The sequence below is a fragment of the Pezoporus wallicus genome, unplaced genomic scaffold, assembly GCF_028554395.1.
Source record: "Pezoporus wallicus isolate ANWC-B61680 ecotype Strahan unplaced genomic scaffold, APGP_CSIRO_Pwel_v1 contig_7237, whole genome shotgun sequence".
In the NCBI taxonomy this organism is placed as follows: Eukaryota; Metazoa; Chordata; class Aves; order Psittaciformes; family Psittacidae; genus Pezoporus; species Pezoporus wallicus.
This window is the reverse complement of record NW_026635802.1, coordinates 200,392-487,689: the sequence shown is the minus strand read 5'-3', so window position 1 is coordinate 487,689 and position 287,298 is coordinate 200,392. Positions and strand designations below refer to the sequence as shown.

The following is a 287,298-nucleotide window of genomic DNA, read 5'->3' as shown; positions in this document are numbered from 1 at the left end:
TATTCCCCAGTACAGAAGGATAAGAAATCAAGGTATCAGCATGGCCATGGATCTTGGACAAAAATTACACTCTGCAGCTAGCAAGGCTGGATGCCCATAGATCATATCCTAGCTTGGATGAGTGCACCCTATCCTTTAGTTTCCCCTCTTCTCAGTTCCCAAGTCCTACTTTTGAGTAGCCATGCAGTCACCGCAGAGCAACTCTGCTTTGATTTGCAGTTCCTTTCAGAGAACACAGCCTAGCAAAGCATGAAGATAACTATAAACGTCTCTGTTCAAACGTCAGAGGCAGAGTAATACAGACATTCCACTGAAAACTGAATTCAAAGTTCTTTGAAACACACAGACAAAACTCTTAGATTTGGACTTAAAGATAAAAACATTTATATGCAATTAATTGGGGGGAGGGGGAAGAGCTAAATGACAGCTTGAACTTTTTTACCTCTTACGTTATTCAGAACAGGGAACCTGATTTTGGCATGGTAGCCAAAGGACTAAGTTTGACAATACTTCTTGATTGTGCCCTCCAACTTAGAGTGAGTTGTAGGAAATAAAAATCACCCTGAATATTGAAAACCTGGAGAGCAGACCTCCACATCACTGTATGTTACGGCATGTGCCACAATCAGGAAATTAATCCCAAAGGGATTCTGGTTTTCAGCTTTTTCTTTGAATTTAGAGTTTATGTCAAATTACGGTGCCAGAACTGTAGCCTTTCGTAAGATCTCCCTTTATAATCAATCCCTGGAAACAGATGAAGGAAGAACAGGACTAACTCAAGACTAATTTCTAGGAGACAGCTCTGTTTATCTTTTCACACCGATAGAGAAAAGACAGACATTGCATAGCCTCTAGATGATAAGCACTCTCTATCACTGAAAGATATACTAATATACCTAATATAAGAAGCACCAGACAGAACTGAAGGCAGGTTATAAATTGCAACTTAAGTTTTCTGTCATCAAACACTACCACAGATTTATTTCACAGTTCTGAGCACAGATTCCAAACCAGTGAAATAAGAGTATGCAAAACAGACATTTTAAAGATGTGTTTTGTTGGTCATTTGTTAGAGTTTTTTAAAAGAGGAAACAATAGAATCACAGAATGGTTTGGGTTAGAAGGGACCTTAAAGATCATCTATTTCCAAGCCCCCAGGGACACCTGCCACTACACCAGGTTGCTCAAAGCCCCATCCAATCTGGCCTTGAACACTGCCAAAGGACAGGGCAGCCACAGCTTCCCTAGGCAGCCTGTGCCAGGGCCTCATCATCCTACAGTGGAGAACTTCTTCCCAATATGTAACCGAAACCTCCCCTCTGTCAATTTAAAGCCATTACCTCTTGTCCTGTCCCTACCTGCCCTTGTCAAAAGTCCCTCTCCAGCTTTCTTGTTGGCCCCTTTAGGCACTGGAAGCTGCTCTATGGTCTCACCAGAGCCTTCTCCAAGCTGAATAAGCTCAGGTCTCTCAGCTGTCTCCACTGTTTCGAGATCTTACAACCTACAGGCTTTTGCAATAGCAAGTAAAGGTGAACGGATCTACACCAAACTTATCTCTGGAAGACCTCTCAGCATTATATAGCCAATGATTCACTTTATAAGGTTTTCAAGCAGAGCTCAGCTAGATACTAGCTTTTACTTCACACAATATTGTTTTAAGAGGCTAATAAAAAACATGCCTTCAAACAACAGCAATAACTAGGTATCATAATTTCAGAAAGCCATCTGCAATTATAGCTTACCTCAGAATTCTGTACAGGTTCTTTCACTCGGGGAGACTGAAAAACAGAGAAAAAACTATCATTGCCTAGATAAAAGTGAAACTTATTGATTAGAAGGCCTTGTCAGAACCATACTGAACATATGGAATCTACACAATTGCTTTCAAGTTACACATATGTATTAAGATGAATAATGAAAGGGACACCACAATTTGTTGGCAACCTAATCATATCACGCCACCCCGAAACAGCCATGTTTCAAAAGCTGCAGTTGATGTTTACGCAGTGGCATACAATATCCTAAGCTGCTACCGCTGTTCACTGTAGCAAAATCCAGTACTTTTGAAGATCACTCGGATTGGATCAAATTACTTGTGCACCAAGATGGCAAAAATCATTTTAAGCTACCCAAGTCTTTCAGAAAAAGACAGATCACACAAATCTGCCTTGCAGAACTCTGCTGGGAAACAAATTCGCTTTGTATACTTAGGAAACTAGTTTGCAAACCTACTTATTTAAACCATACAAAACCTGAGGATAGGGAAATCAACCTTACTTGTGCTGCTGTATAGAAAGAATGCTCTCGCCTGCCCTTCTTGCCCTTGGGCTCTGCATTATGCCATGCACTCCGTGAGAAAAAGCAGTGAAACAAAGAGATCAGTGGACTGGAGAGGAAAGTGCAGCCAAAGCAATGTGAACAACCTTTGCTTATCAGTAAAACAAAGATAACATGCATTAGCTATTCCCCATGAGCAGAAGGAATTACCAAGTACTCCTGCAATTAAGAGAGCCTGCAGCTTTGAGTTCTAACTAGTCCTATTACCATGTGGAGATAGGTGGGATGACTTGGTCCATGCTGGGATTAATAAAACAGATGTTCCTTCTCCACATAATGGTCTAAAAAACAGGTTCAGATTAGGACAGTACAAGTTTGACAGAAGAATGTAAATCTCATGCCACTCTTCTGAGCCAGTTTATGCAGTAACCAATGTCACAACCATAACAAATACAGACCTGAGCAACTTGTAACGTGTCATAGAATAGCAGGTTGGAAAGGACCTCAAGGATCATCTGGTCCAACCAATCATATGACCCAGAGGCTTCTCATGAGAGAAAAAGCATCTTGTTCTCAGAACTGCAAGTTGCAAAAAGCCCGCTGGACATGAGAAGGAACAGTTCATTCATGATGACTATGTGCAAGCAGTGTCAGGAAAAAAGTGAGGCAGCTGGAAAGATAAAGCCTGAAATCCATCTAAATATGCTGAGCCTTCACTTGACAGTTACCAGGCAAGGTGAAAAACATGGCATTGCTCCCAGAGATAAACAGCCATGATCCACATCTGCAGTGCTGTTCTTTCCGGCACAAAGCTCATATCCAAGAGTACCCTCTTAGAAACACCCTCAAGGAGTAACTCAAAAGGAGCTTGTCTGAAAGATCGCAGTGTGCTAGACACTGTACAGACAAGAACAGAAACACTGGCCCTGCCTCACAGCTAACAACTAACCCAGATAAACGGCAAACAGAAGTAAACTAAGGGAAAGCATGGACAGAAAGGAACCAGGATAAACATTAGAAGATGTTTACCTAATTAAGGGGTGTGCCAAAAAAACATTAATTCTAATTTATTTTTGCTTGGGCAACCAGAGATGATGTAACCAGTGAAATGTGACCACACAGCATCCACTACACAGATTTACTCAGTAATGAAAGGCAAATGACTTAGGGGATGACACAGCACAATTGGTTTAATTTGAATTCAAGGTTTTAAATGCAGAGAGGAAAGAAGTTCACCAAGTCTTTATGTCCAAAAGGTAACAGTGAGCCAGCAAGTCACCATATGGTATGAGCTGAATAGATATTTCTGGCTCTGTTTATAATAAACGTTTCTCTGCTTTCAGCTGCATCCCAGTAAGACTTGTAAGATACACTTTTGTACATATCATAGAAAAAAATTGGTGAATTTAAAAGTGAAGACAAGCAAAAAATACAAATGCTTTTTGTTTATGTACATGTTTTTATGCAGGTTAATTATTAACTATTTTAGCAAATTAAGTCAATCTGCAAAGTGTGATTTTACTTTAAGGCTGACAGCAATAAAACACAGATACAGATAGAATCACAGAATGGTTTGGGTTTGAAATGACCTTTAAAGATCATCTACTCCAGCCCACTGCAATGGGCAGGAGTAGAAGGTGACACCTAGTTAATGTAAATTATTCTATTCTACAACTGAGGGATTACAGACAGGTGGAATTTATGCCCTGTGTTGGAAATATAGCCAGAAACCACAGGATAAACACCAGTCCTCAATACACCATCATATTTGTGGCAAATGCTGGCAGTTTTTTTACAAGTCTTATGATCACTTGAAAAAAGGATCAAATGCATGAGGTGTACAGGCATTCCTGTCCTTTCACATTCAGGTATAAGAAAATTACTCAAAAGCTGTGGGAAAGACACCCATGGCAGGATTCAAGTACCCAGGCAGACATGTAGTGAGGTCTAAGATGCCATAGTGCCCTTCCTAACCTTCAGAAAGATGCAGGTCTCCCAAAGTTCTGTTATATCTATGTCAGGTGCCTCCAAAAGGGCAATATACTACTACATTTTACGTAACTGAATTGAGACCTACTGCTCCAACACCCGTCTTAAAGGTTCCTTGAACAGCAGACCTAGAAGTAAAAGCTAAATTAGACAAGTATGCCCAAATTAGAGCAATCAGAACAGACGGCAGTACAAGGAAATATGCCAAAGCTTCAAGAAAAACAAATGGCTTGAAAAGGAGCCTGTAAACATGCGTGTCAATCTGCTTTTTAATGCATAAGAGGAATGAAACAAGTACTGTTCAAAACACAGTAAACAGTGTTAAGTCATAGTACTCCGAGCTTAGAGACAAGATAGAACAAATTCTAAGTAATCTCTGAAATAGTTAGGGTCTTTCACAATATTGCCGCCTAATCTGATCATATTTTAACCTACTAAAGGAATTTTGAAGATTTCAGTTCATAAAGCATCAAGAATTTCAGTAGCCACCTTGTGCCAAGATATCTTTCTTGACCACATAATATGAAGCTGGATATAGTAAGCCTTTCAAAAAGTCACAATAGGTGTTGCAGCAAAATATGGAATTACTCTATCAATAGTAGCCTTTTATAATCCAAACATTTCAAATGATGCTAAATAGATGCAAAAATCCTGCATTTAATATTTAAAGGTCTATACAGAACACCAGTAGAAGGCAGATGTATGAAAGAGAAATGAGAAAAGTTACAAGCTTTAAAGGGATAAATTCTCCAAACCAATACTGCCTTTCTTTCCCCTTTCCTGAAACTCCTTCACTGCCTAATTCAATTACAGAACGATTTAAAGGCCCAATCCACTTCAAGCTACCTGCTGTAGTGAAAAGAGAACATGCAAAATCAAGACTGCTGACAACTAGGGGAAGACTATCTGGAAACTTACTAGATTCTTTTTGTTGATCATTATGCATTACTTCTCTGTTTCTGCGGGTTAATCTGGGTTTGGGAGATTTTGTGTATGCGTTGGGAGAGGTGGTACTTTTTACAGGATTTTCAAGTGCTAGACCGATCACTCCTTATGACTTTAGGGATGCCATAACATTTTCTATCGGGACTAATCGATTTCACTGTAACTGAAGGGACAGAACCAGGCCCTGTGTATTTCGGATATCAGCCATAAGCACAGGCCCTATTGATTTCAGCTCCATCCTGGAGAGGGCAGTAGGACAAAAGCTCTCCTGACACTTCCAGAAGAAAGCGTTTCAAAGAGTCAGCAGCCTTAAAAACAAAGGGAATATCCTAGTTCAAGTGAATGATTATGCTGAGCTGACAGCAGACTGTCTGAATTCATGTTCCCAATTATACTCAACATCCCTGAATGAGACCAGCTGTGCCCCAGAATGATGACAGGAGAGAGATCAATACAAGTTTTTTCTTTAGCCTTCAGTCTGTTTTCTTTCATTTGATTACATACTCAAAGAGAGGGATCATAACTTATTGTGTATTATACTTAAGGCCACATGCTTCCCAGAAAAGTTAAAACAGTGAAGCTACTGGAGTTTGAGGACCCACCCTGAGCTGTGAAATTGCTGCTCTGCCTTCCTCACTTTCTTCATCTAGTTCATCATCACTCCATTCCCAGCCACCATCTTCAGTCTTATGAAGACGTCCACTGGAACCTGGGACTCTCCGGACCTGCTCAGCACAAAGACGGAGAGCTGATATGTCAAGCAGACAGTTTCTACAGTTAATTTTTTTTTTAGGAAACATAGCACAAAAGGGTTCTGTTTATGTACATAAACATAGCATCTCAAGGTTTCATCACCTGCCAGGGTGCTTGAGTGTTTTATTGAAATGTCTAGGTCTCTATAAAGAAAATGCCCTACTACAGTAATTACCATTAAAAATGTGAACACAAGCATAAAACACTAGTAGAACTAAAGCAAAACCCGAGGAGGTTTTCAGTACCTTTTTGGATCTTTCAGTGATTGTTGGTGCTCTTTGCAACATCTTCTCTTGTAAAAATTCTTTATTCTGCAAAACAAAAAATACCAAAAGCTTGTATTGATAAAAACACCCTTTGATTCCTTCAACATCTCTGACAAAGAAACTGTTATTTCCTGCAGAAAGTGTTTTACATGTCTCATCCCCATTCGCCCGAAGAAGTTAAACATCTCCTTCCTTTGGACAACAGTGTATGATGTCTCATCCCAAATACCTTTTCAGTTAGAGGTGGCCCTTTCCCTATGCAAAGTAACACAGAATTAACAATCTAGATATATACTATTCTGTCTGATTTACTGGGGTATGTATTTATTATATTGCAGCATCTGATACCCTGGTAAGAGGTTTGGCATTCTTCCATTTGCAGATACTACTCCACCTAGATCCAGTGTCTTTGCTTTATCTTATCCCTAAATTTATGCCAGTCTGACTTTCAAAGGCAAACCTCAGATGTCAGGCAGACCAGGATGCAGGAAGCCTCTATGCTGGAATAACAAGACTGAGGAATTGGGGCAGCAGGATTTAAAGTGGCTGAAAAAATGTACAGCACATATGAAGTTTAGGGGGAAAGTAAACGCAATGATCTCAACAGACCAAATATTAAGAAACTGCTGTGATGTTTTACTGTATTAAATTTCCTCTTCAGCAAGCTACTCCAGACTGGTTAATGTGGGCTCCTGAGCATATAGTTTTCCAACTGCTTGACTGCTGAGCCAAACTGGCTACAGGGGAAACAAGCCAGGCAAGCACTCTGGCATCAGCACTGGATTTGGCTGGGTATTTCACTTCTTCACATGAGTGCAGTTGGATAGCCCTGCAGTCTCTGCCCGTGAGGTTCTCCCAGAACCTCTCCATGATGGTTTGTTGAAGGCAGGATGGAGAGTTACAAGATACACACTGTCACTTACTGAGAAGTAGCTCTCAGCATTATCAAAACATATTGCCACATAACATAGACTGCACTTAAATATATGATTCAATATAGACAGAGAAGTTGGACTCTTCTGTCCTCACGTTACAGCTGTCAGCTTGGCAGTGACTGATGTATGAATATAATTTAACACTGAGTGTTAACTGGCATGTGTTTTCACTTCAAGTGCTGGTTTAAGTATTGCCTCATTTACAATAATGTTAATTTTCTATCACCACATATGCTAATATGCTACTCTGCAGCAGCTTAATGAAAGCATGAAGGAAGTTTTACATATAGTGAAGTGTAACATGAACCAGAATTCACATAAGCAATTGGAGAAAGGTCAGCAATGTGTAAGCCATCATATCACTTTGGACACCAAGCATGTGTCCAGTATACAGATGGAGACTATTCAGTTGCCTAAAATCCCATCACAAACAATGAAAACCTAGTGAGTACTGAAAAGAGCCCAGACATCAATTAAACTTGCCCTAGAGCAAGCAACCTCTTACATTTCATAAACTGGATCACTCTCTAGGCTTCCTTGGTTGTACTTGTTATATTCCTGTCAACTTTAGCAGGATATCTGTATGAGTACCTAGATGTGGCCACTTCCATTTAAGCATCTTAATCTGGGAGCTAAAACCTACTTTGATTAATTGGTAATACTGCTGTGCTATCTCAGGTATCAGATTTTTTTTTGGCAGCTCAATCTGCATTCTGCTATAAAACCCATGTATTTTGATCACAAACATGCCACAGAAAAAAATAAGCAAACAGCAAACATTTCCTCATTCCCATGGAAGTACAAATTGGCCCTTGTACTATTTCTGTCTCCCTCAATTAGACCTTGCATGCTACATATGCACTAATCTCCAGGGAGTAATTCCATGGATGCTCACTGACAGTTCAAGGCTAAAAATGGGAGTTTCCTGCTATTTTGTATCACAGGAGCTTCACTTTCCATAAGGCAACAGAGGGTGAAGTTTTACATACCCTCTGCGCAGTGGGCCTTATTCACTGCTTTGCATACCGACTGATTACAGAGTTTACTAAAATATAAGTTACATTTACTGCCACAGAGACCTTTATGGTTGGAGAGGCAGCCAGAATGGCACCATTAAAAGAGAAGAAAAAACCCCAAAAGCCACTGAAAGACATAAATGTTTGAGAATTTCTAGATAATTTCTCTTAATAGCAGCATACACAAGGAGGTACAGAAGAGGGGTTTCATTCTGTTCTTCACAATGAACCATTCAGTACACTCAGCTATGCTGGCCTTAAGTGAAACTGCCCACGCTCATGCCAATAAAGCTGTCACCATACCTATCATACTTCTGAAAAGTCCTCTCCACAGCCTCTGCACAGATCAATTTAGGAAGTGTTTTCTTACCTTTGCTTTCGTGAAAAATTTGTGTCTTAAGAGTTCTGCTGCTGTCGGTCTGTCAATAAAAACAGATGCAGAAAAGACAATTATAAATGCTCCCTTTCAACACAATGGTCTTCCAGGTTGCTGCAGCTTGTTGTAACATGGCATCTTGTAACAGCGTCAGCTTCTCCTGCAAAATTGCCCTAAAAATCAGTCAGTTTATTCCAAATAAATTTTACACCAGCAGTCTTAAATACTCACTGCATATTCTGTTCAAAAACAGTAAATAACTCCTGGGCAGGGGGGAGAAGTTGCTCCCATTTTGATGCTGAACTTGAGTCTCTTAGAGCCAGTTTGATAGGTTCACAGAAACAACTTGTTCAAAATTGAAGTGAAGGATCACCACCTACAGCAGGAGGGCAGCAGTACTCACCATGTACCAGTTATTTCAGAGATACTTGATTACCTGTGTAATTAGTTCTCTCAAACACAGGCAGGACAATCAACTTTTGCCTAATAGAACAGGAACAACTATTTCCTCCTTTAAGGTAGATTTCAGGGCTAATCCCTCAGTCAGTTTAGACTTTAGATGGAGCTTTCTAAAGACACAGACCTACATGAGAAAGTACCAGGTTACAGCATTTCCCACACTGCGAACTGCGCTTAAACAGTAACAGAGTTTAATTAGTGACTTGCAAAGGCCATTTGTTATATGGTTTATTTTGCCTCTGACTAACAAAAATCATCCACTTTAAAGCAAGGGGGCCTCAAAAAGAATTAAAAACTGCACTAAATTCTCCTCTTTGAGAACCCATACAATATGCAGATTTGATTCTGCTCTTTATGGGCCAACCTGCTCCCACAGTCAGGATGATGACAGTAGCTGTTAGTGGGGCTTGAGAAGGGAGGTATGCCATGCTGCAAACTGATTATGGTTAATTCCGATCAGCATATATTCTAATCTGCATGGATAGGATATGCTTTAGAAAGGAGAGAAAAAAAATCGGGGGGGGGGGACCCTGCATTTATAAAGCACTCCACTGATTCATTAAACATTTCAAGTGTAAAGCTTGTTAAAAGACAGATTCCATCTCACGATGTGTGAGAAGCCTTTGTTGCTGAATCTTTCATAAGAGGGAACTGAAAAATGTCTTTATTATTATTTTACAAAGGGACTTTTTTCCTTTCCAGAATTAGTTTGTTTACGGGGGGGGGACAAACAAAAAAAAAAAAAAAGAAAACCAAGAGATATAAAAAGTGATCTGTGGGAATGACTGTTTCTTTACCTTTGCATTTTAATTCATATGTTTTAAATGCAGGGTGAACACTTTTAAACAGCTTAACAGGCTGGCAAACACTATGACTGTCCTCCACAGAAACAGCTCTGAGCTATCCTATGTGACAGGCTGTGGGCTTTAAACAGTGCTGTAGACAGCAGACCGATGTGCAGCTTTGAACAAGGCCATAACATCATGATACAACGCTATCCTGTGGTAGTATTTCTAACATCACGAAGTAGCCAAACTACTGTTATGTGGAAGACCAAAAGTGTGATCGGGTCACTTAAGCAACCTGTATTAATGAAAACATGTTGGTAATATTTGCCAGTGTTTTTCCTGATTTCCACCCCCAAACCAAGTATTACTTACAATTAAGCAAGTCAAAACTACACTGAAAGCTTTCTTTTCACTGACAAATTTTAAAAAGCTTGTTTCTGAAGCTTCACAAATAAAACATACTGCCCAATGGGTAGAACACAGAGCAGTTTTGACTAGGAACAACACATGAAGTACAGTTACCCGTTGGAGGCAGCAAGGGGGAAAAATGGCACTACACACACAGTGGACTGGGATGCACTCTCATTAACCCAAATGGAAGACGTGGACCCGGGACGGGCATGATGCCAGACATTTATCCATAAAAGTAAGGACAGCCAAGAGAATTTGCAGCCACACAGCAAGATTGCTGTGTTCATTGCTACTGAAAGGCTAGAGAGGCAGAGAGAGTACTGGCATAAAAAAATAAGGAATATAATGAGTTTTGTGGGTTTGTTTTGGATGTTTTGGAGTGGCTTTAATTTATTTTGGTGTTACCTTTTCCTTACCTTTTTTCAGGGTCTTTTTGTAGGCACGATGAAATCATCTTCCTAAATGATTTCCCATACTTCTTCAGCATCTCCTTATCTTGCACACCAGTTTCCAAGGATGGAGGATCATTCTGTAGTGTCAGCATCAAAACCTGAAAGAATTATGTCTATTGGCAATGAGATTTTTCTTGGCAGTCATGAGAAACAAATTTGGGGAACACTATATGGTAGACAAGCATTTCTGTCAAGCATGTGAGTTGACAAGCACTTTTTCATTACAATGGCTCTCAAGGGCAGCCTGAGCTCAAAGTGAAGCCTCTTACAACTTAGACTGTGTCTTGCATTCATTAGATAGTAAAAACTCACCTACGCTTTCCTCAAGGCAATTACAGGGTCTCTCCCCTCCCCTTCCCACATTCACTAGCTTTGTAGAAATCGTTGTTTTCAAAACCTTTACACCTCTGCAAATTCCAACTGTCAGCTGAGAGGTTCAAGACTCGTACAACAGGATCTAGAGAGAGTTACCTCCACCCCCGCCCCTTTGGAAGCTTGGCTAATTTATACTCAACAATTTATGCTATTGTTTTCCATCACATCACCTCACCCACAGTGTAATCTGCAAGCCAAACACAAGGCTGGGATGTGCTTTCAGAACTGCTTCGTGTGATTAAAGAGTAAGCATAGCAAAACTCCTACCAGCTTTCTTTACTTGAGATAAGCACTTCTGCAAGGGATTTGATTCAAAGGCTCTCTTTAGATCTCCCTGCAGGTATTTCTTAGCTAGAAGGCAAATTAATGAAAAAGCAGAAGTGCAACATAAAAAAAACATGAGGGTTCACTTCCATGTACCAATGCAACATCAGGTGAAGGCATTTCTCACACAAGCACCCATCAAGCCAAACTGATTATTTCCTTCAAATCACTCACATATTCTGAAGGAAAGGAAGAAAATTACTCATTTACATTTTCACTTGTCACCTACATACAGATGAATATCTATTTTTAGAAAAGGAAGCAGCACACAGCACATTTAAATAGCTTTCAACAGCTACACTGCTTAGGGCAGTAAGAGCCCATCAATCTAGCTGAAATTATACAGTCTGTGACAGAATTCCCTGCTTTCCCCCCTCCCCTATACCCCCGCCTTGGAGGGTCACTTAATGCACAGGTCATTTTGCTGCATAATAAAATTAGTCTGCAGTGAAATACAATTACATTCAATAAATAAAACACAGAAGTCCTCTTGCAGGCTGTATGACTGGAACCCTTAGCTAACAGAGCTGGAGAGTCATAATTCTAGCTACTATATGACAACACACAATACTAAATAGGCAATCTTTGTATTTAGAGCTACAACCCATGCATTCAAAACACAATAAACAGAAGTAGAGCTTGCAGAAGCCACTGCAAAAGGCTAACAATAATCACAGCACAGAAGGATGTATCAATGCAAACAGCAACAGCTAAATTGGCAACACATTTCCATGAACTCCTCACCACTACACCACAATCACTGATGTTACAAACTTCAATGGCATTTCTAAACCACTCAGCTACTCAATAGTCCCTGCAGAGAGATGACATAAATCTTAAAATTACTTGTGTTCTACAAGAGTTAAGCCAGTGAAAAACCCTAGCATTTAAAGCAATATATGGATATGCATGTTCTAATGAGTTAGAAGCTCCTGGATTCCCAAATGCTACTGTAATTACAGGGTGGGAGGGGATGCAGCCAGGTCCTAGTAAGGTAACACCCAACTTGCATAGCACCCCCGCAGTCAAAAGACTCGGAAAAGGAAAGCTTGCCCCATGATATACCTAAAGTTGAAGGACTTAGCACTCATAGGCCTCATATCCCAGGTAACTAGTCTAACCATAAGTGATGAGGTTACTGCATGGGCTCTCCACCCCTCCTGATTTGATCCTCCACCTCAAGTTCAATAAAATGTTAATGTTGCCAATACCACACCATTTCATACTGGTGTGGTACTTTCCACTGGTTCAGTGACTGACAGGACTGTGTTGGCATTAAACGAATGACATCCTTTTGGATAACTGGTGACAAGACTTCTGAGAGATACCAGGAAATATAATCAGTGCAGGAGACTGAATAGTTCACCATACCAGTGTCACTGGATGCCAGATAACATGCTCTGAATCATTATTTATAGTCCTAAAAACATCTGCTACCTTCAGAGGCTCCAGGATTAAAACACACCTCCAGAATGGTGTCCCTGGCAAGACTCGGGATCTAAACAAGAATTCTGTAGTTTCAGACAATGCTGATTAAGTGACATATTTTTAAAAGGTGACTTCAGATAAATCCAAGAACATCGTGACCCACAAGTGCAAGTTAAGAGGACAAACCCTTCAACAGAGCATGCTAGTCAGATTCTTGGAAACACCCACAGAACACACTGATCCTTTATCTTGCACAGTTATCTGGAGACCTGCTCACCTTCATCGGTGGATATTTATGGTAAGGAGCTGCCCCTGTAGCCAGTTCAATAGCAGTGATCCCAAAGCTCCAGATGTCTGCCTTGAAATCGTATCCTCTGACCTGAAAAATATTAGAGGATGTTAGCACGTGTCTCTCTTGCTATCCTACACTATAATCCCTTTCCTTAGCATATTACACATCCTTCCACGCTTTCCTTCCTTTCCAGGAAAGGAAGTACTAGTATTAAAGAGATGTAAAGAATGTTTTCTCTCTCCACTCCCCCCAGCTCCTTATACCTTAAAGGAGGTGGTTTAGAAGTCATAGTTTGATAAAAATTATGGTTATAGACTGTACAACCATAACTGCTTTGCCATAAACCTCTCCATGTGTAGAACACAAAGGGACACTGGTTTAACCCAGGCTCTGACTTCCACACAAAGGACAGAGAGAGTCATTAAACAGCATAATGAAACTCCCACGGTTAACAGATGGACTGTTATCCCCTTGGGACATACGCCTCACTACACTTTTAGTCAACCGCTTAATCAATCTGACTGCAAACATGCTCAATCCCGAAACTTCAGTACACACCAGCTCAGTAAAAAGCCCCTTATTCCTGTCCATGGACTAATATTTCCCTCCACTAATTAAGAGTAGCTTCTGCACTTGACATTAAACACAGACTTGTTCAGGAAAATTTATAGTGTTTACTTCCCCTCATGCACAGGAAAAAATATTTCATATGCCAAAGCGGTTACTTCCTCATTACCATTAGGTAATATTTTGGCACTTGCTTTGTCCACTGCAGGGGAGAGACATTATGTACTAACTTCAAGAGCAGCTACAAAAATCAAAGCGTTTTGGCTGCTTATAATGGTTTGTATTTCTTCTCACTAGACTATGGAAAAATATTGAATCAGAGCAAAGCTAATAGGGATATTGTGTTCAGCTAACCTAACAAGCCTTAGAAAAATGCTCATTGTGAGGAAGCCAAAAACATTCCCGAAACTACCTTTAAGATGATCTTGAATTTTGGCAAACAAACAAAAACCCCTCTTGCACTATTTTTCATATAACACTATACTTGAACTGAAATTCATTATAGCAATGGGAGTTTATATCCTGTATCATTTTCATGAGCCTTAAAAGTCTAAAAAGTTTCCTGAAGTCAGTTTATGGATGCCATGATTTATGGATGCCATGTCATGAGACTTGGTTAACTAAACAATATAGTATAGTAAAATAGTACAGTTTAAAGGAACACAGTGCAGGAAGAAATATGCTGTAAGGGTGGGGTTTTTCCCTACCCTCACACTATTTTTTATGTTTTGAAAATAACTTTGGGATATTTCTTAGCTTTATCTCTCAGTATTGCAGCTCATCTATATGCACTTCCAACTCCCCATTCCCTATCAGGATTTTAAGTGTTTGATGGGGGGGGAGTTATTATACCACATAATCCTGTTTGCAAATGAAAACTATGAAGTTCAAAGCTGTCTACAGCAGTTCTCATTGACATCTATCCAATTCATATTGGTCACCACCAGGCAGTTAGTTGTTATCAACATTTCTTTTTCTCATCAACTTTTTTTGCCATAGATCTGCCAAGTGAATGTACACTAAAAGACTATCATGTATTGAGATAGTAAGGGAACTTAATGATGCTGAAGTAAACCAGATGGAATTGGGTCAATAGTATCTACATATTGAAGGCTAACCTACAGCAAACCCCTTTGTCCTTTATCCCGGGTTGGATATAGTGGTTCAGAGTGACACCTACTGGAAAACAGCAAGATTATATAAACGGACAGTGAAGGATTTCACATCAGCATCCAAAAATACCACCTTACCACCTTAATACTTGCAGCAAGTTAGATCTGTATGGCCTGCATAGTAGTACTGGACTCCCTAGAAAACCCACCTCCTTTGGAAATATGCCTGCTGCACCAAGAACCCCCACTTTGTCACTGAAACTTTTATCTCCCCTCTTTAGCACCCTCCTTAAGAACTTTTTTCCCCTGTTGTCCTGAACATTGCAGCCACCCTAACTTTAATGAGCCTGGAGAAACACAGTTAGGTTCTGGCCAGTCTGCTGTGCCCTCTGCACCAGGAAAAGACACAAAGGACAGATTAGCAAGGGACAACCACGATCTGATTTTAGGTACCCTGAGTACTATATTTTCATTTATTATTAAATCAACATAAATCCAGAAGAATATGACAGCAAAGCATTTCAGAAGCAAGTTTGCAAAGACAGCTCTTGACCTGGGGAGCATGTCTTGTACTCTACAATGTTAGACCTGTACTCCGAGGAGGTTGCAGGAGGGCTACACTGCACCAACCCCTCAATGCCACCATGGGGAGCTACTCAAGACACCAAATACTGAGAATGCCTTTCATCAACAGTATATTTAAGCTACCCCAAAATTATCTCAATCCCTCCAGAAGTTTTGGATATAGGGAAAATGTACTAGAGTCCAACCACTGTTTTAGCTGTATTTCATTTTAGATATATATGTATAGGAGGGGTCTTATCCAAGTTACTTCTAAGTTTCAAAATATTTTGTTGTGAACAGCAGGGAGAGAAGCAATAAGGCAGGTTTGACTTAATAGAAATGTGTTCCCCAAGTGCTTTTGTAAGGAATCAGAGTGAACAAAAAGAGCCAAAAACTAGCCAAAAGAGCAGAGGAGGAAGGGGAAAAGCATCCCTCAGCATCTACGGTATGGATATTCAGAAGCCAAGAGAAACTAAAAACCTGAATAAATTAAGTGTATGTTATTTTACAGTAATAACTCCCCACTGACATGCTGCAATTGGCAACCCAAATTCTAAAATGCAGAAGAGCACATTACCAAGCTGTATACATGCAGATTTACCACATGTGAAACTATTTATATTTTACTTCACATTTATGGAGAGGGAGAGGCACATTAGTCTTCTTTATGCAACAGCAGAGTTGCCTCAATCTCACCTTAGGTAGGAGCCAGAAGAGAAGCAACAGGGTAAAAGACTACTGAATGCTTCCTATTTCTGGCTGCCATAGGCAAATCAAAAATCCTGTGGTTTTAAGAAAGTCTTACAGAATGCCAAATAACCATTTTAGTTTTAAGTAAATATGGCTATCGCTGACAACAGGGAATTCCAGGATCAGGTAAGAGGATACTAGGAAAAACAATTCACCTGTTCCATAACTTCTGGTGCCATCCAGCAAGGTGTGCCCACAAAAGTTTTCCTGACTTTATTCCTGGTAATGTCACCACCAGTGGCCAGAAACGCGCTAACGCCGAAGTCTGAAAAGAAAACAACAGACTTTATTAGGAACACATCCCAAGCAAATTGAAGAGTTATCCCCTCTTTCCCTTCATGTTCCCAGCTACCTATTAAGTACTAGACCATACAGTTATGCATGAGGAGCTTCCTAATAAACAAAGAATGATCAAGAGTGCTGATATATGAACACCCTGTAGTCCCCCATTTAATTACTGGGGACAGCAGAGCTCTTAGTGTTGAATGACAGAGAGGAAAATTCCACTTTCCATTACAGCCCACTGGTCGCATTAGAGTGCGCCCGCACTCCCCCAGCAGATCTGCTAACTGTACAAGCCTGCCTCTGACAGCCAGTGCTTTATTCACATTTGTATAAATACAGAACAGGTAATAACTGAACTTCAAATTAGCATCCTATTAAGAAATCACAGAATCCTAAAACGGATTGGGTTGGAACAGACCTTGCAGATTCCAACCAACTGCCATAGGCAGGGACACCTTCCACTAGAGCAGGTTGCTCCAAGGCCCATCCAACCTGGCCTTGAACACTGCCAGGGATGGGGCAGCCACAGCTTCTCTGGGCAACGTGTACCAGGGCCTCACCACCCTCACAGGGAAGAATCCCTTCCTAGTATCAAACATTAATCTCCCCTCTGTCAGTTTAAAGCCATTCCCCTCCCATGTCTTGTACATGCCCTTATAAAAAGTCCCTCTCCTCCTCATTGCAGCAATGAAATCTGGTACATAAAAAGTTACTAGACTTTACAACATTAACTGTCCTAACTGCATCTTGCAGACTGCAACCCCTTATTCTGAATACTTTATCAAGAGAATATGCTTCATTTGGTGATCTTCAATTGCTGAAATGCTCAGTACTTTACTAGAAACTTGGACTGGCTCCCAGTGATACAGCAGCTACTGAACCAAGCAGCACATGCCACTAACCAGCCTTACCGTCCTCGGGGAAGCCTTGAAGACAGGTATTCATACCCTGTACAATGTTACCCCACATGAAGCATCTTTCACAAGCTGAAGGACGCCCCACACACTCCCTGATAATTCTATCAAATTAAATAATCATTCTTTTACATGAAAACTATGCTTTCAAAGATGACACTGATGTTTCATATAATTAAGAATGTTATGGATAACAGTATCTGTGAATAGCAGCAGTAGTGTGCAGTTATAGCAATGGCATACAGTATGTCTGTTCAGAGACAGTATTACAGAATATTTGGCAACCAAGTCATTCAAGAGAGGATGACAGATCTGCCTTAGAGAAAAAGGAATAAATAAATCAGGTGAAAAGGAAACTGTAAACACAGTATTTCTTCCCAATTTTCTCCAAACTACACTGCTTGTGCATTGCCCACTTACAGACCTGTAATAAGTCGTTCTCCATAACTCAGTTTTATTCACATACACACACTCTTTTTTAAACACAGTACAAGCAAAGCCCTGAATGCCATTTTTGAGACTGATGACAGGCTTGGAGGGTAAGTCTCTGAAATTCAAGGGCTATATTACACAAAAATAAAACACCTGACTGCAACAGTTTGGAATTCTTGTTTGAAAATTTTTAAAACTCAGCTGGAATTAGTTAACTGCAAATGCAAAAGTCTTACTCCAAAAAGCCAAAGAATTACTCCATAGCTTAAGGATGTTATCCTAACTGTGGAATCAGCTGCAAAGTTGGCTGGGGCTTTGAACAACCTGGTCTAGTGGAAGGTGTCCCTGCCTGTGGCAGGAAGCCTGGAACTAGATTATCTGTAAGGTCCCCTTTCAATCCAAACTATTCTATGATCCCTCTTTACAATTTACAAGCAATGGCATCCACGTGAGGACACTCCAAGCTCTCCTCTGCATCATGGCAGCAGTTCAAGACAGTTCTCACAGTCTTCCAATATTTGAGAAACTCCACTGAAATTATCGCTTAGAAGAAGATGCTGAAAGCTTCCAGCTCACTTAGCTTAGAGGCTTGCAAGGACAGGAATTTTAGTGCTCACTAACATACCAGACATGGATAACTTAAAGTTGACATTAAAGAAAGCTGCACAGAAATCACTGGGCTAAATCAAGCACTAGCAAATGTTTATCAGTAGGATTCAGCTTCTTCCAGATGTGCTCTCCTGTTCTCTTCTGTGTTCCTGGAGGCAGCTTGTCTTCCTGCTAACCTTGACATTTTAGCACATTTAGATGGATCACTATCCCCATCAGCATTGCAACTGTATTCTTGTGGAAACCCACATTTTGCAACAGTGAGTTTGCTTTCCAAGAGATCTTCCAAGTGCATATCCACCATCCTTGCTTCTCCCAGAAAACTGAATGAGCTTCCTAAAAAGTTCACAGTAAATTTACTTGCATCTTACTAGTTATTAGAGGAAATCTCACAAGATCTATTGTTCTGAACACAAGAGCAATTAGAAGTTCTTTTATAAAAGACAATACTAATAGAAACTTGTCCAAATGCCATCATTATTGTGATGTGCTGTATTTGAACTTGTGTATATTATCTTACCTCAAGTTTCCATGCAGTCATTTTGAGGGTAAAGAAAACACTATTCAAAGCAAAAGCATTCCAGCAGTAAAAACACAAGTCCGTTACATGGAACGCAGATCATTCACCACATTTCACATCAAATGTGGGTTTATAATTCCAGTTGGAAATTGTGCCCCTAACAACTGCCATCTGAGGTCAGCAGAAAGCTTAAATAGAATTATCTTTTATTCTTTTACATGGTTGATTTCTTCAATGTTTTCCCCAATTTCCCTCATTTCCAGTGGCCTAAAACAGGCAAAACCAGCCTGCAACACTCTGCTGTGAGGAATGAGTGAAACTATCCTCTCAAATGTCATCTTACTAACTTTATCCAAGTCACAGCTATTAAGAAAAGCATATGCCTGCTCTCAAGAAATATCTGTAAAGCAGTAAAGTAAAATCCAAACCACAAGTTATGGTTCAACTGTTACTGCTGAGCAGTTTGTAAGATCTGCATCTCATTCTCTCTGCCACTGTTAACTACCATCAAAAAGGATAGAACAGAACTAAGTTACTGAGAATGAATTTAACTCTAGAAAATGGCAAAAGTAATGAAATTCAAGAGGTCAGATAGCTCAGAAGTGTTTACATTTCTACTCTTCTTAGACAGTTTGTACCTTATATTGGCTCACTACAGCGATAACTGGAAAGGACTGTATCACCAGAAACGGAGAGGATTTGGAAATGATTGGACCTGGCTTGCAATACCAGAAACCACCACTGCTGGGAATCCAACAACTGCCAGACACTTCAAACCTCAAAAATTATAGATCTCCAGCAGTCTGCTTGCAAATAAGTCTCCAGGATGTCTGGATGAAAGGATCATTTCTTTTATCACTTTCTGAAGAAATGTAGAGAAGATTCATCTACTGGACTTGTTTCAGTGATATCTACCAAAGACTTCTTTAAAATATATATATTTCTCCAGACTCTCGCATCACATTGCGACCCAGAATGGAAATGACAGTTCTGCTGATGCAGGCTTTGCAGAAAATATGTCCAATTTTCAGCAGAAAGATCATGTGTTGCAAACCACATATCCTACCACTCTACAGAGGCAATGAAGTTGGAGGCTGAGAAAGCATGGTATTAGGCAACAATTCTTGCTACTGAAGTATCTAAGCCGTCAAAACTTGAAAACTGTTCTGGCCACTCAGGAGATGCAAAAGCTGAAAAGAAAATCTCTTATTCTGCATTACAGAAATAAAGAGCCAGTCTAAACTTGCCAGTGTAAGAATGCTGTGGCAGGACCACATCACTACAGGCACCATTGCTGCGTTCCTCAGGAAGATACATTACTATGGTGCCATATGATAGATTGTTTTATCCAGATCTAGAAGTCAGCCCTTAAAAAACACTCCTCCTTGGCCATCTTGTATAACATTACCATAGCCCTAAAAAGCCTAAGTACCTGTTACAAGGTAGGCACAAGGGAAGAAGAATGTGCACTAACTAGAAGCCAGGACCAAAGACTGCTGACATCAGAAAGGATGCTACAGAATTTGGTGGGTTTGGATGAGACCCTAAAGCAGTTCCCAACTTCAATGGGGGCAGAACTTCAAAGTGGTTCAATCTTGACTTTAAAACACTTGGAGTTGATTTTGAACTTGGGAAGCCAAGACACTATTCCCCCTCAAACAAAAATAAATCTATTTCAGAAGACAGCACTAAGTGTAATTTTCACTGGTCACCTTCCTTCTTGTTCAGTTGTTCAACATCAGAAAATATCTGCAGTTGTACTTAGGGTTTTTCTGCAAACCTTAGAGCTTTTAGAGCACTGAAGATGAACAAACCCTGACAGGAAGAACGTGGTGGCAGCAATAAATAGTAATTTTGTGCTGAGAAGGCAGCAGGTGGTAAGACACCAGAGAAAAGGAAGATTAGTGAAGAACAAGTATCAGAAACCTCTTCCATTTTAAAGACTACAGTGGTACTGGATCTATAAATACGTATTTGCTCTCCTAAATTCTCATTTGGAAAGGTAGATCTCTACAGTCATATGCATTTCTCACCAATTCACATGCAGAATGGCAGCTTTATTGCAACTTTAGCCTTTCTGCAATAATGTCAATGCACATAAAGAATGCAGGAAATCCCTTTGGTGAGTAAACACAATGATTACATCTGAAACTGAGCCCAACAGCATGTTAATAAAAATACACTAGTACAGCACAAAGTAACTTGAGGATGACAAAGCCCAGGCTGGGTGAAGCCACCTTCCTTGGAGAAGTTCGCAAGTGATTTCAAGCAAATAGTGCAACATCTCTTCGGAAAATGGAGATGTTACAAGTGGCACAAAGAATAAGTTACTTCACATCACACTGCTGCAAAGGAGACACCAAAACTTTCTACAACCACAAAGGAAAAACAGTTTTGCCCCTTTTTCTAAAGAGAGAAGCAGCTTAGATGTGTTCATGACACTGGCTGTTCAAGTCAGCTCTGCAAACAGTTCTCCCTTCCCCAAGTTACATTTGTGCCTTGCCCCTTGTTAAAGCAATTTAATCTCCCAAATTTAGTGTTTCCTGAGGAAAACTGGGGGAATGACACTGCCACATCATAGCTCGATGTTTATGTGGCACACTATTTTAGTACAAGGAATTAAGAGCAGTCAGGAACACAGCGAACCAGTGACAAGCTGGCATGGATTTGTGGAAAGTTACACAAATTCAGTTACACAAGTTTTGCCTGGCCTTAACTATCCCCATTTTATAAATAGATAAAGTGAGAGGGGTTAGGCAATTTGCCCAGTATCAATTAGCAAGTCCTGAGTGACTTTGTCAAATCTCAATCTACTTCAACTGCTTGGCAGCACAGCTTGCCCAGGACATGGCAGGCACACTGAGCACCTCAGAGTACATGTTCATCATCCTGACCGGTTTAAAACCTGAAGGTACCATGCTATTGTCCCTACAACAGCAAAATTCCTCACATGGAGGGACATGCACCTTTCAGCCTTCAGTAGGCACTTGTGCTTCTTCAGGTTCAATCACAAAGAGGTGGGTGACAGCATTAATCTCAGTGGAAAAAACAGGGAAAATAAACAAAACACATTTCGTTTGTCTCATTAGGATGCTAATGAGCACGGTGTTTATCAAGCCATTCCTGTGCACCCTGATAGAGTTTCACCCCCAACCTCTCCCACCTCTTCCCAGTCTGTCAAGACTCACTTCATTTCACAGTATTTTATATGGCCAGCGCAGTTAAATAAACTGAATAATAATAAACCTCACTTACTGTAAGACATCTAGTTTATGCAGCAACATTGGTGCTGATGCAGTTTATGTTGACAAAGAGTGCTTTTACCTGTGCAGCTTTTAGACTCCAGGGAGCTTATAAATGCCAGGGCAAAGAGGTCTTATGCTCTCATTAAAAAAAAAAAAACACAAAACAACCAAACCAAAATAAAATAATAAAACAGTAATTGTCACGGAAAGGCTGGAACACAAAAGAACACTGCCATCTCAATTTACATTATAACCACCGTCAGCAGGCCCAGAACAATGGTATCTGGGAAAGAGCCCTGCTCTCTCCAAAAGATAGATTAATTCAATGTGCAGGAAAAGACTTCAAGCTGAGAAAGCGATACTCTCTGAATTGTAACAGGCTCCAAGAACTTGATGCCAAGCCACAGGCTCAATCCAGTGCCCTTGGGGGGGGGGGGGGGGGGTAAGAAAAAAAAAGTCAAGCCAGAAGCAAATAGCCCTGAGTTTAGGTCTTGCTGGTCAGCTGGATCTGCTAAAAGCAATTTTATGCCTTGGTTCAATGGATGCACATTTTGAAAGCAAAAGGAGCTACATAGTTAAAAACAGACAGACTCATGAGTAAAAATACCAAGTCTTAAGACTTCAGGAGGAGTTTAAAGCTAGGCTTTGTGTAGGCCATTAGAGGAATTTTTAGAATTCCTACTTCTAGCAAATGTCTCCAAGCTCACAGATTTCTCCTCCATTGCTTCACCTGCATCCACCTCTGCTAACAGTGCTCCCACAGCAGCTTTGACATTGGACACACAGCAACCAACTCAGAGTTAACAAACAACCTGAGAAACTTCAGACACACCTTCATCAAGTTGCTTTTTCTGTTCAGCCTTACCTTAACTGCACAGCCCAAATTAACAAAAGAGGCTTTAGTTTTCTTTGGTTAGAACAGTATAATCCTGCAGCAAAATTACTGCCATGAATTCTACACACAAAGTTTCCCATATACTTAAAATCACTGACACATCATAGATTTACAGAATAGTTTGGGTTGGAAGGGAGCTTCAAAGCTCATCTAGTCCACCCCCCCCTGCAATGACCAGGGACATCTCCAACTACATCCAGAACCAGAACCACATCCAGCCTGGCCTTGAATCTCTCCAGGGATGGGGCATCCACCACCTCTCTGGGCAACCTGTGCAGTTAACACCCTCACTGTAAAGAATTTCTTCCTCACATTCAGCCTGAATCTCCCCTCTTTTAGCTTAAAACCATCACCCCTCACCCTATCACAACAGGCCCTGCTAAAAAGTTTCTCTCCATCATTCTATAAGCCCCTTTTAAGAACTGAAAGGGTACTGTGGAGGTACAGGTACAGGCCAGCAGTGGGGTTTCCTCCAACACAGGTTTGAGTATTTTTATCTAAATCTTTAAAGAAGCTTTGAAGGTTTTCTTCTCCTTCAAAGGTCTTTCAGTTTGAGATTTACATTCCTTACATTTACATTTCTTCTGAGACAAGAAACATTGTGCCCAGCAATGTTCCACATAGGAACACAAGGTTGCAAAGGCCAAACACTGAGTAAGACCTTCCTAACAACTGTTCACAAGCAGTTTTTGATAGAGGGATGGCAAAAGGGAAAGGAGTCATTATAAAAGCATTGAAGTCATTCTTTCCTGCTACATTACCTGCATATTTATAAGTACACTAAACCACCTATTCCAAAGGAGGTAGCCTCATCCACTCTAAACCTTGGGCTTTATTACACAACTGGTCAATCTTTTTTTCTCCTCGTGGTGCAACTTTTCAACTGAACTTAAACACAATTGTTCCATGGGAATACAGTAATGTCAACCAGCTGATAACTGAAGCACTCAACAATCAACAGAATTATTCATAATATGCATTAATGTTATTGTCAAAGGCAAGTGCTTTGATCTCACAGAAACAAAAAACTTGCTTTACTAGGACTGGCTTGCTTGCAGCGTTTTTTTCTTCTCAAAAAATTCACAGGAAATTTTGCTATCCTAGGTCAGGAAAAAAGGAAGCTTAAGTGTCAGAAATTCCCACAGAAACAAAACCTCATGTTATGACCAGGTCAGGTTCTTCTCTAGTATTCAGTCATCCATTTATTTTTGTTTCTTCCAAGTCATCAGCTGCCTTCACAGAAATGAAAGTGCTTCCTGCCACTGTGGTGAGCTTGCTGACCTTGGTTGAGTTGAGCTGCTCTGCTGCGTCTCATGGACAGTTACAGTGTTAGGCCTTCTGCATGGGCAAAGAAAGTATTTGTACAGAAGAGGGAACTCTGCACATCTCACGATGTTGCTTTTGCAGGATATATGTAGAGATGATTTCATTATTTAAACATTGCATATATAAACCACTACCAGGCAGTTCAGTCCAGGGGAACACATACAAATCCCAGACAACATAAATCCTCTCAAATTTGTACAAGTAGTTTTAAGGTTGACTTGTCTTATCAACCAAGAATTATTCACCAGAAATACATGAACAGGTACCTATTATCAGTGAGCCTTAATAAAAAAAAAAAGCAAAGCCCTGGCACCCTTGTGGAACAGGAACACAGGCAGCTTTCTGCTAGGCTGACATGGAGTACAGTGCATTGCTCTAATGCAACAGCTATTTGCAGCCTCTCCCAGCACATCAGCTAAACCTCCGTACAATTACAAATCCAAACTGTAACTTAGCCCCATTTTGTGGGGGAAAAAAAAAAGTAGGATTTCACTGTATAAAGTTTGCTCCTTGGAGCATTTTTGAAGCCACTCCCTACCTTTCATCAGCTGCAGGATGAATTATTTATACCTCATCAGAAATGTAACAGTAGGCATTAAGAGAGCTGGGAGACTTAGAAGGGAAAAAAAAGCAATTTTGGGTTTTAAACAGAAATCCTGTATTTTAGGTGTTATGTCCTGTAAAAAAGCTTACTGCCTTCTGCAGAGGGAGAAAAGCTACCTATAAAGAACTGTGCACTGCAATGTGTTCTGCCTCCTGGTAGAAAATCTACACCTTTGATTCCAAGATACAAACCCAGGCATAGACACACCAAAGGAGTCTGTACCTCACAGCACTACACAGTGCAACATGCACTTCAGCCAGACAGTACAGTCACTGCCACACACCTGCAAAGCCTGGTCCACCAGCCTGACCCAATGCTGTGCCTCCACTTGCAGGACAGGGCACTAAAAGAGACCATATCACAAAGATATGTGTCTCTTTCCACTTATATATGAGACTGAAAAAGTTAAACAAGTACAAGGATGTTTGCCAAGGTGGGAAGACCAGATGTGAGCTCTGCCCTCCAGCCATAGTGGCACAAGGACTGGAAAGGCACCACAAGGTTCATGGGAAGAGCACAGTCCTGAGGCAAAGGACAGCTGGAGAGGAAGGATGCTCAGGGTACAGAAACAGCATATTGGGGGTAAGCCATGCAGGTGCTAAATGTACTGTCCAAAAATGCTGTCTTTCTATTAAGAAAGCCAATCATAATAATACTAATAATTTATGAATTCTGTGAACAAGAGTGAAGTCTGTAGGAACACATGAAATAAAAGATTAGAAGGGTAGTACTGGGAAAAAAAAAAAAACAAAAAACACAAACACAACACCCTTTTCCACAGACATGTAATCCATTCACACCAAGGATGGTTTCCAGCATACCTCCGCTGACGCAGCTTATGACAGCAGTGACTTACAACAGACATCTCCAGGCACAACTGTATCAGCTAAAGCAGCTAAAGCAACTGTCTTTTAAGTATCTTCCCTACCCTGTTCCTCAATTTGCACAACTGTTTTCCCCAGACCTTCAGTTCACCCCAGTTTGGGCTGGGTTAGTACAGATAATTAAACATATACTGCATCACTCGCTTCAACTGCAGCAGACCAGAAAGCATTCACATGAGCAGTTTGAACAGCAGATCTTTCATTAAGGCAAAGTTGCAAGTGACTTTTATACCATAAGACATACCAATTTTCTTCTGATTAATCTATCCACTGCTTAGCACAGTGCATTTGAAAACCATGTTAGAAATCAATGATAAATCAGTCCAATTCCTGCAGTCCACTTCCCAGCCTATGAACTTGCCATTTTAAAAATCCGACTAGCTTACGCCAAAAAATTTATCTAATCTATTGATTCTGAGGACTTAACAGTCAAAGGATTTATTCATGCTGATTATCATTATTCCAAAGAACAGTGTTTTAAGATAAGAAAATATAATAAACTCTGTGCTGTTTTTTGATTGGTTGGTTTGTGGTTTATCACTGGGGGTTTTTGGTGTTGTCAGTTTTGTGTCTAAGAACCATGAAGCTTACTGAAGCTAACATTTTTACGTAGATTTCTTCTTGATTATTAAACCATCTCTTTGGACGCACATTTATGCCTAAAATTCATCCAAAGCTACCAGGAAAGTTACCTGCAATTTGCACTGAGCCATCTTCTCCAAGAAGAATGTTTCCTGCTTTCACATCCCTGCAGAAAGATAAAGCAACAATAAGTGGAAGTTATTAAATCTTTCCTTCAACAAACAAAAATACTGTAAAAGGTTATTATTTCTTTGTTTCTTGTATTAGCACCTCCTGCTTCCAAGCATGAAGAAACAGCAGGGACTTCATACCAATAAAACTTCAGTAGACACTAAGTGGCATTTGAATGATTTACAGCTAGTGACATTTTAAGTAGCATGCATAGGAAAAATAAATTTAAAGAAACTTGTCAGAATGTACACTCAAAAAAACCCAAGGAAAAGTGGTTTGCCCTGGTTCTTAAGTTAGCTAATAACATGAAAACAGAACCTAGTATTGGTCTGATACACACAATTCTATGATTCTACCCTTTTAGGGGGCAGATTTCAGGAGACGGTAAATTGATCTAACCTCACTACCTTTGAACTCATCCTATCCTTCTCCAAGTTTTGTTGCTCTCCAGCCCTGGAGGAGTTCACACACTTCCTCAAGAAATCACTTTAGCTCAATACACTGGTGGGAAAAAAAAAAGAAAAAACAACCAAAAACATTGGTTGTTCCTGGCTTAATGAACTGAACCACACTACCAAGGGTCAAGCAAGCAGAGCTGGTACAACAGAGATGAGAATGGGAAAGTGGGGCCACCCCTGCGAAGTCTGAACTTTAGCGAAAAGGTCTCCTTTATTTTTTTATTTTGACCAAAGACAACGAACACACATGAACATTCAGCAAATGCTATGAATGTTATTGTATTACCCTCTTTCTACCCCCCAAAAAAACTGTGGCTTGTTAGGTTAACAGTGGCACTTCTCCATCCTCGAGGGGAACATTACTTTCACTCCAAATACTCTCTGAAGTTTTACAGCTTATTTTCATAGGCTGCTTCCCCCAGCAAAGCCAAGAGAAATAACTTTATAGCCGACACCCACATTCATCAAAAAGGCTGCTAAGATCACGCTGGCTAGGAAACCGTGCAGGGCCACAGCAGATGTAGGAGGCATCTTGAGAAAGGCTGCAAGCAAAGCAGCTGTCTGGGGCACAGATGCCTGTGCCTAGATAGCAATTCACAACACACCTCACCTTAATGGCAACCACCTGCATGGAAGAGGGGGAGGAACCAAATCAAGCAGATTCTCCCTCCACTGCCTTTGGCAGATATTCCAAATCCTTTCACACAAAGTCAAAAAAAGCTGTTTTTAGTTTCCTCCCTTGTGCATCATGAGAACAGAACTGGCATCGTGGCCTGGCCAAAGAGCCCCAGTCAGGCCCTGGAAATCTTCCTGGCTTTGCTGCTCTGAAGAAGAGCCTGGGCCACTGCCAGTTCCAGGCCAGGATAATTTTAAACATATCCCCTCCAGCATTAGCATTTGCTAGATTCTTCCCAACACCCAGTGTTGGACACTGGCATGGCAAGGCTTTCTCCAGCATACAACAGAACAAAAAGTGAACAAAGACTGTAAGACAGTCCCACTAACGATCAGTTTAACAGCAAACTACAGCTCACAGCAGCCTGCAGACTTCAAACAAGTGACCATCTTGGTGCCTAATCCCTATCTGAAGCACAACTTTCAGAGTACAGGAAAATATTACTTTGCTTTAATGATCAAGAACACTTAGATCTATACAGAAACACTGAAGCATAAAGATTCTATATGGAAGCATAGGATAGCCTTGAGAAGCTGACTAAATAGCAGAATGGGATTCAGAGCAGTAAGAAAGAAGCTGACAGTGCTGCAGCAGTAAGACAAACTTAAAACAATTGCTGCCAGTCTTTTCCAATCCTGCTCATTCTACATAGACTCATACATGTGTTTAGAAGTGAGTGAGCTTTCCCTCTGAGCAGCATTATTTTTTCTTCCTGCAATTAACAACTGCAGTCCCTGAAGAGGAAAGCATCAGCACTGCAGCGGATGGCAATTCTTAAGTAAATGGAAGGACCTGAAGGGGATTCTATACAGCATTTAAGCATGTAGCTACACTACTCCCCTCCATTAGCATCCACTGGCCAAATGCAGCATGATTGAAGATGTAGAGAGTTAAACACCATTAGAAATACAAACCTGACAAACCCCTGCACTCTCACAAAGCATTCATGGTCCCTAGCAGTAAGGAAATGGGAAAGCTTCCTACCAGTATTTTTAGGCAGAAGATGCCTTTGGGATTCAGCCCCATGGGCACTGTGTTCTCAGGGCTTCATGTGCTTAAGCCTGCTGCTGCTTAGGTAAGGAGCTGGCTCACATGGTGTGAAATGTGCTTGGCACAGACGCAGCTACCTCCAGGAATCCCCCCTGACATCAGTACTACTTCAGAGGGAACAGAGGGTGGTCAGGAAACTCCCCAATCCTCCTGGAAATCTTTATCCAGACAGTCAGTCCTCCTGTGACAGCCAGGACACACCAGGCCCTTTCAAAGCTGCCTGCCAATTCCAGATTACAGGAAAGGAATAGCATGCACCAAGGTTATTGTTCGTCTTACTGAAGATGGATGCAAGTAGCAGTAATTTCCTCTTCCATCTGTACCTTAAGGAGCCCAGGATGCTGGAGTGTTTCCCCATTAAGCTGGGCCACGCAGTATTGCACACAGCCTTTCCAAACTCCCTCTGCCATCACGACAGTGTGTGCAGCTCACCAACCCCTCCCCACAAAGCAAACCACATTCAGCAATGAAGGAAGTGCCAGAACTTAGCAGAACTAAGGATAAGGTCTCAACCACCCTGTGCTTAAGGGTCCACAAAAACTCGGGCAGGTTTCACTTAAGTAGAAAAAGAAAGCCAAAAAAGCAGCACACATTCAGTACCACCATCCTACCACAACAGAGCAAGCTGTGCCAGCTTGGAGCTCAAGAAGTAGTGAAACAAGCACTCAGATTGAATCCCACAGGAAGAAAGAGCCAAAGGACTCCAGGCCCTTAACCTCCTTTAATGCAGAGCCTTTTCTTTTTAACTTCAGCTTGGATTAATTAAAATTTACATATATTCACATTGGAAACAAAAGTCAGTAAATATAGTGCTTCAAGCTGGTTCAAAAAATTAAAACAAGTTGTTGCTGCAATAAGAAATTCGGGAGGCCAACACCACCCACTGCCAAATATCAAAGTCAAGTTACAGAATTAAAACACCACTTCATGTGGCATTTCCTCCTGGTGACCAACTCTCAGTAAAGGCCATTACTCACCCCAGTGTGGTATACTCCATGCCAGAGCAGCAAAAATGACAGGCAGCAAACTGCTTGGGTACACTGACTCTGTTCTGGAGTCACTACTACAGAGGCAACTTCCAGCTTTCCCATTCCTCCTCCCAGTGTATTCGCATTGGGTCACTCACTGCAATAACACCAGGCAAATATCAAGCAGCAGTAACACTGGGTGAACACAGATTTGTTAGAATGGTTTGGAGGGGACCTTAAAGCTCACCTAGTTGCAAACAGCCTGCCACAAGCAGGGACACTTTTCCACTAGACCAGGTGTTCAAAGCCCCATCCAACCTAGCCTTGAACACAGATCCCCTTCTTTAGCACATACTGGTGTCATCAGCAGTAACTTCAAACTAGATCCTCCTTTAAAATCATCTTTCAGATTAATTAATTGCATTTAAAACAATGATTTGGGGGGAGCAAGGAATGGTGCTTTCCTGTTTATTCACATCAGGAGATGCTTATAAACTCACAAGCTGAATGACGAGTAATTTGTTACTCCAGGATACAGGTATTGCCAAGTATAACAATTTGAAGGTACTTCCTATTAATGTGGTAATGGTCATATCCTGAGCTGATACACTCTGAATACATGGTGTGCCTCTGGCATAATTACTATACTGGAAACAGGAAGCAGCTTTAGGCTGTAACATAAACAGTAATTATATCACATTTTAAATGAAGTTACAGAAACCTGGAATAAACTTTTTCTTGCCAGTAGCTTAACAAATGCCATTGTAGTTCCAGATATTCTCACTCCATAGCTGTCATCGTCCTCTATTCTAAAGGCTCCAAGAGCTCTTCTGCAAAATAACAATTACGTTTTTATTTACCTCGTACTTCATAACCAGAGTAGAAGAGAGGAATTTGGACTCGCTCCAGTGCAAAGCTGGATTCTCCACATCAGCCTTGAGAGGTTTCACAGAGGGCAGAAACCCCTCTTCACCTGCATTCCAAACTGGTTTAGCTTCCCAGTGTGACTAAATGCTAACCTACTAGTTACATCACGTTAATGCCTCCAGGTCAGGGCTGGGCCATAGGCATTAGATGATATATAACCAAAACTGACCCCTGATCCAACAAATTGCAACCAAGCATCCAGCTACAGGAGATCTGGGAGCACAGGAAGTCAAGGATATGACGCTCCCCAGTTCGGAGTGCAGCATTCCCACCTCCCCCAGTTATTTTCTCGGTAGAGTGGGAACTACAGGAACTGGAATCTAGTGGCTTGTTCCCCCTATACAAAGCTTACACAAGCCCTTCAGAATCCTGCTAAATTATCAGATCCGCCCTCACGCATAGCCCTCAATCCTTGGCACTGCTATATAGTGACTGTCATTGCACTACAGGGAAGAGCAAAACTTGCTGATCCATAATGGAGAGCAGTACTATCAATAGCCAACTGCAATTCTGCAATCCTGGCATACACCACGAAGCTTATTACAGACTTAAAAGAACTGATGTTTGCAAGAAAAGCAATGAAGCATGTTAAGTTATTGCTTAAGTAAACCTCTTAATATCGTTTGGAAATCAAAAAGGATTCACTTTGCTTGTGTTCAAAAGCCATTGGGAATAATAGCTAGGACAATTTAAGGCCACTATAACCACAATCTGAGCAAACAATGGCATCCCAGGATTTGTGTAACCTAGCAGTGAAAGGGAAATCTGAGATAAGCCTTGTTTATTATGCTTTTGCTTCCAAACTGCTCTTATGCGCCTTTAGGATGTGATGCTGGCTGCCAGCACAGCCATGAGTCATCTGCCCATTAGATGCAATTTACATCAAGTGCAACAATAAATTTTCATGGACTGAACTCCATAGTGCATAATTTGGCAGGAAGAAGGAATGATTGGTCCTTCCAAGTTTCATTTAAAAACAGAGAAGGTGTAAGATACAAGAATTACTGTTTTATGCTAGTGGTAATGAATAACTCAAAATATTTATACTGAATGCAACCAATTACTGGAGTTGAGATTGTTCTGAGTAATTTGCAAAATACTTCCAGAACAGTATCTCTACACTCAGTTAAATATCAAGCAATTTGTGACATTATACACCAAATGTGCACTATTCTCTCTCTACTACCAAATGTTACTCTCCTTTCAATGGCATGTTGTTACCTACGTCACCTCTTCCCTCTCCCTTCTAAGTCAAGTTATAAAAAACTGGCTATACCATGAGCTTACTATTTGAGACAGAGTGGCAAAGCAGAAACAAGGTTTGGAGCGTGCAAGCAGAGTATTTTTATGTCCTCAAATTCAGCACACAACATAAGAGAAGCCATTCAGGACAACTGTATTAGAAGTGCTGCATTATTATGCTCCCTGTTCCTACTCAGAAAAGGTATGTGCACCAATGTTTTATGCCAGAGGGTTGAGCCTTAAGTCCCAAATTCTTGGGTGAGATGCAATTGCTGTCTGTTACAGTGCTGTATTTAAAAGCCAGAGCTGGGAACATCTCCCAAAGCTTGAAGGTCTTCCAACAGCAAAGAGCTGGCAAAGCCATTTCCACACTTCTCTCTCCAGCCTCCCTGCTGAGGCAGGCATACACAGGAAAAAAAGAGGGCCAAGTCCACAGCTTGCTTCATCCTTGCTCATCCACAGCCATCTCAGCAGGCCCTTGTGGCCACTGGCAGCCAGGACCAACAGCAACAGCCAGGGTGCTATAAATTACAGCTGGGGACCAGCCCAGTGACATGCTTTATTGCTCAGGATCAGGGAAGCACAGTGACTGCTGCTACCTTCTCTGAGCTGCTCTGCTGGCTGCTGGGCCATGGTGAAAACTCAGTGCAAGAGCTAAATGCCAGCAGTGCAAGGCAACTCATGACTTACTCAGTCTCATAAACAGCAAAGGCATTTTTAAAGCCCCAACCTTATGAGTGCTAGATAGGTAGGTAGCCTAGGGCTTTTTAACAGTCATTTTAATGCCTGGAGAAAGTTAGATGAGCAATCCAGTGTTATTAGGAATTTTAAAAAGTTCCTTTTGGTTCTTCTAAGCAGCATAAAGCAGGGCTTTGAAAGGCTGAAGGACTGCCAGACTGTGGCTTTGCAGAGGGATAAATAGACTAAGCCTAATGGAAATGACTGTCAACTTCCACCAAGACAAGCTATACGAGTATATTGAGTACTTGTTTTCCCCATGCCCTACCCTTAACATTCAGGCAGATTACACTCAGCACAGTGAAGAGAGCTCTTAGGACAGATAACCACATCCAGTCTCCTGTCATAAGCAAACAGAAACATCAGGAAGGGCTCATGAGAAATTAATCTCCCACTGTACTTTATTTTACCTAAATATAAACCATCTTTAAGAGGACCCTCAATGCACTTACTAGGTACAGTTCCTCCTGATTGTATGCTGTTTCTCCAATGCTGCATAAGCAGACTGCTTTTTTAAGTAGAGGGTTTGAGGTCCAGGAAACTATGCCTCGAATTTGTTTCAGTTTAGGTTAAGTCACTCTGTCAGCTCAGACAAGGGACAGCTCACCAAACCAAGCTGCAGAACATCCTCCTGAAATTCAGCCTGTCACCTTAGTTACCCGAGTAGTTCCAGGGGCTAATAAGATGCTGAGGCAGTAAGAGTTGCAGACCTTGGGCTAACTCTGTGTGAGTCTCTGACAAAAAGCGATACAGCAAGCACTGTGTCACATCACTTACTGGATTTCTGTCTGTCACACAGTCACTTATCGCAGCGCCTGCAACTTTCCTTTATCTCAGCAAATTATGTCCAGCTTATGCTTTTTGCTCCTGTGCCAACTTTGCCTCTGATGGTTTTGCACTCATTAATTCCTTCTCTTCCCACATGTTTACAAGCCTAGCGATGGTTAAAAGGAAGTGTGGTTCAATGACAGATCCTGTCTGCTGTGGACTTTACCTCCCATTCACCACCATGCCGCCAGCCCAGCATCAGTGCTCAACTAACCTCAACTGCACATGAGCATAGGGAAAGTTGCTCCAGCTAAAAACAAAACCTTAAAAAACTGGCTTCAGACAGATCAGCTCCTTCAGACAGATAATAAAATGCTACAAACACTAGCTCTGTCTCCCAACATGGAGACAACCTAATCATACCAATGCTCATAGCCCTACTTCTTCCTACAAAAGTTGTTGCTTCACATATTCACCCCAATGCACATCACTGCTATAATACCAGGTTACAGCAAGGAGGGTTTGCCAAGAAGCTCTGGCTTCTCACAAGCTTCAGCCCTTCAGCACTCAATGCAAGAGAATCTACATGTCTAACCCCATACACCACTTGCTTTAAAGTTTCTCCTGTTCAATCAGAACTTCAATTTTTTCTTGTCTCCTCCACAAGGAAAGGACCCTGCCCAGCAGGCTTTAAAATCAAGCTTTTGTATCATTGTACAGCCACTAAAAATGTACCACAATGTCTTCCACAAATTCATCTATCCAGCCCTTCCATTTCCGGAGCCTACTTCCTAAGAACTGCAGTGGGGACAAGGCACAAAGCTTCTTTAACAGCTGCTGCATAAAAAGCAACATGCACAGCAAGCTGTGGAGTCAAAAGGTCTGCCTCCTACCCCCAGAGGCCCAGATATTTTTGGGAGGCCCTGCCTTAGTCATTGGTAACAGAGAGAAACAGTCAAGTTATAATGTGGCCTTATTTCAATGTTTCATGTCAAGTTATTTAACATGCAAGGAGGTGGGCATGCTTCATGTGGCAACACCAGTAATGCATGCCACCATGCTGTGTTATCTCCTGCATGCTAAACCACATTCCTAGGACATGCAGAAATAGGAATTTTCCCAGAACTACTACATGCACATCTGCCCAGTTTGAGTACAAGATGGACCAGGTGGCAGAAGAAACAGGAAAGCCAGGGATTCATACATCTCCATGCCTTGCCTGTGACATGATGGATAGATAAAAAGTTGATTCCAATAAACACACAATCAACTTGGATCAAACAAGGCCCAAAAATTTTTATACAGGGCAACTGAAAAGGTCTAAATTTCCAAAAGGGAGTAAGCACCACTGTTCTGGAGAACTGGTATGTGTATCTATACACACAAAAAGTCCAAGGCATTGCCTTATGCAGCCAAAACCTGTCCCTATCTACGAAGCCACACACAGCTCTTGCCCAGCAATGTTTGCAGCATGACACAGAAGGAGAAATTCAAGACAACCAGAACCTTGAGACTTGAATCTTGAGAAAACCAGTCTCTTGAGCCTTGCCAGGTCATCTTCCTTCTCCAAAATCTAAGAAATGACCGTTTTAAGCATGGCCAGCATATGAAGAGGAAAGACCACCTTATTTCATTCAGCTATTCTTATAAAATGGAGAAAGTGGTTATAAAATCAGGTATTTGTGCTATGGAAACAGCACTGTCGGTACTCCTAGTCTAACTTGGTGGCGCTTTCCAGGCTGCCATGAAATGATAGATTTCTCTGTGGCATTTCCCTATCTGTTGTCTTGAATGCATGCAAGTTTTGCCTCACTTTCATTTTTGAAAGTATTAAGTTTTGCTTTTTAATGTTCAAATTTTATAAGAACTCTGCAAGACAGGACATTTAATTTAGAAAACAAGCAAAAAGTAAATTCCTGATGCAGCCTTGCAACATTTTCAAGTGTGTTTAATACATTACCACACAAACTTAGCAAGTGACCTTTTTTCATGCTTTAGGGTAAGACAAATAAAAAGACTGCAGTGGTCTGAATAAGTGCTTAAGACATCTCCACACATGCAGCTTTTAGGATCTATGAAGGCCAGAAGAGTCTGCAACAGGGAATGAAATTCAAAGCCATCTTTTTGAAGTTAGTAATTCACTTGATGCATCACAGCAGGAAGGATGAACACCAACTACTGGTGGAGAGATGCTACAAAGAGAGAAAAACCTAAAAACTCACCTCCCTTTTAATGCAGTGCATAATACTTGAACCACAAAGCTGGTTTTCTCTTTGACTAATTCAAAGTTACTTTGAGAAAATGCAGACAACTAGTGACAAAAGTTGAGACAGCACCTGGATCTGAGGAGAATGACATGGGGACAGACACTGTCAGGCCCACAGCATCCATGTGCTTTCTTCAGCAGTGATATTTACCATCAGTTCTAGCTGCCAGGTTTCTGGGCTTCAGAGAAGAGACTGTCTTTAGCCACTTCAAGGAAAAGTATCTCCACAGGAGCTATTGTTTCTGGCTTTCTGCAGATCTGGGATTTACATCTGGTTCACATTTTCTATCGGCAACCACAAGGAAACTTGGCTTTTTTTAAACAATGAATTTCTGGATGATGCAGCAGAAGCAGCCACCAGGAGAACATATTGGTTCACTAAAGCAGCACAATACACCCAGGTCCAACTACTGTGGATGGAGAGTGGAGATTCAGTGGTTCTTGGGCCCTTGATACTGCGCAGCAAGGTGCTTATTTGTGGGAATAAATCACCCAGTACAATGCAGGGCAGCATCTTTTCTTCCTTCCCACGGAGACACCCAATAGTAACATTTCTATTGTTGTGGCTACTGTACTGTTTCCAAATCAAAGCTTTAAAATTTATATTAATAACTACCTCAAAAGGTTCCTTCTGCCCATCCTGTACTATAAGGGAGACCAAAGTACACTTCTCTGAATATAAAATTCTGCTTTCCACAGCTGAGCAACAGTTAGTTTTCAAATTACTAGTGTCCTTTACTGAGCTAAAAATCAAACTGGCAATTAGAGGTGAAAGGCTCCACCAGCCCATAATCCATTCCTCAATCCTCCTCTGCCAGACTTAAGTTCCAAAGCGTACTCCCCAAAACAAGATTATAGCACTGTGGAGAGGAGGGCTGTGAAGTTCTCCTACAGTATTGCTACAGAAACAAAATCCTACAGTTTTTCAGACATCAAACTGATCAGAGGCACACTGGAATCAAGTTTAACTGCAATACCTGCCAGCACAGCTATCAATGCATTACTCAGCTACATGAAAATTAAGCTTGAATCCTGCAGGACAGCTGAGTTCTGCCAAAATACATCCATTAGCCCCTTCATCTTAAATCTGAAACTTGCTACTGGAGGAGGGCTCCTACAAAACCCCACAAGCAAGCCTTGGCGATGTGGATGTGCTCACATACATCTTTTTTTTCAGAAGTTACTTTCTCCTAATGTAGGTAGAAGAGGCATGCAATTAAACTTTGATCCTATGCCAAAATCATCCTAAGATCCAAAAAAATAAGCTAATATATTTGGCATAAAACCACAGCAAGAATATTGTTTCCAGGGTCTCTCCAAAGCAACATTCAAACAGCTGCCATGTCACCCTACTCCCCCTCATGCAGAAAACTGATTTTGAAAAGACACCAAAAAAAAAAAACAACCCAAAACATTCTGTACGGGAGCACAAACTGATCTAACTCAGCATATTAAATGTGTTGTTGCACCTCTCACCCCCTTAGAAGGAGAGCAGCAAATAAATTAATAGCTGGATCACTGGCATGTTAATATTTCAAGACATGCAACTCTAAACCAATTCTCTAAGCTTTATTTGTTTTCACAAAAAAACATGCAAGTATCACATTTATTGTGCTGCAATAGGAGAATCTGATTATATTTGAACAGTGTATCATTTCACCTGGGCTAACTAAAATATTCAGTTACACAACAGCTAATCATGAACAGAAGATAAGCCCAGAGATAAAAATAGGCAGAAAGACAGAGAGACCTTGTAACAGTTAATCAGCATGATTCACTTGTCAGACTGCCATAAGGAGCAGCACCTGAGAGCCTTGAACTTCCGTCCAACAAGTCTTTTTAAGCAATAAAACCTCTTGGGTTGGCTTAGCTTTAGTCTTATTTCCAAGTCATTTATCAAACTCCTGCTAATCCCCAAATACACAGAGGAATCAGGAGTCTAAATGGGGAAAAGGTGCAACACACACCCTGTGTGTCACCCAGACAAGATTAGCCCAGGAGTAACCCCTCACAGCATGTCAGTCTTGCTCGACATCCATTTAAAAGTGTGTACGAGCAGATTCCTGCAAGACAGTTCATCCGAAGGTTTCCGAGCCTGGCCCTCAGTCCTCAGCACACTGGCTGGCACCCAGGTACTCAACTCACTTACCATCAGCCGGATCACTGGGATTTCAGATTGTCACTGGGATCACTGTGTTACACAGAAACCCACAACAGGGACAGTGGCAGATGGCACAGGAGAGGCGGTCATGGACAGGCACACGGCACTGAAGGCAAAGAGCTGCCAACTCAAAGCTACATGAGACAGCAATGACTTTGAAGGGAGATGGGGATCATTTGTAATTGTTACCTTGGTATAGAGTGTTTCATGAAAATAAAAATGATCCTGCCCTCCTTTGTCTTTTCTGTAAGGTCTCAGGCACTGTTCCCAACAGCCTTTGCAGGATGAAAGCAAAAAAAAAAAAAAAAAAAAAAAAAATCGCTTTGGACAATGTGAGAGACTCAACCATTTGCTGCTGAATAAGAGCATCTATTCAAGTCTCAGTCTCACTCTGGCTGTTAATTAGAAAGAAAACAGAAAAAAACATAATTTAAGCCTTTACTAGATATTTGGCTTTCTATTCTGCTCTACAGAATACTGGCAAACTACTCTCCTTTCCAAAGTATGGATTTATGCTTCCATATGAAGCCAGCTCCCCAAATCTTAATTGGAAGTGGCATTAAGTTCAAGGCAGGCTTATGGAGAGTAAGATCCAGCAGCAGCAGAATTTCATTAAGCCAGTTTTCTACATGTTAACTTAATTTACCCATTTAAAATTATGCATAATTCAAAAGCATCAAGCAGCAACACTGTCAGACATTTGTCCTCTGATCTTACTGGTGATTTACACCAGTTAGAAGCTGCCCCCACTTCAGGTTAACAGCACCCACAAAGTTAAACTGGGGTCCAGATATTCATCTTTTGGGCTTTGCCACCAGCCTGGTTGTCTAACTTCACGTGTGCTAATTACATTCAGTCACTCATACTGCGTGTTTAACTCTATGTAGTCATTTTCTCCTAACTGTAATACAAACTAGGGATATTCAGTGTAAACAAGTGAACTCTTTGCTCTGCTGGATCATTGCTTGTTGTTCCACGTCTAACCAAAGTCCTTCAATTTTGACCCTTCACAGCTGACCTTGCTCTGGCCTGAAGCTCACCCCAACCCCAGCTGCCCCACATCACAGGCATTATATTTAGCTTTTAAGGCCATCACCTGATGTGATTTCTTTTTGAGCCAGATACTTTAAGATGACACAGAGGACCAAAGTTTAGTTATTTCCTCTTGGAGCATCTCTGGCACAACTGCAAGATTTCCACCTGCCTTTTCCATCACGCATGAAGAGTATTATGAACCCTAGCATTAAGCAAAATGGGAAAACCATACAGATCTTCCTATGTATGAAGAAAGGTCCCATCTGCACTACAACTTTAAACTGCTGTGTTTTTCTCAGCAGTGTACACACATCTGGGTAAATGCAAGACAGCACTATTAACTCTATTAAGGAAACAAGTTTCATCCCTCAAAGGCTTACATGTTGCCTGCTTTCTGACAGCAGTTAAAAACTCTTCCTTTGCATTACACACAGGAAACTACACAACTTTCCTTCTGTATCATGACTATTACCACTTCTCCAAATTTCCCGGACCACTATGCCCCAACATGATGAGGAAATCCAAACGCTTTTTTCTGATAAAACACAATTGTCAAAGCACCCCAAAATACAAGGATGGAACACATACAAAATAGCTGACACATAACTACAACCATAAGCTGCAGCAATGACACAGCTTCGATTTCTCCACTTTAGTTCCCTAAATATGGGCAAAATGCTTCAATGTGCAGGACAAGAACGGTCACAGCAGGTTTGGTTCAGCCTGCTTCAGACTGATTCAGTATGAATCACAGTTTCTTCAGACCAAGCGGTTTGAACTTGTGAAAATCAGATTTTTGCTGAGTGCCATGTAAAAACAAAAAATAAAACTCACGAAAGCCCACACATGAATATATCCTCTAGAATCTTTACTAGTTTTGCTGCCTCCTTACAGCAAGTCAGTGAAGAATCTACTCTCTCAATACATAAATCATTATATGACATCTTCAGAAAAACTGAGATTTAACAGGTTTCTGCTGCTTTAAAATACATATTTTGATTTTGCTAGACCAGAAAATTATTTGCTTGGCTGATTCAGTTCAACTGCAAGTCACAGATGAACATGATTTTACCAAGTAGTTACGGCAAGGATGAAAAATTGCCATATACTCAGCAAGTAAGTTGGTCTATTACTTTAAATTCTCAGAGCTGCCTGAAGCCTTATCTCTAAAAACCAAAGTCAAGCAACCAGCTATGAAATCTAAACTGTTTTCAATGAAGACAACTGTTCCTGTTAAACCAGAATTTTAAGGGAGACTGGAAACCTAAATTTGAGACTTCAGGGAAAGAATTTTCAATAGAATTGTTTCTAACCATTTCCTTTTTTTAACCCCAAACAATCCACAAAAGCCAGTCAGTTTGACTAAAAATATGAAATAAATACTTATTGCATTTTAAAATTAAAATAACATTTCGGCAAGAAAAGTCACCTCTCCTAGTGCAGCTATCATAAGAGAACAGAAACATACTCCAACAGCAGCAATGCTTATAATGGCATTGTACCAGAAGACAGCCAAGCTCACAAAATTCCCAGGAAAGAAAAGGCCGTTGTTCCCAGCAGCAGGCTGTGGCTGGGATGATGTATATTACCCACAAGTGGTATATTCTATTTTCAGCACATACTTAGGATTGCAAGTTTCATTCTTTTTAACAGCAGAAAACACTGACTTAGTATCCTGTTTTCCTGAGCTACACCACACCTTGACAGCAGGGGAGAGGAAAACATGGCTTAAAAAAAATATCTCCCAAACAGCACCACAGAAACCCAAACATTTCAGTGATCCATCAAATCACAGGCAATTAGTTAAATGGGTTTTGCCTACAAAAGAAGTTTTTTCCACTAATTCTGTTTCCTTTTTTTTAAATGAAATTACCCAAATTTAAATTTCATGATGCTGACCTTGCAGCTGGCCTTGAAATAAAGAAAATAAAGAACAGGGCTTGAAGGGCTCTGTATTAAATTGCTCAACTCTTCTTATACAGAGCTCTTGCCAATTTGCAGCTCTGCAAGAAACAAAACCAGCTGAAGTTATCCAGCTCCAACAACCACACTTTGCAGCGGAATGCTGACATTTGGAAAGAGCTTCTTTAGATCAGATCAATACCTGAAAGTTTGGGTAAACTTGGCCTAGCCATAGTATATCCTAAAGCAGAAGCAACTATATAGACATGTGAACTCTGAGTTTTGATTAAGCTCCCCACCTTTAGTTTCCTCATTCCATGTCCTCACAGTTGGTTATGGGATGAGACTGCATGCGCTCAACTACTAAGTGACACACATTTTCAGACAAATATGAATTAAAAAAAAAAAAAGAAAAATACCTGTGGATTTGTCCATTTTTATGCAGGTAGTCCAGCCCCTCCAGGACCTCCTTAAGGATTGTGGCTATACAGGGTTCATCCAGGACACCAGTCTTGTGTTCTCCTTTGGCCACAATGTGCTTTATAATATCCAAAACAGAGCCTAAAAGATAGGGGGAGGAAAAAAAAAAAGTTAAATACCTTAAACTAGATGAACAGATACACAGTTTTAAGTGTACATTATAATCACTTTATATACAAGTCAAATTCACTTGGAGGGGACACAATGATGGTTAGGATTAGGTCAGTAGCTGCAGGAAAGCAGAGGCAACAACACATGCTTCATACTTGCAGGGTTGCAGATCCTCAAGGTCAGCTGAAAAAAATCCCTGTGATAACAAGTAACTGAAGTTACTTCCACAAACCAAAATGTAAACTGTACATACACAGGACTCCTGGAAGGTTTTTTGAGTAGATCCCAATGCTATGGCTGTTTTAGTACTGAGTACTGGAGAAGCAGGAGGGGAAAAATGGAAAAAGCAGGGGGCTGCCAGGACTCAAAAGCTAAGGCAACAAGCTTGATAAAATTAGACTCTTTTTCAGCTCTTAAACTGTATGCAGAGAAATACCAGGAAAAATATGCTAAGGGACGACACCACCCTAAAAGAAGAAAGTGGAAATAATTAAATAGAGAACAAATGAGGCTGAATTTCAACAATAAATCACTTTTTCACTGAGTACAAGACTGGAATAGCTTAGATCCTTCCCTACAAACATCATGCTTAGTCTCTCTCCCAACCATGGTGTGAATTACACCATCTTGCATGACAAACCATGCTCTGTACAACAAGCCACCTCTCTGAATTGCACCCAGGAATAAATGGAATCAATGACTAGTAACATGCCTCTTGTGTAAGGTCCTGTTTTCATGATATATTGGGTACTGTATTCTTTGCATTTGCATCTGGGTTTAAGACAGTCTTCCCAGAACTGTAATTTTATTGCTCCAGTACAGGATGCCTAAGCCTGTTTTCCAGGCCTGTGCTGTTCACCCCTTTCTAACTTGGGTTTCTATGGTTTATAATGACTGGATAGTCAGCCAATTTTCACAGCTATGGGCACAAAGCAAGGCCAGTGGTACTGGGATAGTCTTAAACAATGAGAAAAGCAGGCACAAATTCCAGCTTTGTCTTTGATCAGTAGGCTTAGAGAAAAAGAACTGCACTGAGAACAGTACTAACTCAGCTAGTTTAAGAAAGCTGAGTTAAAAATTTTAGAAAGGTTTAGCAAAGTCATTCTTCCAAATTTGCAATTGAGAAAAAGCCAAATTTTTTTATGTCTCTGAAGACAGTAAAAGCTGAGAAACTTACTCCCGTGAATTTGATCAATGGGAAAATTACAAGTTCCACCTCATAAAGTCTTGAAACAAGCAGAAAAAAATTATAATGAAGGATTTGGGGTTTGAAGCTTTTGTTGGTTTTGGTTTGTTGAGTTTGGTTTTTTTGTTGCCCCTTTTCATCCATCAGGCTGAGGTAAGCAAAAATCCTGCCCCTTTATTAGCTGTCATATTTGAATTTCTAGGCCAAAGCAATAGTGCAGATAGGTTTTCACTTCACAAAGCATTCTCCTTTTGGATTCTCACATGAAAGCAAAAAGGTGGCAAGGTTTGAATACAAACACCATGTGGCAAAGCTTGTTTTGCACTATTCAAAACCCAAAGGAAACAATTACATGGGTGCACGGCTCTCTTAATCTGTGGGGAACTGTATGCACTGAGTTCACCTAACAGCTTGCTGCAATCAGGAGAGCCACTCTGCAGAGCCACACACTTTGCATATTCTTTGGCCCACTGGAACCAGTGCTCACACTGTACACCCACTAAATCCACCAAAAAATAAACTGAGAGGAAGATAAGAAATTCAAGATGTGTTTGGTTGGTAGTGACCATAACCTGTGAGCAGATGAGTTTCAGATACAATGAAGAAGAAAAAGGAGGATAAAGAGGAGAGAGAATACATTTGTGAATGGGGGAGGAAACCCCTTTTGTCAGCACACCAAGCAATTAGAACAGCTCCCTGGCAGCTCTGGATGGCACCTCCAGCTTCCTCTTTCCAAAAAGCCGTTTCTCAATTCAAAGTATTTGCAAAAGACACAATCTTCACACAGCAGGCACTAACAAAATAGAAAAAAAAAAAACAGAAAAAAAAAAAGAAATTAAGTTGCCTACCATCTCATCAACATTTTATGCAAGAATACTTTGCAGTGCTCAGCCTTCCTTTACCCTGTCTGAGCACAGAAGCACTAATCTTTAGTGAGTTTTCATATGGGTCTTCATTAATTCAAAGGTTTCACCTAACTGTAACTCAGGTTGTTTTGACATACATTGGACTTCCTGCATGGCAACGAGATTAGCTGTACCAAAGGAAATTGTAAAACCCCAGATGGCAGAGTATGCTCCCCTTCACTGAAATCTCACCTTTAGGCTCCTGAAAAAAAGGATCCTCTGTTGTGTGACATGATGGCTCACCTGGGATTCAACCTGTTACATATTCATATTTTTAAAGTACGTGCTTACAAGCCTCAATGCTTCTTATTTTGGACAAGAATTTTTGTGACACCTAAGAAAAATCACCAAAAAACTCTCAACTTTGACTGTTCAGGTTTTTCCTCTCAAATGTGCCTTTATCTGGAAAACAAACTGCCACTTGTTTTGTAAGTCCAGTGAAAATATGTGGTTCTTCACGTACGTTTTGTCCTCCTTCCACCCACAACTTTGTTAGCAGACTTTGTTCACAAACATTTCTCTTCTCCTGCAAAGGGCTTAGGGAACATGAGGAGGCAGATCACATGGTACTCAAATTTGGTAAAAAAAATACTACGTTTAGCTAAGTTTGAGGTTGTATTTAACTCAGAAAAGGGGGTGAGGGTTAGAAAGACAAGAAGCCATCCTCTGTTGTGAAAGGCCTGATTCACACCCATGTTATATCTGCTCCCAGTCCAGCCTGCCACTTCTTGAGCATGCTTTTTTAAAAAACACTTTCACACTGAGATGTTTGAAGAAGGGGAGGGATTTGCCAGTCTTCTACAGAAAGGAGAACAGCAAAAAGCCTATCAGCAGAATGCTTAGTTCAGGAAACAGCAGAAAAGCAACCCAAGAGCCACCTTCCTGTCAAAGAAGGTGTTATTTGGGTCATCCCCATCACCACTTCGTTAGCACTAGGAGGGGAAAGTTTTGCTATTGGCACCACAACATCATTAAGCAGTGAATTTTCCACCCCACAGAGCAGAAAATTTGGGAGTTAGTACTGACTCAATCGCAACTTCGTAAAGCATAAGACAATGGAATACAAAGAAGGCCGCCAACCTGCATTCCTATGCACTGCTTTGTACCACAAGGGGTCAAGGGGTAATGACTTGAAACTGTAAAGAAGGTAGATTTATATTAGATGTTAGGAAGAAATTCTTTCCTGTAAGGGCAGTGAGACACTGGCACAGGTTGCCCAGAGAAGCTGTGGCTGCCCCATCCCTGGCAGTGATCAAGGCCAGGTGGGAATGGGCTTGGAACAACCTGTTCTAGTGGCATGGGGCTAGAACCAGGTGATCTTTAAGGTCCCTTCCAACCTAAACCATTCTGTGATTCTATTATTTTACTATTTGAAATCTTCTGGGATTCTGGCTCAGGAAGCCTGACATGGAGCAACTGAGAACCCAGATCCCCAAACAGAAACCCATAGCTAAACACAAAGTTACTTTGAAAGCAGAAATCATGGGAATTTTGCTATTGAGGACAGTGCTTTCTGCTAGAAGACAAGAGACTGGATTTCAGCATCATCCTAATAAATTCGATGCAATGCTGTCTGCAGGGGTTTGAGTTAAGCACGTAACACACATACTAAGGTAAGACCTCCACTGTCTTAGGAGGCAGACAAATTTTGTCACTTCCACCAACTGTGTTACGCATGAATAGTTCCATAGATCAGAGCCCAATCCTTAGCTTAACGGGGAAAACAACTGGTTTTTAAGGGGGAAAACAACAGCAATATATTAACTGCTAGAAATTAACTGGAAACTAATTCAACTGAGCTGGAACCAAGATCCAATCTACACAAGAGCACATGCTTTACAAATTGATCATACTGTTTCAAAAACCAACATGATTCCAGATACTGCCAGTTTCTGAGCCAGCTTCCAAACTAGTTTAAAAATAACTGGGGAAACAAGAGTACATCTGAACAGAGCTGGATCTCTGCTTAAATGTAGTTTTGGTATGGATTTGTGCTCCATGTGCAAACTTCAGTCGCACTGGGTAAGACAGACTTCTCCCATTATCTAATGGCCAGAAGACAAGGTTAACGCTGGAAATAAGGCACCCAAGCACATATTAGAGAACAATTACAATTTTTTTCAAGAGAAAAAAATACACTGCAATGCCATTTTAAATACACTATAATGTCATTTTATAAATAATAAATTATTTATAAAAAACTAAATATTTATTTCTGATTCCTCCTTAGAATAAAACTTCTATTTTAGATAACCCTGTGAAGTACTCTGGTGTCGATGAGGAATGGGTTAGAGACCAGTTGAGCAATCTGGACATCCATAAATCCATGGGTCCAGATGGGATGCACCCGCGAGTCCTGAGGGAACTGGCGGAAGGTCATTGCTAGACCACTCTCCATCATCTTTACCAAGTCTTGGGAAACGGGAGAGGTGCCTGAGGACTGGAGGAAAGCAGATGTCACTCCAGTCTTCAAAAAGGGCAAGAAGGAGGACCCGGGTAACTATAGACCGGTCAGCCTCACCTCCATCCCTGGGAAAGTGACGGAACACCTTATCCTTGGTGCCATCTTAAGGCATATCAAGGATAAGAGGGTTATGAGGGGCAGTCAACATGGCTTCACCAAGGGGAAATCATGTTTGACCAATCTCTTAGCCTTTTATGAGGAAATAACACGGTGGATGGATGATGGCAGAGCGGTGGATGTGGTCTACCTTGACTTCAGAAAAACATTTGACACAGTCTCCCACAGCATCCTCACGGCTAAATTGAGGAAGTGTGGACTGGATGATCAGGTAGTGAGGTGGACTGTGAACTGGCTGAAGGAGAGAAGCCAGAGAGTTGTAGTCTATGGGTCAGAGTCTAGTTGGAGGCCTGTAACTAGTGGAGTGCCTCAAGAGTCAGTACTGGGACCGGTATTATTTAATATATTCATCAGTGATTTAGATGAGGGAATTGAGTGTACTATCAGCAAGTTTGCTGATGACACTAAGCTGGGAGGAGTGGCTGACACGCCAGAAGGCTGTGCTGCCATCCAGCGAGACCTGGACAGGCTGGAGAGTTGGGCAGGGAATAACTTGATGAAATATAATAAGGGAGAGTGTAGAGTCCTGCATCTGGGCAGGAACAACCCCAGGTTCCAGTATAGGTCAGGGAACAACCTGTTAGAGAGCAGTGTAGGGGAGAGGGACCTGGGGGTCCTAGTGGACAACAAGATGACCATGAGCCAACACTGTGGCCCTTGTGGCCAAGAAGGCCAATGGCATCCTGGGGTGTATTAGAAGGGAGGTGGTTAGTAGGTCGAGAGAGGTCCTCCTTCCCCTCTACTCTGCCCTGGTGAGACCCCATCTGGAATATTGTGTCCAGTTCTGGGCCCCTCAGTTCAAGAAGGACAGGGAGCTGCTGGAGAGAGTCCAGCGCAGGGCAACGAAGATGATTAAAGGAGTGGAGCATCTCACTTATGAGGAAAGACTGAGGGAGCTGGGTCTCTGTGGTTTGGAGAAGAGGAGACTGAGGGGTGACCTTATTAGTGTATATAAACATATAAAGGGGGAGTGTCACGAGGATAGAGCCAGGCTCTACTCAGTGGCAAACAATGATAGGACAAGGGGTAATGGGTACAAACTGGAACACAAGAGGTTCCACTTAAACTTGAGAAGAAACTTCTTCTCAGTGAGGGTGACAGAGCACTGGAACAGACTGCCCAGGGAGGCTGTGGAGTCTCCTCTGGAGACATTCAAAACCCGCCTGGACACATTCCTGTGTAACCTTATCTAGGTGTTCCTGCTCCGGCAGGGGGACTGAACTAGACGATCTTTTGAGGTCCCTTCCAATCTCTACCATTCTGTGATATTATACATGGCACCAGGTTTGATTACAACAGTTCTCTCCTGATTTTTCTCATAAGAAACACACAAGTAGAAGCTACAGATTCATGGAACAGGAGGATTAGCCTGAAGTGAGAGAAAAAAAAATAAGTTTGGCTGAGGCTGACTGAAAAGCTCTCCCAAGCCCAAAAGGGGAAGCATATCAGGAAAAGACAAAACAAGACAGAGAGAAGAGCCAGAACTGGAGCTTAAATGTAAATATAAATAATGCTGTCATTAGTAAGGATGTTTAAAGAAGTCTGGTGATGAGCAACTGCTCACAAAGCCAAACAGAAGACAAAGGAAAGGAGAGGACATTTAGAGATTGATGTGGAAAAAATGCAGCTATAAACAAACTCCTGCCCATCAAACATACACTGTGCAGCACACCAACAGGAAGCCTGCAAGATACTGTGCAATCTGATAGATTATTTAGCATTATTTATCATTCAGCATTAAAGTGCCCCAGTATATTCTGACACCAGTTGCAAACCGCACTATATCTGCTAGGTAAAGCACAATCTCCCAGTGCTAATTGCACAGCAACTGAAAGTTGAGTGCTTTTTCTGCTTAAACTCCCAGACTTCCTAGTCTGCTCTGAGAACTGCTAAAGCAACAGCTCCTAATGGTAGCGGAAGTCACCAGGAACTAGCTGTACATAAACTGACCCTCACCTGATAAAACCCAACCTATAGCTGCTGCAGGACAAAAAGGCAGTGAAAAACTTTTTCTGGAGTCCATATTGTTCATGCCAGTTCTACAGCAGACAAACTAATGTTTGTCCAGATGCATAAGCAAAACAGACATCCCACTGCTCCCTGCACTGCCCCCCAGGAGCAAAGAACAGGAAGTTCAGTTCGCCTTCCCCATTTCGTCATGGCTAGAGAATATCCAATTAAGCCTGACTTGATCTACAGAAGCCAGCTCCTTCCAAAAACCAAGTGGTAGACTTGGCAGACTCTGGGGCAATGGTTGGATTTGATGATCTTAAAGGTCTTTTCCAACCCAGTTGATTCTATGATTTCCCCCTACATCAGCAGTGTCTGAGCAATGAAGACAAAGGAAACCCACAAGCAGACCAATATCCTGAATTTGTAAGAGAGGGATATTCAGTTTTTGTATACTGCCATCAGGCAGACCATTCGCAATGGTCTGTTCTGAAACCTAGTAAATGCAGTCCTGTCTTGCATGTCATACATGTACCCAGTAAAACTGTCCAACACTCCGTACCATGTACTACTATGGCATTTTCTTCCACAGCAAAATGAGAGTAAAGAGTTCCATGGTTCACCACCTCCCTGCTGCACCAAAGGATCTGCTTATGAAGCCGCACTGTAAATGAGATCACTGCAGTAACTGGTAATACAGTTTTCCAGGCAGGGTGGAGACTGAGAAGCCAGGAACTTCTTAAACCTGCTTTGCTGCTGAAGAAAACTTCTGTGTAATCGCACCCTTGGGGCAAGAAGTCCTAATTGTTCCACTGATTCACTTTCAACAGCAAGCCATCACAAACATCAACACTTTCTGTTCGAAATCCGAAGCAATTCTTTGACCTCACCTACATTAGCAGGCACATGTAATGGCATTTAGAAAACCCACTTCTGATGCTCCTCCTCAGGAGAGGAAGGAAGTATTCAGACAGCCACCAGTGACACTGCTCAATGCTTCAGGGCAAGGGGCTGCAGAGAAGACTGCGAAAACCTGAGCAGAAAAGAAAGCTTGTTTAGACAAGATTACAGATAAATGCCAGCTCATGTTCCCTATTAGTGGGTGAACAATCCAACACTTGGTGAATTCTGCTTCACAATGATAGGAAGAGCGGACATCGAAGGATCCCAGGAGATGACAGTCTTGTTCAGAATGTGTGGGTAAAGCTATTCCCAAATCTTCGTTAGCCTTCCTCATAGGAGAAGGAAAACTCCTATTTTCACACCCGGGCTGATGAAGCTTGTCTAGCCTTGTATGGTCTTCCATCAAAGAGGACACTCTTACAACACCTACGACCTGTGGACTTTGCTGTCACCATCCTAGCTAGCTAGGCCGTGGCAGTTAAAGGTTTAAAGGGTGGGGCCAGTTCTGCGCAAGCTGCCCCTCACCTAAAAAATCCACTGTGCAGGCTGGAAGGGCTTACTCTCACTTGTCTGTATGGACAGGTGAGGGTCGAAATGGCAGGTGACAAGGTGCATGGGAAGCTGCAGATTCAACCTTGCATGAGGGCGGACCAGCGCATGGGTAGCTCAAGATCGCTCAGGAGATGACAGTCCTGGTCAGACACTTCCTGATTGCCTAAGCACCCTTTTTTCCAACCAGATTTGCATATCCCACATGCCCTTGGTCATCGTGCTTGTAAGTAAGCGTGGTTAAAGCCCTTCCCAAATCTTTGCTCGCGAAGCCAAGCCATCACAGACAAATGCAGGAGTACTGCAGGTGGAATTTCACACGACCCCAGAAGCAAACGAAATGTACAGCAGGGCTAGTTGCTGTGGGAACCACATCTTGCGTGTTATCCTATAACCTAAGTGAAAGGACAAAGATACAGGCCAAGTTATACATCAAGACAACTCCTTTAAATTTGTCTGGCAAGTAGAATAAGAAAATTTAATACTCTAACTTCATTTGAACAAAAAAAAAAAAAGAGGCAGGTAACATTACCTGCATTGATTTGTCATTTAGAGGCCTGGCATAAGTAGCCTGGAAAACGGTGCTGGGGATCACTACACCATTTTGTGAGAACCAAGATCTGCCCCAAATCTGATGGACACTGATGCTTGACACACTGCATGAGAACCGGGAGTTGACAGGATTCACTGCTGCTTCTTTTAAGACATCTCAGAAGCCAGCGGTTTCAGTGAGACTGACTGTCATCAGAGCCAAGAACTGAATCTGCATCTTGTCAGCCTCTGACAACCAGAGGAAGAAAATGTGAAAGAAGGAACAGCTGCTTGGATTTGGTACTTCTGGGGCTGAAGAACACAGATACAGCAAAAGAGTACTGAAGTAAAGGAAAGAACAAGTTATACAAAACAAAGGAAATGACGTTTAAGTAGATTGCTGGGGTTTATAGTTCTTAAGTTTCTTCTTTACCCTGGTTAAACCACTTTAGGACAGAGGGAGACTTGAGGAGGCTTCCACTTCTTGCCTCCTTCCCTCCAGAGCACTTGCATGGACGGACAAGAAGATTAGGGCAGGAAGCAAGTTAATACAATAAAGAGGGCAAAACAGCCTACTGCAATTGAGGCTGAGACATTTATAGGAGAAAATCTGAAGGTAAACTACTTTTTTCATGCTTTTCCTATTATAGCTAGGAGTGGCAACGTATCAACACACTCTGCATTCTACCATCATGTACAGTCCGTAACATCTGCTTCTGACTTACTCCATCCTTAATTGTTTGAAAATGTGCCTCTACAAATAAAATTTTATAACCGTTCCAGATGGACTCAAAATAGCATAGCTCTCTTCTAACAAAATATTCAACATGAACATAAGGATTCCTAGGAACCTGTGGCTTTGGCTTTGCTCATAACTCACTGCTGGAATTGGGCATGGGGAGATGAGAGATTAACAAGGCAGAAGTAGAAAAAGATGCCCTATCTCCCTGGTGAAAGCATACAACTTGCCATGCCTCCCCTTTGGTCTGGCTTGCTCAACTGCTGGCAAAAGCACTTCAGCAGATAATAAAGATCAAGGCTGAAGGAAAAGTGAATAGATAATCTTAGAAACTTTTGGGAAATTAAAACATTTAAATATTTCAATGCAGCAATGTCCTTTGCAGATTTAATTAGAAGCCTTCAAGAAGGCAGAAGACTGGAGAGCCCTATCTGGAAATATTTCAATATTTAAAGGATCTTCACAGTTTAAAAATATTTTGGAGGTCTCATCTGCTGTAGGTTAAGACAGTAAGAATTGTTTTGGCATATAGCAAGCCACCATGGACAGCTGTTTCATATAAGCAACCATTCTGCAGAGATAGCGACAGCCTTGGGTCACCTGTGAAATAAGAGCTCTTACTAAAATCTGCAGGAATTTAGAGAAGCAAACAGGTCAAAATCAGAAAAAGCACAAGAACAGGACAGCTGCTCTTCTTCCTACTAAAAAGCTAGTTAGGAGATAGAGTTAGACAGCAGGACTGGGCTTCAGATGACTTTAAAAAGGCATGAGTAAAATTAATTACAGGGGAATGCCAACAAGGCAAAGAGCAGGTCAGCAGCTGTCTAGAAATAGCCATTGGAGTTTAATTTAGAGCAACACTGGACCAAAAAGGCTGGGACACTAAGCTGACATGGCTAAGCTTAGATCCCTACAAACAGTGTTGTCACTGGAGGAAAGTGTCTGAAATTTCTACTTAAGGGAAGAGGAACAGCAGATACTTCACAAACCTTACTCAGGCACACATCACCAGATCTGAAAGAGGGTGTCAGAGTAACTGGATGCACCAGCACCCTTGTCACTACCAGCTGGGTATCATCACAGCCACATTTCTGCCATCAGCAACAGCTATGTTCTGCATCTGCTTCAGTATCAAATCTGCCAGTTCAAACTTTCAGTAGTAACTTCAACCAGCCTGTTTGACTGGGCTCTGATGCACATCATCAGTTTTACATGTTGCTCCCCACCAGCTCACCAGCCCCTTACCTCCTTGCTGCTGATGACTTTCAAAGATGGAAAATGGTATCTTCCACCAGTAATACTTGCAAAGCAGAGACAAATAGTTCCATTCCAGTAGCAATGCCAGTCAGGCAATTAAGCTACCTTTGAGTACACCAGCTACCTACTCAAAGGAGCAAGGCACTGTTACAAGACAATAACGCTTCATAGATTTAGAGTATTTTCCCCTAGAGACATTTCTAATATACTTGCATATATGACTAGATTAAGATTTCAACAGAATGACTGCAACCAGAAAATAAATTCTATTTACTACAACAACAAAAAAAAAAAAAAAAAAAAGGCTTGCATTACAGACTGCTCTGTCTTGCAGACTGTTTATCTAAGTAATAAGATCAGTGTAAGAAGGCTGAAATTAAAACTAGTTTCAGCCTGAAAACACATGCCAGCTTACACTGACACTGATGGAAGAAAATCAAGAGGATTCTGAACTTCTACCCAGAAGAAAGTCTTAAGTACAAAAGCCACAGTCAAGATACAGGATGCCAAAACATTTCATATGTGCTTACTGGGATGTACAAATCTCAGCCCATGCTCTCTGAATAGTTAGATAGAATGAAAGAGTTCAGTGCACCCTGAGTATTATTTCCCCCCTTCCTTTCTGGTTTATAAAAAAAAGCTCAAAGGTTTTTCCTCTTGAGAAACTCAGGTCATTATTTTTCCCACTGGATGACAGATCACCACAAAACTAGCCACTTTATTACTGATAAGAAGTAAGCTGAAAGGAATGAGAGGCAGTTTTTGAAGTGTCTCATTACATAAATCACTCAGCCTAAAAACAACTGGAAATAGTAAAAGTGAATGAAAAAGCTTTTCTGTCAGAAAATTCCAACACACAAGTTTCTCCTCCATTCTGAACACTGTCCTGTAGAATTTGCTTGAGAGCTAAAACGAGACTTCTGAAGTACTGCCATGAAAAAAGTGTAACATGAAAACAGCTGGAAAATACCTCAAGGTACCCTCCTGCATTAAGAGTAGCAACAGATCCTTCTCAAAGGTTTTCTGCCAGTTTAAGCAATTTCCCAAGCCCCCGATTGATTCAAGTGAGAAAATAATGGTTCATGGAAATGTTAGAGGAGGACTCATGACACTGCTACTAGTCTTTTATTGTATGACCCTGGTCTTCAACATATGCAATACAGTAAGAAGCTGTGAGCTTTCACAGCTTTACTCAAAGTGCCACATTTAATGCCAGAGCTACACAAGGGTCAGTTATCAGTCAATATAACAAGGAAGCACATTTAAAGTATTACATGACACACAGGTCATCGTTCACATTACCAAGAGGCTGATTCTGAAGCAATGGTTATTTTTCTAGAGATTTTCCAGTGTGGCCTTTACAGAAACAACATTTGGAGGTTCAAGGCTGAGGCTAATCCTGACTTGGTTCTGACAGAACCCTGCTGTGAAAATGCTAGTGAAGACAGCTGCACATTTTCTTCAAAGAGGTTGTAAACTCTCTTGAAAAAGGCCAAGAATATTGCTGCAGCCTCTCCTGCACCCCTGAAATGCCATTTCCTCCTACTCTGAAAACCTTCCCACAGATACACTTTTTATACACACAGCTAAACTACTTACACTAAACTGGCAGGGGATTCTTTTCTACACACAAACAGCCATCATATCTTTAATGACCTGTTATGTATCCTTCCCAGAAAAGAGAGGGTATTACTTAATGACACACGAGCTCATGAGACATTAAAGCCCTTTAAGATAGACTTAAGTTGGCATGAAATTTGATTGCCCTCAAGAGAACTGCTAAAATTCTCTAAAGATGATCTTCAAAGACACACGTTTTATGGTCATTGTTGAGCTCTTGTGGAAAAAGCCAACAGGTTTAGCCAGATTTTTTCCACATCATCTTCTGGCATTTCACAGTCCCTTCAGTAATAAGCCAAGAACAGAGAAGCCAAGAAGTCTTTTTTTGAAAAGCAAGAAAACAGGGTTTTTCTTTTCAGCTTTCAATTCCTTTTCGCTAGGGTGCCAGGAAAATCAAGTCTTCCTAAAGACAGGCCTAAGGTCTAGCAACAATCCTCTGTGTCATCACCCAGAACTTGATTTCATTTCTTGTATTGACTAACTTAAACAGAGATCCTGGAAAATATTAGGACATCAAATAAAGCATTACTGACAAGAAGTTTTCAAACTCTCTTCCTCAAACAAAAAAAGGCTGTTTCTCTAGTGTCTTGGAGAATAAATCCAGAAAGGGGAATTTTCCCTGGCTCTGTGTTAACTAGGCAGTCTTTTGAAATTACCCCAAGTATTTCCAGTTATTTTGTCAACTAGAACAAGCAGGCAATGTAATCCCAGCTCTGAGGACTGATACTATACAAACCAAGCTACACCCAACAATGATGTTCTGCTTCCTTTTTAAGGCCATACACTGATACTACAGGAACAACTCTGCTCAAAATAGAGGTGATTTAAAGTTCCTCACAAGGCCAGCCACCACATAAATGAGTTAACATCAATGGAATGGCTGGTTACCAACAAGCCATCAGCACCATGGAGGCCTCTAAACTGCAAATGAGAAAAAGGTCAAGGAACCAGCCTTGCAAGAGGAGTTGCAATTCTCATAGGAAAGCAAGCAGAAACTGTTGGGCTCGCTGAGGTCAGCTGCACACTTCTCCAACTCAAAAGCTTGTCCTACACTTACAGGGCAAGATGAAGAAACTCTGTGGCAGTTTGGAACATGGTTTAGTGGTGAGCTTGCCAGTGCCAGGTTCAAAGCTGGACTTCATGATTTTAAAGGCCTCTTCCAACATAAATTACTATGATTCTGTGAAATGTCTTAATTCAAAGAGGAAGCTTAGGAGGCAAACAAGGGAAAGCATGTTACAGGAAGACAGCTTTTTACGTTGCCTTTTAGGGTAAAGAAATTAGACCACTCACCTCCACTAAGTAACTTCATCACCAGCCAAAGCTCATCTTTCACCACGAACGATGTGTAGTAAGATACGATGTTGGGGTGATGGCACTGACTCATGGCTTGAATTTCTTTCTGCAGAGAAAAATAAATCATTATCAGTTGTACCCTGTGATTATTCTTCTTAGGGCATAGAAGTTATCCTCCTCAAGACACAATGCTCAAAGAGGGTGCAAAGAAAAAGGGTACCCAGAAGATAAACACAGTAAATCCAGAAATACTCTTTAACACTCAGCCTGCATCATACTACGGCCCTAAGGTATTTTAGGGTGCTCTTCCTGACTGTTTAGAAGAAAGAAAAAGTTGGCCAAAAATCCCTTGGCAAGGGCAACATAATGGTCAGAACTAGAACACCTGCATACAGCTACAGCAGAGTACCCCCCAAAATTCATAGAGTTTGCTACCCAGGAAGTTCATGCTGACTCCTCCTTTCAGTGAGGCATGACACAACAGATGCTTAATCTGTTGAAGACTATCATTTGGATGAGAAAGGGAAATATTTGCCTCTGGGGAAAAAAAAAGGCCTCTTATTCCTAATGTTTCTTCCCAGCAGGAAAGCAGATGGCTGAGCTCAATCAGGTTGAAGGCACAAAGGACAGCTGTATCTTTTGTCATACTGGAAGAAGAGGAAATCAGTTTGAGATTAGAAAGTCATTAGCCACTATAAATTGAGTACAAAAGGAAATATGCTCAGATATTAAATTGTCTGAGTTTTGACCGTGTTTATTTTTCAATATGGTTATGCATTAAGGGTTGAGGTTTTCCAGGTTATGGGGGAACAACATTACAGACAATACCCATTTTTCATTATGCAAGCACAGATCACCAGTTTAGACTGAAAGCCTAGTGTTTTCTTGACTGTCCATAGAAAAAAGCCACCCATTACACCAAGCTTGGCTCCCTGCACTACACCCAGCTGGGCCTTTGTGCTTCAGCCAAGCTGGTAGCTCCAGCCAAGCCCCCAGCCTGTCAAGTTGTACCTTCCAGCATCACCCACACTAGACACTCATTCCCCGATATCCTAAACTTTTACTCTCAACTAAGACATTCCTGCACTGAATGCATGGATACCACTTACTTTACAAAGGTTTAAATCAATCTCACTGTCAGCTCCCTGCCCATGAGACAGACACAGCCAAGCACCATAACCTCAAACACACAGAGGAGGGGAACAAGACCCCTTCACACCCTGATCCATTCCTCCCTCTGAGCACAAGATCTCCCTAGCACCAAAGTACAGGAGAAAGCTCTGAGAAGGATTCCCCCATGTCTAGGACACCCCAAATTCTTCTGCTCATGTACAAAGCTCTGTGCCTGAATACAGGGTAAAGGCACATTGCTTCCCCCTTGGCAAGAGTTTGGCTGGCAATCACAGCTAAAAAGAAACATGCTAATGTTGATTTATCCACTTTAATACTGCTTTTCAGGGAGTAGGTGCATTTGAGGAATCAAATGCAATTAGTTCCTCTTTCTGCTTCCCCACAGAGGCACCAGCTTTCCAGGAAACTCCAATAAGAAGATTAAAGAAGAATCCTTCAAAACAGGAAAGGATATTTGAAGAGCAGGGAGCAGGCTATTCATCTTCATGTAGCATACTTGTTCGCTAAAAACCACTCTCTGAAAATAAATACAGCCTGAAACAATATCCTCTGCTTACTCTGACAACTCCAGCTTCCTTGCAAACACTCACTTGCATCAAGCTATTTTTCAAAAAGGAAATCAATCAGCACCTTTTGAGTCTCTTAATGTCTTCTAGTCAGATCCTTCACAACACAGAAGTTAAACCCCTGACAAAACTGGCAACAAATGTGTTCTTTTTACTTCCCTGCTTCGTATTTCTACCAGAGAATGGATGGAAACTGAGGCCCAGAAAACACAGGTCAGACTCAGTGACCGGTTTGTGCCCTGTTACATTCCTTGCACAAAACCCAGTTGGTTGGGAAGTTCTGGGCTGCTATGTAGAAACACAAGGGTAACACCTTTGATTTTCAAACAACCTTCCCAAATCTCATCAAGCTAAGAGTTCTGAATTCATTTACATACCCTAGTATCATCTACAGGCTAAGAAAGTTGGGCTTGTTCAGCCTGGACAAGCTCCTTAGGACAGCTTCCAGTACCTAAAGAAGCTGACAAGAAAGCTGGAGAGGGGCTTCTGCCAAAAGTACATAGGGAAAGGACAAGGGGGAAAGGGTTTAAACTGACAGAGGGTGGATTTAAATTAGATGTAAGGAAAAAGTTCTTTCTTGTGAGGGTGGTAAGGCCACGGCACAGGTTGTCCAGAAGTTGTGGCTGCCCCACCCCTGGCAGTGTTCAAAGCCGGGTTGGATGGGGCTTGGAACAACCTGGTCTAGTGGAAGGTGCCCCTGCCTTGTGGCAAGGAGTTAGGATTGAATGATCTTTAATGTCCCTTCCAACCCAAACCATTCTGTGATTCTGTGATTTTATGCGTCTGTGATTCTTACGATTCTGTGATTTTGGTCTTGCTCAGAGCATTGTCTGAGGCCCTAGTTAAGGGATCCACAAACATGACAATCTCAGTCCCAGACCCTGAAGTCAGCATTCAGCCTGAGGTTTTTAATTTAAACATTATTCCCTCTACTCCCCTTTTTAAACATGCAAGCAAATCCAGGTCCTTAATTTCTCTCTCTGGTCATTAGACACATACACAAGTAGAGCACAGGTGGAAAGCAGCAAGCAGGACACTGACTGGTTAACTGTCCCATTGGCCAGACTTGCCATAAAGCCACCACTGTCATAAATGATCTAGAGAAGCTGTTTTCGTATTTTCTTACCTAAACCACTCAAAATATTTTGAACCAGATCCCTGGGAGATTAAGAGAGTAGCACAAAAACCATAAACAAACACTGCATATTTTATATATATTAGCATACCCCACTGGAATTCTGGAAACAGTAAGACAAAGTCTGGACCAAGTTTACTTAAGAACCTAGACCCAAATCACATCTTTGCCATTGGAGCAGCACTGAACTACAACATTTTGCTGGCATTCCGTGATGCTTAGTTACTATTATTTTCCAAGAGCTTCCTCTCTTGCTCATTACCTCAGGCTGCTCACCAGGCTGGGAAGTACAGTTTATAAAGGGGAAAAAAAAAAAAAGTTAAAATCTGTCATATGCTTTGGTGCACAAAGAGAGAATAAATAATCACAAACCTGATGTATGCAATTAAACATCTCTGTCAGCTAGTGGATGTGTAACATGGGCAGATTAAACACTTTCTCACAGTGCAGCACAGCTCTGAATAATTAACTGCATCACAGCCCATGATTTCCAGTGGTTTTACATAAGTATCAATAAGAAAGAGCAGCAGTCAGACTTTCCCTCTCGCCCGCAGACCCCCACAGCATTTTCAGTAGCATTCTAGGCTAATCTCATACTGGCTGCAGCAAAGCTTCATTCCTCTTCACCCCCACAGAGGGTACCAACATCCTGAAGGCTCAATGCATACAACTGATTTTAAGTGATCATGGCAAATCACAGTGGGCTTTGCGGTTAAAACACTTCCTTGTGTAGTTGAAACTGAGCCAATTCTGTTGTATGTACAACAGCCTGTGCTACAGCAGTAAAAACACAGTGCTGAAGAGCTGTAGTTAAAACAGGAATACAAGTAAAGGATCACCAGGGAGCTCTTCTCAAAAGCATACTTACAGAGGGAACAAGAGGGATAAAATGCAGCAACAGCCCTTCTGTGTAGTAAGTGCAGCTTTAATACTATTTCAAAAGTTTTTCAGAGTTCGCTGCTCTTCAAACACAACCAAGTTATAGCAGGCAGATTTCCTCCCCCTACCTCCTCCCTAACAGGACTACAAATTACACAAAGAAGAAATTACTGAGTTACAACTGTGCTCCCCTGATTTTCACTAGTATCAAAACTACATTGGAAGACTCCCAGTAAACATCACAGAGATTCCAACACCTCTGTAATAGCATCAGTGCTAAACATCAGAATTTATTTGGGCTGCTATATACAAGTCCTCAGCTGGAAATGTTGCTGTATTCCCACTCTGCCAACTGTATTGGATCACTTGATACAGACCTCTCAGCCCACCTGCAGATCCAGGGGACAGCTCTTCTATCCACTGCTTACACACCAACATCCCTCACACTAAATAGCTTCAGTGATGAGACATAGCCTTACGCCCAATTTCCCCTTTTCAAGACCCATAAATTACACTGCCTTCTGCTCAGCTCTAGAGAAATGAATTACCAATAAAAGCATGTTTAGACACAGGCAGTGTTTTGGAGATGGTTACATGCTCACCCTGGGCTAGATATTAAAAATATCTGCACCGTCAAATACCAAAAGCAAATAGACTGAGATTAGCTATAAAGGCCTCCATGTCTTCTATTAAGGCTTCTGACAAATGTTTTCAGTACTTCTGTCAGCAATAAAAGAAGCATTTCAAGACTTGCAAAACACTAATAAAGCTGCTGTGAAGTATAATTCAGAATTCTAAGAAACCTATTAGTCTCCAGTAAGTCAGACATACTCCTGGGGACCTGCTATTTCAGAAGTGGGTTTATTTGCCCACTGACACACAACTGAAGTTTGAGTTAAGAGGAGCAGAGATACAAAGCAGGCAGGGCTGTGTTTAACCTACTAGCTGAACCTTCCTGGTATTTTCAGCTCCTATCATCACCTTCTATTCCTCGTGTTTATCTGCCCTTGAGGCATGCTTCAAAGATGCAAAATCATGCTTTAGTTTCACTTCCTACACATTGATACAAACTCAAGAAATACAATACAGCAGTAGTATGCTTTTATGTGGCTACCTGCAATTTCAGAGGACTCCAGGAAGCTGTCAACCTGGCTGCCCTATTTGAAGGCAATCATTACCTTAAGAGATTTGGGGAAGAGAAGCATACCAGGGATGAAATCAAACAGGTCAGATGTGATCTCCCCCTTGAATACACCAATGCTTCAACTATGGATAGCAAAGAACTTATCTCTCAGCTGAAATCTCAAGGTATAAGGCATTAAAGCTCCTCCTCACCATTTTAAAGCAGGATTTAGAGCTCTGTTCCCACAGGCAGCTGTAACGTTCAAATTTTGCTTCAAGTGAAATTCTAATGGTTTAGTTAAAAGATAGTAAAATTGAGAATATGAATTCATTCTCCTTTTCAAACATCAGCATAAAACCCCTAAGTTCTTGTAACACAATCAACTTGATAGACATTTTTTTAATGAGATGGGGAAAGAGCACAAAGCTCAAAATCAGAGATGCTGATCCCATGTCCACCTCTGGATTACCCAGTTCAACTGCTTCCTTAAGATGTTGCTACAGGACGTAGACTGGCACAATTAAAGAGGTGTTAAGATGAGCCCGCCCAGAGCAACAGTGGAAAAGAAACAGTTCTGAAAGGTATAAAAAGTCTTCATTCATAAATTACTTTTAAGTGATGGAAACAAATCACTCCCCACAGCAAGGGATTCAGCAGTTGCCCATTTCAGTGGCTATTTTCTTCAGCATCATTCAGCTGTCCTTCCCTCTTTAAGGTCTGCAGTATTACTGACAAAGCACTGAAGGGAGCAGATGTTTTAAACTGTTTTGGTGCGGCAACTTATAAGCACCCATTTATTGGTTTCAGCCACAAAGTGAATGGGCAAGCAACTGACTTCTGACAGATACAAGCAACACCAGCTTAACTAACACGTTACTGACCCTCATAGTTGTTCAGATCAATACAGTGTTTAAAGCTCAACAATGCATTTATGATTAGTCCATGCAGTCAATTGTCCCTAAAGTTATTCACATGCACCACCTCATGCTCATCCAGTCAAAGTGAAAGAAGATATTCTGCATTCTGGATTTCACCTGCCATTAATCCTGATGTTCATACTGAATTTTACCAAACAAACAAAAAAATACTTCAACCCACACAGTAATTAAGATTTCTATTGTTGATGCTTTGAGAAACACCGCAACCAAGCTGTATTCATCTTTGGTTTAAGTTTCCTGTAAAGCTGCAATCCCATCATGCAAGAAACACGTAACAGCGCATCAAATATCCACACTGAAGCCACATATTATACATGATACTCTCTGGCACTGACACTTAGGAACTTTTTCTCCTGGAGCAAGTGTAAAGGTCCTCAGGCCTGGAAACGGAATTAAAATGGCAATTCCTGTAAGATGACAGGCATGGATGAAACATCTGTACTACTTCCACAGCAGTCTGCTGCTTTATTCCCAACAACCTTATAGTCTAGTTAATCCACTTGTAGGAACTGCTCTGTCAGATCAAAGCCAGCTCAATATCCTGTCCAAGTCTTCAAAAGAAGGTGTAAAACCCTATAACAAGCAGTTACACAATTATCTGCCTAGAGGGAAGACTTCTGACTAAGCCTGGGCAGTTAACAGTTGGCTTATGCTTTAAACCATGGGAGTTCATAATCCTTTTTCTAAATCCTATCTAATTTAACCTTCTCAACCATAGGTTGATTTATTTAATCTCACGCAATGTTTGATTTCTGTATTATTGCAGCAAGCTCCCCCAGGTTAATTCTGTGAATTTCAAAAGGGCGTTTCTTTTTACTGAAGTTAAACTTGTTCCCTTGGCTTTCTTAACTACCCTCTGACTACAGCCATGGAAAAGTAAACTTCACTCCTCTTGTGCGTAGACCTGTCAGGCTAGTCCTATCAGTCTCTGGACTAGGAAGAGTTTGGAGTCTTTGTGTGAGCAGAAACACCACATCTCACATGATCTTTCCTGCACCTGTCTTCTGTTGAGTCACCCTAGGAACTGAAGAGGCAGCAGTCCCCCCCAGCTGGGAAAGACCAATGTGAATACCCAATAGCTTATGTTTCTCTCTGCCCATTCAACATTCCCACTAACTGCTAAGCTGACAATCCACATCATCTGCTACTCAAAGCAGGGAGGAAAAAATCCATCTGGATGAAAGAAAGCTATCTCAGCTTTAATTGCATGAAAACGAAGCAGAGTTTTTTGGACAGAGGGGAGATATACAGCCTTTTAGATCAATAGTTCTTCAAAGCAAGAAAGCACTTACACAAGTAAAAAGCTTGAGGCAGATATTGCACCACTATATTTCAAAGATCAGCAACAGCAGCAATACAACCAGCATCAAACCAAGGAAAGGAGATGCAAGAGCAAAACACAGCAGTGAAGTGTCCAGCTGTGACATAACACCACACGAGCAGACTGTTTTCAAACACACATCAAATGCTGCCTAAGCTAATTAACAACTGTGGGTTGCAAAACAAGAAGTGGAACTTCAATAAGAAATCAGAAAGTCCAAGATCAATTGTAGACAACACTGTACTTGACCAACTCTCCTTACGCTCCACTGCCAGTGACACCAGTGAGCAAGAACTGTTACAAGCTATGTAGTACGTCCCTTCCAGCTGAACCCCACCTGCAGTCTAGAAAAGATCCAGAAGCACTCACAAGCGGACAGGGAAAAAGACTGAAATCAAGCACTGAAATAAACTCCTGACTAGCATCACCTAATTCAGTACCTGAGCTACAAAGAGCCACATGTCTGTACTGTGCTTCTCCTACCTCTACATTCTTTACAGCAATTCTCTACTTCTGAAGAGCTAAACAGCCTTAATTTGTTCATGATACAACAAAATTGCTATAACAGCAATAAATTAATCCACTGCATTAAGCCAGAATGTCACACAGTGTTCGCAAACTGTGAAGGTTATCCCTGACCACTCACATGGCTCAAGTGTATGTTGAGATAAAAGGATGAAGATCAATACCTTTAGCAAGCCAAGTCATACCACTTATCACCTTCAGCATAGCATCTCCATGAGCTGGGAGGTGGGCCCACATTCCCTGGCATCTGGGCACCTGCTGCTACAGAAGCTTGAAGCTCAAAGCTACTCATCTATTTAGCCAGTCATAGACACTGTGCATTTCCTAACCCCACTACAAACTAACCTTCCTCCTCTTCTTCATCTCAAGAAATAAAAACACCAGCCACTGAGTAGCACAGATACTGAAGGAGTTGCAGAAACAAGTCATTCTTATCAATGGCAGAACTGTTTGTTGCTCTCCCTTTACCTTCTGCCAGGGAACATGACACTGGTTTACCCTCTTTGCTAAGCAGATTCTGGGAATAAAAAAAAAAAAAAAACTCGCACCAATAAAGAAGTCTATGGATCTGAAACACTATAAGGAAAAAAAAAAAAAAAACACACAAGAATTCAGGCATAGTTTTCCTTTTTTTAATCACACTGCCTGAGGACTGGGCAGAGCTGTAACATAAGAGCACTGTCCTGACCCTAGGCATTACATCAAAGTTTACCATAAGCTGACTGTTGTGCTCAGACACCTTCAGCACAACAGAAGGCTAATGGATTTAATAGAAGCCCAGGTTCGTGTTTAAGTGCGCTGAGGAAGGAAATAGGAAGGAGAAGACATAACCTCAGTATGAGTTCATACCCCAGTATGAACTAATCATAGCTCTCTTTGCACTTACTTCTTAAAACCACTGTAATCTGCAAGGATTTACATTTACAGTTCTTGGAAGAAAAAAATCCTCCTCAAAACCAAGTATTTAAACTGATCAGGGAAGCTGCCACAAAGAGAGACTATGAGAGTGAAAAGCTTGAGAATATTTACTTTGGGGAAGAAGAAATACAGAGATAAAAAGCAGGGAAGGTAAGCACACAGAGCAGGGAAATGGGTTCTCACACTGGGAAAGGACAGACAATACACTGACAAATTCAGAACAAACCCAGGGAAAACACTTCTTCACACGACATGTCCACCTTGGCAACTACTGCCCCAAGAAGCTGCTACAGCTCAGAACCATTCTTCCCCCTCCACCTCTCAATGATTTTAAGTTCAGGAGTATCCATAGTTGCATACAGAAGCCTACAGAAGGAGCCACAGTAAATCTGGTCTCAAAATTGGAAGCTTAGGAGAACTGACAACAGCTATTTGTTGCAGACCTACCCATAACAAGAAACATCATTGTGAGGAACAGGTCAGCCAGAGATTTAAAATACGCAATTAGAAGTACTTATCTAAAATTACATGCCAAGTCTCCACAGCATCTCTTTCTGAACCTAACCCTTTTAGCTGGAATTGGCAATTACTCAAAGACTAACAATCTCAATTACTACATTATAAAAATAGAGCTTGGAATACAACTGAGGCAGAGTAGTATGGACAAGCCACATAAAAGACTTGAAAAGAGCACCAAGGGTTGGTATCAGGACAAAAAGACCAACTGTGAAAAGAGAAGAGATCTCAAACTCCTACACTAGCATGAGCTATAAGAGGATTTGAATGAAGATTATCTTAAGAGTCCTACATGCAGCCCTTCACAGGCACACTAAAACGTAATAGCTTGGATGGAGCCTTTCCTCTTTACACGAGGAGATTTACAGATACCTATAATTGTAAAAACAGCATTAGTCACTAAATGGAAACTGTAACCATGGTTCAAGTGACTTACTAAAGATCATACAAGTGTAGAGCTAGCCAGGACTCCTGACTTCTACCTCTGTTCTACTTTCTAATTGCAATCACCAAACCAAGCACCTGAGGTAATGCTACAGAATCTGTCAAGATGCAAGTAGAAAGACGAACAGGTAGGATTAAAAAAAAAAAAAACAAACAAACAAACCTAGGGAGTTGCTTTAAAAGGAAAGGTGGTACAAAGCCTCACTTCCTCACCTGTCCTCAACCCCGGCCTGCCAGTATCTACTATGGAAAGTTTAACCCAAGAGGGCTTTCTCATCCTCAGTGGAGACATCTCAATGCCAGAAATTGTTTTCCATTATGAAAATTTTGATAAGGCCGACAGCAGAAGAAATTTATACAGCTACAGCTCCAAAGGACTCTACCTACTGTCCAGAACTCAGAATTAGTTCTGAGTTCCATATGGCAGCCTGCAATATGTCAGTGATCCTTTAGCTGACATCAGTACCAGAAAGAGATTAGGAAAAACAGCTAACACATTTAGGTTTTCTTGTTACAGGTAAAGAGGGGAAAAAAACATGAAGAACTGCAGAAAATGAGAACAAAGCAACATGATTCCCTTAAATTTTAAAGGTCCTAGAATCTTACAGCTCTGGATCCCCCTCAAACTGCAGGGCTCTTGTGGGTAACAGCTGAGCTTCACACTTACACATTAGCTCTGTATAATCCCTTTGTTTTGAACAAAGGACTTAGCTCTAAATAGTCTCAAGTTCTCCAGGAGTAGATCTTAGTAACATTTTAAGTATGTCCACAATCAGACAACTGAACTGTCTCTACTGAAATCAGCCAAGTCCCCTCACTCTTCACACCATCACATGAAAGGTTGTTTAGAGCATTTAGCAAACACGGATTATGCTAACCAAAATACGACTCCCCAGATAATTTCAATTGCATACCAGGAGTTCATCCATGCTCGTCTGACACTTCTCAAGATTGATCCGTTTAATTGCCACCTTCTCCTTCTTTGGAACGCAGAAGGCTGCCTGCACCACTGCAGTTGCTCCACTCCCTGTGGGTGAAAAAGAGAGTTAGGAACATCTTAGGGGACTTCAGCAGAAGGGAAGGTAGATCAGACACCAAAATTAAAAACGCCAGTCAGTAAAGACAGGAGAGACAAACGAAAACCCAATGAAGGCAACACAACACTCCCTGCTCCAGGTCTGTGCAACTTGGAGGGTCAGCTCAGCTGCAACATTGAAGTGCTGGGCTAAGCAAAAGGGAACAAGTGGATCTCTGTGATCCCTTGGTGGGATCATTATAGCTCTGCAGGTAAAAAAACAACCCTCCAGACTCCAGCTTACTTATAACAGAGGAGTGATTCTTCTTGTGCTCTTTTAAAAGAAAGGCCATCAAGGTCACACAGACTTTTAACCTGATGCGTTCACCCAAAGCACTGAAACAAGCCCCAGTCTCTGCTACCAACACTAATGAGATTTTTCAGATGTTTCTATGTCCTAATTGCTGTTCTACTCTCTCCTCATTTCATGCAAAGACACGAGGTAGAGTCGATTCAAGCCTGTTCAGCTCCAGTTCTCACATAGGAGGCACACCTCCTCAGTGTCTGGGTTGAAAACCACAGCCAGAGAATGTTTAAATTCCAATAAGGAAAAAAATACTGTATTTGAATATACAGTTGTTCAAACTGCTCAGAGATAAGAACTATGTATTTAAAATTGCTTGTCAATATCGCATCCTTTGATATTAAAAGGAATTTGCAACAGTGAGACTTAAATTCCAGTTATGTCAAGCCTGTGTTTGCTGGCCTTCATGAACAGTTGCAACATACACCTCATCAACAGGACACCTTGGTGCTTTACTTTCCCCCATCACTTGGTTCTCTGCATTTACACACTTTACTAGAAGGGAATAAATTCAAATTAATTAAAAAAAAAAAAGGTTAGAATAGGTAGAAAATAGCTCAAGTGCTGCCTATTGCCAATACTTTAAAATAATACCATTAAAAATAAATTCACAGGTATTTTGCTCATTATATGAGGCATAACTCCTGAGCCCATTTGGGCCGATGAGGCAGACAAGAACAGCTATTCCGCATTTTGGAGTAACTCGCCTATTTTACCAGAATCTCCTATTCTTAACACTGTAACAGCTACTTACAGATTTCTGCAATACCGGTCAGGCACATTTTTGCAAACTCTTTTTTTTTCCTAGTAGAAAAAGGTTTAGACAACTGAGGACAAAAAGCTTTCAATCTCATCTTCAAACAAAGGCTACTGAAGGTCCCTACAACCATTAATAGTCTTCTAGCAGCAAGTTGCACCAAGCCATGGTCAAACTCAAAGGGCTAGGTGAGGGAAAGAGCTTGAAATCCAGCCCTGAAACATAAAGGAAAAACCCTGCCAAAGTTACACTAAAATTAATTACACAGCCCTGAACTGTGGGGGTTTTGCTCCTCTAATCTTCAAGCAGTACCTGCAACAGTGAAACGACAGGAGTCTCATTTCACTTTATACAGCACTGCAAGTGCACCTTGGGCAATAGCATCAGCTTGACAGTTCATTCCCTGCACTTAAAGAATTTACATTTTGAAGGCAGCAATGTGCAGGACATTCGTGTGGTCCCTTTCGCAAGGCTGCTGAAGCTGTACTATTTCATGAAGCAAATGGGTTTTTAAGAAGTTCAAGACTGAGGCCATTTATTCAGACACTACTCACAGTGCAGAGCAAAACAAAGCTACCAGGAGGAATTTAGGTGGAAAAAAGTGATAGCTATGGGGGCAAGAATATTTACAAGGGACTTTGAAAACCAAGTCTGAGTGTCATAAGCAGGGTCTTGAGCACAGGGTGGAGACAATGGAAGCATTAGGCAGACATTCAGAAAACACTCGAAAAAGCAAGGGGAGGAGGTTTGACAGCTGAGTTTGACTAGTCTGCCAGGAGCAGGGCTGAAATACCCAGCACTAACCATGGTACAAACATCCCAAAAGCAAAACTTCACATACACTCCCTGTGGTTGCTTTGCCCTGCAGGTAGTAGGTGCAGGACTCAACACGAAAGCAGCAGCCCTAGCACAGATATTCCCACACAGTGGGAATGCTGTGCAGCACTGACCTGTTCCTCCCTGCTCAGTACCTACCTGCTCCTTTGGGAGAGAGAAGGAGTGAAAATATACAAAGTGACTCAAAATAAAGAGGGCAGAGCATACAGGAGCAGTGACAAAAGGCAGGAGAAGCAAGTTTGCATTTTCTAGCACTAGGTTTTTGGAAGTCAGAACAAAGAAAACCAAAACACTTGTGCCTGTATCATTGCTTTGGAAATACATTAGATTCCAGAAGAAACGTTGCTGCTGACACATTCAAAGCACTCGTATTACAATTTCTTTCTTTGGATGTCTTTGTGCATAGTAATAGACAGAGGCTGAAAACACAAGCCAGATGTGGTAAGAACATGCGACTATGCACCCCAGAGAACTGTCATGTCACATAGCCCTTTTCAACTCTTCACTTATTTTTACAATGCATATTTTCATCTCTAAAGCTACTTGCATGGCTCTTATCCACATAAGAGCCTCTGTACTCAAAGACTCTTCCTGGATCTCTCAGACACTCAGTATACACCTCCTTCGCCCCACATGACGTATCAGGATTTGTCCCAGTTAAACCCAGCTGCATAAGCATGGCTGGCAGAGATGCTTCTTACAATGCAGACATGATACCACTGTTGTAGATCGTAAGATGACAGTGAAGTCCAGGGTTTTTACAGAAGTGACTACACAAAGAATGGCTTTGTGCTTTAGTTTAGGGTTGGTTTTTTTTTTAAAGGTGTTACTACAAGAAACAATAGATACAAACTAATTAAAAGCAGGACCATGCATGCTACAGCTCCTTCTTACTCCTCAAGCCCACCTGATCAATGTTGACTAGGACTTCAGGGCAAAAACTGCTCTTCACTAAGTGTTTGGACAATGCCCCAGCCTACAGGGACCTGATGTGTTATTAGTGTATGGCATTATTTGAACAGCAATGAAATCCCAAACTAGATCCTTCTGGGTACATAGCACAGAACCATCTGAACTCCAGACTCCTCCCATTTAATTCCCTGCTGCTCCTACTTTTCTGGCAGCTCTCTTCAGTTCGATTACCACCTGCTCTCCCCACTCCCCCCTCTCCCACTAATTCGTCATTTCTTTCAGCTCCTCTGTAGCACTAATTATAGAGAAACAATGAAATCTCAAAAGCATATCAAGCAAGGATTAAGCCAAGCTGCAGCACGATGTGCCACAAGCAAGCTGCTCTTTGGTAGCAGCAGCAGCGTGCCATGCTTCTGGGACCAAACAAAGGCAGGTTTCCATGCTTCTTTGAAGAGCACAGGAAACATAGCAACATGGCCACTTGAGGCTTTGCAGCCTACAATCTGTTTATGAAATTCCAGGGTGGCAAGAGAAGAAAGAGAAGCTGCATCAAGGATGCTGACCACATTGGCAAGTGAAAGCAAGCACAGATAGAGATGATGACACCAACAGGGAGTAGAAAATGCCTGTCAAGCAAGATTTTTAAAGTTTAAGAGCAGGTAACAAACATATGGGGAAAGACAGAATGGTATGGGTTGGAAAGGGCCTTAAAAAGCATCTAGTTTCAAACCCCCTGCTATGGACACCTTTCCCTTAAGACCACGTTGCTCAAAGCCCTGTCCAACCTGGCCTTGAACACTGCCAGTGATGGGGCAGCCACAGCTAAGGGAAGGGGAAAGATTTCCCTGCCTTATATAAGCTGCCTTTAATTAGAAAAAACAGCAGAAGGGATTTTTGTTCACAACTTACACAAACCAGCCCTCCCAGCAGATGCAGATCTGCTGCAATCAGAGCCAGCCTCAGTCCCATGTGCTGCTCAGCTGCAGCAATATGGGCAGCACTGAGTTAACATTCCTGTGCTCAGTCCATGCTTGCTCCCCACCTCAAGACGCTCCGATCAAGGTCAGTGCTGCAGCTCTTTGCCTTCCCCAAGATCAGCTTTCGGAGAAAATTCACTCCCTGGTTAATCTTTTCCAGCATAACAGCTTAGCAAAACAAAGAAAAGTGGGCATGGCCAGATGCTTGCTGCTTTATTCCTGAAAAGCAGGACATCATTTTATTGAGGGATGGGGGACGGGGGGTGGGGAGGAGGGAAGAGACCCCAGGTGGGTATTAGGATCTGTTTAACACCCCCTGCTTTCACCTCTGTAGGCTCTCAGATACAGTTCCAACCCTTCAGATAGCAGCTGCAAAATTCCTGCATAAGAGGGTCACGACCTACTTTAGGAAACACTGCCTAAGGAGGAAAACATAACCTTTCTAACCCTGCCTTCTTTCATGTTGCTATGATTAAATGGTTCTTTCTGAAATAAAAGCAACCTCAAAAGGGATGAAAACAACCCAAACAAAAAACTCCCCAAGCACTCAGTTACTGAAACCTCATTTTCCAGGTTCTCTCCCCTGGATCTGTGCTGGACCTTCAGCATCCAAAGCTCCATCCTGAACTTCTTGAGAAGCTGAGACAAACTCCCCACAGACATCCACTGCCAGCCTTCAAGGGAAGCTGGACGCCATCTCTTCTGCAGTCGCTGTCATATAACTTACACAAAGCTTGCTTTTTGGGTTTTGGGGGTGTTTGTTGGGAGGCTGTTTGTTTTGGGGATCTGGTGTTTTTTTTTTCGAGAAGCAAACCCTCCGTTATCTATGTTAAAAGTTAATAGAAACCAGTAATTTCAAAGCTATTTGGAGGAGTGGAAAGACAGGGGACTGACCTGAGGACACAGCATGTTCATATACACTCTGGCTCCAAAGGTAGCTGAATCTTTGCTGCCACATAAGGACACTGCAGCACTCGCAGTAACACTGGGATGAATTGCACTGATGCCCCCTCCCAGGCAAATGCAATGAAGCCAGAGATCCTCCTGGCAGAGATATCTGCTTCAGCAACGGGAAGAGTTATGCCAAATGGTCACAAGACAAACATCAAATTCTGGCTCTAGAACAGTATCCCAACCAACTGCAATGGCAAACCAGCTGCATAGAAAGAGTGCTCACAGAACAGTCCTCCCTGATCTTTAAATCCATTCCACTACTGGAACCGAGTTTCAGGTACCCTGGGAGATGTGAAAATTTACCTTTAAAGGTAAGTCAGTTGCTCACAAAGCTGTGACAACCACCGGGGACATCTTCCATACCAGTCCTAGACCATCAGTGCATCAGTGTGGTATTAAATTCCCTCTGTAGAGAAAATATAATCTTCCAGGGTCAAATTAATGTTACAAGCAATTTTGGTTGGAAGAAACCCTGAAGGCCTTTAGCCCACTCCGCTGCTGAAAGATAGATCCCCAGTTAGATCAGGTTCTTCAGCATCAAATTCAGTCTAATTTTGAATATCTTTAACAATACATATTTCTACAACCTTTTTGGCTATTCCTGTGTTTGACCACCCATATGGTAAAAGGTTTTTTTCACCTCACCATCTAATCAGATTTCCCAACACTACTCACAACTGTGGCCTTTCACTGTGCATCTCTAGAGTCCAGCTTCATCTCTTCTATAAATTCACACCAGATCATCGAGACAGCAACAATATCCCCCCCTCAGCTCGCTCTTCAAGGGCTGAAGAAACCCAGCTCTCCCAGTCTAGCCCTGTAAGTCACATTCCCAAGTCTTCTCCAGCATGAGACCATGCTCAGCTAAACACCCCTGCACAACTCTGCCCTCTGCTTTCACCATTCCCCAGCACACACACAAGCCCTCTATTTTTAAATGAGATCTGGAATCTATCTGCCACTATCTGGAGTGCGGAGCCAGAAAGCTGCTCGTGACGCAGGCTCTGTTTATAATTGTGCCCCCGGGTTTTCCTCTTATGAACAATGCACACAAAACACTTCCCTGCAAGGCTGCTCTGCACCAAGCAATGGTTTTCAGGTTCCAGGTATCCAGTTTCAGGTACAAAAAGATTAAAATTCAGAACCATGTTCCGTGGGCTCTGGCATGACATATCAAAGGGTTTCGTTTACACCCTGTTAGTTACACCAGCCACCCTGGTTAGTTAAACCACCCTGCTGCGATTAGCTGCAGAAGCATCAAGAATTAGACAGTCTGCTTCGTTCCAGATCTTTTCATAGGATTACACATCTATAATAACAATGAATAGAAGGTCCAGCCGTGGAATCACATGCACACACACACTAAGGTCTCTTAGTCAAGTATGTGACATTAATGGTCCTCGCTCCAGATCACAGAGACAGAACACCCAAAGCCCAGGAAACCTTTAATGCTTTGTAACACAGACTCAGTATTTACGCCTGACACTGGAGGCACAGGGACAGCAACCTCTAACCATGGGTGCTTCAGCTCTTTGACAGCCTCATGCCAAGTTGCTGTGGGAGCCCTGCTCTATGGTTACTTGTTCCAAGGACAATACAGTAATAAAACAAGAAGCTACAAGACTGGGAATAGAATTTCTTAAGTGTTGCTACAGAACACAGTGCAGATACAGATCTAATTAAATCAGAAATTAAATTCCAGATTGCAAACTCAGACTGATCTGGCATTATTTGGTCTATTTGCTATGAAAGCAAAGTTTTGCCCCTATTTTCTCCACCTTGCTTGAGGTTTATGGTGAGAAAAGAGTCCTTTTGCAAAGAGTAAGCCTCCTCTAAAAGCAAGCTAGCAAAAAGCCTCTCTTTAATTCATAGTCAGTTCAGTACAGGGTAGAAATACTTCTTTCCCCAAGTAGGACTTAGTAAGAAGAGTCCACTGGATGTCAAAAGTCTTCCTGGCACAAGCCCTACGATTCAGGAAGAGTGAAATAATGCAATGTTAATGGTCCTTGAATAAAATACGGTCACAGTTCTTCAAGCAATCTCCCCACTATGTGTCAAATTCCTACTACAAAATGGAAGCTGCAATCCACATTCACAGTTACAGACAGCATCAATAAACTCAAAGGGAATTTGTAATGGGACTCAGATGTATTCTTACTACTGCGACAGGACAAAAAAAGTCTGACAGTAAGGAGAAAGCTTTCACAGGAAAGTGTCATCTACTCAGCCCAGTACCACAGGAAGAGTGTTGCAAACTTTAATGATGCAAGAATTGAAGTTATGCCCCTGAATCAGCATGAGGATCACTTAGGTGCTTCTAGCACTGCTCAGAGCGAACCCAAGCAACAAGCCAACTCTTAAGCACTGCTGTTAGAAACACTGCAAGCAACAGCAAATAGGGGGAACTCAGCCAGTTTTGTTCTGTCTCTGGTGGGAAAACCTGGGGGAAACTAAAGCAGCAGCAGAGCAACACAAGGCCAAGACAACAAAAGAGCTACAAAATGACAAGAGCAAATCGCACTCCCCTCCCACACTGATACAGGGAGTGCAGATACACACCTACCCCCAGAAGTTCCCAGAGCTGCACCAACGCAGCCACATTCACTCCCAGACACCTTCCTACCACTCATTCCTGATAAAGATTTACTATGAATAGTATTTCCTGTAGTGAGAAGAACCAGGGCTTTATGTTTATTACTCCACAAGCTGAAGGATGACACAAGCACAGTGCAAGATGGCAATACCCTATTTAAAACCCTGGCAGAGACAGTAAGAGGCCAGGTTTAACCTGACGCACCCTCTCTCGAGTCATGAAGTATCTGATCTATAGTGAAAGTGGAAAAATATTGAGTAGAGAAGAGGGAAAGAAATACTTGCTAATATAGCACAGGGAAGAAATAAATCATCTATTATAACAAAGAAGCCTAAGCAAAGCCAAAAACCAAAAGCAGATTTGACTGAACAGTCGTGAGGAAGCCAATTTTAAAGCCTATGGGGAGGGGTTAGAGGAAAACAAACCATTCCCACCCACTGCATATCACAGCATAAGTACACACTATACATGAGGACACCACACTATGTGTGTTTAGCAGTCCTACAGGCAGGCATAATAGCTAAACTCCACATTTACATGAGTAGCCATTCTCGTATTTCTGAGAAAACAAGGCTTTAACAGGAATAGCTCAACCCCATTTTAAAGAAATTATACTAAAACTTGGCATTTCCATGCGGTCAATGTCAAAATGTCCCCCGACCCTTCAACATGGCATAAATCACATCACATCACTAAAGTTAGCAGCATATTCATTCCTCTTTCAGGCTCACCTTGAGCACAGCCAAGTGCTGCAAACATTAAGCTGGGTTCAAGCCAAAGGTGACTGCAAGTACATTAAGACATGGAGCATGTGCTGGACAACACATTGAGAAAAGGTAATAATTGGGAGGTAGTATGTCCAGGCACAGAATTAAGAATTCAGTGCAAATAACTTCTATTTCACACCAGCATGTCTGATGACTACAGTCTAGACCTTCTAATGAAAGAGTTGGAAGAACACAAAAAGCACAGTTATTACTTGTGAAATTCTGCCTGTTTCATTTAAATTGCAGGTGTATCTCTTTGTAATGACCTCTATCATTTATTTCAGTACAGCCAGAGCCTGAGCAGTTTACAATGCTGTGCAAGTTAAGTCCATTTATTTCAAACAGTACTCTCACACAACAGATTTTAATGTTGCTAAGACTCAATTACATTTCTTCCCCAAAGCCTGAGAATCTTTGCTCAGTCATTTCATGTCAGTACCTGCAGTGTCCCACAGACAACTAATATTCCAGCATTAATCCAGCATATTCAAAGAATTTCAGAAAATAAGCAGCACATTTCTGAAACTCAGCTATCCAATTAGAAATACAGCCAAACTATTTGAGCTGCACGCAAACTTGCTGACAGTGAATTATTTACCATCTTGATGAGAGCTCTCCCTGTTGAAAATGCCACCGAAAGCCATGCATTGTGTTCGGAGCTCAGAGGTTCCTGCCCATGTAAGACAATGTCCTGCACAGTGCTGCCATGACTTGTTTAAATGTATTTCCCCTACAGTGGTCCAGCAACACAGAAACACTTGACGCTGAAGGCTTAACTGCCCATGTAGTTCAGTTGTCAGTATCCAGTTCGCTTATAGGAAGTCCAATACTTTCAGATGCATCAGAACTGACATGCAGTAGCTTCTGCAGGGTACATCTCTCCATGGCCCCATGAAACTCACCATCATAAATAAATTATGCTCTGTAGAGAGATCTACAGCTACCGTAAGCTGCACAACTCAATGCCAAGGTTACTGCAGAAAGGAAGGGAAGTCTTATGGAAATTTTCACTCCACCCCACACCGCATTGTTCTCTCAAAACCCTTTATCTATCTTTTAGGCTCTGAACACAGGAAAACATCATCTGTTTTCCCACCTTCGGCAAGCATTCAGGTTGGGAATCATTACAGGCTAAGCATAGAAGTGACACTTTTGGAGACAAAATGGTCGTCCTGTCAATATAAGGACTGGAACAGAGAGTGAGGAATAGGACTGGCCATGCAAAGGCTGTCAGTAAGATCTGACAAAATTATCAACAGGTCACTGTGCCATTTGATTTCACCAATGAGCTGCTTCACCTGAAGTCACCAGTTTACGGTCTACGCCACAGAGCTGAGCTTTCAGCTGCCTCCCTACTGCTAAGTGGTGCTAAATACAGCCAAGAGCTACAGCCACTGGACTCTACACTAGAACAAGAGATGCAAGGGGAAAAAATAAATGCAAGTGAAAGCCACTGGCCACAGATGGCAGGAGCAGAGAGAAAGATTAACAGGGACTAGCATCAGCCTATCTGATATCCTCCTCAACCTTTCCACTGCAAACACCAAAGCATAGAAGAGATGGTGCTACTGTTAACTGTATGTCTGACCTCTTACAACCCCTAGAATAGAATCATAGAATAGAATCATAGAATCAGTACCCCAAATTAGCTCAAACTAGCACACATGCCCATCATGCCTTTAAACAAGTATGATTTAACACGAAGCCCACCTCAATAAAAGGATAGAAACACTACTTGCACACTGGTGGTCTACAGGAAAGAGACCAGAACCTCACCAGAAAATACAAACACCCTCTGGTTGCCCAAGGGCCTCAGGTGATTTGGGGAACACCTCTGAAACCATCTTCCCCACAGCACTAACTACACTACACTCCAAAGGGCCAGTTACACACGTCCTGTGTGACCCACCACATTTACTTAAGATGCTATTAGCATGCCTAAATTAGATTTTCAGTTTGAAACCAATTACAATTTATTTGATTTCATGCCAACATCTGTGGCTAATTTAAAGGGCACTGCAGCTATGCAGTGTTAATGCTACATGATGGAAAGCAGGCTCAAACATCTCATTTCCTAACACAGTAATATCACTGGAGAAGGTTTATCCTTCCCTTTTAATCACTGTCAGTTGCCTTTATGGTATATACAGCAATGTAAGCATCATGATAGCTGTCATCAGATATTACCAGGGCTCAAAATGCAGCCCCAGTACAGCAGTCGAGCCAGCACTCTCCTTTTACCTCCCAACCTTTATCTCTGAACTCTGTCTCAAATATAATTGTCAACTGTAGAGGATATTTTATTTGGCCAGGATTCAACTAAACAGAACAATCTGTCTGCATACAGTGCAGATGTTTGATAGTACAGTGGCTATTTTAGGTAAATAAGCTTTTAAGTACCTGTTATGTCCTCTCTTGAAGGCTATTATCCTTTCTTTTCAGAGAATAGCTTGATCTAATAAGTCTTTTCTGTGTCTGCTGATGTGTTCAGCACACAGGATCAGCCTACTGGTTAAAAATTTCATTTTTTCAATCATGAGTAGTAAGAACCATCCCGAGCCTTAGGATCTGGACAAATAACTGTGCTTAGGCTGCTAGCTCACCAGCCTCTCAGCTGTTCAAATACAGATTTGCATCAGCAAGTTGTTCAACAGGAAGAGAGTTCATGCTCAGGATGCTTTTTCCAGTGAAGTACAGTTTGCTGGAAGCCAATACCAAGGTATTTCTTAGCTGTTAATAGCAAGTTATTTAATAGACAGCACTTGGCATCTTCAGTGACCATTTTTGCTTTAGTGAAGGGCCGGAAGTTACAGCCTCAGCTTTCAGTGTGCTTGGTGCACTACCTCACAAGGTCAGAGACAGAAAGAGGTTCACAAAGAACTGGCACAAGGGGTAAAATTCTTACAGGTGAGGACATACCATGTCATGCTTCCAAAGGACTCAGTTTTCACTGGCAGATCTTAAGGAATCATAAATCAAAGATGCTTGTAGTCAACACATTTAAGGTTTAAAGACAGCATAAATTTCAAGCTGCAGCTCTCCCAAGCCTTCACTTAAAGTGTCTCCTTGCAGATACCACCTGAATGTAAAGCAGGCAGTGTAAGGAAAACACCTACAGAACTATAGAGACATGCTATAAAAGAGAAGGCATTGTCACTTCCCACTGTCATAGGAAATCCATTAAGCAGCTGTTTCATACAGCGATGACAGGGTCACATGGAGCTTTGAGTGTTTAATAGAACGTGTGCCTGTAATTCCCCCATGCGTCATTTCAAACACAAGCATTCATTAATTTGGTATAGGGATTATACAATTTGGCATCGGCTATAGCACGGAACTGGACTCCACATCCCTGGGAGTCTTTTCTAGCTCTGCCTCTCAGCAAAATAAGTGAGAGTAGTTTGTTCTGAAAACTGACACAATGAAATCCACCCCAGCAATTTTGCAGGAAAGGTTTTTACCCAATGACAAGAAGCACAGTCTTTAATTTATGAGTTTTTAAGCCATCAAGATAACCTAATATTGTGTTGCCTGCCTGAAGTAGGAGATAGCCCCAAATGCCTGACTGCTGTTTCAGCTGCCCCCCCCTTACCTCAACAGGTATCAGCACTGAACCCAGACAGCTAATTTCCTTAAGAAAAATATTCTCTTAAGCGCTCTCATCCCACAACCATAAACTTGTGCTCTCACTTTCCAAATGCCATCATTTTCCACTACTCTCTGCATTGTATTCAAAGCTTCCTTTTCAGAATAGCTGGAACAAGCCCTGGAACCTAAGAAAAGAGACTTGCAATCCACTAAAGACAAAAAAATGAGCAAAAGCCTAACTTAGACCAAATCGAAAATGAAAATGCACAACTTGTCCAACAGTAACTACTGTTAAACTAACGTTTAGGAAAACTTCAGTTTTATAAAACATACAAGATCTAACAATCTCAGGCACCAACCACAAGCATGTCAATGCAATTCCATGTTCATAACTAGTTTTGCAGAACTTTCTCCTACTTCCAGCACCCTCCCCTCTAACAAACTGCAAAACTTATCCATTAACTCTGCTCTAAGAATAAAGGAAACTCAAATCCTTCCACACAATAAGTGAGCAGGGGGTACCACAGGCCAAGCCATGTGCTCAGTCAAATGTCACCAGAAGTGAGGCAGGGTACTCAAGATCAAAATTTCACTCTGCAGTTTTAACTTAATCAACAATTCTGTGGACGGATGAAAAGGAAACATCATCCTCCCACATGGCTTTATTATTAACAAGGTGCCAGCAGTAAAAAAGAGTAAAGTTTATGCTTATATTACCATTCATGACTATAAAGCAGTGACATTTTAGCAAAACCCAAAGAGAATTCACTTCAGTAAGAGACAATCACTGAAGTATTTCAACTCGCACTATTCTTTAACAGCTGCTCATACCTCTTCTCTCCAGGAAGAATTTACATAGGCTCATTTCCTGCCTGAAGGAAATACCCATTTGGGAGAATGCTATAAAGTCACTTTAGCATGAAACAGTGAAATGAAACAAAACAAGAAATTTTTCTCTCTCCCACCCCCAACTCAGTAGTTCTCAAAACGGATGGAGCAGAAAATTGAAATTTGGCAAGAAATTAAAACCTCATTCAGAAGAGCTCTTCTGTACTCCCTCAAAAAATGCATTTTAATTTGACTGAGTTAGAAGAGTTTGCAAGTGTTGTTTCAGAAGCATGCAGTATGAGCTGTATAAAACTTTAAGGGGTGAGAGGTGGAAGAAAGATTTAGCCAATTTGGTGAGAAAGCGAATCAGTGCTCTGAGTTTACTCTGTACTTCATTCATGGATGGGATTCATGAAGCTTTTAAGACTTGAAGACAACTGTCCCCTGCAGCGTGCAGAACCAAAGAGATGCAAGAAATCCTTGCACAATGTGTTAGGCTAGTTTTGTGGAAGTTGATACAAAACCAAATGGTTTTTTTTTTCCCCAGAGTGAAATTTCTTTAATTGCAACAAAATCTGTGTTAAGCAAAAAATCTGTGTGCAGTAATGCACAAGAAAACAGCAATCTTTAAGAACCTTGGGGAGTGGTGAAAGAAGGGACTCGGGAAAAGATAAAAGTTGGTGTATGTTGCAGTTATTGAGTAGGGGTGAAAGGAAACACTGGATTTTTCCTTTTTGCACTCAGATCACTGTAAAATCCTACCTGCTTGTATTACGTGGCAGGACCACATAATCTGGTTAAATACAAGGAACACATGGGTTCTGATGATTAACTTGAGAACCCCAAACATGAGCAGTGTTTTGAGGCAAACTTCACACTCAAGCAACTTAACGAATCAAGCTTAATCCCATACCAAGGTCAGTCTCTTTGTATTAGTACACAAGAGCAACATGAGAAACACTGAGGCAGCATCACACCCTAGTGAGGTACCTGTATCTCTGCTGTCAATTAGCTGTACTGCCACCATTCGTTACAGTGACCTTGTCTTATTCAAGTCAGGCAAGTTTAATTTTCTTAGTACAGCTCCCTACATTATCATATGCATCATTTTGCGCATCAGAGGTACCCCATCTCCTCTCATACACCCATGAGCAATGACCTTCTGGTCAAGAGCCTGGACTGCCTGTCAGCCAGAGACTTAACCCTGCTGCAGACTTTCCTGCACAGCTGCCAGAAAAACAGACAGAGCTTCATGGGTTTTTAGAAATATCAAGGCTGAACTCCCTTAGGTGAAGTCACAGGAAACTGCATCAACTTTGAGAGCCAAGTTCTTCGTATCTGCATCTCAGTTGTTTGACTCTAAAGGGGGTACAGGGTAATAGGCTAAACTCATCTGGAAAGTCCCAGGATCCTGAGATTTCAAAGATTTTGCAATGCCAAATTTCTCTGCTCCAACAGCTATTCTTCTACACCCACAAAGCTCTCAAGTCTGTCTCTCCGTATTAAGAAAGTTTATTAACACCAAATTTACAAGCGTTCCATTAGCATGTCCACAGCTAAATTTACTGCCACAGAGATTAATAACTGATATAATGCATTTTAAGGGAAACCTTCCAAGAAAATTTAACCAAAATGCAGATTTTCATCATTTACTAACACAATTAGCAAAAGGACTCTGTTATTGCCCATCATTTTAAATAGCTCCAACTTTCATTAAAAGATTACATCTCTAGACACTGACTTGGTGGGCAAGCTGCTAACACTTAGAAATAAAGCAGATGCTGCCAAGTTTAAATAGACAAATGTTCTGGGGAAGTTGATTCTCTCCAAGACTTTTTCAGCTGCAGAAGGAAGAAGCCTCCCAGGCATGCATTTGTCAGTCAGCATATACACCCCTCAGGTGTGCTCAGGAGCACAGCCCATTCACATTTCCCAGCACCAGCCAAGATATTTGCATTAAATTTAAACTATTTAAATAGTATTCTTGAGAAATTAATATGTTAAACCTTAATCAGTCCAGGAACCTAGAAGTACTGGAAGCAACTGCCACAGGAAATTGTGAACTACTTCTACATGAAACTCCCTGTGTAGTTTTTTTTCTTACTACCCCCAAATAGCCAAAAGCAGCAGGAACTGTCTCTGCCCCCCCTCAAATGAGCTGCAAGGCAGCCACACCACTTGACTAACAACGATGTATTCTTCCCAGCCAGCCTCTTTCACCACTGCTTGCCTTTATACGTCCTCAGTTTGCTTCCTTGTGCATTTTATCCTCCTTCCTATCAAAGAGCAAACAACAGAACACTAAACAAAGACACACGCACAGCTAAACACCTTTTGCTGAAGACCGACTCTAATTTAGTCCTGTTCTAGTAGGGCGATAGTATCAAAGGTCTTAAAGAAAGGAGATGTGCCAGGTATTCAAAGGAAGGGGAGACTGGATGCAGGAGTAACCTGGCTATTCAGTCTCACTCAGGAATACACAAGAAGATATATTAGTCTGCATCCAACCAGCTGAGAACCTGTGGTACTAAGAATCAACCACAAGTGCCCAAGCAGACCAAAGTACTACGAATGACCTCTAGCATTTTTTTTTTTTTACATAGATCTACCTTTGCCCAAAGTTGATTTTATACAAGCTTTAACATAATGCAAAACAACAAAAAAGGCTTTTCTACTAACTTTAAGTGGAAGAAGTTTACAAATGAGTACACAAAGCAGATCTTCCAATGAACTAACAAGCCTGAATACTGGGAATATAGTGTAGGCATTAAATTTGTTTAGCTAGGCTAGGGAGGAGGAGTGGGAATCCGCGATGAAATGCTAAAACAAAACATATGGCACCAAGACTGAAGTCTAAACACTCCATTTAGTCCTCCGGCAGTTACATACAGTGTAATATTTTTCCTGAATGGGTTTTAAATAGTTAGGCATATGAAACTGGCTGCAGCTAGCAGATAAGACTCACAGGTACCAGTCAACACCACACTACAAAAAAAAAAAAAACTCAAAAGTTGCCACAGAACTTCCATGCTTCCCATTCCAGTTTTCATATCCAAAGACTCTGATCATACTTGGTGAGTACTTAGAGGCTTCTCTATTTCAATGGCAGTGCTTTTTCAGAACAGAAGATAGCTACACCAGCACAAGACGAGCAAATAAATTTGGGGAAGCAGAGATCTTAAGCTTAAGAAGTTCCTCTATACCTGCAAAAGATAATTTTCTCCCGCACAGGCATACATATGTACAGCTTTCAATGAACATGTTAGAAATCTAAATATTCAACTCCAAAAGATCCATGCATTTGAAAGCAAAGCCCAACTCAAAAGCTACATGAACCACAGCCATTAAAAACCCTAATCATTCAGGAAACGGTGACTTCAATTTTCAATTTAAGCTTGATTTCTGAGGGGATAAGAAACTCCCACCACATCTGCTCGTGCAGCCTGTGCTGTCCTCATCGCTACAAAGGAATCTGTCAGGGGAAGAAGGGCCCAGGATCAGAGCAAGGGAGCACTCCCACCACTAATTTATCTTCTGTTTCTGGCACAGACTGCTCACAGCAGAGAGGATGCTCCTAAATCAAACAGCCACAGCCAGAACTGCTCTCATCTTTCCAAAAAAGTAGCAAAATGAGAATGACCCAGTTCCAACCAACTTCACTACTGCTACCAGCATTTCCAACAGGAATTGCTGGATCCAAGGGAACCTGCGTGTGCAAGGAGCTGATCAGCACAAGCAGCATGAGGCAGAATCCTTTTTCTCAGGCTTCAAAAAGGAGACTGCAGCGATTTATATGCAATCCACGCTTGGAAGACCACCTTCCCAACCACCAGCACAGACTACATTTTTCTTTTTCCATGAAAATTTACATGTCTCAGAGGCAGTATTCACCTGCAAAGACTATCACTACTCTAGAGGCACATTTCATAGAAATGCTTTAGAAATTGCTTCTTTGACTCCACCTCCATTTTATCTTTTTTGACATGAAAGTCAGGTTCTGATCCTGAGCAAGGCTCCTTGATTCAGTGTACTAGAAGTTATTTAAGCCTGAGGAGGCTACTCAACCATTACTAACACTAATCAAGCATAATCACAGGCATTAATCTATACCTTTATAGTTGCCTGAGTCATTCCCAGTGCTGAGTAATCCTTTAGCCAGAATGAAGAGGGCAGTTTTACAGAAGTTCTCTTCACAGGTAAAAAACTTGCTCTTTTGGCTCCTGCACTAAAATGGTATGGAGCCATACACATCAAATAAGAGCCACATATGGCTATTTTCAGACAAAACCAGTACAAATTAAGGAATTAAACTACACATGGCTTTCTTTTATCCTGATGTGGAAAAAATAGCTGAGCTAGTAACCTACTAAATGGTGGACTCTAACTTTATAGAGCAACATTTCTCATCAGGGAACACGTTAAATCTTTTGAAAGCACCAGTGCAAGATTCACCTCTTTCCACACCAGGACGTCTCTTTGTTCCCTGCTGAAAGACTTTTACAGCTCCACAGAAGAGAGCTCAAGAGAAAAAAAAAAAAACAACACATCAACCCTTGAGGCTTACAGGAGACATGAAGCAGGAGGCAAGGCAGTCCAGCTCAGTTAACACAGCGACACTGCGTCCCACAAATCATATACATGCTAGGAAGGTTGCGTCACATCTCCATCCAGGACACTGGCAGACACACCAATGTTTGAAATGAGTAAGGGGGAGGGGGGAAGGGAAAGTTAAAAAGAGAAACCATATGTTTGCAATACACACATTTCAGTGTACACTCCATTACACACCAGAATGCCAACACAATCCTTCAGCAAGCAGGCAACACCAGAAACTCAGTTTACAGAGGGACAGGGGAAAAGACATGGAAGAAATTAAATACTTCTCTCTTGATTTCTCCTAAAGTTCTGTCGGTTAACATGAGAAGACAGAACATCGCTGCTCCTCCTAATACTTTGAGGCTGCAGGATATGCGTCCCCAGCAGCAAGTTCTCCTAAGTGCAGAAGTGCATTTATATTCCCTTTTGTTCGCATCCCACCCTGCTCCCCAGCTACAAAGAGGCAGACTGTCCACTTGCTCCAGCTCAAATCCTTGCTTTGTGCTACCAGAACATCCATTTGCAGGCTCCCAAAAAGCATCTTTTACACACACAGCCCAGGTCCCTTTCCCAGAAAAAAATGGGTGGCAGGTTCACCCCCTTTCTCCCAGCAGGTTTATCTCCTGCTCCTCAAAGAGCTTGAACATCATCCTCACCAGGGTTCATTTTCCAAAGGAGGTTTAAAGGGTTTATCTGCAAGATTAAGTCTTACGGGGAGTTTGTCTGCTTCCTAAAGCACTGCTGTTCCCACTGAGCAAAGGGAGAGGACAAAGCCTGATCCTACAGGGATCTCCAGAAGGATTTCCCCCCCTCCACAGCTTTAGTTCCTTCCTACTTTTAAACAATGCCAAGAATCTAATCTCTTGAAACAGTATTCTCACAAACTCTCCCACCCTCCTTAACAGAGAACAAGCCTCCCCATGAGGCAGAAATGGAAGGCCTGGGCATGATAGCACTATGTCATTTATAAACTGCAAATAAAAGCACTCCACAGAGACTACTCTAAAAATTAACCTCCTTCCTTCAGGAGCCTTTGGCCAGGAGCCTGCCCTGCCACCTCCTACTTTATTTCATGCCTGCGGAGGGCAGAGCAAGACAGGAGGCACTGACCTTAAGAGTCACTTGTGGCACCACCTCAGATGTGTCACACACTCGCCCTAGAGCAATATATCCCTCAAATACACACCCCGGCAAAATGGTTGACAGAGCCAATAAATCAGTACAGCGGGAGGCCTTTGGTAACTGTGCAGTTTGAAGTCAAGAGAGAGTGAGGAAGGGGTAAAAAAAATCATTAAATGGAGAGAGCAAGGGCTGGGGCTTCAAGCTGCAAGGACAATGAATGAAAATGCCCAGCAGCAGCAAAAACCCAGGATAAAAGGCTTGTTCAGCAGGACTACAAAACCCCGAAGCCCCCTGCACAGACCAAAGCAATGCTGGGTCCCAAAACTGTTAATAGAGAGGTGGTTACCCTCCCAAAACGAGTGCGGGTGCCTCAGAAGGAGAGCACCCCTGTAAGCTGCGGAGTGTGCTACTGCATACCAGGGTAACAGGCAGACAGAAGAGCCCCAACAGCGTGGACGAACCCTTTCCCGCTCACCCCGGCGTGACGATATACGCACCCCCATAAAGGAGCGGGGAGCAGAGGCTTGAGGTGATCCCCTGTCTGAGGGGTCCACCCCAAGCTTCTGCTACGGATGGGGCAGAGCCATGCCCCGCTCTGTGGGTCCCGCACACTCGTGGGGGGTTGCAGCCCCCAACACACGCACAGGGTGGCTGCAGAAATGGAGCCCCAGGCCCGTACCCAACCCGTGTCGTGCGTGTGCGTCCCCAAACACGCACACTCCAATGCAGGGCGACCGGGACCCACAGACTGCCCCCTCGGAGTGGGGACAGACCCCACACTACATATCGCCGTCGCAAATAAGGGGAGACGGGAGAGACCCCTCCTCAGTGAAGGGTCTCCCAGAACCTCACACCCCACAGCGGGGCGCAGACCCCCCCTCACACCCTCCACATACACACATCGCCGGGGAAGGGAGACACGGACACACACAGCCCCATTCCTTGACGGGGCTGTGTGACAGGATCCCCTCTCAGCTGAGGGGGGTCAGACCCACACACACACTTCCCTCAGCGGAGAGATCCCCCCAGCCCCACACACCCCTCACCCCCTCCACCGTGCGCACAGACGCCGTGTGACGGCCGAGCGTCCCCGTCCCGCCCTGCCGCCGCTCACCGATGACCTCCTGCAGCTCGTAGTCATCCTTGTTGATGGACCAGGGCAGCGCGCTGGGGTCCTCGGCCATGGCCGCGCCGCGCCCGCCGCCAGCCCGCCCTCCGCGTCGCGAGGAGGAGCGCCGCGCAGGAGCGAGGAAGCGGAGAGGCGCTGCGCTACCCCGCGCCGCCCGACACCCAGCCGAGCCCCCGCCAGCAGCGACTCCCGCAGCCCCGCCGCCTCCGCCGCCTGCCGCTACCGCCGGCCAAACTTTGCCTGCTCCCTCCACCTGCCCATGCCCAGAGCGACCTGACGTCACCCGCGCACGCCGGCGACACCACCGAGCGCACGCCCCGCCCGCCACAGCGGGGCTCCGCCCGGCGCCATCTTGAGCGTGGCGCCCCTCCGCCGCCGCCACACCGCGCTACCCACGGCTTGCTCGGCTGCCGCCACCGGCCTCCGGAGATGGACCGGTACGGCGGGCTGCTGAAAGCGGGCGGCGGGGCGGGGAAAGTCATTAAGGGCAAGAAAGGGAAGGGCGGGGATGCCACACACAAGATGGCGGCTTCACACATCTTCCGCTCCCTCAGGCAAGAGGCGGGAGGGGCTGCCGGTTTAAGACCCACTCCGGGTTATGATTGGCTGCCAACGGCCGAATCTGTAGCTCCCATTGGCGGAGAGGCTGTCAGTCGCAGCTTGTCCTTCTCAGGGTCCCTGCGCCTGCGGGGCCTCCGGTCGGGGCTGTGGCGGGAAGCGGTGGTCAAGGATGGGGCGGGCCGTGAGGGGAAACCAGAGCAGGGAGGGTGGCAGGTGGTCCCGGGCGCAGCCCTCCAGCAGCCCTTCTCCCAGACGTGGTGACAGCAGCCCTGTGGTGTCTCGCTGGTGTGCTGGACACATTATAACCCACCGTGAAGAAGGGTGGAAAGCGATGGTGTGCCCTTCCCCGGCTTTGGTCCAGGAGGGACGTTTTAATCCTAAGGCAGAGAGCCAAGCCACCGTCTTGCATTTGTTTCACCACCAGTCCAGCCCTGCAGTGAGCAGGTGTGGAGCCTGGCCCAGGCTCTTGGAGCATCTACATTCCATGTTTAAAAATAGGTCCCAGGGTTACGACGGGTATGGAAGGATCAAGAGGTCTAGCTTCCTCCTTGCCCCCTCTGAAGATAAGCAGTTCTCTGTTTTCCCAGCTGCTGGATGCTTCTGCTTGCTCCACACTGCAATTTCAACATGCATGGATATTTCCAACACCCTTATCCTACAATTCTTGACCCACAAGTCTGTAGCTGGAGCTTTGTTGATCTGAATGCATTCAGAAGTACAACTGGTGGACGGTGGAAAAAAAAAAATCACGTTAAAAGAGTGAGGAATATGAGGCTATCTGGTACCACGAAACACAAAGCAGATGTCTATATATTTAGGTTTACAGTGTTTGCAGTTTGGGGATCTGGTTTGGTGGTTTTTTCTCCCGATGTAAAATAGTGCATCTCTCACTCTCACCAGTCTCAATAGTAACCATCAGGAGAACTGACTGAGAACGTCTGTATCAGCTTTCATTCTTCTTTGCCAGTCACTGTTCTTGTAGCTTGATGTCAGGCACTACTATGAGTCAAAGAACGTCAGTTATACATATTTTTAGCTTATTAGGACAAATTCCTGAGATGCCTCTGATGAACCAGGCTTTGTGGAGGGCCATCATACCCTGCCAAATGCATGGTCTGACTCCACTATTTGCACTTGTGCTACCTAATGCAGGACACGAAGTCCTTCCTTTTTTTGTCCTACAGGAGCAAGAAGCCCACAGCCCCATCCCACTTGCTGCTGTGCAGGCACTCAACAACGGCGGTCTCTGTCATAGGAGAGCTTCCAACTGAAAAGCTGTTTGTTTTTCCTACTTCTCTGTGTTTAACATTCCTCTGCTGAGCAATTTTTAATATTTGCTAAATATGCCTTAATTACTGCTCGGAACTGTCTCTGTGATCTTTTAACCATGTTATAAAAGGAGTTTATATAGCAATTAAAAACAGGTTTTAGCCCAGAGCATGCACTCGGGTAGCCAGTGTTGTATTTCTGATAGCTAACAGCATGTTAAAATGGATCTGAGCCAGGCGTCAACAACAAAAAGAGACTTGTATATGCTGAATTTTACCACAGTGGTTTTTAAGTCAGAACCATATTTTGAATTCCCTTCTTTTGAGCCAAAAATCCTCCCCCTGAAGGCTATGATAAAACTCTATTGATTCAGATCAATGGGGCAGGATTAGGTTCACAGTAAGCCTTGTTCTTTAAGAATTAGCGCAGACTTTGATCAAAATTGAAATTTAAAATTTTCACTGACAAGACCACCAGTAGCCACATAAGCATGCACAGATGAAGGTTGTATTCCACTTTTCCAGCTCTGCAATGAAAAATGCATGTCCATGTTTCAAACCACAATGTCTTGTTCACATAGAATCCTCATCACACAAATTTTGTACTATTTTGTAAATGAACTCAACATTTTGGGTCCCTCAGAAGTCGGGCATTGCTGTTGCATTCATCCATTCAGGGGTTGTTTTGCCCTGAGTCCAATGAGGGGATCAAAAATCAGAGCTATCTTCAACTAAGGTCTTAATCCTTTGCCCAATTCAGATCTCCGAGCATCACCTTCTCGTTTCATCGCTACTATTCTGCTCATCCTGCTTTTCCTGATTTCCTTTCTCAGTTTCAATGAAATTTATTGGCACTATCCAGCACTTTTTCTTTTCTTCCCTATCCATGTAATATTTGCTATCATAAACCTGATGTTTAATGCATAGATTGGTGATTCTAATATTCATCACACAGATGTTACTACCTTTAGTACCTGTAAAGGATACTTGATGGTTGATTTGCCTTATCGTCATCGCAAGTATAAACATAAACTAACTTAATTTACACTTGGGTTGTGGAAACTTGTCTAAACTCCAGTTTGCATGTCGAGGCACTGCAGATTTCACCTGTCTATTCATGTAGACTCTCAGGTGTATGATTTTCTTCTTGTTACAGCTAAAGCTGCTCTTTTAGCACAGCCATGCAGAGGCATTGCTGTCACAGTTCAGGAGTGTTTGGGGTCACAGCATTTGTTGCTGCATTCCTAGTTAAAGGCTTTTTAAAGCATCATAAACCACTGTTTGTAAGTGCCTGTGCATTAGCTACCACAGTTCTTGCAGACAATAGCAGTTAGTGTGCTTATTGAACTGCTTGGTACGGGCATGGTTTGCTAAAGAGAGGGGCAGGCCAACAATTCCTGGCTTATTGCATCCAGCGTAGGGCAAGCACGCGTCGGCAAGCAGAATGCCTGACCTTGTTTCACTTCATAATTTGACCACTGTTCTTTCTTCATGGCAACACTTTCAGGTTTATTGAAGGGACCTTGCTCCATCAAACAGCGTCTGATTAGTTAAAGTACAAGGCAGTTTCCTCTCCAGCCAGCAAAGGCAGGCCCGGCACTTTATCTTTGGGGATTTCTCCTGGCAGCTTTGCTTTGGGGTTTGAGAAATAACGCAGGGAGCATGCAGTGGAGGGGAGCAGTGACATAAAACCCTCTGACTGGAGCAAGTTTTTAATAACAGTTGTTTTCAAAACACAAGGCAAATGCTGGTCTAAACCGGCAGGTTTTCCTAAATGATCCTGTGTGCTACCATGGATCTCTACCCAGTCATTGAGTGCTGGTGTGCTAAAGTCATTTTAAATTCACCTTTGAGGTCACTTTGAAGTCAAGTAGCTGAAGGCCTGGTTATAACAGGTGGATTCTGGTTCTCACAGTATGTTTACAGAAACCAGCTTTTGCTCTGCAAGCACACTTATTATCTCATCACCACTGCCTCAACAGAAACTCGGCACTCTTCTCCTACTTCCTCCACTGAAAATGTCCCCCAGATTTTAAGCTCCACGAAGCAAGCAAAGAGTTTATGACCAAGCCAAAGGTTTTTTTCAATTATTCTTCCCTTCTATGTTTATGATTTTTTAGTATACAAATTGAAAGCCAGTTAACCCTCTCTGTAACAAATTACAGCTTTGCTGCCTCCTTCCAATCCATCTAATACAAAATTAATGCTAGGTTTAAGAAGTAGTTATAGCAAGATCTTGATGACCGCACACCTGAGCCACGGTTTAATAATCAGCTATTGCCGTGCTCTGGTTTACAATAATGCTTTCTTCATACTGCTTTGTCTCTACAGAAGCTAATGAAAGACACTTCTGTGCCCACACCTCTTTTCACTCTGGGAATGTCACAGCTTCTAAGGACAGAAAGGTTTTCCCACTGGCCTCTTCTGTATGGGGTAAATCTCCATCATAAAACATTTTCTAAGCATTTGAGCAGAATGGGGAGGGTGTGTGTGTGTGAGAATGTGTTCCAGAGCTTTTTCCTTCATTGCTGAAAGTGTGAAATAAGCCTGGTGCAAGCATCCAGACCCTGCAGACATGCTGGTACACCTGGCCTGAGTCCTCTTTTGCAGTTGATGAAGGGTGACCAAGGCCTGTTCTATTACGTAAAACTTTGTGTGTGTATTTAAGACCATTTCAGACAGTTCATTATTCAACAAAACTTACAGAAAAATATGCAGCCTGGACATAACTCTTGACAGAAATCAGTTTAGCAATGCCAGAGAAGATCCTCTCCTTGGCACTTGCGGTTGCAGTAGAGAAGTCCCAAGTATCTCTGGGTACTTCAGCCTCCTCCTGAGGGCTGGTGATGGTAGGACTGAATGCAGAGGGCAGCTTTTGGAGAAGAGACTGCTACTCTCAGGTGATACACCATAGATACTCAGTCTGCTGGGAGTGCTTGGACCAAATTTACAGTTGGCAAACTTCGAAGAAATAAAATAAAACATCTTTTGTGACATTACAATGAAGAAAGATTAATTCTTTTAAAAGGCAGTAAGAAGAGAAACCCAAGGAACAGAAACATAGGAAACATAGGATCGAATAAGATTTCATTCACTTCTTGCCATCTGGGAATAAGATTTGTGAGGGAACATTGTTCTTATCCTCGTAAACTTCTCAAACTAAGTTAAGGCCAGTCAAGATTGTGGTGCATATTAGCAGATTCTAATGACATGAGTTTACAATAATAGTCTAATAGTTCAGTGTAACAGTGACTCACAACTTATTACTTTAGTGATAGGAATGCAGAAATCTCATTTGAAAAAAAAAATCTATTTGGATAGTTCACATCCTTTCCTCCCTGCTCATGAATTCCTCTGTCATTGACTGCTGGCTGCTAAAAATAGGATCCTTTCTGTGTATCTCAAGTAAAGGAAAACCTAGAATCAGAGAGACAGTAGGAGGGCACCAGGTTTCTTACATACAGAGCCTTCAAGACATATTTGTAATGAACGCCCTCTGAGAGTGCAGGAATGTTTTTATAAGATGAGAACAATACCAGTGTAAGAAGGTATTTTGCAAGGAAGAAGGAGAAGAGTTAATGAATCACACCAGCTCCCAGCTTTGGTGTTTTGCACCATGGGGATGGAAGGATTCCTTTTTTTATGAGATGCAGGACCAAGCTCCAGTTTTGTCTTGGGCAAGCTGTTCCACTTCAGCAGCAGGAGAGGAGGCTTCAGGGAACAGCCCAGGAGTGGCCCCGTGGGCTGATAAGGAGCCACAGGAGGAGACTCTCTAGGAGTCACTTGAAGTTGTACAAATCTCTTAAGTACAGCAGCAGGAAGGAGGAACTAGAAAGACACAAGTAAAGTATCTGCAAATTAAATGGATTACCACCACCACCCCTTCGAAAAAGAAACAAACCCGCATGTCATCTCAGAAACAAACCGCTGAAGTGTGAAACCGTGCGGCAGGAAAAGCTGTCACAGAGAATCAGAAATGGATTTAATAGAGAAAAATTGACTACAGCATAATTTGTGCAGATTGCTAGCTGAGAGACCCACAGCTCTTAAAGGCTTAGCTATGGGCACCATCTGCAAAAAGGTGTGGAAAGCAAAATTTCATCGTTGGCAAGTCTACGTGTACTGAATGCTTTCTCTTCAATACTGGACAATTAAAATCAATGACAGGATGCTAGGTAACGAAAGAAAATCAAGACTGATCAATATGCATGACTTGGAGCTGAAGAAAAACCCGTCTGCTGAGAGCAACATGCTGATGAGGCGAGATTTCCAAGAACACAGATAGAAAATCTTAAGAGCTTCCATTCGTGATGCTCGATAAAACAATGCAGCTTGGCAGATGCTAGACTGCAGTGCTAGGAGAGGTGCAGTCACCAAGGATGCTAAAGAATAACTGTTAGGAAAAAACAGGGAATATTCATTTCTAGACTAAATTGCTTTAGAGACAAAAATGTGATGCTTCTCTTCTTTGCTTTTCTTTCTACAGATCTCAAAAGCCCTTTACTGATACTGAAAAATAGTCTTTTGCATACCCATGTGAGGTTTTAGAGATGCTGAAACACTGACATTTTAAGGCCAATGTCCATTTTAGTCCTCAGCTCAAAGCACTTTAAATCTCATTTCCATGTATATTTCAGCTGGGGGTGTCTGCCAGAAATCGAACACCAAATTTTCCATGATTCAGTAGTTTTAAACCTGTCAACCAGATTTCTGAATGCTTTTGAAAATGTTGCTGTAAAGCATGGGGACTGCCATGGCTCTGGCCTGACAGGGAATGGCACACAACCTGCAGGTTTGTTCACCCGGTTTTCCCCTCCTGAATGGTGTTTTTTGTTTTGGAGGCAACAGATCATAAACTGGCACCCAAGCACCTTAGGACTTGCAGCTCTTCCACTGAGTTCTGCTGACACAAACAGAAGGCTGAAGATTAGAGCCAGAAAAATGCTGCAGAAACTTTGTGAAAGTTCACTTCATTGTCACCCCCACATTTGCCTGACCATATTTCCTCTGATTCCATCCTGTTCCTAACTTTAGCATCCTAAACAGTGGCCTCATGACTTTGATTTCATTCAGAAAGCAAAGATTCATAGCATTGAGCCTACACATTCTCACCAGGCTTAGCACAAGGGTTTTTCTCCTCCTCACCTCCTGCCAATGCAGACCATATTCATTCCCTCCTTCCAGTCCAGCCCCACCAAAACCCCAACCTAAGCAAGACTAAGAACTGGGGAAAAGTGGAATCAAAGCCCCTCTGCTGGCTGCAGGCCAGGAGGAACCCCAGGGGCAGCTGATGCAACATTCTCCAGCTGAGAGAGGAGAAATCATGTCTGGTGGGCATAGGCAGCCCCAGCCTCTGCCACTGCAGGAGCAGCTTCATCAGTAGAAACAGGAGGAGGGAAAAGCACGTCACTAAGCCAGGCTCTGCTATGGGAACACAAAATGCATTGTTTCTAAATCAGACTTTGTAACAGCTTAAGACTCAAATACACCTTCAGTTAATTAAACCTTTGCAGAGCAGCACAGCTCCAGTTGATACAACAATATTAATTCTCCTGAGTGCAAATTTTGCTACAAAATAAACAAGCCTTCTGGGTTGTGCTTGATTGTGGTTCATCATGACGTTGGGTTGGGTTAAAACACTAGTGGAGATCAGCTGAACCAGAAATGGGTTTAACATAGCACCTGGGGAAAATTACCTTTAGTGAAGTATTTGTATACAGCACATGTCAGGTTGTGTAGTAAAACCCCAGCAGGTCTGACAGGGGTGCTTTTCAAGAAGCTCCATTAGCATGCTTTCCAGTAATGTGAACCTTCTATTTGATGTTTACATTTACTGCTGCCTTAAAATATATTTCCAGGATGCTCACACAACATTTTCCCAGCCATTTTTTATGTATAATTAGATTTTCTTCCATATGCTATTTTTCTTCCTGTAAACGTGCCCTCTGGACCATGCAGGGTGTCAGTCATGATAAAGCAACTCATGTTGGCATGAAGGAAAACAGAATTTGATCTGTCAAGGGGCAATGCTTCATCTCACAGTCTCCATCTCTGAAGCTGAGAATGTTCTGCAGCAGTTACTGAATTTCACCAGGTAAACACTGTCCTCCAAATAGAGGAAATGGCGCTGATGTTCTGCATCAAAGTGAAATAGAGGACTGGGAATATTTCTTTGGCACAAGAGGAACAACAGCTAGAAAAGACCTGCCACAGCTGGACCCCCTGACGTTGCCTGACTCTCACACTCAAATATAGGTGGAAACCATTAACTGCTCAAACACATGCAGACAGGTGGGTAGCACAAAGTGAGACTCTCCTGGCAGGCTGCTCTGCCAGCAATTTCTATCTGGAGTAATATAGTCAGGGATGGTTTCTATATCACTTTCCATATGTTCACTCATAAAAGCCATAGCAAAGACATTCTTCGTATGCTTGGAATATTGTCCAGCAAGCGGTACAGCGACAGCCCTTCCTGTTGTGACGTACAGCTTGTCCTTGACCTCCAGAAATTCCTTCCAACCAACACTTCCGTGATTGGGGATCCTTCATCTTTTCCTGGGGCAGGGCCTTGGCCTGGCAGCTGCTGGGTTTCGAGTTATTTCCCTGGCTTGGCCTGACTCTGAGCCAAAGGAAATAAAGCTGGCAAAATCCTCCTGATCACTGCACTGCAATGTATCCCCTGCTGGGGCCTCCAGAAAGACTGTGGAGCAGGAGCCAACTGCCTGGCATCCCTGCTTCCTGGGGGCCAACAGCAGAGGCCCCAGCTTATCCCCTCCAGCCTGCTGGGCACCAGGGCTGAAGTGAGTCCAGGACAGCAACGGACGCAGCCCACAGAGCCAAAAACAAGCACTGCAGAGGAACCACACTTGTCTGAAGAACAATACCTTGATCATTTTCCTCCTGGTGTGACACAGCTCTGCCTCTCCCAGGCACCACCAAAAGCCTCCTCTGAGGAAGCTGTTTAGGCAAAACATGAAAAACAACCCCTCAACCTAGCCCATGTCATTTCTCACTGACACTTAATTTTGACACCTAGTATCTCTTCTCCGATGCCCGTGAAGGAGATTCAGCCTGCTGGGTTTTAATTCTCGATTTATTTTAAAAGTTCTCACAAGTAGCAAATTTTTGGGGTTTTGAGGAGAAAAAACACAGAAGGGTTGACTATTTGCAGAATGGCTACACAACACATAGGCTTCTCCACAGATTCGATCAGGTTAGAAGTAATAAAAATATATATGTATATATATATAAAAATATATGATTTGGTACTAAGATTCAACTAGGACAATTTCAGTGAGGGAAGGAAACAAAATGGGACAAAAAAAAAAAAAAAGCAACATCACAATTTTATAAGTTCCTTTCTTAAAGGTGTTCAAATTTTTGACCTTCCACTGAGCGTGAAAGAGGGGAGGAAAATCCCAACTGCTACTGAAACATGTTTATAGTAACTAGACTTTATACTGTTCACAGATGTCACCCTCCACTGTGACCAGACAGGTATCAGAATGTCAGAAGCACACAATCTGGTTTTTACATAGAAGAGGATACATATTTAAGGCACATATTTTACATTTATGGGCTGTTACCTCACTTTTTATTACCCCAAGTAATTATTTTAGCCTCCAGGACAAGCCTGCAGTAAAGCAACAGCCTGACAGCAACAACATTCACCCAGCATCGCGTCAGGCAGACCAGGGGACCAGGACAGGGAGAGCCCACCCAAGCACTGACATCTTTCACCATTAACTGGAATATTGCATCTACCTATTGGAAGCCAGAAGATTTAGGAATTCAGCTCTGGTTTCTGCTTTCCTGATCAGAAGCAGCCATTCCCCCATCCAATGATCACCACATCATCGATCACAAACATGATTATTTTTGCTGCTGTTACTTTTTTCCTCATTCCCAACATCCCAAATCCCAAACCACCCATCAGGGACTCACTACACGAGATTCAATCTGTCAAAACTCACGCTAGTTTTGATACGGCCTCCTTAGAAAAGAGTGAAGAGAGAAAAAAACACTTCTCTTTGTCAGCGGGCAGGACCCTCGCAGGGTGTCAGCACGGGCCATTACCTCCCTCTAGCGTCTGCAGCGCAGCCTCCTGAGCCTCTGCTCCCCGCGAACTAGTTACCAGAGTCCTTTCAGTTCTCAGAACAAGAGGAATCTGGTTTGGTCCTGCGAGTAATGACCCATAATTAATGTTTACAGACACTCCAGAGTATGAGAATTCACTGAGCCCCAGGAGCGTGCCTGAGGATCAAGCAGCCTCCAGAAGAAACTCTTCTGCAATTAACTTTTACCGATTATGCAGACCCCCCGAGGCAAGCAGCTGTCTCCACTACTGCAGGATGCCTGAGGGCAATAGGACATGAAGCCCAACTATTCAGAAACCCCCTCATCAGCTTAACGTTTCTCCTGCCATGCCCACAGACTGCTCACTCGTTCTAGCAAAACATAAAGGTACAAATATCACCTTGGCACAATGGCAGCAGTTTATGTTTGCAGGAGGGTTTGAATAACTCCCAGCTCATGAGCCTGTCCATAAACGAGCCCTGACACTAACGTGATGTGTGTGAACAAGCTCCATCCACCGTGTTCAGGTCAATGGCTGGCTGCTTTCAGGACTTTACACCACCACCGTTCATCAACAAGGTGGGTGAGGGAGAGGCAGGAGCACACGTTTCAGTCTGTACCTCAGCTATGGTAATGCTGTACAACAAATCCTTTTAAAAAAACCCAACAAAATCACATCCAGATGCAACCTTAAAAATTTAAACTAGTAAAACATTAAACTGTAAAATCAACATGAGTCAGTAGCTGAAAGTAACGAGTGAAGGGCCAGAGTTCAAGCAACTGCAGATACATAAGCAAGGTGCCTTTCTTCCCAATTTATAAAGTAAATATTTGCTGTAAATCTGTTTAATACACCGAGGGGTTGCTTTAAAATGCTACTTTGGGCAGAACTCTTGCCCCAGAGCCCTGTGCACAGAGAACTGATGAGATCCACTGGTCGCTCTGAAGGATCCAAGTCTAACAAGCAGAACAAGATCAATGCTGCTCTAAGCCTTAGCCACAGAAACACTGTAATTATTGTGGTGGTTCATTTAAATATGCTCTTTCCTATCAAGGTAATACTAGCCTTTATATTTTAAGCAGCCTAATTAATAATTTAATACACTCTTTATTCAATATTTATCCCTATGCCTTTGAGGCACCCCAACAGCTGATGTGTTTTGGAACGCTCTTAAAGGTGAAGCATTCAAGATCTGGATCCACAAAGATGCATAGCCCCGTTCCTGCACCAACAGCAGCCTGCACTTTGTGCAGTAAGGACTTTCACAGAAAATAATATGTTTTATGAATTTCTACTAAAGGAAGGCTCTGTTGTAAACATTTTGTAACATCTGGGAATGTAAAATATTGGTATGAGGTCACTTAATCAAAACGTGACCTGAGCAGAAGACAGGCACAACCAAGGTCATACAACAGTGTATCCTTCTTGCTTTCAACAACTAGAGTAAACTTGAGGGACTGCCTCAGAAAATACTAGTGACAAGGGATTTACCCTGTAAAGGAATACAAGACAGGAATACTGTGATATAACTTGAGGAGAAAAACCTCCACAGAAAATACACCAAGCTCAGTAATTCTGCATTAGTTATAATTACATAGATAATTGCTCTAATTTTGCAGATATTGCTAAGCATAATGGGAGAACCATTCATTTCTTTAACAATTAAAATACACTTCTGCTTTTGTCCAAACAAGGACTGAAGAAGACTGACTACCCTCAGAACCAGTGTGGGCTAAAGACTGCCCAGCAGCAGGGCAGGCTGGGCCTCCCTGCTGAAACCAGCCATTCTCATGGCACCAGCCATTCACAGAGCAGGAAAGTAAGTCTGAAACCTCAGTTCCTGCAGATCACCAGGCAGCCATGGGACTTCACTGGATTTAAAACCTTAAACATTACTATAGCCATTAAACAGCCTTTAAAATAATAAGAAATACTTGTTTAAGAAAGCTTGCTGTTTGAAACTGAGGGCTTATTAAATGCTTATAATAGAGCCTTCTTGTATTAGACAGTATTTAAACATCTATTTTCTGTATTTTCAGTGAAAGTGCTTCCTACACAAAATGCTGGATACTCACTGACTTGAGCAGGAACAGCCACAGAGTTGCTTTATTTCCCCTTCCAAGTTATGAAGAAGTACAAGAGAAGATTCTTTGCTCCCAGTCGCAGGCTCCAAACACTGACTGGAAGGATCCAGGCTCTGAAGTGGTTCAAGATCCTATGTGAAACGACACCACAGTCCAAAGGTGCAGCCAGGACAGAGTGCAGAAGAACATCTCGCTCTTGTGACTTTGCATCACGGCAGCATGAGGGATTTTGCCAGTCTTGTCCAGAACCACTTTTTGGTGCAAGGATTGGTGTAGTCACAAACGGTAATGAACCGTAAGATGCTTGGGAACTCGTTCTTCATGGTTTTGCACTTGACTGGAATCAGCCGTTTGAGACGAGCACCTGAAAGACAGATCACACAGGCAGAGGATCACACAGAACAACAGGCAGGTCCTGGATGCATTTTCTCCCCAGCACAGCACACATGTCACAGGATCCACGCTTGCTCCCAACTGTGTCATCTCATTACACTGCAGCTAGCTCTCACTTCGAGAGCAAGTATCTGAATCCCAAGCGCCCTGCTAAGAGCATTTCACTCAACTACAAGCCTCATCCATAACATGTAGGGCAACTTGCAGTGATCCCAAATGGGTGAGATAACGGCCCAATGCCCTGCAGATACAAAACAACAAAGCACAGCTTCTTGTGGAACACAAACAGGTATATACAATCCTGTCTACTTCCAGGTATGCATAATGAGAAAATTCAGGAGACTAAGCTGCTTCTGTAAGGTCAGCTTTGCTGGGTTATCTCCATTTCTTTTTCTTCCTACCCTGATTTACTTAGATAGGCTGCAGATGTGTTCCAACAGGGGGCTGCAAGGAATCACCCTGCAAACATGAACTTTCTTTGAGGCTTGCACAAGATGAAAGAAATCTCCTCTGATTCACAAGCAGCTCTTCTAAAGAGGAACTCTCCCTCTATTCTCCATGGGGATGCCTGGCACCAGCTATCCTGTGCTGCCCAGCACATGTGCTGATGCTGAGACCTGGATGAGGCAAATAACTAAGATTTTGTAACTGCAGTAGAGGCTTAAGTAATCCAAGCTTGCAGAACCTGCCACCAAACCCTTCTGTGTATTAGTTACCCCGTGCAAGTGACTGTAATTTCTGTAAACCTGTACTCGCATGTTTTTACTGGTAGAGCTGAGGTCATTACATACAATGGACATTTCCCGTTGCTCTAATGAAAGGTATGATGCCAACAAAAAAATGGTGAGGAACTAAAAGAACTTTGCTACAAATCATTATGACTGGGGGCTGATGCAACATGTTAGGGGTGGTCAGTAGATTAACGGCCATCGTACGAAATTACTGTATCAGGAAGATGGAGCTAATTCTGAGGTCTGCCACTGGCTTACAGTTAAACTTCTGGATGTCAGGTACCTCATCTAGAGAAGAGACTTTACATAGACACTTCTGCAGATACTACATATCCTCCATGGTATCAGGTTGTGCTGCACTTACTCCCCAGCAACATGCACAAGTGTAGAATATCTGGTGCTTAGAAAAGAGCAATCTGAACAGACTTGACAGAAGTAAATCGATGGCTTTTCAATTCAGAACAATGCATGCAACAGATACTGCCACTCCAAGTTGAACATTCATCCCATATTTTGTTTACCTATCCACAATACTCACAGATCTCTGAAAAAAGCTGCATGTTCATTACCTGCTACCGTATTCCCAGCATTTACTCACACCCTGAATTGATTAGAATACTCCTTTCTTTTGTAGCTTATTTCCCATATGGGTCTTGAAGCACTTCAGAGAGACTGCAGCTACAGCATCTCTGAAGTAAGCAGTGTTAGTCAACTTAAGCTGGAGCACTGAATCTCAGACAGCTAAGCTGCTCACTCACCATCACATAGAAGGTCAAGAGCAGGACAAGGAACCAAGTTCAGGTCCCCGCCTGCACAACAACATTAGAAAGCCGCCATTCATTTTAATGGCTGCTTCTAATCTGCTTGCTGAGTGAAGGGCATTACAGCCAGAGCAAGCCCTGAGCCTGGGTGGATTTCCACACATGTGAAAGGTATCATACAATCACAGAATAGTTTGGGTTGGAAGGGACCTTAAAGATCATCCAGTTCCAACCCCCTGCCACAAGCAGGGACACCTTCCACTAGACCAGGTTGCTCCAAGGCCCATCCAACCTGGCAATGAACACTGCCAGGGATGGGGCAGCCACAGCTTCTCTGGGCAAGGTGTACCAGGGCCTCACCACCCTCACAGGGAAGAGCTTCTTCCTAATATCTCATCTAAATCTCCCCTCTGTCAGTTTAAAGCCATTTGCCCTTGTTCTATTCCTACATGCCTTTGTCAAAAGTCCCTCTCAGATGTAGGTAGGTCAGTGGTGGGAACCCAGGTCTGAGACTGAGTTACCAGTTCTGTAACTATCAGTTATTTGTTTTCTCCTTTTCACCCATATTTATCTCAGTTGTTTAAACACATGTGAGACTACCCCTCATTCTGCATTTGTGCAGTCCCCAATACCACACTGCCCATCGACCTCAGCTGGAGCTTTGAGTGTTACTATAATGAAAATTGTAACGCTGATACACAACTTTAAAAGGGATTTTTGTGAGATCTTACCTGGGGAAAGGCTAAGAGCAAATTTGGTCTGAAAATCACATTCATCGCTTTCCAGGTAATCATCTGAAATGACAACCACCATCCTCCGGCACCTGCAATAAGCAGTTAGGGGAGAAAAAAACAGAATGTCAACAGGGATGCTTCCCCTTTTCACTGGTAGAAGTGTGTGCTCCTCTGAATTGGAAAAATGAAACCGCCGTGTTCCAGCAGGAATGAACTAGAGAGCAAGGACTGCTGGCTATGTTACACAAAAACCTGATTGCAGATACATGCTCATACACCAAAACATGAAGAAATAGCAAAGTCCAGATTGTCCGTGCAACCTTTATTTGATCCTCTGTTTAGGTATTACACACAAAGCCATCTTAACTCTACCCGCTTTCATGCTGCCTTTACTGACTGAGCCTGACAGGGCATTTTTAATATTAGAATGAACCGGACAAAGCTGTATTGTACTCACACAACAGTGAATTCACCTGGGTTCATAAATTGGAGCTTTATTCTCCAATTTGTTGCTTACATTCCTTTGAGGTGCCTAATTGTAAATTACATATTAGGCTCTTTATGGAAGGCTATGCTGTACCACAGCCAGGAGAACAAGGCCTCACAAGGGTGTCTGTTAATGCCAAGCTGTATCCCTCTGAAAGGCTGATGTTTAAAATCCAAACACCTGCCTCAGGATTTGTCACTCCCTGCCTAGGGAGTTGCTTTTCTGTCCCGCAGCTCCCACCACACCTGAGTCCTACACAGGTCTAAAGGATCCTGAAGTGCCAGAGCCAACACCAGTGCTGTCCCTGCAACATCCACACTGTGAGAAGGAACTCAGCCTGGAGCTATATTCATTTCCAGATCAACTTCAAGGATGCGACTGCAGGATGTTCCAGCCAAAAAGGGATTAAACCTAAGCAGCATCACTGTCGTGGCACCTCCCTTGTGAACACAATGAAGCAACATGTTTGGGAATGCTCGAGTCTTCCTGCTTGAGCCAAGAGCATAAAACAAACCCCATAAAGACATCCTTGTGGATTTTTACTGCTTCACTGGCGCCACACTGCAGACATCATGGTGAAATGAACGTCATGTTCCGTTACACTCAGCTATCCCAAGCAGCCATGGTTCACTTACCTCCTTTCTATAAGTTCTCCACTGATGGACCACACACACGTTCCTGGCAAGACATCCCGATCAAACACACAGAGCTTCAGTTTGAACTCCGTTTGTTCCAGCTCCCTGATCATCTCCTGGACAAACTGAAGGTCCTTCTGACAGTAGCAGATGAAGGCATCAAACATCTCTGTTCTGTTCCCTGAAACCATTAAAAATCTAGCTGTCATCTACTATAAATGAAGTTAACTCCTGTAGTGAATTCCCACGAGCTCTCACAGACTCAGAATCAGGAGCTGTGACAGACAAGCTCTGTGCAACCTTACAAAGGGAATCTAATGTTTTACCAAACCAGGCTCCTGTCTGCAATGAAGCTGGCCAGAGGTAACACATGTCTGTGCCTTGACCGCTTTGATTTACAGTCCAGGCTGTTCACACAACCCCGTATCTGCTGGCAGTGGCTGGGGAAGGGTTGCTGAGATGCAAACATGCAAAATCTGCAGAGGCAACAACATCCAGCCACAGGGAGCTGAAGGGAGACAAGAGTCTGGGAAGAGCTGGAGGGAGCAGAGTAACATAGAAGATGCAACTTGGAGTCCCAGAGCTCTGGGATTTTCCTGGGGGTGTACATATCTAAAACATCCTTATGGCTCTGGGCCCTAGCTCTTTAGTTCAGGTCACAGAGAGTCCAGCTCCCCAACCAAAACCTTCCTGCAAGGCCCTTGAGCAATGGCCTGACATATGCTGTCTACTGAGCTATGAGGTAGGCCTTGATATTTGGAACCTGAAGTTTTTATGGCTGTCAAACTCGGGTACCTGAAGTTATACCCTAAGTAAAAGGCCCTGTTTTACAAAGATGTTAATAGCTGACAGCTCCTGTTTATGTAGCAGTTACCCAAATATTAAAGTACTGTATATTAAGAGCAATATTTTTCACAGTTAAGCACCTTAATACTCCTGGATAGCTTCTCATTGTGTCATTTTCTTTCTGTATCAATGTCACTACCTATATTTTCAAGTTTTCATGCCAGTTAAAGCCTACGACAGTGAAAAAATAGGTCAAGCTCTAAAGGCTGCTGTGAAAAGTACCAACCCAGCAGGCAGAGCCAGCCCAAGAAGCAACCAGTCAAGCAGAAGGGCAACTGTCTGCCAGGTCAATCAAACTGAGGGTACTGCTTTAGGGGCATAGGATTAACTTGGCGGTCACATGAGGCAAAACTGCCATGTACAAGCATTAGCACATTGGTCTGTGGACATCAGGGGATGGTTAATGTTGTCCCAATGTACAAATCATAGAATCATAGAATGGTTTGGGTTGGAAGTGACCTCAAAGCTCATCGAGTTCCAACCCCCTGCCATAAGCAGGGACACCTTCCACTAGACCAGGTTGCTCCAAGCCCTGTTCAACCTGGCCTTGAACACTGCCGGGGATGGGGCAGCCACAGCTTCTCTGGGCAACCTGTGCCGGTGCCTCACCACCTGCATAGTGAAGAATTTTTTCCTAGTATCTAATCTGAATCTACCCTCGTCAGCTTAGTCATTCCTCCCTTGTCCTGTTCCTATAAGCCTTGTAAAAAGTCTTTGTGAAAGGTGGCCACTGAAAGTCAGACTAGCCAGGGGAGCAGTGAAGAGGAGAGCTGACACATCTCCATTCACCTCGGCTGCTGCTCCATCACAGAGCTTTACAGGCTGTGCACTTCCTCAGCCAGCAGCTGCGCACACAGCCTGGCACGCAGCTGCACAGGCAGAGCCACACACAGGGCCCAGCAAACACACATTAATTACAGAGAACTTTGTTTCCTGCTTCCCACCCAGCCTGCTTCAAACTCTGATCCCTTTATATCTGTGGTGGTTACATCTGCTGAAGACAGGGCAGCGTAGCCAAGGCAATCAGCTCTAACATCCTTCCCCCTTGACTCCAACCCACCAGGCTTTCAGCAGCTGCTGCTCTGTGGCAGGCTGTGCTTAAGGGACAAGTTTCTGGGAAGTCTCCTCCCATGCACATGCAGTGGGCTCTGTGCCAGCCTTCTTCTGGGTATGGTGTTCCCCAGGGTTGCTTTTCCTCTCCGCCCTTGGTGACAGGAAAAATGATGACTACCAGCTAAAGCAATCCAGGTTATGAAGAGTCGCGGGGAGTAATTAATGCAAACAGGTTTTCTGCATTTCTCACAGGGGCCTGCTGCAGGTGATGACAATTCCAGCATGAGGCACCATGCCGCAGTGTAATCATGGGTGCTTACCATAGGGATCATCCCTGGTGGTGATGCCCATCAGCTCTGATGTCCTTGGCACACTGCTGTCTACTGCTGGCACTTGAAGCGGCTGGTCAGCCTCCTCCTGCTTCTTCTGTAAGTACTTCCTACAGTCCTCCTCTGCAAAAGCACACAACCAATGCAAGACACTGCTGTGATGGTGGTTTTACACTGCTGGAGTTCTTTAAAATGGGAATAGCTATTTCAGGGATCAGGGATATTAGAGGGAAACACCCTGCCTGGGTTTTTTGGTACCTAGAATTTCTCTCACCCCTTTTTGAACCTGTTGATGCTGCCTCCACCACCTCCTCTAGCAATTAATTCCTGAAGCTCACCCTTGCTATTTACAGAAGTACTTTCTCTTATTCATTTTAAACAAATCTCCTCCTATATCCTTAATTCTAGTATATTCCAGCACACTTGTAAAAGCATGCATCATGTACAAAACAGGTCTCAACTCTACTGTCGTACTCGTGACCCAGCTCAACATGATCAGGAAGTGCACGCTTCCAGCCCAGAAACCAACCATATCCTGGGCTGCATCACCAACAGTGTGGCCAGCAGGTCAGGGGAGAGGATCCTGCCCCCTCTGCTCTGCTCTGGTGAGAACCCCACCTGCAGTCCTGTGTCCAGCTCTGGGGCCCACAACACAGAAGAATGTGGAGCTGTTGGAGTGAGTCCAGAGGAGGCCACAAAGATGATCAGAGGGATGGAGCACCTCTGCTATGGAGACAGGCTGAGAGAGCTGGGCTTGTTCAGCCTGGAGGTACTGGGAGGATGCTCTCACGGGAGACCTTAGAGCATCCTCCTACTGCCTAAAGGGGCTGATAGGAAATTGGTAAGGGACTTTTGGCAAGGGCAGGTAGAGAAAGGACAAGGGCGAATGGCTTTAAACTGAAACACATGAGACATTAGCAAGAAGCTCTTCCCTGTGAGGGTGCTGAGGCCCTGGCACAGGTTGCCCAGAGAAGCTGTGGCTGCCCCATCCCTGGCAGTGTTCAAGGCCAGACTAGACGTGGCTTTGAGCAACCTGGTCTAGTGGCAGGTGTCCCTGCCCATGATCTTTGAGGTCCCTTCCAGCCCAAACCGTTCTGTGACTCTATGACTGTTATGCATTTTGGAGTATTTAATTGGGGGTTGGGGATTCTCAATTAGAAGTCTTCATATTATCTGTTACTAAACAATAGACACATACTGGCTGATTCATACCACTGGCCTTTGTCAGCCAGAACTGCAGCTGACGACCATGAGTACATACACTCACCACACACATGAGGACATGTAAAATTCTAGGGAGGCCTTAAACAGGCTTTACGTTGTGGAGCCACCACTGGAGATCCTCTGTCTCAGGCAGTGAGTGTGTGCCCCCACTCTGAGATAACTGAAAGGCAAGCAGGCCTGTCATGTTTGCAACTTCCCAAACAGGACAGTGATGGACACAGATCTATTATAAACAGGTCATGTTTTAAAATTGATTATAAATCTAAACGTTAAGTCTTCAGAGAAGTGACAAGAAACCCTGCAGCCTCTGCAATATGCAGCCACAGAAGAACTTGAAAGTAAAAGGAGATTTGAAACCTGGAATTAACAAAATGAAACTCTCTAGAGCTTTCTCCTTTATGTACGATTAAACAAAACCCCAACAAGTATCAATCAGAAAAGCACTGATCACTCAGAGGGTCAGACTGGCACACCTCTGAGATCACCAGTACAACAGCAGCTGCAGAGTAAAGGATCTTCTGGAAGGGCAGGATGCAGGCAGGAACCAAGTAAGCACTGCTGTAGCACAGTCCTCACTGGTACTGAGCAGGCCTGATAGAAGTCCAGCTTCTGAAGCCTGTCTTCTGCTTCTGTCACATAGTTTTGCATCTTGTAACTGGATCATCTCCTCTAATAAGGTGTCAGATCTGATCGAGGCTTTTCCTGAGGCTGAGGCATTCCCAGTGCCTGTTTCTTCTCCCTTCCTCCCCAGTCCTGCAGAAAAGAAGAACCAGCCACATTCTTCAACAGCCAGAAGGTTCAGATTTCAGATCTTGCCTCACTACGGGTCCCACCTCTCTGCCTGTTGCCCTGAGGTGTGCATGTTTCATATCAGATAAGTCAGTGTCTTTAAAATTATGATTTAAGCCACTTTGAATTGGCCAGCGGGTTCAGAAGTTCCACATGAAGGACTCGCATGCAAGCTCCACCTTAAACATGCCTTGTTTCCCAGGTAGTCATGGTCACAATCCAAAATATTGCTGAATAGGCAAGAATAGACAATTATTTAAAGGCATACTAATACTACTGCTCAGTACAGAGACGTTCATTTTAAGTGTGTTTGCTCCATGTCTTCTCTTCTTGCTTCTCCCAGTCGCAGAACTGGCACCAATACTTCTGTGACCTGTGTTTTAATAAACTGGAGACCAGAAACCCATCAGCACACCACTCATGGCTGACACACATTCTCTTTAACCCAAGTGTTCTGATAGCATTGTGCTGTAATCTCAAACCAGAATCATACAGCAGTTTCAGCTGGAAGGGACCTTAAAGCTCATCTATCCCAACCCCCTGTCATGGGCAGGGACACCTTCCACTAGACCAGGTTGCTGAAAGCCCCATCCAACCTGGCTTTGAACACTGCCAGGGATGGGGCAGCCACAGCTTCTCTGGGCAACCTGTGCCAGGGCCTCATCACCCTTACAGAGAAGAACTTCTTCCTAATGTCTAATCTAAATCTTCCCTCTGTCAGTTTAAAAAACATTCCCCCTTGTCCTATCCCTGCATTTCCTTGTAAAAAGTCTCTCTCCAGATTTCTCATAGGCCCCCTTTAGGCACTGAAGCTGCTCTATGGTCTCAACAGAGCCTTCTCCCAGGTTGAACAGCTCTAGCTCCCTCAGCCTGTATCAGGGCTGTATAACCCCTCTTATCCCTACAATAAAACTGCAAGCTCGGCAAAGCTCTCAAAACAAACCACTGAGGCTTGTGGTTTTATTACAAGTGCAAACCAGGGGCCCTATTGCACTGAAACTGCCAAAATGTGCAGTGAACCTAAAGGGATGAATGACATTCACTAATTTGGCATTAGCCCCCAGCTGGGAACAGTGCCCAGCTGTACAGGTAAGTGAGAGCCAACAGGGGTTAGAGATGACTTTGCAGGCCCAGAAAGGCTTTATCCATAAAAGGATGCAAACCAACACAACAAAGTAGCAAGAAACTCATCCAACCTAAGATGTCCCATGTCACCCAGCATCTAACACAGTGCAGGCTTTACATTCCTCTAACAACCAAGCAAAAGTCTGAGGTATTGGACAGAAAGAATAAAAGCATGAAACCTAAAGTGCAAAATGATCGGAGAGAACAGACCCACTAACTGTCAAGCAGGGAAGTAGCACTTCTATAATGGGCCAGGAAGAAACAAACATCACTAAGTTTCAGCAGGAAGAAGAGCATAAACCTACTGAAGCAGAGAGCTTCACATCCCTAAAATGATTATACAATGAAATAAATGCTGAGAGAGATCACAGTCCTGCAAGTGTCTGTACTCCAGACAGTGCACCAGGGGAGTTCCTTAACACAGCCCCAGTGCGCAGAGCTGCCAAACGTGGAACTATCAAGGCCACAGGAGACACTGATTTTTAGCATCCCAAGCAGAGTCAGGATGGAGCATGCAATGACAGGCCGAAACCACAAACCAAACACACCCTTTGGAGCCACAGAGTACCAAGGAGTTGTGTTTAACAGGGATGCTGTGTCCCCAAGGAGCTCAGTTCATCTGACTGCACAAGGGCATGAGGTGTCATTCCAGAGACATCAGAGCATGTGGGATATCCACTGTAGGCAGCAGGTACAACATTGGCCCTACGAACGACCTGTGTCCGGCAGTCATCCTGACACCTCTCAATTGACTCAAGAAGCCTTCATGCCCCAGATCTGCTCCTCCTACGATGAAAGCACAGACCACAGAAACTCGATGCTGGTGTTTTCTGAGCTGAATCACACTGAGGAGTCCTAACAGCGCTCAGAGAGGTGCCCTTGGCAGCTGTGCATGAAAGTGTGCAACTGTCTTTTCCTCTTATGAGCATAAATATCTCTACTTTCTGCAAGAGCTGGGAGCTCCAGCAACAGGTCACAGGCCCCATCTGCAGTCCTCAGCCAAAAATACTAACAGAAGAATGGCCATGGCTGGGTGAGGCTGGGGGGTCCACCTACCCCAGCGTCCAGTCTCCAGCAGTAACCAAAACTAGATGCCATGGGGAGAATGTAAGGATAAAATAAGCATACACTGCTTATTTTCCTAAAATTATCCTCTTTTAGGCATAATCTACATCTATTTTTATAATCTACCTATCGGACCATTTGTAGATGAGGAATTTCCTGAGTCTGGAGCACTGTTTTTGTGTTGAATCGCCCTCAGTGGGTCTTTTTTCCACGAATTTATCAGTCTCCTCTTATCAGCATGACCTCCCACCAGGCCAAACTTGTGACTTCCCTGAAGCTCAGGTTCCTACCCCTCACTCTAATGCTGTCTGTTCAGGCTCTGAAAACACCATCCACCACATTATGAACCTCTGATGAGAGGATCATGAAGCACACTGATTTGGTTCTGTCTTTCCAAAAACTGAGTCTCCAGCATATGGTCCTTAGTAGGGAGAACAGCAGGAATACAGGGAACTCCTCCATTGCTTTGGGTCAGGCTCTCTACAGTGATGAGTTTCTACGTTTTCACTTATCTCCGTGAGTAACAGGAAATGAAAGTTATTATTTCTTCATTGCTAGCCCAGGAAGCTGAATTATACAACAGAGGCCCGCAATAGAGTCTCCTGCTTTGGAAATCCTTTGGCAATGAAATTCCCCTCTGATGACAGCCGACTTCCCTCTGAATTTCCGTGATCATGCGGAATACAAAGAGTCTATACAGAACAGGTTATCACAACAGCAGTAGGACCTTCACACTGCTTACTGACCTATCATTTTTTCAGTTTTTGAGGAACTCTTTTTTTCTTTCCTTTATCCAGTTAATTATTTTTCCTTCCATTACCCAGTTCCACACATTCCTCACCTCTCCCTCTATCTTCCTATCACACTGGACCCGCACATGGCAATTCTCACACTGTGCAGTGTCAGTGCAAGATGCCTCCTGGCTGACCTGGCCCAAAGCATCCTTTGACACACAGAACTTTATTATTGAAGGTTTAGTATAATACAGGGCTCCAGATTACTTTGCAGGGCTTATGGCTAGTGGAAATAGAGCACACTTCTCCCTTCTCTCCTGGAAGCTGCGCAGGGTTCTGATGGAAACACCGAGGAGGTAACTCCGCGGCCTGGTAAAGGGCTTTTCTGCTTGAGCAGGGTAGTTCTTCACATCCCCTCCCCGGACAGAGCAGCAAAGCCCGAAGCAAGCAGCATCCGCTCCCTCCCGGCACCGAGATCAACTGGGCCCTGCTGTGGTAGAGGGTGCCGAGAACCTCACCCAAGAGAGCCCTAAGCCCCAACCCACATCAGCCCCACAGAGGAGGCGGCAGGCTCGGCGCGGCTCCCGCTCCAGCGCGGCCCGCGGACACCCCATCCCCGTTCCCGCCGCCCCGAGGGAAGAGGAAGGAAGGGGAGATGCCGCCTTGCCTCACCCACGCTGCCGGACAGGTCGAGGAGGACGTCGTCGCGGCCGAGGTGGCGCAGGAGGTCGAGGAGACGGCCGACGGTGGCGCCGCCGGGGCATCGGCACTGCCAGTCCTCCAGCAGCGCGGCGGTGGGGTCGGGCTGCGCCTCCAGACACCGGATCTCCAGGTACTCGCAGCCCAGCGCCTCCGCCAGCGTCGTCCAGTCGGCGGCCGCCGCCGCCCGCGGGTTGAGGTACAGGCTGAGGCGGCGCCGCAGGCTGTAGTTGAGCGCCACCATGGGCATGGCGTGGAGGTCTGGCGGCGACGCGTCGGGGCCGGGGCCGGGGCCGGGGCCGGGGCCGGGGCCGGGGCCGGGGCCGGAGTCGGGGCACACCGGCGCCGTGGCCATGGCCGCACGGCTCTCGCAACTTCCCCCGCCCGGCTCCGCGGCCCTTTCGCTTCCCGCCTCGCCCCGCCTCCCGCCGGGCTCCGCCCGCCCTACCCGCCGCTTCGGCTCGCTCCTTCCTTAACGGAGACGTGGGGCAGCCCGGGGGGTGGTGGGGGAGAAGAGGCCCTTCTGCGCCGCGGGGAAGAGTGAGGTCCCTAAGGCTGTTTTCGTCCATTCCCATACAGGCCAGACATGACGGGGCTTTGAGCAACCTGGTCTAGCGGAAGGTGTCCGTGCCCGTGGTTCATGGGTTGGAACTGGACGAGCTTTAAGGTCTCTTCCAACCCAAACCATTCTGTGATTCCTTGATGAAAATGGACAGGGAACCATTTTAAACTGATTTGGATGCTGAGTACAAAACACGTTTCTCAGCTATGAGCTGAACAGTTTCAAGCTTCCAGGCTGGTACCAAAAGCAACCTGATGCTGCAAGGACTCCAGAGCAATTTTCAAGAGGAACTTACTGTTTCTCCAAAGTACTGTAGGAGACACAGTAGGAGAATGTCCTCTGAAGTCCCACTCTGTCTATGGATCTCTGTGGAAATGAGGAAGACAAAATATTCCAGTAGCAAAACTTTTAATCTCATGATTGGTAGTTTTTAAGCTTTAGACCATGAAAAATCAGCGTAAGAAAGTTCACTAGAAAGAGTTCTGACTGAACACCTGCCACATAAACTATCATCTGCTTCAGTTTGTAAAGGGAAGTGGAAATTTAGCTGTAACAGCCGTAAGCACCAGTGGCAAGAGGCCCTGGAAAAGCAGCCACACTTCCTCCAAATAGAAAAGCCACACAATTTTGTTAATTAGTATCAATTAGAGAGTCCCTTTCAACCAATGGACTTCACAAAGGTGAGAGGAACACACTGCCCATGGCAGTCACAGCCTCAGCACTGAAGGGCAGCCACTCCTGGGGAGCAATGGGTGAACTGCCCAGGAGCTCACAGCCTCAGTACCACAGCGAAAACACAAGATCTGATCACCACAGCCAATGCTAATACCCAGCCTCCACACATCCACATCCAGCTCATGTCCCTGGGAACAATGAACAGGCACATCCCGATGTACTCTGCTGCGGCCAGACTTGTGTCATTGTCTTGGATCAAGATTAACCGCTCCCCTGGCATCTTCAGCAGTGAACGCTCCCCCCAAGCACTTTCCCAGCAGGCTTGTGGATGGGCAGCCTTCATCATGCATCTTTCTTGCGAGAAAAGTAAAAATCTATCCCTCTGACCTTGTGCTGCACTGGTGAGTGTGCAGGTCCTCTCCTGCCCCTGGGGTGGGGACTTCTTCCCTGCAGCAGATTGAAGATGAACAGTGAGATATTTACCCATGCTGCAGAGCGAGTCTGATCACAAAGCAGCCCTGACATGCAGGAAAATGTAGCAGTGGCATTTCTACTCTCAAGTTCACTAAGAAGGTGGGGAGGCCTGGCAGCTCTAGGCTTGGACTGGGGAAACTAGGGCTTGTGGTAAGGTATGAGCTTGTATTTTCAAAGGTATTTTGATATTCCATTTGGGGGGTGAGGAGTCGTCTTCTCCAGGCCTCAGTGACACTGGGCCGACAGTCCCCCCCAGTCATATGTTAATTCCATAAGCACAGTGTGGCAGCACAGGCCCACAGAGCCCAAAGTGAGCTGGAACATTGATCAGAACAGAACTCCCGCCTGGCGGAGGACCTTTTTGGGTTCAGGTTTTATCACTGCCTCAAAGCAGTGTCTCATGAAGGGGCTCCTTCACAAAATCCTTTCTCTGATCTCAGATGCACTTTTAAACAGAAGGGTGATAATCCAGGCCCCTCAACAACATGGCTAAAAGTGGAAGGCTTTGCTTCCACAAAACTTTCCAGTTATGGCAAAGAAATGTGGCCTGAGAACTTGGTACTGCACCTTAGGATTAAAACCTGAAACAGAGACATCCTTCATTCTTCATTGAACATAGTATGATGACTAAATCTGAGTCTTCACAAAGTATCCTTACTGGGGAGGAGGCAGGGAGGATGCATGGGGGAAGACAAAATTATGAGAGCCCCTTGACATACACAACCATTGGTGACATCTATTTCCTTCTTCCCCTCCAGCTCCACCACCACTGACCCCACCAGACTGACAGAGCACTTTCCTTCCATACCCATCTTCTCCAAGAACAGCAACCCAGGCAGCAGATACAAGTCCTGACATACTGCAGGATCCACATCTTAATCTTTCCCCATTCTAAAGGCGAGGTACACCCAAAAAGCAAAGTGCAAGAGCCAGTCCCCATATCTTACTGACTTCAGTTTGGATGCTCTCAAGCATGGTAGGAAGTTGGTTGGTTTTACTTTGACCTCAAGAACAGAGTAAAAGCTGAACATTAGCCTCTGCAATCTTCTGTCTGTCTGCATCAGGGGGTGGTTAGGCCAGTGAAGGCCTTCAGAGATGCCCCATTCCTCCCTGCTTGCCATTGGGAAGGTCCAGAGGGCACGGAAGGATGCTGTGAAGGACATGCTCTCTATGGCTAAGGCCTGCTGACTACAGAGCTGATGGGATAAAGAAGCAGCTAAAATTTACATCATTCACCGGTAGGTATGTCTGCGCTATGTATGTCCATGAAGAAAAACCTGACTAAGGAAAGCTACTTAGAAAATAATAAACAAAACAGGCATGGTTCATGCTTCAGCCTCAAAACCAACCAACCTGGCACAGTATACGTCCATATGATGGAGGGTGGACTGTATTTTGTGACAGTCCTAAGCATGTGGTATGCTCAAATTATGCTTGGATAAAGTTCTGGAAGGTGCTTGTTGGCCCTGGCAAAAATAGTGCTGGGGAGCACATTAACTGTAACTGTCTGGAGTACAGGGGATTCGTACTTGGGCTTGTGCCTCAGCCATGTTTAGTTTGGTAGGACAGACATTGCTAAATAGTCCCTGTGCAAAGCTGGACCTCCCTGTGCTGTGAAGTAATGTGACTTTGCATTAAAGTAATTGTACCTCAGAAAGAAGAGCCAAATTTGCAGACACTCACTCCTACAGGCACAGAGCAGGTGCCTGAAGCCCTCTCACCCCATCCCAACCTTCCCATTACTCACGGGCCTCTGGCTGATGTGTCGGCTCCACTCTGCGGCTGTCACAATTGGCTGTGGATATGTCTCACCTAGAGTTACTCCCGCCTGGGAGAGAGCAGCACTGCTCAGTGCCCAAGGGGTGTGGATATCTGCTCCCTTTATGCCCTGTAGTTCTGGGACCCACAGCCGGACATAATCCCCCTGAAAACAGAACCAATGGGACAGTATTCATTCAGTAACAATCCGTAAGTGCTTCCCAGCAAGGGTCCTTCTTAATATCAAAGAAAAGTCTGATTTCCAGGTGAAGAAGCTGGTGTACTACCACATCAGCTACCTCGATCAAGCCTTAGCCCCTCCTGCTAAACTCTCCACCCAAAATTAGTGCCTCAGCACAGAGACCTGGATGCTGGAGCTCTTCTCATGGATGTAGGCAGAGGAGGGAAATGGGTGCTCTTTGGATACAGTTCACCTGCCCTATTTAAGACACAGTGATATGAAGTGACTTCCTAGAAGTCCTTTTTTTTTTTCCAGCGACTGAAGGAAACTAGGCAGGACTTAGCCAAAAGGCAACAGAGCAGCTTGCCTGAAACTAAAGAATAGGGAGGAAACAGGCAATCCAGCGTGTAAAGTCTGGCTAAGCATGTGGAAAGGGTGATTTATCTGCTCCCACCACTTACAGAGGACAGTCGAAGGAGTCACAAGTTTAATCTACTCTCCAGAACCTCCCAAGGAGCAGCTCCATCTCTCCTGTCACTTGTGAGTTCTCCAAGAAGCTGCTCTGTGCTCGAGGAAATGGCTGTGTGAGATACTGATGGGATGTGGCTGTTGCCCGGAAGAAATGGTGATGAAACACTAAGCACAGACCAACAGCAGGGCAGGGAGGGCGTACAGAGCACCAGCCTCTTTGGGAACAGCAGCAGATTGTAACCGTCAGATCTTCCTGTGAAACGAGGAACCTGCCTGACTGTTGGCAAGGAGGAGATCACAGAATGGCTTTTGCCATTTCGACACAGTAGATTCCACACAGCAGTACCCACGTAGCAGGCTGACCTCCTCTGTTCCCTGAAACTATCACAGATGCTTTGCTGCACTATTCATTGTAAGACAGCCAAAGAAGACTTACATTGCCATCGTAATCCAGGCCTTGCTTAACCATGTTAAACTTCCTGTTGTCCCGTGGGTCATTGCCAACACCAGCGCTGTATAACCAGTTGCCATAATTGCTACAAACATCATAATCCACCTTGAGAACAGAAGAAAACAGTAAGATGAGGTGGAGGCCCTTGTGAGTCTTCTCTTTTCATCCACCTTTTATCTCAAAGGGGAAATTGCTTGCATGGGAATCAGTCTGGTTACACTGGGGTAGTCAGAGCTCTTCCATATAGGTATGGCCGCCTGGCTCAGAAGAGCACCATGCTGCATGGCTGCTGGACAGGGCTTGGAGCAGTCTGGTCTAGTGGAAGGTGTCCCTACCTGTGGCAGGGTGCTGGAACTGGGTGAGCTTTAAGGTCCCTTCCAACACAAACCATTCTGTAATTCTGTTTTTTACAGCTGGGATCAGCTTGCCAGGCTACTTCACTTCTTAGTCCTTAGGTCAATGAGACAGGTAAAAGTCCAACCAAAGTATTTTTTCAGTTTTCTTTTTAAAAAGAAAATAAATCCTTCTCTTTCTGCTATCATGTGGCAGACTTCATGACAAGTAGGCCTAGCTTTTGAGTGCTTATATTCCAAGAAACATTGCCCACTACATTCCAAATACAAGAGAAAATTCTGATCATTTACCTGGAGACCACAGATGAACAAAATCATCTGCAGTTCCTATTAGGCAGGTTGGAGACAAGTCTAATTTGGACTGTATGGACTGACCAAACTGAGTGTATGAAGATGCAATCACTACAAACACTGAAGTTTTTTCTCTGCTATACTCAACCTTCATCAGGTAAAGGGTTTAAACTTAAACAGGGGAAGTTCAGGTTAGATATAAGGAAGAAGTTCTTTACTGTGAAGATGGTGAGGCACTGGAACAGGCTGCCCTGAGAAGCAGTAAATGCTACATCCCTGGCAGTGTTCAAGGCCCGGTTGGACAGAGCCTTGGGCAACATGGTCTAGGATGAGGTGTCCCTGCCCATGGCAGAGAACTAGATGATCTTAAGGTCCTTTCCAACCCAACCCATTCTATGATAAGCCTCAGCTTTTGGCAGAGAGATGTGCTTTGCTACAGGAATCACTTGAGCTCTCGTGACGTGCTCAGTAGGCTGCGCTCAAGGGTTCTTATGTAAACTAGAGCAAGACTCCTGTAACAGTCATAAACAAGAGCAGAACAAGGTCCAGTCTGAGTTCTCCTCAGCTGTACAGCGTGGCTCAAATCCAGCATCAGAAGCTTTCCAGCTGTAGGATAATTCAAACCTAGCTCAGGAGGGGAGTGGTGGCGATAGCAAATAGGGTGTGAGATCTTTGGGCCTTCCCAAGAGGGGTGTCAGCATTGCGAAAGCTGGCAGGCGTGGCAGGAGGAGTCTGCAAAGACATGTCACTCAGCAGGTTCAGTGCTGTGCTCTCCCTTTACTGCAGCAACAGACACGCCACACAGCGATATTTCCAAAATCTCAGCCACTCCTCAAAGCGAGCAGCTCAAGGCACCCGGATGGCAGAAGGCACAGGGGAGTGGGCTCTGCCAGGTCCCTTCCCCTTTCCTTGCAAAGCCAGCAAGAGCTGGGGTCAGGGTGAACCACAGCCAGCTATGCTCACTGTGCTTCCCCTTCCCACAGCACTTCCTCCGGCTGGGCAGATAAGGAGAGAAAGAAAGATGCTATCAGAGGCCTGATTGCACAATTAGCATGCAGGAAAGCATCTGTGGGAGGTGAGGGCAAATCCAAGAGGACTGGAAGAGGCAGGCTCATTTCCCCCTCAGTCTTGCCCCTTCCTGGCAATCTCTTCTGTTTGTTTCTCTCCATTTCCTTTGGGCCTGACCCTGTGCATGAAACCATAGCTGAGATTTATTCTGTTTAGGACACCAGAGGTCTCTGGCCTTTCCCCTGGCTTCAGAGAGCCTTAGTCTCCCTGCCCATCTGGTGTGGATGACAAACACCCTTTTCTTCACAGGCATGCACAGACACTCAGTGGGCCTTTGCTGGAAGTATCAGAGATTAAATATGCATTGCTTTTCCTCTTTAGAGGAAAGCAAGACCAGTTTCAGTTCTATATTGGCCTCTACCATTCTGTAGCCTTATCTCCCCCATCAGACTGATGTCTCGTCTATGTTACTCTGGGGGTGTCACCAGCTTAAAGTAACAGAGCTGTCTAGCAATGTGTCAGTGTGATACAAGCTGAAAGGAAGAGACAGAAGGACACAAGGATCAGCGTGTGCCACACCAGCCTGCAGTGGCAGTCAGCACCTGGGGCTTCCTGAGGTAAGAGTGCTAAATCCTGCCTCCAGCAAGGCTGGTAACATTCATGCCCATATGAATAAAGGTATGTAACCCAAGTTGCATCTTCTTAGTGCAAAACCTCCCAGGTCTTCCTCTCTTGGGAAATAGGACCTGGAATTTATCTTGCCCCTCTCATCTGACTGCAAAGTGAGCCAAGCTCCTAGCTGAGGAAGGCAAGGCTGCCCCCCTGTCAGAGCAAAGACTCAGTTCCTGACTCCCAGCTCTTAATCAGACTTTGAATATGAGGCTTGCCTGTACATGAAGCTCTCTCTGTGAAATGAAGTTACCTTCCTAACTGCTTTGAAACCTAGAATACCAGGTTGGAAGGGACCTCAAGGATCATTTTTTGAGGCAAAGCATGACATAAACTAGATGTCCCAGGATCATGTACATTTGAATCTTTAAAGTGTCCAGTGTTGGCGAACCCACTACTTCCCTGGGGAGATTACTCCAGTGGCTGATTGTTCTCAGTGTGAAAACTTTTCCTCTTGTGTCCAGTCGGAATTCCCCAGGAGTAACTTGTGCCCATGACCCCTCATCTTTTCCATGTGACTCCTTGTAAAAAGGGAGTCTCCATCTTCTTGTAAATATGTAAATACTGAAAACATCCTTTAAATACTGAATACATCCTTTAAATACTGAAACATGGTGAGAAGGTTTCAGGTTTTACTTTTTTTTTCATGCAGATTCACCTCCTCAGCCTCAGTTTTCACCACTCAGCATGGTGCTACTGACATCAGTATCACCAGAGGGAACATCAGCGGGGGACTGAAGGATGGAGAAGCAGCTCAGCTATTTAACTGAGTTTACATGGCTGCTGACTGGCACATGAGGAATGAATTGGTGCCCCAGTTGGCAGGGAGACCCATGACTCCCAGCATGGAAAAGGATGCCTCCAGACAGGGTGGAGCTCTCTGGAAGCTGACCCAGCTATTGTCCGTACTTGACTGTTCCTAACTAGATGGCTTCCCTGTCCAGAGTAATCAATGCAAAGACACTGTGCCAACACTGGCATCAGTGGGCACAACACATTTCTTTCTATGTTCTATTTCTGGGGTGTCCTCCTCCCCAGCCTCTGGGGTGAGCAGATCAGAGCACTGTTAACATAACTGATGTTTGAAAGCATTCTCAAGTGTGACAGAGCCCTGGCTAAAACCCTACATGGAGGATAAAAACCATCATTGCAAATTTCCCAGCTGCATCATACTTGATGGAAGCTTCACTGTGGCAAAATTCCCTCTTCTTACATGAGCTTTGGCAAGTACATACCATGCAAGCAGTATATACATGCACTTTTATCAGCCTGAAAACTACTGATCATCTGCTGTATCCTCTCTTATCAGGCAGAGCTGAGCTCCTGCCTGTCACTCAGGGCAGGGAGCACAAACCACTCCAGATACAAAAACGGTTCAGTCTTACCAGCAGGTATTCAAACCATTCTGCTCCCATCCTCCAGTCCAGACCCAGGTCCTTTGTGAGAAAGCTGGCGACATTCTGCCGTCCTCTGTTAGACATGAAGCCTGTTGCAGCCAGCTCTCGCATGTTGGCATCCACAAAAGGAACCCCTGTTTTGCCCTCTGCAGAGGCAAAAGACAGCGCTGGGACATAATGACATTTTGGGACACTCATAAACCAACCTGTGGTCATGCACTCGCAGCCATCAGAGAGGTAAGACAGTGCCAGTGTAAAGTGGCAGGTAGAGATTTCAGTGAGGTTTACAGGGCATGCAATGTGCACTGGAAATGAAACAGGAAATTATACTGAAAATTAAAATGAGAATTTTGTCAAGAAAAAAACAAGGTACAGAAAAACCTCAGACTGGAATTTTGCCGAGCAAAATAAATATACAGACAAGAGTGAGATGGGTGAAGAACAGAAAGACTCTTGACAGATAACTAATAGCAGAGAGGGATGTACTGGACAGGTCCCAAGGGTTGGTACCTGAAAAGTAGACAGCCATATCTATTTTTAAGGAGAAGATTTATTGTACCTCTGTACAAATGGATACACACGGCATTAATGTGAAGATACATAGGTGTCTATTCCACTAATTCTGATAATTCAGTCTGTGAGTCCCTCCAAGTTTTAAGATATTCTACTTGCTATTCATGTGACAACAAAGTTATAAAAGCTAAAGAAAAGGCAGTGGCATAACAAAAGATGTGATTTATTCTAACACTGTTCTAAGCTTCCAGCCAAAACTAATCAGAACAAAATGTAGCAGGCATGGCAGTCTAGCATTGGTAAGAAGGGCTGGTCAGCCTCTGTGTGACTGAACAGAAGGGACCACCAGGTCATAAACTCTTCCTCCTGGGCAGGCAAGTTTAACTGCAGTGCACCTCAGAAAGTGTGTGCCAGCTGGACAGAGCCTGGCAATTCATGATATATACCCTGGGGGCCTGCTCCTGTACTGTGCTCAGTCTCAGAAGTGAAGCCAAGTGCCTGGCATTCACACTGAAGCGAGGGGCTGGATTCTTGTTTGGTGGTAATAGTTTAAATGACAGGCCCTGGTTATATTGACAGGTCCCCTGCATAAATCTGAGTCAGTGTTGGAGCCCATGTTAGCATGCAGACAGATGGAAGCCAAAAGCACACTTAGCCAAAACTGTGGTTTCTACTGACCTTTCCAACAGTCAAAAAGCTGCAGGTCCTTTTTCCAGGGAACCTCTTTACTTTGAAGCCCTACTGGGGAAAAAAACAGCTGCTAATGGAGGCAAATGCTGACGCAGGCAGTTAATAAAACAACGACAGCCAAAGGCACTTTAGCTGACACAAGACATTAGAATGAAGCTACTCCATGTCCGCTGGCCCAAGCTACTTGGTCCAGGACAATGTTTACGTGAAAAGTTTCTGTAGCAGGTATTAAACCCAGAATCACCTGGCAGAAGCCCCTGGTAACAGTTTGCTCCTGCAGTAGGGTAGGAATAGATGAAGGGGGTGACTTTGTGTTTGCAGGGGACCAATGGTAATTACAGTCCTTTGTACAGTGGAAAGGGGGGCAGCAGAGACAATTTGGCTCTAGCTCCAGACATCTAAACTTGAGCCCACCACTGGCATCCAGTGTCATTTGGAATGCGGTAGGGCATTTGAAACAGCTACAGAGGCCTGACAGGTGTGACACACACTCTAAGGGAGATGTGCTCCTCCACAGCCACAGCTGGATGCCAGGCAGACTGCCCTGGGGCACCTAAAACAGTGCTGCATGCTTAGTGTGGGTAGGTATATCACACAGAGAACAGCTCAGCCGGGACAGGCATCAGCTGTAGGGTTTCCTGACCATATGGACTAGATATTTGTTGTTGCACCAAGAGTTCAGACCCCCATTTCATGTGTAGACACCTGTACTAAGTCACTGGGTCTGGAGCTGAATCTCCTTCTGATTCCTATGTAGCACAAGGCAGAATGAATATCTGGTTGCCAGGGATTAACACTGCTGGGTTGGTTTTTGCTCTGTCCCAGATTCACTGGTGAACTTGGGCAAGCCTGAATTCTTTCCAAAGGTGGGATATCTCCAGAAAAAGCATCTTTACTCTTACTGTGCTGTTGCTTCCCACTGACAGGTGTTAACAATACTCCCCATTCTAACCAGATTTGAGAAAAAAGCCACAGTGTCCAATACTGCGGTGTTGAGGCACTTCTGTGCTAACAGTAAGTCCCCAGCAACATCACAGGGTGGTGACACAAGTGCTATGAGAAGAACATTTGTACAACACAATGACGACCGCCTCTTCTCTTTCTTGACTTTCCCTGTCATAAGACTACCTTTTCTCACCAAACATGGGATCCATACACACCTCTTAATGAGCAAATCCTTCTGCCATACTTCAAGGCCACAAATCGAAAGTAATCCCGCCACAGCAGTTCAAAGAGGACCCTAAAACACAGAGGCATGTCAGTATCTTAGTGTGGGTCAGATAAAATCACTGAATTAGGATTTTGCTTCCACAGCAGCCATCATTAACACCTTGAGGGAGGTTTATTCATAATGAGCGATTTCCCGTAGCTTCCCATGATCCCAGTTCTTGCCCCAATCCTGTTTATCTAGCTTACACCTGGATGATGACAGTGAAAGCAAACTTTGCATGAATCACTTGGGAAGCTTTCCTTAACTTGGCACAGGAGCAGGATTTCAGGAAACCTGTTTTTCATCCGTCCCTACCGAGATGTAATTCTCCAAAGAGAAGGGTGAGGACCAGATTCAGCTTCACACTTCCGCATGAGCAAGCATGTCAGCACATTCCAAAGAGACTTGTGTTGATTTAAGCAATAACCTTTGTAAGGGACTTAAAAGGCACCTTTCAAAACTGGCGTTACAGTGGCTAGCTCATGAGATCAGCTGCTAGGCCCACAGAAAATAGCTTTATATAAAAAGATCTGCTTATAAAATGATGGTACCTCAGTGTCTGAGACCTGCTTCAGCTCTCTGGCATATTGGAAATCAGCTCAGCTGATGCTTAGGCTTAAAAGATCTTTCTGGGAAATCTGATTACAAAACAGGACACTGTCCAAATGCTAAAACTAGTGTCATGATACTAAGGGTCAACCAGTCCCTCGTGTGCAGCCACAACGACCTGAACTTCACTGTAGAATCGACTGCAGTGCCTGGGAACTTGACAGGTTCTTTTTTAATGATTATTTGTCACTTTAAAATGCTCAGATCATCCCGACACCACTGCTGCAGGCTGGCTGCCTGTCAGACAGAAACACAGGAGTATGTTCATTGCTTGAAATCTTTCCTCTCTTGTCTTTGAAGAAAGAAAGAAAAAAAAAATAGCATATACTTCAACAGGCAAAAGGTTGATATTTTGTCTGTCATTTGAATTTTAATGAAATACAGTATTTTGGCCAGAATTGTTGGCAGTGTTCTGGCTGTTCTTCATCAACCACTGTGCTGCTTGACATGTTGCAAATGTAGCAAACCAATATGAAAACAAAGTTTGCATAGACTTTCTGGTTTGGCTTTTTTCCCATCCAGATGTAGTGTTAGGCCAGGCTCTAACATGAACCTGATTCTCCATGAAAGCTCCCTAGCAGGCTTCAATTCACAGTGTCTGGGCAGGTCAGAGTGCATGAGCAAGTTCAAGGCCAGCCCTGTGGTGGATGCATCAACCTCAGCTGTCCCCCTGACTCCTTCAGGACAACTGGCAGGCAGGCAGGCAGTGGTGAGGTGAGGAAGAGCACAGGTGACAAGGCAGGATGTATTAAGCCCACTTCCCAGTCCCCTCTTCCCCTTTGCTATGGGTTGTGGTCGCGGTCAGGCAGCCCAGCAAGCACAGGGACATTTACTGGACTGTGGCTGGAGGTCCTTCCGACACCACAAGATTTGTACAAGTCACAGAGCTTTTTGGGTCAAACCCTCCTCATATCCTTGGCATGAGAAACCCTTTGCCTTTTATTTGTAAACAATTTGTAAATCATCCTTCTTCTTTCTCATCTAGCCCCTAGCTGCAATACAGAGAGGGATGGTGCTGATTTACATTTCTAAAAATTATGAACCACAATTTCCAAGCAATATTAATGACAACTAGCATTAATAATCTTTACTTATAAAGTGCCTAAAGCCTCTGGATGTCAAAGACAAATGAATAAATCATAGAATGTTTTGGATGGTTTGGGTTGGAAAGTACTTTAAGATCATTCTGTTCCACCCCCCCTGCCATGGGCTTCACACTAGACCAGGTTGCCCAAGGCTCTGTCCATCCTGGCCTTGAACACTGCCAGGGATGGAGCATTTACCACTTCTTTGGACAGCCTGTTCCAGTGCCTCACCACCCTCAGAGTAAAGAACTTCTTCCTAATATGTAAGCTGAACTTACCCTGTTTAAGTTTAAACCCATTCCCCCTTGTCTTGTCACTACAGTCCCTGATGAAGAATCCCTCTCCGGTATCCTTGCAGACCCCTTCAGATACTGGAAGGCTGCTATGAGGTCTTCATGCAGCCTTCTTCTTCTCCAGCCTGAACAGCCCTAACTTTCTCAGTCTATCTTTGTAGGTGCTCCAGCCCCTTGATGATATTCGTGGCCCTCCATACTGAAACAGGCATGCAACAAACCCAGAGGAACCAGACAGCAGGCACAGGAAAAACAAACATTATTTAAGAAGAAAGTCAACAAATCACTCCACGCCAGTTTCCTTTTCAGAGAAAACAAGCCACACTGATCATGCATGGACATACCAGTATGTGCTCTGATTTGCTGTCCTCTCTTTTTCATACTTCTTGATCTGCTCATAGATGTATCGAGGTGAAATGCAGCCCAGTGCCAGCCTGAAAGCATAAGAATGATGCTTTCAGTCCTGAATCTGATGCAGGACTGACAGCTTGTTATCTGCATAGGGGGAGTGGAAGGGCAGTTTTGTGTCTGTGTTGTCCAAAAAGTTTTGCTTGGTTTGCAGCTCTGCCACCGTCTTCCCAAACTGCTTTAGTCAAGTTGTAAAGAAGTCATACAAGAGACTTGCTGAAATCTCAGGCAGTGTAGGAAGACTACAGAGGCAAATTCAGATTTGGCATTTCAGTCCTCTGGGCTCCTTTCATTTGTTCCAAATCAGTGGTGTGGAAGACAGGAAAAGGCTTGTAGACTCCAGCCCCATTGCAAAGGATGATAAGGAACAATTTTTAGTGCAATTTTCCTAGAAATGTGTTTTACTGCAATTTCCTACTAAGGCTCGTGGAAACATTTGACGTCCTAATGGATTTTGGAAAACAGGAAGAAAGGGCCTGAAGAGTTTTTCCTGAATTCTTGACCAGCTCTAACACTTAGAAACAGTCAGTATGAGATGTGAACGACTGGCTGCAATCTGGAACAGTCTGATTTCAATTATCTGACAGAGAAACACTCTGGGGCAGGCAGCTCAGGACTGCCTACTCTGGGCAAATGGCCAGCTTGGAAAAACTGGAGCGGAGACCACAAACAGAACTTCTGCGGTGCCAGTGGTCAGAGATCCCAAAGTGCCAGCAGGTGGAGCCATCCACTGCAACCATTAAAGCACTAACCTAGCTGAAAATAAGAAAAACCGGCCTGTAACAGCCTCAGAAAATTGTTTCACGTCGCAATTCTGCCAGGAAAACACTCCAGATGCTGTCAGCATTAGGCTGAACCGGGTTCTGCTGGTGCAGCTTCAGTCTGGAAGTAAGTCTGCCCCTCCCTTCCAGCACTGGAGACTAAACCCCCTAATTAGAAATCATCACATTTACCCACCCAAGAGATCCTTCTGCAATAGGACAAATCAGAAGTGTCTCTTCACCCCACAGAAAAAAGGAATGGTAGTGAGGTAAGGTGACTTGCCCCACAGCATTCAGCAAACCTGGGGTGGATCAAGTTCTGCTACAACCCTGTCAAAATGCTGAAGTTCTGCTTTTTCCCTGGCTGCTCTCAACCACCCCTGAGACACAACACAGAGCAAAGCCAAACGGAAGTGGTGTGCCCTGTCCACATCACTGCTCCCAGCACACTGGGCTCTTGGCACAATACTTCTATGCTTCATCAATTCCTAATTGCAGGATTGTTCCTGGGGAAATGCTGCCTGGAAGCACACCAAAGAACAGCTCTGGGACTGCCCCAGCAAAATGGGCAAAATGGATCACACTGAGACCCCCACCCATACCAGTGAGCACTCAGCAGTAACATCAGTCTGATGTGGGAGCAGAAAAGGAGCTTCCAGCCTCACAACAAAAATCCTTACCATGGTGCAAATTTGGTTGAGTAATCCATTCCCACCAGTCCATTCCGAATCTCCTTGTAAGACGCAACCAGGTTCTGTGCAAGCAAAAGAACAAATGATTTTAATATTTCTTATGCAATCTGTTAAGTAAGTTTTCTTTTACACTGGGGCCGCACTGGGCTCCCTCTCACGGCTGCCTGCAAGAATTACAGAGCTGCCAAATGACTGCCTCCAGTGCACAGGAATGAATCAGGCCAGCAGTTTTCATGATAGCTCTGGAATGCACGTCACAAGCTATGCTCGCTGCTTCAGTTTGTAGTGCATTGCTTTCTACAAGCACTACGAAGCTGGCTGTGCTGCTCCCTGCACATACCTGCCTGACTGTGGATCAATAATCCACTTACAAGCACCAGTGGGACTGGCAGCTGGGTTCCTTGTCCATGTGGCTGCTTGTTTGAGTCTGAGAACCACAGTTTCTGACAGTACCCAACACTCAGCTGCAGGAATCCTGATGGCTCTTGTTTCTGGGCCACCTACATCTTCCATTTTCTGAACACTTCACTCACGATGCAAGGAATATAGGGAACCCTGATCTCTCCTTGATCCCCTTCTCTGCGCAGGTTCCAATTGCTAAAGGTCTGTTCTAGCTCACTGGGGAAGACACTATTTGCATAACAAACCAGAAGATTTTCCAGCACTGATTCTATTAATGCTTGACCAAGAGTAGAAGTTATGCATGCATGCATGTAGTTTTGACTGGAATAGAGTTAGTTTTCTTCATAGTAGCTGGTATGGGGCTGTGATCTGGATCTGTGCTGGAAACAGAGTTGGTAACACAGGGATGTGTTTGTTACTGCTGAGCAGTGCTTGCACAGTCAAGGCCTTTTCTGCTCCTCACCCCACCAGTGAGCAGGCTGGGGGTGCACAAGGGGTTGGGAGGAGACACAGCCGGGACAGCTGACCCCAACTGACCCAAGGGATATGCCATACTACATGAAGTCATGCTCAGCATATAAAGCTGGGAAAGAAGGGGAGACATCTGGAGTGATGGCATTTGTTTTCCCAAGTCATCATTAGGTGTGATGGAGCACTGCTCTCCTGGAGAGACCTGAACACCTGCCTGCCAATTGGAAATGGTGAATGAATTTCTTGGATTTCTGTGCCTGTGCATGCAGCTTTTGCTCTACTTATTCAACTGTCTTTATCCCAAGCCATGAGTTTTCTTATTTCTACCCTTCCAGTTCTTTCCCTCATCCTACTGGTGGGGAACAAACGAACAGCTGTGTGAGACTGAGCTGCCTACTGGAATTCAACCAGGACAATGCTCCCCAACAGCAAAGGAATACAGGAGCTTCTGTAGCACAGCTGAAAGAACCCCCTGGGGGTTGTCCCAGCGATCCACTGAGCACAGAACAGTTCTTAAGCCATCTCAGCTGAGGAGATGCTACCCTCTTTATCCACAAAGCTGCCTAGGGTCTGATGCTGTTTGAAATCAGCACAAGTCTTTGTCTAAATTGACACAAAGCAAATCTAAGGCAGTTCCTCAAACTAGACCAGAAAAAGGTTCAAAACTGGTCAGAATGCACAGGCAAAATGCAGTCAGCAGCAGCTTCACCTCACTGAAACAGGGGAGTAAGAAGTAACTGTAATTATTGACTGTAAATTTTTAAACCAGACTACTAGGAACTTCCTACTATTTTTAACTGCAGGCCATAGCTTAGGTTGGTTGTTCCTCACCCCAGTGGCAGCTGCAGCCCTTGAGGCCACTTCTCACTCCTCAGAAATGGAGGAACTACATTGCTGATGACGTGGGATAGGACAGTTGAAAGGACGAATCAAGGTAAAGGAGCTAAAATATCATCCCAATTCCCAAAAGTTGATGTAAAAAAAGACTTAAGATGGATGGCCACTAAACCAGGTCCATAAGTATTTGGCTGACATTCCCAGTTCCTGGATGACTTCTTTTTCATTTGGTTTGTCTCTCTGAAGACTTGGAATAATGCTAATTCCCTCCTTTGTAAAGTGTTATACAGGAGCTAAGGAAATATTATTAGGAAGTGAAATTGCAGCCTCACCCACTTGCACAGCCGTATGTACAAGGGGGAGGATGTAGACAAGGAAACATAAGAATTACCGTGTCCCAGAAATAATACTGCAGTCTCATTAAAGCCTGGGTCTCTCCTCCACTGCCAAGGAAGGCTGTTCGTGGATCCGTGTCAGGATCTGCCACAGAAAACACCACACCTTGTTACCCCCTTGGAAAGCAGCTCAGAAGTAGGGAGCTCAAAATCTAGGGATGTTCAGCTCTTCTTGGTCTTCCTTTAAAACAAAGGGACACATGAAACATACTAAAAATTAACGACTAAGAGGATGTTTGCCACCCAGCTGGAGGGCACCTCCTCCAAGCAGGGAATTTACCTTTATTTATGAGTGAACAGAGGCTTAGTTACAGTTTAAAGGGCAACCCCTGCCTTTGGGAGGCCTCCATGTTCTGATTCTCAGTAAGAGACACCTCTAAGTAGGATTCCACGGGTGCAACTTTCTTACCCTTCTGCCCCAAATCCTCCATTGTAGGAATACACCCTTCTTCCACCCCTGGAGCCAGAGGCTGTAGCTGATCTACCATCCGCAGGGTTGACCGGACCTTTGCCTCAGATTCCACAGCTTTTCGGAAATGGGTGTAGACATCGGGCAACCTGCACAGATCACACCACAGTCACATCTCCTTGGGCAGGACAGCTATCCTGGGCCTCACACACAGCACCTCATGGCTTCCTCAGATGGAGGGTTTGTTTTCTGGCTGCACTCTCCTGAGGGTTTGTTGTACATTGCCTGAAACAATTGAGGTAGATGCCCCTGGGGCTAGCAACCATCAGAAGTTCAGTCCTTCACCCAGTTTCTTTCTGCTTCTGATGCAAATGTTGCCTTTTCAATTTAAGATGTGTCCTAATGGGGCAATCCATGAGGGTCACATTTATCTCACACAAGTTCTGATTACCCACTGCTAACCTCAATGTAAAAATTTGCATCCTCTTGCTGCCTTTTCAGTCAGTAGAGAGAAACAGGCATTTTTATGGCCTGACTCTTCTGTCCTACATTATGCATTTTCTATAGGATACCATGAATCACTCAACTCCATCAGCTACATCTCAAGTGACTATTGAGGGAGCCATGAAGAGTCCACAAGCAAAGGGATACTGTCATAGGCAGCTGCATTTAGCCAGATGGGGTAATGGAGTGATCCAGTCCAATATCACATGGACTCTGGGCACTGCAGACTGAGTATCCAAACCATGGTGGTCAAAGGGCAAAGAGAAACCAGTCCCTCAATAAATGGTCAAACAAACTTCTCAGCTTTATACATATTGAAGTGTAAACCCTACTAGTACAGAGGGACAAATATGTCCCTTCCCACTGGAGTGTATGAGCATGGCAGCACTGTTCCATAAATGCAGATGGGGTAATGAGTCCCTTTCCCTGTAGGACCAGATTACTAAAACCCCTCCTGAGCAGTTCACTGGAGTGAGAAACAAATGAGACAGTGGAAGAGCAACTGATACTATGGAGCAGCCCACCTGGCAATAGGTCTGAAGGGAAGGTCATCCCGATGATACAGCGTGGATGCCCAGAATGTGTGAACCTTCACCCCATGCTGACTACACACCTGGCACAGCTCCTTTTCCACATCCAGCTCCTCCTGTGTGGCCTAGGGAGAACAAAATGCGGTGAGGCTGCCTTTAGAGAGGTGCACACAATCTCCAAGTCTTTCCCTCTGCCAAACCCAAAGCATGTTTTCACTATTCATTACTAGGGCCAACACTGAAATAAGGAACTCCTTGATGTAGAATGTTTTATGTTTGCATGGGCTGGAAAGGTGACCAGATAAATATATGCAAAAGAAATCCACTGAGGGTTATTGAATATAAGGACAGAATTGCTATTTCCAGAAATCCTTGAGCCACGGATTCCTGGAGGCTGGGAAGGTATTCAGGGAAAGTATCTTTACAGATTAGTCCTGCTCCTGTGCATCCGCAATTGGTCACTGTCAGGAAGAAGGTTATGGAGTGACATGAGGCCTTCTGCCTGATCCTCTGTGGTTGTTCTTAGAGCTGCATGGAATCAGGCACTATGAGAGGTGTGGGTTGTCAAGTTGCAAGGGTCTTAGGCCTGACAGCAGGAATACCTGCAGTGCAGGTCACAGCAATTCCTGCATTAGGTCCCTCTGAGGTCCAGCCTCTGCTAATACTGAGTGCATCTACATACATACATCTACATACATACATGTATATACATACATGTGTGTGTGCACAAAGCCTCCAGATCTGGTGGTTTAGATCCAGAGCCCTCCACTGAACTTGCCAGGCTCTAGATCAAATAGCTCGGTGAAGAGATGTCAGTGACACACCAACCCCAATGACAGTCCAGGACTGGACTTGTCTTTTGTTCTTTAACACACATTGGTGGGCAAGTGCCTAAGTATGGGTGCTGTCAACTCACTGTGGGCCTTTTCTATGTTCAATACAATATGGCTCCTGGCAGCTAGCTCCCTGTGCAAGGAAGGTGCCAGGAAAAGGCAGCTTGATGCAAACAGATAGAGAAATGGACTCAGCTGACCTAAAATGCCAGTTGCCAGAAACTCTTCTTCCTCAAGACAGCACCTGCAAGCAATCAATCACAAATAGCTGCTGCCAGCCAGCAAGGACTCCCACACAGACACCTACAACATCCCCATCCTAAGATCTAGCCAGTTTCCCCAGGGTTAACATACCACAGACAAGAAAGGCTCTAAACACACAGGATCTGCATCACCCTTTGGTTGTGGAAGAAACCTCCACAACCTAATTTTATCTTTTAACAGTGTCACTCAAGTATTTCTCTTACCTCTTCATGGAAAACCACAGCACTGACAGAGCCCAGCTGAGTAATCAGATCACGGACCACATCTTCCGGCTTCCCCTTCCTCACAACAAGGGTACTGCAGACACAAAATACTGCCCTGAATTAGGTTTGATGTTACTGTTATTTGTGTATACAGGAGGCCCCTAGTCCCAGCCTAGGAACCCATATATTAGTTCTCTATGGAGCATGGACAGCATGTGGAGGCAGACAAACAGGATTTGACAAGCCTACGTTTTTAGGACTCAGTGAACATAGTTTGTTAAGCCTCTGGGGCTTACACACATTTCTGCCACCCCAGATGCCTTAGAAGGGATGACTGGGCATAAAGCCAGGCTGTTACCTAAAAGCAAATCTGTCAGATCTGTTCATCCCCACATGCTTAGGCTGAGATTCAAGAAGTGATCCCTCTCTCAATTGCATTCACAAGAGGTGGTTGCTTGTGGGCAGACCCCTCTCCACTTTCATGTGGTGGTATTCAGAGGAATTCTTTCCTGTGAATGCTCTGTGTTCATAGAAGAGTCAACAAAACTTCCCTCCCACCTTGCAACCTCATCAAGTGCCCAGCTGTGTACCCAGGGCACCACACCAAAATAGAAGCTGTAGTGAGATAGTTGGACAGAGATGGGTGCAAAGTTTTGTGAGGAGCCTCATACATGACTCTATCCCTTTCGCTTTCTCTCATGTGCACTAACACAATCACTACTGTGTCATCTAATGGAGGCCTGTGCTGAAGAATAATTTCTTGAAGGGGCAATACAGTGCTTTTGCCAGAATACTGTAAACCAGAACTGGAAAGTTTCTTCCAGAGATGGGCTGGGCCTGAAGAAGGCAAGAGCAAGGGGTGCTGCCATGAGAGCTGGTCCCCTTACTTCCCACAGAAGATCAGAGAACAGGCTTCCCACAGAGAACAGCACAGACTGAACATGGAGGAGATTTCTACCACTCATTACTATTATGTCTTAGCATGGTTCTTCACAACCACACATCTCTCACTGCAGAAGAGCAATCTCTTTATCTGCCACTGACAGCACCACAGCAGCATTCAAGCAGCTCTGAATCTGTTCACTGCAGAGTGTGGGTGTAGATACCCAATCATCAGCTTTTCCAGTCTCGTATAACATTCACCATGTGCATGGTCCACACTGCACTGCAAACCCAGAACCATTCCTCTTGCTTTTACCACCATTGTTATGCTGCTCTGGGAGAAGACAGGCTGATCTGCTAAGCAAAGACAGGTATTAGCTGATAACAGATTCTTCAGCATGTAGATCTTCATTCCCTGGTCTACTTGAGTTATGGTTTCTAAAGGCATAATGAAGGAGGAATCTCTGAAGACCCCTTCCCACAGTGTAGCCTAACTAAGAGATTGGGTTTAGCAAGACAGGGCATACACAAACTGAACTCCCTGGTCTCGCAAGCCAGGATCCATGTTGGTCTCGCAAGCCAATTCCTAGGGAAAACTCACTAGGCACAAGAAAGGATGCGTGCAACAGTAGTCACTGTTGCTGCCTGCACCTCATAAGACTGCCTCTCATGTCACCAATCATCAGGACTCTGGGCAAAGCGCTCAAGGCTGATGTCCATCCTGTGATATCTGAGTTCAAGAGAACAAACCCTGCATGGCACACAGACTGGATCGCTCTTTGGTCCCTTGCAGATGCCATGGCAGGTCATCTGAACAGGGGTTATGTATGGGACCTTACTGTGTCTAACAGATGGGCTGGCTCTCTGAAACAAACCAACATCAGAGCCCAGAGTATCTGACATGATCTGACTCATAGCAGAGATATGTGCTGAAAACGACCCGGGAAACAAAAATGGATGGGTTATTTGCATGGCACTTTCTCAATTACCTTCCTTTTTTCTTGAGCGTTTCCCTTAGATCCTTCACACTTTCCAGCAAAAACCTGAGCCGGTGGGGTCCTGTCTTCGGGAAGCCATACCAATGGGTGCGCAGGTAGTGCCGCGGGTCGAAGCAGTACAGGGGAACAACAAAATCAGCGTTACTCTGAGCCCAGTGGAGCACCTGGAAACACAGAAAGGGCCATGACAGCTCCCGGGGGCAGGCTGCAGCGCAGCGCACTCCTCTCCACAGCACAGCCAACGGTGAGGTTATTCCTACTGAAAACCCCGCGGAGGGCTGTGCTGCCGGGCGGGCCCTACCTGGTTATCGTGGGCACGCAGGTCGCAGCGCAGCAGGCAGATGGCCGTCCTCGCCGACCCCGACATGGTGCCTCCGCGGGGCCGGTCCCTCCTCACCCGGGCCGGCTCTGTTCTCTCTCAGCGCGGCCCCCTCAGCCCAACTCAGCTTTGCTCTCCTCAGCCCGGACCGCTCAGCCCTCCCCGCTCCCGCCTCACCGTCCCGCCTCCCCTCTCCCGCTTCACCCCTGGCCCGCCCGGCCGGGGAGGAGCCGTCCCGCCTCCGGCTCCCTGCGGCCCTGCCCGCGGGACGGGCAGGAGCCTTCCCGCGTCCCGGGTCGAGCCTCGTCAGCGTCGGTCGGGGCTGTGTTTGTGCGGAGGGAGCGGCGGGGCGGGAGGCCCGTTTGCCTTAGTTTGGGGTGCCGGGGCCTATCCATGGCAGCCCCTCACCACAGCCCTGCCACAGCCGGTCACACGTACTGCTGAATTTGAGAGGGGGTTTTAACCTCGGTTATCTCTTCATCTTCCACATAACAGCAGTTGGGATGCACCTCACACAGAGCCATAGCTTGGGTTGGAAGGAACCTTCAAAGCCCATCTAGTCCAACCACTTGCAAAGAGCAGCGATATCTCCAAGTAGATCAGGTTGCCCAGAGCCGCATCCAGCCTGGCCCTGAGTGTCTCCAGGGATGGGGCATCCACCACCTCTGGACAACCTGTACCAGTTAACATCCTCATTGTAAAGAATTTTTACCTCACATCCAGCCTGAATCTCCCCTCTTTTAGCTTAAAACCATCACCCCTTGTCCTATCACAACAGGCCCTGCTAAAATGTCTCTCCCCATCTTTCTCATAGGCCCCTTTTAAGAACTCTAAGGTTTCCTCAGAGCCTTCTCTTCTCCAGGCTGAACAAGCCCAATTCTCCCAACCTGATTTCATAGGAGAGGTGCTCCGGCCCTCACATCGTTTTTGTGGCTCTTCTCTGGACCCTGTCCATGGTCCCATTTTGCTGGGGCAGAGTCACGGTGAAACTGACCCCCTGCAAGGAGCACCCCTCACCCAGCTCCAGCAATTCGTATTGGTCAGTATTTATCCTTCAAGTGCCAAAACCATGATATGACCATACCCTTGCCTGCTAGCATGTGAATCAGACAAAAAGTGAGCTGTAATGTCTTTGACTCCCAGCACCAGCAGAGGTGGACAAGGCGAAATGTCTTACCTCACCCTATTAGTTTCATGAGTCAGTGTTGGACACCAGTGATCACACATCCCTTACTCACTGAATAGTCCCTTGGGATCCTTTTTTGTTCACTCTGCATCTCTCCTAAGAGGAAATGCAATCAAAACCCTGCTTGGCTGAGAGTCTCCAGTCTCCTTGTGTAACTCCACTGGTTCTCCTGGAGTGGGAGAGGATGGTGAAGGGGTCAGCAAGTTGCAGCAAGGAGCTGGTGATGATTGAAGATCCAGACTTACAAAAATTAACCTCTGCAGCTTATTTAAGTACATGGATTGCTGAAGCAGAGCTCTAGGCAGACCCACACAGACTCTCAGATGCTCATCAGAGACCCAAATCCCAGCAGAGTCCTGGCTTTATTTCCACCTCTTCCAGGCCTGCAGGTCCTTTGCATGCAACCTGCATTGGCTGGCTATGGGAAGTGGTGCTGATTCCTCATGTGACCCACATGACACATCATCTCTTGATTGCTTTTCCATGCAACAAGGGCTCCTTTTCCTGGCTCCGCAGACTGCGGCCTGCTATAAGAACCAGTGACTCATCCCAGAGGACTCCTGTTTGGTGAAAAAAAAGTAGAGCCAAAATTTTGGCTTGTGCCCAAGGAAAACACTATTGTCAGCTTGCAGTGCATATGCCGTAGAAGCCAACACCTCTCTTTATCATATTAAAAATGAAGGGATTTTATAAATACAGTCTATAAATCTTCCCTGTTTGTCTTTGCCTTCATTTGGACAAGAACAAACTGTGCAGTTGGCTTTGCTTTTTATTCCAGTGAGGCTTCCCCAGCAGTGCCTTGGCTGACATTAAGTTAGGCCAAGTCTGGCAATAAGGAGTTCCTCTTGTAGCTTACTCATAGCTGCTAGACAACCACCCACTTGCGTTGTAACTTCAAGAGGTCTTATTTAATGGGTGTGCAAAAGAGAGGTGCCCTACTGCCTAAAAAGGGTTTATTTCCCATTGGCAAAGGAGGCTGTTTTCCATTAAACAGAAATCTGCAACATAAAGAGAAAAGATATGAAACTCTTGATATGCCAATTAAGAAACAAAAGTGGATTTAAAAGCATGTGGGTCTCTGCCAGCTTTCTGTTTGTATACATATAAAGGATGCAAGGTGTCCAACATTGCAGTAGTGGCAAGAGCATCATGACAGACTCTGCACCAACACGGTCGTTAAATGTGATGATCTAGGCAGCAAGAGTGAGCAGGAAAAGCAGAGGTTCACAAAGGAAAAGCAGTTTGCTTAGACCCAAACCCCAGACCTCCTTGTCCCCCACCCTTACACTGTACCCTTTCTGTCACATGGTTGGAGGTCAATTTTACTTCCTTCATACTCTTGTAGGAGAATACAAATCCCATTGCACGCTCAAGCCAGTGAATTCCAAAATAGTGCTGACTGCATCCATATGCAGTCTACCTAGATAATAAAGGATGAGTCTTTTAATCACACAGTTGTTTCTCCTTAGATTCTGCTCAGTCCCTGCTTCTGTGAGACCTTATGAAATCATCCTCTGAAAATACGTGTAACGGAGGTGTTTAGGAAAAGCCGTGGTGAGGAATACTTTGTTCTAAAATTAGGAACCAGGAGACCTGGCATGGTGAACTGCAGGCTCTCCAGTCTCCTTGCCTGGATTTTCCATTCAGATGAACACAGTCAATGAGAACAAAAGCTCTGGGTTTTTTTCCACTGACGCTGTCTCTTTAGTCCAACATGGTGTTCCAGCTTTCCATTCTGCCTTTGGGAAGCAGAGAAGCTTCGCCAACAGGTGTAGCAGTACCAACAATCTTTATGCCTGTATGGAGAGGAACAAGCTTTGCACTGACATTTTTGTTCTTTTAAGTATCCTCCAAGAAATGTCTTCCTTCCTAGAGCCCAGAAGTTGTTAGGAGGTTGATGGGACATGGGGGGAGGTCTGTGGACTTTGATAAAGTTAACAGAGGACCTGTGATGGGAGAATTGGATAGCTATCGGATTCCCAGACCTAAGAGAAATCAAGGGACCAGGCTAGACAGTATCTAGGAATTACTTCTTGCAATGTGAACAGCAGCATGTGATCCCTCTGTTTCTCAGAGAAAACCTCATCAAACAGCAAGTCTTGGACAAGTCAATAATCATTTAGTAGTACTCTTCCACTTGCTGCTTTGTGTGTCCTTTTTCACTTGTTAAAGCCATTTGAGGTCTCTTCTTTATTCCTGGAGTTGAGCATTAACAGTCAGAAATGTCTGTTGTACACATCTTGGGTTACAGAGCCAGAGAACTGTACCTTATCACCCCTGTGGTAAGTTGTCATTGCATAGCTTATGCAGAACAAATCTGTTAGAAAGGCAGCCAGTCTTGTGACAGAGCAACTGGAGGGGGGCTAAGCTTCCTCCTCTCCTCTCTCTCTCTCCCTCTCCCTTTCCCTTTCCCTCTCCCTCTTCCTTTCCCTCTCCCTTTCCTTCTCACTCTCCTCTCCCCTTTCTGTAGCTAGCTTTTATCTGCTGGACAGTTTGCCTCCAGGACTGCTGTGTTATTGCATCACTGATTACAGTATTTGGCATGGCATCATCAATATCCATGTTCATAAGCATCTGTGCCCTACTACATTCATGATGCAATCCATAATCTTCATTCAGATGGTGTTTCACGTGACTGAAGTAACAAACTGGCCTGAATAATTTCCTTTTTCATTTTGAAAACAAATCCCAACTATTGTTTCTTTTAAGACTCTGTGAGAATGATGCTTTTGCATGTAGCTTGTCATGCATGAAAAGTTTGACATCACTATTTGATGTTTCACTGAGTCTCCTGCTAAGCCCTTTACAGAATCTTAAATCATGTCATCATTAGCTGTTTTCATAAATGCATCAGACCTCCACTATCAACAGATACCACAGCACTGCTCAGACACAGACTGTAGTGATTCTGTTACCAGTTCTGCTGCGTCCGGGCATATGCTGTAAATGTATCATCTTTGTCTGTGACAACTGCAATCTCATTTTCTTGGATTTGAGTAGCATGCTAAATCCTGTCCACCATCATGAAACACCTCTTTCTTTTCATGCATATCTGATACTCCACCTAGATCGTTCAGATTTTTGAATCAGTAGTAATAGGGGCAACCTGTCTTTTATGACAAGACCTCCCATTCCAGAGACAAGGCTGTTTTGAGTGCAAAAGACTTGGCAATCCCTCTTGTGGTGGAAGCAGAAGGACGTAGCCCTACTCAAAGAGTTCAGTTTACTGCCTGCATAAACGCAGCCACTCTTCTTGCTGGTCAGAGACTTTTCCTTGGTGCTATTTGTTACGCCTTCTGGTTTGGAGGGGTCTTGCCATCAGATACAGTGCGGGGACCACCTGGCCTTGGTTCTGCTATGATCATTCTTGCAGGAAAATATAGAGACCGATTGCTCTTTGTAGTTCAGCTTGCAACCACTATTCATTAAATCTGTCATTTCCTCTTCTGCCTTTCAGCAGTATTTCCTCCATCAGGAACCTAATGACCCTCTGCAAGCTGTCATCCACCTACAATAACTGGACCTGTCTGAGGTTTGCCAAGTGGCATAAATACTGTTTAGCATCTAGTCTCAGTTAGTGCTTATGACTGTCATGTGCTTTTGCTACACACTCTCACCTGACTTGCATTATGCCCTCAAAATACTAGATAAAATATTTACTCAGGTAAAGGGTCAGACATGCATAACTGCAGCTGAAGTAGCTTAATATCACTTCAGTGTACCCCATCCTCGGCTGATGTAATTCAACATGGCTTCAATAGAGCTAACCGAGAATTTGCTTCAACCCTCAGTTGACTCAAAATTTCAGTTTGAAAGGCTTCTAAAGCCAAAAAAAGACATTGTGGTTTTGTGGTTACATCTAGACCTGAGAACAACATATCTTTGTTCTGTTTTGTCCTGTGCTTCTCCTTATCTTCTTGGAATGGATCTACAGCAGAATTTCTTCTGCTGTAAAAGAGATGTAACATCACTTCCCTGTCACACAGGGCTTTTTGAGTATTGACTGTCGTTATGTTAGAGGCCCATCTCTAATGATGCTAATAACGTACAGAATATTCTAGACAAAAATATTTACAGAAGGATACAGTCAAATCATCTTAGACATTTAAAAACACAGATCCAAATGTTACTGTCCATGGAGTTAAACCAATAGTCATTAGGCCATTTCTGACATGCAGGCTGTGATGGAAGGACCAGAACTGCAGCCCAGGTGAGTCTCAGTCTCCCCAGCTCAAAAGCATGTCTGCAGCAGATTACAAGCGCTGCCTGGGACAGAGGAAGATGTTAGAGTCCTGCCATGGATGCTGAGGAACAGCTGTCCTCTACAGAATTTTCTTCTTCACATTCCCACTGGATAGAGGTTGGTTCATGTTGAGTTGTTTTTTAAGGAAGATGTAGTTTAGTATGCAGTTTTTCTGGGAATCATATAAACACTTTTACTGGGAAATCATTATGAGGAGGAAATGCCTTTATAAGGGCCTCCGTATAGGTTTCACATCTATTAGAATTTTCTCTTGGAGACAAACCCCAGGTCACCATTATCCTGCAGCCACCTCCTCTATCCCCTGCAAAAAGTAAGGTTCTCTGCTGGATATGGGAAGAACTGACATTGACAAAGGGTGTGAAGTATTGGCCTGTGGGCTCAGTATGGGGAGCTTGGTACTGACCCTGCAGGTGACACTGGCATCATGGTTTGGCCACGTTTTTCCAAGGAGAATGGCAAAGGAATAGAAACCAAGAGTTGAGAAAAAAAAAGCCAAGCCTTCACTTTCTCCACACCTCCCCAGATCATATTTACTGTAGTCCCCACCAAATTCTACCTAAAATAGCTTTTGTCTGTTGCTATTCAGTCATTTATGTCGAATCTACCAGCTGCATTAACTTAGCCCTATTGTACTACTGCAGTTGGATTGTTGCCATCCTCCCCCCATGGGTTTTCTACAGATCTACATTTCAAAGTTATGGCTCTTGCAAAGCTTTGCTGTGTGAGTTCAGACAAGCTAAAAAAAATTAGTCATGTTTCCTCCAGCCCTGCTGCTTTACTAGGCTTCCTATTCGCAATCAAATTATTTTTAATTTTGACCCTGTTCCCATTGTTTGCCAGGAAGATAATCATCTTATCTCGCTGCCGGGATATTTCTCTCCTTTCTCATGTAGTTTCAGATGGATTAAATAAATACCCCTTACACAAAGCACACCATGCTGGGCAAAAGGGCATTTCACCATTGCTGGCTGATCTGAAATTTAGGAAATGTCTCCCTTTTGGAAAAGAGAAAAAAAGAGATTGAAAGGATTCAGGCATGCTGTAACAGCAGCTGTGCTAACTGTAGGCACTCAGTTAGTTTCTATTCAACTGCTAGTAGCTTTATGGAAACATGTGGGTGAAGTTAAGTTAGTGACACTGGCTTGGCTTACCAGGGCTGAAGGGACACAGGTGACAGTCATCCAAGTGTTTGGTAAGGGAGAAGCCAAACAATGTCTGAAGGGTCCTGTAGGACCCTTCTGCTCCTTCTTCCCAGGTGAAACCATATTCCCATATTCCCTGCAGGGAACAGGGTATCCTCCACTGTGCTGTCCATCCAATGAGGCAGCTTTTCACAGGGCCACCCATGGATACTCTTCTTCCCTTCCACGTGTCTGGAGATCATCTCAAAGGGACTTAAATAGGAGCAGGTTAGTCCACTGCATTTTGAGGTCCAATTTTGAGTCCTTCCTGAGGGAAGGATGGATGCCCAGCAGAGATGAGCAACCAGGCTGCCAGCTCAGAGCAAACTGAGTGGGGAAGATCAGGTATCTCTCAGACTTTCCCAGTTTCTTTGGTATCACCTCTGTGGAGGAACTGGCTTGTTAATACACAAACAACAGTCATGCCATGGAAAGTTGTATGGACAAGTGACACTGCTCAAAACCAAACTGCTTTGTTTTGTGTTTTGTAATCTTCACCCATATACACTTCCCTACTGCTGGATGCTGAGTGGTTTACCTCCAGCTTCCTAATTATCAAAGTGCTCTGCTTGTATTTTACCACAGATGAGGAAATGAGGACATATGGCTTTTGTGATAAGGGACTTATGCGAGCTGTCTGTGCAACCGCACTGCAACTTTCTGTACAAGTCCATTTATAAACCAAAACATGCGTAAACAGTCAGGTTTTGATTGTTTTGGTGATTTCTTCCCCCTCATGACAGATGTAAAGGAAAAACTGTAGGTTTCCACTTGATGCACCCAGATAAGTTTATGGCCAATGAGAGAGATCAGTTGTGGTAAATGAGTCTCTTTCCCTTGATTTCTGTCACCTAAAATCCAGCTCCACGTGGATGGATGGGGAAAAATACAAAGAAACTCAGGCTTGATGGCTGCTCTTGATTCCCTTTTAGCTGTAGGAGTACAAACACCTGAAGTGTTGTGGTGGGAGTTTCTGTGTCAAGAATACAGTAACAATGGCAAAATACCAATTGAAATGGCAGCTGTAATCCACTGATTATAATGGGTAGCTCTGACTACACCCCTGTAGATCAGTTTCCTTTACAGCTGGGAGAGGGACTGGAGAAATAGGTTCATATTCTCGAGGAGCAAAACCCTATTGAAGTCCGTGGCAACAAAGAACAGGGCAGGCAGGATGCACATACCTACACCCATGTCTGGACCATGCTCTTTCAGTCCCTCTCTTATCCCTTAGACTCAACAGGAGCCAGCTGCATGGGTGGAATTTTAGTTCTTTTCAGGAAAAATATCAAGATTTTCTTCAAGCAATCTGGGAAGGCAGGATGGAAATGCAGGACATCCCCTGTGATTTTTGGCTTTCTTGCAGTTTTAGCTGTGAATACCACAACAGCAATATTTCTTGTGCTATTTTCCAGAATATTCAGGTGAGCCCACAGACATTCTGAGGTAGTCCTGACCTTACCTGAGGAAGAATGAAGTGGTTCTGTTTGCAGATAGATAGGTAGTATAACTCTCCAGGGCTTTCAGCTCCACACCTTTAATCAGTGTGATGCATAGATTCACCTTGCAAGTACTGTTTGGATAACAGGAGTTCCAGGCTCCGTGCATTTATGAAAAGCATCACAGAGAAATGCTCTCCAACAGCATTAGCTTAACAACTCGCCCAGAAATCATCTCCTCTTCACTTTCACTTTGTCTTTTTTGCAGATGTTTTTCCCTCTGTTTGGGCATGGTGAGTCATGGAACACAGACAGCGTGGAAACTTACCTTCAGCTATGAAAGTGCATGTGATGACTACCAGGAAAAAACCCCAAACATCCACACAACTCAATCTCACTGTAGTCACACCCAGCTTGAAAGAAATATGAGTTAAAACCTGTTCCTTTCGGTTGATCCACTCTGCTGGCTGCTGCATGCTGCTGTCTTCCTCTGTGTGTCACACTTAGCCTTCTGTGTTTATTTCTTAAGATCTGAAAAATCCCTCCTGTCAGCTGCATACAGATAGGTGTATGAACACAAGCACTGTTCTAAAGAGGGCTGGGGGGCACCCCTTTGCTCTGACCCCTTCACAGAGCAACTTTCTAACCTCCAAGATGGGGTGTTGCAGTATTCCCAAGTGGCCGATGGGTAACAGTGCATGGAGAGTGTGCCTCTGCTCTGCTCTTTGGTTTTCATGCTCTTAACCCTCTTGTCTAGGACAAGGCCTATGAATTTTACCTTCCAAGTGCAGGACTGAACCTTTACTTTTAAAATACGGTTGCTGCTGCTGCCACCTACCTTTTAGGCTGGAGTGGATGCTAGGTATGTCCCAGACACCGAGCCCGGGAAAGAGCCCAGCATTTCCTCCTCAGCCCAAGGAGGTTTAAACCCAAGCTCTAACCACGAAGTTAATTTGTTGTGTGGGCAGGAGGTGTTATCTGCTGTTTGTTTCCTGCCAAGGAAGAGGAAAGGTTTCAAAACCCATCAAGCCGGAGAGATCACTTGCTGCTCTTGCCTGGCTGTGAAGGCTTTCATACAGCAGATTTCAGTATCTGATGCATAGAGCATATGGTCGATCATCCAGGCAGTGTTTCATGTAACAGGAGAGGAAGAGAAAGGCAGCTGGGAATCATGCAGCCCCTCAGCAATAGGGATCTGAACCTGACTCACACCCTTCTCAACCATTCCATTACATGGTTCTTGTACAATGAAATGCCATCCCCAAAGATCTGTCCCCAGCAAACCTCTGCATTCATTCAAGCATGTTCTGGGAACAGCACAAACCCCTCAGAAACACTGACATGTATGGTCTGTGGGTACTGACCAGGTTTTTTATCCATCAGGGAGACCCAAATCGCTCAGCTTTGCAGCAGACAGAACAGGTGGGAAATATTTAAGCAAAATCAATATGGCTTCTCTATGGGAAATATCACTAGGTGGGACATAGGACAGTTCTATCCCCCTTTTTCCATCTGCTTTTCCACAGCAAACAGCAGACCCATGATTAATCTGGGGTGAGGAGGAGCTGCAGCTAACACAGGTCTGCCAATCCCAGAAGCTGCCATGCAGAGGTTTCAGCATCACAGGCTTGTGTCTATGTGCTGAAATCCCACCCAAGCCCATTGCCAGCTTCAGCCTTCAGCTGTGAAGCAGCACAGTTCCTGAGTGAGGAATCAGTTTCTTTTCTTTACACCAAGATGGAATCATTCCTATGCAGTTTGCAAACTAAGTATAGGAATGATTTCACCAACCGCCAATATGCAGCCGTCTCGATGGGAAAGCCTGACAGACGTCTCACAGCACACAACAGCTTTATGCTGCCGTTTAGGACAGGAAGTAAGAAAGGATATTATATCAAACAGAAGGCATGGGAGAATTTCAGGTTAGACAGAGCATACTTAGCCGCAGAAGAATTGGGTCGGTGCTCTGGGACCTGTGTTCACTTCCTGCAGGAACCCTAACATAGCCCGGAATAGGAGCAGTTAGGGAAACGCCAAATATCTTCCCCTTTTTCCCCCCACAGCAAATACTAATGCTTACGTCATCAAAGGAGAAGCATTAATAAGAACAGCTTGGGGCTGTGATTTGCAAAGTTCTTGGTCTGTAGATGAGCCATCAGCTTTTCTTATAGCTCACTATTACCCACTTGTGCCATCAAACTTTTCACTGAAGATACTATCAGGATGATGTAGTCATTCACCTCCATCCCAGTATGTATACCAGTCAACTAGGAAGAAGCAAAGCACACATCTAGACATTTTATGTGTGGCACTGTTTTAATCTCACTAGCTGGCACATACACCAACATGGCATGGGACAGCATGCACAAAAGAATGTTTCCTAAGAGCATTTTGGACACTGTTTTGGAGAACAAGGGAGAGTTTGGCTGCATGGGTACAAAGCATGCCGTGTTGTCCTCAGGGACAGAGAATAGCCTGCATCTATATTATTTCCCTGTACAAAGCCACTACAACCACTGTGTGCAGCACACTGGTTTTACCAGTGCTCTCCTCTGTGCCTCTTTACCAGGGTTTCACTCCTCTGAAGAAACATGGTGAAGTCTGTCAGCCGGCATTTGTAGGAGAACACGTGAAACTACGCACAGAGCCACACACCTCCGCCTGTTCTTCTGCCAGGCTTTGTAAATGTTTTCAAGAGGAGGCAGAATCTGGGGCAGAAACTTAGCACGCCCATCAGCAGAGAGCTGTTGACATCAATGGAAACAGTCTTTACACATATGATGATCCTTATATTGTTTAGGAACACCCTAGATCTGAAGTCCCTGTAGAGGGATTTCCGGGGCATCGAATATGTTTGGAAAGGAGAAGCTGCTTGGAAGAAGTTCTCAACAGTAATTGGTGCTTGCCTAACTGATTCCCATTAAACCCAGCAGGTTTAAAGGAGCTGCTTGTCTCTTAGCGCTTTATAATACTTGAACCTGAAGCCCTGGGGTCCTGTGCCTGGTTCCCAAGGTAAACACATACGCTTTATTTCAGAAAGGCATCTGCAGCACAAGAATTCATTACATACATCCCTGATGGGCAGCAGCCAAAGCATTTCGAATGTGCCAAGTTACCAGGATTTTATTAAAAGCTGTTAAGAGTTAGAGGGAAGGTGCAGAGAAAGGCAATCTCCTTCCCAAAGCCAGGTGGCTTAAGATAGACTTATGCTGCTTCCCTAACGGATGAGGCAAGCTGGAGTCAGAAGTTCCTTCCAGCAACAGCTCAGTCCCCCTGGATGTCTCTCTGTAAGCTGCACAAATATTCTGGGGAGGGGGAGGGAGAAAGAAAAGGGTGAAACCTATTCAATTACATCAAGATCGCGGCTGGCCCTAGGAAAAATCATTTATGGAGTGAGGGAACCCGGAGCGGTTTGGGCTGGAGCCATCTGCTGTTATTTGGTATATACAGAATTGGTTTCTATGGATTTTATTAATAGGTCACGCGATTGTATATGAGGATGTGAGATCTGAATCTCTCAGGAGGGGTCCCTGACTGGGGTTTCTATTGCCTTTATGGGCAATGGCTCAAACTTTCTTGCAGCAGCAAGTCCTGAAAAACTTGAGGAGAATGGGTCTGGATTTAGGATTCTGCACAATTTTCTCTCCCCCTCCCACCTCCCCCAAATCTTGAACTGGCTGTTCCTGTTCCTCTCCACAACACATTTAGTAAATGGGGAAACCAGGAAATACTCACAGAAATAGTCTCACTTACATTTTCCATTGTCTGCATGAGTTTTCTCTCTTTCCCACCAGTCTGAGTGATACCTGGTACAAAACATAGGTCCCACTTCAGCCTGCTTTTCAGGCACAGGGCTCTTGATGGCCCTTTGCTCAGGGGTCAGTTTTGCTTTTACTGCACTGTCAGCTCTCCCCGTATGGAGAGTCAAGCCCAAAAGGACTTGGACACACAAGAGAGGATGTGGCCCTGTCAGAGTATCTCCAGAGGAGCCACAGAGATGCTCCGACGGATGGAGCACCCCTGCTCTGGAGACAGGTTGAGAGAATTGGGCTTGTTCAGAGAAGGCTCCAGGAAGACCTTAAAGCAGCTTCCAGTGCCTAAAGGGGCCAACAAGAAAGCTGGAGAGGGGCTTTTTACAAGGGCCTGTAGTGATGGAACAAGGGGGACTGGCTTTAAACTGAAAGAGGGAAGATTTAGATTAGACATTAGGAAGAAGCTCTTCCCTGTGAGAGTGGTGAGGCTCTGCCACAGGTTGCTCAGAGGAGCTGTGGCTGCCCCATCCCTGGCAGTGTTCAAGGCCAGGTTGGATGGGACTTGGTGCAACCTGGTCTAGTACAGGGTGCCCCTGCCCGTGGCAGGGGGTTGGAACTGGATAATCTGAAAGGTCCCTTCCAACCCAAACCATTCTGTGATTCTGTGACAGGTGGGTGTAAACTGGGCAGCCCAGAGGCTGCTTTACCTCCCAGAAATCTGCCCACAGAGCCCTGAGGTGCTCTGGTGAGCAGGCTCTGACAGCCCAGAGCCTCCCCCTCCCTTTGGCTTTAATCTATCTCACTTCTGCTTCAGTTCCCCCCAGAAGTGGCAAACCCAAACCAACCAAGTCATTATCATGCAATCCCTTCACTCCACCTTCGCATCCTGGCTGCGCAGACACTGCAGAAGGCTCTGCTGGGGGAAGGTTCCTCCAGCTTCTCCAAGGCTTTCAACCCCTGAAGCCCCATCTCCCGGGGGTCTCAGCACCGTTTCCCATCACCAAGTTAACCCCCATTCCAGAGGGCCCCGCGGCGGTGGCGCCCCCCAGTGGCGCGGTACCGCTGCTCGGACCGCTCGTTCGCTCTGTGCGGGCGGAGCCAGCCCAGCCCCTCCTCACCGTCCTATTGGCAGCAGCGGCGCCGCGCGTCACCGCTTCCTCCCGCTTTTGTGCACCGCCCCGCATCGCGTTGCTGTCGCCACGCTGAGTTGAGCCGAGCCGAGCCGAGCGGATCGGATCGGAGCCTACCCGACCCGAGCGGAGCCGATTCGATCCGCGGTAACTTGAGTTGCTCCGAACCGCGGTAACTTGAGTTGCTCCGAACCGCGGGACATGCCCTTCCGCGGGTAGCCGCGCCGCCGGTCCGGTAAGTCCCTCCGCCCCTCACGGCAGGGGACGGGGCGCTCGGCGGTCGGTCCGTCCTTACACCCGCTGCGGGTACGTTTCGCTCTTTCAGTTTGTTTTTAATTGTGTTTTTCTCAGCGGTTACCCATAGTTTTGCGGCCGGGTCATGGCTTCGGTCGCTTTTTCTTCCTCCCCGTCTAAGTCTTGCAAGCGGGGCTCGTCCCTGCGGGCAGGTGGCTCGGCTGGGCTTGGGAAGCCGTGGAGGGGGGATAAGCAGGGGCTTGTCGTGGCGGGGGATGGTGTGTTTGGGGTGCGGAGCTCGGGCAGTACCGGCCTCCCCTTGGGGCACTGACCTTTCCCAGCACAGACCTCGCCTCCTGGTAGCGCACTCGGGTGACTGTTTTCCCCAGTATTTATTGCCCTGTGCTATGAGCGTACCTGGAAGCCTGTCCCGGCTGCCGCTGATGATAGATCCCGGTTTCGGGGTGCGTTGGACTGTTGAGCGCGTCGGTGTGTGGCTGGCTGCAGTCACTTGGGTCTTGCCTCTGTGGGAAGCAGCATGACCGTGCCAGGGAGCTGTGGGAATGCCCAACTTTCACTCTCTGCCCTTATCCTGAGCAAAGTCCCCCCTGCACAGCTTGCACCGAGTGGTGGGGATGGGATAAGCGGCGGGGAGAAAGGCTCTGTGGCGGGCAATGGAAGCCGGTACCCGCATGGCATGAGTGGCCGGGCCGGCTGGCGGAGCTGGGAAGCTGCATTTTCACCTGGATGGAATGAGGAGCTATCGTGGGGAGCTCTGCCGTGAGTCAGGCTGATGCTCCCGGAGGATTCATTCTCTGCCGGCACCAACCTCAGCCCTCTGCGCCCGACGGGAAGAGAGGAGCATAGCGGAGGTGGGAGCCGTGTGCCAGCACCAGTGGGTGTGCGGCGGCGGCTTTTCGCCAGGGCCCGACGGCGGCCAAGCTCAGCTCTTGCTGGCCCGACACAGCAGGGAGAGCGGTTTCACCCTCGGCTGCTGCTTTCATCCTCCTCTTCAATTCCTGTCTTGTAATCCCGTGGTTACTGGAAGTAGATCCGCTCCTGGTTCCTTGCAGGGTCTGCATGCATTGCCGGTGCGTGGACTTAGAACACAGGGCTCTTTTGGGATTTGAAGGCTTGGGATTTGTGCAGCATTTAAGTGATCCTGGGGATATCCAGGGTCAAGCTGTTTTGCTGCTTTGGTGTGAGCAGTTTGGGGAAGTTCTGTGGCACCACGTGAATTTATTTCCACTCTTTCACGTGCAGTTTGATGTAGCTCCATGCAGGATTTGTGCCTGGATTGCAGCTCCTGGGAGCTGTTCTTCAGGTGTGCAGGAGATTGGCTGCGTTTGGGCACTTGCTCGTGACTACCTGTGTCTTGTGATAACTGTGCCAAATAGTCCTGTTTCCAGAACCCCTAATTTGTCATTAGTGATAAACAGGAGCTCAAGGTTTCCTGGGGCTCCTGCAGTTTTGAAGCACACCTCTGTGGCTGGGTGCAGCCTTTTCCCTGGGAAGGCTTTATAGCTTCTAAAAGCTCCTCTGTTGGAGGCAGGACGTGAGTCTGGATTGGGCTGCCAGCCTGGTGGGATGTGCATTTAAAGGATCTTTTATGCTTTCCTTCTCTTAAGTGAGTTTTGGTGCAGCAATTTTTTCCATGGGTCTTAAATCTTCATCAAAACCCCACAGTTCTGCCCTGAGAGTGTGTGCAGGTGGGTGATGGGTTTCTTATTTTGGAGGCTGTTGGAGCCTGTGAGGGAAGTGTGCTCATACAGAGAGATGTAGTCTGGGTTTTCATCCAGGATGGGGAGACTGCATCACAAAGACCCATCAGCTGTGGCAGCTGGAGGAGTATGGTCCTCTCTCCATCCCTTCCAAAACCTTGCTTGGTTGTGCGAGTATGCAGCTTGAACTCTATGTGTTTCCTGAAGTTTCCCATCGGGAAGATGCTGGTGAGGATCGCACAGTGTGTCTGGCTCCGTGGCAGAGTAGCGGGACAGAGTGTGCTGCTGTAGCACGGAAGGTGATGTGCTTCCAGCCCTGCTCTCCCAGATGGACGTGGGAACCAGAGTGAAAGCTGGCAGGATCTTCTGTTCTGGTTGATCTTGCTCTGCCATTGGAGACCTGCTGGTAGAGGCGAGAGGGAAGTGAGTCAGGGTTTGCTGTTAGGAGGGATATCTTTTATTAGACTGCTCTGTGAATGCAGGCTGGCTTTGGAGCGTACACATCTGTCTGCACGTAGAAGCAGCAAACCTCAGAGCTGAGAATCAGGAGGGAGCAATTGCTCTGAGCTTGCCTTGGCTCTCCTAATTGAGGAGATCATCTGAAAGAAAAGGCAAAAGAGATTCAGCTACAGCTCAGCCTGTACATTTCATCCGCTCTAAGGAAGCATGTTTTTTCTCTCTACAAACCTCTGGACTCTGTTAGATCCTGACATCCATTACAGGAGGGGGACATGCATATCACATGCCAGGCTTTCCTGGGAGGTGGCCAAGCCCTTTGCAGCCTGGCTCCCACGACAGGGAGCTGCAGGTGATGGGACTGATGCTTGGCAGTAGCAAGAGACAGCCAGGCTCAGTCACTTCCACTCCTTTCTCTGCACATCGTGCAGGCAAGTGCAATGTGCAAATGTCAGCTGTGCACCAGGGAGATGGAAAATGCAATACAGAGCCATAAGAAGCAGAATATGGAATTAAACTTACTATTTTTTTTTTTATTTCCTCAGACTCTTTTTAGAAAGGCTATAAATGGCCCCACTGATCCTGAACCTGGAGGGGTCACCCTCAATCCTCAGACTGTATTTATTTTTCTGTTTAAGCTCCACAAGGAGAAATGGGTGACCATGTGTTTTTGGTGAGTCCCTGTGGGGAGCAGTTCCCTATGCATGCTAAATCAGGACCATGTTTCTTCCTGGCACCTTTTCTGCCTTTGCAGAGTGCTATGTGAGACACAGAGATGGTGAATGTTGTCTCAGTTGTTGCCTGAAACATGGTGTCTCCATGAGCTTGCCCATACCCCATGCAGCCTTTGTGTGATGTGGTGAATGCTGTGGTGAGCATCAGATGGATAAGATGAATGGTTTCTGTCTGTGTAGGTGTGGGTGGGCACGTGTGAGCATGGGTACATTGGCATTTTTGTTTGTTTTCTGTCTGTCCCTGCAGTTCTCATCTGGTCTGGCCAAGTAATCTTCCCATTAGTCACTAAAATGCCACTAGTATCCAACTCAAATCAGTCTGTCTCAGTTCATCTTTAATGACACAATAAATTGAAAGCAAAGATCTTTAAGTTAATGCCTTCCTCTTCAAAGCAATTGGGGAGCTATTCCCTGCAGGAAACCAGTTGCACAGGAATGGAGAGGAAGGGGAGAATGCTGCAGTGGGGTTAGCAGAGTTTTGAGGCTGCAGGCTGGGGCTATGTGGCTCCCTGCTTTGTTTCAGCACTGGGGCTGTTGCTCCAGAAGCTTTTACTGGAGCCGTGGGGCTTGCAGCCATGCTGAGCCAGGGATGACGGAAGATGCAGCATTAGTATGGCCCGTGGTGGGGACCTGTGGAAGAGTCTGGCCTAAAGCCAGCTTGCCTGGTGCTGCTGTGGTTGTTATGGAAGGGTTCAGCAAGATGGGGGTGTAAGTTCATGGCTGAGTCCTATGGTGGCTGCTCGCAGCTCTTCACACTACTTCCCTGTCTGTGCGACTTGGGGTGGGGATGTGTTGTTGTGTGTCATTGCTGTGTCTGCTCTTGGGTGCCAGCTTCTGTTCCCAGAGCACTTGGGACGTGTGTGAGGGCTACCCTAAGGGGTTGACCCGGCTTTCTGGGGGTTTAGAAGTCAAGGGTGAAATGTGTACCTGTCCCCCCCTAAAAGAGGGGGATTCAGCTCCCAGAGTGTTCTCTCAACACTTTTTCCTACCCCGGAAGATCTAATATAGATGCTAGTGGGGACCAAGGGACTCTGAAGTGCTGAGCTGGAGCCTGTTCATTTCTCCTGTGTTAAACCCAAGTTGGCCACCATTTTATGCAGAACTCATCGTCACTTCCCTGAAAGCTCCTCTAATTTTACACTCTCCATTCTGCAAGATGATCCGGGGCAGCCCAGGGAGAACGAGTCACAACAGCAATGAAACTCAGGGTGGAGCTGAGCCAGCGTTTGGCTCAGCACCATGGAACTGAACAGGACAAAGTCCAGTTGTCAACGTGCGCTGCATGCCATGCCCAGCAGTGAGGGCTAGATCGTGGAAGGAGCTGGCCAAGCTACTGTGTGGGCTGCAGTGTAAACAGCATGTGTGTGGGCCAGGTCCTCGGAGGGCTGGGAGGGTGGGTTGAGTGTTCAGGTTGTGATTAAACACCAAATTGCTTGAAAAAATAGCTCTGGGTGGGTGGGTTAGAGGTGCTCTGCAAACCTGCTATGGAGGTTTTAGCACACAAACTCCCGCTGACAAATAGCTGATTGATAGCTAGGTGGTTCGGAGGAAAAAAGGCTGTACAATTGCTTTGGGAGCAAAACTGGTGAGATAAGAAGTCTTTGCGAAGGAAGCAAGAATGTCTTAAATCTAACACTGCTGAAGGGTGTTGGTGGCCTCTGCAATGCTTTGAGTTCTCTTGCACTGTTAGAGGGCTGTCCTGGAGTGATTGTGTTTGTCTTGCCCACATGAAAGTGTTTCTGGCTTCCAAGTGGCCACAAATTACCAAGGGAGTGCTGAAAACTTTGCACATGGTTGTTAGCCCAAACATCATGTGCAGAAGTGAGCCCTGTGTTGTGCTACGAGCTCTGGTTCAGATGAAGGGACTGCTTCTTTGGGGTACCTGTTGAGGTCTGTCCTGGTTGAGGTTGTCCTTGTCCTTCAGTCCTGAAGTTGTCAGGCAGTTGGACTATACGATGGTTGTAGGTCCCTTCCAACTGAACTATTCTATATCTGTACATGGAAGTCCTTCATGATGAGGATGGTGGATTACTAGGATTGCTTAGTGCTTTTGTGCTACAGCCTCTTTGGGTTTTTGTGGTTGAGCATCAGAGAGATCATTATAATTTGGCTGTAAACTGCAAATAGTGCAGTGCCCTCCATGATAAAAAAGAATCATGCAGATACTTTATCTCTTCATAGTGGACTGTTTGCACCTTTTGCTCTGCAAGGTTGCGTCCCTGGGCATGAGGGTCCTGCAGAAGGGTGGTGGACACAGGGCGATGGGCATGTCTTGCCAGCTCTCAGTGATGAGAAAATACTGCCTCTGATCTGAGTAAAAGGGTTGGGGCATACCCCTGTTCTGGGCAGCCTCAGGGCTGTGATAAGCAAGACTTGGTTGTGGAAAATGGCTTGGGGAGAAAGTGTAAGGTGAGGCCTGTAACAGTTGGTGGTGAAGGTGAACTGGAGGAAAGGTGTGTGAGCATGCACAGAAACCCCGGTTTAAATACACCCTTCCTTTCAGCCTCTCACCTTTTCTCTCTGCCACTACCTGAGGAGTGCTCTTGGGGGGACTGTCCCTCTCTTGCATGCTGGATCAGTGCAGTGTAATCACAAAGGGTGTCTGATGGTGTTATCTGTAAGTGATGGGTTGATAACTCAGCTTGGTATCTGCAGCAGAAATAATTCTGTCACTGTGGAAGTGGGTGGTTGAAGGGAGGTGTGTGGGCTGAGTAGCCCAGGAGTGTGATGAATAACCACTATTTGGAAATCAGAGATTTGGGCTTACTTCTGTTGAAGTTTGGCAGTGCATTGATGTAGGGTGGAGCTGTGGAGCAGGGCTTGGGTTGCTGAAATGATAAAGCATCCTTCAGTAACGATACCAGGAGAGCTTTCCTTGCTGATGCAAGGCGCTCATGCTGCAGCCTATTTGCCTTTCAGGCCAGAACTACAGCAGTGATCCCTCTGCTGCAATCCTTCTATTGGCTTCATGCTTGGAGAGTGGCTTTTGGGAAACCTGAGCACCCAGTTAATAAACTGGCGGAATGCATTTGTTGCTCCTTTGTCTTAGTCCCTTGGTCTGGGTGCTAGCAGAGTAGCAAGAGTCATTAGAGAAATATGCAAGATATTTCAGTTATTTCTCTTTGGATGGTGCTGGTGGCAAATAAAGAGATAAACAGAGACTGCACTGAACTGTGCTTAGTTTATTACATCACTGCCTTTATTGAAAGGTTCAAGGTCTGGCTCTAAAGGCTGTTGCTGCCTGGGACAAGCCCAGTGGCAGGGTGAATGCAAGTTGCTCCCAAGCTGTGCCACTTTGCTAGAGGGAAATGGTTAGGGAAAGGTGTTTTACTGCTCTTCCTGTGAATTGCTTCTGACTTGTGGCTGCAGGGGGCCAATTACAGTGCCTTGGAAGAATCATGATGGGGCAGGTCCTGTCATGCTTATTTCTTGGGTCTGCATTGGAGAACTGCCTTTGAGCTCCTGCTAACCCCCAGGAGCTGCTGCTGTGATGGTGGCAGCCAGAGGAAGCCCTGTTGATGTCTCTTGTCACAACCTTCTGTGTGTTGAGGCTGGGAGGGGACCATCAGGGCTGCCTGGATGAAGGTCCACACAGCCTGGTGCTCTCTCCTGCTCCTCATCTTCGGTTTTCTGCTAGGAATGGTCATGTTGGCTTTGGTGGCTGCAAGGATCTGCTTATTCCCCTTGGGATATGCTTACTTTTGGCTGTATCACTGGGGAAATAGGAAGTGTTCCTGGATGCTGACTTGAGTCATGGGTGGCCCTGATGAAAGGGCAGCTATGTTTTTTCCTGCATACCCTGATGATGGTCTCTGTCTGAAGATGGGTCTGGCATCACTTCATTGGTGGAAATGATCTCCTGAGCACAAAGGATTTGAGGAATCATGCCTGCTCTTGCCTATTTTTGTTTGGAGTGGGGGTGCTCGCTGAGGCTCTCCACGATGCTCTCCCCAAGATTCTGCAGTGCTAAAGATGTGCATGATGTGTGTCACTGTTTCCTGGCTGATGACTCAAGAAAAAGAGGGATGTTTAATCATCGCACTATTTCAGCAGCTTCACCTGCAGCATTACTGGTGTTACTAACATCTGGTGCATGCCTGGTTGGCTTCAGAATGGGGCTGTAAGGGGTGAGGGTGTGTGTTTTCTGTTTGCAGCTTGTGTTATAGGAGGTGAGGGCAAACAATCAGCTTCTGAACCACACACAAAAGGTACTGAAGATTGCAACTGTCTTCATCTCTGGAGGGAAAGCTGGGGATGAGCTAGTTCCAGTCTTAGTCTTATGTCCAGGAAATCCTGTGCTGGAGAACTTCCCTCTCAGGAAGCCAGTTAGGCTGTCCCAGGGAGGTGATGTGGCACGCTGTGCTTTCATCCTGGACCACCACAGAGTCCCAGAGCTGTTGGGGGTTTGGATAAGATAGACCAAGGCTTCAGTACCTGGTTCATCATTACATGTGAAGCTGATTTGCCTTTTATGCTGTGCATTGCCAGCAAGGTGCAGTTTGGTGTCTTACCTCTGTGGAGCTTCTCAGGCAGCAGTGGCTGTGTGTTTGCTGTAGGAGTCACCAAGAGGTGTTGAAAGTGGGAGGTGTTTGTAGAAGAGCATAGGATGTGTTGGAAAGGGTCTCTCCTTGCTACAAAAGGAACCTCCCACCTCTGTGACCCCTCTTGGGCTAGATTTCAGATGTGTGCCTTGGACATGTATGGTTGAAGGATTTTAGGCTGCGTTATGGAATGCCAGTATTTTCATGGAGTGTCACTAAGGGCTTTGAGTGATGCCCCTGCAGGAGTCACCCTCGCCCAAAGAGGGTGCTAGGGAAATGGAATATAGATATATAAAAAATACACATTTCAAAAGCCTGCTTCTCCCTTTGCAGTGCTTTGGTAAGTTGCATGTATGTTTATTGTGCAAGTCTTGAGGTGGTGGTAGACACATCAGTGTTCTGCGTAGCTGTAGGTTGGCATCCTGGTTATTAGCTTGCAGTCCTTAGGAAATAAGAGCAAGAAATTTGGTCAGGGACTGATGAAAGCTTCAGTATATCTTATGTGTGCCTGTGTGCATATATGCATCAAGTTCTGAGTGTATGTGCTGGAATGGTTGGAAGGGGTTGGGTGGGTGAAGCATCCTGCAGTTCTTGCTACAAGCTTGCTTGCCCCAGTGTTAACTTTTTGGGCTGGTGGGCAGCAGGTTTCCTGTCTGCCCTGTCTCTTGGGGAGAGTGTGGGTAAGGGATTTGACTTCTTGCTAACCCCTGCCTCCCTCCGTTGCTTCCCTCTATTTGCTGCCCATAGCAGGGACGTCTACCTGCTCTGAGAGCATGGACTAGGAGGTGGAACCCCCGGCATGCAGGGATCAGGATGATGGGGCATCCTGTCTGCTGAGTGCTTTGCTAAATGCTGTTATAGGTCATGCTTTGTGGCATGACCTCTAAAACCTCCTGTGAGGTAAGCTTTATTTTGGGGCTGTCTGACACAATCTGTCAAGAAATGGTCTGCTCTCTGACTTACTGCTGAAAGTCTGGTTGTGGATGGGTGACCAGTTGCTTACCTAGCATTACCAAAGCAACAAGTTGTTGCTTTCCATGACTCATGAAAATCCACTGTAGGCTCTCTTAAGAATGACTGAGATCATTTCTTGGCTGGGTTTGTGCATCTGGTTTCTTTAGCAAATAGCAGCGGGGGTGGAGGGAGGGGGATTTCCAAACTCATTTCTTTGTATGTGTGATTTTTTTTTTTTTAAGCTTGCCTAACTTAATTCATTTGAAAAAAAGGGGGGGGGAACCCCAAACTCTGTAACTTCCACATCTGTTTAGCTTTTGTACCGTGTCTCTTTTGCTGTTAAAAGGGGAAAGGTGCTAATAGCATTGCAGAACTGTATGCTATGTTTTTCCTCTTGGATATAAAAAATTATGGGTAGTATTTTGCTTTTAAAGAAAATCCTTCTGGGGAAGGAGAAGGAGGTGTAGAGATTTCTGAAAATGAAACCATAATTGCATCTTTTTTTTTTTTTTTTCTTGTGGTTATTGTTTGCTCAAGTAGAGGACTCTGCCTTGCAGCATCACTACAGAACCAGAGTATTAGCAAGAGGTGGTTTAGAGTTTGGCCAATCTGATATTCTTGTAATTAAAAAAAAATCATATTTGTTTGTAGACATTGGATTCACTTTGTGGTTTTGTCTGTGCAGTCTGAAGGCAGCAGCACTCACATCCCTGAGGAGAACCAGAGCAGCGATAGTTGCGCGATAACCTCAGCTAGCAGGAGGACCCCTGCAGCCAGGTCACAGCAGCCTCAGCAGTTATCTTTCCCAAGGCTTGTCACCTTTTAGAGCGCCTGAGATCAGGCACAGAGAAGGGAGTGGAAATCCTTGGCAGGCAGAAGGTAATTGTTTGAAGAGGCAGATACGTGGAGTGGTGGATTTAGTGTGCCCGTGCTTTGCAGGTGGTGGTAGGAGCGAGGGTTAGGCTAGTTAAACACTGCATGCAGCAGTGTGAGCTGAGTTCTGGAATTTAATAGATGCGGACTGACCTCTTGTGCTGTGCATGTTCTCTGCCAGTGCTCGGCCATGGTTAAGTTCTGCAGCTGGGGCAGCCAGAAGCATGTCCTGGTGTGCTGCGGGAATGGGTTAGAGCTGCCCAGGGGCTGCAGAGGGGCAGCAGATCTATCCTGGGTACAGCAGGAACACAGAAGTATAATGACCCGGCTGTTGGCCAGGGGTGAGTGGGAACAATGTGACTGAACAGGTTTGTGCTCTCTTCCTTGTACCTTCAAAGATGAGATAATACAGAAACCCAGGAACATTTGCCAGTGAGAACAGCGAGGCTTCTTTTTATTGCCCCTCTGTGTGTCCTGCAAGGCAGGAACAGCTGACTTGACATCGCCTCTGCCTGCACAGCTGATGAAAGCAAATCCTTCCTGCTCGAGGAATGGCATGGCTGAGCTCAAATTGTGGTGATGGATGCTACTTCCTGGGCTTGTCTCTGGGGTTGCTGTCTCTGTATGCACCCCGCACCTGAAGCGGCTGTGTGTGCCATGTTTTCCTAGTCTTTCCTGTTCTCCTCTTTCTCCTCTGAACTTCCCTGCGTCTTAGCTTTGGGCAGAGTGGGTAAAGACCATGGGTTTAATGGCTGAATAGCCAGTTTAATGACCACTGGAGAAGCTGTGGCTGCCCCAACCCTGGCAGTGTTCAAGATGGGGTTTGACAGGGGTTGGAGCAGCCTGGTCTAGTGGAAGGTGTCCCTGCCTGTGGCCAGGGATTGGAACTAGAGATCTGTAAGGTCCCTTCCAACCCAAACCATTCTAGGAGTCTGATTTAATTGGAAGACTTGTGTTTACCCCCCTTTTCCATGGATAGCGTGCCTAGCATAGCACACCCTAGATCAAAGTCTTGTAGATCTTAATAGCTTTCTTCAATGCAAAAAAAAAGGAAATAAATGTGACCTGCAGTCTTGTCTTCATGGTGCTCATGGATGTTTGAGTGCGAGCTGAAGTTTATTACCCTTCAGTGGTGGCTAGCTGCAGCCCATGTGCCTGCAGTGCTGTGGTGGCTGGCACAGTAGGCTGAAGCACTGCCCCAGGGCTCAGCAGCAGCACAGGATGAGCTCTGTGAGAGCCAGCTAAGGCTTCTTCAGAAGGTCAAGGCCTTATTTACAGACTAGTTACTACCATGTAAGTAAGTAGGTAAGTACACAAGTACATAAGTAAGGTAGTATTTCTGCCGGGTGAGACCTACCAGTGGCTACAAATCCAGTAGTTCTGGTGAGCAGAGGATGCCAGCAGATGAGCTGGCATAGCTGAATTCACCCTGCTTGATGCTGGGTATAAGTGGAAGGAAAATTTGGAATGCTGTTCTGCTGCATTATTTTTCATTTTAACTTTTGTAACTGCTGTGCCTTCATATCATCCCCCAATGCATAATGCTCTTTTGACTAGGGAGGCCAGCAGTGGGGTTCCTAAAAGGGGCTGCCTAGTTTCTAGGCAGGTGTTGCTATGAAAGCTGTATTTTCTCACTTGTAACTTGCAGATGGTGATATGGAGATGCCCTCAAATTAAGTCATTCCTTGCCCAGTCTAAGCTTTCCAGTGTATAGTGTTGAGGGGGAAAAGAATCCTGGATCACATTGTTTCCTCAAAAAAAAAAAAAAAAAAAAAAAGAAAGTTTGAAATAGTGATTTATTTGTTTGAAATATTTTTTTCAATTCCTCTTTGAGCATTTCAAACTTCATGAAACGTTAATGTCCTCAGTTTTTATTGACGTCTACAAGTACTTCTTTTTAACAAAAAAAGAAGGAAGTATGGATTCTGATGTAATCATGTGACTCTAGGAATTGGGTGCTCATGAAAAACACTGATTCCTGTGAGAACTGGCAATGCTCAGGGTCATCCCGTGGTCCAGCAGCTGAACTGAAATGAAGCAAAACTTCCTGACTCCCCTTTCAGCATTACTTCCTCATCCCTTGATGTCTGTCTTGTAAGAGATCTAGATTGTGTGGCTTTTGGCTTGTCTTATGGTGTGTGGATTATTTTATAGTTCATATGATAGAAGGTGTAATTTGTTACATGGTGAAACTTGCAGATCCGTGATCCTGCAGCTCTCAGATGCTCTTTGGATTACATGTGAATATAGTCTCTTGCAGAAGCCTTGCATATTGGTGCATGATTTGCTTGGACATGCTTTGGAGATGCTCGAGTAATGCTGCTGCTGGACCTTTCTTTGCATTTTAAAACTAAGAGGGCCTTGCTGCTGCTAGTGGCATGAATCAGTGCCAGTGCAAATTGTAATGTAAAAAGTCCCATCTAAACTGTACTGCATACTCTTCTCACCAAACTCTTTGGGTCCTTGTGTTTCCCTTTCTGAGGTGGTTGGGATTGGGTTTTTTGAGCTATTTTCTGACAGAAGGTCACAGGAGGCTTGGCCTGGCTGGTTGATGGAGGGGATGGCTTGCTGTTTGTTTTCTTGCCAACCTGCTTTCTGCAAAAGTAACTTGAGTGCCTCTCCACATTGGACAGGATCAGGCTTGAGTGCTTAGAGAAACACAAGTGCTTTGATAATACAGAAATGAGGTTTCTGCACTGCTTGTGGCTGCTGGGACGGGAATTACAGGACTCACTTGGGTGCCCCTGAGCTCAGTGAAGCCAAAAGCCAGGAAAATGCAAGTTATCCTTTGCTTAACTCTCCCTGGGTAAGTCCTATAGCAGCTGTAAAATGGGATGTCTTCAGAGGGCAATGCTTTCCCAACATAAGCAGGCAAGCAAAGCCAGCATGTTTCTCTACAACGTGGGAGATATTTATCCTGTGACTAAGCACAAAAGTTAAGAGATGGAAAAGGTCCTATTAGATCATTTTGTCCACCTCCCTGCTGGCGTGCAGTGTTTCTCCCTAGTGTATATTTATTAACAGGCTGTTGGGCCGACAGGAGTAGTTTACTCTGGGTACTATGGAAGCGTAGCAGCCAGCCTGCGCAGGTGAGGGACTCTGCACGTGCGTGACTTGACTTGCACGTGCACACGTTGCTTGCAGCAACAGGATCTTGTAGAAAAGGGGCCAAAAGCTCTAGACTCAACATTCTTTGCATGCTTGGAGCCTTCCCATTGACTTGCTGGGACTCACTTTGTGCAGGCATCAGCCTGAGCTTGTCTTTTTTTTTTTTTAATGCTCTAGGAATAAGCTAATTTTACTTTATGATGGAGTAGGTGGTTTGAAAACTAATATTAATAGGGAAGAAAAAATCAGAAGCATTTTGGTAAGGAGAGGTCAGCCAGCTAGACATCTGCACAGCTGGTCTGGGCTCCATGATCTATGACAGTGGTGTGCGTGAAGACTCCCAGAGGAGGTGTCAGAAAGGTGCAGGTGGAAATGCTATTGCTATGACAAACAGATCAGTGCTAGAGTTTCAGGGCAGAGCTTGGGGACCATCAACACTGCTTCATTTATTATTCCTCAGTAACCATAGCACAGCCTCATGCACATGTATTTTTTTTTTTCCCTTTCTCACTCCCCAGTCTCATTCGCAGCTCGGAGCACTCAGCATCTCCCAGATTGGAATTGCTGAGTGTTGACTATAAAGGAACAGATTCTGTACTTAACTAATTCAGGGAAGGGCTAGGGCATGTGCTCAACACAGGTAGGGGGTGGAAGCAGAAATTTTATACCCAGGCATGTGCTGAACTGCCTTCTCATGTTGAGACTGCACTGGCTTTTGCATTTAGGGTCTCTCTGCTGGCTCCAGAGATGTCTCCTAGTCAGTATCAGTGTGAGATGAATATTTAGGGTTAGGAACCAGGACTGTTCTGTGGTGCAGGTGAGCAACCAAACCTGCTCTGCCATCAGTGAGATGTTTTTGCTGGTGCTGGCACTGTGTGTGGGGTGTGATGACCTGTTTCCTGACATTCTGGTGCATTTTGTATAGTTTTCTGGAGGTGTTATGGGACACTGCTAAGCAATTGCTCTGTTGAACTGAGAGAAGCTATTCCCTAGATCCATGAAGGTTAGGGGCTGGGTGTTTCACGGTACAGACACTGTCCCTGGCACCAGTGGTCTTTCTCTTGGCATATTCTGTGGAAGTGACAGTATTGCAGATGACGTTTCCCAGGAAAACTTCCAACACTTGTAAATGAGCTCTGACATGGGCTTTGCCTCCCTTCCTTCAAGCAGACATCTTCCAGGGAGGAGGGAGCTGGAGAAGGGCATGCAGGGAGCAAATCTGCCTTATTATTATTTAATTTAGAGAGAACTTGGTCTAAAGATGTAAAAAGCAATTGCAAATGGTGTCTGGACACAGCCTCTCCTCATCAATTAGTGGCATTAAATGCTCAGCAGGGAGGATTAATTAGAAAACTGAAATCTTCCCATCGTGACAGCCTTCTGGTTTCCATTGAAATGCAGCTGAAGAACTGCAGAGGCTTCTGTATTTTGTTTTGATATGCAGGCATATGTTTCTTTCCATCTTGGGAATTAATTCCGTCTGTCTGTAACGGAGCTGTGGGAGTCAATATTGAGTTGAATTGTATTTCTCCAGAGCTTTTTTCTAAAAGTAGCTGACTGTTTCCCCACTGTGAAATAATAAGTGTCCTGATTTTGGAGCAGCTAGTCTTCCAGTTCAGAGGTGTTATGTGGCTGCCTTGACATTTCAGGGTTGGTCCATGGTCTCCGGAGGGTGATGGGCTTCTCTTCTCAAAGTCTTCAGGCCATACTTCCTTTTGAGATGGCTGAAAAGGCCCACAGCTTTCTGCTGCCTGTGACTTTCCATTGCACAGCATCAGGCTGGATGCCGCAGGAGAGGAAATTACTCATCACTGCCTCCCTTGCAGACTACTGGTGGCCTTGGTGAGCTGTCATGCCCTCAGCCTTACACTCTGCAGTGCCCTAAGCTGATGTAGAGGCAAGATATGCCTTTTCCTCAGTTTCCTCATCTTTTCTTCCCTCCACTGGGCTTGGAGAATGAAGGAGAGTCAGTGCAGCAGCCATGCCTTGCTGCCTTGCACTGGGGGAGCAGGTCACAATTCCATGATGTCTGTAGGCATTGCAGTTTGGGCAACTAGAGGTTGCTTCTCCGGAAGAAGCTGCCTTGTGTGTGGTAGAGGCACAGCTATGCAGAGACACAGCTGTGTGAAAATTGGATGGTGAAGGGCTGGCAGGAGAGCCTGAATAAGCCTAGGAGGTCCTAGGCAGACCTGTAAGGTTGCATCAGCATATGGCTGTGTGCTGCCCAGTCTGGTTCCTGCACTGTTGATGGCTCATTTTTTGTCATGTGTAGTCACACATGAAGGCAAGTGCACTTGAGTTCATGTGATGCTACAAGTCAAGAGGTCAAGGAGAACAAAACTTATGTGAAAGCTGACCAAAGTGTTTCTGTTTCATAACCCCATCTCCACCCCACTGACAGCATGCATAAGCCAGCAACTTCTGGAAACAGCAGTGTCCTGGGGCTTTACAGAAGCATGGTCCTTCTGCCCAAAGCCACTGCATGTCTTCTAATCTTTGCTTGCCACCAAGCATTTGCTGAGCTCTGCTTCTTCCCCCAGGTCTAATCTCCATCTAGAATTGCATAGAAGTGCCATAAACAAGAAAAGGACCTTACAGATTCTACAGTGGCTCTTGGGGGCCTGATCTCCCCACGTGTCGTGGAGCTCATGCTTTCTTATGCTTTTTTCATGAGCAAAATAAGCAGGTAGCTGCTGAGAGAGCAGAAAGTGGTCAATTAGTTCTTAGCCCTTGGCTTCACAGTCGATCAGGAAGTTTGAGTTGTGATCAATCAAATCTAGACAGGCTGCAGGTGTGAGGCTGTGGCTTGTTAAAGAGGAAGCTGCGCGGTAGGATGGCTGTGAGAGGTATTATTGAGTGCAGCAGCTGAGGGTAACTGGTGGTATACAAAGGCTGGTAGGGCAACTTGCAGGAGATACAGGCTGTATCTCGTGTGCTGTCAGCGGGATATTGCAAGTGAGAGAAAGTGGGTCAGAAGGTGGGATGAGCGTGGAAGATGGCACAGTGGCTTCAAAGCCCTGATTCTGCCATAAGCTCTTGCTGATCACCTAAGGAATGGATAGGCCTCCCTCATTCCTGCTCCAAAGCTTGGTTAGTGTTAACCTCCTTGTTAGAGCATGCTGACCTACTCCTAAAGTTTGTAATGCGTAGAAATCAAAGCTACAGAGGCAGGGTTGGTTCCTACCTGCCATTATCCTCATGGAGAACTGGGTGTCATGGTCCTTGGTGCGCAAGCCATTTTTCAGGCCAGATTCTCTATTGCACAGCTTTTGGCTTTGTAGCTCTTCAGTGTAAAGCTTCATTCACAGAGACACTTCATTTCTGGTGCCAGATAGCAGATCGGTGCTACGCTGATGCTTTTCTCCCAGTTGCTGTTTCCAGGAAAGATTCTGTTCTGAGACAAATGCTCTTCTGAAAGCATATTTAATCTGAAACTCCTTTATTTAATCTATTGCTCCTTTTTGGTTTCTGCTCCTTCTGGTTTTCCCAGGGAAGTGGAAGAAAGAGGCCTGAAGCCTCATTTTTCCAGATACGCTTTTTTTTTTTTGTTTTGTTTTAATTTCCTTCCCACCAAGTCTTCAGCTACTCAAGGAGAAACAGAAAAATAAGGCCACAAACCTGCAGGAGGAAGAAAGTACAACACTTCTGCACTGGCTTTTATCTTGCACATGGAGACAGACCTTCCCCTTTGCTGTGTTCACTTGGAGGGTATGCTTATTGAAATCAGAGGGTTGTCTAACTTGCATCAGGGTTTCTCTCCGCTTTATAAGTGCGCAGATGACTATCTGAGGACAGGATTTTGCCCTGTAAAAGGGGAAATGACGCAGACCACCATCCCCAGCAGGCAGGGCTGTATGTTTAAATAATCCTGGCTTGGCTGGCTTCTGGGGAGATGGAACATACTGAGTTGCAGCAGATAAGGATCTTTTAGACTTTGTGCCTTCAGTGTCTGCTTTAAAAGTTGGCATTTAGGCACAGTGTATAGTAGGACTAAGGTGGCCTTTGGGGTGTAATCAGAGTGTTGGAGGACACAGTTCCTCTGGAATGACTGCGAGGTCAGTACAGGCAATTCTCTGCTGTACTGTTGCAAGTGAAAAACCAAACAGGCGGTGACTGTGTCTGTTCTCTGGAAATTTTCTTTGCTTCACTTCTGTTATATAGAAAAAACAGAAGATTATACATAGACAGCAGGATATAAATAAATAAATAAATAAATATATATATATATTAACATTAACTCTTACCTGCTAGGGCTCCATTGTCTGAATTTGCTGACAGAAGAATCTTTTCTAACTCTTTTGATTTGTTTCCTTGCTTTAGGGGGTTCCAAAAGTTTGAGATCCGTATGCCAAATCAAAGCTATTTTATATGCCAGTATAAATTCCTGCTTTTTCCACTGAATTTGGTTTCAGGATTATCACTGTAAAGCATGAAAAGAAACTAACTGGAAAAAAAAATAACTTACTGGATCATGCTGTCTGCAACATTTCATTTAGAATGTCACTTGTGAGAAGAAGAGTTCAGAGGGGTGAGGTTTTAAGATCTCAATGGCTGTTTTAAAGGGCTGTTATGGAAGTTAATGGCAGGAGTCATGCAGGTTTTAAAGCTCTTATTCTATGTACCTTGTGCTGGAACATCAGGAGGTTTTTCTTTAGAAGCAGCTGTTGAATACAGCTGCATTGGCTGGGTCACTGACTAAAGGTATCCTCCATCATGCACAATGGCTTTTAAGCACAGGTCTCGCAGCAACATATGTTGTAAAAAAGATTCTTAAGCAGTTCTGTGGTGGTGTGCCCACCCAAACGGTGCGGGGAGAAGAAACCTCAACTGATGAGTATTTGTATAAATTGCTTGCTGGGTTTCATGACCTGTAGATCCCAGAGCACTGGCTTGCTCCTTATATGAGCTGTGCTGAGGGTATGTATATCACTTTTTGCTTAGCAGCGTAATCATAGGATAGTTTGGGTTGGAAGGGACATTAAAGACCATCCAGTTCCAACCTCCCTGGCATGGGCAGGGACACCTTCCACTAGACCATGTTGCTCAAAGCCCCATCCAGCCTGGCCTTGAACACTGCCAGGGATGGGGCAGCCACAGCTTCTTTGGGCAACCTGTGCCAGTGCCTTGCCACCCTCACAGGAAAGAGCTTCTTCCTTATATCTGATCTAAATCTCCCCTCTTAATTTAAAGCCATTCCCCTTTGTCCTGTCACTACTTGCCCTTGTCAAGAAGTTCCTCTCCAGTATGGTCAAAAAACTTTTTTACCCTCCTTATCTTGGGTCATGAAGTTTGCTCCTTGAGCCCATTTGCCATTTATGCCTGGAAAACCGGCCTGTGTGTTTGCAAAAAGTCCATTCCAGTTGCATGCTCATAAACAGAGTCATAGAATCATTTAGGTTGGAAAGGACCTTTAAGATCATCCAGTCTAACCATAGGTGGAACACTGCCAAGTCCACCATTAAACCACATCCCTGAGTGCCACATCTACATAGATGCATAGTCTTAAATTTTTTGACTGTGAGTTGCATCCTTTGGATAACCTGAGTGGAGAATGCCATGAGAGTAGGGTCTTGCATGTCTGAAGCGTCACCAAAATTTACCTATTCTTTCGTATAGCTCTGAAATATGGATCCCATTTCCAGAGAAGTTCTGTGTGCACAAAGTCTAATATTATGTACTGTCTAGGGGAAACTGTAAGGATGAGGTTGAGATGATCTGAGGAAACCTGTAATGTTTCAACTGCTTTCTCTTTGCATTTTAATCCATCTTTGCCAAGCCTGCAGGCTGTTTGAGCTATCAGCATGCACACGTTTGTATTCACACCGTTGAAACAATCTCATTTGCTTTGCTGTTGTTTTTAACACTACCCCAGCCCTGGCCTCTGAAGCTTTTTGAAAATAACATTTACAATAATATTTTTAACAGTTCTGTAGTACACAAAACTCCAGCGCCCTGGCAGGACTCCCGGAAACTTGCTGAAAGTTAATGTGGTCAACTCTTAAAAAGGAGAGATTTTTTCCGCTTGACTCTTGCTTGTTAAACTCTTTGAGCCCAACATGTTGTTCCCTGCTGCTTGAAAAAACAAGGAAAGTCCCAATTTTAGCAATGCTAGTTTGAGTATTTCCAGCTGAGCCATATTTCAGGGGCAAGTGTGGCTTATTATTTTTTTACAGTGGTGTGTCCCTACACCTTCAAACCAAAGTGTTAAGTGGTGCTCAGGCAGGAATAAGTAGGTGCTGCTTTCCCTGGAAGGCTGGGGATTATAAACCGCAGAGGGAAGTGCCACTTGCTTGTGCTTGCAGTAGTGGCAAGATGTCCTGACTTGGAGGCCATATTTTATGTTGGATGCTGAGCTTCTGTAGCGTAAGAAAAGCCCTTGTTGAAATAGGTGATACTGTGAATCCCATTCCAAACCAGTAGTAGACTGCTGATGATTCTAGCTTTTGATGCTGCTCTGCACTTCTGACAGTTTTCTAATTCCCATCCTATATCCTTCCTCTCAGTAAGTCTCGTACAGCCACTTTCTTGTCTTTCCTGACACCTAGAGAAAAATTGTTCTTCTCCATCCTCTTCTCCCCAGCTTTTCTTTCTGCAACTTAGATGTGCAGAGGCTGGAGTCATGTTTAGCTGGGAAGAATGTTGCTGTTGTCCTCCTTGAATTTAGTCTTACTTAATCCCTTCCTAGCCAGGAGTATGGGTAGAAAAGGGGAAAGCTGGGCTTATTTTTTTAAAATAGCTATTCATACTCTGCAGCCATGTAGCCATAATGAAATTGAGACTTTTCTGTTGCAGAATTGAGCTCAGCTTGATCAGATCAAATCTGCTTTCATTCTAGATGAGAGAGAGCGTCTATCCTGCAGGTTAAGTAACTTCCAGCAGTTTCCTGAGCAGACAGAAGAAGCCTCTTGCGCGCACAACACAAACCTGAAGTACCAGTACTGCTGCATCATCCCAGCATCCCTAGGAGATGACATGTTGCTGAGCTTCTTACTTTCATTGCTTGGTAGGAGGTGTTTGTACACAGCAGGGTTACCAGGGCAGTAGCTTGTAGATTGACAGTGGAGATTGAGAGTAGATGTACAGTACAGGCTGGTTTCACTAGATGTGGGAGCAGTGGAGTGCAAGGTGGTAGCCCTTTGTGTCAGATGCTCAGTGGTTTGTGTTGTAAACTGACAGCACTTGAAGGCTCTGATCAGGGAGCTGGGTGGGAGGAGAAGAGGGATGCTGCTTTGAAGTGCATTGGAGTAGAAAAAGGATTTTCTTCTTTTTCCTCTTATTTTTTACACACACACACACACACACACACACACACACACACACACACACACACCATTTTTAAGGGAGATAATATAAATGATAGAATTTGTACTAGAAACAGGAATTTGTCCTTCTGTAACAGGAAGCTGCTGGTATGTATTTTTGGGAAGCCATGGAAATCACCGGTGTTTGCAGTCCAATTTGAAGGCTGGCTCAGTCTCAGCATTTAAGAGATCTGCTAAAACAGAAACCCCCTTTTTCTCTCATTCGTCTGGGGAGATTTCCCCCACTGTGTGTGGGGGCTGGCTTGTCCAGGGAGAGCTGGGCAATGGGATCTCATGGGCTGGCTGTGGCAGAGGTGATGAAGAGCACAGGGTTGGGCTCTGCTGGTGGAAAGGTCACCTGTTTTTTCCAGGGCTCATTTGCTTTGTTCCTGCATGCATTTGGAGCTAGATATGGATTGCAAAGGTCTGGGAGGTCTCCACAAAGCTGTTGGAAAAGGCTATTACACTGATAGGGGTTTTAACCTGGGCTATCCCAGGAATTTAGGGTTAATCCAGGCTATCTGCATGTGGCCCTTGGAGCTAACTATGCACGCCGCTTAATTGCTGGAAGAGTTGCATTAATTTGGAAAGCAAAAGCAGTGGAGATTTGCACAGCTTCCTGCGCTTGTTATAATCATGTGGAATTTTACACTGCTTTCTTGGTGATTTTTCTGCTCTCTCTTGATTCAGTGTTGCAGGGACTGACTGGTTCCTTCTCCAGATAGGATTTTTAACCTTTAGAAGCCTGTTGGTTACTTCTTTGCTTCCTTCTTTGTCTTGAAAATGGACAGAGCAGAGTCTCTGGCAGCCATGGGCTCTTAGGCTAAACGGTGCTGAGAGGAAGCTGCAGGAGCAAAAGGAACAACGCACTTTAGGGCACATGTACGTCTCCGCCTCTGCGGCTTTCTTATCGCTTTCCCTTCCTGCTCGTCTCTCTCAAAATAGGTTGGATAAATATCCTCCTGCTTGCCAGCACCAAGGCATTGGAGCTGCAGAAAATCATTTTAATCTGTGCTTGAGATTATTCCTGTTTCAGTTCAGATTTGTAATTGTGCTCAAATTGATTTGACTGAGCTGCGAGATTTCCAAAGTGCCTTTTCCTACTGTTTCTGCCAAATGCATGGTAACACCCCAGAATTCATGTAGGTCTCCTGGCACGCACCGCTGTCATTGGCTTTGGGGCAATGTTGCTTGCAGTGACTGCAGGACAGGAATGCCTTTCTTACTCTCCCTGTGCAAGTCTGGCAAAGCACTTCAGATGTGTCTCCATTCATGTGTGCCATCACGCAGGTTTATGACCAAGAAATCTGCATGCTTGTTAGTCATCTGAAGTGGATTGTTTTTGCTGGTTGCTTCTATCACACTGCTGTTTAAGAGGTGCCTATCTGTAGGTGGGTTATGCCTTTGTTCAGTCTAAAAATGATGGGTTTTCACAAGTGACCAGGACTGACTCCAGCAGGCTCAGGTTTACACTCTTAAGTTTCTTGATGAACAAACCCTTTCTGGGCACATGCTGCTAAATGCAGGATGCCAGGTAACTGAACCCACTTTTGGGTTGGTTTGGGGCAGGTTAATGCATAGCCATGAGTAGCACTTGGCAACAGAAAGAGACTGGAAGGGCTGATAGGGATGTGCCTGCCATGAGGGAATGTGTGGGACATACATTGCTCCTGAGAGCTGCCTAGACTAGATTGTTTTTTTTTTCCCATGCTGTCAGAGGAAAGCTGGTCCAGCCTTGAGGAGCCTTGGCTGGAATTTGGAAGGCCTAAATTTAGGTTTCTGCTTTGATACAAGCTGCCTCTGGGACTGGCTTTCCATGTCCTCCTGTCAGTCTGTTCTCCAAGTTACTTTATCCCATAGGGACTCCACAAAATGTAATGCGTTAAAGAGATGGCATTGCTTTAAGGTTAGTACAATAAAGTACATTAAATACTGTAAAAATACATTAAAAGTATAGTGTATTAAAGGTGGTCTGCTCTTAACAAAAGGAGACCTATGGCACAAGTGTAAGTTGTTTACTCCAAGATTTTAAAAGCATAAAGATACTGGGTTCATAGTGTGTTATCTTTGGGATGTGTAGAGGGGGCAGACTCTTGGCCTCAATTCCTAACTAAAAGGTTCTCTTCTTTCCTCCAGCCCAGGTGATGGTGGGGAAATGCTTTGTGAAAACTAGTCCTGTTCAGTCTGTCTCCATGTCAAAATTAATCTGTAACCTTTGTGTACGTTTGTTATTACAGGGTGGATGCTTGAGAGTGGAGGATAAGGTACAAGTGTCTGGGACCAGTGGAATGGAGGCCTGATGTAGATGGAAAGATGGGTAAGAACTGGATTCCCTTGAAGCAATTTTCTGCAGCTTGTTAGTTTTTGTTGGGGCTACCAAGTGTGTCAACAGAGTGAGAGGCATTGCCAAGATGGTCTGGCTGAATATTACATTGTATTTCAATATATTTTTCTTTGCCTTTTAGTAGCACCAAAATTGGGCAAATTCTCCTCTTATTGTCAGGGTGGTCTGGTGGGTCATGTTCTAGGTGGAGCCTCTTCCCAAGTCTGCCTTGTATTTCTGGGCAGAGTATCTTCATTCCCTGTATCTTTTCTCCCAAGGAAGCTTCTGTTTCAAACAGAGACTGAGTATGTTGCTTTTCTAATGGCTAACCTGGATTACTTGCACCTTCTCCCTCTTCCATTGGAGTAGTTGTGTATCAGGTGATATGTGGTGCTGAGGGAGACTTTATAAAGAAAGTGGAAATTGCTTACAGCCCTGGAGGTACATAATGATCCTGATCTTATCTCTACCACTAAAAAAAAAATAAATTCCTAAATCAGTACTACTTTAAAGTACTGAACTCCCTCATTTTTAGCATGTGAATAATCAGATCAGTGGTATTCTCACATGAGCAGGTGGTAAGTGTGAGAGTTGCAGCCCACCTTCAGCATCTCATACCATTGGCCATCAAACTCACCACATTAATTTGGCAAAATCATACCTTGCTTGTGGGAAAATGTCCATGCTGTGCTACTATGCTTGTAACCCATCACACAGGTGGGCACAGCAGCAGGGTCCTCCTGGTGTCTTCCCATCCCCAGTAAAGGACTTTCCAGGAGACGCATGCCTTACTGACAGCAGCACTGCTGGGTTTGGGGTTCAGCCAGCGTTTCATGCATTTATGAGCATGGCAAAGTGTGAGAAAGCGCTTTACAGAGTGAACACTGACCACAGAAACAATTCCAAAGAGGTCTACAAGCCATTCTGTTAGCTAGTAGCAGTTCTAGCAACTGTAGGGTTTTCTGCTCCTTTTCTTTAATTTTGCTGAAAAGAGAGCTCAGTAAATTGAAGAACAAGGCCAGGTTCTACATCACATGGATGTCAGTGCTCAATGACCATGTGGAGCTAGTTGAGCTTGGATTGTCCTGTTCCCTTCACCAGAAGAAGTAGGTTCCAGAGGAGCCTAAATTTTTCTCCTGAAATGGCTTCCTGACCTGATGATCCAAGAAAGGAGAAGAGATCTTGGAGGAGTCCTGGTTGAAGCTGAGTATTTCACTTTTACATTGGCAGTATTGCCAACACAGTACTTGATTTATTTTTAAGAAGCAAAGTTCAGACTTGCTTTGAGCAGGGAATGAGTTGCTGGCTCCAGTCCAGCTCTCATCAGAGTTAATTTGTTGACAACTTACACAGAGAGTGTGGTTGGTACAAACTGCACAAGGTACCTTCGAACTGTCAACTGTAAACATAATGGAGAAGCACTGGGGAAGCAGTAATTTGTGGGAGTACTGTAGTGAAGAGAGCACCCTTTTGCAAGGCTCTGTAACTGTGTTTTGGGAAGGCAGGCTGGATCAATAGGAGTCTTGTGCAGATTTGCAGTTCTACTTACACCTGTGTGTGAGCAAAAAGTGCTGTGCATGTCCCCTTCCCCAGATGTCCTTGCTCAGAGCATTGCTGTAGCTTGTCAGTAACAGCATCAATGCCTGTGCAGGGATCAGTTAGCTCTGTCAGGCTGCATTCAGAAAGGATCGTGGTGTGGTCCTGAGTCTCTGTATTGACTGTTGGGGTGAGATTGATGAAGTGATGTGTATCTTGATCAGTGTTACCAAGTGGTCTTTGTTAAAGGATCGTTGCAATAACTTTGCTGGCATACAGAAAATCAGGCTTAATTTTGAGGTTTTATGAAACATCCTCCCTCCCAACCCCCTTTTACGTGTGTGTTTCTTTCCTCTGCAATTGGGATAATGAAGCATTTTCAATGGAATTTGCAGTCGTGTCATAAATTCCATTCTGGTAGACCACAAAGGAGATGTGTTAGATGAAGTGATCTCTGATGGTCCGTTGCAGTTCTATCTTCCTAGGATTCTATTTATAGTCTGTGTAGTCTCGGAGTTCAGCATAGATCTGTTTATTCCTGGATGTGCTCTAGGGAAGCTGCAAGACCTTGTAGAGACCACAGGAAGGGAAGTGGGGACTTCTGCTGTCTCTGTGGGCTGCACCTCTGATATAGTAATTTGGTTGTGTCATGCAGTGCAGTGGTGCTTAGACTGGCCCTCTGCAGCCCCCGGCATCCTGGTGATGGCAGATAGGCTGCTCTGCTGTTGCAGGTCCAAGACAGTATCTCTACATGTGCCAGCTTGTGGCCAGCCTAAGCAGAGGTCCTTGGCACTGGGTCATCTTATCTTGTACAGACGTGGCCATGGCTGTGTCACTTAACCCTTATTAATTTTCTTACTGCTGTTTGTGAAGGACTTAGATGTGTCTCTGCAGGATATATCAGAGGGCTTAATTCTGGAGGGAAGAGCAACTGGATATAGCATAGGATCTAGGGACAGAATTGTTCTGGTCTTGCTTCATGATTTGGTCTCCAATAAATCACTTGAGTTCCCATTTAGTGTTGTCTTAAAACAGGATGTCCCTACCTCTCTAAGCTGTTCTATGCATATGTATGTATAACTCAAAAGTTTAGGTCTTTAGTCCTTTTGGGGGGTTAGTATGGCTTTTGCTTTAGCAGAAAGGTCATTTGAGGTGTAGGAGATGGGAGAATGATGCTTACTTACAGTATTGTCTTGAAAGAGTGCATGTGTTTGGAGAAGATGACCACAGGCTGGGCTGGCGGAAGGCACAGCAGCTCGTTGAAGGAGGATGGGGCCCGTTTGTAGTGCTGTAGTCTGGCCATTTAACCCATTCAGTGGGTTCTGGAGGGCTATTGAAAAGGAGAGAACTGCCCCAGTTGGTGGAGGAGAACAAACCAACTCTCCCTATCCCCATGCTTGCAGGCACTGAAGTCTCAGCTCTCCCATGCCTTGTTTTCATCAGTCCTCAATCTACAGCAGTGATTTTGCTCTTCATTTGCTCCTTGCTCTTAACTTACTCTTTGCTTGTTGAGAGCTATTAAAAAAAATAGCATTTCAGGTTGAATAGCAGCAGTTTATCTTATAAAAGGCACCAGGCTTTCTAGCTCAGGATTTGTTATTTTTGAGGGGTGTCCAAGTTCAGAGGTGTCTGTGTCTCCTCCGTGTCCTGGCACCATGCCTATTGCACCTAGGGCTTCTGTTTAGGGTCATCCCAGGTGCTTTGGGCACCTGGGGAATGTGGTACTGGACCTGCATTGCTGTATTTGGGATGCTACATGTATTGCTGCAGCAACAGGTTAGGAGTTCATGGGCTCTGGGCTGTGGCTTTGAGCACTGGCAGTAGCTGGGCTGGGAGGGAGAAAGAGGTCTTTATAAGCAATCAGGGGAAATAACTTGCCAGCTGTGTTTCTTGCTGGGTAAACAGTTTTCTCTTTTCAAGTGTGCTCAAGAGAGAGGTACAGGTTATGGGAAGAGGTAATACCTTTTATAAGACCAAACTGATAGAGATGGAAAATAACAGGCTGTCTTTTAGTTGCATAAGCCCTTTTTCAGAAGGAGCAAATTTTAAATTTGGCAGGAAAACAGGCTGGAAAAATTGTCCCAAGCTTAATTATGTCAGTCCATTAAAGGAACGGGTAGCTAGTGCCTGTGGAGTAAAGGGCGCAGGGTTAGCAAAAAAGGTGTGAATGTTTGTTGTGGGATGAAAGAGAGAGAAACCAGTATGTGGTACCTCTGAAGACAGGAGAAGTTTTGCAGGTAGATACGGGGGGAGAAAGCATCATGCCAGAAAACCAGAAAGTTTATTTTATTTTTTTTCATTTTTTATTATTTTATTTTATTTTTAATTTTTTAGATTTTCTCAGCAGAGCTACAAGCGTACAAAATTTTCTCAAATGTGGCTAATTTTTCTTTTTAAGGATCTAGCCCCTGCTTGCAGCTCTCCCAGACTAATGTTAATCTGCAAAAACAATTAAGAAACAACAGGTTTGAACAAGGGCAGTGTTAAGGTCATGGTTAAACTCAGTGGGTCTTTTCCAAACTAAGCGATTCCATGATTCCAAGAGGCAGAGATGTAGCATGGCTTATCTTGCAGCATTCTGTGTTTTTATAGGGAAGCCCTGACTTTGGCTGCTGTATTCCTGTCTCTGCCTCTCGTTTTCCTCAGGGCGGAAACTGGGAGCCACCCAGTGTTGGAACCTGTTCAGGGCTGGGAAGCCTTTGGCAGCTGGAATGGTCAAGGCTGGGTTAAGTTTCTCTTTGGTGCTCTGCAGGGCAAATGCTTGCTCTTTGGCTAACAGAGAATTGCTTATTTTATCTTTGCTGTGCTTTAGATATCTCCATGAGCTTAGGTAGCAGGGTGCCAAGGTGTGCTCTCATTGTTCCCTGCACACCTTGAATGGGTTTGCAAACACCTGCCTGCTCCACAGCCAAGCTTAGGGGTGCTTGGAGGCAAAGAGGCTAACTTCATTAGCCAAGAAAACATGTTGTGGCCCATGTTTTGGCACTGCATGCATGGGTATGGACAAATTTCTCCACACAATGGCATAGTCTCTCCTGTTTTTCTTACAGGAAGCGGCAGCCCAGGGGTAGAGGGGCTGACGGGGGGCACTTGAGGCAGCATGGAAAAAGCAGGTAGCAAGCTGGCAATTAGCTATGGAAGGTCACAGCACAGGGCTTGGGTGCTGGCCTTGCTTAGTTGACCAAGTATAAAAGTAGTCTAAGGAGTGCAGAGCTCATTAGACCTCCTCTTATGAGTCCCAGCCCTGTGTGGTGTGCTCAGTACTGGAGACTGTTCAAGGCTAGGCAGCATGCTGCCACCCTTTTGGCAGCAAAATAATACCTGCTAGGGGATGGAGAAGCATTTGAGGGTGACTTCTTGGAGAGAAGGTGGGTATGATTGGTACAACAGGGTCCTGTCCTGTCCAGCACGGTCTGGGGATGTGGCTGGGCCTCTGCACCTCATTGCGACCAGGGCTGCCATGGTGGCTGGGCCTGGGCTGCCATGGTGCGGGGTCTGTCAGCAAGTGCTAGAGAAGCACTGAAACCCTTTGTATCACTAAAAACTGGTGTGTTTTTTTTTTTTCATTATTGAACCATTACATCTCCATTTTTCTCCAACTCTGCCTTCTTCAACAAATCTCTTCCCCCCATCAAATGCCAGCCATCTTTAACCCAGGTGTTTGCTCCATTAGCTGAGGAGGGTTAAAGGGTGTGTGGGGCCATGGCTGGACCCCCACAGGTTGTTACAGGGCCCAGCAACATGGTGCTGCTGTGAGAAGCATTAAGGCTGTGCTTTATGCCCAAATCCAGCTGTCAGGATACTGCATGGGCTGTATCTGGGGAAAAACAGCTTCTCTGCCACCCTCCTCACGTGCGGGGATGTATGTGGGACATGTGATGATGGCTGTGCACAGGTATGGGCCCACGGAGGAGGGCAGTGTGTTGTGGAGCATGGGAAGGCTCTGATCCTGTAGAATTTTACTGTGCACGGTGCTGTCAGGGGGATGGCTATTTTGGGAATGGAGGGTAGTGGTGAACCACAGATGTAACCCGGCTTTCCCTCCTGGACGAGCTAAACCAAACACCTTTTGTATTCAGAGTTCTTTTCCATTGCAAAAGACCCTGGTAAATCTCTGGGATGAGGCTACATCAGTATCGTGTCACGGCACTTTGTGTGTTAATGAAGTGAAATTCCTTGTATGATTTGTGGCTCAGCTGCTGAAACTTTCACATAAATGATGAACATTGCCATTCAGTGCCCTTGAAAGGTTTTGATGTTTGCAAGGTACGGATCACTGTGTTTTAAGAGCACTGCTGTCACCTTACCTAAGCTGAGGTGCAGTCCCAGTAGTGTTACCTTTTGGTTTTCCCTGGAAATTTTGGAAATCCCTCTGAGTTTTGGAAATTCAGAGGGCAGTTGAAGTTCTTGCTTATCTCACATCCTGGATCCCAAATGTGTTATGACATGACATACTCATTTATTTGCCAGTTTATTCTCTTTTGCTATTGTTCTCAATATTCTTATAGACCTCTTAATAGCCCAGTCACTTACATCACATTGAGGTGTTTGCTGAGTATTTTGGGGACTGCCTGGGTCCTGTCATTGTGGTGGTTGGGGTTAGATAAGAATGTGTGCCCTTCTGCAAGGGGATGTAAAGAGAAGGGATGGTTTTGATCTAAACTGGTTGTCTGATCTGTGGACTGTGCAAATTCACTAGCAGTTGTAGGGGTTACCTGAGGGATAACATAGGGTTGAGGTGAAATAGGCATCTGTGATGGTGATCTGAGGGTTTGGTTTTGCTTCTTTCTACAAAGCAGGTATTGGTTGTGCTATAAAAGCAAAATGCAAAACCTAAACCAATGTCATTTATGGAGAGGAAGTGTTTTCCATGGATTTGTCAGATAAAGTATTAACAATCTTCTGTACCTATTAGATTGCGCACCTGTTAGCATCATAATTCCTTAATGTGGAGAAATGGGCTCTCAGGAAAGCATTAGTTATCTCTGCGAATCTGTGTGTCCCAAGCTTAAGACGTCAGCGAGCAAACTCCTGCCAAGAAACCCTGCATATCAGAAGGGTCTTCCCTCGCTTCCTCGTGTATAATTGCTCTGTTCGACCTGCTGAGCTGCACCCTGCCCTGGAGTTTATACAGGGTGACCTTGCCATCCCTTGGGTGGGGTTGCAGGAGGGTGAACGACAGCAGGATCCAGCTGCCGGACAGCCTTTGCTGACTTGCGCAGGGAACGTGCTCCACTGGTGTATCTGCTGCAGTGCATGCTAATCTGGACTGGGGGAGGGTAGTTGGATAGTTTTTCTTGTTATCAGATCCTGGACACTGCTCCAGACAGTGGCAGAATGATTTGTGTGTGTGGGATTAATTTACGTAGAGGTTTATCTACATCTTGCACAAGGTGGATGCATGCAGCAGTCTGTCTTGCCATAGGTCATTCACGGACAGCCCGCATAAGTGGGATAAGTTGCAAAACGGTACTTGTAGATGCTTTCGAGAGTGTCTGGGTCCCTCCACTTAGGGCCTTCTGTTACAGCCCAAGTCAGGCTCTTTTGCTTCTAGCTCACTGGTCTCCTTAGTATTAACTGGGACAGTTGTATGTGCCAGTGTTTACTCACCAATTGATCCTTTCTGCTATTTAGAATCATAGAATAATTTAGGCTGGAAAAGTCCCTTAAAATCATTGAGTCCACGCTGCCTTGGTAGCTCTGCCTCTGGTATTTTGTGTAATGCAGTACTTGTTTGTTGATGGTATTTACAGGTACTGAAGAAACCCGTAAGTCCTGGGTTTCACTGTATGTCCAAGTTTCTTTTCCTTTCTTCCCCTTGGCTTACAGAGGAAAGGCAGCATTTGTCTTCACAGGCAAGTTCCTTGACATTGGCTTTCATGTAGGTTAGTGTCGTTGAGTTCCCTGGACCAGGAAAACAATGTCATACCAGTCCTGGCTGCAGACTTGGGTAGTCTTGAGCAAGAGTTTTGTCTATCTCTGATTCCTGTCCCATCAAATGAGACTTAAAACCAGCTAATTTCTCTTCCCATCTGGCAGTTTAGATGGAAGTCCATTGGGGCAGGGACTGCCCTTTGCTGATACTGAGTGGTGCTGAGGTAGTAAGCCTTGGCTTTCCGTTGATGTTCTCTTTGGTAAATGCTAAATGTTGTATACGGATTGGTCCAAAACACGTGTGTTCTCAAGAGAGAAAATTAAAGGCTGATGTCCGTTGCAGGCTGAAGTAAAGATTGTCAGTGTCATAGTCACATGGTTCCATATTTGTTTTCACTATTTTTCATTATATTTCAATATTTTTGTCACTACATGTTCAAATCCTGGCCTTTTGAAAGGGCTTTCACTAAAGGCAGCAATGTTTCTGTGAGGCTTTCCATCTTCTCTTTATCCCCTCGCAGCCTTCACAGAACTTGTCCCTCTGTGTGGGAATATCCCCAGCGGTTGCATCACCTTCCAGAGAGGTGGATGCTTGCAACGGAGGGTGTTGCTGGAATTTACGCAGGCATGACAGCTGAACTGGGCTATCAACATCTCGGTTGTGAAAAGCACAGTGGGATCTTCAGTGACCACAAGTGGTCACGTCTGCAGTTCTACACTGGACCCAAGCAGAAGTGTATGTGACAGTGTATGGCCCCTTAGCTAGATGCTCCAGCCTATGACTCAGAGGATAATATTCTTCCCCTCTGCAACGCCCAGGATTTTTCCCCAACTTTTCCGAGCCCTAGCTCTGCTTGGTGTGTGTAAGGGGCCAAAATCAGAACTTGCCATGTTTTATGAGACTCTGTTTTACTTCTGCAGGCTTTTCTGTGCTCTTCATCCAGCTGCTGCTTTTTTATTTTCAATGTTGATGGAAGCAGCTTCATGAAACTACCATAAGCTGCCTCTTAGTAATGACCTATTAGTGAAGCCAACAACAACAGCGCTGTCTAGACCATCTGAACACAGCTAAATTATTCCTTTGTCCCTTCTTCGTTTGCTTTCTCCTCTGACTGTTGAATTGTTTTGGGTGGTCCTTTTTGACCTTCAAGCTTGCTATTACTCCCTTGCTTTTTTTCCTTCTCGTGCTACAGTGCTGTACTAAGACTAAAACTCTAGGTTCTTCTCTCCTGCACACATGCTGGAGCCGAAGCCATGTAGCAGCAGCGGAAATGTCTATCCAAAGGGCGGAGAGATGTGTCATCTTGTGGCTTTCTGATTTCATTTCATAGTGGATTCTGCTAAGTGTTGAATGCTCTGGGTTCACATCAGTAGTGCCTGGGACTTGTGAGTCTTAATGCCTTACAGAACTGAAAATTTAAGAGAAGGAGGTATTCTGGCTTTGATGCAAAATCCTGCCAAAATGGATGTGTACTGTAATAAAAGTATGAAACCAACGCTCCCATGTTCACTGTGGCTCCACTGGTCATTGGCTCCTTGGAGTACTCTTGGCTTACTTCTGTGTTCCTCTCCTCTTTGTGAGTATGGATAGTTCCCCTCCACCCCCAAAACCTTTGTGAAGTTACTGTCTTTGAAACCTCTATTATATTTGGTTGGAATTAGTCATTGGATGGATGGGCTGGCAGTATGATCGAATGAGCTTGTTGCAGGAAGCCGATTTAAAAAGCACGAAACTGGAGTGGTGCTGGTGGGAAGTACAGAAGAAAGAAGCAAGTTCCCTACTAAGGGAAATAGCTGGAAATAAAGAGCAGAGGATGGAAGAAAGACGCTCTGGGGACAAAGGGACAGTGCTAAATACAATTGACTTTTACATTTCATTTCTGCTGTCTGTGTTATCAGCTCCTCTTTGTCCTGGTCTTCCATGTTAGAAATATTCCAGTTTATGAGTTGTGCTGGGGAAAGAGCAGGCTTTGTTGTACAATTCATCCTGTCAACCTACAATACCCTATGTGAATTTGTACAAAACGGTGCAAGAGTGAAGCTGCAATCTCTTGTGACTACTGCCCATATGAGTGACCAAGTAAAGAAGGTTGTTCAGGAGCAAGAACCTGCTCACGCTGCACAAACTCAGTGGTTTCCGTGAGTCAAGTCCATCCGAGTTCTGTGGATACTTCGTTGGTGGTGTGCAACTTGCAGCTGTTCAGTTCTGGAGCCGTGGCAAAGCTTGGGAAGATGTTTGCTGTGTAGTCTCAGTGCTGCCTTCTCACAAGGCTGAAGCATACTTGGTTCTGGGTGGTGCTAGATCAGGAGACCCTGGTCTTGTATGTCTCTTGGGCATGGGATTCCTGATGCTTCCCCAACATTTTCTCTGTGGGAGAGCCATGCATTCTGCACCTTCTGCTTGCTCAAACCAAGCCAGAGAGCAAACAGCCTGTGACGCCCCTTTTGCTGGAGAGGCTTGGGAGTGGCATTTGGATTTAATTATCCAGTAAGCTTCAGTGCTTGTTTGAATTTTGACTGAACTGGCTGAGCTGGCTGCCTATTTCCATGGAACAAAGTTCTCCACCCTTCTTGGGAGTCAGCTTGGAGACCCCAAGAGCAGTAATTAGGATGGGCAAGAGCCTTACTGTGGAAAGCATCAGTCCCTTTGAAAAGCTGTCCTGGAGAGGACTGGGAAGTGTCAGTTTTGCAACCAATGATGCAAATTGTGCTCCTGCTCGGAAGTTGCTTCAGAGTATGGTGTGGGGGATTTTTTTTGCTTTGTTTTGAGCTGTTGAGGCTTTTGGTCATAGTCCCTCTGAAACTGCACTTCTCTTGGACTAAAAACACACAGTTAAAAGTTGTTTAAAAGCTACTTAAGCACATAGAAATACATTACTTCAAGGAAGTAATGTATTTCTGCTTCTGTTTAAATTGTGTTCTGTTACACTTCAGCAGCAGAAAACCTTTCCTGCTTGTGTAGGAAGAAGTTTTCTTACTTATTTTGCAGCAGTGATAGCATGGATGTGTATTTTGGGGTTGTTTTTTCTTTTTTTGGACAAGTGGCGCTTACGTTTTATAATAAGAAGTTCTTCAGGGTGCTCTTTGACATCAGCTTTTTAGTACATGGAGGAACAGCCTAAATACAAGAAATATTTTATTTCCTTCTAGTATCTGAATCAGGACTGTTACAGCCCTGTTTTACACCGATTCTAGGCTGATTAGTTTCATTGTTTCCGAAAATGGGCTAAATTTAAGCAGTTACTGAAAGTGAGTACATGCTTCTTGCTTTGTTCTGTTGGGAGAGCTGCAAAAGGGTGCTTTTGGCAGAGATCTGTAGCCTGACATTTCTAAGGAAATGTGACTTCCACAATCATGCAGATGGGGCTGCAGCACCAGGAATTTTTAAACCTGGATTTGATGGACTCTGAAGACTGTTGCAAGAAGTTTTGACAAAGTTGATGGGTAGGTAGAAGAGGAAGAATCGGTGCTTTCAGGGTAATATAATATAAACCAAACCTTTTGTGGATGTTGGAAACCTCTTGCTGTTTAAGGAGAAGACAGAAGTCTTGGATGGGGCTTTGAGCAACCTGGTCTAGTGGAAGGTGTCCCTGCCCATGGCATGGGGGTGGAACTGGATGAGCTTTAAGGTCCTTCCAGACCCAAACCATTCTATGATTGTAAGTTCTGGACTATCTTCGTAGGGCACTGGTGGGTTAACCAGAGGTGGATCTCCTCAAAGATGCTGCCAGGCATGTCCAGGAAAGTTTGGAGGTGAGAGTGGTGGTGAATCAGTTGGTTTTGCTAGCAAAGCCCAGCTCTGCCACTGCTTGTTGAAGCCCTGTTTCCTGGTGATGTTACAGACTGTGTTTTGTGTTAGTGAGTTCAGGAAACTTTTGTTGTCACTCGGGTTGGAAAAAAGAAAGGGGTGAGGGGCATTTGAGAGATTACAGCTTTGGTGGAAAATTCCTGGAGGGTGGTGTGTGGGGTTTTTGTGTTTGGGTTTTTTTTTTTTAACTTGTCCCTCCCCCCTTCTCTTCCCCCTCCAATAAAAAGGGTAGTTCTTTTTCTTCTTTTTTTGTCGCCTTTTTTTCCTACTACCAAACCTGGAAAACTGCTTGTCCCCAGAGATGCCTTTATACAACAAACAAACAACCCCAAAACAAAACAACAACAAACCACCCCACCCAACCCTCAGACTATGGGAACTTTAAACAAGTGTATTTATTTTCATTTTCCCCTCTGAGTGGAACTGAAAGTTGTCTTTTTCTTGAGTGTTTTCCTGTAGCATTTCTGGTTATGCTCTCTGCCACCCCGCTGGGAAAAATGTACCTGTGGGTTTTAGTGGGTAGAGAAATGTGGAAAGGAAGGGGAATTGTACTTTAATATTGAATATATTATTATAGATTTGATATCAATATGTGGGTATATATTTGTATTGTATTTTAAATATATTTGCACACACATTGCCTACAGGAAAGTGTAGGCATTTTCCTAATGCCTATTGTAGGCATCGGAGCTAATTTCTGAGCTCTAAAATAAAAGTGATGCCAGATTTTAAACATTTTCCCCCATGTTTCCTTTTATTTCTTTAATGAGATGGATCTGGGTACGCACCATGCATGAGAAGTCTTTTTCTCACATCTATTTGGTTTTTCTGGCTTCAGTCCTTATAAAACCCAGCAGGAGGAGCTGAAAAGAGATAATATTGTATCTATCTGAGCATGAGGATTCAGAACACATAATTCCCTGGGGAAACAGCTTCAGGTTCAGTCCTGTCCGATTTCATATCGTTTTTATCATCTGTCACATCTTTCACACTTTGAGTTAAATCTGCATGCTGGCTTGGCATAGGAGTGGCTCTATCCCCAGAGACACTGTTTTACACAAAAGACAGTAGCTGTATTTGTATTTTTACAGTAATAGCTGCATGTGCCTAATACTTGCCTGTCTTGATTGTGTCATGAACATGGAGTATGCAACAGGTTCTCACACCCTTCTAATGAGTGTGCTGTGTGCTAGGTCTTGATGGGGTTTTTAATGCTTGTGATTGGTATTTTGCAATGTAATAGTTTATAGCTGCTTTAAGAGAACACAACCATAGATGTGAAAGTGTTAAAGTGTTGAGAAGGAGGAGATTGGTTTTGAATCAAAAGGGTCCTTCAAAAATTCTCTAGTTACTGCAGAAACCAGATATATGGGCTCTCAGTGCATGTCTCTTCTACCCAGCTTAGTTGAGTTTCTTACCTCTTTTAATGAGCTTGTCCTTGCTTTGGTTTCTCACTGGTTCTAGTTTTGAAAATCAGTTGTGGCTCTTGAGCATCTTTAATGAAGAAGGAGGAAAGGGTGAGGTGAAGAAATGTGGTGTACTTCCATCATCTGCTGTGTGAACTTTCTGGGTCCTGAAAGGTTTTTGTCCTATAAAGCACTATCTTATACCTCACAAACTGGATCCAGACTGCTGGGCACTGCCTCTGACCTATGGGTACCTCTTTAAAGGGCCCCATGGGCAGCAGACATGGACTTTGAGCTTGAGGAGGAGTGGTCACCCATGCTCAGCCACTGGCTTTTCTGAGGATCTGTCTTACCTGTAAGAAACCTGTGTTTCCAAGACACAATGGGCTGAGGAGGGACTGTGGTATAGTCATTGAATGCCTTTCTTAATATGAAGTCTAGTTACTGTGTCTTTTGACCCGTTTGGTTTGAAAGAATTGTAGGTTCAGTGTTATATTTTTTACTCTTCCAGTGGTGAGGTTGCCTTCCACACTTCAGTTGTATCTCCTTCTTTTGCAGATGAAGAAGCAGCTCTGAACTCTATTATGAAGGATCTGGCAGCATTGGGCAAATGTGGGGGGCTGCTGGACAACAACAGGAATAAAAACAGTGTTCACAGCAGCAAACAGGTAAGGCATGGCTTGAGTCCATCCCAGACTCCAGTAGACCAAAGAGATGGGCATAGTGCTTATCATGCTGGGAGAACAGAGTTTGAATATTAGAACTGAAGTTGGCAAGTGCTGCAGGAGCTCTGCACATCACAAATTGCATAATTTTACCAAGGTGCAAGCTTTAGGACCTCTTTTTGAAGAGTTGAAAGGAAGCTACAGGCATCCCCATATCACAGAGGAGCAATGGAGGCACAGAGAATAGGAATGATATGACAAATCATCCACAAATACAGCAGTAGAGCTTGAAACTGGTAAATCTCAGATTCCACCCCAAGGCACTTTTTTGTTCCTTAGTACTGAAAGTAGTAGAACATGTTACAAGCTATGCCGCTCTAAAATTTGGATTACTCAAATGTCTTCTACTGACAGTGTTGATGAAATACAGTATTTATTATGTTCACATTTTACTTTAGATATTTGAAAGACAGGCTGCCAACTTTTTTGCTGAAGACAACAAGGCTCTTTTGGGAGGAATAATGTCATTATTATATAAAGTGTTTAAATATTAATTACTGGTGTTTATGCTCCTAAAAGCAAATATTTTGGACCTGTTGCATGTTCAGAGCTCATTTGGTGAGCAGAAACGTTGTCCCTTGAGCAATGTCAGAAATTTATTCCCTGACATTGACATAATAGCTAAAGTGGATTTAATAGCCTGTTTGTGTATTGAACAAATATGTGAACATAAAAGTTGTGAAGAGAGAATTAAGTTGTCAAAATAGCAAGAAGAAAAGAAGGGGAAAAATAAGTACAAGGATTAGGAAGCCTCTGGAGAAGCATGCAAGCAAAGCCATTTGGAATTCCATTTCTAGTGCTACGGCTTAGAATAAGCCTGCAGTCAACTTTGCAGTTGCTGAATGCCTAGCAGGGAAGAAGATTGTCATTCACATATATATGCATATGTATATGCATTGTCATGCATATTTAATGTCACTAGTGCTGCAAAAAAAGAACTCTGGATACAGCGGGTAAAAATCCTTTCTCAAATCCCTCTAGGCTTCCTAGACACATGCAGACGAAAACACGTGCGCATGTAGCATGTCTGTTTTAAAGTGTGTCCTTGTAGCAGCTGTCCAAGTTGAATCACTGGATCTGTGTTCAGCTCATGCTGAAGTAAGTCCAAGATGTTTACAGAACTGACCAGAGAAAGTCTGAGCTGGCTTGTTGCAGGCAAAGCAGTCAGTCCAGCCCAGCTTTGGATGGCTCTGAGGGTAGCACTTCTGCAAGCTGCTGGGTGGGGATCATACCAAGCCATCTTGGGTTGCTTTCACAATAGCAAAACTTTTTAGACTTTTCTTAAATAACATGTTAGTTTTCTCACAATGGGGGAAAATCCCTGCTGTAGTTCTTGGAGACTGTTGCTGTAAATGCTGTAGATGCACAATTAACCAGATAAATAGTAAAAAATAAGGTATATAGTTGTTTTCATTGGCTGAGTTCTGATCTATGAAAGCTTCATAAACTTGACACCCTACAATCCAATCAGTATTCACAGCCCATCCACTCTGTATCTTCAGAGTGGGAGATACAAGAAGATGGAAATGGAAAATAAAAGTGGAAGATATAAATCACTGATAGAGTTATGTTGTGCTCTGATATCAGCTTTAGAATTGTTGGCTGCCATTAGCATCTAATCTTACTGTATTAGGAATCACACTTTCCTTCCCAGTTATAACACTGATGCTTGGAAAAGTGTCTCCTCCTTGATGATTTTTTCTTTTTATCCCTAAGTGGAATAGATGTAGCTGCGTGCTCATTGTTACTTGGAGCTCTGTGATGGAGAAGATGCAAATAGTCAGCATCCTGCTCTCGTGGCGCATCTGGGGTTGAGGATTCAGAGCAGCAGGCCCCATGAGACAGATGAAGGGCGTTAGAGTACGTTGCGTTGTTGCTTCACTAAATTGGACTAGCTAGAGTAAGTCTGGCTCGTGGGATGTCTAGTCTGCGAGGTGGGGAGTGGCCAAAGTACGCGGAATTAGTGGGGACTTGGTTCATGCTTGCAGCTCAAAAGCTTTTAATCAACTTGTTTGGGTCACTTTTAGGTTTTGGTTTTTTTGTTGTTTTTTTTTTCTTGTTTTTTAGCACAGACATTGATGGGGGTGGGGGGAGACTGCTGCTGTCATGCCTATGATTTGTTACTCCTTTGATACTTGGTGTTCCCTTTTTTTTGTTTTATTTTTTTTTCCTGTGATCAGTTTGGCTGGTTGGGCTGAAGGATGCACTGCGCAGGCTCCCTTCTTGGAGGGTGGGTGAGGCATGGAGCATTCAGATGCTAAATTTTCCTCTTGGGAATCTCATTGTAGGTGTCTCTTACGAGGCCCTTCAACAGCATGCTGACGTTGAAATACTTGGGTCTGGACATTCAGCTGTTGAATTAAAAAACATATTTTTTTTCCTGTGGAAGAATGCTTCTCTGAGGCATGGGAATCCTTTAGTCAGTGTTCCAAATTCCCCTGAAAAACACTTTAAACAAGAATGTGTTGACTAACTAGCTTGTCCCTTTGTGGCTCGCAGAAGTTTCTTGGTCCACAGAGAAACACAACTCAACTGCTATCTCATCCCTGTCTCCTGGAGGGGTTCCTTAATGCTCTTGAAAGAAGTTGAAATTTGGTGCCTGCCAGATAATATTCCTGGTAGGCTTGGGCCACACAAGAAAGGTCTGTGGTGGTGTATGCTACAAAATATATCCCCAAAATGCTGTCAGTTTTGCTTCAGATTGTCTTATGAAATGAACATCCTTTGGCAGATTGCATGAAAAACAAATCTTTTTTGTTTTTAGTTTGCTTTCCTTACAAATTAATTTAGGCCCAAGGCTGAGTTTCTGAATGTCTAATGCCTCATGGTAGAACAAGCTGTAAATGAGTACAGCAATACTTGATGCAGTGTGCAGATGTTAGATTGCCCAGGCAGCTGGCAGCACATGTGGTGGCTAAACTTGTATCTCCTGAGTCCTGGTCAGGTGTGTCAGCTTCTGTGTCATGCTGCCCTTCTGCCTAGTGAGAAAACAGCATAGAGGGATACAGATGGACACCCTTTTCCTTCTGCGTTAGTCACAATCTAAAAAGGAGCTGTTCATTGTCCATGGAGAGATGCACAGAGGGATTATTCTGACACTATTGCTAGTGCATTCTCTGCTCTGTTATTCCTCCATTATTCCCTTTATCACTCCATTATTCCTTATGCATCCTCTGGCTGGAAGGAGTCCTTGCAGGCAGTCTCCTGGACTGAACAGACAAGAGTTTGTTCAGTGGCTCTGAAGAGGGGAAGGAGGAAACACCAAAATAAAGATCTGCATTGTGATTACTAAAGAAAAAGATGAGTGGGATAAGAAGGGAAACCACAAAGAATTAGAAATCCCAAACAAAAGGATGGAGGAGAAAGGAGCAATTATATTAACATTTATTTTGCATCTGTCCATGTGCACATCCATTTATTTATATAACTAGCACTTGGCAATTCACAGTATGAAGCTGGTTGTCAGTGCTGCGCTTCAGTCTAATGACAAGGCACTGGTGTGGGCCTCTATCACAGCTGATGACAGCTACCAATTCCTCTGTCATGTTAACTTTGATTACAGCTCTCCCACAGCAATAAAGTGCAGTATTTGTGAGGAACATTTTCCCATGCACAAGTGTCAGACTGACCTAAAAGATGTTCTTTTAGCAGATTACCTCTGGACTTGTTTCTTTGGCAGGATAAGGCTTGCTCATGACTAGAATAGAATACAGCTCATGTTCTAGGGCTCTACTGTAGGTCTTCAAGCAGCCTAAAAGTTTGGCTTTATCACCTCTGTTTTACCATTTGGGAACGTGGTGGGGGTCCATATATATCACCTTAAGGATGGGAGTTTCTGTAAGGAGATCTGCAGGGCTTTCCCCACATGGGGGGCAGAAGCAAGGGACCAAGAGGGGAGCAGCACTGACTGGGAAAGCCTTGACTGGAGATGGCAAAGACTGTAGAGTCCCGAGGAGTTCAGGAAGAGGCTTTTCCTTATCTATGTGTGGAGCTGACGTGGGTGTTAAGAGAGTAATAGTAAGGAGAAATCCAGCTGGAAAAAAGCTATTACCTGCCAGGTAAGTGGTTTGGGATAAATATTTTGAAGCCTGTGATTTCTTGATTTCTGCTGTGGTATAAACTAAAAGTAACGTGGAGCAGCAGACCTTCTAGACATCATCTTTCCATGGGCCTCTGAGCGGCTCATGACCTGGACTTGATTTTTCAGAGGAAAGGAGCTGTAAGGATCTAGGGGGACCAGGATATCTCCTAGTTGCCAACCCCCAAGAGAAGGGGGCAATCCCAGACAACCCCCTTTCTGTCTGATTGCTGAATAACCCAAAGTGCATGGGGCTTCCGTGCAGATAATTCCTAATGACGCAGATTAGTCATCTCCTATTGCGGTTTAGGGACGTGGTCCAGCTGTCTGGCTTGTAACGAACGTCCTGTTGCTAAAAGCAGGGGCGAGCACAGGACTAATGCAAACAATGTGCTCTTCAGGGAGGTACAGAAGTCCCCTTAAGCCTGGTCCTGCAGTACTGATTTCTCTTGGCTGAAGCCAGAAGCTGAAGAGAAATCCCCCTGATCTGTGGCTTTGGTACAAAGGGGTAACTAGAGTACTAATGCTTAAATGCTGCACCGCTTGGTGGGGTTTTCTCATTGTTTCCCTAACCCAACGAGTCGAAAATGAGAGAAGTGAAAATAATCCTTCTGCTTACCCTCCAGCATGTGGAAGTGGGTCTCTGTCATTGTCCCTGTTTTACCTAGGGAGGAAACTGAGGCAAAATAGATGCCAAGGTCTTGTGAGCGGGTTAAGAGCAAAGCTGGAATGAATGAGCCCCTCGGTGCAGTGCTGAAGAAACGAGGAGTTCCCTTGTGATGATTTTTTTTTTTCCTGTCTTTCTCGACCTCTGAAGGGTTAATGCTGGAGTCAGAGACTTTGTCCCAGGTGGTTTGTGAGGCAGCCATGGGTTTGGGTGGAAGAAGTGATCCAAAGCCCTTGTCCCTCTGGTGTCTCAGCCATGGGCAAAGCTATCCTCTGGTTAGGTTTGACAAGAGCAGCTTTAAAAAGCAAGCCACAGAAGTGGGGTCCAACCGGAATACTGTTTCTCATGGCAGTTGAGTCTGGGGAGAGGAGGCGAGGACATGATGGGCGGAGTCTGAACTTGGTGCCCGTCTGGGATTCTGCAGCATAATGGTTTGGGTACTTTAGCTCTCTGTGCCACACTAGTGCACCGGCAGAGGTGGAGGGGCTGCCTCTTCTGCTGGGTGCCTGCCTGCAGTCAGTGACATCAAGATGATGCACCAAGAGTGTCCCTGTGCCATCAGACACCCTTCTACATGGTCATGGCATTGCTCAGCTTATCTGTACCCCAGTCTGGTCAGCGCTCTGGATGTTCAGCAGCCAGTGTGCTCAGCACCTTCTGTTCCTCCGAAGACGCTTCCATTTTAGGTCTAACTGCATGTTTTCCTGGTCTCCGTGTGTGCTTTTATTACGAACAGCAGTCAGTTCTTCAGGGATCTCTGTATAAGATCATGATTCACCTCATTTGGAAACACTTTTTCCATTTTTTTCCAACGTTTTCCTTAATCTAAACCAGTGCACACAGCTGCTTGCTCTAGCTCCAGGAGCTGAGCTTGGCCGAGCCTGCTGGGGTGCATGGTCCCCAGCCAAGTGGGCAGGAGCAGTTGCCCCTTTCCCCCCCTTTGATTCCCCTCAGAGGCTCCTCTGAAGCTCGGCAATTGTGGTCTTTTTGTGAAATTAGAAGTTTTGAGGAAGGAGCTAAAAATACCTCAAGGAAAGCCTGGAAAGATGGTGATGGGTTTGTGGCAGCTGTGGTGGCCTTGCTTTTTCCTTTCTGAGGGAGATGGCAAGAAAGAGTAAAATACCATTTGTTAGCAGGGCTGGAGGAAATGCCGGTACAAGTATCTTGGAGAAGAAATTATTCCAGAAACGAAGGGAATTACTGTGGTATTTCCTGTCAGGGTTGTCGCTTGTTTTGTTTGTGTCGCAGCAGGGCCTACAGGCGCCAGTTGAGATGTGGGTTCCTCTGTGCCCCATGTCATATGGAAGCGCATGTGGACAGAAAGCTGTGGTCATACAGCCTTGGAGATAAACATTTAACTTCTGTGCTTGGTTCTGCCCCTCTTCTGCTTCATAGAATGAGTCACAGAAGGTTTGGGTTGGAAGGACCTTAGAGCTCATTAAGTTCCAACCCGCTGCCACAGGCAGGGACACCTCACACTAGACCAGGTTGCTCCAAACCCTGTCCAGCCTGGCCTCGAACACTGCCAGGGATGGGGCAGCCACAGCTTCTCTGGGGCAACCTGTGCCAGGGCCTTGCCTCCCCTCCCTCACAGGGAAGAACTTCTTCCTTATATCCAAGCTAAATCTCCCCTCTTGCAGTTCAAAACTATTGCCCCTTATCGTGTCACTACATGTCCTTATAAAAAGTTTATCTCCATATTATAAAGCCCTTTTTATATATTGAAAGACCACTCTAAGGTCCCCCTGGAGTCTTCTCTTCCCCAGGCTGGGCTTTTTCTTCACAACCTTAGGCACGGCACCTTGTTCCTTTGTTCCTCAGTTTCCCCTGCTTGCTCTGTCACCTGTCTCAGTAATCACTGTGCTCCATGAAACCACTGCAGAAGTCCTCTGCCAGAGCTCAGTGTTTAAGGCTGGTGCCGTGTGGCATGGCCTTATCCCTCTCCTCCTCTGTATTTAACACATGCCTTTCTTGGATGTCTCAGCTTGTTCTCCTACATCAACTAATAATCTTTTGACTGAGGGGAGAACATGGCTCATGTTAACCTCATTTGACATGTGGTGGCAGGGAGGGTAAACAGCACCACTGCGATTGGGCAAGAAGGAGTCAGTGTTGTCTTCATTCTTCATAAAATTACAAAAATGAGTAGGACCCAGCAGCTTCTGCCACCCTCACCCCTTCCATGACCTGCTTCAAGCATTTGCATGTTGATTTGAGGTCCTTATGGAGGTGCTGATCCTGCCTTCCCGTCGATCATGTGTTTGAGATGCTGGGTGCAGACTCATGTGAGACTTTGCTCCAGCCCTTGGCGGTGCCCCAGACTCCCTGTGTAATCTCAAGCCAGTTGCTCCAAACCAGATTTCCATGGGTGTAAAAAATCACAGCCTGCTCCGGCATTTAGGAAGTGCTTTGCCTCCCTTTGGGACTTCCTAATGCTTTGGGCACTGCCCACTTTTTTTTCTTTTTCCCTTCTTTTTAAAGAAAGAAGTATTTGTTGCTGATAGCAGTGATGAATTCAGCTTTAGCTGTGGGTCAAAAACATGAGCAAGCCAAGGGAAGACTGGAAAATAAAACTGCAATCAACTCTTCAGACTACAGATAAATATGTATCCCTCATCCAAATGTTTGTGAGCATTGGTCTTGGTTTTGAGAGAGGTGGGAGGTTAGTGTGTTATACTGGGAGAATAAAATGTCATTAAGAAGTGAAGTGGGTTTTCATTCCCCTGTTGCAGCCAGTGTGTTTGTTCCTCCGCTCAGAAGTGGAGCTGAGCAGTGTGGGGCAGCTGGCTTACTTCTGTTGGCTTCAAGCTGCAGCACATCGGCCCTGTTGTTGATGTAGAAGAAAAGGATGCAGCAGGGTCATGGCTTATTGTTTTTTTTCCTTTTCTTCTCTCTCTGGAGCTTTGTTACGAGTGTTTTGACATTTTCCAGCCACAAGCTGTTTTTCAAAACTTACTTGTCTGTGAAATTTGTGTTGCTCAGCATAAACAGGCAGTGTGTGCTATGTCCCAGCTTGGTGGAGCATTCGGGTCTGCACTGAAAGTGAAACCTGTGTTTTGAAAGGTTTCCTGCAGGGAGGCTGGAGCTGTGTGAGCTTTTCCTGCTCCTTTGTAAGGAGAAACCTCGAAAGTTACTTGCTCTGATTTTTTTCTCTTGTCTTAGAGAAGGGCTTTGTGAAGCTACATGCAGTGAACCCACACCAGCTGACTGGCTGCCGGCATCCAGGAGGGATGAACCAGCCAGGCCCTATTCAGAGTGGCACATGCAAACAAAAATTGACATTAAAGAGCCATATCTTTCTTTTCCTTTTCCAACAGAGGTAATCCAAGGTGACAATCCCACCTGTGTTTGTGTGTCTCTCTAGAGTGAGTTGGACGTTCAACATCGGGTTGGGTATGGTCATCTCTTCTTTTGAGTTTTAGGCTTGTTTAGAGTTAGTTTGGTATCTTTATGCACTGGTCCTGGTTCTAGAAGTGAACCTGGAGTTTGTTCAAATGTTGTTGGTTCTGGAGAACTGGCTGTTAGACACTGAGGTGATGTAAGTGCCTGTTTAGCGCAGGCATGTAGCATTGCTGGACTGCCCCATTTGGTGACTTGTCCCAGCACTGGTTCTTCCCAGCCTTTCTGGAAACACAAAAAATACCACGAGCAGAGCTAAAAAGGATGTGTTTCGGATGATCCAACATGTTTACCCTGAATCCGCCTGGGTATTTTTAAGCTTTTCAACCGAATCGCCTCCAGCCTTGACTTCCTGAACTTTGGTGGGTGTTTGCAGAACGCGAGGAGCTGTCAGTTTAAAAATAGACCTAAGGGTGCGTGTCCAGCTCAATTTCTTCATTAGAAACAAAGTCATTTTACTGTGGGTCTGCTTTCCCTCTCAGAGGATGGAAAGTGTGCCTTCATGCGCTGACAATCCAGGGTTAGAGATAAGGCCCTTGCTCAGGAAGGGCTGTCACCCACCCAATCAGGGATTATCCCTGTGAAATGCAGGCTGCATGGGACTGAGCCCTCCCTGGTGTTACACCTCAGAGGGAGGTGGTGAGCACTTTCTTCTCCATGGGGATAGAGCTACTATTTGAAGAAGCTTGTGTGTACTAGTAGGGGCAGAGCCCTGGTTAACTGGGTGGCTAAACCTGGTCTGGGAAGTAAAGAGGCTTTTGATTTTCCTTGGAGATGATTGGAAAGTCCTGCAATGAGCCAAGGGGTGCTAGAGGGATGCTTGGCTTAGTCTGAGAAGCTGAGTGAATGAAAAGGCTCCCTGTGGTCTTGATCACTGCTAAACATGCACAAATAGAGGATGGGTTGAAGTGGCTTTTACTAGTCCCTAGTAAACCCACAGTTGTTTGTTCTGTCTGCCTGTGACCCTGCTGGCTCTTTGGCTAAACTTAATGATTTCTCTTGGGGTGAGCAACAGGTCAGTTCAGGGACAGCATTTACTGTGTATAGTGAAGTGGTGCCTGATACACTTTGCATTTTGTAGGTTCTAACAAAATGACAGCCACCACCACCCCAGCACTATTTCTTTTAAAATCCAAGACTGTTTCTCTGCTTCCATTATAGGATGCTTGCTCTACTTCTAATTTCTTTGCTCCAAATATTCCTGTGTTCTATTAAGCGTTTTCTGAGCTTTGCTTTGCTTGTTGGGTTTCCAACAGAAAAGTACTGGGGTAAAACCATGGGAAGTGCTGAAGATGGACAAATATCAGACATTTAACATGTTTGCCTCTTTGATAATAGTGCTTGTTCCCAACTGAGTTCAGAGCATTCCCAATTTTCCACTTCTATTAATGCATTTCATTAAAAACTAACAGTTACACAGATGAGTGAGTGGGCTGTTGTTTACAGAAGACATTATTCTCTGACAAACATGTTTATCATCAGTGTGACATTTCCCCAGAGCTGGTGAGTCTAGCAGCCACTTTGACCCTAAATAGACCAGATGCCCAGTAGCCTTAGGGGTGTCTCCCCAAGAACTACTGTCAGCTTTGGATCTGCAAGGCAATCTGGGATGCAGTCTGGGACCTAACCATTTTCTTCGTTTCTTTCAGCAGCGGAATGTCAGGATCAAGTTTGAATATGAAGGAGAGAAAAGGTATGTACCCAAGCCAGTCCCCCACTTGTATGGGGGCAAACTACTTATTTTACTCAGTGTCATCCTACTGACTTCAGCCATCTGCAGATGACCTCACAGCAGGATTCATTCCCCTAAAATCAACAGTTTTATATGTGATGGCTTTGCCTCATCATCCCATTTGCCACAAGTACCTCCTGGGATTTGCATGCAGGCAAAGTGGTTCAAAGCTGGAAGTCATTAAATGCCTTTTACCAGGGACTTAGGGTGCACACTTGGATCCTCTTTTTAATTCTTGAGCTCTGCTGAACCACAGCTGAGCTGCAGCCCTACAGAAATGTGTCCTTGGATTAGCAGCCTATGACACTTAAGATAACCAGATTTTAGGCATGGGTCCCATGAAAATAGAGCTGGGAGTTAAAGCTTTCCCGCCCTTCTCTGCTTGACATTTTCATGGAATCACCTGTGGTTGCTGCTTGGTGATTGTTGCAGGGCAGGACACAGGGCTGGCAACTCACAGGCTGACGGTCCAACTTGCATGTTAAAGCCAAAGAAAATTGAAGTCATGTTACTGTAGGGCTAGACTGTACCTGCTGATATGTATCTACAGAGCTGCTGCATGTGATGGTATGGGAGAATCACAGGGTGCCAGACTGCATCTCTTCCATCCCTCCCCCCTTATTCAGAGCTACTTGCTGAAAAGAGATGATAAATCACTGACCAGTGCCTGATCCTGGGTCTTCTCTAGTGAAGGGCTGCTATACTTCCTTCTCTTCTGCCTGTATCCCACAGCAGGGGAAGGAGCAGAGGAGCTGCACTAGGATTTTTGGTAGATATTCTCACAGGGTACGTGAAATTCCCTTCTGAGCGTAGCAGATGAGCAGTATTTCTGTGTGTGAAAGCGAAGAGCAAGCTTTATGCTTCATAGTAGAAGAATACAGATTCTTTCTTCTGTATTGTTAGTCTAACCCCAAATTCTAGTACACCTTTACTAAATTGAGACTATTGTTGTATTTGTTTGTGTATACAGGATTATCCAGTTTCCAAGACCAGTCAGATTCAAAGAAGTGGTGCAGAAGGTCACAGATGCTTTTGGACAGACGATGGACTTAGTCTGTGTGAACAACGAGGTACTCTTCTCCTAATTGCTAAAGAAGGAGGTTTAGGGTGCCTGGTGCCCATTTCCTAATTGAGCAGTGGGTTTTTTTTTAAGGCCCTATTTTAGTGTTCATATGAATGTGAAGAAAAATAATCTTATTTTGTGGTTCCCAGCTAGTGAGCCTGCAAGTGCTGTTGTCTGGACACAACTCCGTTGAATTCTCAGACCCCAAGCCAGGCTCCTTCTTCTCAAAAATACTTCAGTTAAGGCCTAAATGGTGACACAGGAACATTTTTTTCCTCTAGAACAAAAAAAAAAAAAATCTGTGTAACTCCAACAGGGGAGGAATTAAGTAACTGTGATGATGGATACATTGTCGGTTGAGCTGTGCAGTCAGCAGCAATAGATGTTTTCCCATCAGCACCTTTAGGGTAATAGGACCACTTTCAGAACATGTCTGGCTGGTGAGAACATGCTCAGGGCAGAGAGGAGAATGGCTGAGACCAATGGCTTTCCTGAGAGCCACACAAAGTGACTGTAGGCTACTGTGTGTTTGGGAAGGCTTCACATCCAACCCATCTTAGGGGCAAGTTGCAGGAGCATGGTGAAGTCAGAGCATGATGGACAGTGCTGCTAACACAATTCACTTTACACTGACTGTTTTAACCCAAAACCCCAGAATGATATGGATGTTCTTGTGGCTAGGTCTGCAGTGAAACGTGCATCACTGAAGGTTGCTCTAGCAGGTCCTTTGTAGACAGGCAGCCAAGAAACCCTTCCTCTGCAGTTGTTGCATTTTAAGGCTTGAAGACATTTCTTCTCCATCCTTCTTTAGAATGGCCACTGTATTTTTCTAGCTTTGTCTTTGAGCCCAGCACTGTGTCTGAAGGGAAGGTACTGATAAGGGCCTTTACTTAGAAGGGGGCAATCCTTGTCATCTGTTTTAGTGTGCTCAGTGTTTTCTTATGAGGCATCTTGCCATAAGCTGGGCAGGCATCTGGGGTCACTGAACTCTCAAGGTGGGTTTGGCTTTGGGAAGGAGGAGAGTGAGCCAGATGACAAAAAGGCAGGCTTTTAAACACAAATTCTTTTGGATCTGTGCTGACAGCTTGCTTGTTCAAGTATTAGTTGCATATTACTACTAACAGCCTTTTATTAAAGAATGAATGGGGAGGGAGGTTGCAAAGAGAACTTTCCCTCTCTCTTTTTCAGTTTTTTTCCTTCCGTTTCAATAGGGATTTGATCCACAAAAAAAGTTGCTATTCTTCTATAATAGGTATACCAAGGTGTCCACTGGGTTTTGGCTTTGAATGTAGCCAGGTTTCTAATCTTGGGCATTCTCTGTAAGCCCTCCTGGGAAAAACCTGCCATTGAATTCTCTAGGAATGACTCATTTCATTCCAGGTTTCTTTCCACGGCAAGAGGAGTTTTTTCCAACCACAGCAAACAGAAGCTTAAATAAAGCTTAAATAATGCATTTTATTGCATGTTAGAGGCTGTCTTCCTGGGCACGTGCACAGCACATAGCAGGAACATGATTAGCCCTTTGGGTACTCCTAACTTCTTAGGGTTGAGGAATGACTTTCTGTGGTTTTGTTTTCTCTGCATAAAAATCCCCTCTGTGAGAACGCACACCTTTGGGAAGAGGTCCGAGCAGTAGCAATTCAGGGTTGTTGCTGTGGAAACATGATGAACAGGCAAAAGTGACCTTTGGGGAGATAGCCTGCATGTCCACATGGTGACACCTTGGCATTTGGCTCTTAGTGTCTTCTGGGGCAGATTTTTGAGTCTCATGACTGCAAGTCTCAGAGGTAGCCTGACCACAGACTCATTACAAGTAAATGTTTCACTCACTCTTCCTGCTCAAAGGGAACTGTGCAGTAATGCTCTGCTGCCATCAAATGTTTTTCTTGAAGTAGCACCTTGTAGACCAAAAATGCATTGAGGTCAACAGGGCCCCTACAAAAGCTCACTAAATGTCAGTCCCTGTCCCAGTGAAGCAGGAGTCCTGAAGCCAAGATCAGTGAGATGAGCATGCCAGCTGGGTGGAGCAGGGGCATGCATGAATCACATCCTGGTGGGACCATGGAATCAGCGGGCTTGAGCTGGTAGAGATAAGAGTGGGGCCTGGCTGGGGATGTACCGCATGGGGCATGTCTGCATGTCAGTACCAGACTGGGCTCATCTTTCCAATGAGCAGGACAGCAAAATCTAGCCTGGCTGTAGACAGCATGGTATGGTGTTCATTAGGCAGTCAGAAGCCAGTCTTTCAAACTGAATTTGATCTGTATGCACTGCTAAACAGCTGCTTCAGGTGTGACTGTTACCTTGTCATTTGTCCCATCTCCAGGACCAACTTGTGATGTGACTTTAGGCATAACAGTGGGCCTTGGTGTGCGACCAGTTCCCTTCTGACCTCCCCTTGCTTGTCTCCCTGAGCTGGTCCATCAGCGTCATTTTGGGTGATGGAAGGTTAAAGGAGAGTTAAAGCCTGGGGAATTAGTAGAACCTCCATTATGGGGGGAGAGGAGATAAAGGCATATTTAACAAGCATTTGTAGAGAATTGTTGGTGCCAGTTGGTTCTGCATTGGGCAGGAAGATGAACTAATTGACCTCTCAGATTTTTTTCCCAACCCTGTTTCCTACTATTCTTCAGCTTGTTGCAGTGTCTTACAGTGAAGTCTAATCATACTGTTGTAGTTGGTGAAAACTCACCGTACGCACTCACTTTCTTAGACTGCAGTGGACTGACTGCAAAGTGCCATACTAAAACATTAAGGAACGTTTAAACATACTGTTTAAAAGGAAGAAGAAAATCTTAATACGCTTTATTTAATGAAACTTTTGTGCAGGTAGACTTTGCTGTTCATCGCGGCTGCTCACTCTGCAGACAGAATAAACCCAGTTACTGGAAATGCACCCTGGCAATTACAGACATGGTTCTGCATGAATCTATATTTAGTTTCATGCCTAGCAGATACCTGTTTCTGATATCCACATATACCACAGTCTGGAAGCCAAATGGAGCAAAATCTATTTGCCAGATGTGGGTAATAGGTAAAAGCCAAGCTAAATACTGGCTCCAGTCCCTTTTACAGGAGGGCAATTTCTGCCTGATGTTTTTGGCTTCTCTGAAGCAGGCATGCAAACGCGTTAATGTTGTGATATTGGAGTGAGATGGAGTGACCTGCAGAACATTCTGTTCAGAGCAGCAGCAGAGGGATTGCTCTGAACACTTGTGAGGAGCTCAGTAAAGGGATGGGTGAGCAATGGGACTGTACTTTAAGTGCAGAGTCAAATTCTGCTTAGTGGTGAAATGAGGGGGAGCAGCAGTCCACCATCTCATTTCTGTTTGGGTGAGTGCAGGAGAGAAGGCTTGCCTGCTTGGTGCATCTGTGGAGTCCTTGTGAACTTCAAGAGGGGTAAGCAGTGCACCAGGAGAATCTGTTTAGCTGTACTGCTTAAGGCAGCAGACTGAGAACAGCTGCAAAGCACTTGGGAGACATGTTCAATACCATCTTTGTCTTATGTCTGTTGTGAATATGGGTTATTCATTCAGATCTCAAAGCTTAACCATGAACCATGGTCTAACCATTTACTCCATGGAACTCTACTTGGTGAGTACTTTCATTCATGTCCAAGCCCTGTCCCAGACTGGGAATCTGTTTCTAGCCTTGCTTGTGAGGCCCAGCCCAGACAAGACTGGTGTTGGTGTTTTCTGTAAACCCTCCAGCTGGTTAGGTCCCTTGCTTGGGATCTGAAGTACATCTTCCTGAATTTTTCCCCAACCAGTTTGGTTGAGAACCAAAGTCCCTACAAGCCTGTAGGAAATTCCAGGGTGAAGCTTTCTCAAGAGTTTCTCTTGGGATCTTTTTTCTACACAAAATAACTAGTTTTCAGACAATGGGTTCACAGCCACCTCTTCCTGGGTGAATGTGCTAAATGCTTTGCTCTGGAGTCTCTTTTTCTGTCTTTTTGTAGAAACTTCTTTACTGCGTTTGCATACCTGACACCAGAAGAGCGCTCCTAGCTCAAACTGGAATTCGTTGCTTAAATATCTTTTGAGAACTGGCCTTGTCTTAGGAGTTAGCATTGCTTCCAGCAATTACACCTAACAGCTGCATTTTTTCACCTGCTTATCCCATTTCTGGATATAAAAATTCTCCCATGTCAAGCTATGGGGGTCCTGGCTATCTAATTTGGGACTGTATAGTCTACAGAATAGCTGGTTGTATTAAACTTGGCTATTGCAGTGCCCCTTTGCAGACCTGGCTTTTAGTATCTTGAAGCTGGGTGCCTATGGTAGGTATAAGCTGAGGAGTACCTGCTATCCACAGCTGCAAGAGCTTGGTTTTCTTGGGACATTTTGGGCCCCTCACTGCCAGAAAGACATTTAGGTGCTGAAGTGGGTCCAGAGAAGGGTAATGAAGCTGGTAAAAGGGTCTGGAGCACAAGTCTTAAGAGGAACATCTGTGAGGGAACGGGGGTTGTTTAGTCTGGAGAAAAGGAGGCTCGGGGGAGACTTTATCATTCTTTCTATGACTACCTGAAAGGAGGTTGTAGTGACGTGAGGTCAGCCTCTTCTCCCAAGTAACAAGTGATAGGATGAGAGGAAATAGACTCAATTTGTGCCAGGGGAAGTTTAGATTGGATATTAGGGAAAAACTTTTTCACTGAAAGGGTTGTCAAGCACAGGAACAGGCTGCCCAGGGAAAGAGTTGAGTCACCATCCCTGGAAGTATTTAAAAGATGTGTAGATATGTGGCACTTAGGGACTTTAGTGGTAGGCTTGACATTGTTAGGTTTATTGTTGGATTCGTTGATTTTTAAGGTCTTTCACAACCTAAATGATTACATGGTTCTATGACAATCCTGATGTTTATCATATAAAATAGGTGGCCTGCATATGGCTCAGTTCACTGTCTGCAAAATGGGGATGAAAGATAACCTTTCTATCACACAGGAGAAGAGAAACTCAATCCAAACCTTGAGGTGCTCACACTGTAAAAATAACAGCCTTGTGCGCATCTAAGGTGGTGGTTGGTGGGCTCAGGCTATGATCCTTGGGTGGAGGATGGTAGCAGTACAGGAGGTGACTGTAGCAGTTTCCTGAGGTGAAACCTCATCTCTGTTGGCCAGGGCCCACAGTTTTCCTTTGACCTGGTCATCCTTGAACTCCTAGCCTCAGTGCACACAGTCTGAGTGTATTTGCCTGCAGGCCAACAGCCAAACCCTTGGCAACACCCTGGGACCAAAAAGGTAGACACAGGCGGCTTTTGAGTGTCTTACTCTGTGGTGGTTGATCTGAGGTGTGCTTGCTGTCGCTGGTGGCATGAACCCTCATCACCTGGAGGCCTGAGCTGCCTTTCAGGAGTTCTGGGATCTGTGGCTCCCAGTAAGACCAGCAAGAGCCTACTGGGTGTTGTGGCCGCTCATTCCCTTTGGCAGGTGGAACTGCTGTGTACTTTGGCACAGGCATGAGTATAACATATGTTGCTGGCTGGATTCAGTGCCAGTGCCCGAGGCAACCTACAGAGGCTGAGGCCTGTTTTTTATGACATTAGGCAGAATGCCCCTGAATGAGGGGCAAAAATGTTGTGTGATTAATCTTAGCTCAGGGCAGCAGAAGGCCACAGAGCCCCTCTGAAGTGCAGCTGTGTTGAGCATTGGAAACTTTGCAGGCTGTCTGTAGGACCTGGTACACCACACAGCAATGTCAGGGGGGTCAGATTCCCTTTGGAGATACGAGAGCAATAGTCTGCCACTTAGCAGGAACATACCAGGACCTTTAGCTGCCTGACAGACCTGGCACTGTGTAGTTCTCTGTTCTGTTTACCTTGTAAAGAGCATAACCTGAATTTGCCTTGCTGGAAGTTGAAGTGTTTCTTGGAGGGAGAGCAATGCACACCATTCACATTAAAAGGGAAGAGACCTACTTGTGAGATGTTCCCTGATTTCATGTGATGCCCAGACACTAGGGAGACTGTTAGTGTACAGGAACAGTTGTAGAGAAGGCCACTGAGGATCTGCCAGAGTAAATCCTTGGATGCAGCTCACTGCTTTCTTGAAGCACCATTCTGTGGCCATCTTCCCAGGAAGAAACCCAGAGAGAATGTGTGGGGCTGTTTGGGGGCTGGGCAGCAGCAGGTCTTGCCTACAAACTCCAAGATCAGAACAGCCCCAGAATAGCAGGCAACAAGCCTAAGGTCTCATCTCAGCCTTCTCCTCTTCCCACTAGCTGAATTGGTGACGTGACCTTTAAGCTCTCTGCTTGCAGATGTTTTTTGCTGTGATTTTTTGCATCTGTTCTGTGGTAGATGAGAACTTGGAAGAACATACTAGAGCTCAGCAAGCTGGAGGGCATAAGGCATCTGTTTTCTGTCCATCTCCTTGGGTTCCTCCCTTGTCCCCTGATTCCCAAACTGCTCACTGCAAGGATCTGGCTTCCTCTGTTTACCCAAAAGTATGACACTACCATGCTCCGGTGTTTGTTCAATTCCTTCCAGCTCCTGATCCCGCTGAAATCCCAGGAAGATTTGGACAAAGCGATGGAACAGTTGGAGCTGAGCCCTTCCCTGAAGAGCCTGAGGATCCTTGTGAGCGCTCCAAAGAAAGCGAATGTGAGCCCTTCACCTTCTATGCTCTTTTGTATCCGGAGTGAGGTGCCTTGTTATTGTGTTGGGGAGTGGAAACGAGCATCCTGATGGTGGAGAGCAAAGAGCAAGCTGGTCATGAGAGGGGTCAGCCCTGCTCTGGCTCAGCTGCTCAGAAATCCTCCTGTGGTGGCAGTCCAGAGCCTGAGCTCAGCTCCCCCTAGCTCTTCCTGCATCCTGTGAAGGGTTAATACTCTACAGATCCTCAGGCAAGGTTAAACCCCAAGAGAATCCCTTGTGCTTTCTGCCTAGGGTTGCTGTCATCATTCCTTTGTAGCCTCTCCTTCATATACAGGGTGGTGCCCTGGCCCTTGCCATGCTTTCTGGCAGCATGGAGACTGTTCCGTCCATGTCATGCTGCAGTACTGAAGGCCAGGAAGAGCAAACTGGAGAATCCTTCAGTCTCCTGCAGGACTGTCCTTTTTCTATTCCCCCCCCCCCCCTTTATTTATTTGTTTTTTGTGAGCTCAGTGGTTTTGAAGTTAAGCCTATTAACTTGACCTCGCCTGCACAGAGTGTCTTGCCAAAGCACATGTCGTGCTGCCCCAAGCACAGGCTGTAAAGTAGGGATTTGCAGATGTTGCAACTCTGGGTTTTTTTTTCTTTATATTTCCTAGAAGTACCGGAGAGGCTGAGAGTCTTGAAATTCGTAGCAGCTTGTCCCCATGCTGCTGCTGCTGCTCGCAGCTCCTGGAACTTCTCCACTCCTTTTGAAGACATAGGGAGCATGGAAGAGAGGCTCTGATTTGGGGGCAAATCTGGGTTCAGGCCAGGGATCAGTTTTTTTACCTGTCTGGAAACAGTGCAGTGCAGGAGCAGTCTTTTGTCAGCTATCTGTATTTACCATTACCAGCTGGAGCTTAATTAGAGTATTTCAGTAACAGATGTGAATTGTTTGTGAATGACTTTTGGGGGTACTCTACATTACTTGCATGTCTTTTTGCCTGTTTGGTATTGTTGGGTTTTGATTTTGTTTTTAATAGTTCTTGGGTAACATGGTCATGGTGTGTCCACAAGTACTCTGGCCAAGTCTCATCATTCCCTTTGTCTGATTACCAGCTCCTCCAGCCAAACAACAGCAAACAGCACGAAATGAGGATCTCCAGGTCCATGGGTGATATCATGGGATCCCTGTACAAAGACTCTGAGAGGACGCGGAAGTATTCAACAGGTCAGCAAAATGCAATACTCTGTGGGGTGTTCTGTGTTATTACAAGCTGGCCACCATCTCCTTTCTCTTTTCTGTCATAACTCTGTACCTGCTGAAGTCTGGATGGCTACTCTAATGTCTCCCATCAATAACTCAGTGCAGTTGCTGCTTATCCTCAGCCTGAGGAAGAGACTGCAAGCTACACAGGTCAGATGAAGTTGTACTGAGCAGGGTCATGTTGGACATGAAAGCTAAGAAGAAGAGGCGATCTGAGGTGTAATTTGACAGAGAAAATGCAGTGATAAAAATCTCCAGTGAATTCAGTGCTACTGAACTTTATCGAAGTGAAGAGTGCGATCTACAGAAAGCCAAGACTTTTTTGAGGCCTTGACATACTCCTTTAACTACCTGCTGTTGTTCTCTCCTCCTTTCCCAGTTAGCAGGATAATATAGCTGAATGCACTTGGGCTTCTTTGCTCCTGAGCTGGGATCAGCTTCACGACATAAGAAGCTTCACAGATATGTGTCTCCATGCCATCAGTCTGTTCTTGCTTGTCTGTGGTAGCTGCTTTTCTGGTTTCTCAGGAGAATGGATGTGTTCAGTGTTTTGCAGTGGTTTCAGATGAAGGGGAGCATCCGTTTCCTTCAGAAGCGCTGGGAGTAGGTACCTGCAGCCTCCAAAGCCAGGCTGGCAAGTGCCTTGTCTCTTCTTGCAACCCTGGAGTGACTGAAGTTTATTTGTAGCATTGTGTGGTCTTTTGTTTATTTTCTGTGTTTGAGTTTATGCTTTTCGCGCTTTCTAAAATGCTCTAAGCTTTTTAAAATGACAAGTACTCTTGATAAGCTGTCTGTTAGAACCTTTTCTGTGAAGAACCTTGTAGAATTTTGTAGAGAGCAGGGTGCCTTGTGCAAAATTGGTGTAACAACCCTCTAATTTATTCATTTTACAACATGTAGTCAGAATAATGATTTTGTCATACAGTGACTGTTTTCTGCCATGTCTGTGGGTGCTGGTTACAGGGTAATTTCTATAGGTCCCTACTGTTTTCATGCAATGATTTGACAGCTGTAGAAATGACCATGTCAGAGCCCTTAAATAAAGTGGGACCTTCTTACACAAACATGCATAAAGATATATTTAATCCTTCAAGCATCCTCTGTATTTATATGGCCGTAAACACTTCCAAACTCTTCTCTTTACAACAAAAGTACATTTTTCTCTGAGGATTTGCCTTTTTTTCTCTCATATATCCTGTGGTTTGCTGTTATCTCAGATGATATATAGGAAATGTTCTTCTAGGGTAGGTCCAGCATAGCCCCTTGTGCAGCCATGCCCAACTGTTACGGAAGCCAAGGGTGGGTGGTACAAGTGCTCTCTTTGGGCCTTATGTTTCAATGTAGTAGGCTTGTCTTTTTCTACTGTGGCTTTTTTTTAGCTCACACTGCTCTTGAGAGTTTGCCCAGGGTCTGGCAGAGTCACTAGATTACCCTGAATGAAATGCATGCACAAATACATAGTAAGGCACAGAGCCTCAGCAGAGGTTGTGCTGGAGTGAAACATTTCTGCTGCTTGCTTTCTTTCTTTTTGGCACTTGTCAAGCTGTTAATGTAAACCAGCAAAGAGCTGTGGCACCGGCAATCGTCACTGATGTGTGAACTGAGCGTGATGGGTAGAATTGATTCCATATGTAACTGTGCTAGCTACAAGATTAGTTCTTGCAAAGTTAGAATTTCACACTAACTTCTGTGCTATGCTTTGGCCTTTTCTGTTTTGGAGCTGCTGTAATAGCAAGAGAGCCCCTGACCAAGTCTTCACTACTGACTGTAAGATGTCACTGCCTTGAAGAGCATCCTGTAGATAAGGCAGACAAAGGAAGAGATGTCAGCTCTGCAATGGAGAGCCTGAGGTACAGGTGGATTTTGAGGGAATGCCTGAATAGCAGAGTGGAGGAATGGGTGCAACATGCTGGTTTGAATCTAGGTAATGGATGAGGAGGACCAGGCAGCACCAGATGTAGGATGCAGAGTGTTAACATTGGGATATTCAGGAAGTTCTGCATGCTGATTGCTAGTGCACCAAAACCAGTGTCCTTGATGCTGTTAGGTAGCTAAGGTAACCAGCCCATGCTACAGTCATCCCTCTGGGTTTATTTCCATGCAGACAGTCTTGCTCTTTGTTTGAAAAGGGGTCGCAACAAACCCTCTGCATGGTAACAGCACACCACATCTTTCTGGAGGTATCTGGGTCTGTATGGAGCTACTGCTGCTCTGCTTAGGAGGTGTTTTGCAAGCCAGGAGATTAATTTATTCTGACCTCCTGAGCCAGAACTGGGTAATCTAACAGCTGGGCAGAAAGTCCAGCAAGCCAAAAGGGAGCAGAGTGTTTCAAATGGAGCATAAAACCGAACATCAGGCAACAGACAGACAGAGATGATCCTGTGTTGTGGTTCCCTGAACGAGGGATTTCACTGAACCTGGTGGATAGTCAAAAGGCAGCCTTAAGAGGCTGGGATTTCTGTAAGAGAAACTATTATTCACTTCCAGCTGCACGCTTTTTCAGTGTTTGCTTCTCCTGTCATCAAAGTATTTGCTATCAAGAGAGGATCTTAACTCAGTTCAGCTTTTCTCTTGAAACCATATTTAAAGGGAGATTGAAAGTGGCTTTATAAGAAGAGGTTGTTCAGGGTCATGTTCTTAGTGTTTCTGAGATGTCTTACGTTTTTCTGCTGACTTTGCCATGCAAGCAGCAGCAAAAAATAATGAAAGTGCATGTTGTTGGCACAAGCACATTGGAAAGAGGGGGGCAGATGTTCTGAGGAAGATTTGACTATTTTTTGCTTCTGGACAGAAAATGTCTTGACTTCATGTCCCTGAAAAACCTTGTGCAAAGTCAATATTTTCATTTCTTTTTTTTTTTTTTTTTTCCCTTTTCTTTCTGTAAACTTCTAAAGCTGCCCCCCCCCCCCCCCCCCCCCCCAATTTTTTTTTTTTTGGTGAGGAGTGTGAGGGTGCAGAAAATGTTCCAATCTCTTAGTGACCAGCATCTGCAAACGTTCAGCTGAGTGCCAGGGTACTTTGGCCAAAATGTATTTGGGTTCTGGATTTTCAGGTAACTGAGGGTTGTTTTTATGTACTTTGAGAACATACGTATTTCAGAGCATTATCCACAAATGATTTGAGAGCCCCATTCCTGAATTACCATTTCAGTGGAAACATTTGCCAAAAGCTTTCTTCTAAAATTATTTTTAATTTGTTTTGTTCATGGTGGCAGACCAGGTTGCTGAGCTGTGGCATCACATGCCTGCCAGTCCTCTCCAGACCAGGAGTTCATGCTGGCTGGGTCTGGGCTGTCAAATATGGACCAGCCATGGGAGCAGCAGGACTTTCACCTCAGATAATTGCCACTGCAGTGATGGTGCCCAGGTTTTCATGGGTGCCTGGACACTTGTGCAGCATTGTCTAACCCCTGCTATAGCACGCTGAGAGGTTTCAAATAAAGATCTCTGCAGATAGATGGTACAAAGATTTTGCTGGCTAGATAACTCTGAGAAACAAAGGCCTGGACATATCTGTGCTTTTAAATTCACAAGGCCAGGACAGAAGAACTGGCTGGCTGTTGATGAAGTTGCTTAACCATTAGCATATTCCCTGGAAAACCCATACCATGACTGCCATCCTATAAGTACCCAGGTGCAGACTGGGGTAGCATGGGCTAGGGACCTGTTGCAGGAGTTGGGATGGATGATACCCCCTCTGTTTTGAGGAGAATTTGGCTGTATGCATCATACCAGCTGCTTTAGGGCTGGAAAATGGGCCCTGTCCTGCTTATTAGGACGCCCTAAAGTTTGCCTTAAGTCAAGATACGGGACTCCATCCTCAGAGGATCAGTATGGAGAGGATGGAGATTTGGACCATGTGCTCACACCTCCCCTCGACAGTCACAGAGTGAGAAGTCTGCAGTTTTATCTCCTCTTTGTGTGCTGCTGCATCCTGAGCCCTGTGTTTCTGCCAGGGCTCAGAGGAACAGCACATCTTGACATGATGTCCCTCCCTTGGATCTGGCGACGTCATCCTAGGGCTGGGCTCTCTGTGGCTGCAGCTGTGAGCATAGGCAGCTGCCAGCAAACCCTCCCCAGCACTGGCTTTTAAGGGGCTTCTCCTCTCCATCAGGAGCCCTACTTGATGCCAATCAGTGATGAAGTTTAGGGAAGGACCTGCAAGGGCAGGGAAGGGGTGAAGTGAGGCAACATGGTGATGGAGGGAAGCCAAGCCTGGCACAGGGGAGCTGGCTGTACATGCAGCACCACAAACTTGCACATACTGCATGAAAGACACTTCTTAAATAAAAATAACAGAAGAGAACATGAAAGACCCCAGTACATGCCAGCAGTGACTGTAAGTCTCTGTGCTGGCCTGGTTCACCCTGCTCAGGACATGCTGTGCTCTAGTCTCAAATATATGGCTTTACATTACTGCCTGTAACATGGAGCAGGAATCCTTTCCCAAAGCACCTTGCTCCAAAGGGCAAGCCCGGTCAGATGCTCAACGGGTGCCAATTTGCAGAGTTCTCCAAGTTCAGGGATCCTCAACAGAGCTACTGAGATCAGAGTCATAGAATATTTAGGGCTGGAAAGGACCTTAGATCCAGCCAGTATTTGGCTTGTATAGAAGTCCTTCACAGTCTGCCCTATCTGCACTGGGTCTGGGGACTGGAGCTCACATGTAATCCTCTAAACCCCAGGAGGACAGTCCCTTAGGGGTCTCCTCTCTCTGCCTGATGCTGCTGCTGTTTCTTGAGTATTGGATCAAGTGTGAGGAACATCCATAATGTGCCAAATATCTGGGCTTATGTCAGTATCTTTCTCTGCTTCTGGGTGGGTAAAGCAGCATTATCTAATATATCCAATATGCCTTGTTTTGCCCTCACTATGCATTAAGCCTCTAATTGAGTACCACAGTTGTTGTCTCTCCCTGATCCCTATTTTCCATTCCCCTCCACCAGCAGCACTGAGATTGCCTGAGGTTTTGCTGACATGGTAGGGCCGAAGAAAGGAATCAACATGGGCCTATGGGGCTCTGCTCCCGCTACCTCCCTGTGTTCCTCCAGGGCAGATGGACATAAATGGATGTGAAGCAGCAGCAACCAGTTGTCCTGGAGGTCTGAGCTACATAAATTACTTGGAGCAGCTCTTCTACCCAAACAGTCTGAAAGGGATCTGGTTCAATCCAGCAGTTTCAAAGCGTGCAAAAGACTTAAGCATTTTGCTTAACTTCCTTGACTGCTGGGAAATGGCTAGTGTCTTATCCCCTCTTACAGTTTTTGGCAGGAAATGTGACTCTGGAAGGTCAAACACAACTGACCTGATGGCTGGGAGTAGTTGTTACAGGCAAAGGCTTACTGTGAGATCATGCAAAGTCTCCACACTTGCGATAAAGCACATTTAACTCCCTGGGTTCAAAATCAAACAGGGCATGTACAGCCCTTTGTAAAATCTGAGTCAAAGACTTCCTGGGCAATGGGTGGGTTGTTGCAGTGAGAGACCTCAGCAGTGCTGAGCAGACCCACACCTCATCCTAGCAGTAACAGAAATGCTCAACAGGGCTAAGATACAGCAGTTTTAACACACCAGATCCTCTAGCAGCTTTTTGGAGCAAGAGCTACCCAAATGTCCTTAAGCTGCATTCTGGATTGACATCTGCTAAGCACATAAGGGGATAATAATGCAGTGGTTATGTCCAGAGTGCCCGAACTGTTAAATGGTTAAACATTTGTTTATTTGTCTTCAAAGAGAGGATGCCGTACTTCCCAACTGGTTTTGTTTTCAGGGCTGGTGGAAAGCCAGTTCATTATGAGTGCTGCAGCACTCGAGAGATTCTCCCCCCTTGATCTTGGCATTACTTCAGTTGGACGATTTTTGCTGTGTTCTTATCCTGCAGGAAATCTGTGAAGGAGAAAATAGGAAGAAGAAAAAAAGTAACTCAGTGCCATATGATTTTTATTTTTACAGTATGGGCATGGAGTCTGGAGGAAGGCATACTATGGGACAGAGATATCAATGTATTTGGTATAAATCCAGCAAACCTGATTTAGTGATCTTTAATGCGGTTGTGGCACTCTTCACGTTAGAATCTTCTGAGGCATATCAGCTTAAGTGAAAGGTGGGAACTTGGATTCCTAGTGTTGATCACACTGATGCACTTATGCCAGAGATTGATCTGGCACAGCAACTGTGATGTAGAATAGCAGCAGAAGAGGCAGAAGCATTGTGTTGGTTGATCAGCATTGACTTTTCACAATAGAATAGGCCCCTTCCTGGTACCTTTCTCTTGCAATATTGTGCTTAGCCTGGGCATTTTGCTACCAAATGGTAGCAATGAACCCAAGAATTGGCAAGAGTACCATAAAAATGGAATCAAAGTGTAAAGAAACCCATCTCCATGTGCTTTCTAACTCTTCCAAGGATGTGTGCTCTTCAAAAGTCTTCTTAAAAACAAGTTGTTGTGTTGTGTGAAGGCTCACATTGCTCAATGAGACCGGTTAAAGTTCCAGCACAGATGAGCATGGACCTCTGTCAGCAGTTTCTTGCCATGAAGCAATGACAGCCCAGGGATGGAGGGGTGGGACTGCAGAAAGACAAGTGGAGCCAAGCCTGTGTGAGGGCAATGCTTGCTAAAGCCTGAACACACACAAGGAATCAGGGAGGATTTGAGGGAATAAGAAGAGGGGTGTTTAAGTAAAAATCATTTTCCATATAAGAAGTGTTTAAGTGATGTTGCACTAAGTTCATCCAAGCTGTTTCTCAGATTGCTGAACAAGAAGGCAGTGATGTGATTCGGAGGAAGGAAATGCCTGGAGGTCAAAGAGGAGAGGCCAGTTTAGAGTTTGTGTTCTGCTTTTATATTGACTGATTGTAGCAAAACAGAACTCTGGAGTCCTTTTCTTTCTAGCATTGATAAAGCACCGGGGTACAGTGCAGAGCTCTTAGAATCCAGGGCGTGTTGAAGGTCAAGTTTGCTAGATATTGTGTGGCCCCACAGTAACAGACTATCCCTGTTGCAAAAGCTTTGTAGATGTACATAAACAGTATTGTGCTTCTAGCTCCTCTGTTCCCTTCGACACAAATTCAAACCCAGCAGCATCTCCAGGAGGTCTGTGATCACTGGAACAGGGTCTCTTGAAGGACTTGGATGTGGCAAGTCCTTGACCCCTGCCTTTCCTGTTTCCTAGGCTCTCTGCACACTGGCAGGAGCTCTCCGCCCCCAGGGAGCGTTCCTGAAGAGCAGCAGCAGATCGCTCGCCAGGGATCCTATACCAGCATCAACAGTGAGGGCGAGTTCATCCCTGAGACCATGGATCAGAATGTAAGTGGGGCTGGGGGCTGTGGGTTAAACCAGGACAGCAGCAGACACAAGGGAGGCTGCGCTGTGAGTGCCATTCCCATCATTAAAGACCCAGTTTGTGGGGCTCAGGCCAGCTTTTTCCAGGAATGGGTGCCCTCAGGCTTGATATGCTCAATAAACAGCAGGCCCAATTTCCAGGAACCCTAAAAGCCAGCTGCAGTGGTCAGGACAGTGTGCTCAGACGCTTCAGGTAGCTCTGGAGGAGCATAGATAAGGGACATACATGCACAGCAGCTGCCAGGTCCTTGTGGCCACAGCTTCCCTGGATTATGGGGACCACGAAGGAGTGTGTCAAGACACGGATTGCCTGTGCCTGCAACAGCCTGGGGATGTGAGCAGCTCTTGCTGCTTCCCTGTGTGTTGTTTCTGCCTGAGCTCCAGTTACAGTCTTGGCTCTGCCTACAGCCTCTGTGGTTTTGTTTCTGTCTCTCCCCCATATGTTTTTTTAACTCTCTCCTAATGAGGAGTTTGTGTATTCTAATCCCTCAGTAATAAAACAGCAACTAGATCTCCAGCGCAGTGATGAGCAGTACCTCTTTCTCCAGTCAATTTGGTACCCATGATGGAGGAAACTACAGTGTTGATGGACTGGAGGGGGAGCAACTTGTGCCTCCCTCTCAATTTACATCTCTCTGCTCAAGCTATAGGTCTGAAGAGCTTTGTATAGGTCCTGTGAAGTCAGCTAGGCTGGCTGCACGCACAATTCATTCTTGCAAAGCTCTTGGAAAGGCAGGACCAGGATCCACAATTTGCAGGAGGGACATGGAGGGACATCTGGAAGGCACTAAACTCACTTCAGCAGGCTGCTGTGACTGCCCCCAAGGATCTTGCCTTGGGAGAAATGCATTCCCTACACTCAAATAGCACCCACTAGCTCAGCTTTTGTGTGCAGGCTGTGCCAGTGTTTCCATGGCAAAGTTGTGTTTTCAACAGTTTATTGTACAGCCATTAATAAAATAAGTTACTCCGGTTAAGTCTTGGCAGCATCAGAGTGCAGATGTATCTTGTGCTCCTTGTAGCCAAAAGTTGGCTTTCTATTGTTTTCGCATGCCTTCCAAACATGTTTGGTAGGATTAAGACAAACTGCATGTGCATGCAGGGGGAGAGTCCCCATGAACCCCCTGAGGGGTAAATCACCGCAGCTCCACTGGCTATTAATGCAGCCTTGTTAGCACTCGCTGAGCTCTCAGCCTGTTCCTGGTGAAGGCTCCCAGGTGTTCTACTTGCCTTTCTCTAGCATCATGCTGTGGGTGGCCTGCTGCCCTTTATGCTGAACTAAATTCAGGGAGAAGGGGATTTGGGGATTGTTTTGGGGGGGATTTCTTGGTGGTTCCTTCCTCCTCTTCTCATTGAACAGTGATGCTTTTCACCATATGGGCTCTGCTCTCAGAGTGTCCTTGTGCTGCAGCTTCCAGATGTGCCTCATAGAGGCACTTACAAGCCTCACTTACAAGCTGGTGCTTGCTGCCTTTTGGGGGATGCCCCTGTGCAAGCCTGTGATGTAACTGCAGTCTGCCTTGAGACCAGCTTGGCACATGAACAGAGCCTGAGTGTGGAGGCTGCCTGGATTCCCAACTTTATGCTTTTGAGAAATGAGTGCTTCAGCATTATTATTTTAACTGCTAGGAGAGACCTGGCATGGCTGGCAGAGGTGGAGACTGGGTTCTTGCCGAGATTTTGTTCCTCTCTGGCTAGTGCATTTTGAAGGGTGAGGCTTTGGGGTAAAAACTGGAAAGTGGAGCAAAAATCACACTTCCCAGTTGGGACTGGCCTGCCACAACAATGCAAGCTGTTATGGCAACCCGTTGAGGAGGTCTAACACGGGAACAGCACATGGAGAGGGAGGCTGTTGCTGTACAAAGAGAAGGAGGAGCAATGCAGGTCCAGGAGCCAGTGAAGGGTGACTCCATGTGGTATTCAACCCTCGTTGCTCAGCTTTCCCTGGAGTGAGCTGGGCTTAGGGCTGCCTGTGGAGTAAGGGTTAGCGAGCGTTTGCTGTGGGTCTGCAGCCAGGAGGAAGCACTGTACAGACTGTGGCACAGCATGGGCCTGAGCAAGCTCTGCTGTGCGTGGAAGTGCACATAGCCCCTAGGTTTACCACTCAATACAAAACCTCTATTGTTACTAACCAGCTATAAATAACCCTGTCTAGTACAATGTCTCATCCAGGAAGCAACACAAATGCAGCTTTTGACTCACTGAGCTAGTGAGAGCCAAGCCAGTTCCTCCAGCCAAAAGCCCTGATGATGCTTTGCTTATCAGCAGGGAGGACGGCTGGTCTTGTGTGCCAGGGCAGCAATCCTGGCTATGGTGCACAATGTCTATCTGCCTTGGGCGCATCATTTGTGTCCTGACATATATATATTACTATTTTTCCCACAAATACTTTGAGCACTTTGTATCCCATTCATTTCTCAGCATGCATTGCTCATCAGGGTGTTAATTATTTTTGCCTCAGTTTCCCTGCTAGCAAAAAGCAGTTGTAAGGAACAATAATCCAGAGAGGGCATCGTAAATAGATTTTCCTTGGGAAGAAAACTTTTGTTAGATTGAATCTCATCTCTGCTGGGGTTGGTATCAGCTGATGTAAATCAGCCAGCTTCACTGGAGCTTGTTGACCTTGCAGAGGTCTGCTAGTACTGGAATTTGAAGAGCTACAGTGCATGGCTTTATTGTTTCCCATTTTGTTTCACTATTAGATGCTTGAAGCTTTCATCAGCCCTGATGATTCACTGTCTGGGAGCTGCCAATCGCTGGACAGATCTGTGGACAGGTGAGTCCTGCGTGTCACCATGTTCACAAGCTTAAATGCAGCCTCTGTGTTACAGCAGGAGTGGAGCAGGGTCAGTGGCATCCCCTGAGGTTCTTCTTGGGATGAGGATGCACTTGAGCAGAACAAAGCTATCTTGAATGCTGAAAACCAGACCCCAGAGTGGACATCTCTGTGATGGTGTGATTTGAATTGTAGTAGCTGGACAAAGTAGCTGGTGATCTGCAGGCAGCCTGGCTTTGTGTGCCCAGGTTTTCTGCTTCAGTCAGATCCCTCTCCTACCCCTCTGTCTTTCTGCAGTCACCAGGTCAATACTCCATGTATTAGCTTCTCTCTCCCTCCTCCTCCCTGGGCATGCTGTCTGTTTTCCATTGACCAATTGTAAGTTTGGCAGGCCCTGTGCACTGCCAGCAGCCACAGATGTGTCAGTCAAGGTGCTGAGGACACCAGACGAGCAACAACTAAGTTTAGCTTCTCAGCAGGAAGCAACTAGGACACTTTGTACTAGCACAGGCTGCAGTTCAATAGTTGGTGAGGCTGGTTGGTCTGAGCTCACACGTGCAAAGCAACCGTATGGTTGCTGCTGTGCATGGTACGCTGTGTATAAGACACAGTGTCCTTTTGGGAAGTAATATATATTTTTTTTTTCCATCTGCATCAAAGATCCTCTCTCTCCCCCTTTGCTTTTGCTATACAGCATCAAGGCTGTGTTCCAGCAGGTCTGCATTGCATTGATTTGATTGTGTATACTCCTTTGGGTTTGCAGGTCTGAGTGTTTTGGATCTGTCTCAGCATCAAGGTCCATTTAGTTTTTGTGGCTTTTAATAATTTCCTGTGAAGTATTTGCTCGTTGTTACAGCTGTATCCACAAGCTGGATTCCTTGTGCTCCCAACTTCTAAGCCCCAGCTTTGCTTTTACACAGACTTTACTAGGAAGAACAACAGAGCTTGGCCTGGTTGTAACACTTTATTGTAAAGGGAGAGCAGAGTGTTAGGTGTTTTCAGGAGGGTAGTATGGCTTGATTTTACATATAAATAAGCAGGAAACTGTGTTCAGTCATAGGGTGTAGGAGTTGGAAAATGCATGAGGAAGGCTTTATCATTCAAAGGCAGAAAGAGGAGTAAGTATGACTATTCCTGCAAAGATAAAACTGCGCCTTTGCAGCAAATTGCTTGAGATGGCATTAGCCTTGTCAAGAGAGCAGTTAGCCATCGGGCATGGTGACCTGTCTGATGCTAATAAATAACATGACAAATCCCTCTTTTCCACAGCAAGCCTGCTGTGATCAGCTTTGACATGAGTACATGTCAGAGCACTTTACAAAGCAGATTTGTGCTGCTATGCCCATTTTATTAAAAGGGATAGTGGAAAAGCAACCTACCCAGATTACCCTGTTGTTCCTTAGAGAGGCTGGGGTGAAGTCAGGATTGTTGAGATCCTTGTAGTGCTTTGGCATCTTCTCAATGTAGTTTAAAGATCTTGAGCATCAAAGCACCCGTCCTGCACTCTTCTTCCTGAAAGTGTGCGCAGTGGTGATATGGACCCTTCTGCATGAGGAAGGTGGGGGATGATGTTGCAGAGAAGGGGAGACCTGCGTAAATTGTGGGTGATTGAAGGACTCCAATGTGTGCATCTAAAGCAACTAAGCAATGTTCAAAGAAAGCAGAGTTGTACAGTTGAATATTTGATGTTGAGGGAAGAGAAATCTGCAGCCTTCCTTCTGTACCATCTTATGCATAGGTGTTACAGTTTTTGGCTGATTCATTTCATCCTGGTGACTGGTTTTTTTTTTTTCAGCATCCCTTTTGTTTGCCACAGGAACAATCTGTGATCTAGAAAAAAAAACCAGTCTTTATTCTTGTGCAGCTTGAGGATGAGAGCTCACTTGGGTAGACTGGGCTGATCAGTGATCAGTCCATCTTGTGGTATAGTCTGTCCTTTCTGTGTGTAACCACTTCCTAATTTATTCTTCTGATATAATAAAGTGCCTTTCTGATATAAAAAGCAGCCTTTCTGATATAATTAAGTGTATCCTTTGTTTTGTTTATCCCTTTGCAGCCCTCCCTTCACCCAAACCCCTGTTCCTGGAAGGAAGACCCATCCCAAAGACAGTCTTGATTGCATGGGTAAGCACTCTTGGAGGCTTGTATTTGCTTAAAAGTATAAAAAGCTGAAAGCATAAAAAGTAGAAAAGAGCCTGGATAAAGGCCATTAAAGAGATGGCATGAAAAGTAATAAAAAAAAATCAAGCAAAATAGCTCCATAGCTTAGGTTACATATCAAAAATGACCTCTGCAATGATCAAACATGAATGTCCTCTAAAATCGAAAGACTCAGAGCATCAAACACAGGCAGGGTTCCTCTTTAACAATCATTAACCCTTAACCCTTCTCAGCTGTGCAGCAGTGGTAGTGGTAGCACTGAAGAACCTTTTAGCCTGGTTCAGGAATTGGTTTCCAGCAATAACAGTGCAAACTGGATAGCAAGGGCCCTGAGGTAAACAGATGCAAGCAAGTTAAAACATCAGAGATCTGTGTTGGAAGAAGTTGCTGAGGGGGCCTTGCTCTTGTGTTTGGAGACAGCTGCGAGGTGCTGACAGCTGGAAACAGCCTTGTGGGATCACCTTTTGTCTGTTATTAGTACACGTGAGTTGCATTTGCAGGGTCCTGACTTCCTACATAGCAAAACCTGAGTCCCGTACTCTCTAGGGAGTTATACTTTTCCACTTACATTAGTAATTGTAATCATGAAAATGCTGTTAGAGAAAAGTGTATTGGTAAGTTGCAAGGTTACTGCTTAATCACTTATAAACATCCAGCTGGTTAAGTCATGGAAACTCTGTAATATTGCAATGACTTTCACTATTAAAAATGAGAAAATGGCAGTCAGCCTGTGGCATGATAACTCATTCCTGGCCTAAGGCAGGATTTCTAGATTGAACTGTAGAGATGAAGCTGCTGTCAGTCCACAATGCTTTAGGTTTTAATACATCCCCAGTGGTAGGGGAGGCATTTTGCCTTGAGACACCACTCCATCGTTGCTCACATATGGCTCGCTCAGAACCTCTTGCCCTGTCCTTGTTGCTTTTCTTGCTGACCATATTTCAGCCGTTATGCACTCTTGTTGAGCTCTGCTGTAATGGGGAAATCACGTTGAAGTGCAGCGGAGGCCAGGAGCAGTCTCCAAGGAGTGGCTGCTGGCCCTAGGCTAAGACAAACAAACAATCAGAACAGACTGTGTCATTAGAGTTAGATGGAGGAAAAACAGCAGGTGAAAGATGGAGGAGAAATGGCAGATATTTTAAACTCAAGTTATTCAGTGCTATCAGCAATGGCTTCCCGTGCTGTTTTTTAATTTTTCAGTTCAAAAAATATGTCGTTGTCTTGCATGTCCATCCATGTCTCTCGTAATCTTGTATCCAATATAAACTCTGATGGTCTTTAATCACTTCTGTCTTTTTAGCTTTAAGCAAAGTTAAATATAAAGGTTTGGAGCTCAGGAGGTATAAATTGGTCTCTGGCTTTTAGAGATCAGGAGCTGCATCTGAGAAGAAAGAGGGCAGAGATTATTCAGCATTAGCCAAGTGCTGTATTTTTGCATTTCCCTGGAAAAAGCTGGTATCAAAGCAAAGGTTTTGGAGTAAATGGATCTGGACCTGACTTTGCAGGTCTGTCTCCACACTAATTTCTGCATTTTCCATGTGCAAAGAAGTCTTGTAAACCAGGCTTGGTCTATGTTAATTCCCTGCCTTGTATTTGAACAGCGTGCGCCAGGGTCCATAAAGTGAGCAGTTAAACCTCTTTGCTGTAGGGAGGACCAAGACCACTGTGTCTAACCCTTATTTTCCACTAAGGAGTGTGTGACTGTGGACAAATTTCAGAGGGAGCCTTGGGGAATGTGTGGTCATGTGAATAAACAGCTTGTCACCTCATTCTTACCTTCCTGTAAGAAATGTTCTGGCCATTTGATTCTGACCTGAACTCGGAAACATGTGTCTTCTTCCCTCCTGTCAGATTTTGATATCCCGTTCTGCGAGAGGTTTGGGAAAGGTGGGACCTTCCCGAGGCAATACCACCTCTCCCAAAGTCGCAAGGACTACAGTGATGGTAAGACAATGATGTAGGGCTGGGGAGGGAGGTGCTCAGTCCAGGATCTCTATGCTTGTGACAATGCCTAGGAATGGAGAGACTTGGGAAGGAGCTGTTTCTAATAGAGGGAGAACCACCAAGTAATTTGGGACTCACTTGTGCATTCTGCAGAGCATCTTCTGTGTGATGTTGCGGGTCTGCTCTTGGGAAATGCTGAGCATCTAAAGCATGTATAAAAGTCATTGTTCAGCTCCTCCTTAGCCACATGGATGATTGGCATTTCTCATCCCTGGCAATATCAACCTTTCTGTTCCCCTGAATTGCTGGCTTTTGAGGATGCTGGCTCGTGAGCTTTACTGCAGATTTCTCACAGAGCTGCAGGAAATCCCATAGCAATTTCAGGATAGCAATATCTGTTCACATCTCTGTTTTAAGCTGGTGAGCTCTGAGCTTTGGGAACCACTCCATCACCTTGCTGCTCCTTCATTCACTGTATAAGACTGAAAATGGTGGGAGGCAAAAATGAGTAAGAACCAAATTCCCTTTGAAAAAAAACCACCCCAAACTGAAGACATTCAGACAGCATATTGAGCCTTCCAGAATGAACTCCATCTCTCACTGACACCACCCTTGTGAAAGCAGTTATCGTGGGATCTGGCATTCTTGTGTGGTCATTTCTATTGTGGACTTAGGGGATGGCAGGGATAATTTGCAGTGTAAATCCCTGCCTGTTCAGAGTTGAATTGTGATTAACAACCAATAAACCCCCCTAATGTAATTAAACTGTTTCAAACCCCTCTGGAAACATCGGCATTAGATGTAATGCCTGCTGTTAACAACTCTTAAATCAAATTTAAAATGTTCACAGGACTTTGCTTCAGTTTCATCAAGCTTGTTTTGTTTAATTTGAAGAGGTGCAATCACTGGATCTGGGCAGTGATGTAAGAAGGTGGTGATAGGTAAACACAAACTGTTGTGTGCATTCTCGCCATGACTCTCCCCCTTTCCTCCTACAGGCCGGAGGACTTTTCCTAGGAGTTACTTCCCACAGGAGAACCTGTTTCAGCTTGTCCCTTCTAGCCGAACCAAGAGCTTTAATGGGGACAGCAAGCTCAGCACCTTGCAGTACGATGAGTACAGGCCCAAATGGAGGAGCAATTGTGAAAAAGGTCTGCAAGTCTTCAGCACCTCCCCTACAAAAGCTAGGAACTGTAAGTGAATCAAAGCCATGGATGTCTCAGTACACGGGGGTCTCATACAAAATCAAGTTAGTGTCACTTGCTGAATTACTGGGCATCAGCTGAGCTAACCACATGTGTGTGAATGCACTCTGATTCCACTCCTAATACAAGGCACAGTGTGCTAGCTTGTGTCTCAACGAGGAAGGTTTAATACAATAGGCTGTATCTCAACTTGGCCTTGAGCTGAGAGCATATGTGGGGTCAGCTAGTGTTCATCACTTGCTGAGTTGCAGAAAATTGCTTGTGTGTTGGACTGTCAGTGTGCTCATGCAGCAGAAACTTCCGGGAGACTTGGATGCATTTGCTTGCACATCCCAGAGGCTCCATTCCTTGACTTACATTACTGTCCCCCCAGCACCCAAAGATCATGTAGCAGGCTGCTCTGGAATTGCAAGGCTGCCCATGCTATAGGAGTTGGTGCGTTCCGGGCATGTTCAGTGGTGGATAACCTAAGAGTAGCGAGATGAAACTCTTTACTGGTCCCTACTTGTGTTGCTGCTCAGCCATGCTGTATCCTGCTAACTGTTCCAATAGCAGAGGAGAGAAAATCCAACATCGGCCAAGACAGCAGTTTTTGAAGGAAAGACTGAAAGAAATGTGACTTTTATAGGACTTGTTTCTGCTTTACACTAATGTAGACTGGGAGACATCCCCCTCACACACACCAGTAGCGCCAATGCACTTAAAACTAGTTTGTCACGGTGTCCCCGGGAGAGAAGGGGCTTGCTGCTGCATCACAAGTCTGATCTGCTCTGTATAGGTTCAGATGGACCCTGATGATGAAGTCTCCCTTTTGTGCTCTTCTCTCAACTCTCTCATCTCTCATGTAGCCCTGCAGGCACCTGTGAACTGGAGGCTGGGGAAACTGCTTGGAAGAGGGGCTTTTGGGGAAGTTTATCTCTGCTATGATGCTGACACTGGCCGGGAGCTGTCAGTGAAGCAGGTGCCTTTTGACCCTGACAGTCAAGAGACAAGTAAAGTGAGTACAAGGGCAGGACTGTGTTCTGCAGCATGTTGGGGAATGGTGGGCTGGAGGCTCAAGGAAGAGATGTCAAAGAGGTCCATGTTCCTGATGGAAGGCAGTGTGTGGAGACTGTGGTGTTTGCCCTCTCCAGAGTGATCCCCAATGGTTCGTGGCACCAGTCAGCATGCCCTGGTGACTTCCTTACGTCCTAGTTTCTTTCACCAGGTTTCTCCTGCTCTGTCTCAGGTATCATCTCTCACAGGTCTGTCTGTTCTTCCTTAGTTTTGGCTGCCTTGCTTCCTTCGCCACCTTCTCTGTGTGGGTACTCTATTGGCTTTGCTAGTATCTGCATTCACACCTTTCCAGAAAATCTCCTTGAGCACAAGTAATAATAAGTAAAACTATCTCAAAGCCAAGCCCTCATGTATCCTATCTTTTTTCCTTACCTTTTCCTTAGGGCAGTGCTTCTCATTTGAGCCTTATGTGGCTGATGTCCTTGTGGGCAGCTTCACAGGTGTTATGAACAGAGTGCTCAGCACTAAGCAGTATTTGGATAATATTCCCAAAGTAACCATTTCCTTTCATCACAAAGCATTTCTGTTTTGTTGCAGGAAGTTAATGCCTTAGAATGTGAGATTCAGCTGTTGAAGACTCTCCGCCATGACAGGATAGTGCAGTACTATGGGTGCTTGCGGGATCCTGAGGAGAAGAAGCTCTCTATATTTGTTGAATACATGCCAGGGGTAAGTGCAGTTCCTGCAGAAGGTTGTCCTAAGTGACAGAGAACAGGTTTAGACTGCCCTGGAACTTGGTGAACTTTGGCTCTGGAGTTCATCTGATCTGCTTTATATCTGATGAGCCAAACCAAAGCAGTGGATGCACCCCTGAGGCTTGGGAAAGCTTAGGTTGTGAGCCGCGTGTCATGGGTAAAGCCCCTCAACATGCGCTGGTTGAAATCAAAAGCTTTGAAGGCAGGTTTTAGGTTTGAATCCTGGAGCAGGGTGTGTTTATAGTCTGGAATCTGAACTTGGTGAATGTGGAACATGATCTAGATCTGGCTCCAAACACTGTGGCCTGAGCCCATCCTTAAATATTTATTGCAAATCTCTGTAGGAAAAGCTAATAGTACAACTGTCCACCCACAGCTGTCACCAATTATTTATGGGTCTCTGCATGTGTATATTAAATCCAGAGTTGCTCACTTGTAAGTTTTCTCCTGTTCAGGACAGAACTTTGTTGGTAGCATTATCCTCTCGTGCACAGGTGGCTTCAATTTGTAACTTCGCTGATATAGGATGAAATAGCCCTAGCGAAAAAGAACATCAGAAAGCTCTGAGATAGTCTAAGCTGGGGCTGGAGAGTGTACACAGATTAGTGGAACATCTCTTTCTCTGTTTGCAAGTATGTGAATTACATCTAGACAAAGTCATCAGTTGGTGTAAGCCCACAGAATGCTATTTACATTGCCGGAGGTTCTGTTCTCCTAAGTCCCTTCTGTCCAGCTGGATTCATTCCCCAGAGTGTGGGAGAATAAACCCTTGTTTATACAGAGATTTGTAAGGTCAGAAGGGACTATGAAGTCATCTGGTTGCAAATCATTTTGGTCATTAAATAAACGTGCTAGAACCTCTCCTAACACATCTTGTGTGTGAGTAACCAGGTGGACTTTCACGCGCCTAAGTCCCTTCCAAAGCCTTCCTCCCTCTCTCCCTGTGGGCAGGTGAAAGCAGCCCTAGCATGGACCTAGAGGAGTAAACCCTGGGAGCTTTGGCAGTCCCCATGCTGCTTTTTCTGCAGCATGCTGATGTTTGTTAGCAGCCAGGAAACCAACACTTGGTGCTGGGGCAGTGTCCAGCAGGGCTGGAAGTTGAATGTTTGTTTTTTTAAATGATAAACCAGAGCTCTGACCAAATACAGATTGACTTTCATGCTGCAACAACAGTTTATTTCACAAAAGCACTCTGGGCTTTGGTTTCCAAGGCCAGTGGAAGTGAACGAGTTCTCAGACCTTGCAGGACAGCAGCTCTGCAGTGCTGGGTCTGGCCAAGTTCTGGTTTAACACAGCCAGCTTGGAAAAAAAATCTTTACAGTGCCGAGGCTGGGTGCACCATTAACCTGGCAATCTTATGACTGTCCCTGTTAAATAGCTGACTTCTGCCCTGTCCAGAAACTACTTTTGAATTTATGCTTGGAAAACAACGATCTGTATAACCAAAGGCCTTGAAGACCGCATTTCCCTTTCTTGTTTGATGTCCCCCATCAGGGTGAGGGAGGATAGGATAAGAATTGGTTGGTTGTGGGTGCAGGAACATAGCTTGCATACATGTTGTATGAGGGGTAATTTCAGAGCATCTTGGGTTACTCAGCTGCATTGCAAAGGGGAAAGCAGAGGCCCACCCACAGGATCACTACCAGCCTCAAAAGAAGGCCAAAACAGTAGCTGGGCAGAGCAACAGCAGAGGAGGGTGGGTATGGAAAAGCTGATACAGTTTGAGTGACTGCCTTGGAGCAGAGCAGCCCACTGTTCCCTGAACAGAAGGACTATGGGAGCCTTGGATCAACCCCAAAGCTGCAGGACAGGCAGAAACAGGATGAGTTTTCTCTCCTGCTTTCCAGCTAACCTGAATACGGGAGGTAGAGCTGTGTGTATTGTCCCTGATTAACCCCCAAATCTGCTTCTGGTTCATACCTGCTAAAACCCAGCTCTGGCATAGTGAAGGACGTCCATTTCCAAGGGGATAGAAAATAAAGCTTAAATTGAAGGGGTGAACCTCTTGCAGATGGCAGATGTCTGCACCCCTGCTTCTTTTCCCCTTTGATCAATAAAATCAGACTTCAGTAGAAGCCTGCATGCTTGGGTCAGAAATTCAGGTCCTTTCAAATTGTTTACCCTGGATCTTACTGTTGAAGGAGTCTGATGTGGGGCTGATCATGTCTGCTTCATGGTAGTGTGGGTAGTCCTTGCTGTAAGAAATTGTGTGTGTGGGGTGGCTTCAGAGAAGACTGACTAGTGGAGTTTATCCTCTTACTTGTGGTTAACTCCTCATCAGTTCAGTCCTTCGTGAACTATTGGTGATATCCAGCCACTAGAGGGGGAAAAAGATCTGTAGTGTTGGCAGAAGGCAGCACTGATACACACCAGACAGCAGACCTTTTTCTCCAGTGGGGTCTGGGACATTGAGGACGAGACTTTGTTTCATTCAGCACTTTGTGGATTTTTATCTTGCTGTTTCCACAGCAGAGAGGGTTTTTTTTTTGAGTTGGAAGAGACAGTTGTTGAAAATGTGCAGTGGTTCTGCTGGTCCTTATGGTTGGTGCATGTTGTTTCTACGTAACAGGGCTCAATAAAGGACCAGCTAAAAGCTTACGGTGCTCTGACCGAGAATGTCACACGGAAGTACACCAGGCAGATCCTGCAGGGCGTTTTCTACTTACACAGCAATATGATTGTCCACAGGGACATTAAAGGTGAGTAGATAACAGAGCGGATTTGTTCAACCCAACCTCCCCCTGTCCCAGTATAAATTCTTATGCAAAATGTAGTGATGGAATCTGGTAAAGTGTTTTTGCTTCTGACCTTCAGCAGCTTGAACATATGATCTGTCATATGTTCAGCAGCTTGGAGATGATCTGTCATCTCCCATTCACTGCTCCCTTTTGGAAACCTGGTGAGTGAGGAGATGCTGGTGAGAGTCAACCCTCTCAGAGAGCAGCTGCCTTAGGAGAGAGGGATTTTATATTATGCCAGTTCCAGCCTCACCAAGGCCCTTTGGGGTCCTTCATGATGGGCTCTTTGCCAGTGCCCTCGTTGCTCTCCTTGCTGTAGCCATTTCAGTTCAGGTTGCTGCTTCATCTCTTGGCGGTTTTGTTTTTGCTTTTCACCTCAGGTGCCAATATTTTGAGAGATTCTGCTGGAAATGTGAAACTTGGAGATTTTGGGGCCAGCAAACGTATTCAAACCATCTGCATGTCTGGGACTGGGATTAAATCTGTCATGGGAACACCATACTGGATGAGCCCAGAGGTTATCAGTGGAGAGGGCTATGGAAGGAAAGCTGATGTATGGTAAGGAATACAATAGAAACCCCACCACTGCCATTTAAATCTATCGGTCCATTTGGGAAGTTGTAATGGGAGCAACAAGCATAGCTAGTGATTGGAAGATGGAGCAGTGTGAAGGATGGAAATAGGAGCTGAATGTTAAGATCAACTATGCAGATATCCAGAGGGTGCATGTTGTAGCTGAAGGTTGCGAAACAGGAGCACTTAGAATCACAGCTTGCTTTTGGAAGTTCTTATATGTGACGGTCATGTGCAGCTTGACCCCATAGCAGCTCTTTAATTCTGGAAAGCAGGTTGATAACAAAGTTTGCTGAAAGAGCTGTTGAGTTTTGGTTGCCCTGATTTTAGGTTAGTTAAAACCTAGGCTCAGGGGATCTTGTGCAGCCTCTCAAAATCTGCTGCTGGGTGTTTTCATGTGGCTCAGGCACAAAGAAAACCAAATTCACTGGCTGCTTGTGAATGTTTGGATGTGTGGAGGATGTCAACTGGAGCCTGAAGGAGTTGCAATAACACTAACGCTCCCAGTAAATGAGGAGGAAGCCCTCTCTTTGCAACACGCTTTCTGTTGCATGCCCAAGCAAGTAGGGTCAACAAAAACTAGTCAGGCAGCCATGTACCCTGTACCACCACTCTAGCTGATAGAAGGGAAATGTGGTTCAGTTTCTTAGGAGCAACCATGAATGGAGGTGGCAGAGAGTGTCTCTGCTGTGACGATGACTCCTTAGCAAGCACAGGGAAACGTTTTGGGCACTTGCTGCTCATTTGGAGATGAAGTTGGATGTAGGCAAACATTTAATTCTGGCTATTCACACATTCTTTCATACATGCTATTGCTGAAACAGTGGTGTCTGGACTTGTGCCTGGGTTTCCCTTCAGGGAATGCTCCAATAACGTCTCTCACATGCTCTTATCAAACTTAATATCTGACAGTTAACGTAGGCAGAAAAGCCACCAGCTTTAGAGCAAGACTTGCAAGTTCACTCCTGCTGGTGGGAGGGAGAGCCCAGTTCCAAGGGCTTGCCTGAACAGTGAGTTTCAGGGGGCCATGTGTTCCAGAGATGTGCGCCCACCACTCATGTGGCTTTGCTCCCCACAGTCCATCCAGTCAGGTGCAGCCTTAGAGCTGATTAGACTTGAGATACACAGCCACCGCCCCAGTGCGCTACCTTCCATCTCACCCCTGTGTCTTGGCATTGTTGCAGGAGTGTGGCCTGCACCGTGGTGGAGATGTTAACAGAGAAGCCGCCGTGGGCAGAGTTCGAGGCCATGGCGGCTATTTTTAAGATTGCCACCCAGCCGACCAAACCCCAGCTCCCTGACAGTGTCTCCAACTCCTGCCGCAACTTCCTCGAGCAGATCTTCGTGGAGGAGAAGCGGAGGCCGACAGCTGAGGACCTGCTGAGACACCCCTTCGTGAACTGCGGGCTCTGAGCCCCTGGCAGTGGGGATGGGGAAACGCTGGTGGGAACGGGGTGGCCGCCAGACTGTCTGTGCTCTACGGTTCAGACCTCCACCCTGGGCTGTCCTGGCGGTGGCCCCCATAGGTCCCTTCTTGCTCATTGTTGGCTCAGCACCCTCTGTGTTGTTGGATTTCCAAGCTGCTCTCAGGATTATTGGCACCAGGAATTCAGAGTGAGGGATTTCCCAGACTTATGCGAGTGCTGGCCTCGGACCAAGTAACCTTCTTGCTGCCAGCGATAAGAGGGTCATCCCACCTCACCATGTTACTTATCTCTAGGGGAAAGTGCAGCAAATGGGATCCATTCTCCGCCACAGCACAACAGCGATGCTGGCAGCATCCCCGGGACAGCAGATGAATAAGATGCTCAGTGGCGGTCACCACCTTTTGCAGGAGAACAGACAGGGGCTTAAGCCAAGCTGAAGGAGATGATCCTCAGACTACAGAGTCGGGGGGACCTGCATGTCCTCGTTCACAAGGGGACCGAACCCTCCTGGAGGTCGTGGGACCAGCCCACATCTCCAGGCAGGGCGGCATTTAATACTGTTCTGTGCCTTAAGCGGTTACAATCAAGGAGTGATGCTCGGCGCAAAGCACAGGGTCGGGTGCGATGATGCAGCAGCCGTGTTGACTTTGCCTTTGTGTATGTGTGTGTATGTGTGTGTGTGTGACTCTTGGAAGAAGGGGTCCTCTCAGGGTGCAGGAGGTCTCTCTGGGGTACACCCATGGACCGATGCCCAGGACCTCTGCCATGGGCTGTGTGTAGGGATGTTTAAATGTTGTCAATACCTGCAGCTGAGCATCAGACAGTTCTTGTTAGGAACCATCAGGCTTCAGGTGGGAGCTGGAGGACGTCTTGGTGAGGATGCTCTCTGCTCACAGCCTTAGTCCTGCTAGCCTGTACCTATGCTGCTACACTGAGTTTGGAGGGCTGCCAATACATTGTGGAAGCAGAGCTGCAGGAGGAGCCCAGTGGGTCTCCAAATAACCTAAGCAGAGAGAAACAGAGCCTGTTGATCTGGACTGCCAAGGGCTGGGTGCCTTCTCCAGGCCCTGTAGGACCAGCCCTGGGAGCAGGGAAGGGGGATATCATCTCCATGATGGTGCCCAAGGCAGCAGCTGCAGGGCTGTGAAGCTGCAAATCAGAAGAGAGTTATGTGAGTTGAGGGCAGCTGGAAACAGATTTCTTCCCCCAGTATATTTGAAGTTTTAGGAGAAAATAGGCCAGTTGTGAGCTACAAGCAGTACCCTGCTGGGAAACTGGGCAGGGAGCATGCACAGACTCCTTGGAAGCTAATGAATTCATCAGATCTTGGTTATTTTGGACAAACTAATTGCACCTTCCCTTTTCCTGCTGCAATAGCTGTGTCCATCTGGCCCAGCAAAGGGTTAAATATGCAGTTACCAGGAGGTTGCTGTCTTCATGCCAGTGGGTGAAAACATATTGTTTCTAATTGAAAATGAAAAGCGTTGCTTGGACTGAAGAGGAAGTTGGGAGATTGGTGTGATTTGACCTGTCCTTGGATTCTTCCACGTGGAAGAAGAGATCAAGACTTTGCACGGCAGGTGTGCCAGTAAGAGCCTTTCCTTGTCAACAGCTCGGAAAAGAAGCAAAAATTAGAGCTATTCCAGTTTAAAAATAAAACACTGGTATGGTCAGGGAAAATGAGGGGAAATAGCTCAAAGGATTCCCTAGAAACTTCCCTGCAAAGCTGCAGAGGCCAGTTCTTGCCCAGGCTGGGCTCTGGTGAAACCAGTCTGACACAGTGGTGATGGGCAGCTGTCTTGGGAAGGGGGGGTTTAAAGTTGCCTCCTTCCTCTGGGTGGGAGCGAAGAATTTTATTCTGTGAATAGGACCAAATCCATCATCAGTCTGTTTGGTAACATGGGATGGATGGACAAAAAGAAAACAATCAGTGTTGGCTGGGGAGGGTTTTGTCAGAAGAGGGTAACGAGAGATGTGTTTTCACCAAAGCTAACAAAGACCAAACAACCAAACCAAAACGTTTTTAAGCTGCTTTCTCCTCTTTCATTGAATCTCTTTGGGTTTGATTTTCTCAGCCTTCGGTGGCAGGTGGGTGCTTGCCTTCTTTCCAAAACTTGGAGAGCAGAAGTAAGCTCTCGGTTGCCCTGGGCTGGGGCTGCCCCAAAACTCCCCTCAAAGCACCGGAATCATCCCGTGGATGAATGTGGCTCGTGTGTGTGTGCATATGTGTGTGTGCGACTCACTCCTCAGGTGCCTGTGCCTTTTTATTTGTTAAAATCCGTGCAGTGTTCTGATGTACAGAATGAAACAGGAAAAGAGAATGTAATATTCTGCCATGTAAAGTTGGGTTTTTTTGGTGGTTGTTTTGTTTTTCCTTGATTTTGTTCCGGTTTACCTGTAGCTCAGTGGATTTCCCTGTGCACTGCACTGTCATGGTCCTGCTGGGAAATGATTTTCCCTGGGGGGTGGAGGCTGGAGCGGCCCTTGGGTGTCCCCTGGCACCGGTATGGGCTCAGGCCACCAGTGAGGCAGGGGACAGGACTTGAGGGGTCGAGGCAGGAATGGGGCGGGTGGTTCCTGGGGCTTACCTGAAACCATCCATCAGTGCAGGGCTCTGCGTGCCCTTTGGTCCTGGCGTCCCGCTGTGTGCAGATGCCCCAAGCACACACAGTTACATGGGTTAATTATTTATTTTTAATTTTAAAATGTCCTTTTTCTGTTATTTACTTTCGCTGGTGCTTTGTCCCTGGTGGGGTTTTCTTTCGTTATTCTTTACTTTTTTTCCTTTTTTTCTCTTTCCTCTGTTTTCCCCCCTATTTTTTTTTTCTTTTTTCCCTTTATTTTTTCCAGTTTTTCCTGTTTTCCTTTTTTCCGCTTTTCCCCCATTTTTTCTTTTCCCGTTTTTCCTCCTTGTTTTTCTTGGTTTTTCCCGTTTTTTCTTTTCCCGTTTTTCCTCCATTTTTGTTTTTCTCGGTTTTTCCCGTTTTTTCTTTTCCCGTTTTTCCTCCGTTTTTTTCTTGTTTTTTCCCCATTTTCTCCCTTTTTCCTGTTTTTTTCTTTTTGTCCCGTTTTTTCCCGTTTTCCTGTTTTTTTTTTCTTTTGCATAGTTTTGTTTCATTTTTTCTTTTTTTCCCCGTTTTCCCAATTTTTCTCACTTTTACCCATTTTCCCCGTTTCATTTTCCTTTTTCCCTATTTCCCCTGTATTTATTTTTCCCGGTTTCCCCCCATTTTCCACGGCTTTTCCCTTTTTCCTGTTTTTTCCCGGCTTTATTTTTTCCGATTTTTTTCTCTTTCCCAGGTTTTCCTCCCTCTTTTTTTCCCCTCTCTCTCCCTTCTTTTCTTCCTTTTCCCCGGTTTGTTTCCTTTCCCTGCTTACCCATTTTAGCTGTACTCAACCATTTCGCTCGCGTTCCTTTCACCGCTCCCTGGTGCAGCCCGGCTGCACGTTCCTGTTCCACAGCTCTCAGTCAGTCCCCATCGCCCACCCCCGGCCCCGGGCTCCCCACTGCGGGCGGGGCCATGCAAACGAGCCCGTGCGTCCTGCCGCCTCCCCCCTCTACCCACTTCCTGAGGCGGCGGGGACAACATGGCGGCGGCTCGCCGGGTGCAGCTCTTGCTGGGGCATCTCGCCGGTTCCCCCCCAGGGCCGGGCACGGGGGTTAGCGCCGCGCCGTGCGGGAGTCGCGCCGGGGTCTCGCCGCGGGCAGCCAGCTCCGACGATGTGGTGGTGGTGCACGGGCGGAGGACCGCCATCGCCCGCGCCAAGCGCGGCGGCTTCAAGGTATGGCCCGGCTGGGCTGTCCTGCTCCCGGGGTGCTACGGGGACTGCCGCCCCACTGCCCGCCTTCCCCATCGGGGACTGGGTGCTCCCGCTGCCCCCGGTTGCCGAGCCCCGCAGTGTGCCGCGTCGGGGTCCCCTCGGGCACCGAGCCCCCCAGCACTGCTCCGCTGCAGGTCGAGGAGATGTGGGACCCCCAGCCACGGCCCAGCAGCGGGCTGTGCTTTGTAATGGTATAAAAGGCGCTTTCTGGTGGTTTTAGTGCCGGGGTGGGTGTGTGTGTGTGTGTGTGTGCACGGCCCAGGTGCAGCAGGACCACTGGCACCCCAGAAAGCCAGCGAATGTACCGACGAGTTTCCCGGCTCTTCTTAAAGCCCGAAGTAGGTCTCTCCGTGCTGCTGTTACCCGAGTGGCCGAACAGAGCAACCCCTTGGAAAGGCAGCATCTCCCTCCCCTGCGCAGGCAGGTACCAACAGCACCTTACGTGGATGTGCCGCCCTTCTGGAGCTGCCCATTGTCCCCCTGGGTGGCAGTGGCAGTGTTCAGGGGTGCAGACCGAGGGTGCAAGGGTGGCCGCAGAGGTTGTGCGTTGCTTGTCATCCTTCAAGATAGGTCTCACCATGCTGGGGGGCCCTCTCACCAGCTGAGGGGTCGCCCTTGTTTCTTTCACAAGATAAATTGAAGGGCTCTACTTGCTAAGTCTTGTCACGTAACTCAACATAGTCGTTTGGTTTTGAAGGCCCTACGAAGTGTGCTCATATGAAACTGAGGTAGGTAAGAAAGCAGCAGGTGTTACAGTGTGTGAAGGTGAAAAACACAGAGAAGACTTTTGTAGACAATGACAGCCATAATGAGCTGAGAAGTGGAGTAAAGCTGCCTAAGCTGTGAGTCCTGTGAAGTAACCTGAGGGTAAACTGGTGACAGAGCAGTTACTGGTATTTGCTGAGTAGCTCTAATCCCCTATGCTTTTAGGATACTACGCCTGATGAACTACTGTCTGCTGTTATGACAGCCGTTCTTCAAGATGTCAATCTTCGTCCTGAGGCCCTGGGGGATATCTGTGTGGGTGAGTAAACAACCTCTCTCTGGACTTTGAAACTCCTGGTCTGGACAGCTCTCCAGGACAGGCTGCTCCTGGGGTACTTGGAAGTATTGTGGGGTTGGAAGGGGTTAGTTTGCAGTATTAGGTTTCTGAAATCAGTGTGTCTGTTGTCACTGTTCTGGCACGTGGTGGGGCTCTGATCTGGGTGCCAGGTGGTACCAAGCCATGGTGATGTTGTATCCCTTCGGTGCCTGCAGCAAATAGCGAGGGGGATGCAACCCATTGACTGGAACCGTATCTTTGCACCCAGGAAACGTGCTGCAGCCTGGAGCCGGCGCTTTGATTGCGAGAGTTGCACAGTTCCTAAGGTAAACTCTCAGCCGGACCGAGGTTCTTCCCCTCTTTCTCAGGCCTTGGCTATGGGGCAGCACTGGGTCAGAGGTTGTGATGACGCTCATGCACTCCTAGGTTGTTACAGCACATCACCTTTTGCCTAGAAATTAGACTTTGATCAGGTGTTTGGAGGGGCAGAGACAGGGAGGCAGAGGTGAGGCTGTTTACTCTGTTTGTGCCTCCTGTGTTGGGCCTCTGAATGGGAGATCTTGTTTTGTGGGCTCCCAGCTGTACCTGCTGCTTCTCCACACTTCCAAGCTGCGCTTCCTTCCACTCTGTGGTCCTAAAACCATTGAGTTGTCTCAAGTCTTTCTGTTCTTTCCCCAGTATTGGTGGTCAGTGGTTTGTACTGAGCTGGATCTCAGCTTCTAAATAGCCGGTGTCTGTTGTCAAGTGATGAGGGGCAGGCACAGCCCACCTGTAACTGCGAATATTACAGAGCTTTTCAGTATTTCTGGCCCAAATCAAAGCTTGGGAACAAGGCGCACAAGAGGCCCCTGCTTGGAGCGGACCTTCTGAAGACACACCTGTGGGGAAACAGCCTGCAGAACCACTTGCAAATCAAGTGTGGAAATTCTCTCTGAACTTTGCTTTCTCTTGGTGCAGGACCAAATAGGTCAACAAATGCATGAAGGGATCTGTCTTGAACTTGAGGGTTAAAAGTTTAATCGCGTGGTTTAATGCTGTCTTTAGAGATTTGGTTTGTTGCGTCACCGAGTCTTAGTCAGTGCTGCCTTGTTTTCTAGTGGTATTCCAGAGACGGTGCCGTGCTCGAGCGTGAACCGGCAGTGCTCCTCTGGCCTACAGGCTGTTATCAATATAGCAGGTAAGGGATCAGAGGCAATACCTGCCCCACCCCAAGTGCTTCTTTCTCCTGTTCTCCAATCTGTCTGAGCAGTAGAAGTAGCAATAATGTCTGCTGTTAGGAATCCTTGGTGTTACTAGTTGAATACTTTTATATCCTTGAGTGGCCTAGTTTACTCCTATGGAACTAACTTGGTTTTCTGAGAGTGAGTTCTACCATCACTTCCATATCAGGCAGCTTCAGCCCTCTAGCGCTCTCTGCATGTCAGGTCGTGGTTGGTCTTCAGCCCCATTAGCTCCTTGACCTGTCTTATGTTGTGCAGGTGGAAGGGAAGAGGGAATGCCCTATTTGCCTGTGGTAGGTGCCTCAGGGGTTCATGAAACCACAGCTAGAATGGAAATGCTTTTGCTCCTAATGATAATAAGAATGTTTCTGCACTTCTGTTACAGGTGGCATCCGAAATGGATCATATGACATTGGCTTGGCCTGTGGGTAAGAAAATCTTTCTATGGTATTCTGTCCCTCTGCAAGAGCACTCGTGTGAGGAATTAGAAACCCTTTCCCACCACATCTGTTCCCCCCAAGGAAATAGATGCTGTCCTCATTTGACAAATAGTGAATAAACTCTAAAAGTAGGACCTGAGTATATGTGGTGGCTGCAGATGCAATTCGTATATTTCCAGAGGCTGCTGAGTACTTTTACTAAAGAAGATCAGGTCATGTTAAAGGAGGAAAGGTGACTGAATATACTTTAATTCTCCTGGAAGTTTTGGTCTTGGTGACATGTCAGCTGGAGTTGCAATAAGAGGCTGAGTATCTCTTACAAGCATGCAAAAACCTTTTCTGTTAGGGTCCTCTGTCTCTGCTGTGGGATACCACTTGTGTGCAGAGCCTGAAAGAACCCTTCACAATTAGCTTTCTAACTGATCTCAGATTAACTAGTGTCTTAGAAGACCAGCAGCTATCTTAGATAAGGAAGTAAATGGTCTACCCATGCTAATAACTGTTCTACAGGCCTACAGGAGATGTTGTTCTGCAGTGGACAGGCATACTGTTCTTTGCTTCAGTCCCAACATCATAAGAAGTGTTTATTTCTTAGAGGGTTATATAAATGCTGGGTTGGCTTTGGAGAAATGCTAGTGACTACACGCATATTCACTTCAGAAGAATGAATAAACAGTAAAACAAAATCTCTTAAGCTAGAAATAGCTTTTGTGAGTTGGGTTTATCCCAAGTCATGCTCTTCCCGAGTGGACTCAGCCACTCTGTAGGTGGAAAGATACTGGATGACAACACAAAACACAGAAGCTGTGGTTTACTCTTACTTTAAACCTGATTCTGTACCTTCCTTTGGGGAGTAGATCCAGCTGAAGCCAAGTAATGCACTGTCCCATGTTAGAGTTTAAATTCCTGATAAGCTGCTTGGGGAAGGCCCTTGTTTTCTGCTTCTCTTGCATTTTACAGGAATAGTTCCCTTGTTTATTCTTCATAGTGTCTCTGTGGAGTGCAGAGTAGAACCCTCTTCAAACCCTCTTCCCATTGTAGACTTTGTGGTCTAGACTGACTTTTCGAATGTTCACTGGTCTTAAGTGATGGCTTAAGTGTGTTCCTGCAATAAACTTGGATATCTTCAAGCTGTTAATTCATTTGTAGGTCAAAGGCTGCAGCCTCTGGGATCAATGTCTTAAATTCTCTCTGTTGTGAAATATAAATGGTGTAACTTACTGAAGTGTCTCTGTAGGTTTGCTTAATACTTTCCTTATTTTACTTCCAACCCGTGCTTTATGTGTAAGTTGCGTTTTTTATGGCTGATGACAATCTCACTGCAAACTCCTCTCCTAGAAACTTAGGTTTCTTGCTGTGTTTGAGGTCAGAAGTGCTGGAATCTTTAGCAATTCCTTCCTAGCTGCGGAAACACGAGAAATTAACTGTTATTAATGACTGACGTTGTTATTCTGTTCCAGTGAAATAAGGACCAATTTAATGTAGCAATCTGTTTTCATTTCATAGTAATTCTGATATTGATGACTGAAGAGCTTCTGCCTTGTCCGTTTCTTTTTTATTAGTGATGTTTCTGTGGGGTAGTAGGAATGCAAGTTGTAAAGATACTGAGTTTCGGTCAGTCTTAGTGGCACAAGAACCGCGTGTGTACTGTGAAGCACTGTTTGCAAATTCATATCTTTCCTGTGTTTAGTGTGGAAACCATGTCCCTCAGAAGTGCAAATAATCCTGGTGATATCAGTTCCAGCTTGATGGAAAACAGCAAAGCAAGGGATTGCTTGATTCCTATGGGGTAAGTGGTTCCTCTTCCCAAGGTTTAGGGGGTTTCCAGATGGTCTGTCTCCTCAGTGACTGTACTGTTCCAGATCAATATGAATGTGGTCAGCTTGGATCTGTATGTGTCGGCATCTGCCTTGGTTGTGGTAGAAGATGAATTACGTGAAATGGGGGAAGATCAGCAACTCTGATGAAAGATTTCCTTGTCTTATGTCTTAAGCTCAATGGCTTAATGAGCAAGGAAAATGGATTTGAGCCATGTTTTTGTCCTAGAGTTGATTCGGGATTTGCTTCTGCCAAGCAATTCTTGGTTGAGAAGGCAGCAGTTAGCTTTGAGACTAAAGCCAGTGCTTGTACTTTGTGTTGTTTTAGGAGAAGCCAACTGCATTAGTGTCTCATTGGATTAATTCTTCGTTGTTGTTTTCCCAGAATAACCTCAGAAAATGTGGCAGAGAAGTTTGGAGTTTCCCGAAAGAAGCAAGATGCCTTTGCCTTGGCTTCCCAACAAAAGTAAACGTTTGGGTTCTTTGTTTTTTTTTCAACCTTTTAGTTAAGGAATAAATACAGGTAGAAAATAACACTGCTACTTCCTAAGCGTGGTTAAGTACAGCCTTCATGTTGCCTTCCAAATCTTAATCATGAGTAAAGAAGCTTGAGATGGTCAGAGTGAAGATCGGTGCATGTCCCGGGTTGTGTGGTGAGGAAACCGAAGTCCAGAGCTTTACTGGGGACTGTGAGACTAATCTTGTGCATGTACCACCAGGCATTGAGTCCTGAGCAGTGAGTGCCCCTGTGTTTTTTCAGCATCCAAAGAATACAACCTCCGTGAGGTTTCTAAAACAAATATGTTGTGCAGTATTTTTATAGTGGCTTTCGCTCAGTATTGTTTGAAACTGAATTTAGGAGTAGAAGCAGAAGGAACCTTTCCTAAGAGGGAATATTTAACTGTAGCTGCATCTAGAGAATGGCTGAGCTCATCAGAAGAGTGGTGTGTGTTCACTGCAGGTGTTTGGCTCTAAGTGAGCCCAGTCCTACCTCTCATAACCTTCCTCTTACGTCAGATCACTGCTGAAGTCAGCTGGTGCCTGGAACACACGGGCCATTTTGACATTCTAACAGCAGCAGGTGACATGTTAAAGTCATGGCCATCAAAGAGTTAAATAACTTTCAGAGCTCTGTTTAAGCATCACCCCGGTCCAATTATTTATCTAAAAAGGAAGCCACTGCACAGGCCAGTTAACCTTTAAATTCTGGCCCTGCTTCTCAGGGAACTTGGCATGCCAGCCTTTCTCACTGACACTGAACTGATAACACAAAAGGGTATGTGAAAGTGATCCTCACCTCTCACATAAGGAAGGGGGTGATTTTCTGGCCTCAGGATGTCTGTGGAGTTACTGATCTGTCCTTCAGCTCTTTGTTCCAAGTCTCACTTACCTGGGAGTATTAAATATTTTCATTTTATTATGAGAGGCTGAGAGAGCTGGGCTTCTTGAGCCTGGAGAAAAGAACGCTTCTTGGAGACCTTGGAGTAGCTTCCAGTGCCTGAAGGGGCTGACAAGAAACCTGGAAGGGGGCTTTAAAAGGGCCTGTAGTGACAGGACCAGCAGGAATGGCTTTAAACTGACAGGGGGGAGATTTAGATGACATCTTAGGCAGAAGTTCTTCCCTGTGAGGGTGGTGAGGCCCTGGCACAGGTTGCCCAGAGAAGCTGTGGCTGCCCCATCTCTGGCAGTGTTCGAGGCCAGGTTGGATGGGGCTTGGAACAACTTGGTCTACTGGAAGGTGTCCCTGCCTGTGGCAGGGGGTTGGAACTGGATGAGCTTTGAGGGTCATTCCAACCCAAACAGTTCTGTGATTCTATGATGAGTTAAAGTGATGAGGGCGTAAAACAAGCTTTCAGTCTCCAATTTGTATTCCCTGTAAAGGGTGCTCTGCTGCTAGAAGGTAAACCTAAACTCTGGAGGCTTTTAAAATACCTTGTTGATGCAAAAGATTAAAACTGTGCTCTGATCTAATTTAACTAATTCTGTTCTGCTCACTTTTACCAGTCTGTTTGTGTCAGTTGTTCCCTCCTGCTAATTCAGCTGTCTTGGGGACCAGACCCTGTCTTCGACACACCTTTACCGCTTAAATTAAGCAATACCCTTCTGCATAGTCACACTGAACTATGCAATAAACACTGCAACTGTTTTGGGCTGAAAGGTTGCATTTAGATGCCAGAAGATTATACCTGGTCTGTGGTTTAGAGCTCAACTTGTCTTTAACAGGACAAATCCAGGAATGAGTGAAGCTTCAGCCATTCCCTAGCTTATTGGAAGTTATTAGCATTATGTGGAGGCTTAGCCCACATGCCCAGTTTAAACTCTCAGAAATAAGAATTGGTGTTTGAACAGTTGTGCTGTGACTGTACCACTGGACAAGTACAGCTTCATGCTGTGAGCTGTAGGAGTCAGTCACAGCGGCATCGATGGGAACAGAATGGGTTGGGGAGAACGCCCATAAATTAGTGATACATTTTATATGATGAAGAGGTATAAAGTTTGTCTTCCCAAGAATGGAGCCAAATATTGGCCTGTTGTCTTGTCCACTACTTGGCAATGTTGTGCCTGTGTACTAAGTCACACCTTAGTTAATTCTCTTATTAACTGGTTTCCTTGACATTAGTTCTCTTTCAGTTCACCTCCAGAATATTTTAATCTTTCCTAATCTTCTTTAACAGAGCAGCAAAAGCTCAGCAGATGGGACTGTTTAAAACTGAGATTGTTCCAGTGAAGACCACCATTCTAGATAATCAGGGCAACCAAAAACCAATCACCGTGCACCAAGATGAAGGGATTAGGCCCTCCACAACCCTGGAGGGCTTGGCGAAACTGAAGCCTGCCTTCAAAGAGGATGGTAGCACTACAGCAGGTCAGCTCTCTTGTTAAGTTGGTGTTCCTGTGGTTTACCTGCCTTGTAATAGAATGTGCTTAGACAAAAGAAATCCCTTCCAACAGGTAACGCCAGCCAGGTCAGTGATGGAGCAGCTGCTGTTCTCCTGGCAAAGCGCTCGAAAGCAGCACAGCTGGGACTCCCAGTCTTGGGAGTGCTCAGGTCCTTTGCTGTGGTTGGGGTCCCACCCGATGTGATGGGCATAGGGCCGGCATACGCAATCCCTGTTGCTGTGGAAAAGGCAGGTAAGAACCACTTGTCGTTCACCCAGTGTTTGGCACAAGGCAAATCAGACTCTGCAGGCTGAAATTTATATGCTGCCTGTGCAGCAGTCAGCCATAGGAACAATGAACTTAAGAGTCAAAACCTTAAAAGAGATCTTGCCTCAGGTTGTAGTACTTTCTGCTTGTACCATGTCTAAATTGTCATCTGCTCAACTTTGAGAAGCTCAGGATTAAATCCCTGCACAGTCTCAACAACAGTTAACATGTGGCACATGATTTAGTGTTTGTTTAGTGCTGTTTTCCTTAATATGACTGGGGGGGGGGGGGGGATTGTGTTTGGTTCGGGTTTTTTTTTATAATTTTGGCATCTGACCAGTGCTAAGAAGTTTTCCTCAGGGTTCTTGGCATACTCATTAGATTAAATAGCTTTTATAGCTTGTGATTATTGTTGTGTTCAGCTGTCATTGCTGTGATCATCTGTTCACTGATAGTTTTTGGTCTCAAAATACTCTTCAAGCTTTAATCCATCTGCAAACAGATCCCACTTAATCTAAGGAAATTTGGCAAACTCAGTGACAACCTACCATGAAGTGTTGCAGTTTGCAGTCTTTAGATGTTGCACGTAAACGTGTGCAAGTGTAGATACCCCACATGGAGCCAATGCCCCTGTTTTTGTCATTAATGAAGTAGGACTAGAACTCATAAAGGGAGGCTGTGAGTGAATCATAGGGCAAAAATACCTGCTTTTAAATCCTGGCTTTTTAAACCATAGGTCTGACTCTGGCTGACATTGATATATATGAAATTAATGAAGCCTTTGCAAGCCAGGTGAGTGATCATCCTGTTTTAAGTTGCAGCATTGCATGGCAGCTGAGTATATTTCAGCTTAGTATCCAGGTTAAATCTTAACTTGTTCTACATATTACATAGACAAATGTTAATAACATGCACAGGACTGTTGGAGGTCCTTGATGAAAGGCAGAAACTTCAACACTGTATCTTCCACAGATTTGTGATGTACCTGTCAGAAAGTATGTGGGCTCCAGTTTGAGGTGGAGTGGATGGGCTTAGCTCACTTCCCTGTGCTTGGGATTTATAATTAGTTCCACTCCTTGCCGTTGGGAAGGATGATCTAGCTGGAGTCAGGCCTGTCAGTGCTGTTTAATACTTTCAGAGCAGCTGACACAATGATGTGGCGTTTGTGTAATAATACATAATTTGAGTAAGTTCATTTTAAGCATGCATCTTCTGAAGCCCCTCAAGCTCCTAGGACTGTCTGCTGTCCCTCCTTATGTAGGCGTGAGATCACCAGTCTTCTCTGCAGTCCTCTTAGCTGTCTGTTGCGGGAGAGCTGAGACCTAATGAAGGTGAGAGCATCTCCATGAAACCATTCCCTCCGTCTTTCTAGGCTGTTTACTGCGTTGAAAAGCTGGGCATTCCAATGGAGAAAGTCAATCCCCTGGGAGGAGCCATAGCTCTGGGGCATCCACTGGGCTGTACGGGTGCTCGTCAAGTTGTCACCTTACTCAATGAATTGAAGCGCAGAGGGAAGAGGTGAGCACTGAGAAACAGTATTAACCTTAATGCCCTACATGGGTGTAAGTAGTTTAGCAACAGTCATTGTGGGTTAAGCTTTCTCCATCTCTCTGATAGGTTTTGAACATGAATTTCTGATGGCCTTCCTAAGGGAGGGCTGTGTAATGTCTTGCTGCCCTTTCGAACCCAAACCATTCTGTGAATCTGGATTGTAGGATTCTCTCCCTCCCCAGCTGATTTAAACTAATCTGTCTTTTTCTTAATCCCATGTGTTCTTCCCTTTCAGAGCATACGGCGTGGTGTCAATGTGCATCGGAACTGGCATGGGCGCTGCAGCAGTGTTTGAGTACCCAGGGAACTAACCTCCAGCCTACTGCCGAAACAACGCAACAGCTAATTCTCTGCCTTCACTAGTAATAGCAAATGATTTGCACTGTGAAATCAAGTGGACTCTGGGATTCATTACCAGATCTACAAATTTTAGGCACAAACTATGAAGTAGAATAATCCATAGAGACCTACTGAGCTGGCAGGAAAATGTAGAACTGGCAAATGGCAGCCTGACAGCATAAATGGGTTCAGCTGAGGTCCAGGCACAGGCCCTCATGTGGTGATTACAAATGGATATTTCTAATTTAATCAATCCCTTTATTCTGTGACTGCTGTCAGAGAGTAGTAGTTCATGGTACAGTATTTTTGTATGACAAATTGTCTAAAAGAGTCACTCAAAACAAAATGATCAGTGCATGTGAAGAGGCTTTTCCAGGGTTGTCTTTAAAAGATGTCACCATCTCACAAGAAGCCTGGAGCAGCTTGTTTGAAAGAAGTGCAAAGACTTTACATTGTTTCCTTTACAACTGCATCTGTCCCATCCAAGTCATAAACTGGCTCTGCCCTAAGGTGTCCCTATGCTGGAGACTGGGCTATAGCTTTCTGCTTCTAACCAGGCTGCTCTGAAGCCTCCAGGGGAGTAAAGTAGAAGGACTAGAATGTAATTCACACAGGAGGTGCCTGAACAGAAAAGTGCTGTTGAATTTCGACAAGCCAGGACTTGAAAGTGGCCTTGCCACCATTTTTTCCCCATCTTTTTCCACAGCTCATCTGACTCTTAAGTTAAAGGAGAGTCTTATGATTAATACTTACTTACCTAACATAAAACAGATTTCAGCATTACTCTTACTGCAAGCACTGTACAAACATCGGTGACATCTCAGCGCTAATACAAATATATATTTCATCTGGTAAAGTTAAGTTCTCCCTTATCTGTTCTCTCTCTTACAATCACTGAAGCTCACTAACAGCTTGAATATGAAATGTCCTCATCCACTTTGACACGTTAAAAAGCTCAGATTTGTAACACAGACCGAAGTTCTTTTTCCTGGCTCTTGGTTTTGCTCTTAATAATACAATTGGGTTCTTGCGATATATTTATTTTCTTTTTCTGGTGGTTCTTAGTTGGAAGCCATGATTAGTTAGAGCTGTGTGATAGGCTCCTGTTCCAGTGCTGCAGCCTGTCCCACTCCCCAGCAATCACTCAGGCTGTATTTTAGAGCAAGAAGATGAAATTATTTGGTGGTTGTAGAGAGGCATTAGAGTTCCTCAGGGGTCTTTTTTTGCACTCTGTATAGAATGAGTTCTTGCTAGTACAAATTTGGTTTAAACTGGGCAAAAGGCAACAATCATGCATCTTCTGTTCTCCTCAGGTGGGGAGGGCAGCCCCCTCTTCCCCGCACACACTGCTAGTAACAAAAACCTTTTATATGATGGGAGGGGAAAACTTAACAGGCTCAGAAGTGGGAATTTCAGTGACCTTTAGCTAAAGTAATACTAAAAACATTTAGAGAAGTGTGAGTAAATGGGAACCATGTCGGGGGAAGGCATTCAAGGGCAGAAGGGTTCCGCCCTCCGTAGCCGAAAGGGATGTTCTCAATGCCCAAGCATGATGAAACGCACGGGTTGGTCATCTTCCAAGAAGTCCAGGGAAAGTTGTCTCTTCCCCTTTTCATGTAAGGGAAACAGCCTGGGGAATGCTGGCCTATTCACTGGTTCTTGCTTTTATGATGTGTCAATATCTTTTTAATGTCAAACAAATAACCAAGGCAAAACAAAAGCTACTTTATAAGGTACAAACAATCTTTAATTGTAATTGGAGACATACAGAGGGGTTTGGTCTAACTCTTACCATGGCCGCTTCTCTATTTCAAACCAATTACTTTGCAGAGCCTCAGGTAGTGCTTAAGCTTACCACAGTGGTAAAAGTAATAGAATGAGATTATGACTCTTCTATTTAAAGTACCATGACCTTCCTCCCACCTTCCCCCAACTTAAAATTCCATTCTGCTAAAATTCTAGTCCATAATAAAACAACTGACAATACAGGCTCAATGGATGGCACATCTGCATCCAGCCTGTTACCTTGACATTTGTCCCACGGTGTCTTGACTATTTAATACAGGTCTTCATACCTTCCATCGTAGGTTCCTTGCCCCTTGATCTGTAGCTTGCAGGGCTTCTCCCCCAGTATTCCAGTGACAGTCATGACTGCTTTGTATTGAATGTCGCTCCTGAAATGTAGTGCAAAAGGGACAGTTCAGTTACAGGAGGATGCAATTCTCTGTTTGAGATTAGTTACTCTGTGGAGGAAAAGGGGCAGAACGGTGCTCTAAGCACCGGTGATCACAAGCACCAGTCTCTCATGCTGGTGTTGAGTCTGGGGGTAGTAGGACCACTTTAGAGTGTTATGGCCCATAGCTATATAGAGGACGTTTGAGAAGGATGATGCAGCCAGTACCTGAAGATGTTGAGTTATTCAAGTTTTTCTTTACAATATGAAGTTAATATCTTCCTACTGAAAAAATTCAATTTTAGTTAAACAAACTGAAGTTCTGCTGAGGGCTTCTGTTTGGCAACAAACCAACACCTGCACTGCCCTGATGTGAAAACTGAGCTTGTGACAGCATTTGAAACAAAAAAAGTTTTTGTCAACTTGCTTAAGACAACGGGCAGTCAGTGGAGTCCAGGTTGTAACTGAACATCAAGCAGCTTACAGCAACTGTAGTTTTGTGCCAGGTGGAAGTCTTACAGTGCAACTGGCCTAAGGCTAATGCTGTGCAGTGCTCCAGAGACTGCTCATCTGAAGGATTTCTCTGCATCCGAGAGGTGGCTCTTGTAAAGGCCTGAGGCAAGAGCCTGTGCTTGCCATACAACTTTTATTTTCTCCTCCTCACAAAAGATTCCCCTGCAGGAAGACCACTGATTTAGGGAGGCGAGTTATTAAAATTACCTCACACCTTGCATATAGTTATTTGCTAATGCCACACTGGTCCCAAGTGCTGGGGGATATGTAGTCTGGAGCTTAACAGACAAGCTGGCTGGTGTACAGCAGCAGCTTTGGTTCCAGACACGCTGATTGTCAGACAAAAAGAAGTGCTTCCGGCACATTTAGAAACACTACAGAAAAACTTTGGCAGTCAAAGCCTGGGGAGGTCTTTGATCTATGAAGCTGCAGAGCCAGGACAGCTTAGAGAAGCTGCTCAAGGCTTTGTCCCAGTGAGATTCCAGTAACTCCAGTGATGGAGATCTCACAGGGTATTCTAGGAAGATTGAAGTTACATCAGTAGCTCATGTCACCTTAAAATCACTGGGATAGACTTTGTCTTTCTTAAGGTTTATGTCAGCATGCTGTAACTTCCAAGAACATAAGCTGAATATTATACAGGAGTTGCATCTCTTTAATTAGAGCGAAGAGATTAAAGGCTTTGGGTCATCATGGAATCACAGAACGGTTTGGGTTGGAAGGGACTTTAAAGCTCATCTAGTTCCACCCCCTTGCCATAGGCAGGGACACCTGCCACTAGACCAGGTTGCTCAAAGCCACGTCTAGTCTGGCCTTGAACACTGCCAGGGATGGGGCAGCCACAGCTTCTCTGGGCAACCTGTGCCAGGGCCTCACCACCCTCACAGGGAAGAATTTTTTTCCCATCAGGAAAAAAAATTCAGTTTCTCAACACTTGACACCCCTGAGTCCTCCTCAGGGCTGCTCTCAGTCCAGTCTCCCCCAGCCTGTATTTGTGTTTGGATTCCCCGGGCCCACATACAGGACCTTGCACTTGGCCCTCATGAATTTCATGTGGTTCGCACTGTCCCACCTCTCCAGCCTGTCCAGGTCCCTCTGGATGGCGTCACTTCCCCTGGCGTGTCACCACACCACACCTCTCAGTGTTGCCTACCTCTGCCATGGCACATCTAGGTCCTAGCCTTGACAAAGGTCAAGATGTTTATAGGACAAAGTAATTTTCATCTGCTCGCTTCTGTTCTTTACTGTCATTTGCCTGCAGCTCACGTTATCTTTACTATGTGGAAAACCTTTGCACTAGACAGAAATACCTTGGTGCCTTTCTTAAACACCTTGACTGTAACACTAACCATTGCACCAGGCTATGCAAAACACATGGTATCACTGCATTAGAACAACATTTTGCTCTATTTGTTTCATCAGGAGCTACTCTTAATGCACGTAGGGAAGTACAGGAATTCAAATAATTTCTTTCAGAGAGGAGCCACATAAACTGCAGTGAAGGACCCCTGAGACTGACTGCAAAAGACATTCCACTTTCCTGCAGGATAAACAGATGCTCTAGTGGAATTCTGAACTACTCTGGATACATTTTGCCCTGTGTTCTAATTAATAAAGTGCTGGATGCATAAAGGACTCAGTTGTTGTATCAGCCTCTGCACTGACTTAGACAGCCTTGAGATCTACCTACTGCTGAAGATGTTCCCCTAAAGAAAGAGGTTTTATCCAGTGGTATGGAGTCATTGTGTCATGCCAACTGTTGGAATAGCAGGATTTCAAGTGGATTAATCCAAAGCTGAAATTCTGGGTGTCAAATACAAAAAAATCCCATATATAGGAGCAGCATAGAAAACGTGGTTATGTGGAAAAAGCATCAGCTGGGAGCCCAGGATTGGGATGTGTTAGAAGCAAAATGAGCAGCCTGGTAACACAAGAAAAGAGCAGACTTGCTCTTTTCTTTCAGTGACCGCTCACACCATAAACTGGGGCTTGACAGGGAATAGCAGCAAGATCTCAGTCCTGTTAACTGTACCTTGCAGTAAAGCTGATCTGCAAAATTGCTTTGGTAGGTGGGTCCCCTTCACGTGCCTCCAAAATGCCATTAGTAGGGAAGACAGAAAACACCTTTGCGTTGTTATGCCTTTCCTGTTCATCTGCAATGAAAGGGGCAAATATCAAACAAAGCAATACAAGTCCCTTCATGTAAGCTTGTACAGCATATTGTGCTCAAACCAATGAGCCTCTGCACTAGCCAACTAATAAATCATGTCCTGCATGTGGCCATGTCTGTTTTAATCCCCTAATCAAGTGGCCTCCATGTCAAAATAATAAAGCCCTGATCCTCTTTCCTTCGAAGCCCATCTGTTTTTAACATCATTAGGCAGAAGCTCAAACCAAACTCATGAGGAGCTGCTGCTTCTTGTTGTCTCTTAGGATTGCATTATGAATGAGCAAAGCATGCCTATTATTTGTAGGGGTTGTGATCCAGTCTTTGGTTAAATCTGGAGTAACTGCTGAAACCAATAGAGATACACTGATGTTAAAAAAAGAAAAAGCCCTTGTAAGTGAGAACATGACAACAGAAGCAGACCTGATTGATACGTTTGCAGCCAACATCCTCATATATTGGCTATCTGTTGAGTGAATGCAGGCGCTCTTACTAAATAAAACCACTGAATAGTAAAACTATATAACAAGGAAATTCAATTGCAAATGCAGAATACCCAGCAAAGCAGTCCAGTAACTTCTACAGCCACTCCTGTTACACAGGAAGACATGTTCAATCTTGGTATGTCCAACAAAGCAGCTCTTGAAATGAACCGTGTGGCAGGAGAGCTTCAGAACTGGAACAGTGAGGTATGCAGTCAACGGGACCAGCTGCAAAAACAGAGGAAAGGGAGAGGAGGAAAAAAAAAACACCTGATTTTTGTAGAGCTTTAATAGAATCTGCTGCAAGTGGATCATTCTTAACCTCCAGCACTGAATCAAGAGTAGTTGCTCTGTGTTCTTTCGTAATAGAGTTGATTCCCGATTCTACAGCTTTCAGTGAATTAAGTTGTTGCTTGTTTTACTTTTTGGGACAGGTTTTCAAACCAGACACTGTGATCTTAATGAAATAACATGGAATGAACATCCTCGCTTCTTATTTGGGTTTTCTGTAGAGATGCAGACATTACAGCATCCCAACGCCCCTTAGGACTGTACATGACCCACTGTGAATCATTCAATTTCTGCAGATTGCCCAAGATTACTCTTAAATTGACTGTATCTTAGGCATGGTGCTTGGACCTTACACAGATCACTCCTCAGAAATACCTGGTACGAAACAAAACCAAACCAAAAAAACCCACCAGTGCCTGCAGTGTACTGGAACTGCTGAACACTTTGGGGGGTTTATAGCCTTCCATCTGGAAGAGACTGGTCTTTAGATGTGTGTGGGCTGTGAACACACCACATGAGCTAAACAGACCCAGGAGACTTTCAAGAAGCACTCGGGTACTGCAGCAGGCAATGCTTGGTGACTCAGTCACTGGCATGATCCCTGAGACAGTCCTGACCCCATGTCTCAGAAGGACATTGAGAGTCAGACTGTGACTGGGCATGCTGCCCTTGGATTGAGTTGGATCACCATCACTGTTATGCTGTGCAGAGCTGGGGCACCAGGGTTCAGACCCAAAACTGCTCTGTCCATATCAGTGTCACCTGCAGCTTCAATGGAGTCACCTGCAGCTTCAATGGAGAGCTATTTGCAAATCCCTGGCCATTCACTTGAACTGGATGACACGATTTAGAGATGGCTGTATTTCAAAGCCGAGTAAACCCTAAGGCAATCCAAACAGAGATGCTGATAAAACACAGCCCCTTCTCAGGACCCAGAGATCTGGTTCTGATCTTACCTGGGTAGTGCAGTTACTATATTCAATGACCAGGTTTTGATTAAACTTCAGCTTTCTCTCTCCGTTCTCAAACTGGAGCACTTGGAATCCAGGAAGCAGCTGCGTATCTGGCAAATGTTGATACGTAAGCAACTCCAGAGTTGTGTGGAATGACACTTTCACCTGTGGGAAGAGGAATTCAGCTGACCATCGCATAAGAAGACACAATGTGCAGGAAATCCAAGGTAAACATTGCTCAAAGGCCCAGATGCACATTTTCCCACTGGAACCCAAAGGTGTCAATGCCAGCAACCAAATTCCCATTGGAACAAAGCATTATAATTCAAGAAAAACCACAGCTATTTCCTATGAATCCAGTACACAGAGATAGAGTGTAAAGGTGAACAGTTAATCTCTGAACCACGGTAGAGAAACAGTCTCTAGGAAGAAAAATTCCTGTTCTAAATTCCTGAGGTTACAGATACCATATTCCCAAAGCTGTCTTAAACATGCAAGTCGTCTTTCTTCCCACACGTGCAGAATTAAGATAGGCTTCCATGTCAAAATGAACACTAAAAAATGAGAAGCGCACTTCAAAAATACAACTGTTAGGGATTCTTTGCACCCCAGCTAATTCTTGTCTTTGGACTTTGTTTCTTTTAATGTCATTGTGTAGACCCCAAGCAAACCAATTTTCTTCTGTTTGCATTGCCTGTCTCTAATTTAAGGAAACAAGGGTCTGCAGCCTTTGGGAATCTTTTAATTTGGCCAGCATGTATATGGCTATTAATTTAGATGAGCTCCAAAAACTACAGGGTTTCCTGCAGGAGGTTGCAACAGGTCAGAGTTGATGAGAAAAGCTCATCAGGGCCACTGCAGGCCCTACATTTTGTACCCACAATATAGAGGTCAAACGTGCAGTAGTTGGCTCTTGTTGATATACCAACATTTCCCCTGAAACTGGGAGATTTCTAGACTGGTTGTGTTTTTCTTGCGGTTCATCTGGGCCGCACTAACACACCGGTTACACTCAACTATCTATTCTGGCGCAGCATTATTATTTTTGAGCCTACCAGCATGTTTTGCTGTGGATAAAGTACAAGTTGTGGTTGCTGTCCTTCTTCCTCCCTCTTGCTGTGGGATGTTTTGGTGCTCTTTTGGGGATCTGTGCTGGAGAGGCTAAAGGGCGTAGACAGAAGAAGCCTGAAGTACAGAGGAACCTTAGTGTAATTGATGAGTTTCAAACTTTGAGTCATCACCGAATTGGTCAAAACCTGGTGGAGAAATGATTCAAAACTGGTTAGTTTTAACTCCCTGGAGAGGGTTGTGCTGGTCTGTCTGCTCATTCAGCATCAGCAGGGATCTGAAGGGCTTTACCCCAGAGCAACCCAGTATTTTCTGCTCGTGTTTTCCAAAATTTCTTGAGTAAAAACTCCAATATATAAATAATGTAACATGGTGAAAAAGCCTTTGAATGTCAAGAGAAACAGGAACTGACCAGGCTGCTCTGAGTGTCTTATTCTATCAGATCTTTTATCCTGAAATTAAATATTTTTCTACTTGCAAGCCCCTCTTCAAAGAAAAAGAAAGACATAAAATAGGCACTGCCTGAGCTCAGTTTTGCTTATTCCTGGCTAAAAAGTCCTTAAGGTCCTTTTGTTTTACTTATCTTCCTATGTGCAATATAGACAGTTGCAACATGAGGCTACTGGGACTAAAGATGCATTTTTAAAACCAGGTGCATGCAGCTCTGAATTCTCACAATAATACAAACCAGCCAAATACATCCATGCGTGAAATACTTACTCCTAATGTAGGATGATCTGGTAAGAGATCACTTGCTGTTGCATAAAACACCATTCCTCTGTCAAGATCCATGTCTACTTGCAACCTGAGTATAAAGAATCAGAGCTGGTCAGTGCCCTTTCCTCCAGACTGGTCTACTCTGTGGCTGTACCAGCCATGGGAGTGAGGGTACTTACAGAGCATGCCTTACAAAAGCTTGTAAGTCTACTCGTAGCTGTGGTACTTCATAGCGGTGCTTGCGATGTACTTTGTTAGGTACTGTCTTTCTATGCTGAAAACAGAAATGATGTGTAAACTGATAGCAATAAAACCCCAGACCTACTTCTAGCCCAAGAGGCTGTTAGACAAGGTAAGATTCTGCTTGTTTGTAAGGCACAATGGTGACATGCAAGGAAAGGCAAAAGCTAAGCAGTAGTTGAACTCTGAATTGTGGTTAATGCAGATACTCCTTCCTCCAGGAATAAAACCCATCAGGGATGTTTTTATTAAATATTCAGTTATCATTCATTCATTATACCTTGCACTTTTGCAATGATTCGTATCAAAGAATTGCAGAAAAATTCATATAACATTATTCAAACCTCACATTAGCCTTTGAGCTGGAGTTGTGGAAGAGGAAGTTTCCCAGAGGAGAAAGATGCTGTCTAAATTCACACAGGAAGGTGGATGCAGAGCCAGGAACAGAACTCAGCAGTCCTGAGTCTCAGTCCCATTGTTAACTACTGTTATCAATAAAACCTGATGTTGTGATAGTGTTTCAAATCCTGGGCTTTTGTCTGGGGTCTACTGCATCAGACAATGTAAGAAGATGGGGACATTCCTATCCCAGAATGCTTCGAAAGCAAATGTAACAAACGAACAACCCCAGTTAAGGAAGGATATAACAGGGTAGCAGGAACAGGACTGTTTATACAGACTGGCCAGGTACACAGCAGCCTGTACATAAATTACAGGAAGGGAAATAATTATTTTCTAGCCATCTTTTCTAGTACATCTGGACCTCTTGGATCAAGTCCAGAGGAGGCCACGAAGATGCTCTGAGGGCTGGAGCCCGCCTCCTATGGAGACAGGCTGAGAGAGCTGGGCTTGTTCAGCTTGGAGAAGAGAAGGCTCCAGGGAGAAGAGCAGCTTCCAGTGCCTAAAGGGGGATGACAACAAAACTGGAGAAGGGCTTTTTACAAGTGCATGTAGTGATAAGACAAGGAGGAATGGCTTTAAACTGAACGAGGGTGTGAGGGTGGTGAGGCCCTGGCACAGGTTGCCCAGAGAAGCTGTGGCTGCCCTATCCCTGGCAGTGTTCAAGGCCAGGTTGGACAAGGCTTTGAGAAACCTGGTCTAGTGGAAGGTGGGTGGAACTGGATGAGCTTTAATGTCCCTTCCAAACCAAACCATTCTGTGATTCTGTGATCTTTAGCCTTGCCGTGATAGTGAGTTTACCTTGTCTAAGCTCATGAAACCCAGCACAAACCCTTCACACTGCACTTCAGTCGCAGTCTCTGGGAGTACGTGTGGGGTGAAGGAGATGCAAACGGAGATGCTGCCACCTCCTGGAACCACCTGCAGTCGAGAGACAACTGTTCAGTAGTGCAGGGAGACGCCTGGGATTGTGCAAGCATCCTTCTTAGCACTGAGCAGCTAAAACTGAGTTGTGCAAGCAGCAGGAACTCCTCTCAGGCTTGCAATAAAATGACAACATGTGACAACAAAACCGACAATTATTTCAGCTGCAAATATCAGTGCAGCCACTCTTTATCATCAACAGAGTTTAAGCATAGTCACAGCCCAAATCTCTTAAGTACACAAACATATGTGTTTGTTTTTAAAAACACCCAGTTCTGCCCACTCTTACTCCATGGCTAACTCAGATGATTCTCCCACAACTGACAATGCTCACAGATAGAAGAAGCATCTTTTTAAAGAGTTACAAGTGTGACTTCAGGGTATTTTACAGTTCAGTTTACTCTTTGCTAATTTTTTATTTTACATGAAAGCAGGGAATGTAATCAACTACACCAGTCAGCTACAGTGGATTTTCTGGGATTTATAGGTTCAATAGATCCTGCTTTCTTTAGGTGCATTATACACGTTATGGTTAAATGCGGCTATTGCTGCAGAAAAACTTTTGCCATCTCCCTACAGAGCCAATTCACATCTAGCCAAGTTTGTAAGGTCAGGGTCCTCATGGTGTGTACTGCTTTCAGGATCCTGCTGTGCAGATGCAAACTCCTCCCTTTCATGTGACCACTGGGTGAGACGTTTGCTGTTGTTGGACCTACATTCAGTAGAAGCAAAACTAGCTCAGCTCTCCCTGCACAGTATTCCCCTCCTCAGAGTGTTGAGGAGTGTAAGAGAGCTCTGCCTAAAGTCTGTCAGGGCCAGAGCAGAGCTAGTGAGCTCTGTCATGTCATACAACACTGCAGGGTCTGTGCAGTGGTCAGAGAGAGCTTATCTGTTCAGACGTGGATATAAGCCAGGTCTGGCCAGCCGGGCTGCACACCACCTGAGCTAACAGACCTTCCTGGAGCAATAGTAGGAACACAGAGAATGTTTCTGCAGAGGACAACCTGAATGACTCTACAGGCATCAGCTCCATTCCACAGGGGTAAACCTGGCTGCTGGCTGCCCTGACAGTCTGCCTCCATAATGCAGCACTTGTTTATTGGAACTCTCTCAGACCAAATAACCCCTGAGCTGGCCATGGGCTTCATTTATTTGAGATGCCATCTCTGGAATTATTTCTTTTATGTAATCTTTAGCTCATTCTAACTTGTAACTGAAGCTCTTTGGCAAAAAGCTTGCTAATATTAGGAATTAAAATTGTCACGCTGATGTTTCGGGCAGCCCTGTCCCTCAGTGAGATCTTTCCAGTGCTGTCTTTGCTTTATCTTATTCCTAAGAAATTGTGACACTGTGGCCCCTATTTGCACAGTTACTTTTGAAGTACTTTGGGTTACAACAGTTTATCCAAAAGAGTTGTCTACAGAGCAGCAGCCTGCTTTCTAGCTCTGCCACACTTACTTAGCAGACCTACCCTGGTTAAATGACATCCTTCCAAAGCTTCAGGCTGGATGCCTCTCACCAAATGCCACACATTTCACCAAGGCAACCCAAGTAAGAGGACCAGAGATGCCAATCTAGAGCGCCTAGTACAACTGAACACTTAATTCCAGTCATCAGTTAACTGCTCAAATGTAGGTAGGACACTTTCTTTCCTCTGTTGACTTTGAAAACTCTTCTCGTGGTCATCTTCAAGATCCCGAAGCCTCCTAGCCTACTGTGTCACTGTCTAGCAGCCTCTACCTCAAACCAATGCTACCTCCTCCTCCTGTGTCTCTTCTGTCCTGCAGAAAATATGCTAAATCTAAGCACAAAGGAAGTGTAAAATCTTACTATCTGTCTTGGAGTAATGGAGTAGGGACTGTCTGCAGGAACCCCTTCATGAGGTCGTACAAGTACAGAGACGAGTTTCTGCACTTTGGGTCCTTGGGTGATGATTTCCTTCTCTTTGCTGTCAGAGCCTGAAGGCTGCAGGGACACAAGGGTGGGGAATGGTTAAAACTGTTACGCTGCAAAATAGGAATGCGAGTCAAGTGAACATGGAACTGCTGCACTAGTCAGTAAGCATGGCCAGCTTCAGCTTTCTTCTTTCTGGCACAAAGGCTGGACATGTGGATGTGTCCTGTACATTAATTTTTTCATGCATAGGTTTGCTGTCTTGAAACAGCTCCTGAACAACTTGGAAAATGTGCATGCCTGGGTCCTGTTTTACCCAGAGAAGCACTCAGCTGTTTCATCTCTGGCCAGTTATACAAACCAGCACTCCAGAGCAATAATGTTCCCTTGTTTCACAAGAAAGGTTAGAGGTGTATTCAAAACAGCTACGCCTTCTGAGCTGAAGCAGAGAAAATGAGATTTTAGTATTTTTTTGTAAAGCTTTTTCCAGAGAAATATACATATCCTGCATATCTTCTTGTCATTCCCAGCCCTTCAAGAAGGTAATTTGCCATATTATAATCAAATTTCACATGTAATGTTCTCTTAGAGCATGGTAGCATCTAACAGAACTAATCTTTTAGCACTAGGATAAATACCTCCATATCATTACCTGCAATTTGAACTTTGCAGGTTAGATTCTGCTCCCTGACTACCACACACATGGACACCATAAAGTCCCCATAAGCATAGCAGACCCAAATTAAGGAGTTTTAGTCATCCTAACACTTTCATATAAAAGTGGCATTAGTTTTTCAAAGACAGTATTTTAAGAAGTATCTCAGCAACTTCTTTAGCAGTTCTAAGAGAAGCTGAAAAGCTATTTGCTTGCAGCTCATTCTGTAAACTGATTGCTGATACCAATGGCCATCTGCTCATGTATTGGCTTTTTTGAGTGTGAGAGGAGCTGCATTTCTTTTAACAATCCAGCTCTTAGTTACAAGTTATCTCTCATGTTATTGTTTTCAACCTTTCATGCCAAGAAACCCATCATGTATCTCAGCAGCAGGATGAAAAACAGACTAACAGCTGACCTCATCGGTGGTTTGCAAAACTGGATAAATGCTTCCGCAGGGAATGGCAGACTGATCCAACTTTAACATGATCTCTGACTCCAAGGTGCTACCAATTGATCCAGTCTCATTTTCATCTGTGTTCTTAAGAGGAAAAGGGTCTTCAAAGAGCATTAACAGGTCCACTAGTTTGTTATCATCTTGTTCTTGGTTATAAACTTCCCAGTCCAGGCGGATGTCTGAATTGAAGAGAAGAAAGGACAATTACTGGTCACTGAGAAGACTCATATCTTAACTGGTACTGGAGAACCAGAACGTCAAGGAATGAATTTATGTCTAGCAACCAGATTTGAAGCATATCTTAAGCTTTCCATTTTTGCTGTAAACTGAAAGGATTTAAGATCGTGCATACTGTGCTCTTATTATGGCTTGGCCACTTAGGTCCTAACCTATACTGTTAATAACATTAAATTATGAGCATTTTGTTTGTTAAGCAGATGTGTTTGGTGGCATTCAGGAAAAAAAAAAAAAGTGATTGACCTTTGCTCTGAAGAGTTTAATATCTCACTCAAGAGGTGAAGACTAAACATGGAAGAGCCAGATGATGCCACTAAGAAGCAGCTAGCACATCTGATTAACCAGGGTTAGTGCTGCGAGAGATTCACAAAACCAGGGTGGAAAATCCTGAATTCCCATTATTTCAAGGAGTGAAATCCCAGGCACATCATGAGTGGATGTGCCGTTCCATAGTAACAACACATTGAGTCCACTACGTATATTCTACTACACTCTGGCTGGAGCTTACCTGCTTTACGGTTACAGAACAAACTAATATTCTTGGCAGTAATGCCATAACGATAAATACTACTATGGACATAAAGACCTGCCAACATGCATTACTGTTCTGTACTAAGTTAGAAAACAGCTTAGACACTCTTTTATATACTATTATTATTTTTACAAACCCCATCTTGATTAGGAAACAAGTAGGGCTGTTAATTAACATGTTAATGGGTCCTTCGATGACACCCTCTGGGCGTCAATGGTTGCTGTACAAAAGTCATTCTTACCAAAGGGAGTGGGATTGTTGAGCTGGACCCTCCGAAAGACAGGAGACCCTCCAGAGACATGAGTGCCAAACCTGAGGGGGGAAACTTTGCTGTCAGTACATGCAGAAAATAAGAGTGGATGGCTGAAATCATTAAAGATTTGTTTAACAGGGGAAACATCTGGCTGTATTGGCAGCCTGTTAAGAGTGGCTATCAGGTAAAGCATGGCATATACTGTGAAGTAGAATATTATTTTATTTAATGTCCCTTTTTTTCCGGTTTCTTACTTGCCTCAGACGCTTCAAGGTAAACACATGAAATCAGGCATATGAAACACCCTTGCAGCGGCAACAAATGGCTACATGACACTTACCCATGTCAGACATTTCCAGGTGCATAAAGGCATTGTTTTTTGGTTGGGTTTTTTTTTCTTTACGTTGAATATAGCTAAATCCATTTTCTATACCCCAATACAGAGCTGACATTGCAGATGCTCTAGGCTGCAATATGATACCCAATGTTAATTCCTCTGAAGTCAGCAAGAAGCAGCCATACTGCATGGCAGCTGGCTGAGTGTGAAGTGCCATGGTCCCCATTAACCAAAACTTACCCCTTAGCCAGATATGCAGGTGCAATTTACTATACAAGAGGGCTTAAACCTACCTCTGCCCCTATTTACCTTTGGGGTTACATTTCTCCTGATCTATATAAAGGGTCAGGGAGAAATGAACTGTGGATGATGATGATAACTGCCACCATGTACCAGTTTCTGTCTCCACAGAATCAAACGAGGCTGGACTGGGTGAACTTCTGGATGAACCTAAGAAGACTTGCATGCAGATTCTTTTCTAATTGTGCTGGCAGAGCCAAGTGTATTTGTGTTATAGAAGCAGAAACTGTACTTTGACAGTGACTTTGCTAACCTCATTAGATAACAAAAAGATGGGAACAGGTGTGGGGGGGGGCTATAGTCCAACTGTATTTAATTCTTAGACAGTAAATTGCACTATACCTGATTGTGGGTGACTTTATTTGTGGTCCTGTCAGCTGCAGGAAGATTGGACAGCCTTTCACAGTAATTTGCATAGGAATTAATTTAGGTTGTAAGTCTCCCACCTATTAAAAAAAGAATTGTTGCTATTAGAATCAAGATAAAACTTTAGTTCTCAGGTTAAAAATACATTTTGAAAAATTATTAGATTTTCAAATATTTTTTTATTTGTTCTTTTGACAGTATCTAATTCATACACTAATGAAAGCTCTTCTCAGCAGGAGACTGCATTTGTCAGCTTTCCTGTGGCTTCTCCATGCAACACAATATATTACATTGGTAGAGCAGAGTAGTGCACTGGCCAGCTACCAAACAGATTTTATAAATCAAAACTGCTCCAGTCATTTTAAAGGCACATGAAAACCTCTCAAGAGATCAACATGTTACCCCAGAACTAAACCACGCTCTGTAAGAGAAAACACTTGTCCCTTATTGGAGGTAGTGGTATAGAAATATATACCTTAATTTCTATACAAGTCCCAACAAGCTGAAAGAGTATTTTTAACAGAAAGGAATCTGGAAAATATAATTGGTGTAAAATATGCCATAGCAATTCTTCACTTAAAACTGAAGCCCCACCTACCTTACAGACAAGATCATCCTGGTACTCTCCCCACATATTATTGTAAGCTGTTATTTCTATGATTAGCTGCTGGAAGGCTTTCAGAGTTCCTGTGGACGGTTGTATATGGAAAGCTACTCCCTTCCCATGAGACAGCAGCGCTGCAGCAAACTCTGAAGGAGCATAGCAAAGAAGCATTTGATGACATCTGAGGAAATGGAACAAAGTCTTTCAAAGAATATTATATATTCTAGCTGGACCATATTTCTAGCTGGTATTAATCAGCCTAACCTCACTAGCTTCAAAAAAACCCACCTGGGATCGACACAACCCGCATTCATACCACTTTACCCAAGCTCTCTTCTGCAGTGGGTCATAATCAGATTTTGAGACTTAGTTCTCACCCAGATTATTTTATAGAAGGACTCCCTTTCAGCAGCCTGATCCAAGACTATTTGGGATATGCAAGGGACTAAATGGTTACATGAAAACATCCTCAATTCGAGAAAAATAAGCTAAAGTTTGTGCTAACTGGTTGTTGTTCTGTTAACAGCTGCCTGATTACCTCTGTGTGCTCTGCAACACAAAGAATGAATTACAAAGAGCAAAGCCTTTCCACATTCTGAGTCACCTAGCCTTATAAATCAATAAGCTTGCACGGAATCTGTCAGAACAGCATTCTTCCAATATTAAGTACTAATTCAACAGCTGAAAAGCTCTGTCTTTGTAACAGATATCAAACACTATGGCAAGGTACCAATATGTCCAAGTTTTATTTTGGATACAGAAGACACAACCACACATTATAGCATTTTTCTCCCGTTTCCCCCATCCCTGGATCTCATGTGGCTCCAAATATTACTACTTTTCAGTACAATGCATCAGAAATGATAGATGGGTTCTGCTGTACAGAACTGTTCTGTTCTTCCCCACAGCAAGGGAAGGTATATGAAAGGGTTTGAGAGAGAAGAGTCTGCTGTGGTGGCACTGGAAGACTGTGTAGGAGAGAAGTAGCCAAATGTTATGCATGTCATCCATATTGTGTGCTGGGAGCGATCCTGGGAGTGAACTATCACCAGAGTCACTCGTCTTTGTTCCAGTCTGCTGTTTTCGAGAAAAAGAAGAAAGAGAAGGAGAAAGAAAGAGAGTGGGAGAGAGAAAGTAGCAGTTTGGGGGGTGGAGAGAGAAAAAAGCAGCAGGGGGAAGAGAGAAGTTGACCTAATGCTTGTGCAATGTGTGCTTTCAAACTCAAGAATGCACTGAGGAACTAAGTCATTTAACAGTGCAGACTTAGCCAGATACTTCCAGAATCAAATAACCTGACTGGCACATTCAATGCTGAATATGTTAGTCAGTTGGCTCTTGCCTTCTGTCCACCAAGGGATTAACAGCTATTACCCTACCTGACCGTGCTCTTCTGGCTGCATGTACTGAGATGGGTCCTCTTCTTTTCATCAAATAGCTTGAGGAGCTTAAAAAAATTAAAAAGCCACTGCTGTGAAATGAGAAGGACTCTGCTAAAGTAACAGCTCTACTTGACTCAAATTAGTGGCCATTATAACCTGAAGGATTGCCTGCAAGGCATTTTTTTGACAATAGCATCCTTAAGAGTGAATCAACTTGAGAGTTGTAAGACTCTGCTTACAATCTAACACAACAGAGTCTTGGCCAGTGTAAACCATTTTATGTCTCTTGGCAATAAGAGTGTTCACCATTTGCATCAGCTAAATCTTCTGTCCTTGCACTGCAAGCTGTCTGTTTCTGCAAGAAATCTCACCAGCAGGTTTCATTACCCCAGTCAGGGTAAGAGCTTAAAAAAACCCACCAGAATACTGCAGGAAGTGTTTCTCATGACAGAGGCAATAGCACTCTATCCCAATTTCAGATTCAATCCAGACCTAAACTAGTACTGGAGTCATTATGCAGAAAAGCAAGACTTACGGGCAGATTCCTTGTTCTGGAGTAAGCGAGTAGCCAGTGAAATACTCAGCTTCTAGTTTGAATGGAGCACTGATTCCAGTGTGATTGGTAAGAATTAGCTGACGCTTTACTATGGCTTTGAATGCAACTTCAGATCCAAAGTCCAAAAGAAGATCACACGGACTTTGTGGCATTTGTCTTTCATCACTGTCAGACAAAATTACATTCATATTAAAGCATAAGTCTTATTTTCTTATGCCACAGGTAATTTTGGTAGTTTGAAAATGTGCGATATGCAACGTGGTTGTGATGAAGTGTGTCTAAGGACCATGCAGCCTATGATTTTTGTCATCAGCATTTACTGCTTTTCATTTTTTCACTTCTATTCATGTGAAGATTTATTTTGGGTAAGATTTTTATCATATGTATAACATATGCCAACCTACCAAATGAAAGCCATTTTTGCTTATTTAACAATATATAAAGATAAGCATAATCCAAAAGACAGGAATGATGCTACGTATCAGAAAAATAAAATAAAAATCAGTCACATATACCAAGGTAGACTGAAGTATATTCATCTTTCTTTAACATCATGTCTCACAGTGAAACAACAAAACTTAATGGTACAAAATACAGGGTCTTGGGTATAATTCTGTAATTCTAAATTCACATCTAAGAGCTGAATTCTCAAACTTTTGGCATTACAGAAAATAGCTGTTACTCACAAACACGTGAGAGACTTCAGAGTCCCCACTCTTAAGTTACCAGGGAGAAACGTAATTTTTCCTGCTCTTTATACACAAAAGCGTAACTTGCCAGTTGCCGTGACAAGTGCCAGGAGCACAAGGGAGAACAGGCACAAAACATGAACATGAGTTCCCCTAATGTGCAGTTGTGCAGTTGACTTCACACTGATCTATGATTCATGGTTTAATGAATTCACAGTTGCTAACTGAATTTGTTTCAGTTAAACAGTGGGGAGCAGTGCTCTTCTCCAGTGTCCTCTTGGGCTTATGAAGATGATAAATCTGGCTAGGGTGTAAACCTAGTACCTTTTCTTCACATAGTCACCTTCAGTGAATTTTCCCAGCACATTTTACTATCCTTTCTGCCTATAGCAGGAGGAGGAATGATGTTTATATAGATAAGTGTTTCCCCTCTCGCCATTGTGTTTTTGTTTTAGGAAGAAGTAATTTTTGTTCAGTTTAGGGCAAACCCTTGATTTACCTGGCAACTCCGCTGTCAGAAGGTACTGCGTAGGTGACATGCAGTCCTTTTACTTCACCAGAAATGCTCAGAAAGAGGGGTTCAATCATATCTTCTATGCTACAGGAAAGGGCAAGGTCTTTCAGCTCACCCTGAAAGGCAAAGAGTCAAGTTTCCTTGCAAATGAAGCAAATGCCACAGAGGAAAGGCAGCTTTAAGAAACTTATTTAGAAAATGTGTATAAACTTCATTGGATTGAAACCAGAACTATAATAGAATTGGGAAAAGTTTTACAGAATTGTTTTAAGTGCATTTTTCTTCCAGCATCAGAGTTGCTTAGAAAGCAGTAACAAGGTAAGAAAATTTGTGGCTGTTTCTTGGCTTTGCACCCACATCAGTCTATAAGCCTAAAAGTGCTCCATTAGTGATTTTTGACACAATTCCAATATTACAAGTGTTGAAGATCTAAGCATTAATTGCTTCTGGTTATGCTTAAATAATCTTCCAAACCCAAGGTTTTATTTCTACCTGGGTTTAAAGCAAGACTTGCAGAATGAGTTATGTGACCCAGTCTCTGGCTAGTTCAACATTACTATTTTCTTTTGCCTTACCAATATATGAATCAGTGCATCCTGCATAAAATTACAGACTGGGATTTAGCTCCACATTCAGATGTCTAAATGCTAACTCCCTAAATGTGAGCCCTTGAGTTCATCTATAAAGATGAACTCCAAACACGAGCTCTAAATCACCACTGATTTATTAATGGTACTTAGGCATCTAGCTCAGCTTTCTCATAGGTGCCTTGGATGGCATTCAGTTCTCCAACCACATGGCAGAAATGCCCTTTCAGATGTCCAGTGTGTCCTGTTGAGCTTCCAGCTTTCTATGAAGAAGGCTTACATTTACTGGGATTCTGTGCCACATGCGCAAGGCATGGATATCTGGGACCTACTAGGGCATCTCTGATAGCACTGAACACCTACTTTTAAGCTAATAAATGAAACTTACATCTCCAGTAACTGTAATGGGAACTAATACACCATACCTTTAGGAAGCTCCTTTATTTAGTTGCTTTAATTCAGGCCTATGGCTGAAGTCCTGAAGTTTGTAACTCTGCAGTCTATGCCCTATTTTGCAGACTCCTAGTCCCATCAGCCCCTTTTAAATTTTCAAATGTTGAAATGTCATAAGCCCAGCTGCATTCAGAAAACCAAATGCATTACAGATAAGAGTACACATCTCAAAAGACAAACAAACTCAAACAGGTTGGATGGAGCTTTGAGCAACCTGGTCTAGTAGAAAGTGTCCTTGCTCAAGGCACTGGGCTTGGAACTAGATGGCCTTTAAGGTCCCTTCCAACCCAAATCATTCAATGATAATATCTATGCCAGTCTTCTCCATTTCATTTGGAATAATCCAAAGTGAGGATCTGTATGCTCCAAGAAAAAAGATAAGCAAGGAGTAACTGAATAGGCATTCAAGAAAGCAAGAAAACCAGAACAATTGAGAAAGAGGCAAGGCAGAAGAATGCATACCATGTGGACTGCTTTAATTTTTCAACCATGGTACCTCTAAGCAAAGCAATTTCAGAGATATTGTACAGAAGAATTACCATTATGTTTTGTATATAGAAATCCTTCCTTTTGCCAGATGGAGCCAAGATGAGAATGCCATTATTGCTGTTTCGATAAAATAGCATCAGTTTTTAAACCTACCAGGATGTTAGCTGATAGCTCTATGCAGAATTCTTTTTCTTCATTTGGGCCTAAGGTGCCACTGGCTGGGGAGACAGTGACAGAGCAGAAAGCTGCCTGACTTCCAATGAGCTGCCAAACAGAAAGGATAGAAATTCAGCTGACTGATTTCATCTTCATATCAAAGAGGACTATAAGACAGATATTTTCAGGTTTAGAACACTTTCAGGTAGCAACATAAGTAGTTTACTGAGGCTTGCTTTACAATTCCCCTATGGTTAATAAAATCCTTATGTCGACATTCATTCCAAATGACTTCAGCTGCCCAAATGAGGCATCTGGGCTGGAAGCAGAGTCACTGCTCTTCCTCTCAGTCACAAGCCTTTCCAGGGTGAAGTCAACATGTCTGGTATTGGAGCAGGATCCCAGAGGTGCCCCATCTCTCTCAAATGACTGAAGAGGTGACCTACAAAGACAGTTCTGGTGACTAAGTGGCTTAACTGCACATGGCACAAAGCCAGGAGTTACTCGATTGCTCACACATCAGACACCATGTAAAATGCTGTGGATATTCCTCCTAGGCTCCATCTGTTCCAAAGGTTTTCCTATAGGTCGTATATCATCCACATGCTCTGTTAGGACCCCTTGGGCACCTGAGGACATCCTGGATGGTGCTGAATGCTTTTATGCAGGCAACTGAGCTGAACCTTGGATGTCAGAGTAGATCTGAATGACCAAGGCACTGAAAGTAAGCTTCAGCTTACAATGTCAACTAACTATATGCGTAGTGGGTGTCAAGGCTACCATTGTAGCCAACACACACCCCATTAGTATGTGCTAGAGAGCATTCTGCAGACCAAAGTAGGTGTCCATTTTACCAAATACTTCTCTGAACTCTGTTGGCTGTATAGATGAGATAGGATTCAGTTGCCTAAACACAGGCACAGAGGGTAGCCAAGCAATACATGCACGGCTGGCTGATGTGACAGGAGTCACAAGAGAACACATTTCTTGAGTGAGACCTGGCTGTCAGGCATAACACTATGCAGCACTCAAAATGGCACTAGACGTACTTGTTCTGGTGACCAACTTCCTGCTGAGATTTCCATTGACTAAGAACAGAGTTCAGATCACACCTTACATAGAATCATAGAATAGTTAGGGTTGCAAAGGACCTTAAGATCATCTAGTTCCAACTCCCCTACCATGGACAGGGACGCCTCAACTAAACCATGCCAGGGGGGTTGGAACTAGATGATTAAGGTCCTTTCCAACCCTAACTATTCTATGATTCTATGTCAACCAAGGCTCTGTTCAACCTGGCATACTGATATTAAATTTTGGGGTCCTAATCTGAAAGCCGAATCCCACCCAGAATGTGAAACTTAAGCAAAACTTAGACACCGTTTAAAAGCACCATTGTTTCTTTGCTCTACTAAATTAAATGCAAACCCTAAACTGCCGTAGTACTTCATTTAATACTCTGGCAGGTTACATCCTATTTCCCCTCACATTTCTCCCCACCCATTCTCCCAGGGATGATCCCCAAACAGTAAGAGAATATTGACATCAATCTTTCATCAAGGCTGATCTCAAACTGAAGTTTCGCTCATAAGCAAGTAAGCAGCAATCACTATTCAAAAGATAGATCAGAAAAGTTTTTAAGAGTCGTCATTATTTGTATTTTGATAGAAATTGCAATTTCCATCCCTGCTGTATGCTTCATCCATTAAAAGAGCATTTACCTTTCCCCATAAGTATTTTGCTGGCAGCAGCCTCTGGTTAAAAAGTTTGCTGGTTGCTTTGGCAGGAACTCCAGTATAAATTTCGGTGAATATTAGATGACTAGATATCAAGCATGCTTGGGGGGCCTGAACTTCAACAAAAACAGGAAGGTGACTGGAAATAAACACACAGATGGTCTATTGTTATTACTAATGAGATGTGCTAGACATGCAACAGCATGCTGGAAAGAACGATGATTACATTTATTTAGCAATATTAGTGATCGGATCGTTCATTGATAAACAACCCCGCTCTGAGTTTCTGCTACGTATTTTTGTTTTAAGAGATAAAACTACCTAAAGTAAAACACATGTGAATCTCAAAAAGAAAACAAAGCAGAGCAACACTTTTCCCCCTTACCTTCCTTCTCCATTTTCTACCTCTAGCTCTAGTACGGTGTGGAGACGCTGGCACCGCAATGATGTGAACTGGACTGACACAGTGCATATACCCAAAGGAGGTATTTCTCCAGCAGATGGTTGAATGGTAAAGGGAGATACCTAGGAGAGGAGAGAGGAAACAGAAATGTCTTTGAAGTCTGTATAGCAAGCCACACAATCTGATTAGGATTTGCATGCGTTTAGCTCTTCCTCAGACATGTCCTTTCTCTCTGCCCCTGGAGTCCCATCTGGGTTGATTTCAGCAAGCACAGTGCCAACTTTGTGAAAACCTGTCTAGACAGGGAGGCAAGACTTTGCTTCTATGGGGACAGATAATAAAAAAGCAATGACCTAAGAGAAGGGTAGTCAGAGCTAAGGGCATAACAGTGATGCCTGTGCATGGTGCGAGGGGGAATGTGAAAGAGAAGCAGTCAGCAGCAGTCTCCTCTCAAGCGGAGGGGCTGAGAAGCAGTTATGCAAGGTGCCACAGGATGGGAAGATTCTTGGACAGAAGGTCAAGGAAAGAAGGCTGTAGGAGCGGAAACAGAAGGAGCACCAGTGTGGGGTGAAGGCTAAAGAGGTTCAGGAAAGCAAAGAGGCAGCTCTTATGCAGGAGGAATGGAGCACTTGATCTATGAGCTCCACTGGGACACTGATGGGCTTTGGGATAACAAATTCAAGAGGTAAAAGTCTAAAACCCCTCTGGGGTTCAGGAAATTGTTTGGAATGACAGGGACAAAAGGAGTAACAGTGAGAAGTAAGGGCTTGAGGACAGCAGGGACAGGGTCTCCTCCAGAACACACCTATACCTAATCAAGCAGTTCTGATTTTAATTGTTCTGGGGAAAAAGGGATAGACATACACACATACACACATTTTGCAAGGCTGCCACAACCACCATTCATAAATCTTTAAATTTCATCATCAGCTTTCACCCAAAGTTGGAGAGATATCTACATGATATGTAGAAAATCAAACAAAGATTAAGAAGTCAACTTCTTGCAGGTTTCCAGCTCCTGATGGCTGATAGAAGTTCCTGCTTGACAAGCTCCTCTCTCCATTGCAAAACGAACCAAAAAAACAGAACATCTGAACAGGATCTAGACCAATTTTGCCATGAAACAAGTTAATTAATTTCCTTTCATGGGCCTGTCCACAGGCAGAATTTTGCCTTTCATTACAACAAAAAGCACTTACCTAGAGTCTGAATTTCCCCATGCCCCTTTAATGCATAACATCAAGGAGAATCCCAGCTATAGAGCTCACTTTTTCGTGTGCACCACAAATTATCAAAAATACCCTCACTCAATACTTTGCCATAAGTATTACCTTCAAGATGCTCAAGTTATTCAGTTATTTAATATGGTGGAATGAGCTCTTAAGTCAAAGACTGGAATGGACTGCATTTGACACATCACAGTCTAGGTAATACCAAACAGTAGTTATAGAATTCATTGTGGTAAGAAGTTACTTGGGGACACACCTGCATATTTCAAAGCTATTGTTTAAAGTCAAAAGGTCAAATTCACTAGGTGCTGAGATTCTTGTCTGAGATATAGGTGTGCAGAAGTGTTTAGCAGCCTCAGTTCTGATAAAGTCTTACCCTTTTCTTTATACCAGTAGCAGCTGAAATCACTGTCATAAAGAAAACATTCCATGTCTCTTTGGACCAGGGGATTTGTAATAAATGGAAATAGAGAAAATTTCAAAGAAATATTTAATCTCAAAAGAACTTATGCATTTATGGAACTGTGCACATCCAGTTTCATAAGAAGTTACAGAAACTATAAATTTTGATATCTGAAATGAATATCGTAACTCCTAAGTGTAAGGAAGAAATAGCTAAAGAAGGAGCATAGCCAGCTATAGTAGTAGCTTACCTTTTCATTCCTTTCAGCTAAACAAACCTTGCTTTCTTGCATACTCCATTGTGCTGGCAGCTGACATAGGTTTTGAATCCTAAAGGTTTGTAACACACTCTCACCCTGCTTAATCAAACCTAACTGGAGTGATGGAACATCAATATGAAGAAGTGGACCCTAGGACACAAAGAAACAGATATCAGAACGGACTTCTGCCAAAACTGCCTAATTAAGAAGGATAGATTCTTAAAGATTAACATTGAATTTCACAGGGAACAGCAGAAAGCAAATGCATTGCATGTGATGCAGAAAAGTTGTTACTGTCGTGGAAGTATCAACATTGCCTCAAGAGTTACTAGACAGCAAAAATACCTCCTGTTTGTAAATTCTCTAGATTTGTCATGCCTTTAAGAGGCAAAAAGCTGTATATAGACAATGGCCACGCCCCATAGCTAGCTATCCTGCAACACTGAACTTGCATACCTTAAAAGCAGCCTCAACATGCAGCACAACAGGCTCTGTACAGGATTCAATTTTACACTGCAGGTTATGGCTGATGGACCCGGGTTTGCTTCCAGTTATTAGTAGTTCAAATTTACAGCATTTATTCACATCTAGAAAAGAAAAGTTCAGGATCCTGCCTCACCATTTTTGCACAGAAAAAGAAACAACATGCTGCAAACCTGTTCTTGAAGCTCCTGGAATCAAGTCTCCTGCTGGATCCAGCTGCACTACAGTGCTCTGGGATTCTTCCACTTATATCAATGTAAGTATTTCTGTCATTAATTGTTGCTTACAAGTCTCAGAAACTTTACCTATGATGCCAGTACAAGGTTCAACTTCCATGATGTCACTGGACACAATTTTCTCCCATGTGTACTTGATCAATGATTTGCTGTTATTCCACATCTAAAACAAAGTCAATGAGACAATTAGTGTACTATAAGCTACAAACAAGGTATTGCAAGTCTCACATCACATACTTTGCGAACTCTAGCCATATGCTCATCACCACTAAACAATACAAACTAGTAATACACCTTGAATCTAGCTACAAAAACGGCACATAGTAGGAGTGGAAAGGCACAGAACTTCACCTAACCTCTGATTTGAACAGTACTAACCCAGTGCCTTGCCATGTTATTTTCATAATGCTGTATCCTCCTTTTCCTTTCTCCTTTGATGTAAAACAATGATAAAGAGAAGTGGGATTCACCTGACCGGATTTCAGCTGTCTGCAAAATAGATGCAAGAGCTACACTTGACCTCATGTCCTAAGATTCTTTTTACTGAAAATAAAGTCAACTAGTGAGTGCTGGGAGCAATTCCTCCAATGTATTTTAACCTATAGGACGGGATCAATCACCTCCTGGATGCTGCTAATGAGATCTCTGGGGACTAAGGTGGCTCAGATGTGGAGATCTATCCCGAAAGCACTATGTGTAGTGAGATTATACAGCACTATATTTAGCACAGTGACTATCTTTACATAGGTGAAGGTGTTTTCTGAAATCTGAAGAAAATCCATTCTTTCCAAGAACATTTTCATATTTGAAGCCTTTTAAACTTTTATCCCATTTTTCAAAAGTGTAGCAGAACTTCTGAACTTAAACTTTACATCTTTCTTCTGAGAGCAGCCTTTTTTTTATGCTGAAGGATCTGTTTGTGAGGGAGCTGTAAGCTCTCAATATCTTTGGTTTGCTATTCAGAGCTATTCAGACATTATTTCTTAATTACAGCAAGTAACATTGTTCTCTGAAGCACAATTATCTCTAAGCACAGCTTAAATTCTTCTAAGACTAAAAAGCCAATTGGAAACTGTGAGAAATCTCATTATATTATCAATAAATGACTTAATTACCTATACCACACATGTAGCTACACTGGATAAATGGGAAGTATGAAATGGTGTCTTACATTGAAAAAGAAATTCTTGGAAGAGAAAGGATAAAACTAAATTCCGGTTAGCAGTATCTTTTAGAAAAAACGGGAAGACCATTAGGTGGGAAATGTCTTCCTGCCTGGCTCCAGCTAACAGGCCTATTTTTCACAAACAAGTTCAAGATCAAAAGGATCCTCATATAGTGAAGAGGACACTGAGCAAGTGGAAAATTGCAGCAGTAATCTGTCCCATAACAGGACAAGTGGAATAAGGCCTAGTAAGCTGCAGCTTTTGTGCTTTCGTAGCTCTTCTGAGCTTGCAATAGTTCTTTGCAAGAACAGCGTCGTTGTTATGAGGAAATTTAACCACCCATTGGCTATTCCACCCAACTGGAACACTTTTAAACTACAGGAGTGACAAAGTGATAAGCAACAGGTTAGTGACCCAGAAAAACATTTAGAAGGGTAAAACTCTGTGGTATCACACTGAGAGATGAAGAAAGATGAAAGCCTGCTGCCTGGAGTTTAGAGCTAAGGAGACTTGCTAAGGGATTTTAGTACAGACCTTCCTGGAGTCACGGCTTGTCTTAAAAATACTTAAGAAACTAAAACAACATGGATTGTCTGATCTCTTCTAATAACACCTATGACATCTAGTGACACAAAGCACATGATAACAATGAAGTCAAAAGCAAACAAACCTTAAATGTTTTCCTGATGTTTACACCAATAAAGTTTTCCCCAGGGATGATAATGGTGTATGGTTCCAGAAGAAGATTAAATGCTTCTGTTAGTCCTTTAACTTCTATTCCCAGTGCTATTACATCTTTTGTTTTGTATTCTGGGGTATTTTGAAGCATCTCATCTTTTACTAAACTGTAGGAGGAAATATGGTAGAATTATTAAGCATCTTAAACTGGTGTTCAAACTGGATTCCCTCTTTTAATTGTCAGATCAAAACTAAAATCATCAAAAGTTTCTCAAGTTTAAACTGCCCAGTCTGCAGTTAGCCCAGGGTGGGACAATTGAAAACTGGAAAAAATACAGTCGTTCAACATACTCTAGTCGTCCCGGTCTGTTCATGAATAAGTATGTAAGTCACAGACAGCTGTGAAAAACAGTAATAACAGGAAAACCTGCTGTAAATCTCAGCAGAAAGCCTGGAATATGAACAGAGAAAATTACTTTTTCCAGGAGAGGTGCAGCCCTAACTAGGGCTAAGGCCTGTATTCAGACATGATATCACATAGATGCTTTGTGCCACAATTAGTTGTGCAGATAAAACCCCTTGTTACTATGAGTCCATCATCATCATCGATTAAGAATCTTTGTAACTTAATGTAATAGCATAGCTAAAATGTGGCTAAACATTTTATCAGCTTACCAAGGTGATTGTGGGATGTCCAGCAGTACCATCTGAATCACACTGTGATAACTCTTCAGCTACACAGATGAAGGAGGAGGGGATTTAATGTGAAGTAATCAATTATGTTGAGGATTAAAACAAGATCAGAGAATGAGAGAATCATAGAAGCACAGAACAGTTTGGTGCTGGAAGGGAACTTAAAGCTCATCTAGTTCCAACCAACTGCCATGGGCAGGGACACCTTCCACCATACCAGGTTGCTCCAAGCCCTGTCCAACCTGGCCTTGAACACAACCAGGGACAGGGCAACCACAGCTTCTCTGGGCAACTTGTGCCAGGGCCTCACCACCCTCATAGGGAAGAACTTCTTCCTAATATCTAATATAAATTTTCCCAATATCTAATATAAATCTTCCCTTTTTCAGTTTGAAGCCATTCCCCCTTGTCCTATCACTGCAGACCTGTGTAAAAAGTCCCTCTCCAGATTTCCTGTAGGGCTCCTTAGGCACTGGAAGCTAAGGTCTCCCTGGAGCCATCTCTTCTCCAGGCCGAACAAGCCCAGTTCTCTCAGCCTACCTCCATAGCAGAGGTGCTCCAGCCACCTGATCATCTTTGTGAAGTCCTCTGTACTCACTCCAACATGTCTACATCCTTCTTCTCTTGGAGGCCCCAGAGCTAGGGGTCTCACAAGAGAAGACAAGAGGGTGATAATCACCTCCTTCGACCTATTGTTCATGCTTCTTGCGATACAGCCCAGGACACAGTTGGTTTCTGGGCTGCAAGCACACACTGCTGGCTCATGCTGAGCTTCTCATCAACCAAGATGCAAAAGTATTTTACATTTAAAGGATGAATGCTCATCATTGGAGTACTAAGCTCTGATAAACAGTATTCAAACTCCAGAGTTACTAAAACATGTTTGACTCCAAAATATTAAGCCAGATTCTGATCTCATGGTGTATGTATGGTTCCAAGAAAAATACTAATTTTTGACATGCCTGTTATTATTTCCCTAGTATATTGCATACTATACACAAGCATCTGCAAAGGCTCCCCAGATTAAGCTCAGTACTGCTGTACTAACTCAAAGTTTCTTCTACTCTTCTATCATGGGAAAAGAAGATGCCTTCTATATTCAAATGGGGAGGAAAAAAGGAAACAGAAGCAGGCCTTAAATCAGAAGGACTCTGCAAAAGACTTAGTTTGTAGAGAGACTGATTGAAGTGCATATGTTAGTTCAATATATTTTTCTATGAACTAATTAAAGCATTTAAGATACCCAAGTAGCTTCTCTTTCATACTTATTTGAGGTATTCCTATGCCTGTCAATCACCACAGTACGGGATATTCCCACTCTTGGACTTACTTTGGATCAAGTATCTTTAAATACAGTGAGCTCATGCTCTTTATTTACACAGACAGGAGAGCAGAAACTAGGACAACAGTCACTGGTGCAGCTGCATTCAAACACGGTTGCACCCCTTAATGCGGACCTGCAAGCTACCATTTCTCTGCCAAAGGCTACTACTATCCTCATAATTTACCACACAGCTGTTCATAGGACCCATTTCAACCCCCAAAAGCTACAGCTGGCAATAGTTTGAACAATCAGTTTGCTAACCGAACTTACTTACACTGCAGTAGGTACAGGGCACATCCGCAGTGCAGCTCATTCAGCAGAAGGGGAAGGGTCAGGAGATTGTGGAGGAGCTGGTACTGTGGTGAGGGTGGCAACTTTACCAGCCAACACAGCTGCAGCTATGAGGATGTGGCCATAGTTCCAGCGTAAAATTAATTGTGTCAAGTCAGTACCAAAAATGACCAAATGAGATCAGAAACTGTCTCACATTTTGCAGTCAAAACATGTTTTCTTTTAGTAACTTTCTCCATTTTGAACATTGTTTATCAGAGCATAGTACCAGCTAATTAAATTTCATTTAGAAATCTGCACAGCAAGGATTTTATGACTTGCATAAAAATACACAGCTGGAGTTTGTAGATAAGAAGGAATCACAAGCCATACCTCCTGTGGAGTGTAAGTGAGAATAAACTCATGATCTGTACAGGGAAACAAAACTCCCTCCTCAGGATCTATGAAGAAGGCTGACTCTGTGTCTTGGTTGTATTTGACCTTCGTGAAGTCTCTAGTTTCTTCTGGTACTAATGGTTTCAGGTTGGGCTTCATTATCTGCCAGTAGAAAGGAAGTTCTACTTGGCTGCAGAGAGATCAATAAAAAACAAAAAAGCTATGATTAAAAAAATCTGATATTTGAGTAAAATATTAGGAGAAAAATATAAGGTCCTTTTTCCAGGCAGGTAATTCTTCTCTTTAAAAATTAAAGGGATTATAGACTTACCAGTCTTTATGAGCTACAAAGCTGATGAGGCAGCATAGAGTCAGAACATGCTAATATATGGAAGTAAATTATGTAAACTTTTAAGATGTGTTAACACTTTCTTGCCTTATTTAACCTGCCATGTAATGCAACTTTTAGGAACATCCAAAATTCTTTCAAGAATCTGAGAGCAGCAGAATCATTCCTGCTGATACAAGTTTGTTTGCATTGGATCACTGTTGATGATCTATACAATTCTGAATTTAATCCAAGTGCAAGATATGGTCTTTAAGATGTTAACAAACACAGTGGCTTTAGCTAAGGTCATAGCAATGGTTCTGCAATACTCTCTGTAATCCAGAAAAGGTTGCTCAAGTAGGTTGCTTCAGTAGAAGTGTATTCTATGGAATGTCTTCATGGGTTTTAAAAACTTGCTCATGCTGACCTCAAAAACTTTGCCTTACTAAGGGGAGAAAGGATACTGGAATTTGAAGGTGAGTATCAATGACAAAACTGAGCACATACAATTTCTTGTATCACTTTCTATTATCACTTTCTATAACAGTAAAAAGTTTTCTTTTTCCTGCTTCTATGGAGTTCAGTCTCAGCCTGCCCATCTTTGTTCATACAGATGCTGACACCAGACTTGCAGGTACTGCTGTCACGATTATAGCACAAAGAATTATGTGGAAATCGGCATAGTCACATCCTTCACCAATTTACAGCATCCAGTTCACCAAATCACACTTTCTTTACCCAAACAGCACTCTGTTCTGGCATTATGCATGTGTGTTTTCCAGGCCACAAAAAAAAAAAAAAAAAAACACAAAAAAAACCCCACAAAAAATTCCAGAAATTCAAGAAACAATTTACATGAATATATCTAAAACCAGCATTGACCTCCCCTCACTGTTTTGATATTCTGCAGCCTCTAACTACTATAATCATGAACATTAGTGTACTTCTATTATTGTCCAACTGATCTGGATCAAATCGGTATGCCACTATGTTCAGTGCAATGTAATTGTATATAGAGACATATTCCTTGATTTCAAATAGTTTGTATTTAAATCTATTAGGACTCAATAGCAGGAATAATGTGTAAATTTTAATGTGAACTAGTTACATTGGACTCCCGCTTTAATCAGTGGAGATCCAGTGGAGTCCAAAATACATTGTTATCTTGTTCTATGGGAGATGTCTACACTCAGAATTGGATTCTTAGAAGCACCTATTTCCCTGCACTATGAAAGGAAAAGAGTATAGAATGCCTATCTCAGTAACACAAGTATACATTGTATGCATGAAAAGTTAGATAAATCTCACCTGGATCACCCTGTTAAATATTTCCTACAACTATCTATATTTATAAACCTTTTGGAGTTGCAGATTCATTTATATGGGAGCAAATATATTGACCTTGGCAGTGTATGAACTAAATGGTATTGCTAATGGTTGCCATAACATGTGATCTCTGTATATGTTTCTGCTTTTACAAACATATCCTTAAGCCTTAATTGCTAAACAATGAAGCAAAAGGAAGCAAGGCTTCTGTACAACAGCTATCAATTGCATAAAGGTTTCTCCAGCTTGAGAGAGTACGGTATCACAAGTGAGATCCCAGCCAGTATTTTTAGACTGCAGAGCATTATTCTGTTGTATGTTTAGACTGAAGAACATTATTCTATTAGCTGTAGCTACGTACGTAGAGTTTCTTATAACCAATTTCTTCTCCTTGGTGGTATGTGGGTTTTGGGGGTCAAATCGTATGAGATGCTGTGCTGTTGCATCAGTAGCTTCATCAGCTTTGGGTTTGCTTTCTCCACCCGTGACAAACAAAAGCTCCAGAGCTATCAGCTGCCCGACCCCTTGAAGAAATAAGTAGGTATTAGTGTTTACCATGTGGCTATTAACATTGTTCATGTTACTCATTAATGGCCATTTCTGGCATTTGCTATTATTGACAGTATTTCGTGTTTCCTCAAATTTCAGAACCCCAGGGTGTTAATCATACAGTATTTTCCTGGTGTTCTTTGTTTATCAACTTATACCAGTAGAGATCTTCTCTTCACACATTTAACAGATTTGGATTTCAGGGCCACAACCTCAGCTCACTTACATCAGCATACTTTCACTGAAGTAAGCAAGCTGCTTGCAATGGTTGATAATGTTCTGAGATGACCCAGATGTTCTGATCAGCATATTAAGATAAAAATAAGCAGCAAATGCACTACTTAAAAAATTAGAAAATACCTGTAAGAGTGATTAAATAGATGACAAGTCAAGCATAATATTTTAGCACTCGCAGTTACATTACAGGACAAGCACTAAAATTTACAAGAATTTCAACTGGTTTCATTAGCTAATCCAAAGACTGCCTCTCTTTCCCCTGAATACCTTAATCCAAAATGTGCCCCAGTTTTACTTCACACCCAAATGTATTTCTGCCCTGTTAAAGCTGATGCTTTATAGTTTGACATGTTACTGATACAAAGTCTAAGAAATTAATTGCACCTGACAACATGTTTTCTTTTCTGTTACTTTGTGACATTTTACATTTGGATTTTTCGCTACAGTAGGTAGCTAAAGAGCTCAGTGCTTTCTGAATACAGTGTACTTCATGTACTAGAACGATGCAGTAATAATAATAATAAAGAAGTTCAGCATGTAACACCATCCTGGAACAAAGTGTTTGGTTAATCCAATGACACAAAATATTACCATCACTTCAAGCCATCAACCACCACTCACATTAACTGAATAAATATGGTGTTAGAAATGTAACCTCTGAAAGGTGTTAGAAACAAACCTGTGACTGTAACGTCACTGTCCTGGCAATTGTCACAAACAATAGTGTATGTCTGCTGTGAGACTTCTGGAAAAGAAGGAAAAAACATTACCTGAAAGAGAAAAGTAAAATAGCAATGACTGTTACTGATTTCTCTCCAGAAAGTAATAAACTTAAATTTCATAAACACTCACTAAAAGACAGTTCTAATGATTAGTTACTAAATCTTACATTTGCAAGAAATGGACAATGTCACAGTCCCTTAACACAAACCAGAAAGAAATAGGTGTTTTCTGGATCACTAAAGTTACATGCACATGACTGGATGATCACCAGAGGCTGCCTTTGCAGTCCCTGGAGATGTGGGCAGTCTCCTGCCTTAGTTGTATGAATTACACCCTTAAAATTGGATCTGCCCTCAAACACTTACTAATACCACTGTTGCCTTTCAAGCTACAACAGTGTGAACAGGATAACCGCTGTATACCCTCCCTAAATTCCAACTCAACAAGAATGGTTCAGGGGCCAAAACCCTTAGCTGATTCTTCTATATGTCATCCATCACCACCTGCAAACCGAACCCAACCTAATCTATCTCCTCTTTTTCTCCCACCTGGCCCTGTTAAAGCAATGCACATGGGAAGACAGAGAGAAGAAGAAACATTTTTCCTTTATGAAGCTGCCTAACCCATTCCTCTCATCAACAGCCAGGAGAAACTAGTAAAAGGAAGGGGTGAAGGCTAGCCATACTCTCCATATCATTCTTCTCCCCATAGTGATCTGTAATAAAAGGTGACCCACATCAGACAAAACAGTGGTGGCAACCATTAATGCATACTTACTGCAGGATCTTTTTAAGGAAAGAGCACATCATAAGTAAATGATTTGTATCTTTTACATGAAAGATTTTTTTTTTTTTTCTTCCCTATATGTCCTTTTTTTTCCAAGAAAGCTCAGAAAGGAGAACTTTCTTGGACTTGATGCCCCAGCAGGAATGAAATAAGCACTCCTGTGTTCTCAGATTCCTGTTTTCTCTAGCAGGATTCTTAGAGTGGAGAAAATCTGACTGGTCTCTGAGTGGCTAAGCAAGATTTTGGTTCCATGAAAGAGTAGATTCACAACTGCAATTCTTTCAGCATAATTGCACAAAAAGATTTAAGCTTTTTTGCTCACATAAACCCAAATTCACAAATTCCAGCCAAGCTCTTCTAAAATGATCTTGTTTCCTTATCTATTTGTTAAAGTACAAATAATTTCTATAGCAGTTGGTACTAACCTTTACTGTTGTATTCTGCCCTGGGGCTAGCTCAAGCGCAGGAGGATGGATCCCAAAAGGAGCTTGTATCACAAAACTATCAGTGGCAATAGCCTAAGTTGTTTAAAAAAAAGATTAAAAACTTAGATTGAGTTTGTTGTTTTTAAAGATTACTTAAACCAGGCAGAATATTACTTCTCTGTTTTACCTCTTAACATATTTTTTTCCACATCTCTCAAAAGTATGGGGGTTATGTATATACCTTGATTAGAAGAAATGCTCTATGTTTTATAATTACCTTGGTAAAAGCAGGAGGGAAGGTGCTGTCTCCAAAGACAAATGATAGTGTCAGAAGCCCTAATATTCATGTTCACGGAAGAACAGCTCTGACTGAGCACAGGGGCTTTGCTTCTCCAGCTTCTTCATGCTTATGACTCACTTTGAGTTGGAACTGTAAAGCATGTCAGGAGGCACATCCTGGCACATCATCTGTCACTTTAGCCTTTTCTCCAGCACATAAAATGCCAACCTGCCAGCTACATCTTATCTTTTTTTGTCGTAGAATCATAGAATAGTTAGGGTTGGAAAGGACCTTAAGACCGTCTAATTCCACCCCCCCTGCCATGGGCAGGGACACCTCACACTAAACCATGCCACCCAAGGCTCTGTCCAACCTAGCCTTGATCACCTTCAGGGATGGCTCATTCACAACTTCCCTGGGCAACCCATTCCAGTACCTCACCACCCTTACAGCAAAGAACTTCCTCCTTATATCCAATCTAAACTTCCCCTGTTTAAGCTTTAACCCATTACCCCTTGTCCTATCACTACAGTCCCTAATGAAGAGACCCTCTCCAGCATCCTTGTAGGCCCCCTTCAGATACTGGAAGGCTGCTATGAGGTCTCCACGCAGCCTTCTCTTCTCCAGGCTGAACAGCCCCAACTTTCTCAGCCTGTCTTCATACGGGAGGTGCTCCAGTCCCCTGATCATCCTTGTGGCCCTCTCTGGACTTCTTCCAACAGTTTCATGTCCTTTTTATGTTGAAGACACCAGAACTGCACACAATACCCCAAGTGAGGTCTCACTCCATTCATTTACATCTGTTCCGTGATGGAAAGCTAAAGACTGTAGTACTGGAGTCGGCTGCAAGCTCTACAGGTGCAGCAAGATACAAGTGGTATCTTTAGTGGGAAGAGGGAGGAAATCAGCTGAAGTAATGCTCAAACTGGTTGCATTTCTATTTGTATTAAGGGTAAAGTTAAAGTTCAAGCCAATTGTCTTTTCCCTGACCTACGGTTAAGTTTACCCTACCACTGAGCAAGAAACCTTCTTCCAGAGGCAAGACAGAGCACAAGCAGGAGGTATGGACATCCAGAGAGATTGGTATTGAGGACAAATGTGAATCCCTGAGGGAGTGGCAGTACCAATGTCCCCAGCAAGGCCTTATGACTTCTGTGCTAATATCCCATGACTAACTTGAAAGCCTTTGTGTCAGGCAATGATACCATACCATGTCCAGTATTTCCTTTCTAATCACTCACCTCAAAATTAGGAGATGGGCAGGCTTTCTTTGGCATTATAGAGAATTTCTCAGTTCTAGTTCCCTCATTTCTGCACAAAATCAGCATTACTTTTATTCCTCCAACAAGGCAGGGACCACACTCTATAATATGAGGCACTGCAATGAATAACACAGAAAATCAGACTACACAGTGAAGGCTTGCCAGCTGCAACTGGCAGCTGCAACTGGCAACTCTTTACAGACTGCATTACTGCATATGAATATACTGGGTGTTGCCATCCTAACCCCCCTCATATTCTTTCCATTTGAAAGTTGAACAGTATAAGGTGTGTATTTCTACATATATTTTACACTTTAATGGTGCTTCCTACTTAAAGACTCTATTGAATGATAACAGAAAGTAAGACTTTTTAAAACATGCTCAGTATAACAGGAAAGGTGAATTTAGCAAAAATCAAAGCAAGTTTCTGCAGAAGTCATCCTGGATGGTACAGCTGAAGCTAGAAATCTGGGAGGTGAATCCTGCAGGTATATAATAATTAATGAACATAATTAATGTAATATTGAATGAATATTAATTAATAGCATCAAATGTTTATAACTAAATCATAATTCCTAAATGTTTAGGATAAGTAATTACAGTTAGGAATCCAGGAATCAACAGGACACAAACCTAGAAAAGTGGCTCCAGCTCACTTCTCTAATAGAAGTACAAATGACTGAGGAAAAGTTTGTCAGGATTACATTTTAATAACTAGTCAAATTATTATGAGTGAAAATGAGGTAGATATCAAAACATAGAAACTGCACTGCCACGTTTGGCCATATTTGTTTTGTGACATAAAATTGGAGAGAGTTGAAAAAAAAAAAGAAGTCCTTTTAACTTCAGAGAAACTTAAGAATTGGACAGTACTGACATGTTAACATTGGAGGTGGTCTTTTAGCTTGGACTGGGATCAAAAGAGGTTCTGACACTTGAGTCTCCACTAACATACAGTCTTCATAATCTCCTGGATATTGAGGAGTAAATCGGACTGTATACTGGCATGTCATCCCAGGAGCAACCAGTCCTCCCTTTCCTGGAAATTTTCCTTGAAAAAAAAAAAGAATGCAAGGAATTGAAAAAAACTTAAAACCTCCCAAAGTTGGTGTATGTATTTATGATCACATCTCTTTCTGGAAAGGTGCCTGTAAACTCTCCCCATTTATTGCCTAAATCAAGCTGATAAAAATGAATGACCACAGAAGGCCTGTCAGTGTAATCTGTGTATGTGCATATCTTCCCTTCAACTCAAAGAAGATTTTTGTGTCTGAAATATGCTTTTCGTAACTACAGAAAACAAAGTGAGGAGAAACCTAGAGAAATTACCAGGTTTTCCTTTACACAGGACAGCAAGGCTTACATGAGGGCATCCAACGCTGTAACTCAGATACCACAATCTCCTTAGGCAATCTGTCCCACTGCTTATCTATTGTACTATTTATCTCCTAACCTAATCTTCCTTACTGCAACTGAAGTATATTATTTCTTACTCTCTTCCCCATAGTGGAAACGATGTCTGTTCCTAGATGCATTTTGGATAAGACTCAATCTAGGTATTCCATGAATACATTTCAACCTAACTTTGAAAAATTTAATGTGAGTTTGTCTTTCTGAATTCCTTATTAGACCATTTGAATCTGCATGAGTTAGATCACATGAGTTGCATGTGAATGGTCCTAAAGACATAAGTCAGCCTTCAGTTTCTAAAGAACTGAGCACTATGGATAGCAGAAGTAAACAGAACATATCAGCTGATAAGCTGATAAATTAGATCTCTTATGTGTTAATATCTTAAAGGCAGTAAAAGGAATACTTACCTGGCCCAATGGCAAATGCTGAAGTAGAGGGAGGGATAAGTCTTACATAATGACATGTTGAAGTGATGTTCTGCAGCTCTATAGTCATCTTCATTTAAAAAGAAAACAAAATACTCTGTTATATTTATCATCACCCACTGTAATGTTTGCAATTCCCTAGCTCTCCACTAGTAGTAACTAATTTATTATCACAACCAACCTAAAAGCCTCAGTTTATTCAATAAAGGCTGAATCAGATACTACCAAAACAAAGCAGAGACTGAAAAGGTCCCTTTTAGTTTTCACTAGTTAATGTGTCAGTGGCACATGTGAAAGAGTATCTTCAAGGAACTTATAAGGTCATTAATTCAATATAAAGAAGAAACTCAGACTTTTGTTAAACTGCAGGAAGCCAAAAGGTTGGCTGAGATACATAGATTATGGCAGGACATAATGCTCCTTAGTAGTAGAATTAACTCTAAAGAGAAGTAAGTTCTCACCTCGTAAACATGGCCAACTTCATAATCAGAAAACGTAACAGTAGGTGGATTGGCAAGAAACACAGGAACAAATGAGGTATCTCTGACAGAGAGAAAAAAAAAAAAAAAAAGCTGAAGACATTAACTTACTGCCCAGCTCTTTAAATATGGATACAATGGGAAATTGCAAAATGTATCCCTTAGTAAGAACAAAATATCATACAGACATACTTTCTTTCCTAAGTTACTACATCATAGCTATTTAGCTCAAGTATCTACTTGTAAATTCACAGTAATTCTATGGTGAAGTCTCTCTGTGTACTCCAGCTCATAATCAAGAAACTGTATATACTGCATACCCTTTATCATCTTCTGCTTTCTTTCTGGCTATGGTTTGTTCCACCTTTCCTTGAGAAATGACAAGAGATTTGCCTCCATGAAGAGAATTTGGTGGGAAAAAGCGAGGGTTCTTCAAGTAATTCTGCCTTTTCTCAAGTTTGGCAAGGTAAGCACGCTCACTTTCTCTCTCAGCTTTGCACTTACTATCTTTCCAGGACAGCTTCTGTGAGGCATTAGTTTTCTTTGAAAAACAAAGAGATCATGATGCAAAATTAAACATGGTAATTTTGAGGATGATGATAAAGGTATCTGTACATGCACAATTAAAGCCATACAGCATGAAAATTCATAGGAAATATTGTGTTTCGCTTTTCTTAAAAGATCAAATAAGTACTGGAGCCAAATCAACTAACGCATTGATATTCACCCTTTGTTACAGGAACAGCAATAGACCTGATAGTTCTGACAGACTAAAACAGACCTGTAAAATGTACCTTACTTATCTTTTTATTCTGGCGGCTAGAGTCTGGAGTTGAAAGAAGAGTTAATGTGCTTAAAGACACATTTGGCAGTCTACCAGGTATTTTCTGTAGATGTGCAATCCCTGCAGGCATCTGGTCCCACAAGCGTGAAGAAGCACGCTGTTTAAAAGTAAAAGTCTCTTTGATATAGCCAGGTTCTGATTTTCCTGCAATTCAAAGAAAAAATTAAGTCTATAAGAGAAAAAACATGAATTATAAGCAGTTATTCTAAGTGTAAGTGTATGAACTTATTTTAGTTTTGTTGATGGTAAAAATATACTTTAAATCTTCTAGAATTTATTTTAAATTTATAATATATTTTGCACAAATGAAGCTTAGTGCTTTAATAACAAAGCTTTTAGAAATACTGAGTAAGCAAGCTATATACAAAGAAAGTTATATCACCCTCAGAAAGCTGTGTTAATCTTAAAAGTGAATGGAACTTAGAACGTCCTGTTCAATTGACAAAAATATCTATATGATGGACTTACGAAAGTCAGGAAGTTGACATAAACAGGATGCACCATCTAGTCCCATGTTCCTACTGTTAAGCAAACTCTGAGATGTTAGATTTTTGGCTTTGTTTGGAATTACAACGTGGAAAAAAACCCAAACCCAAATCTCGGAACTTGTGACTAAGTTGATTACTCTGAAATATTTGCTTTGACTTGGTTGAAAAATGTCAGTTTAATGATAGTAAAATCTTTCACCTTGGCTCATAAGTCAGTAAAAGAAGTCCTGACATTGCACAAAAATTATCTCCATTTGCAAATTGAACTGATATATTTTCTAGAACCCCCCAAAAAGCATACAGTTTTATTTCCCTGAAAATAGCTTTTAATGTAACCACTTCCCTTCTCTGTATACAGGATGGAATTGCAGCTTTGTGCTAATGAAATTGAACAGGGGCAGAGCAGTCATAATTAATACAGTTTTTGTGCCAGATGGAAAGAGCTATGAACAAATGTGTAACCACCATTAAATTTCATGGTTAAGCACATTTAAACTCAATCATTTTTAATTTATCAATTTTAGTTTGACAATGTCCCATTAGTGGAATTTTATGCTTGTAATACTAGAGTCCCTTCTGCTTTGGCAGAAAAGTATAAAAAATATACTCAGATCTGCTACATCGTCCAATGATTCAATCATTATAAAATGTTCTAAAAAATCTGATTTATTCTCTGCTTTAGAAGTTACCTTTAGGTGCTCTAGTAGGAAGAGATTTTTCAGTGATGTAGTCTTCAGGGCAGGTTAAATTATTTTTTCTGAGAAGTTCATTATCCACAATCCACCTAAAACAGGATGCCACTGCAACAGTAAAGAAACAAACAAATAATGCAAAAGCTTAGTACACTAATACACTATCTTGATTAATACACTATCTTGATTCACTCAAAGTAATGTTGTCTTTATAATGCATCACTATCAGGTAGTATTTTTGGATAGAGAAACAATTTGGTATTTTAATCCCAAAACTTGGACATGTATCCACAATTCTAAATTCACTTCAAACCCAGCTATGCAACCATTGGAGAAACACCTAATCTCTGTTTGTTGCTACTACATATCAAGGTATATATACTGTAATAAAGTTAGGTAGTAAGCCATTAATTGCAAATTTAAAACCTTGAAAATGATCTGGTTGTTTAGTTTCTTGCAGTGTTAAACAGGTGTTACTTTACTTGAATCCCCGCACAAAATCCGTCCACGTTGCTCTATTGATGTAATGCCAAACCAAATACTCACCGAGTCTAGTGTCAGCCCTACTAGTGATTGGGCAAATGTGGCATTAGTCTCCAGGTACCATAAGCATGTATCAGGGAGAGATAGTATTTCCAGAATCCTCACCTGGTGGCAGCCCTATTTTGTGGAAATCTTCCCCCACATCTGCCTTCAGCACATTTAGGGCCCTTTCTTCTTCTGCTTTTGCTCGTGCCTGGGCCTGAATGATGTTCTCCTCTGCTCTGTCAGCTTCTCTCAGGCGGCACTTATGCTCATCAAGAAGCTGTCAGGGGCATGGGTGAATGTAGACAAATGAGTGTAATTTGAGCTGTTAACATCTCCTTACAGATAAAGGTTTTCTATTTGCCTTTGAGGGGTAAATATAGGTAGCTTGGTAAAACATTATTACTTTACAATCATAAACTGGCCTGTTAAATCCATCATTTCTGTCATTTAACTTGTGCTGGGTAAGAAGCACTACTGTGAAAGATGAGGAGACCCTCTCAGGACAAGGAAAATGTCTTTTACCTTCTGTGGAACAGCAGCTCAGAACATGTGTCTATCAATATATTCATAAATGACTCAAAAGAAGTACAAAACTTCAGACTTCTCAGCTCTGATAACCTTTGAGGGAGTATGAATGGAAAAAATACCTGTTGTTCAAATCATCTAGCAATAGCCTCTACTTTTATACACTGACACTACCTATCAGAGCAATGATTAATACAAGTATTTTGCATTTCTGCTGTTGATTTCATCCAAGACTCTCAAACAGCATTGCAAATGTTAAGAGATTACACGTCATAGAGCACCACTAAGCATATATAAATAATATTTGCAGCATCTGGTTTCAAAATGCACCACATCAGAATAATTTATTATAAGATAGAAAGTCTAGTACCCTGACCAGCAGTTACAGGAGTTGTTGGCCAGTGGAACAGGGCTACTGGTTATACTCTGTGCCTGAAAAGCTGTCCAGAGCTGAGAACATCACAAAGGAGCATGTGGTGAATATTAACTTATATGAAAGGTTCTGTTGGAAACTGCGCTTGAGTAAATTTCCATTACAGTATCAGTTCTAGGACCACTCTCTGACTTTTCATTTTATCTTACGAAGTAGCAGTGAAAGCTAAACAGATCTCCAAGCCCTGACTTGTTTTTGACTTGTACCTTCTGTAGCTCCTCAGTAAAGCTCTCATGATAAACATTGTCTCCTCCTTGGGACTTGATCCAGTTTGTTTCCACATCTTCCCCGAAAACATCTCCAGTGTACAGGTCCTCAAAGATGCTAGCCAGCAACGGGGAAATGTCCTGAGAAAAGAAAATGAAGATGTTCATGCTGATGGCCAGAGACAGGATCAAATGAAATCCCTGAGCATGTGAAAATGGCTGGAATTAGTAAAGGAAAATGGAATTAGAGAAGGAAAAGTGGGGGAAAATGGGTAGGAAAGGTACCCAGGAAGGGCCATGAAAGGGAACACAGTGCATGTTTGCACGTGAACACCGATATGTGAAGGCATTTATGTAAGTGTGTGCATATTTGTGTGTACACAAGGTCATACATGCACACAGGTGGTGTGCCTGTGCTGGGTGGCTGTGCATGTAGGTGACGGTGGTGGTCACAGAAATCTGTGTGCACGGTTGTGTATGTGTGCAATGGTTTATGCAGGGTTGCGTCCATATGGGGCTGAGTGGTGTGTTATGTGAGATACATCCCCTGTACAGGGTACTATGTGTGTGTATACCAGTCCTTGTGTACAGCATGTGCTTGTGTGCCTCAGGGTGCATGCAGTGGTGTGCATGTGTGCAGGGGTGTGCATGTGTGTGAGGCTATTTGGGGATTGTCTGTATGTGTGTGTGGCTGTGTCACTCTGCAGGGGTATGCATGCATGCGAGGCTCCTTGGAGGGGAGCGTGTGTGGCTGTTTGGGAGGGTGTGTTTGGGGGGGGGGTGTGTGTGTCAGCGTGCATGTGTACATACGTGTGAGGCTGCCTGCGGTGTGTGAGTGCCGTGCAGCGCTGCCAGCTGCCTTACCTGTGTGCAGCGGTGGAGGCTCCGTTGCGCCATGGCAAGCCCTTCGCTGGAGCGGCCCTGGCCAGCCCGCGCCCTCAGCCGCAGCCTGGACGCGCCGCTGTTGCTGAGCGACCGTGCAGGCCGCGGGGCGGGGGAGACGGCCCGGGGGCGGAGAGGAGGCACTCGGGGCTGAGCTCCGTCCGAGGGACTGGGGGGGGAAGCCCCACTACCCTTGCCGGGCGACCTCACCCCCCACACCCATGGCTGCCCTTTGCCGCCATTCTAGCGCTCTTGAAGGGCTGAGGGCGACTCCCCGCGTCCCTGTGAGGGTCGCACCCCAGTTCTGCCTGCTCAAAATAGCTACTTTGTGTGCTCTTTTAAAGCAGCGGAGCTGTACGAATTAATAAGAAACGAAACAAAATGTTGACCTGAAGCCTTTGTGGGGAGTTGGGCTTTCCGGGAGGCCTGGCTTGCCCCTCCGCTGGTGTCGGGCTTTGCTGCAGGCCGTGAGGTGGGCAGCTGAGGGAAGAAGACAAACCCTCTCCTCTTTCTCCAGCTGCCACAGGCTGCTCGTCGAGGCAGGGCTCATCCCTGCTGCCGCAGCCGGGCTGCGAGGGCTGGAAGTTGGGGTAATTCATCATCAGCCCGAGAAGCCATGCACCTTCCCTCAGCCTGCAGGAGCGCCCTGGCTGTGTACGCCCGTTGCTAACAACAGCCGTCTGCTCCTGCTGCAGCGGGAAGTGCTCTCCTTAGAAACCACTCTGGCGCAGCACCTCCTGCTTATCCTGCCTCTTTTTTTCCCCCCTTTTACTGTGGGCCCCGGGGCTTCTCCCTTGCTATAAGGGTCATCGGGCTCCACTGGGGTTTGCAGGGGTTGGAAGTGGGCAATACCGCTGGCCTCTGATGGTACTTCATGGAAAGTAACCATCACAAAAGCAATTACAGTTCACCAGCCGGTGTTGTTTCATGAGAAATAAGCAAAAGGGCTGGGGGGTGGTTGAAAAACTGGCTTTTGTAGGTGAGCCTACAAAATGGGCTTTTGACTACATTTTGTAGGGGCTTTTGACTACAACATGTTGTTGCTTTAGTTCATCGGCTCACCAAATTCTGAGTCTGGAATAAGACACTAAATTAGACTTAGAGGCACTGCTGTGTTTTCAGTTTCCCTCTGAAAAAGGGAAAATTTCCCAAGGGAAGGCTTGACGAATCTGCAATATCCTGATCTAAAGGTTAAGGCAAATCAGAGAAATCAGTGACATCTGGCAAGGGTGGAACCAGGTCCCTGGGTTTTCCAACAGAAAAGGTTCACAGCTTTGTTTCTGTGCATGCACATAAGTGGGTCCTTGCCTTTAAAAGTGGGTTGGTGCACCCAAATTTGGACAATTTTCCATATCAGAATTCCAACTTTTCTTATGATGTACTATTACAATTGATTATAACATCTGTTCACTAACTTGAATATTAATGAAATCCAGCATTTTTTTTAAGAATTCTTTCCCAGCCTTTAAGAAAGCCTTAGAGTAGTGGCAGTAAAGCAGATGTTTTTGTTTAAAATAGTAAGAGAGATACATGAAAACTGGCTGTGGAAAAAACTTTCTGTACTTTCATCTTCACTGTCTTTCAGTACCTTGCCAAGCAGATCAGCTCAGTTTAGAAGCTGGATTTTTCTTTTTTTCCCCAACTGCAGTCCAGAAATGCACTGTGAAATCTGGAAGTGAAGGTGAGATCCACCTGCCCAGTAGTCAAATGCAAGATCAGAAGAGAGGGCTTAAACACTGGCCAAGAGCTACCAAAATTCTTTCCCAAATGTCATTGTTTTTTTTTTTGTTAGATCTCCATTTTTATCCCATCATCATTTACTCATATAAACTTAAAAAACTCAATGCCACTGTTCCCATTGTAAAGCTGTTATATATAACATATAAGACACATATTTTCGTATCTCTGTATAAATGTGATGATGAGAAGGACAATTTTCATATATATCTCATCCTCTTTATTACTGTTCTAAGATATTTAACTTCCAAAGGCTCATGTGTGTAAGAAAAAAAACCAACCCAACCCAACACATCCCAAATGGAAACTTTAGCCTACATTTATAGATATAAATGTAGACACTTTCTCTGTCATGTATGACTTCTGCCTGACATTTTACCTTGTATTTCCTTTCTCTGCCACAAAAGGTTGGATTTTACGTGAACATTTTGATTTAGATTGGGTTTGTGGATCTGAAGAGACTCCTGAGGGCTCCACTTTGTATGCTTTTGTGCAGTGTGGAGCACAATAGCATTTCTCTTGGAGGAAACTAATCTGAAATCAAGCTTTCCAGGAGCTCACCTCATATGCTCCATCAGCTAATGGGCTCTCAATCTACAGTATCAGGCAAAAGTTAGTCTGAAATAAAACATCCCTAAATGTCTACAGAGTGGACATTTTTCCTGAGCACCAACGTTTTTCCACTGCAGTTCTGTTCCTAATGCACCAGGCCACCCGCTATGGTAGACATAACCTAAGTCACACCCCCCCTTAGAGGGATCATAGATTCTGCTAAAGTCTGGGTTATTCCACGCTCAAAAGTAGTCTCTGTGTCTTGTCAGGATCATACTGTTTTTTCTATTTATTTTGTTTACACTCCCCAGGTGATCCTCACCTGGGTTAGGGTTTACAAGCATTCCTTGTTATCCCACAAGCACTCTCCAAAGTTCAGCTGTTGTCCAAAACCGTACTTGCTTCTGGTAGTAGCATGTTCAGAAAAGGCCCTTCCAATTGTAACCTTACAAAACCACCTGGCAGTCAGGTAAGTGGCTTGTTCAGGCATCCAGGTACCAAATGACACTATAGCTAAGGCAAGCTCAGCTCCTTTCTGTTTGTTAGCTAAGACCAACAGTAACAGAACATATTTATATCTAAAATGGCCAGATGTGATTTGAATGCAATCAGGGAGCTCAAGTACGGATTAAGAGGTGATACGTACATAACTACCTTGTAGAGTGAACTTACTTAAGTATCTTACACTTGTTACAAAACTAGCAAGCTCCATAGCGGTCTTATTTACCTTGCTCATATTTTATCAAAAGTATAGATGGATGTTACGACCTGTAACTCAGCAAGTATATTTCTTTATATATTTCAAAGCAATGGACAGCCGTGCTTGACAAACTATAATCTTAAATTATTGTCAACAGGTATTCCTCCAATGTATAAATATTAGACTAATAATAGCATGCTTTCACTAAATCAAAAAAACTTGCAGAAAGTTCATACATTTATCTTCACTGTGTCCCCAAAATCTTCACTAATGTTAGTGGACTTCCTTACTCATTAAACCCCACCCACTTGATATTTGAAAGACTTCTGTGACATTTTGAAATTTAGGACACTCTTAAAAATAAAAAATAAAAATTCTGCTAAGGTGCTGCCCCCATTATATTGATGCAACAATATGGATTCATTTGAAAATGTGTATCTACATATATCAAATATAAATACAATGCAAATTATATATATGTATATAAAAGGATATGCAAAGAAGTCTTGGGCTATATATTGATTTTAAAAAATAAACCAAAAATCCATAGGGTTCAGAATGCATCAGTTTTGTTTTTTTTTTAATCGTGTTTTTTGATGTTTTCAGCACTTTCTGGAAACAGGGAAAGTCATGTACAATTCAGGTGGCATTCTTTACATGCAGGAAAGTAAGGAAAATGATGCAGTACTGTCTTTTACACTATTTCATAGATCTACATCTGGGTAGCACAAAATTATTTCTAATTCTTTGCTAAGTTCTTGGGTTTGGGTTTATACGAAGCAATTCCCAGAAGTACGCTGACGAATGATTCACTTTGACGTTGCTGCCCTCCAGTGGTCTTACTGGGGCGTCCATGTATTCAGGAAACCCTTTAAAAACGATCATTGTATTAAATGTTTGCCCTGATCAGGCATTTTAGAAGGTAAAAATACTTCATCGCAATCTAGCATATTCTCTTGCCAGTGTATTAGGTAAAGTGTGTTTATTAATTACACTGGAAAAGCTATATATTACCCTGTAATTATTGCAGATGCAGCCAAACAGGTATCACTGGAAAATGGGTCTCTTTTGCACGTTAGCATGTGCATCTTGAAGAAGAACTAGAACCAGCATCAACAATCTACCCTTAAAACCCAAGTAAAATTTGCAGACATGGAAAATGGAGAAATAACCTTTCACTTTCAGGTGAAAAATGCCCAACAGCTCAGTTTCTGGAAGCTGGCTTTTCACATTGCACAGCTTCTTTGTCCTGCCAAAGGTTTTTTCTTCAGATGTCCTAGTTGGTTTAAGGACTATCTGTTTCTTACAGATCTTGCCTTGATGGCTATACTTAGGTCATCTCCAGTTCTCCTGCAACTGGCAGTTCCACCTGGATATTCTTCATTATTAACATCTTGCATGGCGTTATTTTGTGGCTGTCTCCTGACATGAGTCAAACCTTTCACTTGCTTCCAGTGTACACTTCCTGACTTAAAGCTTTTCTTTGTTTCCCAGACCTCTCTCCTGTATCTACAAGTCTGCCCTTCACTAAAACATGTCAGTGGGTATTTGCTGTACTTCTGCTGAAATACTTAAACTGTAATTTCACTCAAGCCACATGGGATTTTACAAACCAGACACACCCAATATGTAGGAGAAGCATGTGGAAAATGCATACACAAAGGAGCCAGTCATTCCTTTCCGACAGTGTCTGGGCAGATACAACACTCTCTAATTAAGCTGTAAACAGGCTACGCCTCCACAAAGAGATCCAGCTGGAGGGTCCAGTGCTTCTGTGACACTGGGACTCACAAGCAGAGCAGAACAAGGGGATCATAATCCCCGCCTGCGGTCCTGCATCCAGCTCTGGGGCCCCCAGCATAAGAAGGACATGAACCTGTTGAAGGGAGTCCAGAGGAGGCCATAAAGATGATCGGGTGGCTGGAGTACCTCTCCCATAGAGACAGGCTGTGAGAAATGGGGTTGTTCAGCCTGGAGAGAGCAGCTTCCAGTGCCTAAAGGTGCCAACAGGAAAGCTGGAGAGGGACTTTTTACAAGGGCATGCAGTGATAGGACATGGGGGAATGGCTTTAAACTGATAAAGGAAAGATTTAGATTAGGTGTTAGGAAGAAGTTCTTCCCTGTGAGGGTGGTGAGGCATTGGCACAGGTTGCCCAAAGAAGTTGGATTTTTTAGGATTTTTTATTTGAGTTTGTCTCCTGCTCTTCATTCTGCTTTAATAAGAGCATAAGCAAAAATGTGTTCAAAGCAGATGGTGATCCTGAGAGGCCCAGATTCAGACAGCTTATATTTAGTGTAAACTGTTGAACCCAGAATTCCCTCTCGGCTAGATGGCAGCCACCCGGGAGCACTGGGGGTGAAGTTTACAGGAATGTCAGCCCAGTGGAGAAAGAAGTTTCTAAGATGAACCTCAGGAGAAATGATTTTTAAATTTTACCTTAGCATTCAGTTCTTTTCACATCCCTGAAAACTGCTAATTTAGGCCAAGCTCCATATTGTATGTTTCCTGGCTATGTTGTTTCAGGAAGGTGAATGGGTTGGGCTTAAAAGTATTTTTATCCCTTTATCCTTGGGAACTTGGGCATAGACAAATGACCCAGAAGGACAGCTGCAACTAGAACATCTTGCTCTCATCCCAAACAGTAATCTCAGGGAGACTGTTCACTTTGGGACAACATGAATGTGGGAGTGCTAAAGCTACTTTCAAAGCACTTGCAAGAGTAGGACGGGACATGAGTAAATTGATCACAGGGAACACAATGTCACCTGTTGCAAAGAACTGGAGTGCAAGGAGAGGATGTAGGCTGTGGATATCAGAGCAGGGCGTCTGACTGATGTCTTCCAGAGAAACAGAGCTCACGGCTGCTGCAAACTGGCCCTATTCGCAGAGTTGCCAAGGACGTGGCTTGGATTTCCTAAGGCTATCCTGGCCTCATTTTTGATTCTTGCTGCCCAAGTTTGCTCCAAACTGTGCTCCTAGCCTTGGAGGAAACAGTGTCTGTACGAGTACAGTCAGGGAAACTCAGTATGAAAGAAAATCCACACCATTGGGATGGGAGGGTGGGAGAGGTGGTAATGTCCTGAGTGCATGCAGAGTCTGTCATCAGAAAAATGTATTGTTTCATTTTTGCTGGTAGGGAAAGATAAGGCCAGTGGAAGCCAAACCACCAGGCTTGCATATGCTTCCCCATGTGAACCCTGCAGTAGATCAAAGAAAGTGAGGAGGCAGCTTGGTTCACCACCCAGATGAACTGGTGCTTGCCTACAAAATCAGCATCTTCCTTTCTGCCCAAGCTAGCAGGACACATTCAATTGCACCCTTTACTCTGCCCAGGAGATCATGAAGTAAGGGATATATTGTTCCCATTTACCTTCATTTATTGCCATCTAACTGGCCTTCACCTAAGGCACTGAGACAAGGGCAAAGAATTGCCCTAGTGAGGAGGTCCCAGAATGGATGCTTTTCTCCCCACTATGCCCTGCTGTAAACTGCACCAAACAACTTTTTTATTAAGCTTATTACTTATGTTTGTATTATAACACCTGTCTAGGCAGGCTATTCTAGGGGCTATTTACATGATCTTTGAACATTTCAGGGCTTATTTCTAACACAGGAGCTTCCTTAGGATTCTGAGCAAAGAAAGGTTTCCCAGGGAAGGAAGGTTTTGCTCTCAAGACAGTGTTGCATGCAGTTGCATACATTTAGGTGTCTGTCATGTAAGAAGCTCAAGGATACATAACATTTTTCCCAGAGACTGACAGCCTTCTGGAGCAGCTGAAGGCCACCTGGGACATGACACAGCACTCGAAATGCCATGAAAATGTCTGTGTCTAGGCAGCCAAGTACTGTTTTTAAAGTCATTAAGTTGAAGGAGCAGCAGTTTTCTCCCCCAGGAGCGCCTAGACACTATCAGTGACATAGTAACAATCAAAGTATGCCCTGAAGATCAGTGACAGTTTAGCATGGAATCCATCACAGTGCCAATTTTGACCTGAAAACCACCAGTTTCCTACAGCAAGAAGAAATGTTTGCACTTTTGGGGGCTTCACTATATTCTTCATATTCAGCAGAAAGGGTGAATTCTTTTTTTTTAAATTGCATTTAGCCTTAAAAATATACATCCCTGCATCTCCAAAGTGCAGCCCAGAATTACCCCTGACACATCGGAAAGAAAACAAAACCCTTTAAAAGCTCATTTTAACCTGGGCTGCAGCTGGCACCTTGAAATTAAAAGCATCAGGTCTGAATCCTCATTGGATAAATAAGAATATAAGAATATAATATAACAAGAATATAAAGCATAAACCAGTGAGAACATGTCCCATTGTGTCCTACTGGTGTGTTCCTGTGCTGAGACACCACATGGTTGCAACACTTCTACGTGTTCAGTAAGCCACCAAAGCTGGTTTGTTGGGTTGTCTTCTGTTCTGTCAGAGCAGCCCTTTTTACCTTTCATCTAAAGAAGATCCACCACTGCCAGAAGCAGGATGTGTCAGCTACAAGTGCAGTGTCTGTAAAAAGAGTAGATGGCCATAGGGATTCTTAACTTATCCTCCACCAAACAAGTGGCCAGAGAAACTGAGTAGGGTGAAGTCTGCAGAATTCAAGGATCACATGGTGGGCACAAGGGTAGTTGATGGCATAATTTGGAGTAAGCGCATGAGGGAAGACCTGAGGAGCTTAGGGAGGTGCCTGAGGTGCCACAAGGTCAAAGGCAAAGGCCAGACCACAGATTCAAGGTTTCATCCTCTTGTTCTTGTGCAGCCCACAAGCTCATAGCTGGGATCCTATGAGTATGTATTAATAGCAGTCTGTGCCTTAGTTTCCAGGTATTGTTCCCACAAGCACGTCTGCATGCAGTTGCACAAACTGGGTGTCCTACAGTCAGAGGGGGTGCATGTCTGTGTAAAAGACTTTGCTGGTTTAGGTGCCCTACCGCAGGAGTGGGAAGGAAATGAGTCATTTAACCTTTTTTCTTTTGGTTGCATCAGGCTTGCAGAACTGAGGAGGAGGCACCAAAAAAGTAATAAAATACTTCCTGAATGGGCAACTTTTATGGTTCTTTTTGCACCCTGATATCCCCTCCTTTTTTTTTCTTTTCAAAAATCCAAATAACACCACTGGCCAGAGGAATGTGGCTGCATTTGATTCAGTATGGATCAAGATTATAAATGACTGACTGATCAGAAGTAGAAATGCATGACTTTGAAAGTAGCTGTTGCACCTTTACATATAAACTTAAGTTCTGCTTCGCATTTAAAGCAAAGGTTCATTATTCTCTTTGTAATAAAGATATAGCATACGAACTCAGACACACAACACTACCTCTCTGAAGGTACCTATTTTTAGGTACTTTAACATCTTAATTTAGTCTTTATTCTTTTCAAAGGCTTCTCTCTCTTCAGTGGCAGTTTATTGAACCGTGCTCCTAACTTTCATCTTATGAGATGAAACTAAATACTAGAAGAAGCTACATTAGAGGTTAGGAATACTCTTTTTGAATACATTTGATGAGATTTACATGTTCATCCATTTATTCATTTAGGAAATATGTTAATCTAAAAATTAATCTAGTAATAAACTGTCATCTTGTCTGATTTTTTTGTTTTGTTTTGTTTTGTTTTTTGGTTTTTTGTTTTTTTTCCCTGTATGATTTCAGTATGTCTTTCTCTTCATCTCATGTCTGGCTTTTCAAACAGCATTGCTGATTATAAATTAACTCCAAAAAGGCTGGCCATTCATTAGTCCTCTGGGAGACACACAAATTCCTTGCATACTTTCTGCAATAGACATCTGCTCTGGAGATGTTAGCAATACAAGAATATTTTCCTGCTCTGCATGGATTGTTGTGATGGGGCCGAGGGAAGTCTGATATCACTGAGCTTGTGTGAATGTAGTTTTAACTCTTTGCAGTCATAAATAAAAACATCTTATTTGTAAAATCACTGATTACCTGTGTTTCACACTCTGGAATCACAAGATCTTCACGTGTGGTTTAAACTCGTGGGACAACTTACACAAAATAGCATTTTCTGGAATGTAGACATACTTCAGACTTCCCATGTTTTCTGCGCATTTAACATTCATATGAATTGGTGCTGTGGTTTAACCCTAGCCAGCAATTAAGTGCCATGCAGCTGCATGCTTACTCCCCCTCCCCAGTAGGGGATGGGGAGGAAAACCCGGGACAAAAGGAAAAAATAAAAAAAAAATAAAAAATGTAGCAATAACAACAGTAGTAATAATAGGGAAAAGAGAGAGAGGAATAAACCCCAAGACAGAAACGTGATGCACAATACAATTGCTCGTTACCTGCTGACTGATACCCATCCCATCCCCAAGTAGCGACTGGGGAGTCCTGTTCAATTTCTCCCAGTTTATATACTGCACATGAAGTGCTGTGATATGGAATACCTTTTGGCTGGTTTGGGTCAGGTGCCTTGTCTCTGCTCCCTCCCAGCTTCTTGTGCCCCTCCTCACTGGCAGAGCATGAGAGACTGAAAAGTCCTTGAGTTACAGTAAGTGCTACTTAGCAATAACTAAAACATTGGTGTGTTAACAACATCATTGTTCTCAGACTAAGGCCAAAACACAGCACTGTACCAGCTACTGGGAAGAATTAACTCTATCCCAGCTGAAACCAGGACAAACAATGAAAAACCAGGCTACAATGAAAAAAGCTGCAATTAGGTAGTGATATCAACAATTGCATTTAATCACTGTGATAATCCCAGTCACAAAGAACTAAGATAACCATTATGACATTCATCATCAACCTTCCTCCATACTTAACTTCTATACCCCAGTGCTATTGGTGCAGGTAAGAAGAGATGTGTCAAGCACGTAGCAAGTGATAGCAGGTGACTTGGCCTGATGACTGTGGTTTTTCAAGATCAGAAATGAGCTTGTGAACCTGCACATCAGTGGTTGTGAAGCTCAGTGTCTCAGCTCTGCTGTAATCTGGGATATATGAGAAAGAGCCATCAACGGATAAAGGTGGCAGGACCCTGGGACCATTCTTCCATTGCTCTTTCTACAGTGATAATAACTCCAAGTAATGTTTTCATACCAGTAACCTAGTACATTACTAGATTCCCCAGTTAGGTCACTGTTTCTCATTCATGTAAAGCTAACTTCATATTAATGGCCAGACTTAGTAAATCATTCACTGAGTTGTAAATCATATGTAGCTATCTCGTATTGTGTGGCTGATCCATGCTGTTTACTGATGCACTGGACTGAGAAGCTGATAAAATGTATGCATGACATTTTCTCATTCACTGTTAATAGATGAGCTTTTCATAGCTTTAAAAGAAGACTATAGGGTATCCTCCCCCCAGAAAATAATTATTGCTAATAAGAGTTTAAACCTAAATGTACTTTTCTGCACAGCTCTCTGGCAAAGACATTTTCATTATCCCAGAATCAAAATATCTTAAGTCAGGGAATTCAACATTACAGGGCTCACTTAAACCTAAATTCGTTACAGCACAGAAATGCACAGAAGTTACACTCAGACACTCATAAATCTATCCTGTACTGACAGAAAATAGGTAAACAAATATGAAATAAAACTTTCAACACAAAATTAGTGTGAAAACAGAATTAGTGAGATGTCTAAATCATATCTACCACTATTGGACAGAGGTCAAATTACTTAGGTGTCTCCTTTATACTGAAATTCCTAGAGTTATAATGAACTTTTTGGAACAACTAGAAAAATCTAGGTCTTTTATTCCTGAATTTTATGCATAATCTTGCTTTTTCCTCTGTTTTCATATAATTTTTCAGTCTGAAATCAGTGTGAGACTTGCTGAGCTGGTAACTCTGTCTTTAATTGTGACCAATATATTAATAGATGGCTCTCTTGACGGTTCTATTGCTTTATTTGGTGGTTAGAGCGGCTCCTGATTACTTTTACTAAGTGGAGGGAAAACACTTCCAAATACTTAAGATATCCAGTGTCAGGCAGGTGTATTTCTGGCTTAGTAAATCGAATTTATCTTCTGCTCAAGCAGAAATACCTCATTAACTTTAATGGGACTTGCATAGGATTATGCCAGCAGCAGGTTTAGTTTTACATATCCCAGCATCTGTCGCTTCTTTTTGCCGTGGCCATGTACTGCTCTCCTGACTCCTAACTGTTGCAATAAATGGATTAAATGCAGTTGTATACATCAACATCATTCAGTCCGAAAATGTTTTGGCACAGTGTTCTGTGGTGATAAACAAGGCATCTGGCTGCCCTATCTGTTCAATAAACTTTATGATACTGTGTTAATTCCATTCCAGCCTAATTTATAAACTACCATGAATTATTTTGTCCAGCGAGTTGTCCATAAACCAAATAATCTCATAGTCCTTGGACAGTCATAAATCCCATTCCTGAGGTTTTCCCAGTGTATCTCCTAAGGAAACCTGATTTCCAGAGGTACTGAGCTCTGACAGCTGAGCCGTGAGGCTGCTTTTCCCCACACTGCAATGTGTTTCTTGCAGGTGAAGGATCAGCAGCTGCCAGAAACCCAGAGAAAAATTTGTCAATAAGTAAATGCTGGGTGTAGCAGACTCAGTGGCAGGATCAGTCCTTTGAAACCCAGATCTAGCACAGGTAGGATGAGTGATGTGTAATCAACAAGAACTGTGTCCACCTAACAGAGAGTACTGATAACAGAAGAGTAATGATACCTTTATAAAAGATGAGTCATCAGGGTGACTGGAAATGGGCATCCAAAGTAGGGCCCCAAGCAGTTCCCAAAATGTAAAAGGCAATTGAGAATTTTACATTTTGCTGTCCATCTATTATTAACTGATTTACAGGACAGTTGGATGATCTGAGGATGGTAAGACACCCTATCTAAAATAGTAAACAGTCTGGGAAAAGATACAAAAAAAACATTTCAGCAAATAGCCAGATTGTAACAGAAGTGTCTGAAAAATTCCAGTCCCGCTTCTGCATTGACATGCACTCTATTTAATATGACATTTTCTTTTGTGCTGCTTTCAGTAATCCTCCTGCTGACAAAAAAATCCAGACACATGGCTGCCAAAGCTCCCTGCTGGCCATATAACCCCCAAATGCTTCTTACACTCCTGCTGTGTCACAGCAATGGAAATCCTGAGCCGTTTTTGCAAAGCAAACAAAGCACTTTGCTGTTATCTTTCGGAGAGGAGGTAGGGAACATTTCTGTGTGATGAGGAGGGTGTGTGTGAGAGTCTGAAAGGCAGAGGG

General features: G+C 44.1%; 6 protein-coding genes and 2 long non-coding RNA genes across 12 annotated transcripts in view; 3 read left to right on the top strand and 5 right to left on the bottom strand.

Moving 5' to 3' along the window:
• OXSR1 (oxidative stress responsive kinase 1) overlaps positions 1-85,334 on the bottom strand; it is a 93,429-nt gene extending 8,095 nt beyond the window's left edge. The window contains exons 1-12 of one of the 2 annotated variants that reach the window (XM_057398283.1): positions 85,064-85,334; positions 65,256-65,368; positions 54,843-54,951; positions 41,157-41,298; positions 26,486-26,541; positions 16,235-16,344; positions 13,072-13,173; positions 10,632-10,765; positions 8,552-8,600; positions 6,210-6,275; positions 5,814-5,936; positions 1,743-1,778 (exon numbers count right to left, since the gene is read on the bottom strand). In XM_057398283.1, coding sequence (XP_057254266.1) covers positions 1,743-1,778; positions 5,814-5,936; positions 6,210-6,275; positions 8,552-8,600; positions 10,632-10,765; positions 13,072-13,173; positions 16,235-16,344; positions 26,486-26,541; positions 41,157-41,298; positions 54,843-54,951; positions 65,256-65,368; positions 85,064-85,319 — 1,296 coding nt within the window. In that variant the 5' untranslated portion in view covers positions 85,320-85,334. The other variant, XM_057398284.1, reaches the window with a different exon arrangement.
• Positions 85,116-86,781, top strand: LOC130593263 (uncharacterized). Its single transcript, XR_008970770.1, has 2 exons — positions 85,116-85,217; positions 85,766-86,781. It is a non-coding gene; the product is annotated as an uncharacterized LOC130593263 (long non-coding RNA).
• Positions 86,782-95,773: 8,992 nt separating this feature from the next.
• MYD88 (MYD88 innate immune signal transduction adaptor) lies at positions 95,774-108,730 on the bottom strand. The gene is made up of 5 exons (XM_057398282.1): positions 108,349-108,730; positions 102,731-102,862; positions 100,512-100,692; positions 99,387-99,478; positions 95,774-97,134 (listed from the first exon to the last, which is right to left on the bottom strand). The coding sequence occupies exons 1-5, from the start codon at positions 108,728-108,730 to the stop codon at positions 96,980-96,982; spliced, it is 942 nt and encodes a 313-aa protein (XP_057254265.1). The 3' UTR covers positions 95,774-96,979.
• A 447-nt stretch (positions 108,731-109,177) lies between these two features.
• Positions 109,178-130,121, bottom strand: LOC130593260 (cryptochrome DASH-like). 3 transcript variants are annotated; one of them, XM_057398280.1, is made up of 14 exons: positions 129,956-130,121; positions 129,646-129,818; positions 127,775-127,868; positions 126,469-126,599; positions 125,441-125,589; positions 125,028-125,116; positions 122,915-122,988; positions 121,410-121,499; positions 119,029-119,108; positions 117,857-117,916; positions 116,654-116,811; positions 112,933-113,052; positions 111,834-112,010; positions 109,178-109,303 (listed from the first exon to the last, which is right to left on the bottom strand). In XM_057398280.1, the coding sequence occupies exons 1-14, from the start codon at positions 130,019-130,021 to the stop codon at positions 109,229-109,231; spliced, it is 1,536 nt and encodes a 511-aa protein (XP_057254263.1). In that variant the 5' UTR covers positions 130,022-130,121; the 3' UTR covers positions 109,178-109,228. The 3 variants fall into 3 exon arrangements, with proteins under 3 accessions (XP_057254263.1, XP_057254262.1, XP_057254264.1); XM_057398279.1 differs by lacking the exon at positions 109,178-109,303 and adding an exon at positions 109,360-110,059; XM_057398281.1 differs by lacking the exons at positions 109,178-109,303; positions 112,933-113,052 and adding an exon at positions 109,360-110,059.
• A 13,004-nt stretch (positions 130,122-143,125) lies between these two features.
• On the top strand, positions 143,126-221,207 carry LOC130593258 (mitogen-activated protein kinase kinase kinase 3-like). Of its 2 annotated transcripts, none has more exons than XM_057398278.1 (17): positions 143,126-143,160; positions 165,085-165,164; positions 178,353-178,462; positions 188,316-188,356; positions 189,366-189,465; positions 195,942-196,055; positions 197,148-197,259; positions 204,467-204,600; positions 207,339-207,412; positions 209,469-209,536; positions 211,424-211,516; positions 212,515-212,709; positions 213,570-213,718; positions 214,315-214,446; positions 217,042-217,171; positions 217,591-217,768; positions 218,968-221,207. In XM_057398278.1, exons 2-17 carry the CDS (start codon positions 165,161-165,163, stop codon positions 219,194-219,196), a joined length of 1,863 nt encoding a protein of 620 aa, XP_057254261.1. In that variant the 5' UTR covers positions 143,126-143,160; positions 165,085-165,160; the 3' UTR covers positions 219,197-221,207. The 2 variants fall into 2 exon arrangements, with proteins under 2 accessions (XP_057254261.1, XP_057254259.1); XM_057398276.1 differs by having other exon boundaries at positions 143,127-143,160; positions 188,313-188,356.
• LOC130593259 (uncharacterized) lies at positions 202,992-206,410 on the bottom strand. Its single transcript, XR_008970769.1, has 2 exons — positions 206,273-206,410; positions 202,992-203,180 (listed from the first exon to the last, which is right to left on the bottom strand). It is a non-coding gene; the product is annotated as an uncharacterized LOC130593259 (long non-coding RNA).
• Positions 221,208-222,798: 1,591 nt separating the features above from the next.
• On the top strand, positions 222,799-233,619 carry ACAA1 (acetyl-CoA acyltransferase 1). Its single transcript, XM_057398259.1, has 12 exons — positions 222,799-222,993; positions 223,963-224,056; positions 224,343-224,400; positions 225,172-225,251; positions 225,680-225,722; positions 227,425-227,523; positions 227,937-228,017; positions 230,227-230,417; positions 230,504-230,683; positions 231,435-231,490; positions 232,071-232,216; positions 232,485-233,619. The coding sequence occupies exons 1-12, from the start codon at positions 222,799-222,801 to the stop codon at positions 232,558-232,560; spliced, it is 1,299 nt and encodes a 432-aa protein (XP_057254242.1). The 3' UTR covers positions 232,561-233,619.
• A 46-nt stretch (positions 233,620-233,665) lies between these two features.
• Positions 233,666-275,164, bottom strand: DLEC1 (DLEC1 cilia and flagella associated protein). The gene is made up of 38 exons (XM_057398275.1): positions 275,062-275,164; positions 274,198-274,338; positions 273,154-273,310; positions 272,503-272,613; positions 271,276-271,469; positions 270,802-271,022; positions 270,464-270,545; positions 269,985-270,072; positions 269,042-269,215; positions 268,144-268,280; positions 266,623-266,715; positions 265,368-265,458; positions 264,264-264,426; positions 262,246-262,438; positions 260,241-260,299; positions 259,558-259,732; positions 257,791-257,884; positions 257,459-257,589; positions 256,994-257,152; positions 255,094-255,233; positions 254,694-254,847; positions 252,970-253,080; positions 251,273-251,403; positions 250,064-250,249; positions 249,526-249,593; positions 248,144-248,295; positions 247,522-247,625; positions 246,531-246,601; positions 245,482-245,699; positions 244,346-244,480; positions 242,393-242,512; positions 241,132-241,226; positions 240,956-241,040; positions 240,223-240,423; positions 239,171-239,332; positions 237,998-238,151; positions 237,307-237,427; positions 233,666-234,762 (listed from the first exon to the last, which is right to left on the bottom strand). Exons 1-38 carry the CDS (start codon positions 275,092-275,094, stop codon positions 234,645-234,647), a joined length of 5,022 nt encoding a protein of 1,673 aa, XP_057254258.1. The 5' UTR covers positions 275,095-275,164; the 3' UTR covers positions 233,666-234,644.
• Positions 275,165-287,298: the final 12,134 nt, after the last annotated feature.

Bases quoted from the DNA above. Each gene is read 5' to 3' on its own strand.
- LOC130593258 (XM_057398276.1), top strand. The intron at 188,357-189,365 runs GTATGTACCCAA...TTGTGTATACAG, and splicing joins GAATATGAAGGAGAGAAAAG to GATTATCCAGTTTCCAAGAC. The intron at 217,769-218,967 runs GTAAGGAATACA...GCATTGTTGCAG, and splicing joins GGAAGGAAAGCTGATGTATG to GAGTGTGGCCTGCACCGTGG.
- MYD88 (XM_057398282.1), bottom strand. From the start codon at position 108,730: ATGGCCACGGCGCCGGTGTGCCCCGACTCCGGCCCCGGCCCCGGCCCC. The intron at 102,863-108,348 runs GTGAGGCAAGGC...GTGCTTTTGCAG, and splicing joins CGACCTGTCCGGCAGCGTGG to AGGAGGACTGTAGGAAGTAC. The intron at 99,479-100,511 runs GTAAGTGAACCA...TGCTTATTGCAG, and splicing joins GGAGAACTTATAGAAAGGAG to GTGCCGGAGGATGGTGGTTG.
- ACAA1 (XM_057398259.1), top strand. From the start codon at position 222,799: ATGGCGGCGGCTCGCCGGGTGCAGCTCTTGCTGGGGCATCTCGCCGGT. The intron at 224,401-225,171 runs GTAAACTCTCAG...CTTGTTTTCTAG, and splicing joins AGAGTTGCACAGTTCCTAAG to TGGTATTCCAGAGACGGTGC. The intron at 231,491-232,070 runs GTGAGTGATCAT...CCGTCTTTCTAG, and splicing joins ATGAAGCCTTTGCAAGCCAG to GCTGTTTACTGCGTTGAAAA.
- DLEC1 (XM_057398275.1), bottom strand. From the start codon at position 275,094: ATGGCGCAACGGAGCCTCCACCGCTGCACACAG. The intron at 264,427-265,367 runs GTTTGTTTCTAA...TATTTCTTCAAG, and splicing joins CAGTGACGTTACAGTCACAG to GGGTCGGGCAGCTGATAGCT. The intron at 240,424-240,955 runs GTAAGTATTTCA...TTTCTCCACCAG, and splicing joins CAGATCATCCTACATTAGGA to GTTTTGACCAATTCGGTGAT.
- LOC130593260 (XM_057398279.1), bottom strand. From the start codon at position 130,021: ATGTCGGGGTCGGCGAGGACGGCCATCTGCCTGCTGCGCTGCGACCTG. The intron at 125,590-126,468 runs GTGGGCTGCTCC...TGATCTGTGCAG, and splicing joins CCCTTCAGACCTATTGCCAG to GTTGCCCGATGTCTACACCC. The intron at 116,812-117,856 runs GTCAGTAGAAAC...TTGCCTCTGCAG, and splicing joins GCTTTTTGACTGTTGGAAAG to AGGGCAAAACAGGGGTTCCT.